Raw genomic sequence first — 259,567 nt, forward strand, 5'->3', positions numbered from 1 at the left:
GTTTCCTTGTGAGTGACTTTCTGCCTAGCTGTTGAACTTTCTGTAAACAGTTTAGTGAGAGTCATAAAACAAATCCCTCAAAGAAAAGAAAAATAAACACAGTCATGAGTTACTGAAGTGCACTCTCTTCTCTTCCTCCTGCTCTTTGTTAGGCATCACAGAGCTGTTTTTCAACTTAGTCACAAGAAAACAGACCAGGGGGATAAGAGAACACAGCACAAACAAACAAATGCATCATACAGAAAGTGTGTGTATAAAAAATATACTATATTTATATAGTGTATATATAAATATATATATATATATTTTATTTTTTAAGCTTTGAGATAGATTTGAATAGACATCTGAACTTCCTCAGTTATGGAGTGGCAGCAGAGATGGAGATTAAAGTAATCTGTCCCAGAAGAAGTGGCAAGTTGGTGGTAGGGAGGAGCTGAGCTGGTTCTGGGCTGGACAAACAACTGCATGGGCCCATGTGCTGTGTCAGCTCCTCTGTTCAGATCACCAGGACCCACCTGCAACCCACCCTGCCTTCCAGTCCTCACTTTAAAATTGTCTTTAAGTTTGGCATTGGGATGTTGAAACCACTGAGGCAGATACAGGTCCCTTCACAAAGTCCATTCCAGAGTCTATTATTATGGAGCAGAACTAAGTGTAGGGAAATACATTGCATTTCTCTAGTTGCCTTTTTACAGCTTTCTCAAATTAAGCACCAACAAGGGGCAATTTGGCTTTGTAGGGGTCACATCACCATGAACCTTCTCCACACTCTGTGCTGCTGTGTTATGCCAGTGTATGGCCAGGCAACCTGAAGCAATTATCTGAAATTACTTTTGGTGCTCTCTCTCTGCCTGCTAGAACAAAGGACAAGGACAAAGCCTGTATAAAGACCTTGGACCTTCCTTCTGTATATCCTCTCATCAGGAGCTGCAGCACTCAGGAGCCCACACAAGGACTTTGAGAACTTCCTGCCTCCTGCTGCCAAAACCAAAGAAAGCACAATATTTACTAAGTTAAATATGCAATGTGAGGATGATGCTCAGGCCCTGATTTAGACTACAGCTGTGACATGCTCAGATGAACTCATGTTATGAATTCTGACTGGGAAACAAAATAATATTTAATGAGCAACACCCATCTTACTTGCTTTATTATCTTCAAACATCAAGGTTGAATCTGCTCATGGTCAAATGCTCTGAAATGTCAACAGTTGTTTAGATGCTGACAGTGGATCACTAAGAATCTCTACTTAAACACAAGTTATTCCATGATTTATTGTTTTTAGTAGGGCTTGATGGTCTGAATACCAACATAGCAGTAAACAGCTCAGCTCTCTCAAAACTTGTCTCTATGAGACTTTTTCCCCACCTTGGATGAAGAAATCCTGCATCCAAGTAATTTATGAAGATATTGAAGAGTGCAGGGACAAGGATGGAGCCCTGTGGAACCCCACTGGTGACAGATCACCATCTGATGTCCCCCCATTCACTGTAACCCTTTGTGTCCATCCTGTGAGCCAGCTGCTCACCCATCCCCTGATGTGTTTGTCCAGATGTGGGCTGGACATTTGTGTTTCTGGCTGTCACTGTCAGTGGGGAAGTCAAAACCAAACAATCAAAATCAGTCCTCATGATGAGAGGGCTACAAATTGGGATGTCAGATTTGAGATGAAATAGCAAAAGCCTTCTGTGCACATGTACTCAGTGTCCAGAAGCCAAAGGGAGTCAAGTGCCAGCTGAGATGTTTCTTGGAGCTCAGAGCCTTTGACATTCTGTATTCTTGGATGCAGCTGACTGGATGCAGCTGACACAGGAGTGCAATTGGCAAAAAGATGACATCATCTGGATCTGGACCTTTAAAATAAAACAGCAGAAGATGAAATCAACCTTTGCTCCAGAAAAGTTGGTAAGAGTTCCCTTCAGGCAGCCTTAGTAGAACAGCTGTGCTATTAAATTTCCAAAATATTTCTGTTGGTGGAAATTCAAACATTGAGTTTAGCTTGTGTATTTACTTGGCTGGTGAGGGGGCAATTAGCTGGGCAATTAGGCTGGCTGGCAAGGAGGCAGGAATAAAAAATCATTTTTAGCTTGTCATGTACAGAAGGGAGCTCAGGGAAGGGAAGAAGAATCCACAGCTGCCCCCTGCCCTTGCCAGGGGTAAGTCAGCAGCCCTGTGCTAATAAGAAACTTGAGCTGGGGATTTCCAATGTGCAGTTTCCATAAGTGGTTGTATGTCTCTAATCTTTGTGAGAATCTGCCTGTATGGGTCTTTATTTAGGATCCTGTTTAGGATCTTTATTGAGGATCCTCTTTAGGATCTTTTCAAATCCTCATTAGGATTTTAGATGCAGTTTGAGCTTTCCCCCTCTCAAGCCATGATTTGATTTTCACAATTGCAGTTCTGCTGTGCAGCATCAGACAATATTGCTTGAATGTACATCTTGATTTTGCAAATGTTTTTACATCCCCCTTGGTGTTTACCGCAGGCTCTAATTTGACTTGCCCAGAAATGTGCACATTCTCTGATAGCCAGGGAACCTGGAAAAGGAGAAGATGCAGATCACCTTACCTGTCAGTCCTTACTAGTTACTTGTGCATCTGGTTGATGGCTTAATAGGCTTCACTGTGGATCCTAGCAAAGCTAGAGAGGCACAGTGATGGGAAATGTTCAGATAACAGAAATCCCAGCTAGAGACCCTTTGTAAAGGTCAGGTATTGCCCACCATTCATTTGTCTGGGCTGCCCAACAAATGGGCCTGTAATTCCTGCTCTGCTGCAGACCTGCTTTGTGCTGTGCCAGCCTTATCAGCCTCTGGAAGAGTCTCCACAGGGAAGCCAGAACATTTGCCTGTGCTTTTCCAGAGCAGTGGCTCTTCACTGCTGCAGCAACAAGCTCCTGCACTGTCGCACAGGGCTCTGGCAGGGAGGCTTGGGGATTCCCAGAGCTGAGCAACATTTTTTGCTTCCCGAACCACGACTTACCCAACTTCTCAGCCTTGCTTCTATTGTTAGCCCTCTTTTCTTTTGGACTCTCAAGACAGTTCAAATGAGACACTTTCACCCTGAGGATTTTACTAGTTTCCCCTTTGCCAGAAACATTCTTTCATGTGTGAAGTTAAAGAAAAAAAAAAAGGGAAAACACAAAGAGATACTGCTTCAAGAAGTGGTAATAAAAAGAAATCACCATAGTATGGCCAACAAGCTCTTTATTGAAATTCCTTTCTCTCAGGGGTTTTCCCTGAGCAACATAACCCATGAGTATTCAGGAAATATTCATCTAAACCCACAGAAAACCACAAGTGGGTAGAAACCAGGAAAATTGTTTGCATTTGGCACCACACTTCTTATTTTAATCTCATGAAAAGTCCCAGGACTGAGATTAGATTTTCTTCTCCTTGAAATTCATGAGGGTCAAAAGTAGAATTTGAATGAAAAAGTGTTAAAATTAAAAAAGCACTGTATAAAATGTTCTGTTTGCAAAATAATTACTTCCAATTTAATTTAATTTTATCCATTTCTAAAATTGTCTGCATTTTTAATGTAATTTCTCAATACATGGCTAGCATGTACTGCTGCTTCTGATATATTACAATATGACATAATACAGTAGCTAATTAAGCTACTGAAGTAATAAGAATTTTTTCTTATTTTAATGCAATTTAGTGAAATGTATAATGTTAATAATTAGCAGTAGCAGTTACTTAGAGCTAGTTAAAACTTAATGCTATATTCCCCAGAGTACTTCATCCTATTCTTTCAATCTGTAGTGCACTGTAACAGATTGACACATTGTACAGCCTAAATAATTTGAGTGCCAGGGTGAGTCAACAGCAATGTTTTGCAGAAAGCAGTGCTAATAATGCTGTAAGAAATAGCTTAATATTGCTGGTACTTTGTGCTTAGCTCATATCTTCCATCCCTGTACCAGCAGACTCTTTACTAAGGCAATTAAATATCCATTCACTACTTCTGGTTTTCAGATACACAACCAGAGGCTCAGACCTGAGGTAAGCACATCCCACCCTAAAAATCACCCTTACAAAAGCATAAGGATTACTGCTGTGCCAGAGGATGGCAAAGGTCCCTTCCTCTCTCTGTCCTTGAAAGGACAGGTAGACCTAGAGAAATGAGATGAGATGCACAGGGATGTTTGCTTCTTCCTCACCTCTCTTATTCACCCTCAGCTATGCTGCTATTCCTAGACACAGGACCTAAATCTGAGCCACAGGCATTTACATGGCTTGATATTTTTATAGCAACAAAAATGAGTTTCCCTTTAGCCAAAAGTGGCTGGAATCCCAGGTCTGGAATTGTGCTGATGGAGTAATGTCTGGAAGGAAAAAAAAAGGAAATCTCAAACATGGAAACATTAAACGCTATGGCAACAAGAGAAGAAACAAACGGGGCTTAAAGACACAGGCTCAGCATCAATTTAAGCAGTGAGAACTAGAGAGGGGGAAAGATCAGCATTTTATAATGCTGGTTTTTATCTCAAGTGAGAAGGTAGGATCCTAGACCCAACAGAAGTGTATATCTGCTAGAGGGAGACAGGCAGCATCCTGCTGCAGGCTGCTGGCTTTCCTGAGAATCCCTTCTGGCCACTCAGCTGACATTACATGTGAGTTCTTCTCACATTATCCTTTTTTCCTGAGCCCTCTTTCCAGTCATGTGCTGTAAATGCAAAGCATATCTCTGTAATTTGTTAATCCAGTGCTAGGAGTTGGCTGTGCTGCTGCTGCCAAACCATCTGCTCTTGAGTCACGGAGAGATTCCTCCCTTCCCTGAAGAGCAGAGATTTTTCTCCAGTGACATCTGACTTGCTCCATGCTAATTGACAACTCTGTTGAAAATGATATATCTGTTCAGGATGTGCTGGGGTTTGTTCCATTTATCCTGGCCCTAGTGATGACACTTCACAGGTCTCCCTTCAACCCCTAAATCCCTGGCAAACAGCTATTTTCCATACATAAACCTCCTGAGTTCTATCCAGAGTAGCCCAAAGGAGGTTTCTCTTGTTTCTTTTATTTTCTTTGTGGATCTGAATCTCTAACGACCATGCCACAGTAGTTTCCAGTAAACATCTGGAGAGGAGAGACAAGAAAAAAGTAGTCTGAAATTGCTCAGTGAAAGGCAGGGGCTTTTGAAGTCGGGACACAGGCTTTGGCTCAGCAGATCTGAATTTATTGTGTTTGCACTTCTGCCACAAAACTCCCTTGAGATCCTTGACAAGACATCCCCTTTCATTATGCCTTCAAGCTCTGAAGTGTCTACGTTAGAGAGACCATAACCCATCTGGGTAGGGATTCTCTCCCTGAGCGTGCACAGCATCTGCCATAACGAGGCTTCACCTGGTGAAGCTCCTTCCATATAATCACTGGGTGAACTTGTTGTGTAAAGTATTGCCAGGCTGTTCCCTTGCAGCACATTGCACTGCAAAGCTCAGCACCTGGATTTCCAGGCTCTGGTAACTGCTATCCCCTAATGATGTATGTACAATAAGTTGGAAATGATCTTTGTGAAAAAGACATATTTCCTTATAAAAAATGGATCAGGTTTAACTGTTATTTAATTTTAAAAAATGACATCACAAGACTGCTTCTCAGCATTCAATGGCAATAACACCTGAATCTCAGGCAAGTGAATGCATATCTGTTTCTTATTCAGCTGCTCTGAGCATCTCTTTCCCATACTGGAATTTTCTCCTCCTGTAAGGCGATATTGCATTTCCTCACTGCCCTTGCCCTTACCTTGCTGTAAGACTGTCCCAGGCTGGGAGGATTCTTAAGAAGGAGACATATGGCTTGGACATCTGCTGCTCTGAGGGCAGGACAGGCTACTCCCACACAGCAAGGCTGCTGTGAGCTGCAGTGTGTGTGGTGTGAGCTGTGCCTGCATGTGTGTGTGCAGCTCACTGCTCAGAGCACTGGCTGCCCTGCAGCAAAGCAGTGACAGCCACAGCAAACCTGCCCTCTTCAGTGATGCTGCTTCTGTGTCCAGCCTGCTCAGGGGCTGGAGAAAACATGCCAGGCTGGCAAGAGGGGATGAAGAGTAGCAGCAGCAGCAGCAGTAGAGGGAGAAGATGAAATTTCATGAGTGTTAATTCCTCCCTCAGAAGATCAGACTGAGGAAGCAACTCTTACCTTCAGCATGTTCCCCAGGGCAGGCTAAACATGTGGGACAGGAACAGGACACTGGTTATTTCTCACCCACCATCTACCATTTGATCTTAGACTAGTTCCTTCATTTCTTGTAAAAGTTCCCTTTTGGTATAATGATAGGATAAGAATGTTCTTCTTTGTGAGGTCTTTTGGAGGAAAAACATCATATCAAAATTACAAATTATTGTTTTTATCAACATCACAGCTATCTTCCTCTTGAATAAAGCCTCTCACTTGTACAAAAGACATCATTGTTGAGTATCTCTCCCTGGTGTCACCCTGAAATATACCTGATTTCATTGTACAGAAAGAAAGAGAGTTGTGTTCCTTAATTCAAGGACCCAGTAAACTTTTCAATGTGTGTCCTGGCAAGGCATCATGAGGAGAGGGTAAAAGAGCAGATGAGAATAATGACAACCTTTTTCTTTTCTTTGGCTCCTGTCTCAGTGGATTTCTCTTCTCTCAGCTTCAGCAATTTCCAAGTAAAAAAAAAAAAAGAAAAAGAAAAAAAGTTTATGTTTTTCATTATTACATCCAAATTTCCTCAGAACTGGGGCCAGGTACCTTCCAGACAAAGGGATCCTTTTTGACTAAAGTTCTCAAGTGTGTAACACTCATCCTATGCAATGTTGTGTTTCAGCTGAGCACATTTCACACAGCTTTGCTCAGAAGCAGGGCTCTGGTGTTGCAGCAGCTTTTAGAGGACAAGCCAGTGCAGTGTTTCCCCCTCACCCACGGCCTGTTTTGTGCAGACATGAACAGCTTCTATGTGTGATAAACCCTGGTCCAGTGCTGCTCCAGGAGCACTGGGGATCCCTGTGGCGCTGTTCCCTGGGGCAGCCCTGGTGCATTTTGCATTGAAGTAGAACCCAAGATTTTTGAAATTACAGGGGGATCAGAGGTATTACTGTTCAGATGAACATCTTTTGACGGCTGAAAGACTTTTGGTTTTCACTACATCAGCTGTGGGCCTCTTGTGTAAGGAAAGCAGCATACAGAGCCAGAGCAGGAGAAATCAGAAAACTCTCAGAATTATGGGATCATTTAGGTTGTAAAAGATCAAGTCCAACATAAACCTACTACTAACAACTCCACCACTAAGCCATGTCCCAAAGCACCTTGTCTACACACCTTTTAAATACCTCCATGGTGACTTAACCACAGCTTTTCCCAGCTTTTGGAGATGATACAAAGAGAGGAACCCATGTCTTTGCTTTGCATTCTTCTGTCTATAAAGAAAGCCTGAAAGTGTTTGCATTTTACAGATATTCTCAGAGAACTTTTCAGCAGATACCTTGCGCATAAAAAATTCAGATTTTATCTCTACTCTTTTTCCTGATAAACCCTCTGGACAGCTTAAGAACTAATAGGATTATGATATCTATGATAAAGGTACGGCACAAATAACTTAGAGAAAAAGTAAATTATACCTTGACTGTTTAAAATTCTGGCTTTTGTTACTACATGTTTAATGCAACCCTACTAAAGACAGCTGGAGGAAAAAACCATCAGTTTGCTGAAGATTGATCTCAGTCTGCTCTATACAGCCAGCAACACGGATATCCTTGCACTTCCACAAGGAAAAGCAGTTCTGATAAGTCTTGACCTTTCTGATGCTTGAAAGGTTAAAAACAAGAAGAGCATGGAGGTTTTTCAGGAGGGAGAAAATGTCCCACTTTTCAAGCCTTTGCTTATTTGTCTCTGAAAGGAACAAGGACAGCACAGACTCACCCTGCACTTCCTTTTGCCATTGTTTCTTTCTGCTTCTCCTTATATCCCAGCAAATGTCAGAAAGGTGCCTCACTCAAGGCAGAAGTTTCTGGCTGGAGAGTCACCAAGTCACAGGCAGCCCAGCTGTGAGTCTCACCCTGAGCCTTGAGAAGCCGACCTTGCAGCTCATTCCAGGCTTGAAATGTCTCAGAATGTTTAAAATAAAGGAACAAAAACAAAACAGCAATTGCTCAGACAGCAGGGTTTCCTGGGAGCACCGAAAGTCCCAAACAAAGGCACATCCTCCAAACAAGCATTTCTAGCATTTCTACCAATTGCTTTGCTTATCTTGTACAGAGTGACACAAAGGGAGAGAGCTTTGTAAAATGTTGCCTTTTGGTGTTTAACCAAGGGTAGGAAGTGGTCAGACATCTGCCTTACAGCCTGCAGAAATTGGCTATATTGTGAAGAATTGAATCAGGGAATACAAGAAAGAGAGGATGCCTTCTGCTCTAACAGACAGAATCCAGCAGATTTTATCCACAGTTTCTGCTAAAGAGTGGCACAGAAAACTCAAACACTTCATCCAGGTTTCTTAAGCCAAGATTTTCACCTGTTTGAATTTGGTTTTTCAGGATTCCTCACTTGGCATCCAAAGATTTGACCACCAGAAGGATGGTGACTGACAGCAGTAATGGAAGCCAGTGGGAGTCTGCTCTGATGCTCTTAGAAGAAACGATAGAATTTAAAAGCAAACAAAAAAAATTGCCTAAGCATCTAATTTTGGACCATGTTGACAAATACACTTGTGAACTTAATCTGTCAGCCCATCTGTCTCAGTCCCTCAAGTAAAAAATGAGCTATAGTCATCATCTCCTTGCTCAGAGCTGTGAGAAAGCATTCATTACTGCTATGAGGTGTGACAGTAGGATACCAACTTGAGTGTGTTAAGAAGAAAGATATTCACAGTCATCAATGCCAAATCTTCAAGTGCCACAAAGTGTTTAATTCCTTTTGTGTCTTCCTGCAGTCAAAATCCAGTCAGGAGATGTGTGGGGTTATCTCACAGAGATGCTACAATCAAGTACACTTGTTAATGTACAATTACTGTGATGTGTGAGGTCCAGTGTAATGCAAAGTTACACACTTTTATGGCTGTGAGAGGATGTGGAAGGAAGCACAGTGCATGGGCAAGTGGTCAGAGAATGGAAAATAACACCTGGTGTACTGCAGTTAAAGTCAAGCAACCCCTATTTTAATGAAGAATAATCAGGATTTTGCCTGGATAGAAAAGAAATAAATGGATATCAGGGAGAGGGATCTGACCTGCCTGCAGTCTCTGGAAGGCTTCCAGGAGAAACCAGTCTTGAGGCCTGTGGTAATCTGCCCAGCTGAACCCCCCTTTGGGTTAAATCTGAGGGGAAAGGCAAATGGACAGGATTACCCCTGCCAGGTGGGCATGGGGAAAGGCTAAAATGAACTGCTGGGAAAAGCCAGAGAGAAAGGTCCGTAGGAGGGAGTTCTCTCCCCAGTGGATCTCAAATTAGTTTTCCTTCCATAGCTTCAGCTTTGCCTTTCATAGATTCTGAGACAATATTATCAATTTTGGATGTCATGAAAAAACACTTTCATTTGTAACGGATTTTATTGTGGATTGAATAAGAGTGATTTCAGGGCAACAAAGGCACTTTTCAGCCAAGGCTGTGCCAGTTTATAAAGTGGAATGCTAGGACACTTGATTGGGCTCCCTTGCTCCCAGCAGGTTTTCCATACTGTGCCCCCAGAGGATCCATACAAAACAAGTCACAGAGAGAGCAAATAACTCTTGTAATAAATACCAAGTTTCACAGCTGGGGAAAGCTGACAAGCTTCTGGACTCATTTATGCTTGTGTGCTTGAAAGCTTGTCTGTTTTTTCCAGCTGTAAGGAAAAACTTGGCCTGATCAATAATTTTCAATCTACCTGTGAACTCTGCCATAGCATTAGCCATGAAATTTTGATCGTGTCTTTTCCTTCCATTACACAGGGATAAGAGGCTGAGCTGGAAAGAAAAAGCAAAGGATAAGGAAAAAAAGCCAACAGCTAAGCCCTTATGCCAGAAATAACTACATTTTTGGAGACATCTGAAGACTTTTTAAACCTCACATTTGATAGGCCAGTTTAAACCAGATTATGATCTTGATAAGATATTCCAGTCCATCTCCATTGAAGAAAGCATTTCAGGACCCATTCAATGGTAAACATTACCCTTTGAAGATAAGCATCTCTCTGAGAGGTTTCTTGATTGTGTATGATCCACCACAGGATGTGTTTGCCTGGTTTTGGTGCAGCTGCCCAAACCAGCCAGCCACAGGAGCAGGAGCCTCTTTCTGGCATTTCTGCCTGGAGAGTGTTTGGGATAATAGTGTAACTCTGTGACAAAGAAAGTAAACCCTTTGGATGTAAAACCTTGTGAAATACAATGATTTACTTAAATAAAAGTAAACATAAGAAAAGTAGTGAACAAAGTAGAAAAAATGTATCTTAGTTTTCTTTGACAGGTATTTGAATTGAGCAATAAATAAAATTTACTTTGTTCTTCAGTCATGGTGGGTTTTTTTCTCTCTCTCTTTTCTTCCTTGTTGAACAGCTTGCTTTGACTACCTATTCCCACACATTAGGGAAGACCTTCTGTGAAAACATTTCTTTGATACTCTCACCTGCTGAGATTTCCTGTCCTTCGGGAATTCCTCAGTTTTATACAGCCCACCACCAATATCTGGTCCTCTTGTTTTGATGTTAAGCACGTTTCACTTTTCTCTTGCAGAGAAGTTGGAGAAGCTCATGAACACTTGTTAGCCAGCCCTTCCTCCCAAAGTGTTTCCCTTAGGCAGGCTATCAGTAAGTCTGAATGGGTGGCACCCTTTTTCTTCTGGCAGGCACTTGTTGAGGTGCTTACAGCCCCCCTTTCCATGGCAGAGCAGTTCTGGACACCAGGGTTCATGCTTGGGACTGAGGCAGCTGCTCCAAAGCAGGGGTTCTCTTCCAGTAAAAGCACTCTTGGAGTGTGGTGTGGCATTCACTGTCACACTGGCTCATCACCAATTTAGTTCTGCACTTCATAAATTAAAAGTTATTTTACGCAACAGATAAATGGGTGAATTAAAGGCAATTTGCAATGCTAAAGAATGTCTCCAATAGTGAGAATCTTCTTTTTGGTGACCAGTGACAGAACTTGAGGGAATGACATAAAGCTATATCATGAGAGGTTTAAGTTGGATATTAGGGAAAGGTTCTTCACCCAGTGGGTGTTTGGGCACTGGGAGAGGTTCCCCAGGGAGGTGGCCACAGCACCCAGCCTGGCAGAGTTCAAGAAGCTTTGGACAACAGTCTTGGGCATACCGTGTGTTTTTCTGGCCTAGGGCCGGGAGCTGGACTTCAGTGATCCTTGTGGATGCCTTCCAACTCAGGACATACTATGATTCTATGATTCCATGGTTCTATGAATAGTGTGTGCCCAAGGCTGCACCAAATAACTGTCTGGCATTTAATACTGAGAACATGTGTAAATTAATGAAGAGTCAAAAGAGTGTAGCAATGGTAAATATTTTTCCTGGGAAAAACACTATCTAGATATTAATCTTCTATAAATACATCCCTTATTCTGTGGATTTACAAAGAATAAAAGAAACAGTGACACTTTCCTGTAAAGGCTGAAATTAGATGTTCATTGCCTGTGATCTCTAGGGAGATCATATTTATTTTATTGAACATTTTACCAACACTGGGAAAATACTCTCTTTTCCTGAATATTTTCCCTTTGTCCCATTGCCAGAGCCTTACAGAATGATGAATCATTCTTTACTGACAGCAGTGCTATTATTTCTCATTTGTAACATAAGCAATATTTTCAGTGCAAGAATTTCAGACTTGATGCTGATGTTGCAATGGAACCCAATGCCTGCCTATTTAAGCCTATGGGGAAGAAGGGCATGAAGATATATTTTTAAAAAAATTAAAATTTCTGTGTCAAAAGTAGGTGATGTTCACAATGATTGCTCATACCAATAGGGCTGCATGGGAGATCCACATCATAAATAATGGAACTGCACAGGTGAAAAGAGAAGTTCAGCAGGAACCATCTGAGGCTGCAGCAGATGAGGACAGTGGCAGCTGTGCTGGTGCTGGGAGGACCTCTGAGCTCAGAATAGTAAGAGGCATTGCAAGACAAAAACCCAGTGAATTTGCAGGAGAGGAATGCAGTGGGTAGAGGATGGGTGGTTGTCATAGCTCAGACTTCCCTGAAGCCTCTTCTGAGGTGCATTATAGAAGGACAGAGATAAATTTGAACCAACATGGCTCAGAAACAAAGTGTATGGGTCAAAACTGTCTGAGAGGCAGGAAGAAAGAACAGGCAAATGAGCTGGATCCTGCTCTGGGCAGGCCAAAGAGGTGGTGGCTACAGGGGCAGCTGCAACCCAGCACACCAGCAAGTATGGACAGAGAGCAGGATCAAGAGAGGGATGCAATGCTTTGATCTTATCAGTGGAATGACCCCTGTGGGATACTCACCTCATCCCAATCACTGCATTTCAAATGGATAATGTGGAACTAAAGGATGGAGAGGAAAAGGAGAAAAGCAGAGTAAAGAACACTAAACTTGTCTATTGGTGACATTTAAAAAGCCAGTGAGCCTTGTCTTAACAAAAAAATACCAAGCTGGTAAGTCAAGAAAATGTTAGAGAGGTATGGTTTAACTCTTTATCTTGGGTTTTGGAAACCAAAGGGTAATTTAATGAAAAAGAATGTAGGAAGTTCAAACCTGGCTAGATAAATTTTTCTTGTGTGCAAACTAAGTTAGATAATTGATCAATTCCACCACACATTTCTGGGAGCAAAACATTAGCATGTTTTAAAGAGGAATTAAACATATATATAGAGAGAGCAAGAGGTAAGAAGCATAATTACTAAACCAAAACCACTTCAGGAGCTGAGATGGCCTTTATTAATAGAGAACAAGATAGAACTGTGAGCTAGAAAGGTTATCTCAATGAGTTTAAGGTTTTATCTGGTGAACTAATAAGAAATTATCTGGTCATTTCTGGAGGCAGAATACTATACAAAGAGGATACGTAATCTTGTCTGGCCTGGCTGCATTTATGTGACAATATTCCAGCAGATCTATGAGCCCTAGGCCTGAAAAAAAAAGGATGGATTGAGGAGTGAGGCTTTTGGCAAAGCAGTTTGTGGTCCAATAATGAAATAGCAGGGGATACTTCAGGTTAGTCCTGAAAGTGCACTGCAGGAGCCATCCAGTAATAGAAGTCATCCATTATCTCTCAGGCACAAATATTTTGAAAGGAAAATTTCTGCACAAGCTTGGAAAAGATGGCTGGCTCATTATTCTGATGAGATTTCCATAGAGAAGTTACAGTATTTGCAAGGTTGCCAACTTTTAAGCAATCTCCTCTCAGCCAATTTCTTTCTTTCCCTCCCCACACTACCAAACATTATTAGATCATATTATGAATGTATTGCCTGCCAAATTTCATATCTAGTTAATCACACTGAGCACTCTGACCTTATAAAAGAATCTTAAACTGATTAAAATCTTTACTCTGTGCCTACACACAGGGTAAAAAAAAGTCTCACCAACTTATTTTTGAGTACTGTTTATTAAGGCATTTTGATTTATGTTTTGTTCTTCTTTTTGCAGTGGATAGGTCATACTTCAAAGAGAAAACCTGTAAAAGAATGCAGTGGGCTCACCTTAGTTATGACCACAGGGAGGAAGAGGACAATACCAAATATACTCCAGATAGCTGGGAATATGTAATCTCTTTCACATGCATCTTATTGTTCCATCTGTTGGTTTACAGTGAGGCCCACGTGGCTTATTTTACTTGACAAAATCCTAAAACATGTAAAGCAGCTTTACTCTGCCAGAACAGCAGAGCAGGGCTGCCACCAAAGGCCAGATCCTGCCACCCTTCTGGCACATGCACTTTGCAGAAGCAGACAATATTGTGCTTCATGATGAGTGGCAACCCAAACCAGCACAATCTGCCTGGCTTTGGATCACGTTTTCCTTCGATTAAAAATACATGAAAAGAAATCTAAACCAAATGTCGATGGCCAAGAGATTCTTCACACAGAAAACAGTGACTGAATATAAACAATGGGATTGTGGACAGAACCAAATATATAGGAATAACCCCCCCACAAAAGTCAATTATCTTGCAGCAGAAACTAAAGAAGTTAAAACTACTTGAAGCGGATTTTTCTGTACAGACTTTTTCTTTTCTTGAATGTTTTTTTGTGTTATAGTGCAATGGGAGTTTGTGAAGGTGTCATGCAGGAAGTTTAAACCTGTGCTGCCACGATACACGTACTCTCATGGCTTCAATATAGAGAAATAATAACAAAGATGGAGAAAGGTGGATTTTCAAGCAGGACAGAGTGCAATGGAATAGATTATTCCTTTCTTTTACTGCTCAAACTTGTAAGATCAAAGCCCTGCTGGAGAAAACAAGAATTGCTATTATTTCTTTTCTAGTCCTTTTTATTGCTCCCATTCTAGGAAGAAATGTTCAAAGTAGTAAAAATCAATACCCTCTCTGTCAACTTGCACACCACTGAATGCTGAAAGCCAAGGGAGCAATAATACTGTGGAAAAATCTTTTACTTTTGTTTCAATTGAGTTTTTTTAATCTTTAAAGTGAACCAGCAGTGTTGATTTCTAATCCTGGAGTTTTCTACATAAATACTTGCTAAAACCCTGATACACTTATTAACAATGTATGCTGAAGGATTTAGAAATTAGAATTCCTGTCACTCTTCCAGTGTCTCTGAAGCAGTGTTCTGGTGCTAGTCTGGTGGTAATCCCAGAGAGAAATCAGCTCTGATGGAATCTATTTCTTTTTATTTCTTCTACAAAGCAGGCAGCACTCATTCTGCAAAATGAGGGCCAAGGGCAGCACCTGCAGTACTGATAGTGATGCCTCTTATCTCTGCAGGTGAGGGAAGCCCAGCCACCCCAGGACTTGGGCAGAAAACTTTCCATATCACCCTTGGCATTGTCACTTCTCCCAGTTTCAGATATGGCTATCCACTGGCACTTTTAGGCTTCAAAAACTTTAATGAGTCATTAAGACCCACTGAATTCAATGAGACTACTGATGCAACCAAAGTTAGGCACATGCCTAAATTCTTTACTAGGTTAGAGCCCAAAATAACACTGTGATCAGCACTGTGTACTATCTTCATGGATATTTTAAACAAACATCTTATGAGATACACAAGATCTTCTAAAACTTGAATAAACACTTTAGTTCACACTTTTTGTATACAGGGCATTTTTACTTGAGTAACAGCTTATAAGTTGTCTAAACCTCCCCAGTTTATATAGCTATGTAAGTAGCAGAATTATGTCAAGATGTATTTTTCTGTGGTACTCAATACACAGAGGAGGATTTCGTGGTACAAACATATCCTATAGCTGCTGAGGCTGCATTCCTGAAAAGTGCCACAGTTGGTGATTTCACAGACACAAATCAATTTTTCCCCTGAGAATTATTCAAGGGCAGTGGATGGGATTTGTGCTTCAGAATTATGCACAGGTTAAATTCTGAGGGGCAGTATTTAACAACACATGATCCGACTCATATCCCAGTATCACTGCCTAAAAATAACAAAAGAAAAATTGTTAGGAAAATTTTTCAAAGTTTTTGAGTAAAACAGTAGTTGTGATCTGGCGCACCAGAGTTCAAAGATGACAAGGACGACATGGAGGATAACTATGTGGGAGCAGGACCATCAGGACTCTCAACTCAGCACATCAGTGCTTGGTAGGGGCAGAAAAAGTGGATAAAATGATATTTTTCAGCAACTTGCTTCTCAGCACTTGGTTTTGCAGTAGCTGAAGATGGCGATGACTTCTTTTTTTTAATAAAAATTGATGACATGACTGCACATTGGTCTGGGATTTTGAGCAGCATATATTTTTATAACATGAGATCAAATTTTGCAATCCCCTGGTGACCTTGTCCAACTGTTCTCAGAACAGACTGCTGGTCTGAAAGATCTCAGCCACTTCATCTATTAGTCAGGGTAATCTTGTTCTTTCTTTCTGAATCATTATATATATTGCTTTTTATCATCTTTGTCATCTTATTTCAGTCTCTCCCTTTTTGTCAAGGTCGGTCAAGTCAACCAAGAGAGAAGTACAAAAAACCTGAGAACTGATTAGTGTAAGATGGTGCAAAATGATGTGCAGCAGAACTCCCAAAAGTTGCATCAGGAAAATAAATGGTGTGTTATTGTAGATTTCATGATTATTTACTTGTATGACATGTAAAACAACTGCATAAATGGTGGATGTTTTTTTTACTCCTTGTTATTGGAATTTCACTGTTATTCCCAGATAGATGTTTTCACAGAACCTTCCTAAGGACATTCTGGCAAATCTGACCTACGGGGACAGAGAAAGTGAGCCTCAACTTCAGTTTTATGAGGATCAATGAAGGGAGAAAAGGGGATGACAAAAAAGCAGTACTTGAGGCTAAGCTCTAAGTTTATTAGACAGCACTGCTCGAGTCCTACATCACTCCATTATCTCCATTACCTTGCCACAGTACAGTCACAGCTTGTGAAGTGCACTTCCAGAACTGCTGTTCTTCTGCTTTTACAGTTTGGAAAATCAGATACTGAGCACCTATGGAAAGCTAACCTTCCACCAATTATTTCCCACATACATTTTTCTGACCTTTGTTTTATGCATACATTCATCTGACTGGCTGCAGTTGGCCTTCTTGGTGGAACATGGTTAGCCCAAAACCTTATTCTTTCTTGGCTTCCATCCTTATTCACATGTACCCAAGACTATAAAACATAAGTCCAACTTAAATAAAATCAAAACAATTCCTAATCTTCTGTGTCTCATGTTTTGGTGATTAGTTTGAATTTGCTCTACAGACTAAAAGTCTTATTCATTAACCTAGAAAGCCTTATTTGTTAACCTTCAAACCAAAAATGTGTATCACAAGAATGACTGAATCTACAAGCTGTTAATTTCCACACAAGGAAATAAATAATTGCAGCCCTTTTTTATTATCCTCTTAGACAGTAATATCAGTGTCTGACTGATTGTTAAGTAGGATTGCCTACTGGCTAGTTTTAATTTCAAGCCAAACCTTCCATCTGTTTCTTTTCTTATACGTTGCTATGGTGAAGATAATCATAGACTGCATACAAAAGTGAAACACAGAAGGATCACTGAAAAAAACATCCAGACAAAGACATGTAATAATAACTGAAAAAAAGGCATATTGCTTGGTTGGCACCATTAAGCAGTCATAGTTTTCTGGCCATATTTTTCTGCTGACCCGTCCAGAAATATATTTGGAATTGTGAACTTTGAACTGTTTCAATTTTCCTGACAAAATATTGCTAGCAAATACATTATCAAATACAAATGCTTTCTAACAAAGCATTTTAATTTTCTTTATATCTCTACATGCCATTAGGTCAAGGGCTGTATTGTGTGCTGGCACTGCAGCTCCTACCTCTTTTGGCCACTTCTATTCACACCCAGTTAGCTCTCCTGGACTGTAATGCTCCAGTCACAGGATTAACACCCCACAGAGAGATGGGAATCTTTTGCAGAGCTCAGGCCAGAAAAAGCCAAACAAAGGGCCCTTATCTGTAGGTGCCTGTGTGGGTAGGCTGCCACAATTCCAATGTAATTCATGAACACTGGATATTTGCATTGCACATGCTCAGCAGAACTTGAAGCCCAAAGGGCAAAGTATACTCTTGATAATCCTAGGAGCTTATAAAATGTTTCTCAGATATTTCAGTAAGGTCAGGAATTTAGTTTAGAAGCTTTATTTTAAAGGCAAACACTTTATAATCTCTCCTCTAAAAGGACCCTCCCTATTGGACAACAATGCTTTGAAGAGAGAAGCAAAATATTAGTGCTAATCTTTCATTAACCTCTCTTGCTGTTACTCCTGAAGTACCAGATCTGAGTTTCATCTGAACTTCATTTCCCCCTGAGATACAAATCCTTTCCACCATCTGAAGGGAACCATTTTATTTTTATGATGTTTTTCCAGTGGTTTCCCCATATATTGTTTGAGTGGCATGGGTACTATTGGGCAGTCATTAAAGTTCAAGACCCAATTCCAGCAACCGTCTTGAGAGCATGTTTGAGTCCAGATGATTCAAACTCTTTCTTTGGCAGAAGACTCCTCTAGTTAAGTGGGAATATTGCCTGTAAAAAAGAAATGGGCTCCAAATGTTCTTGTAAGAAGGAGGTCCTGTGAAGGCATCTATTCTGTAATAGGAGAAGTGTGTAACATTGAAATCACAGATTTCCTCCTAGCAGAACCTCTGGAGCTTTTGACAATGATCAAGAACATTTGGGACAGAATCATTTGAGCAGAAGTCACAAAAGCAGAAATTTTTCTGGCAATGTTCCAGTAATAGAAACAGGAGATTTCTGTAGGTTGAGGGGAAATAAAAAGTTCGCTAAAATTTTTAAGACTGAAAAGCAATAATTTTTATTTCAAGTCCAAACTGAATTTATTCAGAACTATATATCCATCCTTAATTATTCTTCACTGAGTCCTCTCAAGCAGAGCAGTCCAGAGCTACAAGTACCAAATGGAATGAAGTCTGTGCTCCACTCTGTTGGAACCTGCCACTGTTTTTCAGGATATGTGCCTCAGCTCATATCCCTGCATGTCACTTTTCCCCAATATAAAACAATGACATTCTTTCTGTTTTTGCAGGTTGAACCACACACTGTTTTTAAGATTTCATGGCAAATTATTAGAAACATGAGCTGGTGACATTAATTGCACATTAATTATTCACTCAGTGGTCAATTATTAACTATTGAAGGTCTTGTTTTACTCTAAGTTGAAATGGATTTCTAGGTACTTGGAAGTTATTATTAATACACAATAACTCTATCAGTTTTTGCAGCAGTCGCTTTTACAATTTAGTTTCAGTGGAATGTACTTTCCAAACCTTTACATCCAGCAGTAAGGCAGATACAGCATCGAAGCCAAATGCTACAGTGAGATTCCTCAGCAGCACAGACACATGGTTAAGAGCTTTCAGCTTTCTTTCATGGGGGATTACATACAACCTGAAATATTTGGCTGGTGCACTGGGCCTGGTTTGGTCCCTGCCTCTTAATAGGAATGCAAGAAGGGCATTCAGGAGCACTATGTAGGTTGCCCATAGTCATTGTAGGGACTAAAACTGCATCCCAACAGACAGCCCCTCTAGGTTGGCCATGTGCAAACTTGTGGGCTTTAGACTGAATTCTCTTCTTTGGCTGCTGAGCCATTCTCTAAGGAGGCAGTGGATCCACCAACTAAACTGATTTTGCAAGGTGCCAAGCTAAGCTAAGCACTGTAGAGTAATGCTGAGTGTGGCTATATGAGACAAAAAAAAAGGAAAAAAAGATGTCATAAATCTACCAGTTAACCCTTTAGTTCACACCTCCTTAGTATAGAAGGACCACTTTTCCACCCTAAAACAGAGGTGTCCCTGCAGAGCTGATTCCTGCAAAGACACTACTTCCTCTATTCCTTTTCTACCATGTTGAAGGTCTCATCATAGGAATTGACTCAAAGGAATAGTTGTGGCCCTTGTGGGCATATTTTCCCCAGTGGCTCTGGCCTTTATGAAACCATGTATTAAATCCTCTGTGTCTGGCATTAAAACTCTGCTTCCCTATGTTTGGCCTCATTCAGTGCTCTTTGATTTGCATTCACTTTACACACCAACCCCAGATTTTGGTTTGCATCCCCATGAGCAGTCCCCCTCAGAGATATCTAAGCCTCAGACATCTGTAAGTCAACTTGCAGTCCAAAAAGGTCTTACTAGCCTAAAGAATTTAATTGCTTACTGGAAAGAATGGCTAGGAAATAAACGAATGATTCCACAGGCTTTAAAATAGGTTAGTGTTTCTTTGTGAAGATGTCAGAGCTTCCAGTTTTCACTGTTTTCATCTACTCTTGGGGGCTTCAATTTTATCCTCCGTTGTTTTTCTCCTGGCACTGACCAGAATTGGCTTGTTAGAGGAGCCCAAAGCTGGAATTAGGAGTTTAGAGCATATATATGGATGATCAGAAAGGAGCAAGGGACCAACAAGGCAGAGTTTCAGGGCCCTGGGGCAAGAGATGTCCACCAAGGGCTCCAGGAGAACATAGTAACTGAGTCATAATAAGGCCCAGTGGGACTTGGAGAGCTTTGGTGAGCTCCTGAGATGAAAAGCATCCAGGGCAGGAGCCAGGCTAGCCCAGCAAGGATTGTGTGCCATAATGGCTAAAATCTTGACACCCATCTCAGGTCTTCTTCTGTTAGTATTCTAAATGGTAGGTTTTCATCAGTGTTAAAGATTTGGGAAAAAAATACTTTGGTACTGTTTTATATGGAAGGTGCACAAAACCTGAAAAGACTGTTCACACTGTAAAGTCAAGAGGTTGGCAGACAGACAAGCCTAAACTAGAGAGATGTCTGGTTAAAGGAATTCACCCCATGAAGGACCACCTGAAGGTGTAGGGGATTTTGCACTGCACTGAACTACTCAAGGCTTCCATTGGCAATGGCTCTCAAATTTTTGAGGCTGCTCAAGATGCCTGAGTTTTACAAACTGTTGGTATTTGTTAAAGCTTTTTGGGTTACTTGATTTCCTACTCCAAAGCAAATGCCAATTTTTCAGTTTTCCCCCCTCATAATATATGTTAATTTTGAAATCTTGCTATAGCAATCAAATTGAGAAAGTCTGATTTAGAGGTAAAAAAGGTCCTTTGGAAAGTAGTAAAAAAATTGTTCAAGAAAAAAATTAGAGAAAATTAAGTATGCTGCTATAAAATATGGGTTGAAGACCAGAAAAAAAGTCAGTAGCATGTGCTAATAGAAAAGGCAAAACAAAATATGACACAAAGATAAAATCCAAACTAAATGGTCTCCTTTGTTTGGATTAGACATTTCCTCAATATCAGCATGTTCCGACAAAACATTTCAATTTTGCCAAAATTGCGTTTCCTGGCAGAAATGGACAGTAAGAAGGTTTTGACTAGCACAAGCACACGTGTGCCAAGTGATTCCTTTTGTGTGTTGTGGTTTTCATCCACTGTGGAGTGAACTTTTACTGAGCCTCATTCATTCATCTGCCCCACCATAAAAATGCACGGCTATTTTAAGCACGTCGTAAAGTGAACCGTGTCGCTTGGCCAGGCTGCCCAGTTGTGGGAGTGTGGGACAGGAATCCCTCTCTGCACCCACCCCACACCCTGCCTTGCCACCCCCCGGGATGGATCAGCCCCACGAGCCCAAGGGGAGCAAGGACAAAGTGCCTCCTTCTGGAGATGCCTGCAACTTCAGCTCACCCAGGATGGCTCATAGAGAGACATATCTGCACTTCTCTTTCTCCCCACTTTAAAAGAGCTTTCTTTACATAGGGAAAGCGGCTATCTGTGTTCTGAGCACTGAGCCAATAAAGCCATCACAGAAAGGATCTGTTGCCAGAGTCCAGAAAGGGTTAAGGCAGCAGTTGGAGAGGTTTGGGGTGACGTGTGCTTCTGGACGCCTGAGAAGTCTCTTGAAGGTAGTTCCCCTCTGGTGAGGATGGGAGCGTGCTGAGGTCTGAAATCCGAGATCCCTCGCAGTCTGGAGCTGGTGAGGTCCCAGTAAAAGCTGTTTGCCTGCTTTCCCTTCCCGAGCAGTCACACCGCTGCACTGGCCTGGGCAGCATGGAGCCAGCACCCTGGACACTTGTAGGACTCACTCTTCTCCAGCTCCTGCTCATCTCCTGCTTGCCAAGAGGTACTGTAAGAGAGCGTGTGTGTTCCCGGCATGGTCGAGTGAGCCCCCTTCCTTCAGTGTGGTCAGAGGGGTTTTGATCTCATGCACTGTCATGGAAAGCAGAGAGATCCGCAGGGACAGCAATAATAGAAAGAAAGGGCTCTGCTTTATGTACTTTTTTTCTTGTCAGCATGGAGTGTGTGTGTGTGTGTGTGTGTGTGTAGGTTTACCCAGGAATGATTTTCAGGCAAACTTAATAGCCTTAAAGAGAAACAACTGGCTGAATCTGTTTGCCAATGGCCATTAAGAAAAAGGTATGCAATCACTTTGCTTATTACTTCTTTTATTTTCTCAACACTCAGTGCTACGGAAATGATGATAAAAAGGGGCATTTAAGTCTCTGAATTGTAAAGCGTAATTTGTTTAGTTTGGCAAGACAGAGATTTTCCTCTCCAGCCTCAACACCACGAATGAAGGCAAGGGAGAAAAAAGTGAAGGAAAAAAAGAAAACAAAACCCACACATTGTTTCCAATCTGGGATTTAGCTCTTCCAATATTATTCTCTCGAAGGGGAAGCCTTGTTAAAGCAGAACGATCTTTTTTGTGCTCAAGCCCCATCCCAGTTTCTGCTGAGCCAGCAAGTATTATCTTGATAAGGTTGAGCAAAAAGCATTTACTGTTGAGTGCAAATTTGCTGTAGTTATGGCCACGAACCTGGGCTGTTTACACCTGGAGGTGTCCAGACCTGCTTGCAGCAGCCAGCTGTCAGCATCGTGGGCTGCTTTCTTGGGAGCTGCAGCCCTAAGGACTGGGAGGTGAGGTGCCCTCAAGTCACCCACTCTTGAAGCTGCTGCATATTTCAGCACTGCTGACTCCTCTTACCAGGGGAGCTGTCAGATCTGCAGGCACTCAGATCTCAATGGCTGTGAAGAACTGGTGTCAAGGATGGTGCTTCAGAGGCCCCCTGAGCAGGGGCTGCAGCAGAGAGTCTGCCTCTGCAGTACCCTTCCCTGCCAAACCCTCAGGACACAGGGAATGGGTGATGACCAGGGTCATCTGCCCACCAGGCTGGCCAGCAGCACCTGCAGCCATCCTGGGAGGCTGGCCTCCTGCCAAAGCTCCCCCGGGTCACAAGCACAGAGAGCTTCTCTCCTCCCCTGTGCCAATGCACTGACTTGTCCCTGCAGTGGCCTGTCCCTCAGACACGTGCCCCCTTGCACACTGGCCAGCAAGGTGGCTCCATGGCATGTGCCATGTGCTGGAGTGGCACAGAACTAGCCCTGCCAGTGGCAGAGCATCCCTGGGCGCAGGCTGTGGCTCTCGGGCAGCTGGGTGGGCATAAACCCCTCCTGCTGCAGGGGCAGCATGTCTCTCTCTGACCTGCAGAGTAATCCAGCACTGATCCCTTTGGCAGCAGTGACAAGGGGAGGCAGGAGGAAGGACAGCAATGGCCAGTGGGACACAAGGGCTGTGGGGCTGTGAGCTTTGGAGGGAGGCTGCTGGTTCCCCCAACACCCACTCCTCACACACCAGGAGCAGTGTGGAAGAGCCTGTGGAACACATGGATGTCAGCTGTCCCCCTTGCCCCCTGCCCTTCCTTGCCATGCCTCCCCTGCCCTGCTGCTGGTGGCAGAGCAGCTGCTGGCACTTGCTTGGCACTCAGCGGGCAGCATGAGGGGGCCAGGAGCCCCCTCCAGCCACAGCAGGAGGGGCTCTCAGAGACAGGGGAGCAACTCAGAAGTGCAGTGGCCTTAACATGTCAGGGCAGGTTGGAAAATAGCGTTTTGTCTCCTCCCCACAGATGTATCCAATTTTTATCCATATTTATCACACCCAGTTGCACAGGGCCTGCCTCGAGAGCTGGGGGCAGGAGTCAGGGCGGTCTGGGAATTTACTTTTTGGAATAAACTTGGAGTGCAAGTGACTCATGTTTCCTTAAAAATATATGTGTGTTTTTGTGTGTTTCTGCCTATCTAAACCCTTCCCAACCTCTCTTCCCCTCCCCCTCCAGCCTCTGTCTAGAGAAGTGAAGGCCAGATGCACTCAGACACATCCAGATGCATTCAATCTTAGCAAATGGGTTACTTCAGTTCACATGTTTAGGTTCCTAGCACGGACAAAGGGGAAGAGACTTGCTTTTTATTTTGGAAAAAATGCTGGGGTTACTCGCTTTTGACCCTGAGGTCTCTTCAAGTAGCTCCCAGGAGTCCCTGCAAGCCTGCCAATGCCCAGGATTTTTCTCTCCACCAGCCCTGAAGGACCCCTGACCACCACAGGAGGACGCAGTTGTCAGCAGCAGGACCTCCCTTGGGCATGTGGATGCCCCTCTCCCTCCTGCAAGAACAGGGACATGGTGGGGGGCAAACTGGAAGGAAGGCCACAGGGCAGGGAGGCAAGCCATCAGCAGGGACAGAGGCCTGGCAGACTGAGAGCATCTTCAGTCCTTGGTCAGGGCTGGACTACACACTCCACAGGAGCTGTAAGGACTAAAATTTGAGGAGGGCTGCTGAAGTCTGTGTGGACTGTTTCTATCTGGGCAACGTTTAGCTGCAAGTTCAGTTGTCAACATGTTGCAGAACTCACACCATTACAAGAGGCAAGTCCTCAAGACAGGTCCAGCACCACTCCTCTATGTTTAGGACAAGAGCACATTCTCATGTTATGTGGTCATGAATTAATTTCAATACTGCAGCTGCTTCTTCTCCACAGATTTCCAAACATTCTCTCCTATTGCAGAAGTCTAACATCATCAATGCTGTCACTTACTCAAAAATTCTACATTCATTACCTGTTCCTGTTCCTTGTCTTGCAGCACAGAGAAGACAAATTCTCTTCCTGATCACACTAGTATAATTTTTCTTCCCAGAATAAGATCCTCTGTCTCAGAGAGAATTGAAGTCTGAAGGGTGATGTGGCAACCTCTGAAGAGTCTTAACCTGGCTATTTCTTCCTGTCACAGCTTTTCACAAATAAGCCAAAAGGCCACAGTTCCAATAATAAGATCACAAATGCCAGGTGATAAATACCGAGAAGAAACTAAAGGAGAAGGGTATTTAAAAAAGACAGTCAAATTAGTATGCATTTATTAAGTGGGCAGATTCCACTTAGTATTGTAGATTTCCTCCTGTGTTCCTCCACTGGCTTTGATTTTTTTGAAAATAGAGATCCTTTGTTTTTGCCTCTCCCCACTTGCCACTGTGAGAAAGCACACACTACAGGCAGAAAAGGTTGCTATCTGACTCTGTAGAAGCAGCAGTCTAATTATTCAGCAATGATCTGTGACCATAAAGTAAGCACAGTGAGTAAAGCTAAAACAGGGATGTATTTCAGCTCCTCTTTTAATTAGCCCAGCTGCTGAAAGAGTAATAGGGACATAATTTCTAAAGAGAAGCAAGTGGTTTTAGAGACAGCATTATCCCTTTCATCCTCTTAGCACATCAAAGAGACAAACAGACATAATTTGCACAGTAGTTTATTGGAGGCAAAAAGGTTAACAATAAAGACCTGCATTTTCCTTTATTATTAAGGGTTTGGGGTACATCATTTTCCAAGAGCCCCAGTAAAAGTCTCTTAAAGGGAACATCCCTCTTCCCTTCCAAGGTGTCTTCCTCTTGGCCTCACTGAAATCAAATGGAGAATTTTACTATTCATCACAATGGAGCCACAGTTTCAGCCAGTGCTGCACTCAGAGCATTTCCTGTTGTCAATGTCCACACACCTGAGGCTGTGGGATGAGGCCCAGCTTGCATATCTGTGCAATGGCAGTAGAGCCAAGTAAGAAAGGAGCAGAAAAATGAGATGGAACTAAAGGGTAAGCTGCTACTAGGTTTCATCTCTGTTGAAGCTGTCTTTTCTTTAATGAGAAGTTAAAGAATCCTTTCAGAATTATTACAGAGCTAAACATTCCCTACTAACAGCCTTAGGAAATTGCTCCTTCAAATTCAACTGCTTGTTCCTTTCTTCAAGACAGTAGCTGTTGAGCAGCATGTTGAAAAACAAAGATGAAATCAAACACAAAGGGGCATGTTCTCATCTGTGGAACACAAACTGGTTAAATAATCCCTTCAAAAAGTCATCCTCTATGGACTCAGAGTCGAGAGATGTATCTATCTGTTTGTATCTGGTCTTACTTACACTGCACTGTTACTGCAAATGGCACTTTTCAAAGCAATTTGAAATAATATTTCTTCGAGCTTAAATAGTGTTTGCCAATGTACTGATGGATAAACTGAGGCATGGAAGGATAATTTTCGCAGGATAACAGAATGGACTTGCAGCATAGGAAGTTCCCTCCAAGGACAGATATGGCAAACTGGTTTTTGCTCAATCAGTTGTCTGATCCCTCCACATAGCAGCTACTGTTAGCACAAATACAGGGATGGGAATGGGAAGTCAGGGAGAGGGGGGAGAAAAATGTCCCATCTCAGCAGCAGCAAGGGCTTATATCAGCTTAAAGTGACTGTACTCTAAAAAAATCTTCATTCTTTTAAAGAAGTGGAAGACTCAAGAAATAATTGGTATAATTGGACTTGTTTCAATTCACTTTACTTCTCAGCTACACAGTTTTCCCAGCTCTCGGATCTTCGGAGCAGAAATCCCTTTCCATCTAGCGAGGTATCTATGATATACAAATGCACCATGGCAAAAGACCAGTCAGCTGAAGCTGACATTTCACCATGATGAAGTGGCCTGACCCACCCCTGAGGCAACAATGTTGTTGTGCTTGTGAATCTCTTCCTGAATCACCAAAGCTTTGAGCCTGATCTCAGCCCTGGGCATGAAGGGAGGCAGCAGCATCACTGAGGTGAATTGTTGTTGGACTGACACTGCCAACAAGGAGAACACTGTCTGGAGCATTGCCTCCAACTGGTGTCCCACAAAATCCATCAATGACAGCCTCTAGGATCTGACATGCTGTAGGGATTAGGAGGTCTTGCTAGGTGCAGATGTAGGCAGCAAGCATGACTGCACTGCCATCTGAGCCTGAAAATGTTGATCTCACACCTCAGAATCCTGCTCAGGCTGGACCCAAAGCATCAGGTGAAGTGTTGGGTTGGGCTGTGCCAGCCTTCTGAGCCAAGCAGGTCTTCCCTCCAGCACATGCCCTGGACATTTGTGTGCTTTCCCAACACAGGCATTTCTTGCATGGTTTCCATGGTCTTGAGCTGTTTCCATGTGAGCTGTTTATGCCTGGATTTAATGGGCTTTCCTTCCATCATTAAAATCTCATAAATTAATCCACTGTTTATTTGCCTGTCCAGAGTCTTGTTTGTTCGTTGCAGTTAAATATTTTGCATGGGTTGTCAAGCAGCTTCTTCCGGCTTGTCCCAAAATCAAAGACACAGTCACTGCCTGCAAGCCAGACTGCCTGCTTTGGAAGATTATCAAAGTAAAGCTCACAAAACACCCCACAATTATCTCTGCCACAGCTGGCCGAGGCCTTGCTTTCAGCATTTTACTCAGTCAATAAATCTTCCCCCACTTTTCTCTGCCTCATTCTCTTCTGTTTTGCGGTAATAATGGCCAAGTGTGTGGGGGGGAGCTGCCAGTGGCTGCCCATCCCCAAACACACAAGGGGGAGCAGGGCTATGCCTCTGCCTCCCTGGAGCACAGGCTGAGCTCAGCCACACAAACAAACATTGCTTACACACATAAGTGACTCTCTGCATATCCCTCTTAAACCTCTGAGGCAAAGGTTTTATTTGCCTTTTTTTCAGTAGCCCAGAGGAAAAACAAAAGAGATCCTGCTATTATTAAAGGGATGCATAAACTCTTCAATCATCTTTATTTAAAGAATAGCTACTATGGAACCTCAAAATAATAGATTCCATGATTTCAGTGAAGAAAATCCTAGAAAGGCCACTTAAAAAAATCTCACATCCACATATTTCCTTGTCAAGGCTATATAAATTGCCCAAACTGCAAAAAATGAGAACCTGAAAGGGAATTAAATCACCAGTGAGTCAAAAGATAGTTTTTTAGACATTTTCGTTGTCTAAGCTGAGACAAAAGAAGCGAGCAAAAAGCCTTTCTAGGTGGCAGCAAGTATATTTCTACAATTTTTTAAGGGCCAAGATCAGCGGCTCCCTTCTTAACACTAAACATTACCTCAAGGTCAACTTATTCTACAAATACACACATTTGATCCACCAAGAATAAGTGTGGCCTCTGCTTTTTGGCTCTGTTGTGTACACAAGCTCAACATATGAAAATAAATGTTCATATGCACACATTCACACTCTCTACCTACATGCAAATACATCTGTAATATTTTAGGGAAGAATAGAGTAATTTAGGTTGAAAGGGACCTCTGGATGTCACATGGTCCAGCCCATCTCTCGGTGCTAACTTGAGAGTTGTGTAGCTCACAGCCTTACCTTGCCAGGATGTGAGCTCCTGCAAGGATGGAGACATTCCTTTGTCACCCCAATGTAAGTTTGCCTGTGAGTACTTGCATCATTTTACAGACAAAAAATTCTCTTGAATAGTATATCCACTTTATTAATAGGCTTTAGCAAGCTTGAGATAAATCAGATTTCTATCTTGAGTTAGGAAAATAATGAGAATTTGAAGGATTTGAATGAGAATTTGAAGGATTGAGAGCTTTACAAAAGCTCTGAGTGGTGGGTAGTTATTTATTAGTCAGATTTTAAAGAGTGCTGCTTCAGGAAGGAGTGAGACCCCCACCCCATACACCAGAGACACAGCTATTGTCTGCCTTGTATGGTGAGATGTATCAAACTGAGTGTCAGTTTCACGGAGATAATTAGATGTGTGTAATTAATTTTCTCTGGAATCTGAATCAGATACAATTCATAGATAAAAGGCTTAATTAAAAGGGAATAATAGTCATCGGTTAAGAAGCCCCAGCCTGGCCAGGATGATTGACTGCCATTCTGGAAATTAGAAGGCATGAGTTCAATGCCCCACTCTACCATTGTTTTTCCCTGGGACCTTGAGCAAAGTCACTTCACCTCCCTTGTGCTTCATTTTCCCATCTGGAAACAGAACTTTGTAAAGATCTACAGGCAAAGGGGTCTATAACTGCTGAACAATAAGATTATTTCAATGCAAGATTCCACTGCTGGAATAAAAAACATACAGAATCTTATTGGATGGAAGGAACAGTTTTTCTTTTTGTAATGATTATAGGGGCAGAGAGGGGGGATGGAAAGGTTTCATCACAAACAGCAGCCTCTTTCCTAAACTTAGAGCAGCAGTGGACTCTCCCTGGTCAGTACACCAGGCACAAGGGAAAGGCTCAGCTCTGAGGAGCACAAAGGGCTGCATTTAATTTCCCAGCCAAAGCAGGAAAAAAAAGGAAAAGAAGAAGAAACAGTTTGGTGGTCCTTTTTTATGGAGTCAGTAAAAATCATTAGAGGAGAAGATAAGCTTCCAGCAACCAGGCTTCATGAGGTCATGGAGAGTCAAGTGAGACAGAGCAGCAAGGCTTGGTGGTAGGGAGCTCCAGCAGGCACAGTAATTAGGTTATCAGTGACAATGAAACAAAAAGCCAGTCGTGTGAGAAGGCAGACAGGTACAGGCATGGATGGGAGTGTTTCACCTTAGAGATATATGGCTTGTTTCATGACAAGGCAACCCTGTTACTCAGAGTTTAATACTCAAGGAAAAAGGTTGTTACCTAACCACAATTAAAAAAGAAAAAAGGAAAAAAAAAGAAAGAAGAGGAGGATAGAAGGGGAAAAAAGAGCTAGTCTCATTAAGTTTCCTTCATGTCTCATCTTTCTAGTCTGCTCTCTCTTTTTACTATCAAACTCCATGAAAGCAGTCATCAGGGCTGTCAGCTGCTTAGAAGGCATGCTGACAGCTCTGTGCACTCCTTGGATCTCTCTTTGTAGAATTTAGACAGCACACTGGTGGAGAAAGACAGGATCTGCACTTACTGTGGCAGTCCTGAGTCACAGTCTGAGGTTGTTTCTTAAAAGGGTACTTCCAGCATAGCTTAGATATCATATGAGGTTATGCTAAATAATAAAAAGATTACCATATTAGAAATGCCAGGCAAAATGAACCTTTAAAAATAACAAAAAAAATCTTGTTTCCTTTGACAGTGAAGTCAAATGTAACAACATGTGCTTCTGGGTGAAAATAGGGAGTAAAACCAGCTAAAATCCAACTTTAAAAATGGCCTTTTCTGGTGGGCCCCCTAGTTTTCAAGAATAGCAAATTCACAAGCAGAAATACAACCAAAACATGCTATCATAGTTAAAATAATCTGTGCTATAGATGATGCTTTAAATCAGTCCTGCAATCTGAAGAAACTTTCTCATATGATATCATCTTCTGTGTTTTCTTAAAGCTATTTTTCTCACCACAGAAGTGGGCAGGCCTTGCAGAGAAAGTGAACATATTCCTTCCCTCTGTCTGTTTGCTTCCCCTGGCTGGCACTGTGAAACTCCTGTGTGTTCCTTAGACATGCAAACCATGCTGACATTTCAGGTGCATGTTGCCGCGTAGTTTGGGTGTTTCTGGGCTGAAGACCTTGGCCAGCCTCATGGCATCCATGATCTGATAAACCACTGGACAACAGATCCCGCCAGTCTTCATCAGATAATGGATTGTTTCTGTGTGTCCTCCTCTCTGTTCCCTGCAGAGTACACAGTGATCAATGAAAACTGCCCAGGAGCTGAGTGGAATATCATGTGTCGGGAGTGCTGTGAATACGACCAAATCGAGTGCATCTGTCCAGGACAGAAAGAAAGAGTGGGCTACACCATTCCCTGCTGCAGGAATGAGGATAACGAGTGTGACTCCTGCTTAATCCACCCAGGTATGTTTGTGGCCATGCTGTGCTCACACCAAATCTTTGGCCAAGGCATCATGGCAGGTGCTGGGCAGGGCAGTGGTGAACAAGCACATCTCACTGAGACATGGGATTGTCCTGCATTTCCTTCATCTGCCAGCTGACAGCAGCAAGACACTTGGCAAGGCTCCCCCGAAGCAGGTAGCATCACTTGCCAAAAAACCCAACACTTTCTACTAGCAGTGTTGTCAGGATGTCTTGGGCAGGCTTGGAAGCTGCCAAAGGGTGACACGATAGCTGGCTTCACACCAGGAGTGTTTTAGTGGTACTCTTGGTTGATTTGCTTCCCCAAAACAAAAAAGGAGAGATAACTTGGAAGTCCGACAAGCAAGGTGGAAAAAGAAAAGTGAAATGTGATAGGAGGAGAGAGCAGGAGGAGCTAGGACCAGTTTAGAAGTCATCAGAATCATTTAGGCTGGGCCCAAGTTGCATCAGCACACACATTCAGATACTGAGAGAGGCGTTTACACTTGGAGCAATGAGATTTAGAGGTTTGGGCAAGTCAGACCAGGAGTTTGGTTCCAAATCTCAGAGTCTGAGCTGCCTAGGGCGTAGAGGTTGGGTATGGTTCCCAGCGGGAGAGCTGTCAGCACCTCTGCAATTAACAACGTCATTGGCATTTTCTGTGGAAAAGACAGACACTGCTCCTCTTCCCACAGGACAATCCACCTTGGCTTTCATCTAACACTGTGGCTCTCTTTTTAGGCTGCACCATCTTTGAGAACTGCAAGTCCTGTCGCAATGGCTCCTGGGGAGGGACACTCGACGACTTCTACATCAAGGGAATCTACTGTGCAGAGTGCAGAGCTGGCTGGTATGGAGGGGACTGCATGAGTAAGTGTCCTGCACAGGCAGGGAGGGATGGCAGGGACAGGGAGTGGTGGGACAGAGCCAGGGCTCTGCTGTGCCTTTCCAGCTATTCCTGCACAGCGACTCTTGCAAAGGCCACGAGCAGGAGAAGGCAAACACAACCAGGCAGTAAGCAGATCTACAATTAGGAAAAAACTTCTCTCCTAGTGCTTGTTTGAGAGGAATTGGACTGGGCCTCATGTCATGGTGGATTAGAACCCTACTAAATGTCTGTTTGGGTTTGGTTTATTTTAAAACTTTAACTACCGTGACTCCGGAAATCTTCTGTAATCTGGATTTCTTGGACTCACGTCATTATAGCCCCTGAGCATAAGCATAAACATTTACAAGGGCAACAGCTTTATCAAAAAGAGCTTACCCTCTGTCCTCCTTCAAGCCCTGCCAGCCCCAAGGATATCCCAGGGTTTCCTTCCTCTGCCACACATCTTCAACACACTTCAAGGTGCCTCTAGAAAACACTGTCTTGTAACTTCTGATTATGTCACAACAATGAATGTTTCAGGCCCCAGCAGCAATATCTAAAGGTTTTGTTCCTGACAGTGTACAAAAGCTCCGGCTTTTTAGTTTGCTAAATTGTTAATCCCAATTCTGTCTTTCAATAATGAATTCCATCAGCTAACTGTGTAATGTTTAAGACTGGTATTTCCTTCACCAATTTCCCACCAGTGAAGGTGAAGCTCTCTTTCCATTTTTATTGACTGTCTCTTTGTTCATATTTCACTGGAAGGGATAAAAGCAGAGTCTGCTTTCCCTACTCTGTTCTGTCTATTGGGCTATATACCTTAGGCTTGTGTGCTCTTAGTCATTGATTTTAAAGCAACAATTTAACTTGCTTTCACAACACTGCCCATGACCATTCAGGAGGTGAAAGCATATAAAATAAAATCATTGCTTCAAATAGCAGAATGTGGGGAATCAACATGCTTCAGCAACAGACCTATCTCAACTTTGAGGCTTTGGAAGTTGATCAACTGAGTCCCCTGCTGTTTACGGTGTGATATCTGAGAACACTTTAAAGTCCCATTTCCTCTAGGTGCACGCTAGAGCTTCTCTGGAATTTTCTTTAAAAGAAGAGCCAAGAAATAGTCATTAGCTCATCTAATTTTTCCTCCATCTGCCTGAATATATTGGTTGCCCACAGTATATTTCTGTTTATTCTTCCCACTTGTGAAGCAAACACACCTTCACACAGAGGTCTATTTGGATATTTCTGCAGTACTGAAATTTTGGACAGCTTTGTCTTATAACGTTTTTCTTACTACTTGCTCTTTTAAGGGACCCAGTGTGACACTGAGGCTGTGTTCTCTTTCATGTGGTTCTGTGGTGGGGTGAGGTGGGGTAGGAAGGTCAGACAGTGCTGTTGTCTCTTCCATTCTTACATGGGGACACAGAGAATAGTTGTGACGCCAGCACATCCTGAGCTCCCCTTTTGTGGCTATCTCAATTTTGGCCTTGATGGTAGGCTCAGGCATGGAGAAAACCGCGTGTCTGGAAAGCAGCCCATAACCATGATGGGTGCCGGATGCCGGACTGCGCCTCTCGGCGATGTGGCTTTGGGTCTGGAGGGCGGCCAGCAGTAGCCTTGGAATGCCCGCAGGCACAGGCTGCAGGAGCCGTGGATGTGCTAGCACACCTCAGCTGGGAGAGCACAGGAGGAGCCATCTCTCTTTGGTACCTGCATACGGCATCACAGCTCAAACTTTGCAGCCAGCCCTCGGTGCCTCTCCAGCGGCAGAGGGCCAAGAAATCCCAGAATTACAAAGAAGCGCCAGCACGGTAATAGCGGGATGTAAAAAATCTGCCTCCTCCGTCCTACACTGCCAAGGCCAGCGCTGCCGGGCACGGCGTGGCCCTTGCGGGCGGGGGGCGGGCGGCAGCTCCCGCCGGGCTCTGTCTCCCTCTCGCGGGGCCGCCGGGCGTTGCCACCGTGCGCGCCTGCAGGGCCGGGCCGGGCCGGGCCGGCGGGGAGGGCGAGCGCCGCTCCAGCCGCAACCCTGCCCTGCCGTGCTGAGGCAGCGCCCCGGGCCCGGCGCGCCCGGCCCGGCGGGCACTGCAGCCCCGGCCGCCACGGGCCCCGCAGGCACCGGCAGCGGCCCGCACGGGCGGTAGGGGGCGGCCGGGGGCCCGCGGAGGCCGCGCCGTGAGGCCCCGGTCATCCCGCGGGATGGGTGCCGGGAGGGGAGCGCGGGGCATGCGGGGGATCTGCGGGCAGGATCAGTGCCTGTACGCGGCGGGGGGAGCGGTGGGGCACGGTCTGGATACCTACGGGGGAACAGTGAGGCCCAGCCCGCCGCAGCGCTCCAGGGGCTGAGAGCATTGGCCAGCGCAGGGTGAGCCCCCGGGAGGGATCTGTCGGAACTGCCAGCAAAAGTAGCGAGGATAGAGGGCCATGGCAAGGAAGAAGTACCACGGACTGGCCCATGGGTCTGTCCGGTTTGTAGTATCTGCTGGCATAGCTGGAAACATGGGTATGGCTGAAAACCCCCCAAAGGATACCAGATCATTTGGTAAAAACATAAATTACATAGGGTAGGCCAATGAAGTACTATTAGGAAATAAGCACACTGACTAGATTTAATTGGGTGCTAGGATATTTCCTAATGGGACTTCTCTTGGATTGAATCATCATGACCCAAGAGGCACATCAGGCTCTGAAACCGGAAGAAAACCAACCCTGCAGAACTCTTTCCTCTGTACCCTGAACTCCAACAGTTTTTGCCAGCCCCAAGTTGTAATGTCACTTCAAGGCACATGCTCCATCAAAGCAGGGGAGAAAGTGGTGTTTTCTAACAGCTGTTCTCAGCTCTGCTGTCCAAATGTGGACCCGGTGCCAGACAAGAGTACTTGTAGTTTTTGAAACTTTCTGAACGTTACTGTTTCACATAATACTGGTGACCAGCAACCAACAGGAAGCAACAAGTCGTGACAAGTGACAGCTGCCTTCCCATATCAGCCTGTTTCTGAATAGCAGAAACCTTTCTACTGTCTTTCTCCTCTTTTCAGTCATCCTGACTTTTGAAGGAGCCTCACATCTGAGATGCAGCACTCAAACAGATGATAATGTGTTCTTACCAAAGGTCGTCTCAGGACCTCTCCCTCCATAGACCCATGGGTCTCTGTGGGCTACAACTCAGAGGTCTCCTGAATTTTTTTTATTCTCTGCTAGTAACAAGCCTTGGAGGAAATCTTACTGTGGCCCTGAAAGCTGCCTTTTTTTCAGGAACAGGAACGGAACAAGGATGTTGATACTCTGCCAAAGTGGTTTATTTTTTTGTAAATGAGGCAGAATTTGCCAGCATTTGTGTTTATGATGTAAATTATTTTTGAGGGCTTTCCAGGTCTCCTGCAGATTTAGAATAGGAAGAGAAAAGACTCCTTTTGATCAACATATGATTGAACTGTTGGTCTGGGGAGTCAGCCTAACTTCTGCTAGAAGCGCTGGAGATTAAAGAGCACAGATTTGATGTGATCGCAAAGGTGCTTCGTGCAGAGAAGGGTGGGAGCAAACCTGAGAACGTTCTTTTGGAGAGGGTCACTGAATGGCTCCTCTTTAGTCTCTGGACCACCTGCTTTGCTGGCCAAACCTACTTCCTCGGCGCCAGTGTTCAGAGAGTTCAGGCTGTACCACAGCAAACAGAGAAGTGTGTTTAGTATGCTGTGCATACAAGTATCTCTTTGCACCAGTTCTTTGGCTTTCCTTTGTTAAAGGCATCGAAAACTCAAAAGCCCTTCAGGACGAAAGGGAAACTTTCTTTGAGGTGGTCCAAGCCCCCTGTCAAACCCTCTGAAGATTTCTAGCAGCTTTGTCCCAGGTTGTTTTTGAGGCAGGAGCCAATGGCAGCACAAGGGCCTGTTTCTTGCTGTGGGAAGGAGCATTATCATTTTCACCACAGCAGATCCTGCTGTACTCATTGAATCCTAATGTGGTTGCTGGGCACACTCATTAATCCTTGCCTTTTACAGAGGGAACTGAGCGAGCCACAGAAGAGGATGAAACACTTTTGAGGAACTCTTCTGAGCGGGATTTCTGTTTCCTTGGGTCCTGCTTAATTAAGGGTAACCGAGGGTAAATGAACAAAGGGTATTTCATTTGAGCAACACTTTCTTAAGAAGAAAGAGGGGGAATTGACCTGCAGTCTTCATGTTTCCCCATAGACCAGATGCAGCAGGATTGATTTCCAGACACTATGATCAATGGGAACCACAGATGCTCAGTACTTCACCAAATCAGGTCACTGTCACCCTTTCTCCCTTGGGAAGGAAGGGCCCGGAGGCGAGTGTTAAAACCCTCTGTTTCAGTCGGAAACATTCATCCTGCGTTACTGGTTAAAAGCTTAGGGTTACTCTAGGGAAACAGACGGAAGCAGCAGAGCTTTCTGTTAGACTGAAGAGGTAAAAAGAAGTGAGAGAATTGCTGTGGAGGTCTTTTGGGTCATTCAACTTTTTGCTTATCCTCATCTGCGGTGTGTAGGCTCTTCTGATTAGGTGACACTGTTAGACTGAATTGCAATTTTTGTCTTGCAGATACAGCCTCATACTACAGCAAAGCAACAGAAGGCTTACCAGGGGAGGTAGCCATGTGCAAGACTCCACTCAGAAAGATGTAGCCAGGAAAGTAGGAACTGAAAAATTAGCTCTGTCTGATACATAGTGACTTAACTGTGCATTTTGCTAGGACATGCATGTGCAGATCACAGTAAGCTCTGAAAAAAGTCACTAAACAACTTTGAATCTTCCACAGAGGAAAATATAATTAACCATATTTTATAGCTGGGGAAAAGGGAGAGGTTACGGAAGGTGAGAGAACTCTCTGGGCTAAAAATGTTCAGCATTCAAGATGAGGAATTAGGACAACTATCCCTGGACAGATGCCTAGGGACAGCTGCAGGATTTTCATGAAAAGATATTGCTCCCCCGGTGTGACCTTTGCTGTTTGTTCAGCTCATTGTCCTCTGATGGTTTTCTTAGATTGGGCACAAGTGACTGGAGCACTTCATTTTATCCTGATGGTGCTGAAGTACATTCCATAGTATGGTGAAAAACTGAGAGCGGCACAGGCAGAGTGGAACAACACTAGAGGAAGGATAAGAATGAACCTGAAAGAAGAGATAAGGGCTGTATATTCTATATGTGTCACACTGAGTCATCAGTGTCACGCTGATGATAGGAGGAGCTGTGATGTTTATATATCTTCATTGGCACGGTGGCATTAACATGCAAGGATGATGTAGTGAATCCTGAGGACAAACTTGTCCTCTACAAATATATCAGCTCTTTTTCCTCCTAGAGTCTCCTTATGAGGGACTAGCAACTATGACGTTGGGTGCAACAGATTTTTTCTCTCATTCTTTTGCTTGAGCTAATTCAGGTGTTCGTTGTAGTTGTGTCACTTTCCCACCAGCTTCCTCAGTTTCAATGGTTGCAAATGTCAGCATGGACTCCATCAAAACTGTTCTGAGCTGGAGCATCAGCCAGGTGTGTAGGTGGGCTAATTAACAGAGAGGCAAAAACTGCAAGAAATGGTTTCATGAAGTTGCATTGCAAACCAGGGAGAAGCCATCAACTGCAATTTTCCTAGGGGTACTCTTAGCCTAGACAATACTCCAATATAGTCATAACTCTTTACAGCCATTGTGTGGCTGTCCCAGTATTTTATACACTGCCTTGTAAGAAAGAGTGTATCTTCCTAAGCCACCCTGTCATCCCCTTCTGGTGTTATTTCTACTTATATTTTCTTCAAATGTCTCTTGAAGGTCCTTCACACAATTTTTTTTCTTCTTTTTCTCCCCAGGGTGTGGGCAGGTTCTTCGGGCCTCCAGAGGTCAGATTTTGCTGGAGGGTTACCCACTGAATGCACGATGTGAATGGACAATCCATGTTCAAGCTGGATTTAACATTGAGTTAAGGTGCGTCCTGCTGACTTTTAGCCAGCTCTGATTTCAGGTGGACATTGGGGTGTGTGGGTAACCAAGAGTCAAAGAGAGTCAGCAGCTGTGAGCCCTGGGGCAGTGAAGGTATAGCAACCACTTTGCTTTTGGTACCACAGCTCTTTCCCCTGGTCTGGCTTGTGATGGACAGGCTCTGGACAGATTAGTGCTGTGTTTTCAATTCCCATTTAGGACAGATAGATGCTGAGGAGAGTTTCTCAGGCATTGGGCACAATGTGTCTCTTTAGAGGTGTTTTCAAGACCTTGACAGCAAAGCACCCAATATTTTCTGAACTAAGCTGTACCAGGCTGAACTAAGACATTCTTTGAAGAAAAGATATAAGAATGTTTTAATATAATGTCTCATGCAAGGAGAGAGTTGCCCATGAGTTCTACCTTGCATTTAGCCTTCATTTTCCCTCTTTTTTTTTTTTTCCACTGTTTTCACCAACCATGTTTTCTATCAGCCTCAGTTATTCCTCTCACCATTCCTATGCTTGGAGGATGTGATTTGTTCTCCTCCAAGTCATAGAATCATAGAATCACAGAATTAACTAGGTTGGAAAAGACCTTTGAGAAGATCGAGTCCAGCCTGTGACCTAACACTACTTTATCAGCTAAATCATGACACTCACTGCCACATCCAGTCTTTTTTTCAACACCTTCAGGGATGGTGACTCCACCTCCCATTCCAATGCCCCATCACTCTTTCAGTGATTAATTTTTTCCTAATGTCTAGCCTAAACTTCCACTCACACAGCCTGAGTCCTATTGTCCTCTCATTGCTCTTCTGAGCTGTGTATGCTTGGACCTGTTAACCAACCCCTAATGCCTCAAGCTCACAGTTCCTGCCTAGTGCAGGAGAGCCTCTTGTTGGGGTAATTAATAATGTTTCCAAATGTACACAGCAGGGTGCTCACACATGGAGCGGGGGCGGGGGGAAGGATGGCAGGGGATGGAAACAAACTAGCTAATGTAATAAAAAGAATAGCTTCACACTTCACATCAATATTTCACCGACTTTGGAGCCCAGACAAAAGAACTATGCTAGATACATAAACAGTTAAAATACGTTTAAACAGTTTAAATATGTTTGAAGAGAAACTTAATGGGAGGAAGAACAACAAATCAGTTGAAAAGAGCTTGTGGTTTTCCCACACTAATGCACTTTTTTCAGACCTGCAGATGCAAGCCTGTTGTGTAGTTATGAGCTGTTATTGCCTAGATAGCATTGTGTAGAAGACACAGGAAGAATGCTGTGAGGAAGAGTGTTCTGTGCACATGACACAACTTTGCATCAGTGTCAGTCAGCATGGATTGTGCCTGCCTTCTTTTTAAGAGATATTGTTGGTGAGGTGTATGATTTGCACAGCCCAAGCTTAGGGAGGTGATATTTTTCTACATTTCTGAAAAGGGCTTTGTTAATTGGGAGGCTTAAAAAGTTCTTTAAGAGCTACAGGTATCACCCTGTCTTTGCTGTTGTGGGGATGGATGTGTGAGAGTGGAAATGGATCCTGTGCATGCATGTAATTATTGAATTACATGCAGAGACCTATCTCTGAGTGAAGTTTTACAGCCAGATGGCATCAGGCACAAGATGCAAGAAGGGGACCAGAGGTTATTTTAACAAAGAACACTATATTGAAGAGCAGAACTTGCTGTGGCTGCACAAAGGAGACTCTACTCTGTTTTCAAAGCAGTAGAATGGGGAGTGCTGTAGTTAACAGATGTACTAACTCTTTGGAGAAATCAGACTTCCACTCTTGACCCTGAGGGCCACCCACATGCAGACTTGGAAGACATGTCACATGAGATCCATACAGTTCACTGTATGGTTCACAGTTCACTGTTCAACTTTGCTGTTACAGAAAAAGGAAAACTTTAATACAAGAATGCCTTTCTCTTCCTTGCTATGTCCATCCTTCCTTCCTGCAATCGAATAAACATAATACTAGGTATCACCCTGATGTGAAATAATGTTACATTTCAACTGTGAAGGAGTCCAAGAGGGAAGCCTGAACTACCAAACTTCTGTTGTCAGCACCTAATTTATCTGAGCTGGCTAACGTTGGAGAATCCTAAAGCCCTTTGCCTAGCCTGATGATGAGTCTAATGTCTGAATGCCTAGAAATCTCAGCAGATGACATAGCACTCCCAGTGAAAGATCAGGAACTCTCCTGAAAGTCCACACTTAACCCTGCCACCCTGCAAGTCCTGCAGGAGTCATAGAGGAAACCTTCTTGGCAAAGATGGAACAGGAGGTCCTCACAGCAGGTAACCCTGTAGTGTGTTGTGAGTCAGTTGACATCTTCAAGATGCACCACCTCAGAGCTGTCCATTGAGGTATTTCAGCAGTTAGATATTGTGGAAAACATGTACATTTAATCTAAAACTTCACCTTTAGGCTACTCCTACACAGAAGGGCAGGTTTACCTAAGCTAAGCAACAGAGCTTGCCTCCTGGGTCTGCCATCCATGTTTCCTTCACTGTATTTTCATATAAACGTGCTGATCCCCTCTGTGGGTGGTAACTGCTTAGAGCTGTAATGCACAGCCAACACTGTGCTGAATCAGCACAACTGCCAACAAAAGAACTCCTTTTTTCATTCTCTCTGTGCACAAATCCTGTTTGCTGCCACTCTGGCTTGCAAGGGCAGGGATGGGGACAGGGTGATACAGAAGGCGAATAAAGTGGTTGTCTTTGCTTACATAGGGCAAGAAGAGTAAAACTCCCAGGAGCACAGATAAATCTTCCCTTGCTTTAAGCTGTGCCATGCAGTCCTTTGGGGGTTGGCTCAGTAGAGTTGTTTTGATAAATAGTGTCCATGTTGTGGTGGTAGTTAGTTTTCTCTGCTTTGTTTTGCCAGCCTTGGGGTTTTTTTTTTGGGTTGTGATGTACAGGCTCCCTCAGCCTGAGTCATGTCAAGGATGTCGTATCACAGTGGAAGTAGTTCACAACTTCCAATTATTGTCTTTAGTGCCTCAGCAGAGGCACAGTTTTAAATATGTCCTTTGGCTAGAAGCTTTCCTCAGATGGGTTGGCCAATGTGTCCGCTGCAGCCACTGATGAAATCAAGACAATACTTTTCATTTCATTTTATATCTGATGACCTGCAGCACAAAATTAGCATGCTGAGTTTTATAATATCCAAGAGAATTATGATATAATTACGCTTTCACTGGTGAGGAAACTGAGGTCTGTTGAATTGTGTGTACCTGAGGCTTAAACAGCAATAGACCTCACGGTCTGTAAAGGGTCCTGTCAGCTGGGCCATGGCCAAGAGGTTTTTAAAAGCTTTGGCAGGTTTCCTGACCTGCCAATTCTGAGTCTTAATCACAGGATCCCATGTCGTCAGTACAGTGTATCTGCTTCTTTGCCAAGTTAAATAAAATGCAAGTCAGAACTCCTATGCCTTTCACATTTTCCACTCTGTTGTCATCATTTTTTGAAACAGAGAAAGCAAACAATTAAAACCAGTATTCTGTGTATGAATCTTTCATTCCCTGTGCCTATGTCTTGATATTCTTTGTTCAGGGACACGCATCAAGAGACAGTTTACCTTTACATCTATACATAATACTGGGCATTCCAGAAATTTTCCTTCTGTATTTGCACACATACTTAATTTTAATCAGAAATGTACCAGTTCAGAAAACCAGAAAGTATTTTTAGGATTGGGCCAGGATAAACTGTAGCCTGATAAGTGTTACAAATATGAATGGGTTAATTTGTATTGCTCTGTAACTTCCATAAGGGTAGATCCCTGGGGTATGTTTCACCAGTGAAAGAAGGTTTGAAAATGTAGTGTATAACCTGATACGTGTGAGGATGTCTCTGACAGACCTGACAGAACTAGAATTCAACTCATGCATTTTATGCAAAGCAAAGTTGAATTATTTCTCTCTAATGCATATTTAAAGCAGATATTTTGTTTTTTCTTCTACATTCCATCAGATGATTTAAAAAAATTAGGGGCTCTACTCCATTGGTGCAGCTTCCTACAACTGCTCAGCCATTTCTCTGTAGGTAGTGTACTCCTGATGTTCAAAAATCAGCCATGTAACCTGAACAAAGGTGACTGAGTGAAGAGGCCTCTTAAGTCAGCTCATGAGTTGTCAAGGGAAGGTAGAGGAACATGGAGCCCTCCTTAACATGGGCGCCTGAGTCTCAAGATAAGGATAGTATGAAACAGGCTCCAGAATTCTCTTCCCTTCAGACTGTGAGGTCCAGGAGCAGATCCAAAATTTGTCTCACCTCTTTGGTGTGAAAATGCAGTCTTTGCAAACCGCGAGGCCCACACTGGAATAGGCAATGTGGGGGATACAGCCTCATCCTAAATACACATCTGCAGTGTTAGGAGTCTTCAGGAAGATGGAGTACATAATGATTTTCATTTTTAAAATATCCTGCTGAACAGTTAGTAGCACAGCCTCTCCCAGGTCCATTTCTCCTTTTCCTGCTGTACCAAGGCTGAGCCCAGCCCCCTGACCATTGCACATTCTCCAGAGGCACTATGGTGTTGCTCCTTCTGTTTCTCGTTCATATTCTGGTGGGGTGCTTTGGCTCTGTGCCCACCTGAATTCCAGTGGCAGCATATAGCATGGCTGTTAATGAACAAAAGCCTTGCACAGTGGCTGGATCGAAGCTAGGAAAGGACAGACATTGTGGGAAAAGGCTTTAAGTATTTCCCTTCTGCACTAATTCCTGTGCCTTATTTCTGCTCTCAAAAGACAGGCAAGTGCCACACATTGGGGATTTACTACCATTTTGCTTTCTAATGCAAAACGTGCTCTAGTATTTTGATTCTGTTTCTGTGGCTGTTTCTGCTTCTGTTACATACCCAAGCTCTCCTTGTATCCCTAATTGCTGACTTCTGAATGTAGATAGCTTTTGAACCTTGTTATTTTATACTGTACCTTTCAGTACTTAGAACTTTATTTAGGCCAAATAGAACATTTTTTAGTGAACAATGACAGTAGAAATATACCCTCTGCAGTGCCTGACCCTGGATGAAAGTTCTGACATTGTATTATGGTTAGGGACCTAATGCACATGTATAGACTGTATGACTTCAACTTGGACTTCACTGTTCTGATACTTGTATGTTCTCATGGAGCAACTGTATAGAGCTGAGCCAGCTTCTAGGGGTCATGATGCAAAAATTGAGATGAGTGAGGGGTCTTTGTGTGGTTAAGGGCATGTTGATTCACTGAGGGGGTAGGCCCTAACTACCTAAATGCCCAAATAAATAGTATTCAAGGTACCCAGGTAAGCAGTCTGATTGTTTGTTCTTGTTCCCCAAGATTTTCCATGCTGAGCCTGGAGTTTGATTATATGTGCCAGTATGACTATGTGGAGATTCGTGATGGGGACAATTTGGACAGTCGAATAATAAAGAAATTCTGTGGAAATGAGAGGCCACCTCCCATCCGAAGCACTGGGTCTTCACTCCATGTCTTCTTCCAGTCTGATGGATCCAAGAACTTTGATGGATTTCATGCTGTCTTTGAAGAAATTACAGGTAACCTAGTCTAAAAGTGGAGCATGCCACTCATTCTCATTAATTCAATTTCACTAATCTCTTTGCCTGTTTTGCTTCATTAAAAACTTTCATGCTGTGTTGCCAACAGCAACTTACATAAAGTCAGTATGGGGAAGATTCAAAAGCTGTCAGATGGCATGTGAATGTGAGGCTCTTCTAAAAAAGACTGAATTCCTTCTACTTGTGTGAAGAACAAGCACATCAGCCAGCAGAGAAAAGCTGCTGTTTTGTGTGACTTTTCTGTTTGAATTGAAGAACTAAGAGCACAGAGGAAGTAGAGGAAGGGACATGTGTATCTGCAGTGGCAGAACTGCTCAATGCTGTATGCAGGGGCAGAGTCATTGTCTCAAGCAGCAAAAACCTGATGCAAAGTCTCATAGATAGTTCAGTGAAAATGCCCTGACAGAACTCTTGTGTTGGCTCATGTACCATTAGGAATTAAAAAACCCCAACCAACCAAGACCAAAACAAACAAAAAAGTGTGTACACAGAACAAATTATTTTCTTTAAGAAAAAAATGAAGAGGCGTTTCCCATTCTGTGATGATCTCAGTCTTATGAATGACAGAAGTGGGGCTCCAGAATTACTGGTTTCATTACTACTCAGTGCTTCAGTCCCCTACCTTGCTTTCCATAGTTTCAAAATAGCACTGAAAGTGTAGCTAGCTTGTCATTTTGCCATTGGATTTGCAGCAGCCTCCACGCTCATCCTGGATCTTCCTTATTTAGCTATGTAAGGAATTTTTGGTCAAATCTATCTACAGAACTCCTGGCACAGAAGACTAATCAGACTGTGCTGTTTTGCCATAGATAAACCCTGCAGGATCTATGACTCACCATAACTTGCTTTCTGTACACCCTGGTGACCCACATTTCATGAGGTCATCCAGGGTATATATGGCTCAGGAAATTTAGTTGGTTTATATAACCCTTACATAAATACACAAACCTAGCTCTTAACAATGATCAGAGGTGTATCTAGCAATATGAAATGTTCATACTTCTGGATGTAGCTCCTATGCCATTTCTCAGCCTGCCCTGCTCTTCAAATGTCACCTTTAGTACCTGTTAGCTATTGATAGTTTGCCTGGGCTTACAGCAGCAGAGGTGATATAGAACAAATGAGTGTGGCGTGGGCTATGTTGCATAAGGGCTGCCTACACTCAGGGAACTAACATTTTCCATATGGTGCAAGCTGAATTGGTTCTGTTTTCTCTGCCCAGCAGGGAACACTCGGTATTTGAATATTGTGGAGCACTTTATTTCCGCCCCATTTTGAGTGGTAATTATTCTGAGGCTGTGAGGCTGCAAGTGTGGTAATCCACACAGAGCACATTGTAAAGGGCTTCTCAGAGTTTGTGAGGAGCTCTATTTGTGCACTTTATTATGAGGCTGTTCTGGTCTAATGTGTAGTGCAGTGAAAGGCTTTTCAAACACTCCCAGTGTCTTTTTATGTGAAGCACTAACCTGGCCAGCAGGACCATTTAAGGGAAGAATAGAGTGTGCATGGGGCAGCATAGAATTGAAAGTGGGAGCAGCACAGGATCGAAAGCTCTGGCAGCACATTGAAAACTGAAGCATTTGCCCTGAAATTTCTTTCTGTGCACAGCACTGTGGAAGAGCCAAGGTCCCCAGAACAGATTTCACGGGGCTTACTAAAGCAATTCCCTATGCTGCAGGTGGGAGCAGCAGCAACAGAGGTGCTTACAGGATGTGGACTAGGAAATGAAGGTGATCTGGTGTCCCCCAGCACCTTAGTGGTGTAGTGGAAAGGACTGAAGTCTGTCAAAAGTGAATTCCTTCTTTTTCTGCCTCCTCTTCCTGTGAGCTCTGTACTGGCTTAGAAGCCACAGTTTACTGAAGCAGGGGCACTGACTGCACAGAGATCACTGGTTCAGATTCCAGAAGGATCTTGATTGATACAAAATAAGCTGCAAAGCCTATATCTCCTTTAGGAAAGGTCACTGTGTATATAGTTATTAAAGGATGAAACCACCCAACCTCCTGTGCTGCCTAGTCTGGAAGCAGGTGCTAGGTCCCATCCCATGCCAAGTGTGAAATGGGAACCAGTAATTGGCATGAATGACTAGAAGTCACTGAACAGAATTCAGATGAGAAGCATGGGAGGCCAGATGGGGAACTATCAGAGTCTGTTAAGGATTAGACATATGCTGGATCCAGTTAGATGAAAGCCAGTTACTGACTTTCAATAAAGCTTTCCTTTCTGTACACCCAAGCTAGTGGACATAACATAGTGACTTTAAAAATTTGTAGTATTGTCCCTTGTTGTTTGACTTAAGCCAGGAAATCAAGACTCCTTAAAACAGAAAAAATATTTAATGGTTTTTTAGTATCAGGCATTTTCAAGGAGAGTACCTGACACTTACCCTTATTCACTTGACTTGCTTACTTTTGCAGAATCAGGAGACAAAGCTGGGACAAAGACAAAGATAAAAGTTCACTAGCTTTAACCAGTGACTACAAAAATACCAGTCTGTAAGGAGTCTTCTACTTCTCCTTCCCTTTCTCAGTGATATTTTACATTAGTTGTATACAGTACAATTGCCACATATATATTTTATTTTAAAGAATGAATTACTTCTTATTCAGACCTTAATCTTCAATGAGACATGGAAGATATTCATTGCCTGGCCATGTATAAATTGATCTTACATCACCACTTGAAGCCTCCAGAGAACTCTATATGTGGCATCTATACAGTTCTTACCTCATGCCATCTGGATAATAAGAAACTTCTCTGAGAGAAGCTGCTCTGAGGTCGGTCCGTATGGTGGCAGTGACAGATCCTGGCACACAGGGGCTTTTCCTGAGTTGGGAGACACCTGAGCAGCTTGTGGGAGGCTGAGGAGATCTGCACAGTGCCAGAACAAGCACCCCTCTGTAGCCAGCCCCATGCCTTTCAGAGCAGCCCAGGGTGCAGCCAGGGTGTGCAGCAGTTCATGGCACCTTGGGAGCGCAGGGAGGGCAAGGTCCTGCTGCAGCTGCAGAGCAGAGCCCGGGCAGGGGTCAGCACCCCCTGGGAGGGAGTGCAGCTGTGGTGTCCCCTCAGCAGGAGCCTGACCTCTGCATGCACCAGGAAGGAGGTGATGACCCAGGCAGGGCTGCCACATTAATTAAACATGGAGCCATGCAGGTCTGGCTGCAGGGAGGGCCAGAGCCTGTCTCTTTTGACTCAGTCATTGCTGGCAACCTCTCTTCCCACACTCCTCGAGCTGAGGGACTGCAAGGCAAGGACTAGGGCAGCAAACTCTTTCCCACTCTAAGAGACGATCAGTGTTGTTCCTGAGGAACCTCAACATACATGAGTCTCTGGGACCTGATGACATACACCCCAGAGTCCTCAGGGAATTGGCTGATGTAGTTGTCAAGTCACTTTTATGATATTTGAAAAGTCCCTGGTGACTGGAAAAGAGATAAAAATGCACCCATTTTAAAAAAGGGATAGAAGGAAGGACCACAGAAACTACTCACCTGTCAGCCTCACCTCTGTGCCTGGGAAGTTCATGGAACAGGTCCTCCCAAAAGCTGTGCTAAGGCAGATGAAGGGTAGGGAGGTGATTCAGTACAGCCAGAACAGCTTCACCAAAGGCAAGTCCTGCCCTGACCAATCTAGTGGCTTTCTGCAGTCAAGGGACTACACCAGTGCACAAGGGAAGGGCTACAGATGTCATGTCTATGAACTTTCATAAGGCCTTTGGACATGGCCACAACATCCTTCTAGCGAAACTGGAGAGAGATGGATTTGATGGGTGAACTGTTCAGTGGATGAGGAATTGATTGGATGGTCAGATCTAGAGGGTGGTGGTCAACAGCTCAATGCCCCAGTGGATATCAGTGACAAGTGGTGTCCCTCAGAGGGCCATATTGTGGTTTGGATTTTGTATGGTAACACAGTAATGTTTTAGTGATTGTGAAGTAGTGCTTATTCTAAATCAAGGACTTTTCAGTTTCTCTTGCTCTGCCAGTGAGGAATTGCACGAGAAGCTGGGAGGGAGCATGGCCAGAACAACTGATACAAAGTGGCCAGAGGGATATGCCATACCACAGAATCTCATGCTCAGCATATAAACTGGGGGGAGTTGTTTGGGAGCATGGTTTGCTGCTTGGGGAGGGCCCGGGCTTCAGTCAGTGATACAGTGAACTACTGTGTTGTGGATAGTTTTTCCTCTCCAGCATTATTTCTCTCTCTCTCTCTCTCCCCCTTTCAATGTAATTATTATTCCTATTATTATTATCATCATCATCATATTTTATTTTATTTCAATTATTAAAGTGTTCATATCTCAACCAATGAAGTTTCATTTTTCTTTCTCAATTCTTCTCCCCTCCAGCAGTGGTGGAGTGAGTAGCAGCATGGCACTCAGCTGCCAGCTGGGGTTAAACCACAACATTTCTACTGACTCGTCTCCTCTTAGAGCAGGCACCAAAAAACCTGTGTGTTTATGTTATTACACAATGGAATTTGCTGGTATTTAATACACAATTACACATTCTGATATTAAGTTATGCTGGTGTATACAAACTGTATACAGTTTGATGTGAATCACTGATAGATTGTTGTATGCAAGAGTTTCCCAGGGACAAAGCAACTCCCAAAATCTAAACCAACAAGGTCCGAGACACAAAAAAACCTGCAAAAACCATGGATCCCAGAACCTATCCCTAAACTCTGGGTTGAATGGCAGGAAAAATGTAGGTTGCTATTAGACTAATTTAGTCTAAGCTCTAAATATTAATTGAACTTGATGTAAATTATTTTTGTTCCATAAATCTTTCTCACCACTTGGCTGCAGTTAAAGGAAGATGGTAAAAGTAATGTATGCTGGGAAAAGAAGTGCTTATGCTTATTAGATCCCTCCTCTAGAAAGTAAGGGCAGAAGACTTTTTGACATGCATCAGGCCCTTTACTGTGCCTTTCTAACTTCTAACCATGTTAATATGTAATTTACCCCAAGACACAGCCACCATGAGGAAAAACAGGTAGGTTCCCCATCCTATGACAGACCATGAGCATTTTTTCTTTTCTTTTACAGCTTGTTCTTCATCTCCATGTCTTCATGATGGGACATGCATTCTGGACAAAAGCAGCACCTACAAGTGTGCCTGTCTGGCTGGCTATACAGGGAATCGCTGTGAAAACTGTGAGTACAGGCACTGGTGCATGACCAGCCTCCAGGGCTGTCACTGATGCATTAATTGTAAGGTGGTGTGTAGGTTTGGTCAGTCACAGATTCAGAGAATGCACTGACTTTCTTGTGGCATTTTTTAAGACGTGTTTCTTGCAGTTCATGAAGATTTCCTCTCAGTCATTCTGGAGCTTTATGTCAATATGCAAAAAGGTAAAACAGACTTGAAGCCGGGAAACTGCACACAAGAAATCTTTGTAATGGATTAGCCTTATCAGACAGAAGTATCTCTGCCTGCTGCTTTCCACTATGTGCATCAGCTGTTCTCTACTGAAAACACATACCCCAGCTGAGCCCTGTGCTTAATGCTCTAGACTGAGTTAGTCATAGGAAATTCATCTTTCCTCACAGTCTCCTGGAAAGTAAAATTTTGGCACCATGAATGAAAGAGACTTGGGATCAAAACAAATGAAAAAGGGTAGATTCTGTTCATATCTGCACCTATAGTCATACACCTGGTTTTGTCCTGACAAGTGAATTGTAAAATTACTGGATTCAAATCAATTGTCTGTTCCAGTGATTTACTTCTTCATGCATGAGAATATCTTCCTCTAACAGGGCTCAAAAGAGCATGAGGGAGTAAGAATTTTGCAATATATGCCATGATAAAAGCTGTATCATTTATACTAGCTGAAAGGAACATTCTGCAATACTTAAAGTCACTGAGCTGTTCCTGGAAGATTTCACAGATAGTGGTGAAATCCACTTGGGATCATATTTAGCCCAAGACAGAAAGCATGGCTTACTCTATCCTGCTGTGGCGTTCATCCGGCCCTAAGGCACACAAATGACATTGTATCAGTAGAGATATGAAAACAGGGAGGGACAGATAAGTGCATGTAATGGGAAGCAGAGGTTTCAAAGGAACTAATATACACCAAACTTCACTTCAAAATCTTTTCCCTGTGTATGCCATTGTTAGGAGTGGATTTATCTCCTGGAATTTCTTCTATTTCGTCAGGGGAGTTAAATCATAGTGGCATGATATCTCCTTTGATGAATCATTTTGAGGTAAAAGACTTTTCAATTTCTACGCATCCAGAAGTAGCTCAGACATGAGGAGAGGTTGCTTCATATTTTCCAGAAACCTGAAATAAAATTGCCTCTGAACAGATTGCACAGATTCCTGGTATGTTTTCTTTAGGGAAGAGGTTGCTAAAAAGTGGAAGTTCCTGACCTCAGGACTAAGAGTGTCTGGCTCTTCTGCTAACAGCCTCTTTCCTGTGAGTAGTTGTTTAGCAGGTCATTTAGGGACTGGAAACTCCTGAGCTCTTTGCAACTGCTCAGCAAGATTAGTTCTGCTCCTTTAGAACAGAGTGAGGGGAAAAAAAAGGAAAGATTCCTGTCTGATTCAGAACCAACCAAAATTTCAAATAATTACATTTCCAGCAAACCTCAGCCCTAGTTTTGGCAGGCTCTACAGTACAGGCAAGGCAAAGAATGGAGCTCATATTCTTTTACTGACTTTCTTTTGTAATTCCAGTGTAGAAGCTTCACCCGTGCAAACAACAGGGGAGATAGTTGAAAAACAATAGGATGGGATTTCTGTCACTGTAAGCAATGAAAGGTACAGGCACTAACAGGATGAGAGAGAGACACTTAAACACATATACAGTAAGATTTTTAACTTGATGAGAATCTTTTAGTTTTATTTGTAAAAGAACAACTTTGGTGGATAAAATTCTGTTACATTATGATGTTTGTGGCTATATGTTTGCCTTTTGTTTATGCTAGGCATAATATTGTTTTCCAGCATCTATATTACTGCCTTCTCTGTGAATAGCAAACCTCACAGTTAGAAAACAGCATGGCAAATCTTTTTTCTCTCCAGCCTCAAGTAATTTTTTTTCTTAAGATATTTCCTTCAGTTTTGCCAAAATGCATCCTAAGTATTTTCCAATGTAAGGGGAGAAAAGCCAGAAAATTAAAGTTTGATTTGGTTTTTTAAGAACAAAAGGAAGAACTGGGAAAAATGTATATGGCTGCAATTCTTTACAAGCTAATTGCAGTTTCCTGAACAGCCTTTTAGTTTAAATGTTAAAGAGAGATTGTGTTTTCCTCAAAATCTTTCTTTTTGTTAGGTCTTTCAGCAAAAGTGCTGTATTTTGAGGTAGAGACAAGGGAAATCAATTTATTTCTGCAGACAACTGTGATAAAATAGTCACTTTTGGAGTATGGAATACGAGTTTGGGCACTATAAGACTGACTTTTTTCAGTCTGGTTTTCTTGAAACCAGGTGCAATCCCATTAAAGTTAATGGATGCAAAATAGGTATAAGAGAGAAGAAAATTACAGCCCCTTAATGTTAAGTGCATGTAGAAGCTCTGAGGTGGTGGAACAGAAGGTACCCAGAGAGATATCAGGGTTTTAAAGAAATCCAGGGGACATGATTCAGATGAAGAGAGACTGTAGGATTATCTCAGGAATGAGTTAAGGCCAAATTAAACAAATTTAGCAATGAGTATTTAATGACAGAATCAGAAATGGTTTTTTTCCCTTACCATCCCAATGCAGCTCTATCTTTTTGTCTGTTACCAAGTTTAATTTTAAACATGTAGAAATCACTATTGGTATTATGGAGATCACCTTAATGTGATAAACCATAGGGAACCTATTGTTTCCTTCATTAAATTAAATTCCATCTATTTAGCATTGGTCAAGCTGCTTTCCTGGAGTCATATTTAACCTTAATTGCCCTGCCACTTACAATCTGCAATATTAATAAAATAATCCAAGGTACAGGTTACTTACAGCTAGCAGTCTCTTTTATCTTCTACTATGGCAGCCAAGAAATTAACATTTTGTTTACAATTTAAAGGGCTAATATAGTGAATTAAAGGTTTCAACAGCATGGAGTGAAATGTAGGCATTTATGTTTCTGACAGCTGCTAATATATTTCAGTCAGTCCTGTTTCAGGGCAAGAAATATTTTATATAGATATGTATTATTTCACTCCTGAGACCATTTAAAAAAATTATATGAAATTGTAAAACAAATGCTAACCTTCTATCTTCTGACTCAAAACACAATAAACACAAATCCTATATGTGACCGTGGTCACAAGGGTTTTCAGGATGAAGAAGAGACGAGAATGTTGACTCCATGATCAGAAGGCTTGATTTGTTATTTTATGATATATGTTACATTAAGACTATACTAAAAAGAAATAGAAAGGAAAAGGTTTCTTCAGAAGCTAGCTAAGCTAAGAATAGAAAAAAATGAATAACAAAGATCTGTGTCTCAGACAGAGAGCAAGAGCCAGCTCTGCCATGAGTGGTCAGTAAATCCAAACACCCACAGGAGACCAATCACGGGGTCTACCTGTTGCATTCCACAGCAGCAGATAACCATTGGTTACTTTTGCTTGCTGAAACTGCAGCTTCTCACAAGGAAAAATCCTAAGAAAGGATTTTTCATGAAAGATGTCTGCGACACCTATAGATAGCAAAAATACCTTCTTAAAATAAACATACTTTGCTATCATGATACAGTAGGTAGAGAAAACTAACTCCTGTTTTAAATACTTGGGCTTCTTTCTGACCTTAAAGTGAATTTGCGGTATACCTACATCCCCCTCCCTGTGACCCCTTAGCCATGCTGACATGATTGAGAGCAAACTCAGGCTTTTCTCTTTGACCTTTGTATATTCTAATGCTGTCAGAGGCATTAGGAACCCACAAAATCAGATAATCTTGTTCTCCTAGCATACAAATACACTGAGACAAACCAGCAACTTCATCAAAAGATGCAGGGGAAAAGTAAGAAGCTGACTAGTGCACAACCTGCCTGCTAAAAAGCATCCACTCTAGTGTCAGAATGCCCATGACTCTGTGCAGTGTGACAACTACTTGTCCAACTCAAACTAAGAAAAGTCTTTTCCAAAGTTGCCCTGTTGAGTTTGCCTGCTGAGGATGCAGCTGTAGAGACAGTATTGCTGGTACCCCATAGCAAATGCTCTTGCCCTCTGCTTGTCCTCCTCCTAGAACGAGCTGTTCTGACTCAGAGTCCTCCCAGGGCTTGCTGGCCCCAAAGCAAGAGACCTTGACCTCATCCTGCCCAGAAATTTCCTGTTACCTTTATTTCAAACAAAGCCAGGCGAACTGGAGTTCCTACGCAAATAAGAAGAGCTTTGCTGAATGGGGAATTCAGGGCTGAGATCTGATTTCCATTTTTATTCTGTTTCTTGCTCCTGTCTGCCAAGTAGGAGAGGTTTGTTCTGCATCCTAATGAAGAGTCTAATCCAACTGACAAAACTGTATAAACTAACTCCTTGCTGTAGCCTTTGATGTTGCTAGGGCTGGCCTTACTGTGTGCCAACAGGCCTCTGAATATAGCTTTCAGGCCTTTCCCCACAGCTGATATAATCCACTTCCATCCTTTTTGGCCCCATATATCTGTGACTTGGGCTGGTTCTTAGGGATGTGCTCATCCTATCAGAGCCTCCTTATATCTAAAATAGGGAGGAAGCATTAACATCCCACCAACCACACCTCACCCCCTGTTCTGCTGTGGGAGAAAGGAGCCCAGCTGTCAGTGCTTGGCATAAGCTAGACAGAGTTTGAAACCCAGCAGAGCTGAGGATGAGGCACTGGGGAGAGGTTCTGGACATTGAACATAGGTTTTCTTACCTAACCTTCGATATGTAATGCAGAGTTTTCTAATAGCATGCTTGGAGGGTTTTTTCTTTAAATATAATTTTGTCAGAAAGATTCTCAGTAATAGATTTCAAGGAGTGCCATAATCACTGTGTAAGTGTATAATTACATTATATCAGTGTGTAATCACTTCACCATTTACAGCTCACATGTGTTACACCTTACCTACACTGTATGATTACAATGGAGAACTTCAGGTATAATTAAATAAAAACCCCTGAGTCCTTTCTTGCAGTGTTGCACTGGAAATTAGTCCTATTCCAGCTAGGGAAAATGTTCCAAATAGAAATATGACTCTTAATTTTCCTGCTCCTGGGAATGCCATTGGGTCTTTTTTTTTTTGTTTGATTGGTTGGGTTTTTTGTTTGTTTGTTGGCTTTTTTGGTGGGTTTTTTTTGTTTGATTTTTTTTTTGTTTGTTTTGGGGGTTTTTTTTTGGGTTTTTGGGTTTGTTTTTTTTTGGTTGTTTGTTGGGCTTCACTTGAATTTTCCAGTGGAAAATGGCTTGTTACAGATTTTTTTAAAGGGACAGTTCTTCCTCACTTGTGTCAAGGTCACGTTTTTTGTGTGGTCATGTCAAAGATATGAGATTATTACCACTCCTCCACCACATTTCCATCGTCCCTCCTATTGGGATATGTGTATGGGATAGGAAATAAAACCCTGCTCCTGCTGTTGAAGGACATATATACCTGGAGCTGCTAAGGAGCAGAGGCTAGTGGCTTTTTTTCACTGTTACAATCCAAGGGCTGCCTTGAGAGCCACACAAAAACCTTTCACTCAGTGTGGCAGTTCTTGGGTTTCAAAAATCCATTAGGGGCTGCAGGCTGAAGCATAACACAGAACCACCCTTTAGCCTGTCATGCAGCAGCTCTGTAGTGTGACCACAGAATGGTCTCAGAGGTGGCTGTTTTCCAGAACTTTCCTGGAACTGCCTCTGAGAGGCAACATAATATAGAGAGGTTTTTAATAAGTCACTTCAGAGTTCAGTTCTGGTGGCAAAATGCCCTCTCTTGTTTTACTGAGCTGCTCAGAGGTACATTGTGATGCTGTGTAGATGTTTGCTAGGATGTTAGCAAACATACATCCTGCCCCACAACATACTGCCCCACAGTACACTCCTTTCCAGGAAAATCATGTGCTTACAAGGCAATCTGTATTGGTTAGTGCCTACTGCAGGAATTTGAAGGACTTGTGTTGAGATGGAGGTAGATTTCTGCTCCCAGTTTTCACTTCAGTATATTTTCTGGAGATTTCTCCCTCGGTTAGAAGGATGTTGGAAATGCTCACAGAGAAACCACCTGCCAAACCACCAAACACTATGTGTGGTGATTTAAGATAACCTAACATCAGTTCTGGGTTGTCTTAATTCACTAAGCAATAAACTAAAGCTGTGCAGCTTGTGTTACACAAACATGAGCTTCAAGATGCCTCATAGGAGGACAGAAACACCTAAGGGAAAAATTATGTTGATGGCTGAGGATGGATATTGCTACAAACATTTGAAACAGCCACTAAACAACAGCTGCTGTAAATCAACCTGCAAAAATCTGGTCCCCAAGACTGGCCTTTCCCTCAGTTCCATCAGTAAGAATGTTGGATTGGGTAAATCACACACTCTCTGGGAGGAAGGTGCTCATACCATTTACCAGTGTTTGATCTCATAATACTTTTATAGTGTCTTGAAACTCCAGTGAGTAAGTGTCACTGACAGCAAGGCTGAAAGAGACAGAACGTCTGCTTTACTGACAACTCCTCTTGTTGCTTTGTTACTTTCTCAGTGTCAATTAACTAGACAATTCTTTTAGTTTTTCAGAAAGTGAAACATATCTGGTAAAACTCCATGGTATTCTGCCCAGAGCACAGCCCCAGGCATAGCCAACATCTAAATAAACAAGAAATTGTCTCTCTTTAAATGCAATCTATCCGAGCATAGGCCTGCCATAGGAAAAGAAGTGTATTTCTAAACTACATTAAATATATTCATAGCAATCTCTACTTGCCCACCTCAAAACAATAATGAACTTTTTCCTCAGCCTTCTAAGACATCTTAGAGATAAAAACATCCATAGGATTCTCCCTGGTATGGCTTGCCATGTGGAAGGATGAATCAGTGTGAGGAGGACAGGTTGGACCAAGCTACATCTCAGGTATTTTTGCCACACTGGATGGGACAAAGATACTTTTGCCTGTCATTTCACCACTGAATCACTTAGGAGGCTGAGTCTTTCTGAAAAGCCTCCTCTAATGCATGGCATAAACCAGCTCTTCAGCACAGAATGACTGCCTGCAGCCCAAAAACCAGTCTGCATCACTGGCACACTTCAAGCTCACCCCCACCTTTTCCAAAGGTCACAGAGGAGGGGACTGGAATACAGTTGTTAATTTGCTGATGGAGATGTTTTCTGCCTCTGAGCTGAGTGTGAGGAGATGTAATTTTTGGGTTTTTTGGAGTTGGAAGGGCTGAGTGAAGGGCCCAAAGTAGATTATAGATTTAGGATCTCTGCCTATATCAACCATTCATCACTGTTGGCCAGCTAGCCTTCCCTCACCTACTTCACCACCCTCCTAATCCTCTTCCCTATTACTGGAGCCCTAGAAAAACAAAATACTCAACTTCTAAAAATACTCTAATAGTTTAGAAAAAAAATCCTGGTCTTCTGAACCAATGAGTGAAGACTACACCTCTTAGAATTCCACAAATCACCTCAGAAGAAAAGGACTTAAACCTCAATTTCAAACTCCCAAAGCTGGTATTTGACATTAAACTATTGTCTCGTTTCTACTCTTAAACTGCTTGAATGATCCTGTCAGATAACCCTCACACAATTCCAAAACAACAAAGTTAGTAACAGCCCCCACCAAAACTATCCTCACCCTGAAAGAATAAAACATAGCTACACCACTAAAGTCAGATTGAACAGCAACAGCAGCCACCCCAAACTATCAGCATTCGGTAAACTCCCCCCAAAACTATCTCCAAGAACTAAAACAAGTCCCACACCATCACAACCAATTCCCCAATCCTGAAAAGAATCTGCCACTAAAAAAAAAGAATAAACACAATCCACTGACATTCCACCCAAATAAACCATAGACAACACCAAAGACATAAAGGAGATCCCCAAACTCAACAACCACCCACTCCCTACAATAGATGCCAACACCAAACCTACCTCTCCAGAATACAGTGATGGGTTGTATGCAACTGCTAACCCTCCCAAAACAAAGCACAGCCCTAAGAGAAGTACAAAATGGGTCACAATTGTTCCTGCTTGGCCTCTCTCCAGTGTCTATGGCCTGAAAACACGTCGTCGTAAACTTCAATTGCAGGAACCCTCCCAAAATACAACTTTGCTTTTTCTTTCTTCCCTCTCCTGCCCTTCTGTTCAGTCCTCTCTGAAGACTGCTGATACACTGTTTGTACTTCTGGGGTGCAAGCATACAGGCTGCAGCTCTTGCAGTGCTTTGGGGTAACCCTAAAACTACTGTGAGAGTTCGCTGAAATAATCAGCTTTCTTCAATGCTTACAGTTTTGTTCTTTCCCTTCCCCCTCCCTCCAAATTCATTAAAAGGCTTTGTTCTTCCTTGAGGATTATACACTCAAACACCTCTGAAGCAACTACCTTACACGCTTCCCTTCATGAGCATCATTGCATGGTCTTCCATGCTGTTCGCTGGCGATGCAAAACACTGCCAAGGCAGATTGGCCCCAGGAGGCAGGAATGATGACAAAATTGACCAGGCAGAATCCCACTTGTTCTTTCTTACGACTTCTGCTTTCCACTTTGGTTCCTTCAAGAGCTCAGAAAGTGCATTTCACAGCCAATCAAATTGCCCTGCTACTTCCTTAGTACTTTTCTGCTTTTCAGTTCCTTTCATTTCCTTTCCCTATACTCTCATCTCAGCGTTTGGTAATTTCCATCTCTTTTTCTAAAATGGGCAATGCCAGATCTTACTTCCTGTATGAAATTCTGCTCAGATTCCTGCAAAAGGCTGAATGAAATATTCTGTCAGCTATGCCAAGGTGAATCTATATCATTATATATTGTTCTCTTGTTTCAGTTAATGGGCCTTCAGAAACACTTTTTCACAGCAACATGCATTTGTTTAGAGTGCCTTTTCCATCCAGTATTGCCTGGGCTTGTCCCTGTTTATTTGGAAAGATGACATCTCCGCAATGAAACACCTCAGGATTATTTACTCTCTCATTTGTAATTTGATATAATAATGAGCATACCTGCTTCTTGCCCTATAATCTTCCCCCTGAGCAGACAGTGCTCTTCCCTGCAGGATGATATTGTGATTTTTTTCCAAGGGACACATTAGAGAACTGATGATAAATATTAGTTCTTGCTACTGATAGAGAAAATGAATGTTGAGGATTGTTAGGATTTCATTCACTCCAGTACCCCATGCACAAACAGGTCCAGTTGTGTAATTAAATAGGCCGTCCAAGTACCGGAAAGGTTGTATCCAGAGACACAGCCTTCTAAGGGCTAAGAACAATGCTGATAAAGATCAAGTGGCTAATTGTAAGCAACAGCCTCCAAATTGCCTCCGGATGAATAAATCACAGTGAGTGATCCAAGCATATTTTCTCATGGATACGGTCTCATTCACAGAGGCAGGGAGTTAGAAAACATCAGAGGCAACTTCCAATTGGCTGGAAGGGAATGAAAAGATTTGGTTTTCAGTAGGGATTACGTCATAATTTTGTGTAATTATTCCTAGCTGGTGGAACTACTGCAAAAGCAGAGGCTCAGAGAGCAGGACTGGAAACCTACTCTCTGGTTCTTGGAGCTGGTTGATCAGCCACTCTTAGTTATGATTTCCTTTGACATTTCCAAGATTAATGTGAGGACTGACAAAATGCAACAATGAGAGGTGATTTGAACTTCCAGGACTCTTTCATGGGGAATAAATTAAGGCCAAAGACCTTTGTAATGAATAGCTTGTACCAGCACTTCTGCATGAGCTGTGGCAGGAGCTGGGCATGGAACTGGGAGGATGTGTCCTGGGACATCACAGGAGGCATGAAGAAGGTTAGAGTGTTTCCTCTCTTTTGAAACACAAGTGACTGAGGGCAGAGATAGTTTATCAAAAATCCTCCCTTGCCAAAAACCTAAATGGAGGCTACTGTAATGCATGCTCACACTTTTGGGGAATAATTGTTACTCCTTCAGGACTTGTATTTGATACTGAAGGCCAAGTTCCTGAGGGATACTGGCTCTTTTAGCTATTGCAATCACCATGACATGAGCACTTCTGTAGAGCCTAGACTTGAATAAGTGCTTTTGGTAACACAGAGGCTTGAGGTACCTCTGAGGCCCCTGCCTAGAGCCCCATCCACTCATTGCTGAGTCTGTGGTGGCAGGCATGACCAAATAGAGCAGAGCTCCTTTGATATGTGGCTGTAGCTGTTCAGGAAACACTGCTATTCCTGTGAACACTTTTTGATCATATTAGTTTCCATGCCCTTTCCTGTACATGATCTACTGTGGTGTTTCCAATCAATGATCTCTACTATGAGAGTCTTGCTTTAAAAAAAATAGTTTATTAGTCTTCAATCCAAACCTTAGCACTCTTGGCTTTCCTTGCTCACCCCCATCTAATTCCTGGTTCTAAAAGTTGCAGCTACATTCTTTTTTTCATCTAAAGTGCAGAGCCTGTCAGCTCCAAAAAGTAAAAGTTTTGAGTGGAATCAAAGAAGACAAGCGAGCATTCTAGTCATCACCATCCCCCTCAGACACAGCCCGTGTAAACACACACACCACCCCCAGAAAGCATTTTCTTCAGAGTCCTGACCAAGACCACCTGTCCTCCAAAGCTGTTCAGCTCCCAGCAGTCTGTTCCTGCTGTGGGGAAGAATGAAGATCGCATTGCAAAGTTAATGCCATCGAGCCTCTCTGGCTGCCATTCACATCAAGCTCTTGCCAGAATCTGGAGCAGAACAGCTGGGCTCCTTCGTGTGGATTCTTAGTCATCAGTGCTCTCCAGTGTAGGAGAGGTGGGATGTTCAGGGAGGTGGTGAAAGAATGTTAGTTTCTTTATGCTGGATCCTGCAGTGTTTGCTCCATTTATTCAGGAGATGTTGAGCTGAGAGTTGCTCTTGGGAACAGCATCAGAAGATGCCAGGCTCCTTCCTGAGTATAAGTACCATCACTGTGAGTTGAGCTCCTTGTAGAAACAAAGCCTGTGCTGAAACAACTGTAGGCTCAGAGAGAGTGTCAGCAGTGTCACAGGACATTCCCACCGCAGTTTACACAGTTTGCTCTATGAGGCACTACAGGATCTCATGAACCCCATATTGCTATCAGCAGATTTATGATATGCCCATGATCCCAGCATGCAGAGAACCTTGAAGGCAGACAAGAGCCAGACCAGAACACTGGTACTCCTAAAGAATCAGTCTGGAGGCAGGGTTCCTGCCTCACACTGTGTGTGACCTAATACAAGAAGGTGTCTAATGAGCAGAGAAGAATGCACAGCCATGCTGCCTCGGGATGGCAGGATAGCTTGACACCTCCCAATGCAGATTATTTTATCAAATCCACTGCCAAACTCATATGCTGGCTTGAAAGCCCTGTGCACTACTTATGAGAAGCAGTAGAAAAGCAGGTCTGAGCACTCTGAGCCATGGCCTCCAGGAATCCCTCATCTCATTCCCTCTTGGAGGATACAGCCATTTTAAAAATATTTTGACAGCCAATATCCTTATGCTTTTGGCTAAAGTTAATCTCTGTGGGCTTCTGTGTTAGGCATTAACCATCTCTGGCTGCTATGCCAAGCTGCAAAAGGAGGATGTCTTTGGGAAACCATCTGAGTCCTCCCCCATGGCAGTTCTTTTCTGCTGGCAAACCTTGTGAGAACCTGGGGTGTCCTCACCTTGTGGATGCATGCTGGGGAGAGAAGGGATAAGCATAGGAAAAAATGGTATCAGAGATTTGGACTGACATCAGAGACATGGACCCGACAGAGCTCATGGGCCAACATTAGGAAATAAGCTCTGTTTTTAGTGAAGACTACAGATGTTGTCTGAATTCAGAAGAGCTCTTTACAAATGGGGCTTTACAAAGGCAATCACAATACCCAGCACTAGCTGCTGAGCTGCTCATGCCTGGGTCCCTCCTCAACTCACATGTTTTGTGTTCAGACACTCTGAACTATCTGCTCCCATATGGCTCCCCCTCCTCTGGACAAAACCCTGCTGCTGAGAATAGTATGTCGATTACTAAATTATTATTACTAAATAATAATTACTGCTGACTTCTGCACAAAGTCAGGTCAGTTTAAGTGTAAATGTAGTAAGAATGTCAGGAGATAACAGGACTGTTCCTAGCTCTGCCAGTCACTCTCTGCTTGCCTTCAGGTTAATCACTTGATAACTCCATGCTAGAGTAAAATTCCAATAGTAAAATTCCAATATGCTAATGTTATAAATTTTTTTGGAAAAACAGATATTACTGTTATGATACTCAGGTAATCAGGCTTGCCCTCTAAACAAAACTTAAACCAAGGAAAAGAATTTGATCAAATCAGACTTACACTCAAAATGGCAAACAGGATGGGATTTGCCACTATTGACTTTAGCAGGCTTGGCTGTAGGCAGCCTTTGCAAATACCAGTGAGCTGTATGAAGTGCATGTAGGTGGAGCTGGCTGGGAGTCTTCTGTTAGAATGGTTTCATAACAGTAAATTTCAAAGAAATTTGTATTATTGTTGTATTTTTCCTTTAATTTTTGTTTTCTTAATCACAGAGAGGAAAAAAAGAAGTCACTTCCACATACTCTGCATGTTGTGCTCCCTCCAGCAACAGGATCCTGGAGCCACATTTCTCAGGCTTCTAGGTCCTCTAGCTCCAGAGCCCTTGTTAGCCACTGCTGTGAAACCATGAAAAATCCAAAGCTCAGATCCAAATCCTGATGCTCAGGATCCCTGTGCAGGCGTTTTTCTGGCTCAGGGGCTGCTGTGACTTTTAGCAGCATGCAGGGTAATGATAGCACCCACTGGGGAACAGAATGTAATTTAGGCTTCCTCCAGACAAAATGTCCTCTTTTTGAGGATAGTTATTTAAATTTCTTCACTTTCAGTCTATCAGGCTTTCTCTGACAGTCATTAGAATGGTTTAGGTGGCATGGTGGCCCCAGGTGTTCCAGCCTAAGTCCACAACTCTCTTTTTCTGCAGAAAGATGCTAGGATTCCTAACAGCAGAAGCTGCTCTTATTCCCCTGCTGGTTAGTACATGCAGTTTCTGTGACCATTTTCAGTGTTTGGCCTCCTGAGCAAACCAGCACAGCTTATGCAAAAGCAACATTACAAGCACCTAGAAGAGCTCTGTGGCCCCCAACACGAGAAGGATGTGGACATGTTAGAACAAGTCCAGAGGAGGGCCAGGAAGAGGATCAGGCTGGAGCACCTCTCCTATGAGAACAGGCTGAGAGACCTGGGGGTGTTCAGCCTGGAGAAGAGAAGGCTCTGGAAAGATCTTATAGCAGCTTTCCAGTACCTGAAGGGGCCTACAAGAGATCTGGAGAGAGACTTGCCACATGGGCAGCTAGTGACAGGACAAGGGAGAATGGCTTTAAGCAGAAGGAAGGTAGATTTAGGTTAGATATCAAGAAGAAATTCTTTACTGCGAGGGTGGTGATTGACCAGAGAAGATGTGGATGCCCCATCCCTGGAAGTGTTCAAGGCCAGGCTGGATGGGGCTTTGAGCAACCTGCTTTAATGACAGGTACCTTGCTCATGGCAGGGAGGTTGGAACTAGATGATCTTTAGGATCACTTCCCACCCAAACCATGCAATAATTCTATAAAAAATGTTCAGAGCTATCCTCCATAGGCAAAATGTGCTATATACATTAGCACAGCTCAGCCTGAAAGCCAAACTCTGACTTGGGATTATGCAAGTAACAATATTAAAATATTTTGTAAGCAAATTAAGAGCAAAATTCCATACAAGCTCTTGCACCTAATTTCAGGGAGGGACAAAAAGGGAAATATAAACCTTTTATTAGGACCAGCAATGAGAAATGAGATTTATTTCAAGCATGCAATATATTATTGAAAGGTTGTGCAGAATATAGAGATAATAAATTATATGTATGAAGGGGTATATATTATTTAACAAAGTGGGTGAGAGGAAGGCAGCAGAAAAAATAGTGTTCATTTAATGAAGAGACTCTGGGACAAAAGCAAATGATTATTCCATCAGGCAGGATTTGAAGGATATTGGAGAGAGAAAAGTGTGGCTCAAGAGATCATCTAATTTATCTCACTGGTGATAAAATGAGCTCAAAGACTATTTCTAAATGGCAGATAATTCTGATCTAAGGAATGTCTCTTACATATAATTTAAAAGGGAAAGGAATTTGTACTGTTATTATTAATAATAGAATATTTTACTTAAAAATTCAGGAACTTACTATTCCTCTAGTCGAGTTTTTATCAGATTGAAGAAAGTTATCCACAAAATGTGAAGCCATTTTAATGTTTCATATGGGCCAGAAATCGTTTTCTTTTTCCCAAGAGACCAAAGTAAGAGGCAAGAAGTATAATAAGTTTTATCAGGAATGTGTGAGTTTGTGATATAAACACTTGAGGCAGCTCTGGTTTTTATTATCTAACAGCTGTTCTGTCACAACTTAGCATTTCTGCCAGAGGAGCCTGTAACAACTCTCTCATATACCTTCCTATTTTGCTCTCAAGCCAAAATTCATCTCAGACCCTAAAGTGGCAAAGGTTACCTAACATGGCTGTATAGATTAATTGTAGAACTTTCCAGGAACAACACTGTGTAGCAAAATAAGGAAAAATTAAACAAAAATCTCTCTGCTCATGATGTGTTTGCTGGTGTTGCTCTGTTCCCTACATTTCTGTTCCACTTTTTTTATCCGGAGTTTCAGTTTTCAAATGACAAGACTCATAAAATTTCTACTTACATCCTACTATGCCTTTCCAACATTTGTCAAGGAGACTTTTATAATTTTTTTTGAGTAAGAATTATCCTGTTCCTAATTTTTTCCTGCTTGAATATACTTTGTCCTCCTTTAAACATCTTAATGTATCCTTTCTCTTTTTTACATTTTCAATCATTATAGTTTTTAACTTTTGCATGAGCAGGCTGGTCATTCTTAGCTCTTAATCACTTTCAGGATTATTTTTCCATAACATTAGTTTCACCTTTCTAGATGTAAATTCACCAGGATCTTTGCAGATCTGATGACATCCTGGCAGGAAGAATGGGATCAGCCTGACCCTCATGGAGTCTCTGAGCTGCGCAGATGTTTTTTGACAAAACTTGAATGAATGTCTTTCATATTTGGCTGTCCATTACCACCTCATAGTAGAATTCTGTAGACATCTAGTCCATTTTCTGGGTTCATGGTGGGTTTGGTCCAAGAGAAAGGTGCAGAGGTTGAACCCTTGACACATGTCCAATTTGTCCCAAAGGCAGGAAGCCAGAGTCACAGGGCAGTAGAAATGTTTGGGTATTTTTCACGTGGAGCAGAGCAGTCTAACTAGTGGCCTAGGAGTGGTTCAAGCTCATGGAGTGCTCCTGGCCAGCACACCATGTGCTTCCCAAGGAAATGCTGTCCAAACAGCTTATAGCCCTGTCTGTGCTGTAGCAGTCAGGCTAGACCAGGCACAGGTACAGCTGGGATGGGGGTGGCTGGAGGTGAGTGAGAGCTGTGAGGGGGACCCAGCCCTCTCTCTGGACCATGCACAGAAGGAGGAGTGATATTCAAAATTCTCAGTCCATCCTGCCTAAGCAAGGGAATCTGAAATCATATCAAATACCTTAGAAAGCTTAGAACCTGAAGAGAAGTGGGTCAGATCATGTGGTTGGATTTTATGACTAATGTGTATCCAGAGGGCAGAGCTAGGTATGAATGACATTTACAAAATGTTCTTTTACTTTCTTTTTGACTTCTGAGAAATGTCTGTTGGAGAGTTGGATTTAGTTGTACACCAGGAGAGAATATAGAAAGACTTCAATAAAATATCTCAAACAAAGAAGGCTGTCTGAAAATTCAATGAAATACAGTGCCCATTCTGAAAGATGTAAGAACCAGTCAAATTCACTCTTGATGGGAAGCTATCCACAAAAAAATAAGATAGACTTGGATGAAACACATGGGGGCTAGGATTCCCTTCATAATAACTCTTCAAAACTCCATTGCCTGAAGTGTTCACAAGTAAAGGGAAAAGGTGCAAAAGAGCTCCCTGAAACACATTAGGTAAAAGGGATAAAAGGCAAGTCAAACTGAAGAAAAAACCTATAGAGTTCAAACCAAAGCAGTAAAAGCAGGCACTAGAGTAACTGTATGAGACTTTCAGAGTAGATAATATCACTGAAAACAGAGAACTCAGCTGTGGGACTGAGATGCAGGGAGCATCTCAAGATTCAAAACCACATTTAATTTGTAGAGAGAAAGAATGAGCTTACAAAATGATCCATTGTAAAAAACTAATGGAGTGGCTCTGTCTCCAGTGGCAAATTCATCCCTGTGTTACAAGAGAACAGACAACCAGTACTAGAGGCATGGGTAACAAAATGGACACATCTATTAATAATGCTAAGGTGTTTGCCATCCGAGAAACCCTACAATGGCTCTGTGACACAAGTGGGTATGAGCTAATGCTTGTGACATCCCTGTGATGAAAGGGGTGCTCTCATTTGTCACACAGCAGATGAAGCAACCTACCTATGACCACATTTCTTTAGCTATGATTAGATCTCATGACCTTCTGCCTCCATGTCCTCTGCTCTAGTCCATAGTTCAGTATTAAATGAATCTGTGAATGAAATACTGAATTTACATCATAAATAAAACAGAATTGTTCCAGCTGGCTCCCAGGGGTGCAGAGAATCTAAAGAAAGTCTGGCAACAAACAAATCAAAAGGAAGAGAAACTAAATCTCTTCAGCACTTAGGGAGTGAACAAGGACAGATACTGGTAGTTAGAAAGCAAGTGTAGCTTGGTGACATTTTTTCCCAGGATGGACCGAGAACACAAAAGCACCAAAATATTTGTTCTACAGAGCTGAACTGGACCATAAGCAAAGCAGAAAACCTGTATTTATGACAAAAAGTAGAAGTCTGAGAGATGCATCGATGGTTGGTCTAGTTTTCTCATTTGACAAGCTGAATGTAACTATACATTGAAAGAAAGAAATGTAAATGTAGGGAAATGGATTGCTGCTCAGAGAAAGATTTGGAGGGAGTGACTGGGAATACAGAAATCATGAGTGGGAAGATGAGTATTCTGAGAACTTAAAACACCTAGAAATTCTATGTTCCCATTATTTATGTTTCATTTATCTATATGCTTATATGTACACATATCCACCTATATATGTATATATATGTGTCTATATTTCACATAACATCAAGGGCTAGGAATTAATTTTTAAAATTTTTTCTCATTATTCTTTTGCTAATGATGACATTAATGAAGAATACTTGTAGCCAAGAGGAAATGCTGACCTCCCCTAACTGGACATGATTTGATTAGGAGCATAATAGTCCAGGCCTCACTCTAATGCTTAATTGTTAGACAGTTTTTCTTGCCAAGATCTTTGCTCACTAGTGCATAAATGATTCTTCCAGCTCATTGTTTGATGTTTTCTTTATGTGAATTATTGGATGGTCCACAGTCCATATACATGGATTCATTTATGTGGGCTCTGTGTAAGGATTACAGAGCAAAGGACTTACAAGTTTTCCTCTGAAAGTTTTAAGGATAAAAATTTGGCTGCAGGTTAGCAAGCAACTGGCTATGAGGCAAAACAGAAAAGTCAAATTCTAAAAGCATAAAGTAGGGATGATCTCTTTATAACTGGTCTATCTATTGTCAGCAGAGTACCACAGGTGGTAGGTAAAAAACTCATATGCATATCTATGTCTTGCACTGAATCCTCTCCCATGCAGTTTTTCACAATTAATGGCCTAGGCAAAGCCAAAGAGATGGGTAACTGTGTAGATAATAAACCATGTGTTTCCTACATTACCTACAGAAATAGACATGTAATTTCTACATACAGGAAACTGCCCTTAAAAAGTGACTTGGAGAAGGTTAATAAGGCATGGACATTCTCTGCCTCTCATAACAAAGAAAGTACAGCATCAAATAAAATTATCAGGTGGCAGGCTAGAAACAAAACTAAAGAAGGAAGTGCACTTTTTGCACTTTGTAGAACTCATTGCCACAGGATATTGTGGACACTGAGTATGTGGTTGAGTGTAGAAAATACTAAGACAAATAAATGTTAAGAAAATATCAGCAGGGTATGTTATACCAAAAATGCCATTGTAGTTCAGGTAGTCCTTGAGCTTCAGACTTTTGAATGCTGACAGATTATGCCAGGAAAGTATTCTACATGCTTGTTCTGATTTTATAGTCCTTCCTTCAAATCTATTGTTTACCATGCTGGGTGGACCTTAGCATGGTTGGCTTGATGCTGTCAGAGAAATCTTGCTTTTGATGCTTAATTTAATATTTACTACTTGCAGTAATTATATAGAACATCATCTGTATTTTCCCAATATCCTGTGGAAAGGGTAAAAATCCCAGTTTAGTAAATATCAAGGTTCCTTTTAAATGTAATTATGTTAATGTTTGATTTACACAAATAATGATGCTTTATAATTTCTGAGATGTTATCTGAAAATCTATATAAAATGTAAAGAGGTATTTGAAAGAAATTCAGTATAAGGCTTTTAAGGATCTAGATTTTTTTCCTTGACCATGCGTGGTAGCTCATTCAAAACCCTTGTTAAGATGGAAAGTATTTCAAGTACTAATATTCCCAGCAAATGAGCCCTAATAATTCAAACATTTATGCACATTTATGATCATGTGACATTTCAGAGTAATCCTATTGAACCTTATGATGTAGATAGGTTTTGAAAAGTGGGATATAAGTGTGTGTAAAGCTGATGTCTAAACAAACTTTCTAAAGATCAGCATATGCTGGTCTTTTAATTTTGACTCCTGTGTCCATTGTAATTGGTTTTTCTATGTTATAAGTAAAGAATCATCCTAACACAGTCCTGTTTTTGTAATAAAGTGGATTTTTTTGAAATATCTGAACTGTCAGTGGTGATGTGTAGGACTCCAGGTGCTCCTGCTCATGGTATTGTGGAAGGAGATGACTTTAAATACGGGGCCCGGGTTTACTTCAAGTGCAACGCAGGTTACAGCTTAAAAGGCAGCCGTGTTGCCTACTGTCAGCTTGATGGGATTTGGTCAACACATCATCCTGAATGTGGTAAGGTCACTTTAAGTTTTAATTCTTATCAAATCTTTTGGCCAATGTATTCCCATGAAACTAGACTATCAATTTCTTGCTTGAAATTTGGTAGGTCTGTGACATAACATGTCCTTTTGTCTTCCTGTCTTTAAGAAGCACTAGGAATTCTTATTTTACTCTGCTGGAACCCCAGCCTGCAAGACTTTTTTATATAAAGGTCTGACTGAAACATCACTTTACTGAAAACTAATAACCTCAAAGTCTTTAGGCATGTGTCCTTCTTACACATAGAAAATGTCTAGGACCAAAGCCAAGTGAGTGACATAGTGCAACAATGAATAGTTACTTCCATTACTCTGTGTGTCTGACACTTTCTCTGCAGAAGCCTGGTGCACTCTGTGGAGGTGAATAGGAGCTTACTGTGTGAACACTAGACTCTTATTTCAATTCCCATCTTAGATAAAAGTTGATGTAAAAGAAACTTCCATTGATTCTGACTGTGCAGGATGGCATGCCTACCATTCACATTGGTTTGGCTGTGAAATTCCTTCTTGACATCCAAAGAGACTTTAAATTTCCTTTAGTTGATTTGCATTGCATAATTTCATTTTCGTGTTCCAGAATAATTTGTTTCAATTGATAAAGTGTTTTCTAAGTGTGTTATGTCAAACAATGTACATTTTGGGGGGAGTGTTGTAAAACAAATAAGTTCATTTGAAAGAGCAAGCAATAGGTATTCTTCTATCTAGAGAGGTCTCCAATTGCAGTAAATGTAACGTCAAGATCGTGCCAAGTCCCTGCTGCATGATGGCCCTGGCTAAAGCTCTATAGAAAGAGCTGTCTCTAGACTTGGCAGTCACTGAACTGCTAGGTCTCTCCTTCCCAGATATTTCCTCTGTGTTTTTAATAAATCAAAAAGGTCATAACCCTGAGCCTAAGGAAGGAGACAATTACTGTCAAAGTACTGAAATAAGAGAAGGCCTTAAGTGATTTACATGGTCAAGCTTTTGGTACATTTGGAAACAGGCACTGTGGTGATCAGATGATGCCTCCAGGCCAGCCATCAGTGCAGAAAGCAACTTGCAAATAAAGCATTATTCTGTGGGGGATTCTCTGTAGTCTTTAGCTGCTATCAAGTTATCAGTCACTTATGGTTCACAACTGAGAGAGCCTGTGGAGGTACACAGGAGGAAAATGGAACCAAATAAAAAGGAGACAGGGCTCTGCTTTTCCCTTTCTCCTGATGGAGAGGAGGTTCAGAAATCCTTGTTTACTAAATATAACTTGTGGAAAAGTATTTAAATACATTTATAGTCTTCAGCATATGCTAAAATCTTATGCTTGCAAAGAAAACACTGAAATATAGACTTGGCTTGAATGCTATACTCACTGTTAAAAGCACATGCTCTTCATTGGTGTGGCATTGTTATGGCTGGCTGTGTGTTCACACGCTTTGCTGAGCTGGGCTTTGTCTGGGGGCACAAGGTATGACTTTGTGACAGGACAGGGCCATACCTTTGCACTGTAACTGTGCTGATTTCACAGCACTTTAAATAAATGTCTGAGTGCTTTGTTATATGTTGGTGCTTTTGTGAACTGAGGCTCAGCAGGCAGCCAACTCTGAAGCACTGATATGAAGAGGTAATTTTGGGTCAATTGATATGTCCCAGTCCTCTGGGCACTCTGTGAGCAGCACCAACACCAGCTGTCTGAACTAGATGTGCACTGGTTATCATGCACTGAGGCACCAGGCAGAGAAATTAAATAGGATTGCATGTTAGTGTTGTCCTGACAAGAAAACTGAGGTGAAATCCAAAGGGAAAAAAAATGTACCTTGTCAGCTATAGAAAGAGCAGAGGAGTTAAAAATAAAGGAAAAATCATCTTCTAGCATCACATAGTGAATACTGTCCTCTAGATTTAGGCCAAAAATATAAGTTTATTGAGAAAATAACACCAGAAAAAACCAAAAACACAACAAGAATTTAAAATAAGTGGAAAATACTGGGAAGGAGGAACTAAAAGAGGTTTTATAGGCAGAATATAGCGTGAATAAGCGTTTCATATTAAATTTTTATTGTCAGTAAATACATACATGTGTTCTCTTTCAATTCATGTATTTCCCTGGATTATTGAGATATCTCTCTCAGTGCTAAGAAAACAAAATGCAACCAAACATAAAAGCAAAATTAAGTAGTCTAGTTTTATATCCAAGTGCAGGGAAGTATTGAAAATACAGAAAATGGAAAAGAATGCCAAAGGCCTGTTTCCTGCAAATAATTTCAGTGCAGCCTTTTATGCTGTTGAAGAAGCCTTGTTAATATTAATGGGACATTAACATCATAGAAAGTCAAGGTTCTTTTTCAGGATTGTCAGCTACTTCTTAAGGTTTTAACAATTTGAGAATTTTTACCCATTTGAGAATCTTATGCTTTCAGCGAGACTGAAATGTGTATTATAAACAGACATCCCTATATTATAATTTCTTCTTTAATATTTGACATTTTCAAAAACAGCAATCCCAGATGGGTCTTGAAAAGGCATCTTTAATAAAGTGTAGATTGTTTAGTAACATCTGAATGAAATGCCAAGCAATTTGATGGGTGAAAATAATGTAGTGAACCTGATAAAATGGTTACTATCTTTTTCCCCTATCATTAGTTCTAGAAGAAAAAAACTGCTCAGATCCTGGTGGTCCACTCAATGGCTACAGAAGAGTAGTAGAAGACACTGGGCTCTTGAATGGACGCTATGCAAAAATTGGCACAGTCATTGCTTTCTTTTGTAACAACTCGTATGTTCTTAGTGGCAATGAACAAAGGACCTGCCAAGACGATGGAGAATGGTCAGGGAAGCAACCAATCTGCATAAAAGGTAGTTTATAAACTTTTTTACCACAACTCATGCAGGCTGCTATGGTTTTACGGGATTGTGTTTAATATCATTTGCACTGAACAAATGATCATATTTGCTAAGAGTAAGCTGTCTGGCTGATACCTGATACGGAGTTTTGTAGTTTGCCAGCTCTGCTGGCTGCTATACTCAGACAGAGAAGTTGCCAATGATTCCAGAAGATTCCATCTTTGGACAGGGAAAGGAATGTTCCCTAAGACCCTTATTATCCTCATTCTAGGACTGAACCTGCGTAAGATCAAGATCAAAGTAGGTCAGGAGGGAATTGAAATAGAATGAAATATTTGTCTCATGAGACTGTTAATAATCAGTTGCTGTCACAGGGAATAACTGTCCTGTCACAATCCTTTTAAAACAATGGGACCAGTCATGAATGCAAAAGGCAGAACCTGTACAATATGATTAAATATATGTATTCACCAAAACACTGCATCACACCTTTAAATCCTGGAGCTATTCTACTAAGTGTATATGAAACCCTGAGTGAGTGAATGAATGAATGAATGAATGAATGAATGAATGAATGAATTTGGGCTGGGGAACTGCTAAATTCATTTTATGAACACAATTTCTTGACATACGGATTTTTTAAAAACTGAAATGATGATAATATAAGGAAATATGTCTGTCTCCCGGGCAATTTGCTTTATTCTGTTGCTTTAGATGAAAATGATCTCCCTCTGAAGCATGCAGTCATCTGTGGAAAGCATCTTTATTGATGCTTACTGTGATACTGACATAATGGTTAACACAATCACAAAGAACCAGATATTGTTAAATTACACAGAGAACAAGGCATACAGATAAAATCCATCCTGCAAGATTCCTTTTCTTCCATTCAGGGCAGCAGGAAGGAGACCCTGGCAGAGTTAATTGAACTTGAATATTTTATCCTAATCTTAAAGTAAGTAAACTGAATATGCCAAACTAGAAATCTTACATCTCCTTTCTGTTATTTTACACATATTTAGGTAATTCTGAAGTGTTCCTTTGAATCAGAGCCTCCAATTCCTTCCATAAGTGCACAAACAGACTCCTAGAAGTGCATAATATCCTGCAGCGTTTCTCTGTATGCCAATTACCTGTGTGGGGCTACACAGATAGAAATGAAGCATTTTTATATATAATTACATTACTGGAAAAGTTTGCTCTGATACAAAACCATCCTCCATAGTGGTGCAAGTGTGGCATTCAGACACACTGAATGATGGAAAAAACTTCCTCCATGCCTGAAAGTGCCAATGCAGACTAGTTCAGAAGCTTCCACTGTTGTAAATGGGATAGATCCTGTGAACTGTGAAGAAGTATTTTTCCAAGGCTTTAGGTTTTAGGATTGTTAATGCTTGTAACTTAACTGCCTCTTTTCTTAATCCAGTCCACTATAGTTAGAGAGAGGAAAGGTTGGAAATGTGCATGAACCATAGCACTTGAGCTGTGAATGTGAAAAAGTACTGTGAAACATTATATCTTTTCTAGCCTGCAGAGAGCCAAAGATCTCTGACCTGGTGAGACAGAAAGTGCTTCCAATGCAGGTTCAGTCAAGGTGAGAATGCAATATGTCAACTACAGTTTAAAGAAAAAAAATGTGATTGCTTTTCCCCTCCTCTCCTTTTCAGTCCATGTGTTTAGCCTGCCTGAGCAGTGACTCCTACAAATCCACTGATAATTGAGCAATGAGAGCTGCTGGGAGGGGAGGTCTGATTAAGCATAGGTTGCCAGTTGCAACCTGGAGGCAGCCAGGAAGAAATGCACAGATAGAGACACACAAACTACAGGATGATGCTGGAATTCTGCTTGCAAGCTTGAGAACAGTCTAAGAAAGTTCCTTGGGGCTAATGATGAAAAATATGAACATGTGCCATCTTAGTGCACAGGGAGAGCACAAGGAGAGAAGAGGGTATGGCAATGCAACCTGCTCCCAGTAAGTTTCACCATCCAAAGCAATACAGCACATTTTAAATAGGCTGGGTATGAGGGAGAGGGTGAAGTAGAGTAGGAGGGGAGGAAGGAATGAAAGATTAGATCCTTCCTGGGCTTACCCTTCTGATGATTTCTTGAAATAAATCCCATCAGAATTAGATATGTTGCAATGTTCAGGTTCATTTTTGTCCAAGTAGTAATTTCTCATTTCAGGGTTATTTTTGAAGTACATGACTAATTTAGTATTCAATTCAGTGCAAGAACTGTCCTCATCTTTGGTCTTAAGAACAGTCATATCAGGTCAGAATGAAGGTCCAGCTCAAGCTATATCCTGTCTCTAGCAACGGCCATAATGGCTAGAGAAGATCTGAGGAACAAGGCAAGCATGTACTTCCCAGTCACTGACACTCTCCAGGTCTGAGATGCATGATTGGAGAGATGGCCCTGAGAAGCTGACATGAGGCTTTAGTAGCCATTAGGGGATTTTTCTTTCTTAAATTTCTCTATTAAGTTTTGGATATAGGACTTTAATGTTTCAGATATGAACACCAGCTGTATTGAGAGAACATACATGTCCCCCCATCCATAAGATGCCATGAGATGATGGCATCTCATGTTTGTGGACTGTTTTTACTCCCTTGAAGTAGAATCTCCATTCTACCTCTATAGTGAGGTAAAGACTAGATTACGCAATATTGCAAGTCATCTGTGAGTTTGGAATGGTACCCTGGCAGACTAAATATGACCACAGCAGCTCTCATCCTTCTTCCAAAATACAAGAGACTTGCAATTGCTCTTGTTCTTTGTAACTTTACTTTCCTGTTATGTATTGCCTCAAAGATTGGATATGATGGAGGTGTCTGTGTCTCTCTGTGATAAAAAATGAAGTAATCATGAGGAAAAAAAAAAAAAAAAGTCTTTTCTGGATGTAGGCAGTACCAGAAATCTCAAGGGAAACTAATTTCCTGCTGAATCTTTCAGGCATAAAAAGGGGGTTTTTTGTAGATATGAGCTTTTAAGCATTAAAGCAAGGGACACATTCTAAATAATAACTGTAGTCAAGCTTATGGTCCATATCTATGGTGGTGCACATATTTATTTCTTAATTATGTGCCCTGTTTCAGCTAATCAGTACAATTTCTAAGTGGAAGCTTAGCAATTATGAAATTATGAAATCTCTGTGGTGAGGCAATTATCTCTGTTAATTGCCAAATCAAGCAACTTTAGCAACATCATTTAATCTGAATCAATTCCTAATACTGTCTATTAAAATATTCACTAGAGAAAAGATGTGTCTATCTCCCCTCTACTGAGAATTAATAATGACAATGCCAAATTCAGGTATAATTTCCTAATTTAAAAAATGGTGTCTCAGTCTTTTTGTGAATGGAAAAAACTTCCACATTCAGAGGCAATTGATTTCAATTCAGAAACTGTAAAATGAAAAAAGAGACACAAATAGGATATGTATAAGCATATGTGTAATTATATATATGTGCAGATATATGTAAATAAAATAGTGGAATGTAAACGGGAGTATTGCTAAACTACGCTGGAATTATGTTTTTTCCTTATTCTTTCATGAGCAAACTTTATGTGATTTTAAATGATACTTAACACAACTGGCGATAAAGTTACGGCAATGATTGCTTTTATAACATTATAATTATTGTGTTCTTTGTGCCTTGAAACAGAGAAACACCTTTGCATCAACTTTACTCTTCTGCATTCAGCAAGCAAAAGCTTCAAATCTATCCAACCAAGAAGCCAGCACTGCCATTTGGAGAACTGCCCCCAGGGTACCAGCATTTGCACACTCAGCTCCAGTATGAGTGCGTTTCTCCCTTCTACCGCCGCCTGGGCAGCAGCAGGAGGACTTGCCTGAAGACAGGAAAATGGAGTGGGAGAGCCCCTGTGTGTATTCCAAGTGAGTCTCCAAGGGAAAAAAAAAGTGCATATCTCTTGGGTGAATGAGGGAACATGACATGTATTCATGTTAGATATTTAGGGAGTCACAGCAGTGTAGGCTGCTTATACTTCCAGCTGGGAGAAAGGAGCAATAAAGCTTGAAGGATATATGTGTCTTTTTATCCACCAGTAGAACTTGATGGTAAAGTGATCAGGCTTTCAGCACTGTAATTTGCCATTAATTTATCTACTCTTTTATTGAGCAAGAGGTATAGTGAGTCTTTCTGTTGATTTGAAATAGCTTTCCACTACCACTTCATGTTTTTCTGTATTATTTACTACAAATGGGATTTTTCTTTCATTTTCTTTCATTTTTTCTTTCATATACTTTGGCACACAGCTGACAAAACCATCAAAGTTTAAGCAATAGAAGGGAGAATCTGCAATTTTAAAGAGGCTCTTCCTTTAATAAGCCCTTCTAAGGAAGAGTTCACATTGCAAACTGTAAGTCTAGATAAAATCTAATCTGGAGGTAGTGCACAAAGTTAGTTAGGGTAAGAACGTCACAAGATTTGGTAAACCCCACAACTGACATCAAGCAAACTGTGAAAAGTAGATCTTAACAACAAATTTTTATTGTTCTTGTTTGTGGTTTTACTTTGAGATCATATCAAATATTTTGAAAAGTATCGCACTCACTATGGACATGCACACACTGCATATCAGGAAGAAAAAATGCAACAATGCAATGTAACTCTTTCAACTGAAGTTAAACCTTTTATGATATAGGGGATTTTACCCCAGTTCCAAGCATGGATGAGCTATTCCTAGAATAAGGCAGAGCTTTTTCTTTTCCCCAGGATGACTGTTGATTTAGATGCATTTGCTTCAACATTCTTGTCACAAGGCAAGTCTGTTCTTATAGGCATGAATTGACCTGTGCAAAGAGTTGTGCCAAGAGAGGCCTCAAAAATACACTGTGACTGCCTATGGTGAATTTTAGTGCACTCATGGCTTTATGGCATTTTATGATAAACAAGAATCAAGGGTGTTCTTTTCATTTCTTTCTGCAGTCATCTCATTATAGTGCAACTCGATAAGATTGTTGTGAAAATTCATCTGCTCAAGTGCTAAATCCACATTCCTACTTTACCCAGGAATTTAGATAATAATGGAAAAGTTGAATATTGTTTTAAAAAGCTATATCAAATACTCCTATAATTTTGCAGGTTAGAGACGGAGGCTAATTAGACAACTGTCCTTCATATTCATCACTGCAGTTTAGTTTATTTTGGCACATTCTAAGAAGGAATTAAGAGTAATGCTCAGATTCTTTTGGGGAGAAAGTGTTACCTACTTTTTGCTTCATGTTCCCCCAGTCTGTGGAAAAGCAGAGAACATCACCCTTAAGAAGGCAGTGACCTCTATGAGGTGGCCATGGCAAGCAGCCATCTATCGCACAGCCAGTGGGGTGAAGGAGAACAGCCTTCGGAAGGGGGCCTGGATCCTGATCTGCAGTGGGGCCCTGGTGAACGAGCGCACCGTGGTGGTGGCAGCCCACTGTGTCACTGACCTGGGCAAGACCATCGTGCTCAAGACAGCAGAGCTCAAGGTGGTTCTGGGCAAATTCTACAGAGATGATGACAGGGATGAAAAGACCATCCAGAACCTGAGGGTGAGTAAGCCCGACAGGAGTGAAAAATGATGAGCACAGGTAGATGCTGATCACATCTGTCTTGTATAGGGACAAAACATTGACCCTTTGGGCAATGCATTCTCTTACGTGTTGTTCTTTGAAATGCATGTGTAGAGACTCAAGTGGAATGGCATAAGAAGGGCCTATGCTGTAGTTCATTGAATTCCTCGAAGCCATCCAACTCATACTTTCACCCCTAATTAAGAAAATAGCTCAGGTTCTGTGGGCCATAATGTCTTGAGTGATATTGCCAGTAAAAAAGTAGAAGAGATGCCAGCTACTGTCAAAATTGATTAGCATAATTTATGAGGGAAACACTTGTGCTCTAAATCCTGGTTTGATGCCATGAGCACATTTCACTTCTCAGCCCCAAGGCCGTACAGCTCTAAACTGAAAAGAAGTTTGTGTCTGACTCCAGCTCCAAAAATAGCACCTTGGGCTCACCAGAGCGATTTGATTTTTTCAAGCAGAACTAGAAAAGCTGAAATCAAAATGAGAAATACAGCAAATTTGGGTATGTGTGTCTCTTTTTGGGGAGAAATTTGGGGTGTGTGTCTGAGTTAATTAATGGAATTTATCCAAAATACCATAATTAACTTGATGCTTTCCCTCCTGACCCCTTTTTAGTTTCTTTCTCTAATCCCATCTTTTTCATTCTGTTCCTGTAAGAAAATATATTACTTTCTTTTTTTTTTTTTACAGTATTTTCTTAAGGAATCCTATCTGTTCTTATAGGATTTCATTAAGGACATGAGCAGTAAAAGTTTGGCCCCAATATTATGTAATGTATTGCATGTTTCTCATTTGAGTGGAAGAACACCATAGATGGGGGTAAAGGAGAAGTATGCAAGATAAACTAAAATGTATTTTGGTAGTATGGAAAGAGTGCTGCTGACCTGCCATTGCTGTTAACCCTACAATTCTTCCTCCTGTGTTTCCTCTCCAGATTTCTGCCATCATAGTGCATCCCAATTATGACCCTATATTACTTGATTCTGATATAGCTGTCATAAAACTCTTGGACAAAGCCAGGATCAGCAGTCGTGTTCAACCCATTTGCTTGTCATCTTCTCATGACTTGACTTCATCCACAGAGGATTTAAAGATAATGGTTACTGGCTGGAAGGTATTGGCTGACGTTAAAGATCTCGGATACAAGAATGACACAATCCGCATGGGAGTTGTTCAGATGGTGGATTCACTGTTGTGTGAGCAACAGTATGAGGATAATGGGATACAAGTCAGCATCACTGACAGCATGTTCTGTGCCAAACAAGACCACACAGCCTTTTCTAATATTTGCCCTGCTGAAACTGGTGGGATTGCTGCCATAACTTTGCCAGGAAAAGCATCTCCTGAGCTAAGGTGGCACCTGATGGGATTAGTGAGCTGGGGTTATGATAAAACTTGCAACCTAGAACTCTACAGTGGCTTCACCAAAGCTCTTCCCTTCAAAGACTGGATTGAGAAGAACATGAAATAAAAATCTGAGTCTGGAAATGGCATTTTATAATATAATATCTCTCTCAGTCTCTGCTACTTTAGGGTTCTCATCCCAGTGATGAGACACATCTGGGATAAGGTTAAGGCAGGCAGCCTGGTAATTCGTCCTAGGATCAGATATTTCATCAGGCTACTTTCACTTAACCCATGACAGAGGGTCTTAGTGCATGAGAAGTTTTGCCATATTTTGTCTGTCTCCCCTGGTGGGAGGACGATGCTCTGCTCCTGAGTCTGACATGCAGAAACAGGACAGTAAATTCTGTCTGAAATTAATCTGTAGTGTGGAGCTCCCTGGAGAAATTGGTGGTGAGCTTCTCCCAAAGATCTGTGTGACTGAGTGGATTAAGAGTCTGGAAAGAGTAGCCTGAATTCATTATGACGGATGAGCTTGTTGTGGTATGTGCTGTCTGTATTGCCATAGTACAATGTAATCTTCTTCCCTCCCAAGTACTTTACACATTTAAATAAACCATGGTTTGTTTTTTTAACCTACATACTCATGTCTGACATTATTTAGATCCATTTTTGCTTTATATGTGTCACACACTTGGAACTCTCTACTGCCCTTGTCTCTTTGCATGTCCCAACTTTCACTTGGGACTCTTCAGGAACACTAAAAGGCAGAATCAGCATAAAATTCAAGGGCTATTTATAAATATAAATAACAAGATTCTTTTTTCTTAATGCACCCATTCCTACTACTGTATATGAACCACTACAATAAAATGTACTGAGAAGTTCTCTTTCACCTTGTATTCTAAACAGATGAAAACACGAAACATCTTTTAAATACATTTTTTCCAAGTGGGTTATTTCATAGAACTATGAAAACTTCAGGAAAACTTTTGGTTCCCATTAGTTCCCATACATTTGTGGTAAAACTACTCCTCTGTAGCTCTTCAGGGTAAGAATAATGTCCAGGTCTCACACTTAGCAGGCACTTTTCTTGAACTGAGGCTGAACTGTCTGACATCAGAGGGCAAGATTCTCCTACTGGGCATTTTGTCCAGGGAGACACCTGAGAACCTTCATTGTCCTTAGTCACTGCTCTTACACTAAATCATTCTCTATTCAATCATGGCTAAAGACTAGGGATTAACCCTATAAAAGTTGGGGAGAAGAGACAGTACTGACTGTCTTCCATCAATAATGATTTCTTGGTAAGTCATATATGACACCCTGGAGTTTTAGGACCTTCAAATTATTACAGTGCCCAAAACAGCTTACAGCAGTAGTTGGATGTGAGGGCTGGGAATCTGATGAAAAGATTTAGTGCTCTTACCAAGAAGGACTCAGATCCTGAAGTTGTGTTCTGCCTATCACATGGCTATAGCACCTTGAAGTTAGCAAGTCTGATTTCAGTTCTGATTCTTTGCTGCTGTAAAATCTCATTATGAGTTTCTTAGCATTCAGTAGTTTCTACCCACTTTTGAATCTGAAAACTGCTGCTAAAAGGACAAATAGTGTTGGACATCATTCCATGTAATTTATTTTCTATTTTCTTGGCAGAAATACTTGTTGTGTATGCTTTTGCACTTTCCTTGTTTTCACTGGCAATAGGACCACATGATGTTGCTTAAATCAAAAAGTTTAAGGCTTACAATTAAAGTATATTGCTTCTCTTTATCTTGTTTGTCTGTCTTCTCCTGCCAGGAGATTATGCTTGGCTGACAAAGTGCATGGCAACAACAGCAACAAAAATCCTGCATTAAATGTGAAAAACATGATGTGTTTCATTCCTCTGCCGGGAGGAACACATGCCAATGAATGTGTGGTACTCCCCTGCTGACAGAATGGCTTAGAGTAAATTAGGTGTCAGTTTTGGAGAAGCACAAACTTGCAGAAAGTCAACATGTGTTTCTTCCTAACAGCCATTACAAAGAGTGAAATGAGAAAGCTCTTTCATGATTACATTAAATGAGAGTTTCTACACTCTAAATAATTATTGGATTATTTAATGGTAAACAGAAATTATGAAGACCCGTGAGCTGCTTGTCTTCTCAGTTAGGACACCATGACTGCATTGCTTTCCATAGTATTATTGCTCTCCACTGCTACAGCTGAGAGAGACGAAGTTCTAAATGCTTTTTTCTCTTTTTAGGTTTTGCCCAGTCCAAACAGATCTGCAAAAGTCTGGTTTAATTCCAGCCTTAGATCTCATTCTTCTTTTTCTAAAGATCAACTATATTTTAATATATACTGATCCTCTAACTCTTCCTCAGTGTTGAATCCCATCCCCATTTGGCTTCAAATCAGCTGAAAGTTTCTGGGCTTGGACAGCAACAATATAGCTGTTCACTAGCTATATATCACACTAAAGTACATTCTTGAAGAGAAACTTGTAGGAATTCATGGAATTAAAATCTCAGGAGGTTGCTATAGCTGTGCACACACAACACTATTCAAACCCTTCTTTTCACAGCCATGATGCTCTTCAAAGGAAGCAGAAGTAAGAAGATAGCCAGACACCTGGCTCAACCCCAGGGTTCATATTTTAGCACAACCCTTACAGGAGGAGGATGAGGTTGCAGCATTTGCTTCTATTTCTGGACTTCAATCATGTTTGAATCCCAGACTCAAATCTGGCTATCTCTAAATGCCCACATAATGTTTTTTTTGCTCTGGTTGTATGACATGGGTATTCACATGTACAAGTGAGCAGTCATATCAACATATCCAAGCACCTGTACCATGTCAAGTATTCCCAGGAATTACAAACCAGCTTGTCCATCCTTTTTGTCAGGCTTACCCACAGTAGTTTCCTGATTACAGACTGAGCAGAACTATGCAGGGGTTAGCATCTAATGCCAATAATGGGGAAAAATAGGGATAAATGTTTGAAAAAAAGCAATGTGTGACCTGGAATTGCTAACATCTTTGATAGCTTGCCTCTATTTTTAAGATGTAGAAGTATTTCAAACATCTCTTTCTAAACAGGTGAGGATCTGTGCCATCTGTTGGAGAAAGGGTGTGAAATAGCACAACATGGATAGCAGCTCATTTTCCCTCCAAGGAAAAAGAGCTGTGCATTCTGGAAAGGCCATAAGGATATTGCTATGGAAAGAGGAGAGCAAAACACTCTCTGCATTCTTATTCCCTCCAACGAGTGTATGTTTTTCCTTTGTATGTTTCAGGGCTGCATTAAATTACTTCCAAAAGCCAGGGCGCTTAGCTGAAAAATAGGAAATGGACATACTGAAATACAAGCTCTTTTCAGGCACTCTCAGTTACTCTCATAGAATTGCCCTTGTAAAAGATTTTTGTTGAAAGCCTACGTCCATGGTAAGATTACAAGAAAAAAAATGTGTATTTGATTAGGACTGGGGATTGCGTGATAGGCTGCATCCTGCCATTTTTTAAGGGCAAGTAACTGGAATTGGCTTGGTTGCAGGAAAAGCATCCTGGGGGAGTGGGAGTGGTGCGGAGGGTCAGGCAGGCTTTGCTCAGCTGTGCAATCCCTGCAGCGTCCCAGCTCCTTATCGTGTCAGGGGGCTTCCGCATGGCTGCTGGCTTTCCGTGCCACCTCCTCGGTGCAGAGGGAACGAGCTGTGGCAGAAATGTTTGTTCCCTGTGAAACGAGACATCAGGTTGGTCAGACTTGGATGGAGAGACAGCACTGAGGTTGGCGGGCAGAGCCCCAGCTGAGGGAAACGGGAGCGAAGGTGTGTGGCAGTGTCTGGGCGAGCGTTCTGTGCTCCAGCACCTGAGTGCGGCTACAGAATAGGACAGAAATTTCCTTCCCTACGCTGCAAAAACGCCCTGGGCAACCCCCGGGCCCGGGTCCGCGGGCCGCGGCCACGCGCGGCGCCTCCGCGGTGGAGGAGCGGGGCGGGCCGGGGCGGGGCGGCGCAGGTAGGGGCGCGGGGCGGGCCCGGCCGACGCGCGGGGAGAGGCCGCTCCCCGGGGCCGTGCGGTGCGGGGCCCAGCCGGGCCGGGCCGGGCCTGTGGGGCCGCCGGCGGCAGGTGGGGCCCGGGCGCCGCGCCGCGCCCACCTCCCGGCAGGGGGCAGCACCGCCCCGCACCGCACCCTGCGCGTCCCTGCGGCCGGGGGTCCCGCTCCCGCGGCCCCTCGGTCCCGCCAGTGAGCCCCGGCCGTCCCGGTGGGACAGCCCGGCGCGGACAGCGGCCGGCCGGGCCGGGCCTCCCGGGAGGCTGCTGCCGCCCCGGGGCGGCGGGGCAGGTGCCGCGGCTGCGGGGGCGCAGCCCCTCGGCCGGCCTGTGGGATCCCGCTGCCGGCCGAGCGCCGGCCCGCTCGCCGGGGCACGTGCGGGTGTGCGGCGGCAGGCGGACACCCCGAGCGGGGCCGCGTGTGTGTCTCTCTGTGTGTCTGTCTGTGTGTGTGTGTGTGTGCGATCGCGCCTTCCCGCGGCTCCCGGCCGCTCCCCGGAGTCCCGAGCCTGCCCCGGGAGGCGGTGGCGGCCGCGGCGAACGGGGCAGGTCGCGGTCGGCGGCGGCGCCCGGCCCTCCTCCTGCGAGGGGCTCGCCGCCGCCCCCCCCCCCCCCACCCCCCCCCGCTGCCAAGGAGCTGTTGGGGGGGATTTATAGGAGTAACAACGGCTCGTGATGTCAGCCCGTGCCTAAAATAGAGAGGGATTGACTGCAAATCCACGGCTCGAGGGCTAAACCTTCCAATCCAGCCTCAGCCAGCGCCGCGCCGATGTGAAGTCGCCCCCCAGCTCTCGCACACAGCCGCGCAGACACGCACACGCTCCCCACGGCGAGGGGAGGGCGCCGGGGATCGCAGCCCAGGTGCCAGCGCTTCCTCGCCCCGCCGGCCACTGCTGGGCGGCCGCGGCGCAGCAGCGCCGGTCCCTGGGGCACCGAGAGCCTGCTCTGGGACGGCGGGGTGGGGGAGAGCCGAGGAGCGGAGCTGCCGGATCCTCGCCCTGCGGAGCCCCCAGGATTACAAGGAATTGCGTGCTCCTTCCCAGACGTGAGCGAGGGTTATACCAAAGAACCAACCTCCTTCGCGCCCTGCTGTCCAAATTAATCCCTTGGACCCTTGAGAAGACAGGGTTTTTTTCGGAACCATGGCATCGACAGAAGGGTGAGGGGGACCATCTCTTGGGTGGGAGGAACGGGAGGATGGGGGAAATGCCCGGCATTGTTCTTTTGGTAACAGTTTCCTGTCATCTGCTTCATTGTTAATCCTTGCCCCTCGCCATTCCCTAACACAATAATTAGGGAGCGAGGGGAAACGAGAAGCAGACGATCCACATATAGAAGAGAGCGAGGGAAAAAATTTCAAATATGAGCCACTGAAAAGATCTTGGGTTTCCTTCCCATCACTTCTTTATTTAACCCCTGGAGGGCAGATCAAGCTTAAACCACCTGCCTGTGAAAGAAGAGTACAAGTGAATGGTTCACTCAGAAGGGAGGGGGAAGCTTCTTCCTAAATATAACAGTAATGTTAATGATAATAATAGTAACAATAATTATAATTCCAAAAATAATCGAAAACCTGTCCCCCCAGCCATCCCTTCAAAAGGCAAGAAACAAATCCAACTTCTTGAGGAGTTGTGCAATTTTGCAGTTCTGTGCCAAATGCGTTAAAGTTCTAGCAAGAAAAATGCTGGGAAGGGCAAAGGGTTCTACAACAGGCTTTAAAGAAAAGCAAACACAGTTCAGCTCTGGTAGTGTCTTCTGGAAGGAAACCGTTGTCCCTACCCATGCCCAGATTGCAGGAGTCGCCCACTTCATCGCTCTCTGATGAGCCAGGGTGCTTGTCCAGTTTACAGACTTGCTGGTTGTAGGAAAGAAAAGAAAAGATTTCATTGATCTCTGCTTGCCCTCTTATAACACTACCTAGCATTAGACTGCGTTTAGTGTGAGCCTTCCCTTTATCCCTGGATGTTGTCATGTTGTATCAGCATGATCTGCTCAAGATAGGACTCTCTAAGGACAGAGTGCAAAAGGAAGCTCTGTTTATATTGCCTTTGTGTCTCTCAGGCTAAAAGACTTGCTGAGCTGATTTAAATAACCCAACACATGTCTGGGAGGGTGTTCACACAAGTTTCCCATTACCTGGTCAGAAGAAGAAGCTGGCTGTGCAGCGGCCCCCAAGCAGTTGGCTTAGGAGGAATGGAAGCTTATAAAGTGTTGATTTGGGTTGCTTTGGGAAAAGGACAATCCCCCAGTCTAACAGAGGACTATATGTGAGGCTCTTTGCCTTTTCACAGGACTGTGAGAGAAATCATTAATTTATCATTTGCTATTGCCTTACCTTTGCAGGGAATTTCTGCACTGAGTTTGTACGGTTTTGTTTTGGTGGCAGTGCAGCAGTTTAATCTGCCCTATGTAGCATTTCCTCTATTTAACTAGATGCTGTCAACAAATGATCAGAGCCATGAAAAAGAAGCTCAGAGGTGGAAGGACCAGCCTAGGGTTGCAGCTCTTTCCCTTCTGTATCCTTGGACTACCCCAACTATCACTCTCCTCTGGATGGTGCAGTCATCTGCAGTTTGTATTCCCACATGACGTGGCTGTAGAGGTCTGTGCTTGTTTTGGACCAGTGGTGGAAGGTGGGATCAATAGTACAGGAGTTTAATAAGAGGTGGCTGTGTTAGGGAGTTCTGTCAACTTTGGATGAAAGGGGGTTTAAATTGTGTGTAGAAAGAGAAAGAGGTGCTTTTAAAAGAATTTGACTGAATAGGTGGGCTACAAAAGATCAGAGTGCCGAAACCAGAAAGGCTTCAGTAGATGCGTGCTTTTGTTTTTCTTATGGAACAGAGCTAAATTGTCAGGGTGAGAAAAGAAACAAAAAGTTTAGGCCTTGTTTTCAAACCTTGTAGGAAATTTACCTAGACTAAGACAAACTGAAATTGTTGTTTGGTATGATTCAGTTAGCAGTCTGTGACAGCTGAAGGAGGTGTGGAAAAAGAAGTTGAGTGGGAAGCGTTTCAATTGTCAATCCATGTTTACCAGTAAGAACCTCTTCCAAAACTGAATTCTCATCTTTCTCTTCCCTCAAGTGAAAAGCTGGGGGTAGAGATTAGCTTTCACTCTGGCGTAAAGGTCAGCAAACTGAGGCACCAAAGGGATCATCTGGGAAAGGGAATATTGACTGGACCTTTTTCAAGAAATGCTTTCCATCAGCACTGGCACCATGTGAGAATGGTGGCAGAAACACTGCTCTGCTTGCAGCAGTGGGGACTATCTCAGGCACACACAGGTACATGGAAAAGGACCTACTGGAGATGGGAACAAAGGGATACATTCCATATTTACACCTAGTCACTCTGGGGATGTTCAGCTAGATATATTAGTTGAGATCAGAAGTATATAAAGGTTTTATTTTGAGGTGTTAAAACTGCTCCAACTACAATAGTTTTTGTAGTGACTTATTACTCTTCTCACAGGGAAGCTTATGTAAAATCTTCAAAATCTTCTCAGGTGTGTGACAGGATGTTTAATAAACAACAAAAGGCCCTGATGTATGTACAGAGGAAGGTAAATTCATGCTCCATTGTTAAGAGTTAGTCATTACTTGGAGACAGGATTTGGTAGGAAAGATTTCCTTGCCTGTTCCTTTTCAGTCATTCTTTTCTTTTTCTTTCAATATCTTATTTGGTTAAACTCATCCATGTATGGAAATATGCTGTGCAAATCTTTCTGTTCCAAGAGGATAGTCAGCAATGGGAAACTTCAATTGGAAGAAAATGGGAAAGGAAACATTCAACAACATGGCAAAATCAGACCCATGTGCCTTCTGGGTTTAACTTACTGTAGTTCCAGCTAGTGGGGTTTTGGTTTATGCTGTCCGTATATTAAAGGTTTAGTCTTTCTTTCACAAAATCTCCTGATACAGATCTCATTACTAAGAAGGATTTTTGGTGTTTAGCTGGTGCTGAAAACGGAAAATATCCTGTTCAAGGAGAAAGGGCTAGCACCAAGTATGGATGCAGTTCAAGGTTTCTTGTTTTTATGTTCTGTTTAAGCATCCTCTGCTGGCCATGACTGCAGGTGGGATGCTGCTGGGAGACCTGGCCTCCTGATCTGTGCTGGCATTGCCTTCCACGAGTGCTTAGTGTGGTACAAAGATCCCAGGACATGAGTCCACACCCACAGACTGTGGTGTCTGGTGTAGGGCTCAGTACGTGGTGGGTTGATCTATGGAGAGCCGAGCATTTCAGCATTTCCTTTGTTTTTACAGGGTCTTGATCAGACCTAAAGGTTACATGAGAGTGACTCTGATCAGTTGATGCCCATGCTTGCTTTCAGACCTCTGAGCAAAGTCCTTGCTTCACATGGCTTTATTATGGCTCTTATCTCTCTCTTTAGTCTTACTAAAGGAAAAGAATAAAGTACCTTGCTACTGTTTTGCTGGTTTTTTATTTGTAAAAAAAAAAAAAAAAAAATCTTTCAGAGTGCTGATTTAGGTACTCTAAAAATCTAGAGATATGTTTGCATTTTGTATGCCTCTGAAGAGCAGGAGTTTCAGGTGTGCAGCTTGATTAGGTTCTGCTCCTTCAGGAATATAGCCACTAGGAGACACTATCACTGCATCCATAGAAGAGCTCAAACAGAGGCAGAGCAGGTGTGTGAGCTGGGAGCTCAGCCCTCTGTGTGCAGGTCAGCCTCAGGGCAGCCCCGTGCCTCTGGCTGGGCAGCCCTCTCCCAGTCAATGGGCATGGTCGGGGAGTCAGTGTGGGCCAGTGGCCATTCCCAGTGGGCACTTTGAGTGTGATCACCATGTTTTGCAGAGGTTAATAAGCCTGATGTGGGCTCTTCCACTTCCATTGGTCTCAGTTCTGGAGAGTGGTCCCAGGCAAGGTTTATGAAAAGCACAGAGATGGCACCTGTTCAGATTTGTGGTGCACAGTTAATAGGCATGTCTGTGTGTGTATGCACCCTGCTAACAAAATAAATCAGTGAAGTGGAAGAGTTTGAAACATTACTGTGTTTGAATAGACAGAAGTCTGGGTAATTGCTTAGCGTTGTGGTTTGATTAGTGAAATAGTGCTTCTCAGTTCTACATACACAATATCAATGGTGTTTGTGTAATATGAAATGGCACAAATGCAGTGCTCCTGTTCTGTTCACACTAGCAGGTAAACTGCATGGCAGGGCAGAGATCCCCACCATGGTATTTGACTCTGTCAGTATCTTACTTAGAAGGAAACAAACAAACAAAAATTCTCATCTGAGGTACATTTCTCCTCTCCAAACTTGGTTGTTTCCTCATTCATCTGTAGAAATTCCTATTTTCATCACAAGTTGCACTGTCTCTGAAACTGCAGTTCCACTTTCAGGAGTACTGTTTGTCTGTGCTACCAGATCACCCAAAAATAAAAGTTTGGTCCAGACCACAGAGCATATGATTTGATTTCTCCAAAATTAGCCACAGCTGTGGAACCCACATAGGTTTTATACTAGCTGTAGATGGATCGTTATTAGTCAAAATAAGTTAACACAGGAGGCACAAATAATAAATACTTTACTGGTATAAAGCTCTGTGAATACAAGTTAACCTGCCAAAATTTTTTTAACACATTTGAACATTAAGAATTCATTTACTACACAGGATTATTTTTTTAGTCGTGCAGCTGTGATGGTTTTGGATCTTGGAGCAGGAGTCATAAGCCATTTGCTGCATTGTCAAGACAAAGCCTGAAAGGGAGATTGCCAGCATGTATTATGCACCTAGCCTGGAGACAACATGACACACCTAGGTGAGTCAGGAAAACTAATTTGGCATTTCATTGTAGGGTTCAGGCACCTACATAGGAGAGTGGGTTTTCAGGATCTGCCACAATACATACAACAAGCACACCCACACATTTCTTGTCATCTGAGTTATTCTATAATTTACCCACAAAATTTCTCTACATGGAAACTTGAGGAATTCTTCTGGCACAAATGTTTAGATACTTCAGAGGATGAAATCTTCCAAGTGTTCTCACTGTTATTTTTACACAGGATTTGATGAGCACCAGCATAGGATGGAGATGTTTTACCCTATGCCCTTTCTTAGACATTTTGTGGGACAGATGGAGTGAATGTAGCTTGGTAATTAGTCATATCAGCTGTGGCTCTGACCTCATTTCACTGTTGTCAATTGCAAATCTTTCATCAATTTCAGTAAAAGACAATTAGGCTTTGCAGAAGGTAGCTCGTGATCCTTAAATGACACAATAGTTCTCATGGCCCCAGCCTTCAGTCTCGCCTTGAGATATCCTTTCAAAAAGAAGTTGTCACCTAGGCAGCAACTCCATTTTTATACATATTCAGATCATTTTATAGACACACAGGGGTTAATATGTTTCCTATAAAATCTACAGGTGCTTATTTATTTTGAACTTTTTGGATTAGATATATGAAGGGAGATTGGGCTATCTTAAAAATGACTGAAGTTTTCAAAAGCCTTATCTTACCATAGGTTTCTGTGAGTTAAATGTATGTATGTGTATATATGTATATGTACAGCCTTCTCTGTGGACGTACGTGTAGATGTTTGTATACAATGCACTAAGAAGTCGGCGTCCAAAGCAGTACTGTATTGCTGTACTAGCAAATTACAGCATTTCATTTTCTCTTCTTCATTTTTCTGTTTCCCCTTGATCTAAAGGCTGCCCCAATGAAGACTGCTAAAAACTGTAAATTTGTGAGCAGTGTTTAAAGGGTCACACTTTTCAGTTTAAGAAGAGTAACATTAAAACTCTGTCCTCTTTCAGAGTCAGTGTAGTTGGCATGTGGGTTCCTTAGTGGTGTAGGTGACAGTGGGAATGCTGGGACTCGGTGTGGACGTGGATCCCACACTAACAAGAGGCTCAGTGTTGGGCTGTCTCTGTAAAGAGTTGTCTCCATTCCAAAGCAGTCTGTGCATGTGAGGGGTGTGGGGTGAGGGTGCAGTGCTAACGAGTGACCCTTCATCTTCAGTACCTTCTCGTGTAATACCTTTCCATTTTCTGTGGGATTTAATTCCCTTCGCCAGCAGAATGTCTTATAATGCCTGCTATTTAGAGCAATTAATTGTATGATTTCTTGAAAACATTGGCTGGATCTGTCAAATCCATCATTTCTGTAATTGTCCATCCACTAATGAAACTCCTCTCCTCTTTTGCCAACTCAGTACAATGTTTCACACAGTTTTAGCCTCCAGCTCATTACTCTAAAATGTTATTACCAGAGGCATACAAGCAATAAAAATAAGTGCGCTTTTATATATTTAATCCTACTTCTGTATTAATTTTAAGGCTCTCAGTGTGTTTGAAGTTTTAAGACAATTAACTACAATACATTTCAGTCCTTAGGAAAGAAAACAGACTAAGTTCAAAGCTCATCATATTTTCTAACTTTTATCTTCAACATCTTTGATTGTACATAAGCAATTCCAAATTTGGGATTCTTACAAGGAAGAACTAAAAAAGGACTAGGACATAAAAGAATTAAGGAATATTCCTGCTAATTACAGACATCTTTAGGAAACTAGTGTGGAATTCAAGAAAATGCAGTATTTCAGGTTCACTGCTGTGTCAGAGAAATCAAATTTGTTTAAGTGTTTTAAAGAAAAGATGATAGAATGAGATTTTAAAAACGAAAATAATTTAATTTTTACTTTCAAAAATAAATTTTTAGTGTCATCTTCAGTTAAGAACACTAAAATGGTGGGCTCTCCAATATAAAGGAAAATATTTCACTGTGTATTAAGGAAATGTTTTGAGTAGACTAGGACAATATCTGTTTTTTTTTGTGTTTTTCAAGGTGCCAACAATCTCCTCTTAGTTGTAGAGAGCAATAAAGTCCTCCCTCATCCTCCTTTTCTGCAGGCTGCATAAAAAGGCATATCTGATTCTGTCTTCAGCTGGTTCAGTGGTGTTGCTTCCAAAATTTCCTCAGTTTTGAGCTTTTTTTTTCTGTCAATCTCACACCCTGCAAGTATATTTTGCAGTGTTGATTTTCACAACTGCAGTTTTGCAGCGTTGGTTTTTAGTACTGGTAACCATACTGAGGCATAGAGGCTGCCTGCCTCAATGTTCAGTGAGCAGGATGCTACTGGTACTCCCAAAGTCAAAGTCCTTGAGCCCCATCCGTGAGTTAAGCTTTTTCTTATTCTGATAGCTCATTATCAACTGCATCCCTAATAAGAGGATAATGGATAGCACCTCTGAAGTAGGTATTTTGGGGCAAGCTTAAATTTAATTTATCATCCCTTTGGCGGATTAAGAATAGTCAAAGATGTATCCAAGTGTAAAATCTGTGTGACTGAGAAAATGGTCAGTTTGGTACTAGAACATTTACAAAGTGTTCACACAATGCATTCAAACTGATACTTATCAAAAGTGTAAATGCATTAATTTATCCCAGGGAAAACAGGTAAATGGGTCTAAGGGTGCATCACCTGCTAGTTCACATCTCTGTGTGATTCAAGTTAGTCTCACTTAGCCCTACTGCCAAATTTGTGCTTCACATGTGGGAATGACTGCACGTCTGATGGACTGGTGGCCTCCTCAAGCCATACCATGTGGTTTCCAGATGGTGGACTTCATCTCCCTTGAGGCAGGAACCCCGGGTGTCTGCCTTTCCAACTGTTTGTTGTACTTTCTGTACTGTCATTTACCCAGCAGCCGAGTGAAGTTTGGATCTTGGGGATTTGCTCTCTTGCGGGGACAATGACAGAGATCACTGCTAAACAAGTCACATGCACTGCTAAGCTTCTGACACTGCTCATCATTCACAAAGGCTGTCTGGAAGGTGCAGGGAACAAACCTGCTCATTCCTACTCCTTTGGACAAGCGTGTCTGATGCAGCACCCTCTTAGAGGGATTGACAAACACTTCTGGTACAAACTCTTCTGGTAAATGTTTCCAATGTGGAGGAGCAACGTGACCAGGGACCAGTTTAGATCCTGAAAGTGTTGTAACTGTATTAGTCTGGTATTGTATCCAAGCTAAGGACAGCCTCTAAGTCCAGCTAATTATCTTGAGTGCAGGAGAGCACTAGTCTGGATCTGCCAGGCTAGCACACAGGCAGACACAGGTACCCTTTGTATCCCAGGTTCAGCCCATACAGAGTCTCAAGCCTGTTTCTTAAGGCAAGGAAAAAAAAGATCAGCATTATTTATGAGTACAAAAATTAGGGCCAGCATTTGTGGGTTTTACAATTGCCTGGAACCATGGCTTCCTTAATTGAAAAAGTGACAACACATACGTAATGTGTAGCTGGGGATATGAGAGTGGACTAGAGGCTCTTCAGAGGTCCCTTCCAACTTTAACTGTTCTGAGATTCTGTGCATGACAAATACACAGTATACAGCCATTTCCATGTAGTATATTCATATCCTAGTTCTTGGCTATGGCTGTGATGCCCTGTACTGCTGGCACACCATCCTGTAATATGCTGATCCACGTACTGATTTTTCATGAGATTGGATTCAGGCTGTGTACATGAGTAATAATCTAACCCAACAGAGACAGCTGGACCTGCTAAGTCCACACGGTGCTGGTTACTTAGGTGTGCTTCTAGAGTACATTCCTGGTGTAGCTTAATCCAAATGTAATTCAGCTCCTTAACATGAACCAGAGCACAGCAGGTGGGCATCTTCAGGAAGTTCACTCCAGAAGCTCACTTTGGACTAAATTGCTAATATAAGTTTACCCTCAGTTGGTCACTGATACACCTCAGGTAAGTGTTCCCTGGTGGGCAGGTGTTCCTGGCAGGCTCTTCTCATCTTCTGGCTGCTGATGTGCGTGCTGGCAGCATGGCTCCTTCTGCAGCCACAAGCTGAGGTGCTGCTGTGGCCTTTGAGTCCGTGCAGATTTGCCTGTGTAAGTCACTAATGAGCAGCACAGACTGCTGCAGGACACAGCATGCCTGGAGGTAAACCTTGGTCTCCAATCACACAGAATGTGGAGGCTTCTGTTGCAAATTCATGCCAAGTGTGCAGAGGGTTTTGGGCCACGTTTGATGGCAGAGGCAGCATCTCAAGTATATATGGTTTAGTACACTTCCTTTGAGGCAGAAAACTCTCTCATTAATTAAGCATCTGGTCCTTATCTGTGTAAGACCTACTTTTGCTGTGGTAACTGAGAAAAGATTTGTCTCAAAAAGCGCACGTGTATAGAAACACATGTCATCCACATACATGCATGCATATGGGAATTAATTAACACCTGGTTGCTATTTATATCACAGAATTTAGGTCAGGTAGTGGAAAACAGATCAGAATCGCTCACCTGACATTTTAGGAGGACTTAGAACAGGCATTTTGCAGTGTTCCATGCTGGAAACTGTTAGGAAATAGTATTTCTATTGACATAAATAATGCCAGAGGAACCTTCACAGCTATGCAGGGGGTCTCACTGTAATACCAAAGCCCTTTAGTAGGAAGCCTTCTGCTGCTTCCAGGATTAGTTGTTTCTTTTCTTCTTGCTTTTGTTCCTGTCCCATTGCAGGCATCTGTTCCCTGGTGGTCTGCTGAAGGGGGTTCCCAGTAACCCTTTCCAAGGGGAACCTGGGGAGGATCTTCTGAAAGATACAGTAATGGGCTCAACACTCAGGGCAGAAGGGCCTCACAGCAGTCACTGTTTCTTCAAGTGAGTTGCTGGAGTGCCTTGAGGAGGACATTCCTGTCACCTTTTCTGGTAACGGGTTTGTGTCACACGGTGGCACCCTTGCAAACCAAATAAAGCTTGAACTCCCACTGCAGCCTCTCTCAGGGAGGTCTAGGGGGTCTTCATTCTTACTCGATAACTAAGGCTTCAGCATCTTGTGAATGTTGATCCCCTAATTGTGTCTGGTTTGAAATCAGTGAATAGGTGGAAAGACTTACAGGGCAGCAGGAAACAATAAACCCACAGGGACAGTGTGGTTGTGTAAGCCTCATTTTTTTTTGGCAGCCTGGCAGTAGACACAAGATCATAGTGCAAAGGGGAAAATCTCAATACGTTGGTTGGTATTTATGGTGATTAATTTTGCCAGGACACTTCTTTTTTTCCTCAATAATATTTAATAATGATGGTGTTACTATCAGTTGCAGTTAAGGATTTAGTGAAACATAAACCAAGAATATATGCAGCTAAATTTGCACTGAAGGAATCGCATTCTGGCCACCTGGATTCTGAACAGCTTCCTGTCTTAGATGGAAGTATTGTGTTACCACGTGCTCTTAAATACTTACACCATTTTGCCTTACCTACCTTCCAAAGGAGGTACATTGTTTAGGTGTTTCAATTTTGCAGTTGTGTGTGTTTTGGAATCCTCTGCATCGTAGGAGATCAATCCACTTTGTCATTGTGCTGGCAGTGTCTGAAAGCCTGGGCTGGAGATCAGAGCCTAGCTGTGTTGTGTATGTACATTTACAGTGGAAAGACAGGTAGTTGTCTGCTTTGGACAATTACACTTTCTTACAGAGCTCCAGCAAGGTGCTGCAGCAAAGGTGTGGCAGTGTTTATCACCAAACCCTCTTTGTGTGGTGCATTTTTGCAGCTAAAAAAAGAGACAGCCTCAGTTGTTATGGGCCTTTGATGTAGCGGCCATGGTGATGGCAAAGAGTAAGGTGGAGTCCAAAACCAACTCAATTTGTAGGCATTATTTATTCACTAACCTACAGATAAATGTTTCTAATTGAAAATATCAGTGGTTAGTTAATCTGTATGTATTGTCCAAGTCAGGAGAAGATAATGCATTTTATGTCTTGTCTAGTAAAGATGTAGTCTTAGAAAAGCTCAAATGCCTGTGTCTTTATTTCTGTTCAATTTAAACTTGTTCCCAAAATACCCCGTGAAGTCAGCATCGGTGGCCCCTAACAATAAAACCACAAAAATCAATAATACTTAATTTGTGAAGTTTTCCCATGTGTCTGGACCACTCAGTCTGGGTTTGCCCTTTGTTTTGATAAGTATAAATGATTTTCTGCTGTATGTCATGCTATTTGACCTGCATATAAAACTTGTTCATTGCTTAGACTTCCTTGACAAATTGATGGAATGACAGTGTAGGATTGATACAATGAACTTGAGTGTTAAGTGACAGTTTAATTCCACTGGGTGGTAACAGTTCATAATATTTCTATTCAGGCTCTGCATTGAAGGTACAGAATCACTGTGATGCCTGAATCAGTGTAAGAGCTGACATATCCCTCCTCCTCATGCAAATACAGGAGGATTTAAGCAGTCAGCAGATGTCTGAGATTGCCAGGGTGCTTCTGACAGCCATAGCCTGCTGAGTGCTGGAGATGATGAGAAGAAAATGATAGAGCTCTCACATCAAAGCCTCTGGCTTTACTTCTGCAAAGGGAGCCCTAAACACTGTCACTTGGAAGCTGGTCAGTGCTGATAAAAGGACCCTGGCAGAACGGGGCATGGATTGGACAGACACATCAAACATCAAACTGAAGCTGCAGAAACAGCACTTGGTGCCTGGAGGTCAGATGTAGCTGCAAGGCTGTGAACTGAAAAGAGTGGCACAAATTAATTACCTTCTTTTACCTGTGTGTTAATGCCTCATAATTACCCTGGGTTACTCACTGACCATGCACCATCCTGTAAGTGTTTCATGATTTTGGATACCATGAGGACATAACAATAGCTGCCATATACTGTTTCTTCATTATTTCCAAGGAGGAGGGAAAAGAAAGAGAAGGAGGATTTTAACTTCTAGCCAGTTACCCTCTATTTATACTCCTTGCCATCAAGAAAAATGATGGTTTGGTCAACTTCTCTTCTCATCCATGATATATCAAGAATGGCTACATAGAGGTGTTATTGTTCCAGTCTGTTTATTAGACTAGTATGCCTAAGGTGTGCCTCTTTGTGGATAAAATGACATGTACAGGAAGAACAATTTTCCAAAATTTGTCTTTATAGATGGAGAGTTAAGTGTAAAGTTTTCTCCCTGTCACACCAGAGTCTGCAGGTGTGGATAGGAAAATTTTCCTTTCTCCATGGCCAGTCAGGCAATGCAAAACTCTCTGTTTCCCATATTTTTCATCACAGATGATGTTGGTTATGCCTTTGCTCTGCTTGACTAGAGCAAATGGAGACCAGATGAGGGGCTCAGTTTACTTCTTTGGACCTACAGTGGTTTCCCTCCTCTTACAAAAATACCATGTTGTCTTCACATTTGTTGAATTGATTGGGAAAGCTTAGATTCTCCTTTTGCTTTCTCTCAGTTTGGTTTTTTTTTCAAGGTGAAGCTTAAATTATCTGTAAACCTGCCAATCATTATTCATTTTTAGAGACAGACTGCCTTTCTCAGAACTGCTGTTTATAAGCACTGTTGTGAACTGATGGGTTAATTAAGAGTGGCTGATTTGTAAATCTAGGCTTTTAGACATCAAGGGCACATACCTGAAAGATAGATAGGACATTTACCAGTGATGGGAAATAAACTAGTGCCAAATGTACATCAAAAGCTGGAATGGAAAGATCTCTATTGGCAGGTGATCAGGTTATTGCATTTTGCTAATCTCCATCACTGTTCGTTGTGTGGACTATTACAAAAGAGTGCTCAGGAACAGGAAAGTCAAAACCTATCTGAAGCTGGTTGTTCCTTTAACAGTTTCCTGGAATAAAGTGTCATGTTTCAACATAGAGTGTCTTCCTAATGACTTACACTCATGCCATAACTTTAGATTCTGTCTAGCAGGACAGAGTAGCAGGAGACAGAAAAGTTATTATATCAGTTGATAGCAAGATCACACCCTAGAAAAATATTTTTTGCATTACAAAGAGTAAAAGAACAGAATAGTGTGTTTCCTTGAAATTGGCCATAAACAATTATTGTGAATGGTCTTTCTTGTGTAAAGAAGATGCATACTAGACACATACTAAAAGAAACACATTCAGGCATGAAGTCACTGTTACGTCCCAAGTGGTAATCTGCCACTAAGTTGTCAGGTGTCTCTAGGACATAACTGAAAAATATGGCATAGTTGTAAATTGTCCCATTTGATGTGCTGCAAAATTGACATTGAAGTGAGAAGGGCCTAACTATCATTTGGTTTGTGTGTCTGGGTATACTGACCTCAAAACACCTTTCTTATGATTTTATTGCCAAATTCTCTTCATCATGGTCCAAGTTCAGTGTAAAAGAAGTATTTGGGCTCTGTGGAAGTGATCTTCACAGTCCCATCCCTGTATAAATTAGAATATTCTAGCAGGTGTTTTAATTTTCAAAACTTTGCTTATTATGGCTAATGAGTGTACTAGACATCCTTATCTTGTATTTCCTCCTCAGCATTTCCTTTGTCCAGAGTTTGGAGAAGGTGGTAGAGGAGTGGCTGAGCTATATCTTTATCTTTCTGTCTTCTAAGATGAGTATCCTTCTGTTCAAAAATTACACTTGTAATTCCTCTTGAAATACTCAGATTATGCATGTGGAACAGAAAAGACTCCAGATTTTAGCCTTAAATCCAGTAGTGTCATAAAATCTCTCATTCACGTACAAAGTGGAAGTTTTGTACACCTTGTTTAGTGCCTGTATGGACAGAGCTTCTTCTTCTGAAGACCCTCCCTGCACTGCTCTCCTTGGTGGTTCTTGGCAGACTCACAACCAGACTGTCTCCTGTGAGTGTGTGTTCTCAGTGACTGTGAGTGCAAACACCCACACTCACATGCACATCACTGTTCACATGCAGTGTCCCATAAGTTTGCACAGACATTTTAGCATCCCTTAGACATGAAAATTTTTCAGTCTCAATTTTTGAACTGATCAAGTAGTGACCCCCGACAAAAACTACAGTAGGATTTAACAGTGCTGGCCACCTGCTCTCTTCTGTTTACACTATAAACCTCTATGTCACATTTTTTTTCAGACTATTGGCAATAGTTAGTCACCTGAACTAGAATCAGACTCAATACTTGCTAGAACTAATTCATTATACAAGTGTCAGGTTTTAATTGGAAAGAAAGTGAGGAAAAGGTGCATTCTAGGATTTTTGCAGTGCTAAACAAATACTTCTTTCAATAGATGTAAGGTAGGTATTCTGCCTCTTGGTTACTTTTTAGATCTTAACACTTTGCAACAGCAAATAAAAGTTAATTACAAAGGAATGTGAGGAAGGTTGTGCACATTTAATTCTACCTCTCTTGGCCAGCTTTGCATCTCTTATTTGGGTTTGCCAGTACAGATTGCTCTGGCTATTTGCCCTTGTTCTGGCAATAATTTCTCATCAGTTGTAATAGTGGAAAATTTCATTTTGGGCTTACTCCTCCTTCAGTGACACTATTGCCAGTGTGGCTGGCAGCAAAAAAGCAGTGTTGGTGGAACTTGCTGGTCTTTTTGCTCAAGCCCAGACTTTCATAGGATTCATGATATGTGTCGCATGTAAATACTAATGCTTTGCTGGATTTCTTGTTATCTGAAAGTCTTTCTTTAGAAGTCCTTCATTCTGTCTGGAAATGTATGGGCTTGCCTTCTGTGAAGGAAGTTGTTTGCTAATGGGCTGTGCATGAGCTACTCTGCAGTAATTTCTCACAAAGGTAGGATTATCTCAAAGCAAAGGGAAAGTAACTGACTATACCTTGAAAGTATAGGAGATCCAGAATGCTACTTTTGCCTGCACCACAATGGATTACTAGTGCAGGCAAGCCTTTAGAATTGGAAAGGCTTTGCTGCCTCCCTCAAAAAAATCACATCTTCTTTCAGTGCACTGTGTTTCAGCAGCTTTGTTTTCCTCAGCTTGGTCATAAACAGGACTGGCCAGATGAGGCCAGGAGGTGGGGTTGAAGAATTGATTTTGACTCTGCTTGTTTCTTACTACCAGCTAGCAGTACATGAGGCACTCTGCAAGTTTGAACCTGGCAGCTAATAAAACTACTGGATATTGTGCATGAAATGAATTTGACTCATACTTGTCTTAGAAATACAGTGTCAGAGCCACAGGCCTTTCTGTGTTTGTTTCAGACTTTGCCTTGTTCCCTCTGTGGCACGGTTCCCTTGTGCTGTGGATGTAAAAGAATCAGGACAGTTATAAAAAATAGTGCATGATTGCTTGTGATACAGTGGATAAAAAATCCCCTTAAGAGGTAAAGCTCAGTAACATTTATGTGATATTTCCCAGTTTTCTCTTCACACAGAGCATTTTGTTAACAGTAAATGCTGCCATACAGTAATACATAACTACAAGGACTCAAAAGACTGTATGGGAGGGTGTAATTAACACTAAAAAAAGATGACTTGAGAAAACCAAAACAAGCCAAATAGATGCTTCCTTAGTGAGGCTGTGAGGAAAGTGCTCACATATGTTAAGTGGACTTTTTTTCTGTAATGAGATACAGTAAATAGGCAAATGAAACTCCATTTAGTAATACAGTGATAATACAACTTCTAAGTTGCAGTTGTGGAGTGAATTTTTCTTCCTGTCTTATGAAAATAAAAACATGGAATTCAATTCTGCTAGCAGATGGAGAGCAAAGATTTGCTGTACTAAAAAGATAGAATTCCTAATACTCAGATCTGCTTTATAATAGAAACTATGACATAGTTTGAACTTAATATCTGTGGTTTTTTTTGTTTGCTTCCCAAAGCAGAATAGAAAGGCAGTTCATATCATCAAACTCAGGTAATCACATTTTTTAAGAAGTGGAGAAAGAGCAGTTCCTCCCTGTTTGCTTAATGCTGCTGCTTTTAGGGTAACATGCTGGTAAAATGCAGATTGGAATGTATAGGTGGATGCTTGAGGTACAGAAAGAGGTGGACTTGGTCAGAAATTAGAGAGCTGAAACTTAGCTGTTGCCTCTTCATACAGGTAGCCTCAAGATTCAGCTCTTTCAGCCCCTCGCTGTACTGAGACAGCTCTGCCTCTGCTCTGGGCTGGAGGGATGTAGGGCAGTTCCAGTCAGGAGAGTTGTGCTGCTTCATTAGCCCAGTGTCTTGTCTGTCAGATGAGCCTGTGTGCAGTGTCATGGTAACCATTCTGGTCAGCCTGAGCAGGGGCAGGCTGGTTCTGCTTGTCTTGCACTGCTGAGCCCTGGGAGTCAGGGTTGGCGTGCAGCAGCCCTTCTGCGGCCTGACCCCGCAGCACCTTATCTGGTGGAGCAGGAAGGATGTGGTTGTGCTGACCACCAGATCTGATCTCTGTCAGGTCTTCACACAAGAGCCTGAACCCAAAGGCCAACCTGCCAAACTAAAATTCTGTCTAGACAATTAGATACTGTAGTGCACTTAAAACTTTTAATGTGGATTGTCATATGCTAGTGCAACATAAGAGATTATGAATTAACTTTTCCTACCTTTTATTCTCTGCTTCCTACTATCTTATTCACAGCTCCTCAGAAATATGTGCCTGCCAAGCTTCTCTTTACACTTCATTTGCCTTCTAGATCTTAGTCATATGCAGTTTTCTCTGAGTTTTGTTTCTCTCCTAGCCTTAGATTTTAAACTGAACCATAGTTACCTGATGGCTTTACTTCATGTTAGCATGCTTGTTGTCTCCTCTAGGTCAGTGTGAATTCAGTGCTCATGAAGGATGCTAAATGAGCAACCCAGAGGATTAGATTTGGGTTGGTATTTCTCCATGGGAAGGAAGGTCTCTGCTTCAGTACAGTCTTTTAAGGAGGCCTCCAAAAGTACAAGCATCTGATTTGTGTATGCTTGAAAAATCTCATCTTGCTGCTTGCAAGGAGGGAATCCAGTCCCAACAGACACTTATCCTTTGGCTTCTCCCTGCTGTGTGTGCCACAAGTAATGTTTTTGTGGTTTGTGGGATTGTTTCCTAGGGACTGAAATCACTCCTTTTACATATATCACAAAACTGCTGTTCGTGGTTGTGTGTTTCAGTCACAGCCGAGTCAGGCTGGACTGAGGCCAAGAATGATCCCAATTCCCCTCCCTTAGGCAGCCAGTTCCACTCAGTTGCAACACCAACACCCTCAACTGTGTGAAATTAACTCTGCCTCTCCCAAAATAGAAGACATTGTGACATTGTGTGTTGCTTCATCCGTCATGGAGGAGTGGCCCTATTAGAGAAGCAAGGCTGACAACATGTGCACGACTCATGCAGTAATGAGTTATGTGTTGTTATAAATAATAATTACTTCAAGCTGGTAAAAATGGCCTAAACTACAAGACACTCCTTCTGACATCATGGTCAGCACCATGAAGCAAACCATGTACCTGTCACCATTCCTTCTGACTTGCTTTTGTGCTCCAGGGAACTGAAGGAACTGTGTAAAAATGTGACATAGACTTTTCTGGCCAAAGGACACAGACTAAAGCTGTTCTAACTCAACATTGGAGGTGGTTGTGTGAGTGCCTTTGTGTCCATGTACAACTGGTCCTTCACTAGGAGAAACAGATCCTATTATAATTTTAACATGAAACCAATGCTTTTCCAGGAAGTATAGTCAGACAGAAAATGGAAAGAAAGGGTACTTCTTGTTACTTACTCTCAGTGAGATACATTTTCTTCTTGTGTCCACTGATCATCACTCTACTGACTTCAGTACAGTCCCATGAGCTTATGTCAGCAGAGATATGACCTTCTGCTTGCCTGCAATTTATAAAGACCATTCATCTCTCAGGTAGTTTCAGGCTGTGTGTTTTATGGGGCAACCTCAGCTTCAGTGTACACTCATCTACCTGCCCTTTGTCAAGACATACACTGTTCAAATCATTTGGTGTTTTCAGCAGCAGAAAATGCTAAATTCTGTTCCTTATCACTGTGGAGTCATGTATTTTAATGAGAAAATAGTGCAAGAGTTTGATAGCATGGGAATTTAATAGTACATCATGTAAGCTATAAGTTTTTTTTCTTATATATTTTATCCTGGAGCTTTGTCTTCCACTCTCAAACTTTAAGCAGCTCCAACAGTTTTTCTAACCATTAAGAGACAGAATGGGATATGTTTAAAAGGAAATTTCTTCCTCTGAACTTCAGAATTCCAATGCAAAATTTGCTTGGTTTAATTTATTTTGTACAAGATACCTCCTGACTTTTAAAAATTACTATTAATATTTTAAATTAAAATTAGGTGATAACTATAAAAATAAAAATTTTGGAGAATATTTGGGTTCCCACTAGTTTTTGATACAGTTTTTCTATGCAGAATTGTCATGGTTGCAAAAGTATGCAGAAGGTTTTAAGGGTGTTTTTGTACATTCAGTAATCCACAAACTATTTTTTGACCAATACATATGTAAGGAAGGATTGTAGTGTTCTAATATTACAAGAAAATAGAAGCTATATTGATGAGCTTTGAAATCCTGGTTTTGCACTACTTATTAAGAGTTTTCACAGTGGGTTTTACTTGCTCAGATCTGCCCTCTCCTGAACATACTTCAAACATTTTCTTTCATAAAATTTCCTGGAAATTCTTTTTAGGGCTTAGTATGAAAATCATCATGAAGATAAGGGGACAATTCACTTGGAAATGAAATATGCCAGTGGCATGATTTGAGGACAGTTTTTTCCACCTTTAATAGCAAGATCAAGGTGCACTACTGTGTTCTGGGATTGGTGTGGACAGCAGCTGCTCACAGAGGGTGAGACAACTACCTTAAGCTTACAGAATTTGTTGACACAATGCTTATTTTTTCAAAAGGCTCTGAATAACTGCTGCTGTGTATTACTTCTTTAAAACCATTTATTGGTGTGATCCTACTTACCAATTTTTCTCATTTATGTACAGTCAGGTTTATTTGGTTATTCAGATTTGTCTTTATTCTTTACTCACTAAGGGATTTGGTTGATGACTCCAGATAAGAGACCTTTTTTTCCCACTTGTGTAGCTGAGGTAGGGTGCAATGCATCACCCTAATGCCTTGTGAACAGGAATTTGTGTCTTTGAGTCAAATTCAAAGCTTGCTGTAGGGATGTGCAGCTTAATCAAAGACTTACTCGAACTCCAACTTTTCACATTGTGGTGTCTGGTAGACTCAGACATGACTGTAGGCTGACAATTATTGTTGTGATCTTTATTAGCATAGATTTTTCCACAGCTCTTCTTGTCCTTTCTTGGCTCTCCATCTAGGCTTTGATATGCAGGAATGAGACCAAAGACAGGTTCTACGCACAGGGTTTGAAATCCATATCTGATGGTCTAGAACAGATACTATAACCTCATCAGCCAAACAGACTAGAGCTGTATCTGCTTGTCAGTCCATCACAAGCCCTTAATGAGGCCTTTGGAAAAAAAAGAACCAAAAAATCAGTGGTGTGGGATGCTTCACTTTACTGAGACACCTGGCAGGTGGCATTGATGATTTCTAGAAAAAGCAATAAACTGAAGAGTAGGTGATTTTCTTGCCAACTATTCAAGTCAGATCATGCTTCAGTGCAGCTTTATAGAGGTAAACATGTGATCCCACTTCAGGGGGAATAAGGGAACTCATCTGTTCAACAAAGCTGGGAGCAGATCAGGCCAACCAGCTGACATTAATGAGTGGCAGCACAGCAAGTTTCTTGCATAAACTTACAGTTCAAAGCAAAGACTCCCGCTCTTTGTCAGGTTTTTTTTTGTTTTTTTTTGTTTGTTTGTTTGTTTGTTTGTTTGTTTTTGTTTTGTTTTGTTTTGTTTTTGTTAAAAAGAAATTTTCTATCCTAGGCTACAAAATTAGAGAGAGAAGCAGAGTTGGCCTTTACTAGTACTTCCATGAGAAGGAGAAATGTTGGTATTAACATTGTTAGTAAATTGCCTGTGCTTATCATAGGACATTCTTCTATTTCTAGGAAAAGCAGTAAACTGAAGAGTAGGTAACTTTCTTGCCAATTGTTCAAGTCAGATCATGCCTCACTGCAACTCTGTAGAGGTAAATGTGTGATCCCATTTCAGAGGGAATGGAAGAGTTCATCTGTTCAGCAGGCCAACCAGCTGACCTCAAATAAGTGGCAGCACTGTAAGTTTCTTGGGAAAACCTGTAGTTCAAAGCACAGATTCCTGCTCTTTGTCAGGTTTTTGTTAGAAGTCAGTTTTCTGTCCTAGGCTGACAGAATGAGAGGGAAAAAAAGAGTTAGTCTTTACTATTACTGCCATAGGAAGGAGAAATTACTACTCTGATGTTTTAAGGAGGTGGCCTGTGCTTATCTGAGGTCATTCTACTGCTGAGCTCTGAGCTGAGATATAATGCTGCCAGTTGAGACAAATATTTGTACTCTGAAGAAAGGAAAGCAATTAATTTCCTTGGTCCTTGTGAAATATAACTAGGAATAGTCAGATAAAAAAAGAAAAAAAGGGAAAAATTGACTTGAATTTACTGAAAAAGAATCCAAATGTATGCATGTATTTATGTATTAATGACAAGATTCCTTAGACAATTTTGGACCTTTTTAGGGGGAAGAGTAGAAGATGAATTCCTTGAAATTTTAAAGAGCAGGCTGGGCAAGTGACTGCGACATCACAAGGCATACCACCTGAATTGCTCAGGAAGTGCCCAGATAACCTACTAGTTAGGTTATCTCTAAACCTGTCTGGTTTAGAGCTTTATTTGGGAGAAGGAAGGTCAAATTAAAAAAAAAAAAAAAATCCAGCCCTCCTTTTTCTTCTGCAGTGGGATCCTATTTTGTCCCTAGGGTTTTGAGACCTTTCACCACACTTGACATATTCAGTGTGCACAATAGAGAGTAAGCAGTTGCTTATCCAGTTTCTTCATTATCTGCACTATTGCCTCAAAGCCATCTATTCCTTCCCCATGTGGGGTGCAGTCCATGGCTGGAAATGATCTCTTCACTAAGGCCAAGGAGTGACCCTGAAATGCAATCCACTGAAAACTGGATAGCAGGGGGGGGAGTAGATGGCCTTTGGGGAATGTGTGGGGCCATAAGATTAGCAGTGGGGTTGTCATCAGCAGATAATTTAGCTATTCAGTAAACCCAGATAAAATCCTGATTCAGGAATATTTAAAGCAACTCCCTCTTGCTTGTGACTTAAAAAAAAAAAAAATTATAAATCAGGTTGAAAAAAGGAAAGAAAAGAAGAAAAAAAAAAAGAAAAAATGGAAAAGAAGAGGATAAACAGAAAAAAATAAAAATAAATATCAGTAAACCTCCATGAAAATCCACAAGGTTTGGGGATGATATATATTTTTTGCTCTGTGTTGATTACCACTCAGCCCACAGGGGCTGGTTGTAATAAACACATACTGCTTTGGACATAGTCATTGCTTCATGACTGAGTTAAAAATAGAGAATTACCAGAAACCCCAGAAGTTCTGATGGCAGCAAGAGCAATGCTGCTTTTTGCTAGTCTGCACCCATCCCTGACACTTGTATATTTTCCTCTGTCCTGCAGCCAGTTCAGCCATCCCTTGCAGACAGCTGATGGCCACCAGGCTCTCTGAAGGTTACCGTGTATTGAGCCCTACCCCACTCAGCTGATTTCCCTGCAGAAGCATTAGGAGGATTGGCCAGGGGATTTAAGAGCCAAAATTCATGCCCCAAGAAAGGCAAAATGCTATGGCTAGAGACTGGTTTATAACTTTTAGTCAAATATTTATAGAGACCTTTACTTGCACTTTCAAGGCATTTCACTGCCCAGAGTTCAATAAACATCTCGAGTTGAGTAGTACATCTAGGTGTCATTTCACCAAAATGATCCAGTGTTTTCTTGTACTTGTATCTTAGTTCCCTCTGTGAAATGGAAAGGAAATTACTTAAGCATGGGGCAGAAGAGTTCAAGCTTGGTTTTGCAATGCCTCCTCTTACAAGCAGTCCCTGTGAGATTACTTGGAAGAATAAAGGCTGCATTCTTCCTGTCTGCAGAGCACATCAGGAAGCTGAAGCCAAGGATTTTTTCCTTACTGAAGAAAATCAGACTATGTCTGTGCCCTGAGACATGGTGAAATGGGGAGGTGCCTGCCAGAGCTCACCTGTTTTCCACATGGCCATTACTCCAGCACAGATTAGGAAAATTTGTTGGGTCTTTACCTCTACCCATCTGGGAGTAATTCAAGGTCTAGGCTGACACTTCCAGGACAGATGGAGTCAACTATTTGTCCTTCTCATAACTTTTAGTGCGTGGAATAGTTTTTCTTGTACCCATGTCTGCTGTGCATACATATGTGTATTTCTGCCTCTGGGACCTCCCTCACACCCAAGAATTCCCTCCTAATTTTTATTGTGTGATGTCCAGGTGACCCTTACCTTTATGCCACCTGCAATAATCATTGCATCATGTTTCCCAGTATAAGGGAAAGGGGCACTTAGAATTAGCAGCTACAAGGCTGTGAACACAAAAGCGATCTCTCTGTGTGTCTGTCCATCTCTGTCTCACAGGCTGTGTAATTGTCAGTCAGAGACTCCAGGAGAAAGATTTCTAAGACTGTTGGTGGCTTTGGTACTATTATGGCTTTTATTATGTAATAAAACTCCACAATAATATATATCCAAAAATGCACAATTCCGTTAATTGAGCTTGTTTCTCCCTCAGCTGTTTTCTAACATCCTTTTTAGAGAGGCTAAGATAAAAGAAAATGTGAGCAAGTAAATCTGATTCATGTTTTCCTCTCTCTGCATCCTTGAGATGCAGTCAGTAATTGCAGACAGAGCTAACAAAATCATACATTGTACAGCTGCTGAAAAGACTGTGGTAAGAAAGAGAATACAACTAAATGCATGTGGCTGCCCCACCGTTTCCAGGCTGCACTAGGATCCCAGGAAGGTGCTGCATGCTGTGTGGCTCTTTCTGTGTCTTCCTTACCCTCTTCTAAAGGTAGATATAAAAGAGGATTAACTGAAAAAGCATTTGGTGTCGTCTTGCTCAGCCACCAATCTAAGCAAAGATTTATCAAGAGATCAGCCTAGTCTGTGGTGCATCAAAGATTAGTCAGCTTTAAAATAAAACTGCTTGGGAAAAAAGTTCACTAAAAATAAACTGTCGTGCTTTTGTCCATGAATAGGTACAAGGACTACAAATAGACACCAGTGCTTCAAACAATATGGAATCACAATCACAGAGCAAAGAAACAGCTGTCTCGTTTTGAGATATGATAAATAACAATTTTAATACCTCTTCACTAGATGGGGTGTGGTATTCTGGGTTTTTGAAGAAATCAGGAATCCAGTGTTATTTTAAATGACTAAATGGCATCATGCTATTAAAGAAGCACGTGTACAGACCTGTCAGTTGGAATCTTCCTGCTAATGAACACCACTGAAATTCTTGGTGCTTAAAAATGCCATGTTCTTTGAAAAGTGTCAGGGCGCTTTAGATCCCAAACAACCCAGACACCACTGTTAGGGATTTAGCACATCAAACCTGGTTCACAGAGAGCAGCATGACTCCTTTTCCCAGCATAAACTGTAAAACACATTCACTATCTGAGGCAGACTGATAATTAGTAAGAGATTAAATGCAATCAAGTAATCAAGGCCCTTTGATCACAGAAGGAAAGAGTGGTTTGGGTTGGAAGGGACTGTAAAGATCATCTCGTTCCAATCCCCGTGACATGGGCAGGGACACCATTTGCTAGATCAGGTTGCTCAAGGCTCCATCCAACCTGGTCTGAAGCACTTCCAGGGATAGGGAATCCACAACTTCTCTGGGCAACCTGTTCCACTGCCTCACCATTCTCACAGTAAGAAGTTTCTTCCTAACATCTAATGTAAATATCTCCTCTGCTAGTTTAAAACCATTCCCCCTTGTCCTTTCACTATCTGCCTGTGTATTAAGTCCCTCTCCAACTCTTTTTTGTTTGAACTAGAGGGTTAGCAAAGAGCCACCACAGTTTACTTCCCCAGCCTCCACAGTTTACTTCTGCTGAGTAGAATAGTTTTCATAGCACCTAATATTAGCCTCCTCACTAAACATTAAGGTTTTTTTCTTCAGTCTACTACAGCCACAGATAAAAAACAGTTTCTGTCCCATAGAGCAGCCTATTTCATAATGGAATGCTTTTCTGATCCCCCCTTGACATTATATCTTAATTTAAATATCTAACTTTTTATGGGAAGAGTTACCTTTGTTATATTAAAGCTTACAAGAGATGCAGTACAACCACAAAATAAAACTGATTTTTGTCCCAATCATAATAAAGCTATCAGTCACTTGGGTTTATAATATGGTATTTTCTTGATGGTTTGCTATATTCAACATAACCTCTTTCCATTTTGCCAGCAGGTTGGATTTAGGGCCTCTCTAGTGGAACATTTCAAAAAGAGCTCTTGTTTGGTGAGAGCTCTACCTTAACATCTCTTCAGAGAGCCTCCTTTAACTCACAGCTCACAACTGGAACTTATTTTGCTTCTTACTGAAAGGTGTCAAGATGCCTTGGTGACTGGTCTCCTTGAGCTCTGTTATAGTGTTTGCGTGTCTGGTACTGTGGACCAAATGAGGTTACAGTCAGTGTCCTTCACTGTGTGCTTTCAAAATCACTGACTTGCCTCTGGAGAGAGAACAAGGAAAAGTGAAGAACTTTGTCAGATGGGATGAACTGCACTGTTCAGTGGGTCAGGAAGTATTCTGCATGCTCACCTAAGGGAGTGCTGTCATTGGGATAGTAAGGCCAATGATGTCGTTCTCTTTCTAGAAAAATCTTACTTTATTGTCTTTCTACATTATAATAATATGACTGCGTTTTGAGAAGAGTCTTGAGTTGAAACATGATGATCTTCATTGTGAAGGGGGTGGCAGAGTCTAAATTCATTCAAGCTTTACAAATTTGGGTGGCATATTCTGATTTTCTAAGAAGTTTCATTTTTGCTATTGTGCTTAACCACAAATAGGATTTAATTTGTTAGACTATCTTAGTTTCCTCTTTGTTTTCCCTTGGTAAAGACACTATTTGGGAAGTGTAATTAGAACTAAATAAGAGTTTAGTACATTGTCTGAATTAGAGCACCCTGGTTTTTGACAAAAGCTGTCTAGAATCCTACAATAGAAGGACAGTGATTTATTATGTCTGTGGTAAAGCATGAGAGGAGAATGTTTAGGTGATTATCCTTGGCAGCTAAGTAATCTAAACTGAGCAAACAGCAAAATGCTGCATTGTTGATCACTTTAGTTTTATGCTGTTTTAACTCTCTTAAGCTGAGTGCTATAACAAAATTTAAATAGAGGGAATAAAGCCTGTGGTAACTCTGGCCTAAGGGTGCTTTAATTTTCATTTAATGTGCATTGTTACAATCCCAGGAGGGAATCCAGTGAACTGATGGTCCATGTTCTCACTACAGAGCTCATTTGACTCCAGGATGAATCTCTGATGCCAGCCTAAGGAGAATTAGGCTTAGCAAAATCAGACTTCTCTAACAGTGGTGTAAGAAACCTGACGGTCAGGTAATTTTTCTAAGGTCAATATTTTTAAATGTTTTAAAATGCATGAGAGAAATTTAAATGTCTTTTCTATGGCAAATGCTGATGTGTTATTGTCCTTGTAACATAGTTCCTGCAAATAATTTCTGATTTTTTTTGGGGTGGCTGAGATCAAGCAGCTTGAGACAGAAGATGCTGGGTGGGTTGTTGTGGAATAAAGTTACTAAGAAGTACATCAAGGTTCGCACTAGCTTCTCAGTATTGTGTCTCAGATTCTTCTTTGGAAGAGAGCACCTAGACAAGGCCAGGCCACATCTACACAATTGTGCAAATTAAGGGTGTACTGACGCTTGCACGCTCACTTACCTTGCATGACCTTCCCATGCTGATGATCTTTGAAATATAAGGCATGTGAGTCCTAACATTAACTTTGTAAAATTAACGTTACCTAGAACTGATACCTATATGAATTCCAGCTCAGCAGGTTGAGAAAGAAGAAGGTGAAAAATGGAAAATTATTCTTAAGAAACATCAGAAATTCTCACCAGTATATATTGATAAAGCATTTTCTGTACACACCTTTAATATCTGTTTTCCCTCCCAAGGAAAAAGGTGGGTAGCATAAACGAATTTGGATACAAATTTGCAGAGATCATACCTGTGCTTGAAATAAGTAAGGTGTATTTCAAGCTGATATCCTTTCTGGGAGACTGCTGGGAGGAAGAGGAAGGTAAAAGCAAAAAACACACTGGCTTTTAGTTTGTACAGCTAGAATTATGAAGGGATGCTATGCAAGGACCTTAATGTTGTAGTGGTCAGGAACTGGCAAAGAGTCTGGGGAGAGCTCTGGGCTAGGTAGGGACTACTGAAACTATTAATTTGTCTACTATCACCAGCCTAAGATAAAGACTGTGCTCCTGTGCTTTCTCCTGGGTTTCTGTCCTGGGGCTGTTATTTGTGTCATTTTTAGGCTCAGGAGATTGTCTGTGAGAGGAAAGTGGCAGAAGCCTTGAGGCTCTGCTCTGAGTCTCTCAGCATTTGGTGAGGCACTGGGCAGTTTGAGTCATTGCCCTGATGGGGACTGGCATTGTTCCCCAGCGTGTGTGCTGCTGGCCTCCTCTGCCAGGGAGCAGCTCCTCCTGCCCCCCTTCAATCAGACTTCTGTGTTGAAGCTAAAGTAAAACAGCAGTGGAACCTCTACTGGCCTCAAACACATTTCAGCTTCTTAATAATGCTGTTGTGAGAAGCATTCCATTCATTTGCTGTGCTGGCAGGTGAATGAAGGTACACGGAATTTTGGCAATTCACCGAAGTAACAGTTAACTCATGACAGAGTCAAGGACAAGTCTAAAGGAGTTATAACTCTTCAAAACGCTACTAATTAACTAATAAATCATTAACTGGCTTGTCTTCACTATTGCCAATAAAGCTGAGATAGCTCATTCCATTTAACTTATTCCTTAGATATGCCAAATTGTCCTAATAGTTGCCAATGGCACTTACATCCTGACTTAAATCCACAGCAGAGGAAGAACACTGATAAAACAGGCATGTGTATCTGTCTGTATTAGCAGATATCATGTCTCCTGTAAGGCAGTTGGTGATGCCTACAATGAACTGGCTTCAGTTGGGCTTTTGAAAGAGTTGCCAGGTGTCATAAAATTCCTGCCTATGTTTCTAGTCCAAGATCTGCCTTCCTATCAAGTCTGCCGCACAATCTCTTTCTGGATGGTTGACATTTTTTCACAGGGTTCATCAGTTGTGAGCTGTTGTGGGTTTTTTTTCTTTTCCTTTGGCTGGATTAAAAAAGGCTGGGCTGATGGGCAGAGCTGCCACTAACCTTAAAGGGAAGAGGATATGATCAGGAATGCAAATCCTCTGCTTTTTTCCTATAGCCAGTGTAATAGAGCCTTTAAAGCATGTTTGTGTAAAACATGGAACTTAGTTTCTTCTGGACTGGTTGTTCTTACGTGTTTTTCAAATGTACGACTATATATATATATATTTTTTTTTTTTAAAAAAAAGGTTTTTTCCAGAATCTCATGAATTTTGTATTTTTTAATGAAAAAGAAACAAACAAGTGCAGAAATCCTGTTTTCTTTTCAAACCAAGACTGGGAAATCTAGACAGAAAAAACATATCAGCAAAAAGGTATGGCTGAAAATATTTCTAAAGGCAAATGTTTTAAATAACGTGTGCACTACATTTGTAACAACTAAATAGGATTTTTTCAGTGTTTGTGGCCTCCTCTTGTTCTGTTTGCAAGAACTCTTCCTGAAACAACGCGACTGATGATTCTTTTGAGTTTATTTCAGCTCATGTTAATATTGCATGCTTTAAAATTAAATCTGCTTCTTCATTTGAAGTTAAGCTATACAGTCCCAAAAAGCCAGAAAATATTTAGCTTAAGGAAATAATTAGTTATTTGTTTGACAGTATTGTATGGAACCATTTTTTCCCTAAGACATTGAACACTATTTTCAGTATCCCCAAAAGGAATTTGTATAGCAGATGATTTCCACGCTCCAGTGACAAAAGTTTGGAGATGGAAATATTCTTTGATGGCATTGTAGACACTAATTGCTGGGGTAAAATAAAAGGTTTCAAGCTCCCCTCTGCAGCATATCAATACTGAATAGTGGGGTTTTTTTAATTGCTTGAAATCATAATATCTGAGCTAGATAAAATTGAGATGGGGAATGTAGTATAAGTCTTTGGAAGATGTGTTACAGAGGGGAAAGTATGGATTAGTATCTGTGGGATTGTAGGGAATATACTAGACAGGAATAGAATTGCTGCTCCTACCAGTTAAGTCAGTTTACCTTTTTGGACAGACATGTAATGAATGAGATTTAAATCTACAAAAGCAGGAATGGGATAGCTCCTTCTTCCTACTCAGAGGAATCTTTCCTGGCATGTAGCTCAGAGCCAGGAGCCCACATCCTCCTATCAGGCAGCCCTGAGGTTTGAGTGCTTTCTCTGAAAATTGCTAAAAGAAATAGGAATCCCCCATTAAATTGAGTATGGTTTGGCTCAGGTTCAAAAGCATGGAGTCTTAGAAGAACAGAGCAGATCTGGGTTCTGTCTCAACTTGTCTAACCTTTAGTAAACCTCTCCTGTTAGTGCCCTGCAGCTCTAGATGATTGTGCAGTTCTGGAGAATTGTATCCAGGGGAAACATGCTCTTTTCACTCCTGTAGGAGGGTGCATGCTGAGCTGCCTTCTACACCTGGTCATCTCAGCTGGCTGGCAGAATAATGGGGGCCTTCATTCTAGCTCCTTTCTGCTTCCTTTGAAGAAGCTCTTGATTGAAAAAAAGAGACCTTGTGCAACTACAGCTTTAGATTTTTCATCAAAATATAATCTGATCATTGTCATGCAGCTGGCTCAGAAGGCAAATCCACCACTGTCTGGGTAATGCAGTGACATCATGGGGCTTGGAGGGGCCCAGCCCATCCTAGCCAAGGATGGCATAATCTGAATCTCTTATACTCCTATAATATTTTATAATATATCAAATGCCCTAAATCTCATACAGTTTTCACAGCAATCATCAGTTCTAATTATTGTGGTATTCAGTTACTTTTCCTGTCTGTACCCTTTTTATTGGCTGTGGAAAAGGGCTCCTGAGGCATCTGCTAAAAAGGGATGCATCCATTGATAGTTGAATGACCTTTAAGGCAGTTTGGGTCAGGCTGAGTAATCAGACAGGCTCCTTTTCTAAAACCTTTAGCATTATCATTTCTGACAAGCACGTGAGACCATGACACCGTGTCTTATGTACAGGCCCCAGCATTAGAAGGCTGCACACAGCTCACAGCCCAAGAGCTTGAGTCTCCACCTGCTGAGCTCAGTCTCTAATGGCTGAGCATAAGGGAGATCTTTCAAGGTTCTTTTTTCTTTGAAACCAGAGGTGAAACTGCTATGGGCATGAGAGGTGTATAAAATAGATAACAGAGCAAAATCATCCTTGTAAGAACCATCTTTCTTGTTATCTCTTCATTCTTTGAATGAACCCACAGAGGTCTGCAGGAGCAAAATATGTCAGTTCTAGAGCTCACCTGGTCTGGACCTGGGCAGAGTCAGACTTGAAATAGTTTACATCAACTCAGAGGTTTCAGAGACTCTAGCAAAATATTTTCAAACAGCAGTTGTTTTCCCCTCCTGTTTGTTTTTTCTGTTGTTAGTTTTGAAGTGTGAATCAAGGTTGTGCCTATTTCTCCATGAGTAACCAAACAAGAGAAGAATCTGCAAAAACCAGCAGCTAAGCTCAGAGAGTGACCACAGTGAGGGCATGTTGTTTGCTGTCTGCTAACCTTTATCCTGAGTGCCAGTCACACATGCACTTCCTGAAGCATTATTAAAACAGAAGCTAAACCAAATCTACTCCATCATAGAAAACATTGTGTACTCTCCAACACTTTTAATTGCACAATAGTGCATGGTTTGTGCCTCTCAAAGATTTGAGGTTTGAATGTACCCAGGGAAGTTTGCTTTGGGTGAGTTTTTTACCCCCTTGTACATTAAAGTTAAGTAAGAGAAGGACTTTATGAGGTCTTGTCCTTATCTTTAGAAGTTAATATCTCCCATTAAAATTTCCCTCTTTCTCTTTTCCTTGTGTACACTCCTTTTATGTCAGAATGCAAAGTTATGAAACTGGAGTTAGGACATTCACATGCATTTGGAAAGAACAAAGGTGGTATTCATTCAAGTTGTTTGTGCTGTTTGCTTTCCTACTTCTGTATTTCTTTATTAATCTCTCATTTTGAGTCTTTATCCCACATTTCAAACATCACTTCAGTTACAGATTGCTTGGCATAGGTACAGCAGATTCAGCTGTTTAAAAAAATAATTTGACAGCACCCCCACCTTTTTATGACTGATTGCAGTAAAAAATGAATGTTAATTCAGACCATAGAGACATTAGGGTGGAAAAATCCCAAGCAAGGAGCAGGAAGAATTAAATACATAAGCACTGTAAAACTTATAGGCAATGTAGGATCAGACCAGACATCCAGTCTTCCTTCAGATCTATACAAATACTGAAGCCCTTGCTAGCCAGATGTTACTTTTCCTGCTTCAAATACCACCTCATATTCTAAAATTCCTCAGCTGAATGTGTCTCCTTATCATTAGGCATAGTTTCAGGATCATGCCTCAGTAAAAAGTTTTTTTTTAAGTCACTTTTTGCCTGCTTCTAGGTGAATGGAAAGAGAAGAGAAGGCACAAGTGAGCTGCTGCTGCTGCTCCTCGTGCCACTGTTCTCTGTCTAGCACAGCAGGTGTGTCACAGCCCATGCCAGGAGAGACAACAGGGAAGAAGACTGGCTGCAGAGCAAAATAGACTTTGCATGACTCCAGGGCAATACAGCTGCAGTGCTGCTGTAAGACCTTTCTTATCACTGCAGTGTCTTACATTCTCCTCTGCCAAAGGATTTTAGGAACAAGCTCTCCTGCCCCAATAGCACCGCATGCAGGCTGATGTGACAAGGCTGCATATTTGCTCGTTGAAAATGTCAACAAACAAGAAATGTCTGGTTATGAATTCTCTTTCCTTCACATACATGTTTTCTTTATACCACTGGCTGGAGCCATGCTGACTTCAGCAGCAACTGGCAAAAGACACATGGGGGAGTTGGTGTTCTGGCCGAATTCCACTGCAAGCTTTATGCTAAGGGTCACTTTCACAACACCACTTTCACAACTTCTACGTTGAGAAGTGTGAATGTTTCTATTGTCCAGATTTTTCTTTAGAAGTTTTTTTCCCATTCTACATTAAAGGGAAGTCAGAAGCATGTCATATTCGAAAGAGCCTGTAGGTTGGGTTGCTGGACCTGTGGAGGCAGGCAAAAGAAAGCAATGACTAGAAATATTGAACACTGTTTTATTAAACTCTGATTGTTTACATCCAGCACAATCTTCTCTATGAATTTCAAGTTGCTGGACTTACATGAGGTTTAACATCTATTTCATTTAAAAATCTGAATTGCTATTGGCATTTTTGGTTTGGTTTTAAGTTCATAGCTATTCTATGGGTTCAATCTAGTAAACACAGAATGGGTGCAGCATTTACTACAAGAACACATAATCCAGCGCAATGACCATGGAATAGAATGGGTAAATTGGGTTATTCTGTTGCCTTTCTGGCAAGCAGTGGTGAGCCAGGTGAAACCAAAGTTTTGGTATTTGTTGAATCCCATTTGCTCTTTTCCACAACAGCTGCTACTTGGAGAAAGACTTGAAGGACCCATGTTGCAATTATGTAACTCAGTAGTGTGCTTTCATCATTCATTTCCTTCAGTTACGTATGGAGTATTTATTTTGCTTCACCTTTGGGTAGGAGATATGTGGGAAAGAAACTGGTGGGGAAGTTTCACTATCAGATTTTAGTTTTGTGTTGAATAATTTTCTTGCAAATGAGTGTTAATTTTTCCTGTCCACAGTCAAATACTACTTGAATAAAGCTCTGTTACTTGGCGCTTTCTAGCTCATGCTCCTGTGAAAAAATTCCTATGTCACTTTACTCTGCAAATGCAGAGTTTCAGAAGCTCTTAGAAAAACTGCAAATGTATTTCTGCATTTAAGAATATTTTCTAACCTGTATGACTTTAATATTTCTCAACAATGAAAGGTTTGGCTAGGGAAAAAATGTTCAAATACGCAGACCTGGGACATTGTTTATTGTATTACATATAATTTGAGTTCTTCTATTTGTTTGCTTCAGATTACAAACATGATTATTAGTATACTTTGGATATATTAGCATTCATTTTTATGTCTCTTCCTGAGTTAACCTGGTTTAACAACTTCTAATGCTATCTTTTTACATAACCATTTTTGTGTTTAAGGCTGCTAAAACATTTCCACTGTTACTTTACTTTTGTTTTCTAATAGGTTTTGCTTTTGAGGGGAAAAAAATTCATAGATTTTTATGTGCAACCATATATATGGATGCTCATAATATATATCTATAATAAATATGTATTAGCAAGAATAAACAAAATCAGCAGCTGTAATTTTCTTTTTTTGCTTTAGTATAAAGATTCACATTTCAACCTTTGTAATAATTAATGTGACCCCTAGTCAGGAATCTGCAGAGTAGAAATTGTAAATCTACTGCTAGTTTAACTCCTCTCTGAGGTTATACACCAAGGAGTGGTGGTATGAGTATGTATCTTGGCAAGTAGTGATGACATGTTTGTTTTGGTATTGCATGTTTGCATTTGATGGGCCTCCTGGGATTTTTCTTGCTTATATTTTATTCAAAGAGCATATGAAGACCACATATATATTACTTTATTTGTGTTGAACAGCTGAGGGGTTTATTATTCAAAAAGAAAAGCATTAAATTGCATTAATGATGCTGTCACAAACTAAAACATAGGGTTTCCAGAATTCTATGATGTTTCATTTATTTGTCATACAAATATGGCCCAGGGATGAAGGAAGTTTAAGAAAATTGAGGTAATTTTGTGAATCTGATTTTATAGCAGATATTTAAACTGCCTGGAGGATCTGTGTGAGAAACAAATATGCAAACGGAGATCTTGGGGCATGCTTCCTTTCCCTTGTATGGAAATCAATCACTTCAAGCTAAACTCAGATCAGAACTCCCCTGGCTGGATTATCAAACTGTCATAATGTGGTATTGCTGCTGTCTTGCCAGAGCAGCTGTAATCAGGGTACCCAGATGGTTTCCCATACTTCTTAATAGCCTGGGCTAAAGCAAGCATTATGCCTGGTGATGGGAGGAGTAAATCATGTTGATGTCCCTTACAAAGATGAAAATATGTGTGGACCTTAGGAAATCACAGACGTTCATTTTAGCATGTCTAAAATGGGAATGTGTTCCAAACCTTTGCTGAATTTTTCTCAAGCCCTGAATTTTGACTAAGCTCTGAATTAGTATTAAATAGGCAATTGAGAGACAAGGTAATGTCCCACATGATAAATTCCTTTGTACCAGGGAAAAGATATTGCTGAGCTTTATGTACTCCTAATTTTGGTTACTCATAGAGCCAGGTCTTCTCTTTCCATACATACCAGTACAACCAAGAGAAAAAAAATCCCTCTTCTGAGAGAAAAAAAAGAAAAGAACCCAAGACAATTCCTAACTGGGCTGAGGACTTAAAAATTGTATAAATCTGTCAATGTGTGAGAGGTAGCAGCTCAGAAAATAAATAAGCATAAGGAGATTAAAGGGACAGGCAAGTGAGACACAGAAAAAGAGATGTGCTGACCTTGCTTAACTTGGAAAAGCTAATTAATAAAGAGGAAAAATACAGTTCAGGATTCAGCATGAAGGTGAGCTTTCTTTTAGGTGATGCTTATTAACAGTCTGGGACATTACTGTACAGAATAATGGTCTGAAGAGCTATTATTTCCAGTAGAAGTAAGTGAGTCTAGACTGTAACATGCTAGTTCAGTGACTTTGTAGAAAACCTGTGAATTATTTTGTTCTTAGACTCTTTTAAGCAGAACAGCTTTTCACTGGGAGGCATGGAGGACAAACCTTTTATGTTCCAAGGTAAGAGTAAAGGGAGTTGAAATATGGTCATGGGCACGCACATGAATAGAATAAGGGACATCCCCTTTCAATTAGATTTTATACACTTGTAATGACAATAACACTTCTTTCATATAAAGCAGGAAATGAGAAGAGAGACAAAATAAGCTGATGTTACTAGGGACATTGAAATGAGTGACAGAAGGCTCATTTATGGAGTAATGGACACCAAGTGTGTTGTTTTACTGTTAAAAACTGTAGTAATATTCTGGTGAATTTCCCCAACCCTCATCTTCTTTTTTGCTACATACAGATAAAACTTATTAAAAACAATACCGAATTTAACATGTTTAATAAGATTGTGTCTGTGCTATAAAAATACTGTGTTAACAAAGCAAACCAATTTCCATTTAATGGCTTTAAAAGTAGATTTTCTGCTAGTGCAGGTGTGCATTTCATCATACCAGGCAATCTGTAGCACACTTCTGCAAGTGCAATAACAAGCCAAGTTGTTTTTAACCCAAGTCATGTGCGAGAGGAGGGAGAGCAATCAGAATAGTGTGTTTTTTCTTCATATAAGCAACCCAGGAAACTGGGTAACAGGTTCTGGCATTCTTTAGTCTTTGATATTAGTGCTAAGCAATGCTAGTAGAGTGGATAGTCAAGTTCCATGTTTCTAGAGATGAGTAACTAAAAAAAGGAGATGCCAAGAAGATTTTTATTTGTTGAAAAAATACAGTAAAATGCAGAGGTTCTATATTTTCATTCAAAAGTCGTATTTCATACATGAATAGAAGAGGTTAAGGCCTCATTTTATAACTTTGGTCTCTTGTATATTTTCACTTACCTTCCTATACCATATTTGTTCACCCTTACTGTTCATGTTTCATGTTTATTTTTAACCATAGGTGGGGAATGTATTTTCTCATCTAACACCTATGCTTCCTGTTATAAATAATCCCTTGCAAAACACCTGTGAGTCATTATTTGTGCTAATAAATTAGCAAGCAAGGCAGTACTGAAATGCAGGGAAAAAGCAATGTGTGTAAAAATGTTTTGCATTAGTCTTTGCCATGGAAGTGATCAAATGACTGAAACAGAGAGCCAGAGGCAAACATGCAGAGGTCATTAATTGTGGTCCTCAGCAGCTGCCTGCCTTGTGAAGGCAAGGCCTGGTAGGTAACTTGGGCTTGAGACCCCAGCAATAGTGGGGTGCAAGGTGCTGCTCTGCCCAGGCCTCTGCTGCCTTCTGCAAATCTGCACCAGTTCTCAAACCACTGTGGGGAGTCAAGACAGCTGCAAGGAGTGTACCTCCAGCATAAACCATACTCTCCAGCTCCTGCCACTCTACAAGTGTGTATGTCAGATTACCTGAGTCATTTCAGATGAGGCTTTTTCCTTCCAAAATGGAGCCCTTGTGTTGTTTTCGTTACTAAAAAGAATCACGCCCTCCTGCATCAGCTGAAGATTTTTTTTTTTCCATTAAGTGTTTTAAGCTTCAGTTGTTGAAGAGTTTAAAGCAGAATAATGAAAAAGGAGGCAGAATAGGAATAAATCCAAGGTTAAAATAAATTGAAATGTTTTATAAAATTATTTCATTGCCACCTGTCAGTTATAGCCCAGAATACAAACACTATAGAGGAGTTAATGGGTGTCCCCAAATTTACATTAGCCTGGGACAAAATTTGAGCTCCATGAAGTTCTTAGGAAACTGGATTTTCTTTTAGCCCAGTTTGCCTTCTGACACTATATGTCAATTCATAAAGTGTTTGCAGAAAAACACACCATTTTTTACCAGCAAAAGGTGTGCCCATTCATCTCCAGTAGATTTCTGCCATGTAGTAAGAGGGAGAATAGATCTTTCTCTTTGTGGGTGGTGCCATGATTGCCAGGCAAAACCCTTCTGAAATCTGCTAGAAGTAAAACTTCATAACATGTTAAGAAAGCTGAAGACATTATTTGTTCCAATGAAATGTATTTTTATGGCAGCTGGTAGGGAGAGTTTGGTGCTAGGAATTGAAACAAACTGTGCTTTTACCCCTTGAAAGTTCAAGTGAACCTGTCAAGAAATATAATAAATATAGTAATTATGGTAAGAGGAGTGATGCATAGGTTCTGGCTTGAAATTTTTCAAAATGTCACTCGCATACACTTCTGGAAGGTGACTTTTACCTGAGTTCTGGGAAGCCTGCCTGGATGTGCAGCATGGCACAGCTGGAGTTTCTCCTCTGCAGGCAGGTGGTGGGGGACAGCAAGGAATGGGGAATGGCCACCTGCTGCTGTGGAGGAGAGGACTGGGGACAGATGAAGGAGATGAGACAGGGAGAGAAACTGGTCAGAGAAAATGCTGAGGGCTCCTCTTCAAGAAGTTAATACTTTGATATTTTCTCTAGAGAAAATACTTTGATTTTGATGAATCTTCTGGTTTCCATCAGCTGAAGGAGCTTGCTCATCATTTTTGGGGATGGTCACAGTGCTTGTGTAAATGTCCTAAGGGACACCTGTGTATTCTGAAACATTCTCTGACCGGTGCCTTGTGAAGGATGAAGTGACCAAAAGGGCACAGGAGATGTTTGCTCTGGCCACTCACTGAGCAATGGGGTGATATTTGGGCTGCACCAATAGCTTAAAGAAGCATTAGCAGCAGAAGAATCTGAGTTAAGGGATTCAAGAACTGCAAGACTGAACTGTTTAACTGTGTTACAGTAAATGCAACTGTGAAAACCTATAGTTTGAAGTAATTAGAAAGTAGCAGGGTTAGTGTATGAGGCTTGAGCTGGGCAGTGAGAGAGAGGGAAAGAGAATTGAAAAAAAATATGAGGTATCTTCAAGTCAGTGACTCTGTGATGCCTCAGGAAAGACACAAGAATGCATGGTGACAGATTTTTCATTCCCAGAGCTTTTTAAATATTTCAGTAGTACAAACTTTGTGCTTTGATTGGTGTTACCTGTTAGTTAATCTGGTGGAAAAGTACCAGAAATTAAACTGCAGGATACGTGGGTAGGGCAGCAGAGTTTTAAAGAGCATTTGAAGAGAATGCTTCTTCAATTAGGTTTGCTGTGGAAAACATTTAAAATTTTCCCACTTAAATCTGTATACTAAATATGTAGCCAAAGACAGCTAAAGTAGTACATACTGTATTGTTTGCAGGGATGCAAAGCTAGGTCATGTACTCTGTGGATTTTTAATAGCAATTTCTTCACAAACCTTAAAGCACCTTTTTTAACTTTGCATCATAATTTCAGTTCATGATTAAATGGACACAACTACAGCATTACTGGTCCAGTGTATTTTTAGTGTGTCCACTGTGGCTGCTTCTCCCCCTTGTTGTTTTTGAAGGTACAATCTGCTGATGAGGAAGAAGCTGTAAATGTAAATGATCAAGAGATGCACTGGCTTGCACTGAGGACCCCTGTGGTCATTGTGCTGACAGCCAGAGCTTGAGTGAGAGTGCCAGGAATCAGAAGCAGTATGGCCAGCTGGGACTCCAGCTCACTGCTGGCTACAAACAGCAGGACAATGGCAATGAATCATTGTTTCAAGTGTCCTTTGCTATTAGAGTTTTGAAGCAACTAAATACAAATGCAATAAATAAAAGAAATATAAGCTAAAGCCTCCTAACTAAATAGAATTTTCTAGGTGATCTGCATAAAGTAAAAATAACCATTAGGTCCTTTCAAAGCGGTATTAGCTTCAATGTCCATAAATACTTAGAAACTTAATATTTGGTCATCATTAAAAAGATAGGCTGGGATATGTACAGCCATTAGTTACAATTTGATATTTAGGCATCAGTTGTTTGCAGTTTAACACTCCATTTTAAATTGGGGTGTTTTTATGAGAAGTTGCCCAGTAAATTCTGGGGCTGTATCTTCCTGTGGTTCAGTGGATAGGGACCAGTTCAGCCAACCAGATAAATGTGTACTTAACTTTAAGGACATGTGCAAGAGCTGCCAAGTTAACTCTCAGCTGTGTCCCGGATCTCTTTTCATTAGATTTAAAGACCAGAAGATCATGTTTGGGTGTGATATGTTGTAAAGTGAGCCTCCAGTTGTGTGCATTTCCTCTCATGTTGGCCTGGGGATGAGCCAGTGACAGCTGAGCAGTGTCATGCTTCACACAGTTTTACTATCCTGTTTCAAGCTAATGGGGAGACATCCATTGCTTAGATCTTTAGTGATGTGAGATTTCTTTATTTCTTGGCAATAACTTCCTCCAAAAGTGAGTGAGATTTTCCACAGCTCCAACTTTATCTAAACATTCAAGTGACTTTAGTAGAAAAGTCTGTAAAAACTCAGCAGAAGCCTTAGGATTTACCTTATGGGAGTTCATTATGGGGCATAAAATTTCTATTCCTTGGACTAAAGCACCTGCCATACATCACCATTTTGCTGGACATGATGTTTACATAATATGCTTTGGAATTCACAATGGAAAACATAGACATAGTGCATGTGGTTTGGGTTAAGACCATTCTGTAATTTATGACTGGAGATGTAGATGAATATAATTTAAGCTAGAAGTCTGTAAGCTTTCTACTTGTACAGTGTGTTCTACAGAGGTTCCATCTTAGAAAAGCCATCTTAGGCTTGGTCTCTCCTTAAGCAATCTGGATTATAAATCTCACAAGGCAGAATGGGAAAAATTGCTTGTGGTATGTCCTTCTGCTTAATTTTTCTAACTTTGTATTGAAGGAATCATACAATTTATGTTGGGATAACACTTGAAATCCTCAACCTACAGACCAATGAATGCCAGGACAGTACTTTGGGAAATACTGTGCTACCTGCTTTTCTTATAGTCATGTCCTGGGTATCTAGAGCTGCTCAGTGTCAGAGATTTCAAACCCAGTTAAATGACCCCTCTACTTTTACCTGCTTCACTCTTCATATTAAAACACCATGGAATAACTGGAAAATTGAACATTTTAGAATTCAAGTTTCCATGTTTGAATTTGGCCAAGGTTATAAAATCCATCCTAGTTTTCACATGCAGCAGCAGTAGTTGTACTGTGAAGAAAACGAACTTCAGCACCTCACAGAAATGCAACCTGCTGTTGGGCCTCACTAGTTTTGGATATAAAGACTCATCTTCAACACTTACACAGTAACTGTGCTGCTCTGTGTTGAAGGTAAACAACTCTCTGAGAAGGCACCACTAAACTCAACTCAGTATTTCAGTTGAGACTACTCCAAGTGGTGCTACAGTCCAGCAGACAATAATAAATAAGCAAGAAAAATAAAGTGTTTGAGAAAATGCTTGTTAAGATAGAGACTTTTGGAATGCCAAAAAGAATCTTGTTCCTGCTATTCATGACATTCTCTCAACTCCTTTCATCTATAAAATGAGTGTAAGCAGACCTGGGGGACACAGGCAGATCCTTTGATGGAGTGGGGCATGCCCTGAGGGTGTCACATGTAGAAAGGAACCCAGTCACCCAACTTCAGGTCCGTAATCATAAATATACTCTACTTTCTGAAAGCCAATTTGTATTTATGACTTCCCACATTAATACTACGGGTTTTCTGGGTGTACTTTCCCAACAGACATCTTTGATATATTGGTAAGAGAGATTAATAGAAGCAGATCACCCAAGCAACCTATTTATGTGAATGTCCATTCCATTTCATGCAGCTACTAGAATAAATTACTAATCCATGGGAATAGGAAACTTTTTCCTCCTTTCACAAGATTGTGGTCAAAGTGTGATTACCACTGTTTTTCATTTATTTTAAAGGCACAGTATAAAAAAAAGGTTCCAAACCCTAATTACAAAGGCACATGAGACAAAGGAAAAGATGCTTTACACTGGGTGAAAGTCATTGCTGTTTTTAGGACTTTCTCTGTAAGAAGTCCTTTTGATTCCAGTAGATGGCATGCACTCTTCAAAGCTTGCTGTGTATGATCACAAATACTGCTCCAAGGAACACATGGAGCTCTCTTTTTAGGCTGTATCCCAAGGGATTCTGTTATGCTACATGTGATTTCTGTAATCTCTTTAACATACTACAGGGAGCTAGTATGTCTTCAAAACTAAGTTTCTTCACTTTTTCAGGGCCCAGCCCAGGAAATTTTCGTTGAGATGTTTTTCAAGAGCATGAGCAGTTTGGCCAAAGCAATTTTATTGGAGAAATAGTTGTGATGAAAGCAATCTGAATATCTGGCTACAACAAAAGTGTAGTTGCATTAAAAGGGAAGCAGTCATTCTAGGTAAGAAAAGCTAAAAAATAAAAGAAATAAGAGAAAAGAATGGCAAGGAGTTTATTGAATGGGATGTTTTTAAAGCTAAATATGTCATAAGGTGAGAGAAAAAGTTTAAAATGTCTTTTTCTTTTTTTTTTTTTCACCCTGTGAGGTAATATTCTACTGGGGAACAAATACAATCTGTTTAGAAAGTTATGCTATGAAACTTCTGCACTTTTGTAGAGGTTTCTGGCACTCAGAGATTGCAGTAATCAAATTTACTAGCTTTATTGTTGTAAGTCAGATTTTGGAGAACAGCTGAGAAAGACCATTATCTGTACTCAGAGGAGAATTAATATCCATTAGGGTCCGTAGGAGCAAATTGGGACTTTGAGTTTTCATGCACTAATTCAAATTCTGACATTTTCTGCATAGAAGTTCAACTGTTTTCTTGTAGGCTTCTTAGTAGTTGCTCTTTGTGCAGTTTCTGACTCTATCCACAACAGTTTCTGGAAGAGAGCTTTTCCCCACAGGAAGCACTGAGGAATGTTTTCAAACAGAATTAGTGCTGGATACACTGTTACATGCTGGCTCATTGACAAACATCTCATGGAAACAAATGCATTTTGAGTGTGTTTTTGGTCGCTTTTTATTATCTGAAGCTTTGTCAAACTTGTATCTACCTGTGCACTTTACAGGATTTAGAGGAAAATATTGAAATATAAATGGTCAGCTATCTCAGACCTTTGCCACTGGCTGTTGGAGAGTAGCTCTGATGGTTGGGGTTTTTATTTTGATTTTTCTAGTCTTCTGATTGAATGTGCATAGCAAACCTATGCATAGCACAGCACTACTCAGTCACTTCTCAGAAAACATAAAGGGCTTTTAGTATTTTGAGATGCAATTTGTTGGATGTGTAGCTTCTAAAGCATATTGGAAAAGAAACAGAAATTTTTGGTATGAGAGGGAACTTTTGTTTGCAGGTTAAAGCAGTAACACCTGTGATCACTGTTTTTAGCTGGAAAATACTTTGGAACTGTTTTGAAACCACTTGGAATTTTACAGCACAGCATGAGTTAAGACTCCTGAGCCATTAGATGGGTAGGTGGGCATTTTCATACTCCTATGAAAACAATAGGGAATTTTCAAAGTAGATAAAGAAAAATGGTCATGATGAGGTGGCCAGAGAGGGTTTTCCTAATTTTTCATATTTTTTCTTCTCATTAATACATATCATACTTTTAAAATAAATAGTTAATACACAGATTTGGTGAGAAAATAAACTAAGTAATTGAGATTGAATCCTTTTATACCTAATGATGTCTAGATGAATGGTAATAACTGTTCAGATTCAGTTAAAACTTGCTTAGTTGTAGAGTTCTGATGCACTAATTCAGCCATAGTGGCAGGGGGGAGTTACATGGCCACTAGAAACTTGTTCTGTGTGAGTGATGTGGTCAAAAATCACTGTTGTAGCCACCTGCAGTCACAAACCTGTGACAATTTACTTCAGGAAAAAAAAGTATTTCAAGAGCCATTACTAAAGAAATTAATTAATAGGAGAAACTTCATTTTTCCCCCTTGTCATGACAAATTAATTCTTACTGTCTATCTCAATCAGAGCTCCTTGATCAGTCTCTCTTTCTGTGGACTATTCTGAATTATACAAAACCCCCCACTCTTCTACTCCTTTTTGTCCCTAGCCAGCATGTCTAGGAGCTGCTACATCTCTGGTCTTCTCACATTCTCACTGGCTTAATCTTTATCCAGTGCCCTTGAAAACTATGCTAATCCCCAGTAATTTCATAGCCTTTTTCTTTGTGCTGCCTGTCACACCCCAAGTAGAAGCAAATGCAAGGTCATGATTTTACTTGTTTCAGAGTTTCTGAGGATGTAAGGAAAGAACTTTTTGCACAAAGCACACTGTTATTGTATAATTTGCCATGATGATAATAGTATGATTCATCCTTAATTCTTCATCTCAGCCTCAGTCCATAATTCTTGGGTAATGAAGCATGCACTGTCCCAGGTTGTTACACCACTATAAAGTCCTATCAGCAAATTGGCAGATATTCCAATGTGCATTATTACATAAATAAATGATCATCTTTATGTTAGGTATTATACTGGCTGGTCTAAACCACACTTTCTTGCTTTACACTCTGAATGATGTGTAGAATAAAATCCCTGGAGATGGAAATGCACCTTGTTTATTCCAAACAAGAAACAAACTGGTATCCCTTCTTGCATATGGAACTGATATCCCTCTAAAGTCTGAAATACAGAGTAAATCTGAATCTTGCCAAGGACTGTGGAAGCCTACATGGACACTTGTCTGTGTGAGGTCTGAATAACTACCTTAGCTTTGTTCTTACAAACTGTAGCTTAATCTTTTTCCATCAGGCTTTTTCATGACCCTTAAATCAGAGTCAGTTAACTCATACATTCCAATACACACACTGTTTGAGGTGTTCAGGTCAGTTTTTCACAAGATTAGGTAGGAGATGCCTGAAGGCAGTGCTCTGCAGGGTCCCAAAGGCACGGCACGGCTGCCACATGGAAGGACACCTGTAAAGCTCCCCATGGCCCCCCTCCATCAGACCCACCATGCAGTGAGTACACAGGTGGTGTTACACAGCTCCCCTTCTGCAACTTACTGCAGACATGTCTCATCATTTCTAAACCTAGCTGTTATCCTGGTTGCTTTATCCCTATCTACCTGACAATTTCAAGGAGTTTCTAGGTATGGAGGTACATACATGTCTGTATAAAATACACTTCTTTCTAACAAAATCCATGTGATTCAATGTGATCTCTTGGCCTCATGTGGTTTATGGTGCAGGGTTCCATGAAAAATGAATTTAGTTCACAATCTCTCCATAGAGACTAATATTCTTTTCCACACAACATGCTATGAAATGCTCCACGATATCTAAGCTGCAAGTCAATAAGAAAAACTGAGCATAGGAAAAGGCATTATCCATGCATTGTGGTCTGTCTAAAGAGATTATTGAAAACCATCTATGTGGCCATACACAGGATGTGTGATTATGAATAGAAAAGAATTCCTGCCTGGCAGGTTCATCATCTTTACCTCTCTTATTATTGAGACGTATTCCTGCAGCCTAGTTAATAAATAAGTCAATACATTAGTCAGTCAGACATAAAGAAACCTTGAGGGGGGAGAAAAGTCTCTCTTCCACAGTGATATACATGTTTGTGAAAAGACCTGGATAGATATGGAAAAAAGGATCATACACTTGTAAAAAATTACTGTGATATTATATTTCATTTTCCTTTGCACCTGCTATCAACTACAGACTACTCTCTCTCTCTCCAGGACAATTTAGCTTCCCAAGTCAGATTTAAAAGCTGGAGAAACTCTTAAAGGAAGTATTTAATGAGTCTCATGAAATCTCATGACTATTCTAATAGGGTTTTAAAAGCGTAAACAAATGTAGCATAAATTTAAGGATTGCAAACTCAATCCTTAGTAGATCATGAAGAGTTGTTTTCTTAAATGATCTCATGGAAAAATACTTTAAAAAAATCAGAAGAAAGAGATGAAACTGGTAACTAAATCAGAGTAAGAAGTCAGGTCACACAGACCACCGTTCTTCTCAGGTTCAGTGAGGATGCTGCTGATCAGCCACTTGAATATATAACTGGAGCATCACAGAACTATTTCGGCTGGAAAAGGCCTTTAAGATCATTGAGTCCAGCTGTTAAATCTTCATTCCAAACTCCTCCACCAAACCTTGACCCTAAGTACCACATCTACACTAACTAACTCCAGGGGTGGTGACTCAGCCACTTCCCTGGGCAGCCTGTTCCAATGCTTTTTGGTGAGGAAAGTTTTCCAAATTTTTAATCCAAACCTCCACTGCTGCAGTGGGAGGCCATTTTAATTGTTTTATCCATAGTTGCCCGGGAGAAGAGACCAATCCCCACCTGGCTACAGCCTCCTTCCAGGCAGTTCTGGGGAGTGATAAGGTCACCCCTGAGCCTCCTTTTCTGCAGGCTAAACAATCCCACTTCCTCACAATACTTGTACTCCAGACCCTTCCCCAGCTCCACTGCCCTTCCCTGGACATATTCCAGCATCTCAATATCTTTCCTGTAGAGAGAGGCCTGAAACTGAACACTGGATCCGAAGTGTGGCCTAATCAGTACTGAGTACAGAGGACAATCACTGCCCTGGTCCTTTGGCCACACTGTTGCTGATCCAGGCCAGGATGCCATTGGCCTTCCTGACCACCTGGGCACACACTTGGCCCTGCCCTTGCTCATGTTCAGCTGCTGTTCTCCAGCAATCCCTGGTCATTTTCTGCTGGGCAGTTTTCCAGCCACTTTCCCCCCAGCCTGTCATACTGTCTGAGGTTGTGATCCAAGGGGAGGACCCAGCACTCTGTCCTGCTGAACCTCATGCCATTTGGCCCATTGATCCAGCCTGTCCAGATCCCTCTGCAGAGCCTTCCTACCTGGGGCAGATCAACACTCCCACCCAGCCTGGTGTAATTTGTGAACTGACTGAGAGAACACTCATCCAGATCGTTGATAAAGATATTAAACAGGACTGGCCCCACCACCGAGCCTTGGGGAACACCACTGGTGATTGGCCCTCAGCTGGATTTAACTCCAGTCATCTCTGGGCCAGCCACACAGTCAGTTTTTAACCCAGCAAACAGTGCACCCATTCAAGCCATGAGCAGCCAGCTTCTCCAGAAGGATGCTGTGGGCACAGAATGTGCAGTAAATGCTAACTCAGAGGAAACAACATGGCTGTAAATTGTTCCAGGGAGAAAAGTTCTTTTTCCTGCTACAAAAAGGCAAGTCATACTTGAGGGTGTTGCTTATAATACCAGCCCCTAGGCCAAATCAGGCTCCATAGTAAATCTCCACTCAGAATTCATTAATGTCTTACAAATAAGAAGAAAAAAGCCTACACAATGCACTTAAAATTCAATAGAAGGGCTTAGCAGCAGCAAGCCATTTAAACCCTTGTTACTGCAGACTCTTTTGCAGACTGAAGCTTATGTTACTCTTGTTTGTAAGCTTTGTGTGTTTGGTTTTGCACTTTTTTATTTTTGTGCAGAAGCTGAGACCTGACCAGATTATTTTACTGATATATAATGCAACATTTAACAACTGAACGTTATATAGCAGGAGTGATGCCAAAGCTAATGTGTGTTTTCCATAATAAAAATATTTCTGCTGTTTCACCTGCATGGCCTGTCATATTTTGGCACTATATGCTTAGCTTTACCAGTTCCAGCGTGATTTGAAAGAAATGAAACCCCCAAACTATAGCACATGGCATGGCACAGCAGAATGATAAAATCCAAAACTGTCTCCCTAAAGAAGCTCAGCAGCTGTTGTGATATAATTAATTTAGGCAGCAGAGAACACTATTTGAACTCAAACTAGAAGTTTCTTGGTGAGCTCATGCTTGAGCCCTAATTTCAAAAGAGTTGTGGCAAACAGTTTGGACTCCTTCAACCCAGCTAGTGAAATCCCTTTTGTTCTGGTGATGTTCCATAAGTTTTCCTAGTCACTCATCTTTTATCTAGCAACCAGAGCAGGCCCTTTCCTTCATATGAGACAGGAGTAAACTGATCATGGGGTGGAGCAGATCCATACTCCCTCTCCCTGTCATGAACACAGCATGTTATCCTTAATAATTAATGTTATACTGTCTCTCCAGGGAAAGGGAGAGAGATTAGCTGCTAGTAAATATTCCTCAGAGCATATTAAGCTCTCATTTACTCCGATGATATCCCACTGATTGCTAGGAGGAGCTCTGCCAGTGAGGAATCACCAAGGTTGCTGTCCACCAAACTTCATCAGACCATTTTTGCCATGGCTTTTCAGCTCCAGCCACGATTGAACCACTTGTCTGAGTACTACAAAGTTGGCAAGACAAGATTTGCAGTCCGTTCACTTTTTATTCTGAGGTCAAAAAAGCTGATTCAACTTTCTATGCCTCCTCTTTTTTTCTTCTTTCCTTAAGAAGAGCAGTCCTTCTAGGAACAATTGGGCTTTTGTAGCTGCTGTTTACTCATTGCTTCAGAAGAGACCAGTGCTTGGTCTGACAATAAACATGTAGCTCAAGAGAAGTTCTTAAACCCTGATTTTAAGCCTGTCTGTCCAAGGTTGTTTTCTCAAGAACAGCTCTTGCTACCTCGATTGAACTAATTGCTACAAAACAAAGCAGACTTTTGTACTGAGAATACCTGCTTGATTAATTGACAGAGCTGAAATACCTTGAACAGAATAAAAATGGTCTCTGATAATTTACTTTGTCCCCAGCATCTGTTTTCACTAGCCTTGTTATGGCCTTTGCCTACATTTTTCATTTAAATGAAAGATTATTTTTTCCCCTGTAGTCTGTAATCTAGGTTCATGCCAAGATGGGGGAGTATTTGGGACATTGAGAGTTCTTTCCCTGTAACTGACTGAAAATAAAAGAGCATTGTCACTCAAGCACTGTGTAGATCATTAACCCTTAACTTTTGTGAGGAAAGGAGTTACATTTGGTAGCAAAGGAAAAGCAAACATTCCCCCCAGCCTTTTAGTTCTAGAAGCTTCAATGTGAATACAAGAAAGAAATAAGAAGTTGAAGAGACACAGAGAGCAGACTAGTCCAGAGGGAACTGAGAGAAAACCTAAGGAAAATGCTTTAGGAGGAAATAGGAACAAAATATACCAGGGACTTTAGTGCTTTAATAAATTATTTTCCTGCATTTTGGCACATTATGTGTAGCAACCGGCAAGAGAAACAGACTACAGCCTAAAAAGTGCAGATAAATAGATTATCTCATATGGCACTGTATATCTTACATGCAAAACTATCTGTAAATATTTAGATAATGTAAATTCAAATGTTTATGGACAGATTCTTTTTCTTGTACCTTGTGTGCATTGTGAAGCTGAGGGACAGTAGCTGACTTTTGGATTATTCAGGCAAGAGGTTGTTTCTTTGCTTAAAAGGGAGTAAAATTGAAGTTAATTCTGATACTAAGTTCTATTAATGCACTTATGTATCAACTTCTCAGGGTAAAGCACATTTGAAATCAGTGAAAAAACCAGACTGTTCATTTTGGGACACTTCTGTACTCTTCTAAGGTGAATAAAAGTAAAATCTCCTGGGCTCAAAGGAGTTTCTCTCTTTTCTAGAGAAAGCCTCAAAAGGGAGAAGGGTAGGTGACAGAGCTAAGCAGAACATCTTGTTAAATTATTCAAAAGCTACAACGTATGTCTAGCTCTTGGTATGTGCTGTTTCATGTGACTACTTGACTGCTTATTTTCCAATATTTGGTTCATTTTTCATAAATCCTGTCAATGTTATTAAGCATCTGTAGTTAGCAGTAAATATTATAATCTTTGAAGGTTTCTGTACTTATGAGTTCTCTGTGGAGCTGTTTTGGAGCTTAGCTGTTTGGCTGCTTGTCATAATGACATAAGAAAATAATGAGCAGAATTAATTTATGTTTTTATGTTCTGGCCTCAGTGGAGTTAGACTAAAAGATGTTTTGGTGAGATGGGTTTCAGATAAGCATTCAGGATGGGCCCTTTGTTTGAACTGCCATAGGAGCTCAGCACAATGCAACAATGATTTATTTAACTAAGGTAATAATGTGCATGTTTGAGAGATCACAGCTGCAAAAATGCATTCTTCACTGTTTTGTGATACTTACCTATGTACAGAGGTACCATTAACATTGAGCTTAAATTAAGGATGTTCAAATGTGTAGGGGGGCCTCTGGTTGTTGGTAGACTTCTGGCTTTGTACTTGAGTACGGTACTGCCCATGAGCTGGGATGTAGTCAAGCTCCACTCCGTCATGCATTCATTTTTTTCCCTCAGCATGAAAATGAAGAAAGCCTTATACATGCTTAAGTCCCTTCCCTGAATGCTTTAACGTGGCACTGTGGCCTTCAGGTATGAAGAAAGTGTGCAGTGTCAGTGGGAGAGGGCAGAGGAGTAGAACAGATCCAGGGGGTCTGGTTCATAAGGACCCATGACTCTGCCCTGACGTACATCTGTGCATCTTCCATTGACTTCAATAGGCACTTCTTGCAGTTATCTCATCATGTGACTGCAGGTTTCAGGTGCAAAAATTCTTCATTCTTCTGGAGCCAAGTATCATTTACGAGATGCTAAGAGAGGCACAAAACCAGCACAAGGAAGATATCTCAGTCCATAAGATAAAAATTAATTTCCGTGACTCTGAGATAAACAGATTTTCCTCTTCTAGTAATTGGATAGAAAATTTCTGTTGCAAAATTCCAATTTTGTCATGTGCTACACAAGAAGCTTCTCTTATCCTTCATAGAAGGTTTATATTTCACTATTTTTTCTCTTCCTCTCCTCCCACAACAAAGTCAAAAGCCTGGAACAATACTTCCTCTCTGGTCCAGTGATAAATATCTCATTGTTGAAAAGCAGTGCTAACTCCTTTATGGTACCATTTTTCATGTTCTGATATTCACCTGTCATTACTTTTTGTAACATGGGTGCACAGTTAGCATATTTTCCTACTGTGTTTTTTTCTTTAAAAAGCCCATACTTACCAGAATTTCACTCCATGCTACAATCTTGAAGTAGATGGAGAGAGTGAAACTTTGAAAAGTGGAAAAGGTTCCAGGAAACCAAACTAAGATTAGCCCAAAGTAAAATCATCAAGTACTTCTGTTTACTGATCCATTTCAGTTCCACCCAATTATTTACTAGTGAGCAAGACTCCAACGTTTTCTTTTGAATTAGTTTCAGCTGTCCATATTTCAGAGTTTCTGAGGAGTACATAATTAACCTGTAGTGAATAATAGGTCAGAACAAGTTATATATTCATCCTTGGAATGCAAGTGAAACTAGTTGTAATCCTTGGTTGCAAGGTTTGGATCCCAAGTTCCTTGGGGTTTTGGCACATTTCCACCAGTGATTTCATGGCTTTGGGGCCCATGTACATGAAAAGTGCAGACACTGTCTCATCTTTCTTGTAATTCCTCAAGTTGTGCACATTATCCCTTGGCTAATCCTTGTGTATCTCTGATACTTGCATGGATAAGTCTTTGAGAAGAAGGCAAGCTTCACACTTGAGCTGTCAGAATGTGCACTGGTATTCTTTGTTACTTCACTGTCAGAAGCACATTTTGTTGTGAACACTGTTGTGAAATATTTTTAAAATTGCAGAATAAAGGTTACAACACTTGGAGGGGTTTTCCCCCTTAAAAAAAAAGAAGAAGGAGTATTCTCTAATGCACTTTGAAGTGGGTTTTTTTTTTTTAACCATCAAGTGTATTGGAAAGAAATGCAATTTCAGTTTGAAAGGGAAAATTGTAGAAATATTTGCATCAAAATGACTGGATTCTTATTACAAGTCTAATAACTTTCTGTTGAAAAACTTTACAAAGACAAGAAATAGTACAATATAAAAAAAAAGTTTTGATTCATTGGGAATGGCTCAGTACTGAGAACACTGAAATTTCATACATCTTTTCAGACCTGTTTGAGGTCTGTAAACCTCAGTCTACTGTTATAGAGGAAGATTTTCTAAAATCTTGTCCTAATCTGGCATAAGACCAGATCTCAAAAATATTATTTTCTTGATAATAAAAATTTTGTTCTTTACCTATTTCTCATATTTACATAGCCTTACCTTTTCGGGTAAATGTTTGATTCATAGAAGCATTTTTAATATTTTTTCCAATGTATTTTAATATTTTATATATAAAAAGGGAGTCTATTGCTATTTATATAATTTCTCAGCTATTGAGAAAATTAGAGGCATGACTTTTGCAGTCCTGCACTCATGTGTGTATCACTTTCTATTGGGTTTGCATGGCCTGCCTTTGGTAACAGGGGAGGAGAAGGGGTGGCTTCTGTGAGAAGCTGCTGGAAGCTTCCACCATGTCCACCAAAGCCAATCCTGGCAGCTCCAAAGACAGATGTGCTGCTGGCCAAGACTGGGACAAGCAAGAATGGTGGTAATTCCTCTGTGATAACAAATTAAAGAAAAAAGAAAAAAACCCCAAATTATTGCACAGATAAGTGGCCAGAGAAGAGTGGGGTGAGAACATGTGAGAAGAACAGCTCTGCTGACACCAAGGTCAGTGGAGAAGGAGGGGGAGGAGGTGCTCCAGGCGCTGGAGCCAAGATTCCTGCGCAGCCAGTGTTGATGACCATGGTGAGGCCCTGCAGGCCATGGGAACCCATTGGGGTGCAGAGATCCACCTGCAGCCCAGGGAGGAGCCCCACGCCAGAGGAGGCTCGGAGTCCCATGGAGAGAGGGGCCCTGTTCCCATGCTGAGGCAGCCTGTCCTTGGAGGACTGCACCCTGTGTAGGAGGGACCCACACTGCAACACTTGGAGGGGCACAGTTGCTCCTGGGAGGGACTCATGGTACAGCAGTTTTGGGAGGACTGTGTGCCTGTGGGAGGGACTCACATTGCAGCAGCTTTGGCAGGAGTGCTGCTGGTGGGATGGAGCCACACTGGAGAAGTTGACAGGAAACTGTCTCCTGTGGGAGGGACGCCATGGTGAAGCAGGGGAAGGACTCCTCTCCCTGAGCTGCGGGAGAAGCCTCTGGTGATGAACTGACCCCCACCCCCATGCCCTGTCTCCTTGCACCCCTGGGGTAGGAGAGAAGGGTGGCAGGAAGGCGTTCTTAAGGACTTTACTTCTCATTATCCTGCTCTTTGTTAGTAACAAATTTAACTCATATCCCCAAGTTGAGCCTTTTTTTCCCATGATGATATTTGATGAACGATTTCTCCCAGTCTGTATTTCAACCCACAAACCCTTCATTAAATTTTCTGTCCCTTGTCCAGCTGCAGAGGGGAGTGAGTGAGCAGCTTTGTGGGTGCCTGGCATCCAGCCAGCGTCAACCCACTACACACTTCCTCAAATATAAACCAGAGCTAGTGAAAAAACTTTTTCCTCTAAGCACTGCCAATTCAATGAAACCAAAGGTTTTCTTAGGAAATGAATGCATAGTTCTCTAACTAATTTTCAGTGGCAATTGTTCAAGTCTCATTATAACCAAGTTAAAAGTATTGTCTTGACATCAGCATTCTGATTATATTAAAAAAATGTTAATGTTGAAAATAAATGTTTTCAAAAGATTAAGCAAAATGGTATTGAATGCTTTCTTTTCCAAATTAATCCTAATTTTTAGAACTATTATCCTCAGTTGGAATTAAATAAGGTATTAAAATCTACGTTTTCCTGCTAATAAAAACTTTGTTCTTCAGCTGTCTCTTCTACTTAAGTAAACAGCCGTGGTTTTTGGGGAAACTGAATTTTCTAGCTCCATACCAGTAGTTTAGTCCTTAAAACATTTATGATGCTATGTCCAGTGAATTAATTCTGATTGTATCTCTACCGTTTGAGAAATAACTGCGAAAAATTCTGTGATGGCTACACCTTTAGAAGGACACACCACTGCCATTTCAGAGACTTCTTTGGAGCAGTAAATATGCGATGTTTATGCAATGTGGGAGGTGGTGGAATATGCATCAGATTCCCCAGTTATATATGATGGAAGTAATCCAGACTTTCCCTTTTGGCATCTTGTGCTATAACTTCTACTTGATTTTCACTTTTTATTCTAGTGCCAACAATATGCCTAAGCAAGTAGAAGTCCGGATGCATGAGAGTCATTTAAATCCAGTGGAGCACAGATCCAGGAACATATGTGTGCAGTTCTGCCAGTCCCTCCACAGGAATCTGCTCCTGACTCTTACTGTGTTTGGTAAGCTACATCTGCTGTTCTGGACACCCTGTGTGTATCTGCATTTGTTCCTGTGGCACCACAGCCCCTGTCTGTGGCCTTCAGCTGTTCCAGATGAACAGCCAGAGAGGAGATAGGATGCCTATGGGCACTGCTTGTGTAGTTCAGATGAGCATGGTATTCCTGACACAGCACAGAGCAAATCCACACCACTGAGGTATCTGGTTTGGAAAAGGACCATGATTTATACCCCAAGGCCAGTCAGGTCAGTGTCATCCAGTAGAACTGAATGCACTACTCTTTTTTTCTCTCAGTGACTTGGGAAAAAAAAAAAAGATAAAACTCTTCAAAATTTTCTTTTATCTCTCAGTTTACACTTCACTGGTTTTAAGGTTTGTCTTTCCTCTCTGAAGCTGTAAGCCAGCGTTCCATGATCTCATCTTGAATATTGCCTCTGGCTTTAGCATCTTCCATATACGGAACAGTTTGACATTTTATTGTGGTTCACTGGCTCTTTGCCTGTTTCTTTTTCATTGAAAGCCCAACAGCCATATGCAGCAAATTTGTAGACATAGTCTTGTTATTGTTTGAAAAAACAGCTGCAACTGGTCTTGAGCTGCAAATTTCATCTCCATATTTTCAGCCTGCAAAACCACATACTGCTGAAATGTTTGCCTTGAATCGCCTTTCAAAGGTGTACCTGATGCTGTCCAAGAAAAAAGTTTTAAATACAAGTATTTTTCTTCATTGTATCAAAGAGATACTTCATAGTCATAGTTCCTGTGAATCGCAACACAAGCTTTGCTATCAGGTTTTATTACACTTGGACTTGGGATCAGGAAAAGAAGGCTTACTTGATGTAAACATAAAATACCTATTCACAAAGATCATGTTATGAAAGTAGACATGGCATTTTCCCCCCTAATCTATGCTTTAACAGCCTTAATCCTGAGCAGGAGGTTTAAGTTTTATCACTTTATCCACATAAACAATGAGGGGTTTGTTTGTGTTTTGAGAACATCAGCACAGGAGAAGGATGCAGAGCATCAAAAAAAAGGAATAAGACACGAGCCCTAAGAATCAAGTTTTCTTCAAAGATATGTGCAGTATTCCACATCAGGCAGTTCCTTCCAATACCCACCTGTTCCTTTTTTTGTTTGTCCTCCAGGTGTTATCCTGGGTGCAGTGTGTGGGGGTCTTCTTCGCCTAGCAACACCTATTGACCCTGACATCATCATGCTAATAGCCTTCCCAGGAGACATACTTATGCGGATGCTAAAAATGCTGATCCTCCCTTTAATTATCTCCAGTTTAATCACAGGTAAGATCCATTAGCCATAAATACTTTAAGATGCTTTCTGCAGGTATCACCTGGCTTGCTTTTTGTGATGGAGGAAGAATAATGGTGGGATCCTGTCAGCATTTTGCAGTCACAGTGAGGATTTCAGAGTAAATTTCTGAATAACTTGGTTGGCTTTAGTATGTATATGCTCCAGTGAATTTATTTCCAAGCACATGCACACATGCTACAATCAGAAATTTCTTAATATGCTGTTTGATCTAATTTCTGGATTGAAGCTTGCAAGTAAAATCGCCTGACACTAGTGAGCCTAGCCTTCTTGAAGGTGTGGTGTCAGCCAGACCATGACCAGTTTGCAGAAATCAAGGGCAAAAGATGGTAGAGATCTTTTCTATTTTTCAATGCTTCCTCTGCAATTAGATGGAGTTTTAAATGCTTTTCTTCAAATTGTTAGCAGTAGACACTTCACACATAAGAACTAGAGGGAGAAGCATCAGTAATCTGTCTCATGGTGAGAATATCACAGGGGTGAAAGTAGGCACCCAGAGGTAGTCATTAAATATTGAAAATTATAAAGGATTTTATTTTATAATTATTTAATTGGACATTGAGTGTCAATATATTTGCTTGTCTCTTAAACACCTGTAGGGCTGTCTGGATTAGATGCTAAAGCAAGTGGCCGCCTGGGGACAAGAGCCATGGTCTACTACATGTCCACCACTATTATTGCTGCTGTGCTGGGTGTGATTCTGGTTTTAGCCATCCATCCAGGGAATCCAAAACTCAAGAAACAGCTGGGGCAAGGGAAGAAGAATGATGAAGTATCTAGTCTGGATGCCTTCTTGGATTTGATCCGAAACTTGTTCCCTGAAAATCTGGTTCAAGCATGCTTTCAGCAGGTAAGTCCTTCTGCTCCTTAGTAATATTCTACACATCTTGTCAGGGTTGTCTGTAGAGTTAATGTCAGTGTTTAGTTTAATCAGAGAAATGATGATGTAAAGAGGAATACAGGTCTAAAGTCTTGAGCAGGTAAATGAAATAACATTATTAATAGCTGCCTTGGTTTATGTTGTAGTTATTATTTAAATTCATGGAGTTGTTTTTAATGAAGTTTATTTAAATTTTGTTATTAAGTAATCTTTAATTTTCTCCATGTTTTTCATACAGTATCTATGGTCATGAATGCTGGCTTGGTCTTTCACCCAGGTTGAATTTTAACTTGGCTGTTAATTACAGAGATAATGGTTCTGCAATGCCCTGATTGGAATATATGGATGATCATCATTCCAGCTCATTGCCAAAAATGTGCCCCAAACCCAACCTCCCATAACCTCTGTTGCTGTGTTAGTGTCCAGATAAGGTGGGGATAATTGCTCCAAAGGGCTGATGCACCTACAGGTGGCTCCATCTCACCAGCTTTGGAGCATGCTGGGAAGAAAGGATGCTTGCACAATGTGTTGCTTGCCCTGTAGGGAGTTAATTTTGTCTAAAAGCTTTTCACTAGTGCTTAATCAAACCACCTTGATTTTAAGAAGTAAAATATGCTTAAGCATATTTCTTGTATGTAAGCTGCTTTTCCCTCCAACTGAATTGTTTGAAAGTAATGCAGACAGGGCGTTTTGGGGGTTGGGTTCATTTTGGTGTTTTTGATGTAACAGGATTTGTTGCCAAACCTGTTCTTAAGTGTTCTTGTGTGAAATGGCATGATAGCTGGTGCTGTGTTTATAGCCAAAGAAAAAAGGAACAGGAAGGGGGGGAAGGGAGAAGAGGCCATGGGAGAGTGGAAGAATGAGGGTGACCTAAACTGCCAAAAGGGTTTGGATTGCTTCACTTCTTACATGGACTTCCACATAAAAACATATAATCCTTGGGGATTTAAAGAGAGAACATTCTCAATATTTCCAAATCATCACGGGAATGTCAGTCATGTGGTCAAACTGTGGGTGGCTAAACATCACATGTAATGTGAAATGTATTTTTGCAAAATTAAGTGAGGGAAAGCAAGGTGCTTATGGTTTTCTCTTCCTCTCCCTCATTTGAAGTGTGGAAGAGAGGAAAATTCAGTTTCTTGTCAGTTGAAGGTGGTCAAATATCCTGACAAAGGGACAAAAAAAGCAGAAAAAAGAAGAATTAAGCTCCCTGTGTCATATTTTTTTAAATGTTAGAATTATTTTTTCGGTGTTAGTAGTATTTTTTCATAACTAACCAAAGTTCAGGTTATTTCACTAGTTATGGATCACTAATTCACTGATTATTTTTAGATTTAGTAAAAAAAAAAAAAAGAGCTTTTTGGCTTTTCAGTGTTTGATTTTAGCAGATTCCAGACTAATTTCTACTGAAAACCTCTGCCACAAAGCCACATTTCATTTGTGAAATGTGACTAGATGGAACTTTTGCTTCTGATACACTTAAACTCCTCTGTAAGGAGTTAGGCTTTACTTTTCTCTCTCTTTAAGAGGAAAATAACCTGCTTTAATGGTGTCAGCATATATTTTCTTTCCTACATTCATGCAGTCTCTCTCCATAGACGCTCAGAGTTTCCAGGTAGCCTTAGGTGGAAGAAATATTGTGCAGTAATCATGCAAAGAGTGGTTCTGAAGGGTGCACAGCAATGGAGCTGAACAGTGCGTGAGGAAGTTTTTGTGCCTTTCCTTGCAACCAGGCAAAAGCCAATGAAGATGTTCATGTGCAGCTTTGGAACTGTTCATTTGCAAACTGGACTGTGGCTATCATGAAATTTCAATGTCTCCTGAATTTTCTCACATGGTCCATAAGAAAGTTTAAATTTATAATGAAAATTGCTATTCCAGCAGAAAAACCATGGGACCATCTGTGAATATGACTATGAAATTTAAATGGTTTTTTAGTCTCAGATGTGGTCAGCATCTAAGATTTATGTCAGACTCAGCATTTTTAGAGACTGTGACCTTGAGCAAAGGACTGCTGAGGACCTTTAACTTAAGTGACTGTAGTGGAATTTGTGAGTGTGAAGAGTCTAATATTTTAAGTTTAATTTCCATTACTCAGTTCTTGCATTCTGAATACCTCACATAAAAAATACTCTGTTGACAAAATCCCTCAGATAAAATTTAACTCTGAAAAAAAAGTAGGCATTCAATAATGTTAGGTGGTTTCAGGACAACTGAAGAGTTTCTCATGCAAAGCTATGTAGGTTTTCTGTCTATATCCCCCTCTCCAGATTTAGGCAGCAGGTTTCAGAAGGAGAGATGTAAGGTATTTTAAAACCATAAGGCTTTACACCCTATGGATCAAATCTGGATCCTCATCCATAGTACTACAATGTCCATGTCAACAAGAAAGAGGTGGAAATGTTCTTTGAAAAGCTAATGTACAGTTTCTGTTACCTTGCTAAGTGTTTCTAGGAGCAAGGTGAGTAGGGAACAGATGGCAAAACATGGCAAACCAGTCATAGCTTCCAAACCATTTTGCTTGTCCCAGGACCATAAAGAGGTGGAAAAAAGGGTCAAGGTGTGAAGTGGGAGGAAAATATCTCTTCTAAAAGCAGCAAATCACAAATCTCTCTTTTTCCACTCCCTCCTCCCTTTTTCCCTAGCTGTAACCTCAAGCTCACTTCTCCTCCTACTACTCCTTCCCAGCTTTTCCTTTACCGTGACTTTCATGTGCCAGGAGTGGGTCCAAATGCCTTCAGAAGCTGATGCCCTTTTTTTTTTTAGGTGGTCACATTTGAATCTGGCAGCATTGGTAATTTTTCTGTTATCTATCCTCCACAATCTTTTAATTGGAGATCTCAGGGCACTGTGTATATTTCATTTTGAGCTCTTGCAGTCAAGAGCTCAAAAGTTGTAAGAGAAGTGTTGGAAATGTCCTGAATTTTTGATTCAAGTTAACCATTAAACTGGGATGACTTGAGGTGGACAGACCATCCTGAATAAGAAGCCTTACTGCAGAGCTGCTGCCATGACTGATTTTAGAGGCCCCTGGCTTTTGGTGCTAAACAAATGGTATCAGCCTGTGACACACAGTCTGGGAAGCACCCTTTGTGAACTGTCTGGCCAAAGGGACTAACTATCTGTGAAATGTTTCATTGTAGTGATAAAAAACATGCATTTGCCATACTTTTCACACTAGAGTTATGAGGAAGACCCCCCAGTACTTTGAAGCACTTGAAACTGTTGAAGAATAAACTTAGTTTTGGAAGGGTTAAGAGGCTGTGGAATGCATATCTAATACTTTAAAAATATAGTTCCCTGTAATTTCAAGTGAAGACTTTTTATTATTAATTCCTTGTCTACCATATGGTATTCAGTCTATTTCCATTCTCATCCTCCCTTTTTATTGCCTTCAGATCCAAACTGTCACCAAGAGAGTGCTGGTGCCACTACCTGTTGAAGAGCCACCTAATGTCACTGATTCTGCTATTGCTATGGTGAATGAGACAGCAGCACCTGAAGCCCAGATGGTCATTAAGAAGGGACTGGAATTTAAGGATGGCATGAATGTCCTGGGTAAGAAAATTTCCTGCCTGTCAAATATGTACGTGAGATGGATGTCGCAGCTTTTTGCTGTGGCTAGGTAGTCAGTGTTGTTTGATCCGGTCTTCAGTGCATGTTTAGTCTCTCTAGATAATCATCAAATGCTATCACCTACTGTCTGTCCACTGGTCTCTGAGATTATCACAGAAATCAGCAGGTGACTTGTTCTGGATTGGCAGCTTTGTGGTTATGAATTGGAGGAGTACAGTGGCAAAGCATGTAGGAGCTACCCAAAATATCCTTTCATCCTAGAAGAAGCTGACCTAGGCTAATACTAATGCATATTGGTAAAAACAGTATGGGGGAGAGCTTCAAGAGCCAGTGCTTCACACACCCCCTGATGGATCCAAGTTGTTTCCAGTAGCTGTCTTGGGTGTGCTGAACTAATTTGGCTTGAGGCAGAGCCTGAAGTGAGAGGTGGAGTGTGAACCACACCACCCAAGAAAATTCCCAGAAAGGCTTGACACATTTCTGAGTCACAACTCCCTCCTCCTTTCATCTTGGCTGCTGACCTTTACCAGCTGCAATTGCCATCATGCCATCTTGTCTGAACAAGCCAGCAAGTGGAGGTGGTAGGAAAACTTTGCCTATCTCCCACCCCTTCCTGAAGCAACTGTTCAGTCTGGGATGGGGGCACACAAGAAACAAACAGCTTCCACACCACTTCTATTTTCTCTTCTGTGTCTAGAATCCTTGTTTTTTCATCTGAGAGAGGGGTGCTCCTCCTTCAACTCCTTCCTTTCTGTATGTGGGTGAAGTCACTCACAGATTAGCTCTCAACTTGTAGCCTCACACCTACGCTTGAAGATGCTCTGTGACAGCACATCCACAAGGCTGAGGCTGACACCTCTCTGTCTATAGGTGTCCTCAAAGTGGGACAGTATGTTGGGGTACCTAATCCCCTGCTTTCTCTCACCACTAGGCCATAATCTTTGAAGGGCAAATAGCCTCTTACAGCTACTGAACAGCTCTTGCTGACACAGTGCTGTCTGCAGACCTTCCTGAGGTGTTGGTGAATTGGTTGGCTGCTTTGCTTAGATACAGGGGAGATGATAGCATCTATAAGCTGGTCTTGTTTTTCTGTGAAGCAGCCTGCTCTACAAGAGCCCTATATCCTGCCTGCTTTCATGACTCTTGTTCCATTCAGCATCTGTGGGCAGAGGAGCCACTTTCAGAGCTGCAAGTTGGCATTTTGCACCAGGCATGAGGCAGCAGCTCGTTGCCAATGCTGTTTACCCTCACCTGCTTTTTTCTCTCCCAGAATTCTCCTTATGAATTAAAATGAAACAGTTGTTTTGAGTGAGAGATGCATTCCATTTAATGCTGGGCTTGTTTTGTGTAGGCTCTGTCATGGATAAGAAAAGATCTAGAAGGCTGAATGCAATTCCTGTAGAAAAGAAATAGAAAATATAGCTGGGGAATTTGCTGTGGTGTTTTGACCAATGACTCTCAAATGTTCTTGAGTTTTTTTGGGTTGGTTTGTTGTGGGTTTGATTTTTGAATGAAGAAATGAAAATGTTGTGGGAATTGCCATCCAGTTTGGATAATCTGTACAAGCCAGGCAAATTCCTGCAAATAGGAACCAATCTGACTCTCATGACTAACATAACAGCTCATTTGGAATTAATGAACAAAACTACCTATTAACATTTTCTAATGCAGATTCTGAATTCCAGGAAGTAACTTGGTCTTTGAAAAGCTTTTCATCATTTCTCTACGCTCTGTGGCACACAAACATATGCTTCACTTCCCTATTCAACTGACTCAACAAAGATAGCTTGGTTCTAAAGAATGACTTTGTATACAGGAAACTGGATTAAAAAAAAAGAAGAAAAAAAAATCTGGTTGCTAAACCCAGTGTGAAGATATGGGACAGCCTGTCTTTTCCCAGGGTATTGGCAGCTCATATTCCCTTATCTTGAATGGCTTTGTGTCCCAAAAGGTTTTTTCCATAGGAATTTCCCAGATTAGTTTGCACATTTGTTAAATACTGGACTCATATCATGACTGAAAATTTAGCCTCAAAGAATGGCTGAAGATTCAAACCATCCGTCAGTATCAGTTAATAATCCAATTCTGGACACTGAAAATTTCTGGATGCAAAAGGTTAGCATTGAAGAAACAGCTCCAAAGTAATCCATGACAGATGCATCCATTGTTTTTTCACACTGATAGTCCAATACTCCAGATAAATCTACATTTGGAGCCAAATGTTACCCATTTTGAATGCTACAATTTTGTATCAACTGATAGCTTTTTCAGTGAGGTTAACCTGCTTATTGGGAGTTCTGTGGTTAAGTGCAATACCCACCTTCTCCTCCCACCTCTACCTTCTTCATTTAACAGGAATACTTCTGCCCTACAAAAGTTCTAGGGCTACTTTGCCTTTCCCCACAGTCCAGGACTGACTGGTCTGTCAAGGCACTTTTGTAAAGCCTGAGAAAATTCCTCTTGGTTTCTAGAAACTCTTTTAACAATGGAGTTAGAGTGTAGCATTGTGTTACCTTTCCCATTTGCCAGAGCTCATGAGGTTTCTAATAGCTGAATGGCACTGAGAAGATTACTGTATATGTATTTTTTGATGATCAATACAGGAAAAAACCCAACAAAACTGTAATTGGGCTGTGAAATTAGTAAAACATTGAAGAATAAAAGATTTTCTGGATTTGATTATGGTAGTTGAGCATGAGTGCATATTAAAAAATCCCAAGACATTTGTAATACCCTGTAGTTCTGATATCCTGACCGATGTGCTCTAGGATGACCCTGCTTGAGCAGGGAGCTTGGAGCAGATGACCCACTGTGGTCCTTTCCAAGTTTATCTAAACTGCGATTCTGTGTTTCTGTGAAATCTGGGTTTTCAGGTAGCATCAAGACATTGACTAAGTGCAAAAACTTCCTAAGAACCTTCTTTTTTGTCTTGCCATTTTCCCCAACAGGTTTGATAGGATTCTTTATTGCTTTTGGCATCGCTATGGGGAAAATGGGAGAACAGGCCAAGATGATGGTGGATTTCTTCAACATCCTGAATGAGATTGTAATGAAGTTAGTAACCATGATCATGTGGTAAGTTTGTAGTTCTAACTCACAGAACAAAAAGAGTAATTTTTAAAAAGCCCTATAAAACCTTGATATAGTGATACAGTTTGTTAGTAAACGGTGTAATTAAATAGTTGACTTTCTAAAGCCTTGAAAGGTATATTAGAACCACAGCAGCATTATTTCCATTTGGTGAGGATTATTTAGGACCCAACTTGAAACATTTCTGTAGAGATTCTGTTCTTTGTGTGCTGAAATACAATGCATGTACCAGGAAAGGCCTTCAAATGCCACATTGACTGTGGAAGTTCATTATAGCGGAGAACACCTCAGCAAGCAAGAATGGCCCACACAAGAGTATCCCAACTTCCTGGGAGGTTAGCTTAATCCCAGGGTATTGCCTTGAAGGTATAATTACAAAAAAAAGCCTGTAGACACACTTTATTAATGGTCTTCTTTAGTAAAAATACTTTAGCATCAAATAAAATTCCCGTAGTTTTCAGTGATGTGTAATCCTTTCACTCATAATTTCTGCAGAATGTCTTACAACCTTGCTGCAATGGGATCACTGGAAGATATCTGCCCTGTTTCTGAAGTACACCTGTTTACCTGTTTGTAATAATGGGGCCTGACTTACCTTTAAGAAAGTCATAACTCCCCATAACCCTCCAGGAGCTAGAATTTACTCTTATTTAGCACCATTTGGTAGACCCAAGACGTAATACCCTGCCTACAATGTAAACATTCTCTAGCAGTCAGTGTTGCAACAGCAGGAAGTCTTTCAAGTTTCAAGAAATTCACTGTAAATATTTATTTTTATTAATGTGATTTTTATTTCTCTTCTCATGAAAAAAGGAAATTGATGTAGGGAATTCCTTTTGTTCATCTCTGTTTAGAATTTTTAGAGATTTGTTGAGGCCAGAAGCAAGGGGATTTTAGTGTGTGTTTATAAAGAAAAAAGCACTTCCTTATGCAGAGTTACATTCTGTTTGGTTTATGATTGCTCAGCACAGACATCTGCAACTCCCATGGCACCTAGAGACTCTCGGGAACATGGCATTGCTACATAAGCATAAAACAAAACAGACATCTGGCTCTGACAACATGTAACTCTCTGTAAGAACTGCATTTTGTCAAGTTCACTGAAATGTGGCGTTTTATGATAACTGGTATAACAGCTGGCCTTGCATTTGAAGTGATTGAAGGCTTCCAGGCCTTGGGCACACTGCTTGAGAAATCATGAGATATTCTAACAAAAACCAGGAAGCACTTTTATTCTGAAAATCTGTTTCCTTTGTATTGTTCTAATGATTAAGGAGGTAAAACCCATACCCTAAGTAACAAAAGTACATAATTAATGAAGAATCCATAAATTAAAAAGCATTTGTCTGAATTATTGAAAGAACAGTGGAAACATTTCCAGCCTTCAAGATATAATCAGTTCATTTCAAAAAATAGTTTAACTGAAGTAAGTAATGCAACCTCCTGAAACCAGATAATCAATGGGTTGTAAAAGTTACATTTTAAGAACAAATCTGCACCGTTCTTTATGATACAAGCCTGTGTAACATTATCATATTCTTGTCCAATGTTATTTTAGGATTGAGAGCTATTCAGGAAAGGCATGTTCCATTTGATAGGATGGAAAATGAAGTGTATGGGGGATTTGCTGGAGATGGCCATCGCTTTTAAAAAATATGTGAAAACTATCCCTTGAATTTCAATCAGTTCTTGATGTTCACCTCAGTGTTGAGCCTGAGAGCTCCCTGCTCTTCTCCAGTCTGTTTGGTTCAGCACAGTTTCTATGACTGCACTGCCAAGATGAGTTCTGCCTATGCTTGTTTTCTTTCTCCAGGTACTCCCCGTTGGGTATTGCTTGCCTCATCTGTGGAAAAATCATTGCAATCAAGGACCTAGAAGTAGTTGCTAGACAACTTGGCATGTACATGGTCACTGTGATTGTGGGTCTTGTCATCCATGGAGGGATCTTCCTGCCTCTGCTCTACTTTGTGATAACAAGGAAAAGCCCATTTTCATTCCTTGCTGGGATTTTCCAGGCATGGATCACAGCTCTAGGCACAGCTTCCAGGTACACCTGAGAAATACCAGTGTGCTTTATTTTTTGGCAGATTATTACCTGCTGTTTAGACATGATACATCTGCTGTTCTAACCTTCACTGCAAAACTATTTTTAATACAACCATCTTTCAATAAATCAAAATACCACTTGCCTTCAGGATTCTCTAGAGAGGCTGTATCTCTGCAGAGACCTGCAGACATCTGAGAGACCTACTTTTTTGTTTTTTCTTCCTTCTTTTGTTGTCTTTTCTGCCATTTGCCGAATCACTTGTGCAAATTGTGTTAATTCTGTGCTTGTTTCCTCAACTAGGAAAAGTGATAATTCTTTTTCTTTTCAGAGCATGTTAAGACCAGTCTCATTGCATTCAAGAAAGAAAAAACAAACATTTCTAGGTTTCACAAAATAAAGGAAAAATCCTCTCAGTTTTTATTTTAATCAATTTTTGCAAAATAATTGGACTTCAGTGAAAAGCTGAGGATTCATGCAGGCACTCTCAAGCTCTCATGCTACATCAAGCCACGTTCATGTCTTGGCTACAGTCCCACTTCCAGTTAAATGTAGGCCTAGTTTAAAAATTGTCTAAAAAAGGCTTAAATCACAGCAGAAAGCGGAAGTAGAAAATATAAACAATGGTATTAGAATTTCTAATTTTGCTCCCTTATGTGTATCTCTTATATTGATTTTAATTGTGCCTTCTTTGTGTTTTTTGCTTTCTCTCCCTAGTGCTGGAACATTACCTGTCACATTCCGATGTCTCGAAGAAAATCTTGGCATTGATAAGCGTGTAACAAGGTTTGTTCTTCCTGTTGGAGCAACAATTAACATGGATGGAACTGCCCTCTATGAAGCTGTGGCTGCCATCTTCATAGCACAGATGAATGGAATTGACCTGGATGGAGGCCAGATAGTTACTGTGAGGTCAGTTCAAAAGAGTCCTTTGTTTCTACAGACTGTAAAATGTGAATGCTTTGGCTTGGATGTCTTCTTGGTAGCTGAGTGGTCTCAGTTGGATTCAGTATGAAATCTGTGGATTTCTAATAATGATATGCAAATGAATGTTTCATATATGGGTCCTGGTTCTCTGGTGGTGTGTTTTCTATATTTGCAGCCATAGTGCATGCTGGTGTTTTACACTTCTAGAGTTGACAATTGTCATGGTTTAACTCCGGGTGGACACCAAACCCCACACAGCCACTTGCTCACTCCCTCACCAGCAGGATTGGGGACAGAATCACAAGGGTAAAAGAAAACTCATGGGTTGAGATAGCAATAGTTCAATTGGGAAAGCAGAAACAGTGCCCACAAGCAAAGAAAACCAAGGAGTTAATCCACTACCTCCCACAGGTGAGCAGGTGCTCAGCCACCTCCAGGAGAGCATGGCCCCACCACGTGTGACAGTCACTTGGGAAGACACAGGACATCCCTCCAAACTCCCCTTTTCTCCTTCTTCCTCCCACTTTATGCACTGATGATTCCACACACATGGGGTGTGGAACATCCCTTTGGTCAGCTGGGGTCACCTGTGCCAGCTGTGTCTCCTCCCCTGCACCCCCAGCTCCCTCACCACCATGGCAGCATGGAAAGCAGAAAATGCCTTGGCTCTGTGTGAGCCCTGCTCAGCAATAACAAAAATATCTCTGTATTATCAACCCTGTGCTCAGCACAAATCCAAAACACAGCCCCCTACCAGCCACTGTGAAGGAGATTAATTCTACTCCAGCCAAAACCAGCACACAAAACAATGTCAAGTCTAATATAAAGCATTCTCTGTCCAATGAAATGCTTTTTTTTTTTTTTTTTTAGTTTAGGGGTGTGCTACAACTCATGTACGGGCCATTAACTTTCTAGAATATATCTGTTTATATACACTACAAGAAAAAGTTATACCTAAAAAATCTTTCTATGTGTTTATATTTTCCTTTACTTTTTCTGTCACTTTGGTGAACAGGAAAAAAAATAATGATCTGAGAATAGCCCATCCATAGCCCATCCTCAGGGTGAGATTATCTATGGCATGGTCTGGATGCTCCCAGACCTTTTATCTCTAACCCAACAAATATTAAATGTAGTCTTTTCATATCAAATTGTCTTATCCAGAAGAAAGCTGAGCATCTGTAAGGACAAAAGAAAGTGCCCATTAAAAAAGGATAAGAGTGATTGAAGGCTGTTTACTGTAAGGGAATTTTAACTTGATGAGGACAGCAGGTCTAACATTTTGAATAGTTAAAATGGAAACCACAAGCGAAGGCTGCCAAGTTTGTCTTCTTCCTGTCGTTTTCACCCACACAGTTTTCTTTTATTAAATCTTTTTAACACTAAAGAAACTCCTTCAAAGGGACGTCTAATTCTATGTTTCTTGCCCAGCTATACTAGTTCCACACTTTCCATTTGTTTACTTCCTGCCCTGACTCCTGAAATAGTAAAGCCAAGTTTGTAAAAGGTTTTCAGGGCTGCTTCTAATGAAGGCAGATGCTAGACCTGCATGATCCATGTTTGTTCCTAAAACTGGAAACCGTCATTTCAGAGATGCCACATATTAAACTAAATTGAGACCAGGGAAATTCAAACCTGGAATCTGCTGTTGTCCAGGAGATTTGGTAGGCTTGAACCTGAGTTACTCATCTTCTCTTTCTCTGAGGGATTGAGCAATTGGCTCTTCCTGATCTCACCATATTAAGGCTGGTGTATCCAGCTTTGCGACTGACATTTACAAAGCAGGGAGCAACTTTGGTCGATTTGTAAAACCACTGCTTTCCCTCTTCATGCATTTTTGCTACAGCAATATGACAAGAGCTATCTCTTGAGATTACAATACAAATGAAGGAAAGCTTATTAGGTTTTTTCTGGAATATGCACTTTGTGATGCTGACAATATTCAAATGACCCAGACATAACCTCATAAAGATTTAATTAGCCTTTGACCAGCCTTAGTTACTTCATACTGGTAATTTAATTCCTCTAATTTTCTGTGTTCTTTGGGAAACGGTGATCTTAGTAGCTAAGACAGGTTCTGTTTAGTTCTGAACTCTGCTAGCTTCATTCCCCTCCAGGTCTGTTAGCGCTGCTGTGGGAAGGCAGGCAGGAGCATTTGCTCACAGAGTTTGGAAGGAATCCCTCACCAGTTTAGGCTGGAAGTGCCTGAGGATCTTGCATCATGTGCAAAGCCTGACAGCAGAGCAGAGCATCCTGCCTGCACATCTGCTGGACCTATCTGGGTGTTTAGTGAGCCAGCCTGCACTCTAACCCAGACACCTGACAACCACACTGCAGCCTAGGTCAGACCCAGCCAGACAGCATCTGGCAGCTCTAAATCAGGCTAACATCCTCATAGATGAGTTCTGGGGCTAATGGGCAAGCATTTCCTGCAGAGTCTGTTCTCCCCTACTTCTGTATTGGAAGCACTTTTGTCCTTGTCGAGACAGACATAACAATGTGAAGAACCCACCGTAATTAAGAAGGCTTCTCTATATTTATTTTACAGCATGCTGTCTTTTTATACTCTTTCACAAAGTTTATACTTATTCATTGGCCAAAGTAAATCAACATAATATTCATTGGAGCAAGGCAGCCTGCCCCTCGTTTGTTTTTCTCTCTCTCTCTCTCCCTCATTTCCATGCTGATGGCCTTGATGAAGCTCCTTTCAGGAGCAAAGGCAGCTCTTATCAGCTCCTTCTCTTTCACTAACCCTTTCTGACTCACAGACCAGCTGTGAGCCCCTCCCACACACTTTCAGATTTGTTGGGTACCAGCGGTGGGGTGAGCTCCCGGTCCCTCCTGGAAGCCCAAAGGAAATGGTACCTGCTGTGGCACAGTTCTTGCTTTCAGGAGCTAAGGTGCCACCCACAGCCCCATTTCCCAGCATTTATTCCTGGGCAGCCCAGTTGTGGAACTTTGCTCTGCCCTGACTGGCTGCCAGATGAAGGGCTGCCAGATGAAGTGGCCCCAGAGACAGAGCATCCCTCCATTTTCTGCCTCCCTAACGCCTGGCATGCGTTAGGGCTCTCAGCCCCTGTAGGAGTTTTTCACCTCATGTATAGCATAAACAAGGCAAAAACAAAAATCAAATTTGTCCCTCTCACCTGCTTTCCTTTTTATTTACCCTCCTCCTCTCCCTCTCCTCTTCCCTGTTTTTCTCCCCTTGACTTGCTCTCTGACAAATTTATTTTCCATTCTTTATAAGACTGCCCAATGATGTTGATATTTGTTATGGTCTGTGTTGTATTTTTACAAATATTTGAAGCTCAGACATTCACTCTACTGATCTTCATCAAAATATATGAGGCAAAAACAAACACAGGTTTTGATTTATGAAAGAATCACATGAATTTTGCTCTTTCATCTAGGCTGATTTGTATCTAGGCTTGGTAGACCGCTGGCTTATATTTTGGGAGTTCTGGATACCAGACTTTTATTCTTCTGTATTTAATAATAACTGCTTTCTCTCAGCCTTTAACTCATAATTCAGTCTTCAGGTAACATAAATAAACAGAAATGAATCACTCTGAAAATTCAACCTGTAGTCACCAAACTTTGGCATGTTGGGATGGTCAAAACTCAGGATTCAAAATCCTGGATGAGTTTGTCGAGTTTAGAAAACACCACAACACAGCTTTGAATGTCATAACTAGCTTACAGACAACCCTCTTCCAACTCTCTGAACAAAACCCATTGATCTGGCGTCCCCTAATAAATATTTCTAGAGAAACACAAGAGTGAAAAATATGACCTGAACTTACCTTGATTTATCTCATAGTTGTGTTTTATGGGAAGAACACATTAAAAAATGGCCTTCCTAATGGTCACATGAGTATGCAAGTAAAGTGCATGTTCTCTTCCTGCTACTCCCATTTGATGTTTGGTTTTGCAGTTTGACTGCCACCCTTGCGAGTGTTGGAGCTGCCAGCATTCCCAGCGCGGGACTCGTCACTATGCTGCTGATCCTGACTGCCGTGGGTCTCCCTACCCAGGACATCAGTTTGCTTGTTGCTGTTGACTGGCTTTTGTAAGTTGTGCTGACGCTGCTGCTCAGTGCAGAAAAGGCAGTGAAGTAATGTTTGTCCACAGTGCTTTACAGCCATTGGTCGTAAAGAACTGTAAGTCTCTCCTCTGAGATAAACCAAAGGAGGAAATGGGCTATTCAGTGAAGTAGGAGACTCTGAAAGCAGCTGCTCAGATGTTACAAACTGTTACAGAGCTCCTGAAGTCAGTTTCCATGAGCCAAGGGTCCCCTTGGCACACTTGTGAGCTCGCGGTTTTGTATTATCTTCTCCCTAATGATGCCTTCCCAAAACTCAAGAGCAGTTTTCTAATCTTTGCTTTCGTATTTCCATTTGTTATAGTTCTGGTCTAAAATGAAGGATGAACGCTGAAAATGCAAGTTCCATCAGGATGCTGCCAGCAGGTTATAGAGAGATGTGGGCATTTGTAGTATCAAATGTTTTATACTTGTAGGGGCAAAAGTTGGTTTCTTTTTGTATATAAGAAAGTAAAATACCTTTAAAAAGAGCCTGTTCCAGGGCAAGACAAAGACCAAAGACAAATAAGAATGAAAACTGAAATAAAGAAGGTAATTCCCTAGTTTCATTTTACTGACAGATCATTCAGACTAGAAAGAATGGCTTTCATTTCCAAGAACTTGTGATCAAAGTCCTCCAGTGCCATTGCAGGTCCTCCGGTGAGAAACAGCTAACCCACATATTGTTTCTGAGGCTACTGGTCTTCAACACTTGAATACAGAAGCCGTAAATACAGACAGAGGGTATGCCAGGCCACATCCTTTCTCTTGCTGTAATTTGACAGCTGGGATATCCTCCTGTCATCTGGGCAGAGCTGAGAGACTTAGTAGCCCTTAAGTTGTACTGGCCTCTAGAGAGGCCAGTATTGTTGTATTGTCCTGTACCGCTGCAGCACAGTATATTCTGGTTTATTCTGGCCAACAGCCAGCTCTCCCATAATATCCTTTGAAGTACTAAAGACATTTGTTTTTGTTGCTCCAGCTGTGGTGCCCAGAAGGGGAGACATAAATGTAACTGTATTATTTATGTGTTTTCTCCTACACTAGCAGCCTCAGCTGCCTGCTTCTGGTAACTTTCAGTTCCAGATATACAACTAAAATTATGCAAGGAGAAATAGCAGCCTTGAGAATGTACATATGCAGATAAAATAGAAGTTTAATTTTCTGTCATTATCTCTTGGCTTATTGAGAAGAATTGAAGAAACTAAATCAATCCTCTGGCATGTATTTTGGGTCTACTGGCGTGGTCTATCTGTCACTAAGAATTTTGAAGGATAACATGTAGCTCTGATTTCTGCTTCAGGGAAGAAAGAGAAAGGAATTTACAGCTTGAGGAGGCAAAGGGAAAACTTGACTTAGATTATTTATATATAACTGAATCTCGTGATATCATGATGGAGAATGGTGAAATGAGAAGATACAGCAGGCATAGGGAAAGATGTGATATTCAGTGGGTTTATTATATTTATGATGTCATAGTTGAAAACAGGAAAGTGGTACAGGAATCTGCAGCTGGAATAAGGTGAGAAAAAATATATAAAAATATACTTTAAATATCTGGTTTTCTTCGCTCTCCAAGTAAGGCAAATAGGTAGGTTTCTGCAGCTGGTAGGAGGATGTGCAAAAGAGGTCTGTGGTTTGCTTGGTTTTTTAGAGAAATGTATTTTTAAAATATTCCTGTGGATTGAGAAGCTCTGCCAACTCTGGCAAGCCTTAGAGCTGTAAGTTTATCAGCAGTTCTGATCCACTAGTGGGTGTTGCATTTCAGCATCATTGTCCCGACTGCTTAATCCAACCTTGCTTAAGAAATAAAAACTTCTGTACTGTGCAGCTGTAGCCATGATGAATGTAGGGATAGGAATTCTGAAAGAAGTACTTCAAGATGTCTTTCCAAAATAAATGGAAGGCAAGAGAACTTTCAGCTCAAATGGTTGTGTTTGGATCCTCATGGCCTACTGATCAGCAGTGCCAGTGCAGCGTGATCCAGAACTGAGAGGTAAAAGAAAAAGAGATAAAAGAAGAGGTGAAAAGCTCTATGTCATGCCACTGTACTTTTTAATCTATGTTCAGCAACTGATAGCTTCATTTTCCCTCTTCCAGTGGCTGTGTTGTGGTAGCCATAATGATCTAATGAACTATGAAAAATGATGCTGCTGATATTGCTATATTAAGAAAAGGCACACAGGCCAAATTCTGAGCAAGCTTTTGCACACAGGCCAAATTCTGAGCAAGCTTTTGCACACACAAACCACACCTAAAGAATATCTGAAATGAAATGTAAAAACACATTTTATTTACCTACAAACATTGAATAATGTTACAACAGTATTTCTAACAGAATGTAGAAGAGAAAGTTAATAAAATATTTAAGACCCAATTCCAGCCAGTTTTCTGGGACCCATGAGTAAATGCAACCAGCCATGTACAAATACTTAGAACATCCCTTCAATAACATTTCAATTTCAGATAAAATAGGTTTTAAAAAAAATATTCTACTCTATGAATTTTTCATTATTTTGCATAAAAGCAAGTATCAGAACATCAGCTGATTTTACAGTGCTACCACCATCTGAAATTGTGGTCTTACCAAAACCAGTTTTGCATGATTTGGTCATTGTGTTACACAAAGATCACTTTATGTCAAATACTTAAACTTGACACTCTCTCCTTCAAATTGGAGCTGAAAGGTTTCCATATTGATTTTTTTCTCAAGCCTCTCCAGTATCTATTGGGTTGTTCCATTTTTCTACCTCCCATGCATGCATAGCCAGTGTTAGCTCTTTCAACCAGGCAAGTTTCCCAGGGTTTCACAACTCTTACAGTCTCTATTACGGTTTAAAAGCAAGAACAACACAGCAGTGACATTTAACAGGACAGGAAATATATCCCAACAGATGGAATAAAATGAGCTTATTTTGCTTGAGCCACAAACTGGGTACTCTCCAGATGTGAGCTGACAAGCTTAGCAAATATCAGTGTTACCAGATTAGTGGTATTTTGCAGCAAAGAGAGAGGAATTAGGGAAAATAAGCTTGGGCAGCTGATCCAGTATTTAAACCTTCATTCAGTAACTCAGAAAAAGATTGCTTCAGTTCTGACTCTGGGTCTGAATATTCTGACTCTGATCTAAGCCAAGGCTTAAGCAATCATAAGCCATCTTCAGTTGCTTAAGAACTGGCTTAGATCAGAGTCAGAATATTCAGACCCAGGTGAAGTCTGGATGTAATGAACAGGGTCTAGACTGTAACTTTCCTATATTTGTTTTGTTTACATCATCCCACTTGCCTGGGATGGTTAATTGGTTGGATGGTTTTAACAAAAGAGTAAGTGCAATTGTCTGTGTTCTTCATAGGGTGTTCTTGGCCCCAAAAGAGGTCAGTGGCACTTTGCTGTTGATTTCTGACAGCTGAGACTTTGCTGTTTCTGTGGAAAGGAACTTCCTTGTTTCCTTCAGATCGCGCAGTGTAGCACTTTGTGCATCAGTGCGCAGTTTGTATTGCTTTATCTCTCAGCTAGTAGTACGTGTGCATGAGCTGGAGCATCTCCTCAAATGACCCTTCCAGAATTTGAATTCTGCCTCAATTATATTTATGTATTCTCTCCACCTTGGTTTTTTTGGCATGCTATACTATCCCTCTGTCATCTGGCATCAGTGAATCCTTTCCAAATTTAACACCACTCATGCAAAAAAATTAAGTAGGTGTTCTTTTTGTAGAGTTGTATTGCCAGGTTCAGTGTATTTAATGGTCTTAATTAAAAATCACACCAGAAAGTCTTATTTTCCTATTCTACTACTCTGACCAGGTTTAAAATAGGTATTTTCACAGGCATTGGATGAGAACTGTATAAAGCATTTAATTTGCATGAAGCAAAACTGGAAGGATGTTTTCCTCCTATAGGTTGTTGGTTTGTTTCTTGAGGGAATTACTGTAGGGATTTTCCCCTTCTGGGTGTTCTTTTGAAGCCAAAAACCAGAAAATTAACTGCTTCAGCAAAGATATTACACCCCAAAGTCTGTAAATATGTAAGCATGATAATGTTGAGAGGGAGAGGAGAAACTTGAATGGGACTGTAATTCCACAACTGAGAAAGGAAGATTTACTGATGTGTAGAGCAAAGATGTTAAAAGGTGCTCAAAATTTGATATGGTCATGAATAAGGATGAATAATGAATGTTTACCAGTTGAAACATTATATATTTAGATGTTTTCTTCTTGGTGTTCCACAGAAAAAGGAGATGTCACACAAATCTATTACTAGAAATACTAGAAAGGTTGTTTTGAAATTAATCACTGTCTTGGGAAATGAGGTCTTATATGCTAGCTTTTGTCACTTGGCAAATGTCCACACTGTTCAACCTGGCCATTTTGTGTAAATGAATCTTCATAAATATACTTCTGAGAATTAATCAGTGTAATCACTTCTCTGACCTATTTGGCAGAGCTAGACTTGGCTGCTTTCAGTCGGTTTAATTTGCAGCCCTTGGTCAGAAGGTTTTTAGGAGTTTTATGTTTAGTGCAGATATGAAGAGGCAAATGAGATTGTAAATGATTTTTTTTTCTGCATCAGGAAAGACATCAGGACCCAGCTCCCATTTTTGCGGAACTTTGGTCAGGTTTGGGGCAGAATTCTGAAGTCAGGGAAAATCCACAACTGTGACTTCACTGTTGTCAGATAGAGCCACACTAAAGACAAGACAGGAGAAAGGCAGCATGTCTGTTTAATGGCATCCTGTCCAGAAAGTGCCAACAAACGTATTTCTTTGTAATGAAGCATGTTAGCCTCTGTTGGCACCCTCCTACAACAAGGGGCACTCGTTAGTGAAATGCTGTCACAGGCTCATAATTTTGTAGGCCATGACCTATATTTGGGTTGCTCATATGCCAAGCTCTGGCGCACATAGTGTGAGTGGGCATGCTGCCACACCAACAGATGGCCATCTGTAAAGATGGTGCCAGGAGAGGAGCTTCAATAGCCTAAGCATTATGGAGATATTTCAGGCATTTTTGTTCCCCATCATTTGCTCACTGAGAAGAAAGGGAGAGGCCTTTTGTTAATTCAAACTAGAAAGGAGAACAACTCATCAGAACCAAAATCCTTTTCTCTGGCTGCATTAAGTTCAGTGCTCTGATAAATTCAGATTAAACAAAGCCAGGGGCGTGAGCCTGGCACCCTGATATTGAAACCTCCAGCTCCAGAAGAAGGCATGGGGAATCTCAGTAAAGCACATCTCTGCAGTTTGGCTGTGACCTAGCATACATTCATACATTCTTTGCCATATTCCATGGGAATAGGCAGCTGGGACATAGGAGTTTGAACAGTCCCTTTGGAAAGCAAACGTCTCCCATTTCCCTTGAAAGCTCCCATCTCTCTGTTAAAAAGATACCTTAAGCTTCCTGAAACAAATGCAGTAACTGTACCATAAAGAGGGCTGCCACGGCCTACTTTTTCTTCCTCTCTTGCCATTCAGCCTCTGCCTTTTCTTCTTTTGTAGGGACCGGATGAGAACGTCAGTCAATGTAGTGGGGGATTCTTTTGGTGCTGGCATTGTCTACCACCTTTCCAAGGCAGAACTTGACACCATTGATTCCCATCATAAAGGGCATGAAGACATTGAAATGACCAAGACTCAGTCAATCTATGACGACATGAAAAATCATAGGGAAAACAACTCAAACCAATGTGTTTTTGCAGCTCACAACTCAGTCATGGTAGATGAGTGCAAGGTACCTTTCACATTTATGGATATTGAGACATGTATATAGTACTGCATGCTTTATTTTATCTTATTTTTTAACCTGCATGTATTTTTCAAATCGTTCTGCAAATAACAATGTGACAACAAGGTCCATGAACCCCAGACATTTTGAATGTGTTTGAGCAGTTCAAAAGATGGTTTTTTGCACTCTTCTTAAAACTTGTCATTTGATGGGAAAAAATCATGTACTTTGTTTACATATCAAAAGGCAAGATGCAGCGTATTATGGAATATGCCAAGACACAGAGAATATGGCATCACCTTCTATGGACATTTACTTAATTTTCTGTGGCAACAGAGAACTTAATTGCCAACCCAAATGAAGGATGGCTGCAATTCAGATGCAGGTGTTGTCACTTGCTGACTGCCTTCATGATATGCTGTTCAGAGGTCGACACGTTGAATGCGCTTTAGCATGAGAATGCTCCTGCACTCACACAGCACGCTTCTGCTTCTCTTCTATCAGCGTTCCTTCCCCAGGCACTAAGGCACAAACACTCTCTCTCCTCTGTAACCTCGCTGTAACTAACATGCAATATTAATACTAATAATGATGTCTTGATCAGAGTGAAGTGAGCTTGAGCAACCCCACCAGTTGAATGTGAAGATAGCTCGGGAGGTTAGTGGTTAAAAGTTCACTAAGAACCCACCACTGGGATGGAGCTGTTTAAAATCCAGAGAGAGCTTTTGAAAAGGAGGGGAAAAGAAAGTAAAACAAGGTGGAACTTCTCATTTCATAGTCTTTTTTTTCTAATTTCATAGTCTTTTTTTTTTTTGCACTGATTAATGCTCCAGTCTGATGCTGTGCACTGTCTTTGAGACAGTGGATTTGCCAATCAGCCTACCTTAGCCATTTATCCAAACAGATTCTCTTGTACCTTCCAGTTGCCACAACTGAGCCAGTATCTAGCTGTGAATGACTGCACTAAGTTCATTAGCAGATCACCATTTCTATTGGAAATATAATCCTATACTGTCATTTTCAATTGTCTCTAGCCTGGCTGATAATGTTTAGAATGATTTTTTTTTTCCTAATGCTTACTTCCTGAGAATGCAGGCCAAAACTGAATTTTCAGGGGAAAAATTAATATTGAATTCAGGAAAACAACCAAACAACATTCATCCTATCTTTAATTTTTCCCTGAATTTTCCAAGGTTTCAAAAAAGTGATTTTTTTAAAAAAAATCATACTTTTTTTCTGACATGGCTCTCCCCTTTCTCTTCAGACCCACTCTTTTTCCATTTGGAAAATTTAAAAAATAAGATCTGAAGTGGAAAGAGAATACAGGCTTACACAAAATTGAGAATTGTCATTAATTTATATTTCTCAAAAAAAGCAAGGACACAAGAGATTAAAATTTGAAGAAAAAAGGAAACTCTCTGCAAAGAAAGATAAAGAGCATGTGCACACACACACTTTTTGGATAACTTCTTTTAGAATTTTTTGAAAAGTGTTTTTAAGTTAAATAGACAATGCTGGGTTTAAGATTGTTTATGGAACTGAATACTGATAGTTTTGTCTGCTCCCAGTTTCTCAGATTTGCAGGGAAATCCAAGTCAAGTTATAAAGTAGTAGCCTGTTGCTGAAATCAGTACTTGCTGCACTCTTTTTTCTCCTTCAGTTTAACATATCATTTCCCTCAACTGAGGCAACAGATTTCCTTAAAACCATGGATTAATGGTGTTGTATGTCATCCTAAGCGCACTCTTTAATTCAAGTTTGGGACCAGTGATTTATGAGCAAGAAATGTTTGTTCTTTTTAATTGTTTTAGGTTTGCTCTGCTTACAGTATCAGTCTCATGAAAAGAGCCAGGCTTTACTGGATTGAGCACAAGACTGACTTTGAGCAGGTCACTTCTCTTTTCTGTCTGCAAGCTGCCAAAAGGATGTGTTGTTGTGACCTAATTGATGAGCTATGAATATATGCTGGCACTTGCAAAGCATTTGGATCATGTTGAAGTGGTCTACAACTCCCAAGTGTTAGACTTGCAAAGGCAACAGAGAGTAGGATCTGGGGTTTTGAAATAGCCAGCTGTTAAATTTGAAAAGCCATCTCTTCATCCTGTCCAATGCACTGGTGGGTTGAAAAGCTTACTGCAACTCTGGTCAGGATATGGAAAAGCTAATCTACTAGCATGCCCTTTCTATTTACTTTCTGTAATATATTCCATGTATAACACTAGTAGTTTATAATTTTGCATGGTCAGTGTACATAATTAATAAGTAGTTTACCTTTGTATGGGGTTAGAGTGGTTGTTATTGCATGATATTTTTGTATTTTTTTTATTATCATATTTCACGTGACTCTGTGTGATTTTCATTTCTGAATAAGCTGTTCATTCCTGTACTTGCATGTTTTCCCCTTCCAATTATCTAAGAAAAAGCTTGACTTTGTTTCAAAAATCAGTGCATTTTGTCATGTTTCCATGTCCCAATGCTTCCATGCATCCTGTTTATCCAGCATGGGGAATTTCAGCTCTGTCTTTAAGTTTTCATTTGAAGCTGAGGATGTTAACTTACAAGGTAAGTTAGGAAAAAGTAAGCCATCCATTTAGAATTAAATGAAGATTCTCTCACTTTATCAAGATCTACATCAATGTTGTAAAGTTAAATTGACATTTTACCTTTTTGATTTTTTGATTTTTTAAAGTCATTAGGCTGGAGATTTTTTTCTTAAAACATGGGTTCACTTATACTGGTCTCTGGAATGGAACACATTATCCAGTGTTCACTGTGAGTTGGTAGATCTCTATAGGTCTTTTACCATACTTAGAACCTAAAAATTCCAGCATATATCTTTACAGGAAAGAGTGAGGTTTTGCTGTACATCATGTGAGACCAGGTTAGCATTACTATGAATTTTTAATTGGACTGTAGTCAAAATCATTCACTACATTGTTACAGTGGTATGATGAGCAATACTTTCACAACATGTCTTTTCTTCCATTCCTTTAAAGGCGGTGTAATTGTAGGTGAGTTTGTATAGATACACATCTATGATTATTCTGGCCTTGCATATTTTTCATGTTGCATCAGGTATGCAGCTTTGCTAAGGAATTCCACTGAAAAAAATTCCACTGAAAATTCCACACTATTTTCTACACTAAAAAAAAATAAAAATCTGGTTTTGACATTACCCAGAGAAATGTACAAGAGATATAAGGAGTAGAATCTGACATATTGATTTAAAAAAAACAAAACTGTAGTAAAGGTTAAGAAAATGTGGAATATTTTTCTACTACTGATGTTTTCTAGTCATTATAATAAATAAATGAACAGGAGTCTCACTATTTGGGAGTGTTGTGAATTCTGAATAAATACATTTTACTTATATAATAAGTAACAGTGTATGTAATTCCTGTAAATATCATAATCTTCCATATAAAACTCACTACTTTTCTTGTCAAAATGCCTTGGCCTTTAAGTTGCTTGTTGATGATAATTACTTGCAGGTAACACTGGCAACCAATGGCAAATCTGCAGACTTCAATGTTGTTGAAGAAGAGCCTTGGAAACGGGAAAACTAAGTGAAGAGATTCCTAGCTGCATCCTTAATAAGTCCTGAAGCTATCTTGTTGCAGAAGATACCATGATTAAGAAGATTTCTCTTTTTTTTTTTTTTCTTATTTAACATCTACAGTTTCTGCTTAATTTTGTAACTGAAACTTAGCAAAGATCTCATCAAGTCATTGTAGTGTCTTTGCCAAGCAATGATCCATAGCCATCTGTCTCCCTTGTGTTACTGTTTGGATGATGCACCTGGAGAATGCTCCATGCAGTGCAATGAGCTCTCACCCACTTCCCCTTTCATTCAAGACACAGAGAATGTAAATGCTGCAAAATGGGAAGATCAAAGTGCCAGTACAGTTCACTACAGGGACTCAGGGTCACAGATACAAGAGACACATAACACCACGTAAGCCTTCAAGTGTTTTGGTGACTCTTGTGGCATACCTGATCTGTTTATCACTGTATGGCTAAAATCCCTTTTGAAAACATCCCTGAAGATTTCCATTTGTTTTGATAATAACAAGCACTGTACTTTTGTGCCTAGTTGTACTTTAAACTGAACTTAGATCTGGGGGCAGGATTAATGCATAGGAGTCAATAAATTGTCCCAGACATTTTGTTAGATCAGTACAACTAAAACTTAGCATCAAGAGAAGACCTTCAATTTGTATGTGCATGTGCTGTGCTTTTATCAGATGTCCAGGGCAGGTGCAGCCTTTCTTTTATGCTGGGGCTGTGCTGCTTTGTGACCACAATGCACCATCCAATACAAGGCATTATAATTACAGGGGTGGTAGTTCCTTCACTAAAATCTATGGCTGATGTGCAAAATACAGAAAACCATGGGCTCAGTTGTGCCATTTTTAATCAAAGTAGGTGGTACCGTACAATTCACCCTGCTCCACTGCTGTCAGAGGAGTTTCCCCCTTGCATGGGAAGTAAGGTACTACTAAGATTGATTATGGATGTCATGATTGGGTACTTGATAATGAGCTGCAAACACGTTCTGAATGCATTACTCTTGCAGAATTTTTGAATATGATCATCAGCAGCATTTGCTATGAAGTGAGAGCCATCTTTCAAGTACGTCATGTTTCATAGAGTGGCCAAATCCTGAATTCGTTGCTAAACCAAATTCCATATAAAGTTACGAGAATTTGTCCAGGGTTAGGACTGAATGAAAATGAAACCAGAATTTCAGGATTTAGGCCAGTATGTTGAATTACATCTCTGTCTCTTTTGCAAAGTTATAAGTATATAACTCCCTAATGTCAGAGAAATGTTTCTTTGAGCACATGGCATCTGAATTAATGAGACAGTGTTTGATCAACATACTATATCTGGCTCAACCTGTCAGAAGAAATTGCAGTGAGAATAAACACCTTGTGAAATTTTTTTAAAGGTGCTTGTTAATACTTAGCAATTTTAAGATACTGGTGAATACCATTATACTGTAAGCAATGTTCCATAGCAAAGCTGAGCCACATGGTCTTGGAAGGTTCTTCTTACAGAACAAGCTTTGTGCAATTTTGGGGGGAGCTCTCAGAAGTTTTCAGAATGAATCATAATATGAGCATATGGTGAACTTAAAAATGGCAAGAAACAGAGTTCAAACATTTGTGGAAATAGGCCATTTAGTGTCTATGCTCAGACCAGCCATGGGTTTAAAGGAGAATAATGTGTTTAACTGTAGAGTGTTATTTGGCTCTGTAGAAGCTATTAAAGTAAAAATATAATCTGCTTTTGTTCATCTGCATTCATATAAATATCTCTGAAACTGCACATGGACCTAAGCCAGCCTAGGCTACTTGCATCATTAATGATGTGCAAGATTAAATCCACTGTCAGAGTATCCCTCATTTAAGCATTTATCATGGAATTTTTTTCTTACCACTGTATTTTTGTCATCACTTGAATGCCATGGCCAAGCAAATCCTAAGCAAAATGGCCTATATAATTTAACCAATATTGAACCACTGTGAATTCTGTAGGCCTCTAACATGTTTTAGAGGGGGAGGCCTTTCCCAAAGGCTTCCTGAAGGATCTTGAGGATTTAATTTTATTTTTTTTTTTGTGAAGGATAGAATTGTAGATTTCTCAGAGAAGTAGCAGGCAGGTTGTATTCTCTTTTCTTCAGTCATTGCTATTAGCATATCCAGAGCTAACCTCTGTCTAGCTATTGCTTCCCAAGTAGCATTCCCTGGGTTATGGGCCAGAAATGTGCCTGGGATGGTGTGTAGGTACTGTAAAATGTTCCCTACTCTGAGGGTGCTGGCTTTCATCAAGAGAAATTTGCTGTCTCTTGGGGGGCAGTTATATCCAAGAATGAACACACAGCATTTACCCCAATTTATATCCAGCATTCTTGAGCTGTTTCATGGCACAGCTCACCCATGAATAGATGAGTTTTTGTCCTCTTCACCACTGCAGTTTCTTAGGAGCAGCCACACTGATTGCTTGCATTGAAAGTAGCTTTAGAAAATTGGTCCATACACTTTTAGCTGTCATTTGAAACTGTTCAGCAGTTGGAAACAAACAGGAATGTCAGCAACATGTGGCCAGGCAGCACCACAAAATTACATATTGAGAAACACTTAGAAAATGCTTACAGTTATCCACTTGGGATGTAATGCCCTTTGAAGAGTGCTTCTTTGGATGGAGACTAGGGAAGGAAGGAATGCAGTGCTAGAGAAACCCCACCCACAAATGGGAGGATAAATTTGGATCTTTTGATAGGATTAGAATAGCAGACTGTGATTTTAAAGCAGTAATTCTGTAGATACAGTAACTCAGGGATTTTTCAAAATATAATTATGACAGTATTTCTCTATTTAAATGTGGATGTGGGAGAAGGAGAAATGTTGGGTTTCGTATATTCCTCTGCTTGTAGCTTGACTGAATATTTAATATAGTGTTACTCCAGTGCAGCACTGTATTAAATCATCAAAAAGCTTTCCGTTTATGTGGGAAAATGTAACTCACTCTTGGCTTTCATTTCTCGATTTGCTCATTCCACGAGGCCGGGTTGCTACTTAACTAAATAAACAGAAAATAACCCAGGGACCATCCACTTCAGCTAATCCAAGATTCACGTTTCAGCAGGCAGTGCTGGTTACTGGCCAGCCTCCTTTTACTTTCACTAGGAGTTTCTATGCATTAATTTGCATCTGGCAAATTTTTTGTATCTGCTCACAGTGCTGGGGTGGCAAAGTTAAAGAAAAAGCTCAATGAAAAGTCATTTGGCTTCTGTATAGTTTATATTAACATTGTTTTCTGCTGCTCTGTCAGTTCCCTCTACCTTTGTCTGTGCAACTGTGATATCCTTTGGCCTTTAGATTGCTGGCAGCACACTGGCACATGGAAAAGTCTAGACCAGGCAAAGACTCAGTTCATTGCATACAAAATTACATACATGCTTGCACATTTGCTTCATGCATTTGCTGCTGAAGCTGGGTCAGTGTTCTCATGGTGTCTGTTCACTGAAAGTAAAGCAGGCTGTGTTAGAACTTCAGAAGAGGTGGAGCACTTTGCCACTTAAATTGTTTCTTCATTGCTTCCCTTGGAAAACAATGTCTGCACCAGCCTTTTAAGAAATGTGTGTGGGTCTTAGACACCAAGATTCTTCAAACATGTCGGGCAAAAGCCACTTGGTCCCTATTAAAAAATGTGGTTTTTCCATTTGAATTGGTGAGAAACTCATTATGTCTTTGAAAACCTGTTTGCAGTAGTAAAAACTGTGCCTACAATGCTTTGACTACGTGAAAGCCCCACTGAAATCTGTGGGAGTCACAATGTTCCAGGAAAAGTCAAGTCTCTTCCTGACTCTATTAAGTTATGAGACATTTCACAATCCCATCCTAGGGAATAGTCTTTGTCTGCTATTTATAATGGAGTTGATTCTCACATGGAAAAGATTTCTGCCAAGATACTTCTTTTATACCTAATTGTTTCAGTGCTACAAGTCCAGCACTGAATTTAAACTCAGCACAAAAATAAGGATCACTCTCATTACAGATTTTTCCCTTGTTTTTTCTGAGATATAGATGATCTCCATTTCTTTCTCAAAGCACATGGAATTCTAGACTTTATGCCACTTTTAAAAGTAGGAGTAATGTAGATTTCTAATTTGTTTTCCATCACTCCCAGAGCCACTAGTTTTCTGGCAGTAGACACGCAGAAGAGTAGACTGTTAATCTGAGAAGCTGAGGCATCAGCATGTGAACAAATTTATTCTGGTGACTTGCCTCGATTTTCTTTGCTTCCTTGCCTTCATTTATGTTATTGCAGCCTTGTTGTAGCAACACAGAAGCAGTTGCACAAATCCCCAAAACTATAGGCAATAATAAACCTCCCCTCTAACATTCACTTCTCTTTCTATCTTTAAAAAGGCTCTGAGCTTTAGTACTGGGCTCAGAAGAATCCTTTTGTGGACACATAAAGGTGTAACTGTTTCTCATCTCTTTAATTTCCATTCAGCTCTTTTTATTGCTGCATTTGAATTAATTTACAGAAGGATAAATAAGGGCACTTTATAAAAATGTACTGTAATATTATTCTATTATGAGCCTGAAGACTATCTTGATTTTATTACTGTGACTTTAAGGCCACAATTAAGATATTTTTCATATTAGCCATTATGATAGGTGTGTAGTCCATTGAGACAGTTCACCTCAGCTATAATTCACCATATAAGATTATGTAGAAGCATCTGTTCCCAGCAGAAAGCATTCTTGGAAAGATGAGTTATTTTCTTCTCTCCAATAATATTGGTGACTTTGAAAGGAAAATATTTACCCAGTTTCCTTTGCCTGAAGAATGGTATAGAGAGTGTAGTTTCAAGTAGTAAAAAGAACAAACAAAGGATTTACAGTAGTGAAGTGTCAAAGAAGGCAGTTGAGCTGTAAATTACTTGTTCAGCTTTGCCATGCTGTTATTGAAACGTCATGTTCTTGCTCGTGATTTTCCTGAAACAATCTGTTTGTGCATATTCCTTCCAAAGCCATCAGTCTTTCTTCCCGTGGGCACCAAGGCTGTGTGTCCCCCCAGACAACGCACAGAACCGAGGCAGGACTCCTGGGGAAGCCCCACAGCAATGCCTGCCACAGGCTCCATGGTGGGTGCCTCCCTCGGTTTTCCTCCTGGTCATACTTTGTGTTCAGTGGAAATCTGCTGCTGTGAATGAGTCAAACCGCTGCTGATGTCCAGGTCCTGGTAATTCTTTTTCTTCTCTTTTGAGTGGCCTCCCTGGCACAAGATTCCAAGGAACTGTCTTTCACAGGTGCCCACCATCCCAGAGACATCTTCTCCTGTTCAGGGGAAACCCAGTGACTCCCCACTAATGGTTGGTACAAATCTAACAGATAAAGTGGTTATGCAGTTGCAACTAGGAGTCTTACAAAAAAGCCAGGTTACAAACATTGGAAAAGCCTAGAGCATATGACTGAGCCACTGAGTATGTGTCTACTAGTCCAGGATGGAAATAACCAACAGCCTAATGCAAAATTTGGGGAGACAAGAAGACTTGTGAGGTTTCTCACTTAACCCAACCTTTGATCTCCTTTCATTTCTAACTCCATCTTGCTGCAGAGCCAATGCTGATCAATGATAAATCATCCAGTCCTTCTAGTCTTCTGCTCACCATTCAGGAGTCCTGCAACTGTTTTTAGTGATGCTCTATGGCACACAACATTGCACAAAGGGAAGCTGTCATAGGCAGCATCACACAGCCTGGATTGTCTTGTACCTGTATATTGCTTTGTACATAAATAGTGTAGTCTGCTGGAATTTTTGTATCATTCTATTCCATTCATTTTTTCTACAGTTTTTCAAAGACTGTAAGCAAACTGTGCTTGCATATTGATTTTGCAGTCAGTATTGTAGATTATAGCATTTCCATGTTGGCGTTTTGTATGGACTTGTGAGTTCTTGTGTACTACAGGTTGTCCTTCCTAGTTAAAGACAACTGCATACACTTCCATCCAATATATCCTGCTCCTTTCTTAAATATATCTTATTTCCTATGATCCAGTGTGAGCTCTTGCTTGTAGAATGCATCAGAGAAGTTGAATATGTATTTATAGTGTTAAATATTGTGTGCTCAACACTGATTTAGTTAAGAATAATACAGGTTTTAGGGGTTTGTACTTGTTCTCTGGAAACTACAGTGTAGACTGAATTAAATTACCTAGTATCTGTGATTTACAGACACACAAATATTTTCTTATAATGTTTTGTATGGGATCATATTAGGTAGGGTAATAATCCTTTAAAGGTGATCTGTACCTTAGAACAAAATCAGTTTTCTTATGACATTTAGGATCAATTAAATATTTTTGTGCTATGTTTGGTGATGAATTATAGACAAAGCACAAAATGCAAGAAGCAAATAGGAATTTCAAGATGTCCTTAAATGCTGCAGTTCATCATGGAACAATACTATAATAATCTGAGCAATCTTCTAGATTGACTGTCTTGGGCAATCGTCCCTCACTTTTATAATTTTTCCTGATGTTACCTTTGCCAAATCCTGCAGTTCTTCCTTAGGACCTGTTAATGTATAACTGACTGGCTCAGAATGCAGTTTATAGAAAATAGATCTGGGTAGGCAAAAAAATATGTTGTCAGGCCCCATCCATCTTGCTACAATACAGTGTGTGTGAGTTCAGCCTGTGGAAAAAGTTCAGGATTTTGCCACCTAATTTTGCCTTCTTGAAAAGGACCAACAGAACCACCATGGGACCAATGTAACTAGGTAGCATCCATACAAATACCTCCTGTGTTCTTAAGTATTTTTAAGAGAATAACCACTATATTTTTCAACCCAAATGACAGTTACTTCTCATTTTGGTAATTTCTTCCCATTAGGCAAATACCTGTTGCCATTAAGGTCGTGGCTATAATAATTTCAACTCAATTAATAAAGAACTGTTTCTAGAGGAATAAAAATAAAATAATATAAATATTCATAACAACTATATAACAAACAAAAAAAAATCTTCTATGGCCTACTAGCTCTTTGACTGTAATTCAAAGCAAAGAAAACATTGAAGAGGAAGGATTGCTGTCCCAGTGTGACTGATACTGGGTATCTCTTCAGCTATTCAGAAATCCGTGGGGCCATGTTATTCTGCTGAGGTTTTGGAGCCTACGTTTCTAGTAGATATATATGTAGGAAGTGTGTTGATATACCCTTGTATTTTGATCTATATTGTATTTTAAATCAGATGTAACAGGTATTAACTTAATAGGAATTGCAGGTAGAATAGTGCTGAGTTACTAATAGCTGTAAAACCTTATTGATACCAGTTTTGACATTTTGTTGAAGCATGATGTCCAGTGCCTCTCTGCACTTAGTGTAGATAATGTAGCTATCAATACGTAATTTCAGTGAAATGGTGTATACAGTATGTGTAGCTGTGCTTTAAATTAACTTAATTGGTTTCTGTGTGTTGAGCCATAGTAGAAAATTAGACTGTGTTTTAAAATTTTGTTCGACTTTTTGTTTTTCATTTGTATCTGGGTTTGTTTCTTTTTGACTGTTCGACTGATTAGATTCCAGAGCTTAGTAACTACTTTATCTGTCTCTTATGGAGTACCCAGTTTTAATAACATTCAGAATCGTGTATGCAACCAGCTCATTGTAAATATGTTAATTTTAGTTTTCAATATCTAACCAGTATGGTGTGTGTTAGAAGCTGCATGTGTGTAGTTCCCTGGCAGTGAGTGAAAGTGATCCCAGCATAGGTTTGCTGCCTGGTGAATACACTTGTTAGGACATAAAGAATTAATGTTCACCTGGAATGATAAGTTTCTGTTTTATTTTCTTCTTGTTTCCTTCAAATGTTTGGACTCTTTATCACCGGAAGCTTAAATTGGCACAGTGGATCAGGGGAAGTCCATCTAGCTGCATTCCTGCTGGATGCCTGGCCTGCTTTTGGCTCTGTGCATCATCAGCCCTTAGTCACCTCACAGCATCACAGGATCCCTCTGAGGCACTTCCAGTCCCTCCCTGACCACAGATGCCAGGAAAGCAGTGCAGTCCCACAGCTGGGGCTGGGCAAGCCTGCAGGCAGCAAGGGGCTGCCAGTTCTGTCCAGAGTGCCTGAGGAGTCCCAGTAGGAACCTCTGCTTCATCCCCCTAGCAGGAACAGTCTCTGAGAAAGATGAATGCACTCATGGGCAATGGGGCACTGTTTCTTTCGTTGCTAAAAAGGGATATTAGCATTTATTGGAAAATAAATGCCAAATTAAGTACTTCTAAAGCTACCGTGGTTGTTGTACAGGCCTGTTATTTACAAAAGTATGTCTCATCATAAAAACAGACAGATCAACTACACAGTCAGTGGCAAAAGTCTTCTGATATCAGAGCTACGGTTCAGATCTATGAGAAAATAGAACCCTGCAGCAACAAGAAGCTGATTCATTCCTAGATACTCTGGACCTGGGGCTTATAAATAGAATCATCCCCTCTAGGCAGAAAGAAATAAAACCTAGGCCCCAAAGCATGGAAACTATCCTTGGTGAGTCCCAGTATGATGCTTCAGGATGAATTACACACTGGAGTATTCTGTGCTGCCTGCTCATCATCCTTTGCCCCTTCTTTAAGGTGACCAGGCATGAACTGGAATGTTTTGCGATGTTCTATTGTAAAAAGGATTAAAAAGAAGAGGGATAAGGTTGGTCTTTACACTCAGAAAGTTCCTGAGATTTTGAAATTACATACTGTACAGTATCTATAGCACAGTTTGTTTAGAAATTAACAAATGCAGATGGTAAAATTTCTCCCAACCCTGGGCTCTGTTCATGTATATTGTAGTTGGAATGCCCTGTAGACTGATTCTATTTTTGTAGTTCAGATCCTTTCCTCTTTACAAGGATTGTTGGTAATTTGCTTTTAATGCTTTCTTACAGAGTGAACTGATTTCTGTAACTTTCATGTATAAAACAAACTAGACATTCTTTCTATACTGGAAATAGTCATGAATATAATATTTCACTAAGTGTTGTACCTCTTATGTACATATCATCAATAAATGTTGATTCATAATTTTCACAGCTTACATCTGCGACTTTTCATTTCAGTCTGGGCTCAATATGGGAATGCTTTAGGAGTTTTAGCATTTTCTAAATGAAAATGCTTTTCATTTAGATGAAGCAGTCTGATGAGAGAGGCTGCCTGTTCTGAGAACTACATGCAGGGTAGAAGATGGACCTGACTTTGCCAAAGAGTTAGAAATCTCACCCCTCACTTTATCCTCCAAATATTCCAGGATGCTGGCTGCAAATGAGCTCATTTTCCACAAAGGCCAGGATTCACTAACTTCATTCTTGGCAAGAAGAGAAGTGAAAAGACGTTAGAAGAGTAGGAGGACACAAATCAATGGCTGCAGTTGCTTTAGAAACCTACTTCCCTCCCCCGGCTGCTAAAAAATAAATCTTTTATTCATAGCCTTTCTAAAAAAATAATAAACAAAGCCTGTAGCGGAACTTCTGGTGTTCTTTATAAAGAAATCAACAGTATTTAACACATAAATTAAGAGATCTCATGGAGTGAACCGTGGCCCAGTGGAGTGGCAGTTGCCAAGTATGGAGAGAAAGCTCCAAGGTTGCTGCATGCTCGGAATAGCAGGCGCTGCGGAAATAGCACAGCTACCGGTGTGTGATAAAGGCACAGCCGAAACCTCGGCTGCGAGCACTCACAGTCTGCACAGCCCTGGACTTTCTTCCTCTTAATCATCCACTTGAGAAATTTCCAAAGAAATCCAGGCATGGCAGGAAGTGGCTTTGGCAGTGCCTCAGCTGGCAGTCTGCCCTCTGAGTCAGTAACGAACTAAGACCTGATGTGGTGCTGGGAGAATCTTTGGGCAAAAAGTAAATCTGATTTACTGAAAAAGTAAATCTATCTGCTGCCATTTTGATACCAGAGCAAAAAGGTCCTGATCTGGCCTCATCAACAAGTGTTGTTAATAAATGCATTCTGCTAATGTAAAATTCCTCTCTCAAGTTTTTCCAGGATGCCCATCCCTCACATACTTCATGTGCACTCTGTACGTTCAAATTCCTTCCATAAAAGGAATCTGTCTGCTCTTCTGTTACACAGCAGAATGAAACTTTAAAATTAAAGGCTCGACAACAACCTGTGTACATTGCTTTTTTCAAAGCAATGTTTCTGCAAAATGACTTAAAATAACCAATCCTCACAGGAATTGGTTATTTTAAGTACTGCAATTATATGAAGCTGACCCTTCTGAAAATGCACACCCCAAAGGCTGATCCTCTAAGCCCTTGCAAGCTCCTTGTACCCCTTTTCTCCATGTCTGTAGCATTAGAGAAAAAGATGATTTCAGGAGTGTGGTTGTGTCTGGAATGTGTTCCTCTCTACAGGAAAGAATCTGCTAAAAGGGGATATAAAAGCCAGTGAGTTATGAATCATGGACCCATATTAAGAGATATTTCTGTATCTCCTCTAAGGCATGAAAGAACAACTGAGATAATACTTTGGGGTTGTTAGATTGGAAACAGTCTTCTCTTTTGTCTTAGATAGTACAGGTGAACAGGACAAGGTTATGAAACAAACAGGTGGCCCCAACGTGCAGTGCTTTAGGAGGGAAACAGCATTAAAAATTAAACTCACTTGGGCTGGGTTATTTGCAGCAAGCACCTGCATTGCAATAATGTACAAACACCCCAGCAGGGCTTGGTGCCATTTTGCTTCCAAAGCTGTGCAGGGCCCTGTGCAGGCTCCCAAAACTGAGGCAGCTTCCCAGGCCAGGCAGGTGACTGCCTGCTGTCTCACTGTGCAGCATGCAGTGGAGGCAGGCAGGAAAACAGATTGCATGCTAGATAAGGGCTTGTGGTCCTGTGGTTGGGGCAGGCACATTCTGTGGTGATAAACAAGATGTGTCTGTGTAGACAGATAAATGACAAAATTGACTGCTGCCCACCAAAACTACGGGAACAAGGTCTGGAGGAGCAAGGCCTCACACTCTTGGTAAGGCTTCTGAAGTACAGGGATGGGCATCTAGAAAAGCAACATAGGGTCTGCTTTACACAGTGTTGTGCTCTTCATTCTCATTTGTGACTGAAGTTAGAAAAATGTTCGCTTTTCATGTAGTCATTTGTAAAACAGATCAATCTCCCACTTGGCTGTTTTCTACTGGGGTGCCTGAAGAGGCTGCATGGATCACTCTGCTGTGATCCCTGGACATCACTGGAGAAACGCTGAGCAGATGTGCAAGGGAGAAAAGGCAGCTGACTCCCAGTGAAGTGATGGGAAAGAAGAAGGCTTTTTGCCTTCCTAGCATTTCCAAGCTAGGAAATGCACTCAAAAATCATTTCACTATTTCACCCAGGTTACTGATGTTATCTAAATTGATTGGATCATTTGAGTTTTGTTTCTGAACCAGGCTTCTTCCATTTTTGACCAGCCAGTAAACAATGGGCAGGGTTGATACTGCCCTCTTCATGGGTGGAGGGGGGAAGTCAACCTTCTTGAACAAAGGGTGAGTTAGTTTTTAAATCACTGGCTGAACAAACAAACATCCCTACCTTGAGTTAATTTCAGACTTCCACTTGATTAATGAAAGAAAGATTAACTAGAAAATAAACCACTAAAGAACTGCAGGGAAATACCCAAGAACTATAAAACTAGTGAATCTGAAGACCTACTGCTGGAAAACAAAACCTGCTGAACAGAGGAGATGCTTGTGAAACAGTTTTACAGGAAGACAAACTCCATGTACTTGCACACTAGGTTACAGACAAACAAGCAATGCTTGAACAAAGCCAAAACAGAGCATAATTTGTGGATCCAAAAAGTAAAAGGAGCCCAACATTTGCTCTGAGGATTGTATAACTGATGGCTGTAGTCCACAGCATGTGCAGGAGCATTCTTCTCTCCCTTGGTGTGCTGTTGTCAGCTGAGATCACTGTGTCCCGTGTGTGGGGCTCAGCTGTGATGGACTCACCTTAGATAAACTCAGCTGCAGGAAACTCTCTCCCTAAGCTAGCTCTGGTAAGGTGCTGCTAGCAATCTGCAGCAGCAGCCCTGAACAGGAAACTTGCTTTTTAAAAAAGTACTTTGATAAAATCTAAATCTAAATCTAAGTTTAAATGTAAATATAAATAATATAAATATAAACTCAGACTTTAATCACATCATGGGGCAGAACAGTTTATTACTGTTTCTTATAAGAAAAAATGGAAGTGTGGAGTCTCAATTCATGCAAGGGAAAATGTGGTCACTGAAAATTATCTAAGGGGTCTTTTTTTAGATTTATCCAAAAAAGAAAAGCCTTCTGTCCTGCCAGAAGCTAGGTGATGTACACATCATGACTACAAGTAAATATAGAATTAAAGCTAAAACTCAGCTGTACCAAAGCCATTTGGTATCAAATGGTACCAAAGAATTTATACACTTCCCCATGAGACTGGTATATGGGTGTTAAAACTGACTCCATCCTACCACAACTGCCCAAGGCAAGGCTTTCAGGTGCCAGGTACAAAACTTAGAGCCTTCAGAGAAGTGGAAAATGCCTTATTGCATCCTTCTCTGCCCTGGGTGGCTCTGAGAGTTACAAGGACTTCAGGACAAACTCAGCAGACCTAAAAGTTTCTGGATATGCAGAGTCTCCACTGCCTATGAGCCATGTGCTGATTTACCACTGCCAGCCTATGTACCCCTAATTTCAGCTGGGCCTCAGCTTCAGCACCAGCAGAAAGTGCACCTGCTCATGTAAATTCTAAGTGGGTGTTTGAGTGAGACTTTTCCTTAATTTTCAAAACAAAATGCTGGAGGTTTTTCTGGTAAATGGACTTAAATTTATGACATCTTAGATTTAAACAGTCTTCTTTTGGTGTAAATTTGCATATCTTTTTTTCCAGTGGGACCACAAATTACTTCTAAGAATTTCATTTTAGTACAAAGGAAAAGCTATACTATGTATTAGACATGGAGAATCTTCCCCCACCAAAAAAAAAAAAAAAAAAAAAAAACCCACAAAAAAACCCCAACTCCCAACTCAGCTTCTGAGAAAAAAGTCATCTTCTTTTTTGACAGTTTTTGTGGACGTGTTTTGATCCAAAACTTCGTAATTTTTAAAATTTTCTTTTAAAGAAAAACTAAAGACATTCACATCAGTGTTCAGTGCACACCTCTTTCTGGCAGAAAATGTATAAAGGTGGGTGTCATTCCCCCATTTTTTCATCCAGAACACTTTTTCCTGTAGAGTAGGAATAAATCAATTCCTTTTAATAAAACTTTTAAAATAAAAAGTCTGAGACTCCTTGAAGGTGCCACTCAGACAAAACCTTTCTATTGGTTGCTGGAACCATCCAGACAAAATTGAAAGGCTGTGTTTAAAGCATAGCTAAAGCTTTCACTGCCCCTGCTTTACCTGCACTTTGACAATAATCAACTGCCTTGAGGTCAGGAGAGCTGCTTTGATGGTGGATTCTCTTCTAGAGGTTTAACTTTTAAACACCCCTATGCAGCAGCTCACTTGGACAATGAGAAGATCTGTATCAGTCTTGCACTTGTTCATAACAGGAAGAAAAGCAAAGAGAAGAATTGTCCTGTCCCACCGTAAGAGGAGTCAGGGAGAATTCCTTTTGATAGATTTCTTGGGTGAAAATAATGCCCAAAAAGCAGGAAATACCCAAGAACCATTTATTGATAAAGGATATGGTTCTGACCAGAGTGGGATAGAAAAGAGACCAGAGAGGGAAAAAGGGAGAGAGTATCTGCTTTTATCTGCCAAGACTGCTCCCACAGCTCCATTTTCCAGGCATTTTTTTCCCCAGGCATCCTTGACACTTGGCATGTGTCAGGGCTTTCAGCACCTGTACAGTCCCTGCAGTAATTTTTCACCTCGTGTGTAATATATGTTAAGGCATAAATAAAAATCAAATCAGTCCCTCTCAGAAATGCTTTTGAAATCTTGCCTTTACTAACCTCACTGCAAAGGGGTGAGAAAGAGAAGACAAAAGTGCATTCTCTGTGCTGTACAAAGCAAACACACTGTTACTCATCTTGCCTAAATTTGCCTCTCCTCATTGCCACAGCTGCTTGCCCCCAGCATGGGGGATGCCATGCAGCAGGGCATAGCCACAGTGAGAAATAAGCTACCAGGGGAAAATTCAAAATCAGTTTGCAAATGAGGTGGTAGATGTAGAGGATGACTTGGAGGTGGGGGAGGTTCACAGGAAAAAGTTCTTTTTTCCTACTTAGAGTTGTGAAATATTTGAGTGCCAGAGTGCTGGGGGTGTTGAAGGTACTTTCCCACTTGCAGTACAGAAATTTCACTCTCCCTTTACATCCTTTCCCAGAAATTGTGCTCTCCCTCCCTCCTGAACCCCCCAGATTCATGCCCAAAACACCTTTGTACAATTTTTTCCACCCTTAAGGAACAGGAATTTTGTCACCCACTCCCACACAGCTGGAGCCACACCCCAGGGAACAGCCCTTCTCCTGCCACTTTTTGTCCTTTTCCCCTGCACAGAGAAGAAGTAGTCAGAACCTGTGGTTACCAAAAGGGCAAGTATCTTACTAATTAGAGCTCTTGCAGAGACTCAGAGGCATTAGACCCTTGAACTGTTTAATAAAGCTTAAGAAATAATTATTGTCTAATGGACTAATATAGCTTAAAATAAACCCATTAACTGCTGGCTTACAAAATACCCTGGGGTCTTTGTATGTGGAGGCAGAACACAGTTGTCAGAGGATTTATTTCCTTCATCTACAGAAAGAAGAATTAGGACCAGCCCTAACCAGAATGATATGTGCTAAAGAGACACTTGGCAGCTGTCTCCTAAAAATATTCCAGGCACAATGCTTCAAACTAATTAGTGCAGAGGTTGTTGTTATTGACAAGGGACACACAAAAAACATCCCTATCCTATGAAAAACCACAAAAGTACAATTTTGGAACTGGTATTGTGGAAAGGGGTTCACATTCACAAAGGTAGACATGACAGCTGCACATCCTTTCTCTGCTTTAATCAAATATTCCTTTTCAGAACTTCAAGAAAATACAGATGAAACAATCAGCCTGCATTGCTTCATGAAAATATTACATTCCCATAAAACATACAGAGACTCTCTTCAATATACTTGCTGCTTTAGACAGTATTCCACTGGTCTGGATCACATTTACTTGAAACTTTTCAAGACAAAGGAACAACAGAAGCTGATCGCAGGCTCCCTAGCATTTTTAGGAGAGATCCCCATTCTTCTTGGGCACCAAGCAGGGACAGACCAAGACACAGTGAGATTTGTCAGTCACAGCTGATTTGTCTGTCAGCACCTGGATCTTGCTGGGTGCTGCACTCTTCAAATGTTGGTTCAGTGAGCCAGGAAGGGCCGTCAAGATCTTTAACTGAACCAAGTTGTTGTAGCTGGTGTCTGCTTCTGGGGTAAAGCTGAGCTCATCACTAACTCCCAGAGCACCCGTGGAGCCTATGGGAGGCCAGCAGAGCACACAAGGTCACACAGCATTCACCTCAGCCCAGCTTGGAATTTGCAAGCACAAAAAATGATCACAGCACTCAACATGACTATCCAGGTGAAGACTTCTCTCCCACTAACAGGTGGACTTACATTTCATCCTCAGTGTGGAATCAGGTTTATTTTGGAAGCTGATTTTAAAGTCCGATGTGTTTTTAGCAATACTATTTCTAGTTACAATTTAGAGATGGCATTTTCTTTAATTCTGATTAATCTGTTAAATAAATATGCAAATATATCAAGTGCTCTATATAAAAATACATACACACAACAAACAACCCCTCATAATAAAAGCAAGATTAATAAAAATATGTACTGTATTATACATATGAAATGGCCATCTAGTTTCAAAACTACAATGAAACAATTACACATAAGTCACAGGACATGACCTAAAAAGAATCAGCATATATAAAATAATGGCATTGCCTCTTGAGCATCTCTCCTTTAAAAATATACAAAGAACCGACCCAGTGCTGCCTGTGCTTTTATAGCTACTGACTATAAGATAAATTACCAAGAAGTTTGCGGATTTCTTCATTTAACATCTGAACAGGGAGATGAATAATGTGCCACAGACTTTTTGGTTTTTTTAAAGAGAAGTTTAGCCTCCAAGACAGTGAAATACATTCTTCTCACTGAGACCTATACCCAGTTAGGATTTAAAGATTTTTAATTCTTACTCTGGGTCTTCCTTCTTAGTGGAATGAGTACCTAACAGCAGTTTAAACACAGCCTTCAGCAGATCACTTTGATTTCTAATGAGAAACAGAAAAACATTAAACAAAAATCAATGCACTGTTCACAGATGAAATATCTGACCTGCATAAAGTCAAAAACATCCTATGTGTACTTTAAAACATCACCTTGTCTTGGGACGTTTTGCCCAGGTGTAAATTGCCCTGAGCAGATCTGCCAGCAGATACCAGGGCACTTGAGCATTTCCATGAAGTACATGGGAAACTGCTGGAGGGCTGTGACTCAGAAATATAATCAACAGTCTGGTGCTTTATGTTCAGTAAAGATCAGTGCTAGCTAAAGTCAGTATTTAGCCAGCTGAATATTCATCCTTCCAACTGCTTCAGATGGAGAACATAACATAACATACTTTAGCAGAACAGTTTCAAAGACAGAGGCTATGGTCAGTGAGCAGAACTCCTGAACAGCCCTGCTCAGACCATCCACATCCCACAGCTGACACAGACCAACATTTTTCCCTGCATTTCCTGGGGGGAGTCCAATTAGAAGTTACAATTCTCCCTCCGTTCCAATAAGCTTTCTTAAAAATGGCACAGACCACTGGTAGTAAATAATTGTTTTCCTGACAATTCTTATCAATATAATGCACAGCATCATAGCTTAATACAAATACTTTACAGACACAAAAGGACATAACAAAAGCATGTAACAATGCAGCTCAGCTACTCTACTATATTACATGGCTGGGAAGAGTTTCCTTTCCTTTGCTTTGATCTTTTCTGTAGAAATTGAACTTCTGGTACCAAAAAGCAAGCAATGCTTCTTTTTGGTGTTTTTAAACAGATGATGGAAAAAAATGTAGATGAAATAGAATTCAGAGGAAATGAGCGAGATAATAGAAAAACAGCTTTTAAAATATCATCAATCTCGTATAATGTAATAGTTATAGGGGAAGAAAATTAATAGGCTCAGCATCTCCTTAGCAAAATGGAGAAGAATATAGAGACCTATTTTCAGGAATAAAATACTGTCAGCTTCCCTAGTGATCTCAATTGCTTGATTTGTGCATATGTGATAGAGCTGGGGTCATTTTGTTTTATTCATAATCTTAACTAACAGACTCATTACAAACATGCACAAACTTGGACCAATGAATGAGGTGGGAAGAAGAGCAATGAACACCTCAAAAACTGAAGGATAATTCTACAGGTTGCTAGGATAATAAAGAATAGAAGTTTATTATATTTCAGCTCATGTTTTCATGCCTTTATTACCCCTCCCGAGAAGACTTGCTGTATGTCCATAGATATTTAAAAATAGAGATAAATAAATTTTGTCCTTCTGGGTTTCCTTCGTTGCAGACCAAGCCACACATAATTATAAAATGTCACTTTTTGTATATACTGGCAGATTCTGAATGTACCCACAGCCATTCCTGGCTGGAAGGCATTTCTGAAGGATTCTGCTGTTGTAGACATTGTAGAAGATGCCTTTTGGGTTAAACTTGATTTTTTTTACTCTTGACATTTTTCCTCACTTATTTCTCTACCATGGCATGTTTTATACTTTAAATATCTGTAAGATGGAATGACTGGATACTTCTTTAGCTTCACACAGTGAAGACCTTCCATCTGGGGAAAAATGATGTAAACTTGTATGCCTCCTAACATCCAGGACACATTGAGAGTCCTCTGTGAAGGGACTGGGAACTGAAAGCATTATGCAACTCTTGGGGCTGTATTTCAGAAAGCACATGTCAATTTTTAAACTCAGGCGTCATTGCAAAGTGATTAAAAAGAAATAGAACTTATGCTTATGTTCAAAAGACATCAGTAGCATAGTGCATCTGTGAATTCCTGTTCAAGTTCCACATGATTTTGGTTTCCCCAGCCCTGATCTGCTTGGCAGTGTGGTACCATTACACTCCAGTCTTCATGTCAAACTCGTGATGATTTTGTGTTTCATTAACAGTCAGGAATTCATCACATGCTTGTGTTCGGTCATTTGACTGTTCTTTATGAACCAAGTGCACCATTTCTTGTGATTTGCTGATATCTCCATTTAATTCACTTGTCTTCCTGTCCTCCACTGCCCCTTTGCCATTGTTAATCACTAGCTTTTTCTTCTGCCCACATCTAGAAAGAAATAAAAATTAATTATTATAAATAGAGTATAACAAAAATAATAAAAAACTGAAGGTCAGTATTTAGGAAAAGGTGATTGGAAATTAATTGGAAATTAATTCCAATTAGTTGGAAATTAAAATTGTGTCTGCCAGTGCAGACTTACACCATACAAAATGTAAAGTTTCTCCATACCGCATTTTTTATTTTTGAAAGCATCCACCATTATATGCATAAAATTTATTAGGAGCTCACTTATCTAATTTATATTTACTGTTATTACATATAGCAATAACATTCATTACTGAAGGCTAGAAATGTTTTTCTGTCATTTGAATTTATCCACATTTATGAACTTTGTAAACAGCCCCACTATGGAGACACCTTCAAAATCCAGGCTTGGGACCACAGATTTGAAATCCACAAATTCTTAAGCAAGCAGAAAATCTGCATCAAGCTCTCACCTCATTAAACAAGACAACTTTTTTTCCTTTGTATTAGCAGGCCAAGCTTAGAAGACAACCAACAGTAAGGAAATATGGAGAACTATTCTTGCTGCTGTCTGCAGCAGAGCTCCTTGGGATGTTCAGGTAGGAAATAGGTACTGTGATTTTAAAGTTACACTCACTGCAGGACTGCCCAGTAAACTTTACACGTAGCTCTGAATTAAAACACACGCACACACACAATCTTTTAAAGAGTCACCAGTCCAAAGCTGATGCACACTGGTTATCATGGGCTGGGTATCCTTCAGCACAGTAAAACAGCACTACTTACACAGCTGTCAGATTTACTGTTTAGATGACTCCCTGGCTACACAGTGCTGGACATCCTACTTGTCCTCAAACAGCCTTGTGTAAAGTGAATATGCAGAGCCCAGCATGCCTAGGAGGGACAATGTGTCTGTGAAGTTGGACTTTTAAGTCCTTTCTACTTAAAGGAAGCATATTTATTCCTGAAGGACTGATTTGGCTGTTCAATTTTACTAAGATGCTTCTGAAATAGCATTTTTTTCATGCCTACTGACTCATAGATGAGGGTTATTTTATCTGAAGTAGCTCAGTTCACTCTGCTAATGCTACACACACCCTTGGGAATGATTTCCTGCTCTGCAGCCATAAAATGCCAAAAGACACCAGCAAGGAGCTGTGGAGCTCCACAGCCTCTTAAAAGAGCAGCTCAGAGTGCTCTGCAACCAACAGACTAGGAAAAATGTGCTCACTGCTTCCTGCACAAAAATCTCCACATATTATATGGTCATTCTGATGAAAAAGGAGTTAAAATCCAACATTCAAGTAGCAAAGAGTTACTCTGTTAGAAAGCTCAATTTTAACATTCAAGTAGCAAAAAGCTGTTGAAGGCAAGTAACCTCAGAACAGGCCCCAGAGAAAAGAGAGGTAAGAATATTATAGCCCATCCTTTAGGCTAGGATTTTCCAATTTCCCAGCTAACTTTGCACAGATAATTGCATTACTTTTCACTCCTCAGCTTCCTCATCTGTAAAATGGAGTACATAAAGCTACTGAGAGCTCAGAGAGCAATGTTAGCATATATGCTTGTGACTGCCAGCTGTGATACTGGCTCTTGTTCAGAAGAAACAGAGTAGCAGGTTTCCACAGAATCACTGCGATTGTCTAAGACAGCCCTTCACACTGCACACAGACAATGCTTTAATGGCAGAGGATTATTCCTGGCTCATCCTGTGGTTGTTACTGTCTGTGTTCATCTCACAACTTCCACTCTCTGTGACGATGATTTTCCCATTAATAACAAATAGACAGAGGGTAATCAATTTTCTGCGATCTATGTACAGTTAGTTTCCCTTTCCAAGACTAAACGGTTCATGCAGCTGCTGACTTTATGGGAGTGGTTCCAGGTGAGTGTGAAGGCTGATGTGTGACCTGTGCAGGACATTGGTGACCTGGGTCCCCACACTACAAGCCACAGAGCTTTGCAGAGGATGCTCTTTCCTGTGGTTTGCTACTCTGCTCTTTGAGAAAGCTTTGGAGACTCTCCAAAGGAAGAGAAAAGTGAGGCAGTGTGTTTTGGAAATGTAAAGGGGTGGCCTTACCTTCTGAGACTGTTGACAGCAATGCACACTGCCAGGATCAACGCAAGCACCACCAGAGAAACAACAATGATCAGCCAGTCTGCAGGGACAGATGAGGGAGGGCAAGAGAGCGTGTGAATGTATCTCATGTGGTTTTGCCATTTCACAGAACTGCAAAAACACAATCTCTTCTACTTCTCATAAGCTGTCACACTCTTTTCCTAGCTTCCATGAATGTTTGTCTGGTGTACAAAGTCCCTCCATGCAAATCAAACACATTTTCATCACTCAGCTATACACAGGCCAGCTCAGATTAAATACCCCATCACTGTTGTCACCTGCAAGCACTTTGGTGGGCATAGGTGAAGAGGAGCTGTTTCACTGATTTACTCCAATGGCAAAAGAAAAAGCTCAGCATGACACATCTACAATCTCAGGCACAGAAGCAGGATGAGTTTTAGCACATTTTTAGTAAAGCAGGTTTCACAACCTTCCCAGTAGCCTACTTTCTACTACAATTAGAGCTCTGCTACCATTACAGATGGGGGTCCTCTCCCAAGAGCTATGTCCTGTATTTTCTTTGTTTGAAACAACCTTTCCTTGTTTAACAAGACTCATACATTTAATTTGCAACAAATTACCTCTTCTAATTAGTTAATTATTAGTACTCCATGGTGAAAAACTGATAGGCATTCTTTTCGTAGCATGCTTTTCTTATAACTCCCTTCAGTTTTCCCTGCAAAGGATGAGTTCTTTAAAAGGTACTTCAAAGGTTACCTTCCCAAAATTTTCTGTGTGCTCTTCTCCATTTTTTTCCTGTGACTAATGCAATGCCTTGAACTGAACACAGAGTTCCACCTCTGGACATGCTAGGCCTAAGTACAGTGGGATAATAACCTTCTCTGTTTTAAAAATGACTTTACCACTAATAAGTCCCAGAATATATTTGCATTCTTTTGCAGTTGTTTCATGGTGTTGGCTTCTTTTTATTCTGTTTTAGTCTGCACACTCTCTTCTGGAGAGCTTGTCTCAGCTGTTATTTTCACTGAACATTCTCATGGATATGATGCTATGCATATAACTTTACTGAGTTTTCCTTGATTTAATTTCCGTTTATAAAAGTTAATTGAATCTTAATCCCATTCCCCAAATGCATGGTTTCTCTCATCTTAATATTGCTGAAAAACTATATGGGTTACAATATGCTCCATTTTTCAGACTACTTTTGAAATGCTGAATATGATTTGATCCAGAACAAAGCCTGAACAACTGCATTCGACCTTCATTTGCATCTCTTCAGTACATATGAAGACAATTCTGTCCTTGGATTTTTAAAACATTTGACTTCAAAAACCCACCTGGTACACGGGCCGACCTTGGTTGTGAATCTATTTTTGTTGTGGCGGTCTCTCCAGGGGAAGTTGTGGATTCATGATGTCCCTTGTGTGGTCCTTGGTCACCATAGACACTAGAGGTAGAGCCTAAAGAACAAAAAACCCCAGCCATTAGGCCACATATGCTTGATGGATATTTAACAGCAATGTATTAAGACTGCAACTTAAACAATGTAAAAATCATATTCTGGAAAGTGCATGCTGAAGCAGGTAATGAGTGTTTATACTGAAAATTATCACACAGACTATAAGCATGACACTCATCTGAACTATGGCTAGCTTTAGTATTTTGAGAAGCAAAACTCATGGCTCTCCCCTTTTGTCTCCCTCATTTCTATTCTGACACAGGATAAAACTGAACACCTAAAACTCTAATGCTGTCATAAAATTGAACAATAGTTCTCTGAATGCTTGTGACTTTGGCAGCTAGAGTGGGACTCTAAAAATTAAAAGTATTATTTTCCTAAAGAAAAAAAGTGTTCTCTGCAAACTTAGACATGGATCCTCTTGTACTTTTTAATAAGTTGTGTAATTTGGTTCCAAGATTGTACTAGATCTTAAATCAGTCTCTTATATTTTCTAAGCTGGTCATACTGCTTAAACTTTTAGGCAATTACATTCCAGGCCCATGCTATTACCATAAGGGTATCCCAAGTCTAAAATTATCAGTAGACTATAGATACAGTAATTTCATTATCACTACAAAAAATATATTACAGATCTCCACCTCTCTGAATTCTCCCAGACTCTAAGAAATTAAACACTAACTCTAATCAGCTGTAAAGTTCTTTTTCTTTATCACACATTACAACTAATTTCTGTCCAATATTTCTGATCTCATTTCCTAGTAACAGCTGGCAAATGCAAAATTGAGAAGCATGTTTTATTCCCTCTGTGAAGCACAGCCAGCAACCAGCTCATGAATTTTCCAGATGTTTTTATTATTTTTGTTAACAAGAAACTTATTGACTGGCATGTTGTTTGGTGCTATCTCACAACAAAGGACAGAGCACAAATTCAACAATGAAGAATCTTGATCTAGCAGCAAAGAAAGCTGACCAAGAGGGATCTACTAACTTGTCTACTCTACATCTCAGCAGATTTTTGAGCTTTTCCTCCACAAAACCCCTTAGAAAGGCATTCAGACATTTATTAAAATTTGTGTGCTTAGAAACCTGCTACATTTGCTGCTCCCCTGAGCACTGAGAAGAAGCAGCAAGGGTCAGCCACGTTCCCTGCTGTTCTGGCTCTGGGGAGGTGCTTGCAAGTGGCAGGGAGGGAACCTCAAAAGCCCTCTCCATTTCATTTTGGCAATATACCAGATTTTTTTTCTTTATGGACAGTTATTTTTTGTGTCCCTTCACTGGACTGACTTGTTATGCTGTGGACACTTGGACACTTAGTGTGGTCTGACCACAGCTTAAACATTGCTGTAGAAAAAAAAGCAATTGAAAAAAAGTGGTACAGTACATCAACCTATTCATTTGATCAGAGAACGCCTTTAACAATACATTCATGAATCTTTTCCATTCCATTTCACCTATACTGGGCAACATTGCAAATGAATGAACCCTTCAATAAGCTTTTTGATGCCAATGATAATGTCTTAGTAACTCCCATAAAATGTGTTCTTAAAATGCACCAAGAGAAGGCAAATGAAAAAAGGAAGAGTTTTGAGAAAATGGCCTTCTGAGCTTTTTGCCAGGCTACTGACAATATTCCCACTGAAAAGGATATTCCCACTAGAAAAGATTCAAACTTGTTCTTACAGGTTTTATGTGATTAAAACAGAAAGGTAGCAAACATTTTTTCATAGTGTGTCATGTCTACACATAAAATTAAGAAGGGAACTTAAATTAATTAAGTGAATAGGGTCTGTGAATTGAAAGAAATGTGTTTTAGTAGGAACACATTATTTAAAACAGATTTCGCTTTCCAATAAAATTCTGACAAATATCTATTTTGCATTTATAGTCCTATGCCTATGTCAAAATACTATAACCAGGCAATTTTGTTAGAGTTGAATTTACTGGTTTATACAAAATTCTTGAAAAATATTTAGCCCAAGTTCTACCTCACAATGTATTAATTAATACTAATGAATTATTAAAAGAATTAGCTTTCAAGTGTTTTCTGTATAATGCTGTAAAAATATAGGTACATAATCTTGTTTATATGCAATGAATGTCCACAGAGCATTGGTGAAATTCTGCTCTGGAATGGTTCCAAGAAAGTGCATGAAATCAGTGTTTGGATTAGCTGAATTGGGAAAAAACCCCTTACTGTTAGGATGGCTATTTGTGTGGAAACTACATTTGGGAATAGGGAAAAGTCCCTTAATTTCCCATGTTATTAGCACATGACCACACATTAAAAAAATACCAAAGCCTGTGTGTTGTACAATAGGCAAACACTGTTAACTGCAGTAACTTCATCAGAAGAATAGCCCTTTGAAAAACAAGGCTGTTCACAAAAGAAATGTCAGTTACAGCCCAGTAACAGCTACAACTAATCACTGGAAAGATACCAACAGCACATATAGCTAGGAAAAAAATGGTGTCACAGAGAATTACCTTTCTTTTGTACTTATTCAGGTAATTTAAAAGGTTACAAATGGGGAAAAAGTGACAGATACTTAAGGGTTACATAGCTGTCATTTGTGCCCAGCAAAAAAAGAAAGACAAAATGCTATCACAAATATATGGGCATGAGCAGAAAGTTTGCATTTCTTCATTTCAATAGTTGTGTTACCACATGCTGATAACAGAATATAAGAAAAGCTTATTTGCAAAACACTATTTTCAGCCTTTACCTAAAGCTTTTACTAGAAAGAGATACTATTTATGACATCTTATCAGCAGGTTAAAACCAATAACAAAACCCAAAAAAGGAAATCTTAATATGACAACCATTTACAATTATGCTTAGTACACATTTTTGGACAATAACCATTGTCCACAACAACAACTTACAGATGGATAAATGAAAATGGTTATAATTCACTGTTCTTACTGGTAGTAAGAGGAGTCTGCAAGGGAATAAAACGATCCTCAATGTCTGAAAAAACTCCAGGTATCCCATGGACATGGAAACCATCTGTGGTGTTTGCTGGTTCACCTTCCCTTCCAGGTACAGTGCCAGGCGCCAGCGGCTCCTTGGTTGCTTTCTCTTGGTCAGCATCATCCATGGACTCTATGACTGCCATGATGGTGGCATGATCAGGGAGCACTCACAAAAACCACCACCCACATCATTTCCTGGGCCACAGCAAGCCAGAAAGCACCTTCACCTTCCTCATGCAAAGCACAGAAGGAGGGGAGAAGACATGAAGGCCTCTCCTTCTTCTTCCACACTGTCACTGGCTTCTGAGAGACCCTGAAGCTCACATCTACGCTCAGCATGTTGGAGCAGGATGCTGGTGACATACACAGATCCCAGTGACAGAGGGAAAGGGGAGACCTTTAGAACAAGAGACTTTAGCAGCGACAACCTGACCCTGTAACTCAGGAGTTAGCGGCATTGCCTCTGTCGGTTTTGCCTGGCAATACACAGAAAAAGAGAAGTAAGAAACTGATGGCAGAATTTAAGGGATGCAGTTCTTCTATGAATGCACTGCCCTCACCACTGGGACACCACTGCCCAGTGAGGCTGCTGCTGCTGAGTTGCAGGATCAAGTCATCTGATTAGCCTGCCAGAGCACCTCCACCACACCAGTCATGGTGCCAAAGCATATCCAGCCTAATCCCACTGATGCACAAGAAAAGAAGATCAGGCTGGGGATTCAGAATCACCAAAATGCATGTCTCACAGAACATTTGGGAGATCACCCAAAAACATGCTTCAGCAAAGAAACCACCAAGTACACCAGCAAGAAGGAGCAAGGAGTCCCTTAGGCCTTGTTCACAGATCCTATGCCAGATTTTTCACTGCAAGTCCACACTAAGAATGAAGATCCCCAGGATGAGAAAGATAGTGCAAGAAGTCATCTTCAGCAGAGATAATGTCTCATTTCACACCAGACACGAGAAATGAGAATGATCCATTATTCTTGCTGGTACCCATCAGGAGAGAGTCATTACCAGCTGTGGTCACGCTGGCTGTGGTCCTGTGGAGGACTTCATCCCTGGGCGTATCTGTGGGATTTGTGATGTCCTCAGGGACCTGTCCTGGTTCATCATCTGAAGGCAGAGGTGTTTGAGTTGGCTCTTTGTGGTGGGCACCCTCAGGAGAGGAAGCAGATGTCACCACGAGGTGAGGTGCCCATGCTTCCTGGGTTATATCTTCTGGTGCCAGAATGTCAGTGGAGGCTGTGACTGTTGTGATGATGGCCAAGTTAACTTCAAAAACATTTTAAAAATGCACCTTACATATCACTCCCTCTCTATTTTTAGGAAACTCTACCTTTTTAATTTATTTGCCTATGTAGACTATGCAGTGAGAAGAAAAGCAGAACAAAACAAAGCCGCAAGCAAAGACTATCCTCTGCATATGACACACTCTTTTTGGTTTGCCTCTTCCTTCACTAATATTCACAATGCAGCCTAAAATACTGGTTTTGAAAATACCTAGTGAACACTGTTTAGAAGTGAGAAAACAGCAATATTATTTTCAGAATGAGTATAAGAATTCCTGTTCTTTCACAGGAATCAGATTAGAATGACTTAATTAATAACATCTGAAAAAACTGCAAAATCATACTTGGGTTTTTGTATTTGCAACTGACCTGTCAAACCTCATAAAGCTTGAAAACAGTGAACTGGGAAACTTTACAGAATCTCAATCATATTTAGAAAACATGAGCAGATGATAGAGAACACAAACTTTTTAATCTACAAACTATATTTTTAATCCACACAATTTGTAGTTTTCATAGCTCTCTGTCAAATCCTAAATGTTGAGGATTTAATAATCCAGATAAAAACTGATTTAGAGGTAGAAAAGTGAAAGGATAACAGCTAATTTTTCCTTAGAACATCTTTTTTTAGAAAATGCAGGAAGAAAAGATGCAAGAAGTTCCAAACAACTTCAGTGTGATAAAAAAATATCTTATTGTATTAAATAAAAAAGAAGTATTTTGAATGAGAATAATTTTAAATTGATAACATGCGGAGTTTGGGAATTTAAGTTAGAACCTTGCAGAACTACATAAACAAACTCCAATAAATTATTTCAAATTTTTATTTGAAAATTCTCTTATTTATTCTCTTAACAGTATTAAGAGAATATGTTGAAAAATTAAGACCAGGAATGACCAGACATGAAAAACAAGCATTTGCACTACCAGCCACCTCCAAAAAGCAACTGTTTTCACAGTTAAAAATACACCCAAGCAAAGCCAGGGGGCATAAGAAACAGGGCACACAGGGAAAAAAATATCCTTAAGCAGACAGGAATTCTTGTTGGGATATTCACATGCAACAAAATAAGAAAAAAATTTCCACTGTAAATTCACAACAAGAATGCACACTTTGAAGATGAGAAAGACAAGGAAAGAAGTCAGTTTCAGAAGAAATAATGTCTCATTTCACACCAGACGTGAGAAATGAGTACAATCCATTATTTTTACTGGAACCCACTGGAGGAGAGTCATTACCAGCTTTGTCCATAGTGGCTGTGGTCCTGTGGAGAACTTCATGCCCAGAGGCATCCATGGGATCCATGATGCCTTCAGTGCTTATTTCTGATTCATAATCCCCAGGCAGAAGTGGTTGAGTTGGCTCTTTGTGGTGGGCACCATCAGGAGAGGCAACAGTTGCTATGATGGTTTAATAACAGATGATTTAAGCACAGATTATTTAATAGCTGTGAATTCCACGTGTGTGCTGCTGTGGCCTTCCCATTACCATCCCATCCAAGCCTCCTGTTCCCCTCAAAGCACTGTCACCCTTTTCTCTCCACAAAAAGGGCAGAGAAGGGAGACCTTGTGTACATCATCACTGCTCTCTCACAGTTTTGGTGAGACATATCCATTTGCTGTTCTTGCCTGCTTTTTTACTTAATTAAAAAGAATCCTGAGGGCAGTGGACCCAGGGAAAGACACAGAGGCAGAAGTCAGAAGGATTCCCTGACCTGTATCCCAGGCTACCTACAGAGTCTCAGCTTCCTTGGCATTGTCACCTGCTCTCACAGTGTGTTTCACATGTCTTCTTGACTGTCAGTACTGAAATACTGACAGTCAAGAAGACATGAAGGCCTCTGCTTCTTCCTCCACACTGTCACTGGCTTCTGAGACACCCTTAAGCTTCACATTTAAGCTCTGCATGTTGGAGTGAGATGTTGGCAAAATATAAAGATTCCAGTGGCAGATGGAGAGGAGAGACCTCCAGAAGAAGAGATCACACCATGTTTTTAGAACACTATTTTGATGTTATAAATACCGTGTTATATGAGAATGGATTGCTGTGTCTTGCCAATTTTATAGATTCCAGCTTCTCATCATTGTATGAATGAACCAGAGGGATAAAGATTTCAGTAAAGTCTATGAAAAGAACACTCACCAGGTGAATATTCACAAATGGAATGGATTAACCTCTTGAGGTACAAATATGCATAAGTATGGGTTCGACTTTATGATAAAGACAGTCTGGCAGCACCAAATAGCATAACTTATGTAATGAGCTGGATGCAATTGCACAGCCATGCTCCAGCAAGGAATGAAAAGCCCTCTAAGTGGTGGTGGCAAGTAAAGAACAAATGTTTTATAAAGCTAAAATTGAAATCTTCTGTTTCACCAATATCCAGACAGGGCACAGAGAAAATTAATCACTCTACAGCTTCTGAGATTATTTTAAGAGATCAGTAATGACTCCTGTCTATAAGTTCATGCAATATCTTTCCAGGAGAGGCCATCTGAGAGACAGAAGTGACGCAACATACATAACAGACATTATTACTAGTACCTGTAGTGGAAGAGTCTCTTTCATGATTGCTCTCTCTGGAAGGAGTAACTCTATCCGTTCCAGCAGGCTCTGTGGCATAATCCTCTCCCTCATCCCAGCCTGGAGGCACCACTGGCTCTCGCGCTGAGTTGTTCTGTTTGGCCCCATGGCTCGGGACCATAGCTGTTATGATGATGGTGAAGCAATTATGAACTCAGCATATAAAGATCCATTTCTCCATTATTCTCCTCTTCAGTTCTTGTCTCTATGACAAGTCTTGCTCACATGTCTACTACATTTAATGGCAAAGAGAAGTAAAGTAGATTTGCTTCTCATCCTGGTTTATATTTAGAAAAGCTGCCAACTGTCATAAGTAGGACCAAATCCTTCCTCAAAATGAGCACATGCTTTTCAGAATCAAGTTGTGTTTATCTGAATCTTGCTGTCAAGTTTGTATTGTTGAATATTAAACCAAAATTCACTGATGCAGAATTTAAAACCTCAGACATAAATATGCAAGGATATGACCCATCAGTAAGATTTTAATCACATAATTTGAGTGTGTGGACTATATCCAATTTCTTCTCCTCAAAGTTTCACTGTTTCATTAGTTGCAGCATCTCCAGGAAAACACACAAAGAGGTGTGACAAAGGGTAATGCTAGGTCATGGTTCAGATTTGTGAATGGTGCACACAATGAATAAGACAGCATACAGCTGGAGAATATCTGATCTTGTAGTTATTTAGAAAAACACAATCCATGTCAACCAACCTGTAGATTTTATTACACAATCAAAGCAAAAGAGTACCCAAATTGTGTAAAAAAGCATAAACCTTCTTAACCCCTTCAACCCAATAAGGGGGGCAAAAAAGCAGGAAATTTGCCACAGTGTGTTACAATTTTAATTGCAATTAGGCCATTATGTATTGGTGTAGTAGTTTAGATTATCAGAGACCTGCATTTGATAATCCACAAGGGCAGATGATGACTGTGGTGCTTTCACTGTTGAGAGTGCTTAGTATAGCACATCTGTCATTAACTTGTAAGTTTGGTACACTCACAGGAACAGAAATTAAAATATATCAATTTTAAGTTACCACCTTTACAGCGTGATTCTATCTTTTATGTTTCAATTGATTCAACCAATGAAAGAGAGAAGCCTCTCTCTTATTCTACATTGCTTTGTTTTCTTCCCTTCATATTGCTATAGCTCAAAAGTGGGATGAGTAAACATTTTAGATAATTTTTTTTAGATATAACTGTCATTAACAAAAACTGGGAAAAAAAATCCCAGGGCCAAGAATGTCTTGCAACAGGAGAGTGAACACAGTTGCCAAAGGAGTGAAAAATGCAGCACACATTATTATTTTTCCTCTTAAGCCTTCTCTGTTTCCTGCAGACAAAACCCTGGCAGACAGCTTGTTGAAAGCTTGTGACTGCATGACACACAACACAAAACGTAGGAGACAGTTACAGAATTAACCTACTAGATGTCTTGACATACAAGACAAATAGAAGAGAAACATCCAGGAAAAATCTGAAGAACATACTAATTAAAAAATTAATAATTTAACATCAAAATTGCTGAGGTTTATTCACAGAACCCGTGTTATGGCCTCAGAATGCAAAAATGTGAGTAAAACATCCTAAAACTAAATCTTTATAAAATCCTGAAAATTTACTAAAATGTGACCTGCAATATTACCTGTAGAAGTTTCCTTTCCAAAATAATTTTCACCTGCAGTAGTAAATTCACGTTGTTCAATACTGCCAGTGGTATTTGCAGGATTTTGTTCTTGACTGATTCCTCCAGAATGAAGGCTGTGTAATAGCGGATGTTGGGTTGGTCCTTGCTGTTTTTCATTTTCACTTGTAACTAGTGCTGGTAAGATTGTGATTGAATCAATAATGATCAAAATACTCAACATCATCATATTATGCTTATCATCATAGTCTACATAACAAGGGTGTTTGGCTTTTGCGTTTTGGCTTTTTCTTGTTGTTGCATTTCATGTGAAATGAAAGATGAAAGAAAACAGAAGTCCTTTGGAAACCTGATCACACAAGAGCCTCACCAGGAGCACCAGAAGATTTAAATACACTAGAAAAGATCCCAATGACCAGTGGAAGATAAGAGATATGCGAGAACCAGAAGAGTTCATAGAAAGAACAGTTTAAATATTTCATATTTATCATTACAAACTTAACTGTTGAGTTTGTTTGTATTCTGTGTTTTTAAAGTAAAACACTGATGAACTTTTTCTTTTGAGTTATCTCAATTGCATAATTACAAAGCTGGCCCTAAGGAAATTGTAATTTCTTCTGAGATTGGATGAATTAAATAAGTAGGTTTATTTAAGTAGATAAGCATACTTATTTTGAACTCAATAATAATTAAAGCTCTCACCAATAAAATTAATTCATTGCTTACTCTTTAATTTGCTGTTGTTTACACAGCAGAAGATGCAGTCAGCTGAAGTACCACCACCATAAGAGATGTTCTAACAAAGATTTGGAAAAGATACATCAATAAACCTAACATAAGCATAAGAACTCAGCTGGAATATGTTTGCCTTAAGTATCAAACATTTCCATGAATGGTATATAAAAGTAAAGCTAAGGTCCTTAATCAGAGCATGCAAAGAATGAGCTGGATGTGTCATATATGTCATAAATTATCAGAGAGAGAAACTGTGCTATTTCCCAAGAAGAGAAAAACTGAAGGAATATTTATCTTCACATTCAGGCAATGAAATATTTGTAAAGACAGCGCTCATGCAAATGTAGTTCATAATTTTTAAATTAAACTGAACACATATACATTATCTTACAAAAAAGAGGTAATATTAATCAATGTATGAATACAAGTGATCTAACAATATTTCACCACTAAAAGACAAAAAGCATTTCTGTGTGATTACAGAATCTGTTCTAATGCCAATTGCATAAACTTCTGCTGTTCAAAACAATCTCAGAACCAGATGGACATAGAAAAATAGCTTGAGGATGCACTCTGTAGCTCTTGCCTACTGACCAGAACATTTTGGTATCTTGGTTGGCTACTGGCACTTACACTGGTAGCAAAATTTTCACCTCCAGTTCATCTGGAGGTAGTGTATTATCCTTTGTAGGACAATTTATGTATTGGAAACACTAGCTCCCTTTTTTGTCTTTTGTCTACAGATTTCACAATAGAAATTTTGAAGTAGAAAAAGGAATTTTTTTCTCACCAAAAGTTACAGACTTCTCTGTTTTATTGCACACTGCTGGCAGTGCAAATTTTAAAATACCAGAGATGTGAGGAGAAGTGGCAAGAAATGAACTTTGTGTACATAAGATAGACTTGAATTGACAGATGAATGTTACAGATGCCACCTGTGAGGTCTCTAGTACAAATAATGTAAAGGTATTACTCTGAACTGATGAACTGAGGCTAATGGTGTGGGAATTACAAACAGCTGCACCCTGAGTGTCATAATTCCCTGAATTATATCAGAAATCTGAGTATTATCTGAAATGCTTGATTGCTTTACCCCTGCTAGCAGAGCTAGAATCCTGCTCCTCTTCATCTGTAAAGGTGGGGTTCCAATGGCCTTGTGTGGTGATTTCCAGAAATGTTTCGTGTTGTGAGTCCACAGCTGTTGGGAGAATGGAGGATTCAATACTGACTGTGCTCTAAATCTGCTGTCCATGTGTGCCATAAAGGTGATGGAAAATGGAACTTCTTGCATAGCCTAGCTGTAGTGTCTTTACTCTTCTTATCAAATCCCTTCACAACAAACCAGTTGCTCTTTTCTTTGCATTTGAGAGATGCAAAGCTTCCCGAGAAAAATGGGAAAAACAAGCAGCAGAAGAAAAATGTACAGTAGAAGCACTGCAAAACCATTAGAGCAGTTGTAGAAATTTAAACTCATGTTTTAAGAATAATGCTGGATGTAAGGATTATGGCAGGTATCTCAATACACATAAAACATGCTTGCTAAGTACTCAAGAAGTACTCAAGAAGTACCATGTTAGGAATACCCACGACTGAGCAAAAATTTGAAGGTCTGCAAAAAAATGAGAGCACCTTGACAAGCACCAGGAAGCCAATATTAGTCAAGAAAGTTATAATACAATTAAAAATATATAAACCAGAACTTCTACAAGAGTCTGTGACCAGAGACTGAATAGACTTTCACCCATGGATCATGCAGACACCACTAAGCTGTCACAGGTATGGAATGCAGTACACCTGTGGGACAAGTTGCCAATGCAGAGTCTAGAAGATAAATAAACACCAAAACTATCCAAAGCATAGGAAGAAACATAAGAAGTCCCAAAGCAAGATGAATTCCTGATTTTGCATTTTCTACTAAAAATGGAAACCACTGCTGAAAAAACCCAAATACTGCACTATCTTCAAAAAAATAAAAGGCTTATGAACAGTGACTGCTGATTAAATAAGAGCACAGACAACAGACACACAAAGATGTACTTAAATTAAATAAAACTACAGAAATAGAACAGATTAATATCTTTGTACAAGTATGAGCATTAGAGTATAGTATTTAACAGCAACATCTATGCTAAAAGCCCTCAGGGATGGGGCCATTCCCTCATCAAAAAGCCAAGTAGCAGTTTGTGCACTTCAGTGACACATAGCATTTAGCTTTCACCTTCATATATGGTGTTTTTCTGGTTTTCAGACAAAAACTATTTCACCTATGGATGGCTTTTGAATTAAAGAAGAGTTCTCAGATGGTAACTGTGAGACTATTCATACGAGGAAAAAAAAGCTATGTATTAAAATATCTCAGTTGTAACACTGGATGCGTAGACATCTGAGGTCACAAAACAAATGAGATGATGTTAGAAGACTCAATGTGTGTAAAAGGTAGCAAACACAAGACTGTATTGTTGACAGTTCTCAATGAAAAAGGGACATGGAATTGGCCTTTTCAAATTGTGCGTGAGCATCCTCAATAGAGAGGAAGTCTGCTATTAAATAGATGTAGGTTATATATACCAAGAGATGTAATTATATTAACATTTAAATAAATTAATAGAATGAAAGATAAAATTTTTTGTCATGAATAATCATGAGTAAAAACAAAATTTGAATAAACATGAAAATGAGATACTAATTTTAAGTAGTGAAAGAAGAAATATTATTTTATCCTAGGGATCGGAGATTATAATCAAGTCACATACGAGATATTTCTGAAGGGAACAGTTGATAAGAAGATTATCCAATTTTCACAAAATATATGCATGACAAAGGAGGAGGAAAATCAGGTAGGACAGGAAAATCAAGACAGAAACAATCCAAAGCCAACGGAAATTCCTTACTCGTCCTTGGAGAAGTCTCGTCCTTGGCCACACTCCTGCCCCAGCCTGGAAACATGGTGGGATACACAATCTCCTCAGAAGAGTCTTCATCATCTGAATCACTGCCACTGGAGGTCACACCTGCTGTGATGATGTTAAATCTGCCATGAAGCCCTAACCCACAAAGCCTTCTGCTGGTGGCACTTCAGCTTTCCTGCCTCCCCTACTCGCAGCCTTGCAGTCACAGAGGAGAATTTACAGCCCCGTGCTTCCCAGGGGCCATAGCTGCTCCTGGCCTTTCACTCACAAGGGGTTCTCCCCTCTGCCATGGCCCAGCTGAAGCTGCTCCTCTCAAGCTCTTACATACATTTTGGAAACCTTTCCATGTTCACAGTACATAGCAGGTAGAGCAGAATACTGCCTTGAAATCCTTTCCTTCCTCTCCCCTACAAGTCCTTCTCATTGGAACAGTCTGCTCCTGAACTGCTTCCAAACAGGAACAAAGACAGACCCAGGAACATGCTTTACATAATGGCATGCTCCCATACTCATCCCTTTCAGACAGGCAGAATGCCTCCATGGCACACGGACAGTGTGCACAACTGCTCCATTGCTACCACATCTGCAGTCTGTGACAGGGAGCCCGTCACAGTGCAATGAACAGCAGTGAGAAATGTCACCCATTCATCCCTCCTTCCACTTAGAGTTTGTGCACCTTGCTGCTCTGCTCTCTGGTCATTCACCCCCTACTCCAAGCAGCCTCTGAGCATGGCATTCTTTACCCCTGGTTGCTGGCGTGGGCTCTTGCGTCTTCTCTCCAGGATTCGACCACCACCAGTTGTCTGGGAACGGATTCCACCAAGCCTGGGTGGTAGTTTTCTCCAGGCTGTCATGATGAGGCCCTGGAGCTGTTAGGACATGGCTCAATTTACCACGATCTTGTGGTTATTTCTTGAGAAGCAACTTCTCCTCCAGCAAAGTCCAGTCCACCAGCAGCAGCACCTTGAGCACGCTCATGCCCACAGACGCATGTGAGAGCAGGGAGAATGTATGAACCCATGGTGTCATTACATTCCTCCAATGCCTAGCCAGATGCAAGCACTTTGGGCACTCCCAGGAAAGAACATGCTCCCTTGAGAGCAGCCATCAAAAAGCACCGTGGGGCTTTTCACCACTCCACGTTCCATAAGGTTAAGGAGTTCTTCACAGGCTCTGACAGCAGGAGAGAGCAGATAGTCCTTGAAATAGAGCCCAGAATGAGGAACATCCACCAAGATGACAAAAAGTCACATACAAAAGATGAAAGAAGTATCCATGATAGGCAAAAGGGATACCCAGAGATAAGCACACCCAGAGAAGCAAACTGGTCTTCTACTGACAAGCCCATGAAGCCAATCCTGCCAAGGACCCGAGAACTGAGGCCATTCCTCTCAAAAGACGCATGCACTACCCTTGACCTGATGCTGGCAGCTAAATGCACACCAGAAACACCTTTCAGAGTAGGCGCCAGTACAGCATGGAGAGATAGGAGCAGCTTTACTTGTATCCTGTTACCAATGCACAGCCTATTCTCACAACATAGTATATCAAATAGCAGGATACCTAGATTTATGCCTGGCATTAATGGACGGAAAGAGATTTCTGCTTAGAAAAACTACAGGAGTCTACAGTTTTTTATATCCACCATGCTACGCAAGCCAACTAATTGTTGGCAGACTAAGAGAAATAATTGTGCCACTTCTAGGAGGATGGAAATTCCCTCCAAATGAAATCAGTCCTTGACTACCAAGAAGTCACAAGGAAAATCCACAAGTCAAATGAGAAGGAAGATAACACTTCAAGAATCAATAGAAGAAAGTGCTTTTAGCTATATGGAGCACAAACACTCTCAATTTGGCTTTTTTGTGACATGGCTGATGGATTTGAAAAAGAGCTGATGCGATCATCCAATTTTCAAACAATGTATGTGCAGCTAAGAAGGGGGAGCATCAGGTAGAACAGGACAAAGAACAAACCAACCAAAGCCAACGGAAGTTCCTTACTCGTACTCGGAGAAGTCTCGTCCTTGGCCACACTCCTGCCCCAGCCTGGAAACATGGTGGGATACACAATCTCCTCAGAAGAGTCTTCATCATCTGAATCACTGCCACTGGAGGTCACACCTGCTGTGATGATGTTAAATCTGCCATGAAGCCCTAACCCACAAGGCCTTCTGCTGGTGGCACTTCAGCTTTCCTGCCTCCCCTACTCACAGCCTTGCAGTCACAGAGGAGAATTTACAGCCCCGTGCTTCCCAGGGGCCATAGCTGCTCCTGGCCTTTCACTCACAAGGGGTTCTCCCCTCTGCCATGGCCCAGCTGAAGCTGCTCCTCTCGAGCTCTTACATACATTTTGGGAACCTTTCCATGTTCACAGCACATAGCAGGTAGAGCAGAATACTGCCTTGAAATCCTTTCCTTCCTCTCCCCTACAAGTCCTTCCCATTGGAACACTCTGCTCCTAAACTGCTTCCAAACGGGAACAAAGACAGACCCAGGAACATGCTTTACATAATGGCATGCTCCCATACTCATCCCTTTCAGACAGGCAGAATGCCTCCATGGCACACGGACAGTGTGCACAACTGCTCCATTGCTACCACATCTGCAGTCTGTGACAGGGAGCCCGTCACAGTGCAATGAACAGCAGTGAGAAATGTCACCCATTCATCCCTCCTTCCACTTAGAGTTTGTGCACCTTGCTGCTCTGCTCTCTGGTCATTCACCCCCTACTCCAAGCAGCCTCTGAGCATGGCATTCTTTACCCCTGGTTGCTGGCGTGGGCTCTTGCGTCTTCTCTCCAGGATTCGACCACCACCAGTTGTCTGGGAACGGATTCCACCAAGCCTGGGTGGTAGTTTTCTCCAGGCTGTCATGATGAGGCCCTGGAGCTGTTAGGACATGGCTCAATTTACCACGATCTTGTGGTTATTTCTTGAGAAGCAACTTCTCCTCCAGCAAAGTCCAGTCCACCAGCAGCAGCACCTTGAGCACGCTCATGCCCACAGACGCATGTGAGAGCAGGGAGAATGTATGAACCCATGGTGTCATTACATTCCTCCAATGCCTAGCCAGATGCAAGCACTTTGGGCACTCCCAGGAAAGAACATGCTCCCTTGAGAGCCGCCATCAAAAAGCACCGTGGGGCTTTTCACCACTCCACGTTCCATAAGGTTAAGGAGTTCTTCACAGGCTCTGACAGCAGGAGAGAGCAGATAGTCCTTGAAATAGAGCCCAGAATGAGGAACATCCACCAAGATGACAAAAAGTCACATACAAAAGATGAAAGAAGTATCCATGATAGGCAAAAGGGATACCCAGAGATAAGCACACCCAGAGAAGCAAACTGGTCTTCTACTGACAAGCCCATGAAGCCAATCCTGCCAAGGACCCGAGAACTGAGGCCATTCCTCTCAAAAGACGCATGCACTACCCTTGACCTGATGCTGGCAGCTAAATGCACACCAGAAACACCTTTCAGAGTAGGCGCCAGTACAGCATGGAGAGATAGGAGCAGCTTTACTTGTATCCTGTTACCAATGCACAGCCTATTCTCACAACATAGTATATCAAATAGCAGGATACCTAGATTTATGCCTGGCATTAATGGACGGAAAGAGATTTCTGCTTAGAAAAACTACAGGAGTCTACAGTTTTTTATATCCACCATGCTACGCAAGCCAACTAATTGTTGGCAGACTAAGAGAAATAATTGTGCCACTTCTAGGAGGCTGGAAATTCCCTCCAAATGAAATCAGTCCTTGACTACCAAGAAGTCACAAGGAAAATCCACAAGTCAAATGAGAAGGAAGATAACACTTCAAGAATCAATAGAAGAAAGTGCTTTTAGCTATATGGAGCACAAACACTCTCAATTTGGCTTTTTTGTGACATGGCTGATGGATTTGAAAAAGAGCTGATGCGATCATCCAATTTTCAAACAATGTATGTGCAGCTAAGAAGGGGGAGCATCAGGTAGAACAGGACAAAGAACAAACCAACCAAAGCCAACGGAAGTTCCTTACTCGTACTCGGAGAAGTCTCGTCCTTGGCCACACTCCTGCCCCAGCCTGGAAACATGGTGGGATACACAATCTCCTCAGAAGAGTCTTCATCATCTGAATCACTGCCACTGGAGGTCACACCTGCTGTGATGATGTTAAACCTGCCATGAAGCCCTAACCCACAAGGCCTTCTGCTGGTGGCACTTCAGCTTTCCTGCCTCCCCTACTCACAGCCTTGCAGTCACAGAGGAGAATTTACAGCCCCGTGCTTCCCAGGGGCCATAGCTGCTCCTGGCCTTTTCACTCACAAGGGGTTCTCCCCTCTGCCATGGCCCAGCTGAAGCTGTTCCTCTCAAGTTCTTACATACATTTTGGGAACCTTTCCATGTTCACAGCACATAGCAGGTAGAGCAGAATACTGCCTTGAAATCCTTTCCTTCCTCTCCCCCACAAGTCCTTCCCATTGGAACAGTCTGCTCCTGAACTGCTTCCAAACAGGAACAAAGACAGACCCAGGTACATGCTTTACATAATGGCATGCTCCCATACTCATCCCTTTCAGACAGGCAGAATGCCTCCATGGCACACGGACAGTGTGCACAACTGCTCCATTGCTACCACATCTGCAGTCTGTGACAGGGAGCCCGTCACAGTGCAATGAACAGCAGTGAGAAATGTCACCCATTCATCCCTCCTTCCACTTAGAGTTTGTGCACCTTGCTGCTCTGCTCTCTGGTCATTCACCCCCTACTCCAAGCAGCCTCTGAGCATGGCATTCTTTACCCCTGGTTGCTGGCGTGGGCTCTTGCGTCTTCTCTCCAGGATTCGACCACCACCAGTTGTCTGGGAACGGATTCCACCAAGCTTGGGTGGTAGTTTTCTCCAGGCTGTCATGATGAGGCCCTGGAGCTGTTAGGACATGGCTCAATTTACCACGATCTTGTGGTTATTTCTTGAGAAGCAACTTCTCCTCCAGCAAAGTCCAGTCCACCAGCAGCAGCACCTTGAGCACGCTCATGCCCACAGACGCATGTGAGAGCAGGGAGAATGTATGAACCCATGGTGTCATTACATTCCTCCAATGCCTAGCCAGATGCAAGCACTTTGGGCACTCCCAGGAAAGAACATGCTCCCTTGAGAGCAGCCATCAAAAAGCCCTGTGGGGCCTTTCACCACTCCACATTCCATAAGGTTAAGGAGTTCTTCACAGGCTCTGACAGCAGGAGAGAGCAGATAGTCCTTGAAATAGAGCCCAGAATGAGGAACATCCACCAAGATGACAAAAAATCAAAAGATGTAAGTATCTACAAAGCCAATGCTTCCAAGGACCTGAGCTCAGAACTGAGGATATTCAAAAGGCTCATGCATTCCCCTTGTCCTGATGCTGGCAGCTAATTTTACACCAGAACCACTTTCCAGGCAGGCATTAGTATATCACAGGGTGAGAGGCGCAGCTTTACTCCTATCAAATTAGCAATCCACAACATTTCCTCAGAACACAGCATATCAAATATTAAGTTCTACAGGTTTGTGATAGATATTTCTGAATGAAAAAATGTTTCTGCTTTGAATAATTACAGGAATCTACAGCCTTTTCTTCCACTGTGCATCCATATGGGTATTTGTATGCAAATAGATATAAATGTGTATATCATATATGGATGAAAAAAAATCAGTCAGTGTTACTGTTCCTGTAGGTAGCTCATTAATCAGTAAGAGTTCTACATCTGATTCATGGCACACCTAGAGGTGAATCATAATTTGTTAATAACAAAGAGTAAAACGTGTCTGGGCAAGGAGAGAAAGTCAATGGTAAAGTGCTGATGTTGTATTAATCTGGCCCATTAACTTGATGGAGCACACCACCTGTGATGTCCAAATCCCGAGCAAGAATGAATGTGTATCATCTGAAGAACAAGAAGCTTTGCAAATTGCTCATTTCAAATCATAGCACAGAATTCTTTAGATTAAGCTATATATCTTTTTAAAAAACTTTATGAATGAATTGTAGTACAGTGGAGAGCCACCAATTTTGTTTCTCACTGTAGCATACTACAGAATTAGATACATAGATAGATTTTCAGCCATCTATCTGAAGATATACGACAAATACTTTTCTTTACTTATTTCTTAATTTTCTACTTCCCTGTCTGTGGGATTTTTCTCTGGGAAATTAAATTGTGACCAGGATATTCCACTGAGCCTGCACTGCTATGCAAACTAAGTAACAGATATTGGGACATGGCTTTATTCCTTCTTTTTAGGACTGCTCTCCATGTCATTTTTTCCTGTGCTACTGAATATTTGATGACTTCTCAGAGAGATGCACAGCTTATACTTTATGTCTTTCTAAAAGGACTGCTAGGTTACTGATTCATTTATAATGCAGTAAAATTAAACTAAATGAGTTAAACACTCTGTGTTAAAGTGATGTTGCTGGGTAACAGCCAAAGCTATCAGAAAAGCCCAGGAGCATTACTTTCATAAGATTTTTTTTTTCCTCTAGAGAATCAGTTTATCATTCCTACCTCTGTAAACAAACCTGCCAATGCTATCACTTCTGTGATACACATTTATCATTATTGATGCATTTTATCACATTGCTCTATAGCTTCTTTGATCTTTTCAGATGTTAAATATCTCCAGTTTTCCCTCTGTAAAACAACCTTGCCCATGAGAGAGAGCTGCTAGCAAGAGGAAGGGACATACATATTTAGGACCAATACATTTGATAATCAAGTATTAAAACGAAAACAGAAAGCTTTCCTGTACAGAAACGATGCACAGGTTTTTTCAGTGGGTACAGAAACACCAGCACAAGGAAAGATTAAGTCACATGTGCACACAAAAGCAAACATATAGGAAGGAAAAATCACCACCAGAGCCAACCAAACTCCCCACTATTACAGGTGGGATTTTCTGAAACCTCCACCCCTTACAGACAACATTTTGTAACAAAAGCTTTCACTGGAAACAAGCAACAAAAATTCTCTACTTTTTTTCAAGGTTGGGGGTAAAATCAACCTAATATTTCTTTTTCTATCTACATACTTATAAGGCGTTACTAATCTTCACATCTTCTGAGAAAAGATGTTTGGGTTTAATAATTTATGTCTTTTAGCAAAGCTTTTGCTAACTGTAATGCATACAATCATTCTTCCTCTAAATACAGTGATGAGGGCACCATTTCTCCAAGTCACTTAGACCATTTGACCAACTATCAGCAACCAACAGACAATCAAGCAACATGGATTCCCCTGATGGAGAAAAAAAAGAGCCAGTGTGAAGGAACTTTCCCTTCTATCAGTTGGATCTTTACTACAACAAGCCTCTGTAGATTTCCTCTGTATAATTAAAATGTTCTCCCTTTAGGTTCACTACATTTTCTGAGACAAAGATCTTTATCACTCTAACCATAAGAACTAGTGTGAACATATGTACGTTATTTCCACTTTAAAATGTGGAAGAGGACTTCAAAAGCTTTTTATTTATTGTAGCTGCTGTGCACTACATATTTGATAAAAACATCATAAGCAGTTTTTCCAACTCAGTAAAGCTATTTAAGGACAAAGAAGAGAAGATGGCTGTTGTTCTTTTGGGTCCTCAAAGACTGTGGAGTAACCAGAGACCCCAATTCTTATGAATATTGCCAACAGCAAGGGTGAAATTAGATTTTGCAGTGCACAAAAGGCTTGGTAGTTGCAACTACCATATAAAGCACTGCCTTGGTCAGCAAGGCCATGGTTTTTGACATGGAACGTACATTCACAACTACAAATATATTAGAATAACATCACGAATCTACAAAAAAATCCTTTTCTACCTCAGAAATAAATTGACTTCAAGCAATAATAGGTTGTACTAATTTGTGATTCCTCATAAAGTGACAAACCAGCTGTGGGAAACCCAAAACAGCAGTCTTTCCGAGCTCAGGTACAAGCATTGCAGCAAACATACTGTAAATGATTTTGCTCCCCTTGTCTCAGAGAGTGAAGCTCATTTCCCACTTAACCAGTCTAGAAAGTAGTCTATTTCAATGTCTTTCCAATTTCTGAGGTGTTGTATACTTCATCACTTACCAGAACGCCCTTCTGGAAGAAGAAAGCAATTTTAATGTGATCTGTGTGTAATGTTGTTATTATGAAACATAAATCTTACTGGTACTTGCAGGATACTGCCCATCATCTTCGTCATGGAAATCACCAGCTGTCGTCCCAAAAGAGGTGTCAGGTGATACAGATGGAAATTCATCATCTGTATGGTGATGGATAAATCATTACTATTTCATAAGCCCAGTTGCAATACAGTACTCACAAGTACTTCAACTATTCCACCCTGCAAGCTCCATTCCTTCATGTACTAGTCCAAGAGAGAAGAAAGATGCAGATCCCACACAAGCTTATCTCACTGACACAGTAAGGATATCACCCAAACAGATCGTTTGAAGAGGAGAATGCATTACAGTGACAATGAACATTATGGCAATGATCTGTTTACGTGGTACAAGATCTCATTGTAGCTGTATGACATGAGCACAGGGAATCTAGAGCAGTGAGTGAAGTTATTCATATTCCCCTCTGCTGATATATTCTGAGGTTTAGTCCAAAAATCTAGACTATGCATGCAAGCAGAGATGGTAACAGTTGTAACAGCAACCAATAGAAATACATTGCACACACCTTGGGGAATGTGGGGAATGTTTCTGATCCTAGTTCCTTAGCAAGACAGTCTTAGGATTTACCTTTAATGGTGCTAGCTACATGTCAAAACAAGCATAACATGCCATGAGTACACCACCAGTGAAAAGTAATTTTATAATCCTAATGCTCTTGCTTTTTTTTTTATTAATTTCAGTATGTATTGAGGATAGTAATGCAACATACTGGCATCCTTCACTGGTAATTTATTGGTGATTTGATAAAAAGCCTGTAGTCACACAGTAAGTTTTACTGTTCTTAGAGGATGACTTATATCTGTACCCCTAACATTCAATGGGAACGAGTCTTTCAGACCTCTGATAATTTCAGTCACACAAGCAACATAAAACATTAAATAAAATAAGTAGAAAAGAACATGGCATTTGTATTTGGCGGGGCCCTACAAAATTAGTGTCAGCCTACTGTCCTTACCAAAGTCTCTTCCAGGAAATCCTTTTTCACTTCCTCCAGAAGAATGACCTGGGAGCTGTGAGACTGGAGTAGGACTTCCATAATACGAGGGGCTGGACCTGCTGATGGAGGCATCCATGGCAGTTGTCTCGTGAGTTGATCCACTACCCGCATTTTCATCATCCACCCCTGAGGTGGAGGACTCTCCACCGGTGTGACGTGTGCCGTCCGGGTTGAAGTGGGAGCCGTCCGCGTTGCTAATAACTGCGGAAACGGAATTAAACAGAATTCATGTCAAGGAGGTACACAGGCATAATAAAGAATAGTGCCTATGGATTAACAACGGTTCACCCATTTTTGCCCTCCTAGCTAACCTAGATAATATATCACTAAAATATGTCTAATGCATTTATGCTAATTTATATGGTTTTTGCATTTGTAGGGCCTGAATTGCATCACTTATTTTTATCAAACGGCTTGATTTTAACATAATGTCTTGGCATTTATAAAGTCAATCAGAATTTAGAGTTGGAAGAAATAATTTATTATGAGCCTTTTTTCAGCTTCCAGCAGCTTTTCTAACAAACAGCTCAAATCAGATGTATGAAGGTTGCAGTCTTAAGCAAATTCCTTTATCTCAAAGGGATATTAGCAGCTCTGAGGTCCCAAAAATGTCAAATACCTATACAAAAAATGTTTGGTATCCTGAAATAAACCAAACTCCATAGGCTTTAGGGGAAGACAAGCAACTAGTTGCTTTAACTTCTACTGAACATCTCTTAACTTCTTTTTCTTATGTTTGGCTTGGCTTTTTTAATATTACTGATTGTTTATGTAAAAATAAGAGAACTAGCTACTAAAAACTGAGCAAGTGCATGTCTTTCTAATCACTACAGTACCTGTTTCATCCTGGTTACTGAGTAAGGAAGTATCTATTTTTACAACTGGCTCACATGTTTTTTCCTCTGTTTCTGTGAAAGAAGGAAAATAGAAAGTATTAATTTGAAAAAAATGGATTAAAAAATCACATGTATGCCTAAATCAGTTGTACATAATGACAAAACATCAGCTTCAGATGAGGAGGACTGGAAGCAAATTTCCAAACAAATGTTATTCACTGATGTACCACCTTCCCAGGTGGGGCACTTCAAGATTGTTCCATCAGCTAACAATGAGATTCTCCATTTCCATAACCATTCCAGAAGATGTCTGCAATCAATGCCAGTTAAAACAGCCTTATGACACAGTTTCAATGCAGTCAGACCCACTGTCATTGTGGCAGTGGCAACTCTAATCTTTTTTAGTTGGCAAGACTCCGTCCCTCTGGGGAGGGCTCAGCAGAAGCAGCAGCGTGTGCCCTGCTCTGGTGAGCACTGCTGGCTCCTGTGGGCTGAAGTGCCCCACTTGGGGCTAGTGTATGAGCTATCTGCTCATACTGCTGGTAGGGAATAATGCTTGGGAGGAGTTATAAAGATCTGGAGGGGATGGACATCACCATTGTAGTCATCTGTGAGTGACAGACAATAGCAATTCACATGATACTACACCAATGCAGAGATCTTTAATTATATCACTACCAAGAACAAACAAAAAAAAAATCACTGCATTCAAATCATCGATGAACTTTTCCTACAACTTTCTGTAAGAACTCTCTGCTTCCACTACAAATGTCACAATCTACTGAAATTCAAGATCCATGAAGTTATTTTAGACTTTATTTTCAAACAGTGTTTTCAGCATCTGTCACAGACTATATACACTTTCCTAATAATTTGCTATAATATCTCCAACTATTAAAAAGTCCAAAACCTTAGATGAAAGCGGTCTGCTGCTGACACATGTTGCTGTCCAGCTGCCTCATGTCTAAATGGAGATTTGCCTGAGCAAATACTGAATGAATCTGCAAACAGGAGAGCAGCAGCCGTGTCCATGTGCCGGGGATGGCCATCGCAGGCCTTGGAGCTGCTGCAGGTGGCAGCCACTCCCAAAACACAAAAAACTGCTCCTGGCTGTAAAGCTCACGTCTGCATGAACAGAAGAGCTGAGTGCCAGGGCTGACAGCAGTTGTGTCTTTCAGATTCACTGCTGCACTGGTTCACTTCACTAAGCCATTATAATGAACTGTTCTGAAGCTGCAAAGTTTGTCCCAAGGCCAGAAAAGTGACTTGGTTCCAAACACCCTGATAACAAAATGGTCATTGCTATGATGATTAACATGACAGATTCACTTCTAGAGGTTGACAAAATGTATTTCTCAGCTGAAAACCAGGCTATGTTTATTATATAAACCCTCATCCCAGTACCTTAACTAAGAGATTACATATGTTATTTTTAGTTAATCTGTTTCTAAAATGCATCATAAAATCATCTCCTTACCTGTTGCATTGTAACAGTATGCATCATACCGAGCAGTTGTATTTGCTGAAAGTTTGTAAATGCCAGTGTTATTTGCTGCACAAAGATGATAGGGATTGATCCGTGGGATAACAATATATCCCACCACAAAACCATACCTGTGAACAACAGAGGTAAATAAACCACACCTCAAACATTAAGAAGCTACAAAGAAGCCATTCTTTTTTAAAAGTTCATGCATTTATTCATACTGTTTTGCTGCTTTTTTGTTCCTTTTTCATTTGAGTGTTCCTTTCTCACATGCAGCTACATCAGTCTCCCATCACTCAACATCATTTTGTGTTTAATTTCTAGACCTAAACACATTTACATTAAATATGCATCTTTTTGGCTAGCTAGGGTGATCAGTTCCAGAGCAAGGGAGTGAAAGTGAGGGAGGTGAGTGCACTTTTTGTTCAGTGTGAGTTTGTATTACCTGACACTAAATTCCCATTCTTTAGGGATTCACATTTTCATTGCTTTGACATAACACACCAAAACATTTCACATAGAAATGTTGAGGGCTCAATTTATGGTACTTGAGCAAGTTTAAAGAATGATTGCAATACACATCATTATCTGCAAAAACTGATGGCCTAGTAAAATACTCAAATACAAGAATCATTCATCCACAAATTCTTATTGTATCTTTCAGTTGAACAGTGTGATTATTGTGCATGGAGCTCACGTAATTCAGTGAAGACTGTGATTATATAAGGTACAATATATTGTTACTCTTTTGCAATCCTGTAACACCTGATTGATTCCAATGTATTTAACTGGAGATGTGATAGAATGGTAACAAGAACTGGAGTTTGGTTTGGGTTTTGCTTTACTTCTTGAGAGGAATGATTTATCAGGGAGGAGCAAATGTCACAGCTTTGCAATTTTTTATCTAGGAACATCATTTGAGTTTCATGTCTAATGTGCAGATACCTGCAATTCTGAAACTCTTGTAGGTGGAATTATAAATTGCTTTACTCACACTCCCAACTAAGCTTACAGTGCTGACACTTTACAAACCAATACTGACCTACTTGTGTTATGCTCTGTTGATTCATCTTATTCACGCACATTTGGATGGTTATATACAGCATATTTTCCCTCTCCTACTCACATTTAATCAGAGCTAAAGCTTACTGACAAGTATTATTTCTAGCACAGGATCAACAAATGAAAGTAATAGAGTGGGAGGGTTGGCCAGAAGGAAGGGAGGAAGAAATCCTATCTACATGGCTTGCATGTCCAAATCTGTCCTCTGGTAAATTGTGAATTAGGGAATTGTAACATTAATTAAAAATTACAGATTCCCCCTGGGCGAAAAAAATCCTTCTTCTTCTTTCAATTGCCTTCATATTTTAGCTTTAGAAAATACTTTTCATAGTTTAGAATACTCTTAATGGCTTGCATAGAAATTTCTACCCCTACGCATTATTTAGGATTTGATCTCTAAATATGGTGTAGTGCTGGGCAATTCAGAATGCTGTGTATGTTCATGTGCTAATGTCTGAAAAGATCATGCCTACTGCATTATGAGGGACTTCCCCTCAGAGGAAAGAACTCTTTTAGTCTTTACATGGTACAATTTTAAATTACATTTCCACTTCTAATGGTAGAATCCTCTAAGAATTCTCTGTTCACGTATTCCACCACCACAATACTTGTGAAATGAACATGCCAGAACAGGAAATAGTTGCAAGCAGCATTGATGTCAGGACTATTTCTCATAGTACCAGAGTGAAAGTCTTAAAATTTTGGAGACATGTCCATTGAATTTTTCTGTGCTAGTTAGAAGATAAATTCAATTTCTACATGTTTGCTGTTTAAGTTAGACTGCAATAAAGTTGAAAATTTGCTGACATTTATTTACACTCCATAATGGTGTGCCACCATGAATCTCCTGGGCTGCAGTGATCATGCAGTGGTGTTTGAAGTCCTGAGAGAAATGAGCAAGGAGAGGAGAGAAGTCAAACCCTTAATTTTAGTGAAGTAAAATTCCAGCACTTCAAGGAGGTAGTCAATAGGCCATCCTGGGAAACTGCCCTCAGGGACAAGAACAGAGATGGTCTTCAAGGATTCCTTCCACAGAGTGCAAGAGCTCTTGATACCAGTGTAAGGAATCAGGAAACCAAGCCAAGAGACCAGCACAGGTGTTTTGGGACTAAGGCACAGGAAGGAAATGCACAGGCAGTGGAAGCAGTGCACCAATACCAGCTGGGGTAAAAACACACTGGGAGCAGCCTGCCCAGAAAAACCTGGGGGTACTGCTGGATGAGAGGCTGGACACGAGGCAGCAGTGCCTGCTTGCAGCCCAGAGAGCCAAACTCATCCTGGGCTGTGTCCCAAGCAGCGTGGGCAGCAGGTCAAGGGGGCAGATTCCCCCTCTCTGCTCTGAGACCCCACCTGAAGTGCTGTGTCCAGCTCTGGGGTCCCTATCACAAGAAGGACATGGACCTATTGGAGTTCAGGGGAGGGTCATGAAGTTGATGAAGAACCTCTGCTATGAGGAAACACTGAGAAGATTGCGATTGTTCAGCCTCACATATTTTTATTCACCTAATTTTCTTGAATTAAAAGTTTTCTGTAATTTCTAGTCTCTTGGTCTAGTTATTTTTTGAGAAACTGGGGAGTCTGTGTCATCCACATTTGTTGCCCTATACATCATTAATTACAGCAGGTAATTAGGTCACTTGACAATGTGGTTTTGGGATTTTTAATAATTACTGTAGCTGTCATGTGAAACATCTCCATTCACAGATTACAGAAATGCACTAGTACTGTGGCCATTTTTTCACTGGGATGTCAAGAGTTGACCCCTCACAGTACCACCTGCTGCTTTTTACTGTTCCTTGACAAGACTGAGTTCCATTCACTGCATTCACCATCCTCAGCCTTTGACCTCAAATTAGGTCCTTACTTTCCACATACTTATCTTACCAATGGTTCAGTGACACACTAGGATATGAACATCTTCCTAATTAGCTGATTATACTGTCAGTCTTTTGTTAGCTTTATATTTTATCTGTGTGAGGTTGTGATTTCTTTAAAAAAATAAATGGCAAAAAAATATATGCATCAAGGACTTACTAATTACTGGGCTCAGAGCAAACATACACATGCACAAAGAAGTTTTTTCATTATAGAATATAACTTATTTAGCTAATCATAGCATCTACAGTAAGTCAAATGTAATTACTACACTAGTGGTGTCATGATATACTATGTTTCCAAGTTTCTTTACCTGCAAGTTTCAAATCCAAGCTCATGAGCTTTCTTCAGCTGCTCTAGTGTTGCCAAGGTACTGTTGAGAGCTCTGCAGAGTTCAACTGCTTCAGATCGCGTGAGACTGTAGCGACCATTTTTTTCAACATGAAAAACTCCTCCATATCTGCAACTTACATTGAATTCTGTTATCAAAAGAAAAGAAAAAAGATGTTAAAAATGTATACCTAATGCTTCACTGAAACCTGGAAAATAGTTTTTTCAAGTATATTGCTTTCAAAGCAAACCCACAACAAGTAACAGCTACCAATCCATTCAAAAAAGCACTGCCACTTTCAATCACCTTTTTCATACTTTCCCTCTTTGGGCTGAGGCATGAGCCAAATCTTCAGCCTTCCCAAAAACAGCAATACCCCGTGTTTTTGTAGGCTATCTAGGACAATTAACATGCCATTGACACTAATGCGCAGAAGAAAGGGTTAATAATAACAATAATATCAATACAAATAAGAACAATCATGTGCGTAGAGAGAAATGGGGAAACAACAGGACACTTCAAAGGAATGTGAATTAATTTTGCTTCTGCCCCACCTTTCCCTCAAGAGAAAAAAAGCAGTGGCAACTCCAGACCAGAATGACAACTGCAAAGCACACTTCATAGGAGTAGCTATTATTTCCAGTGAAAAGAGGAGCATGACTCATTTTTATCTTAATTTTAATGGAAGTTCCATGTGCAAGAAAGGGAAAAATAGACCAGTCTTCTCCAATATTAAAAGGGTGTGTCCTTACTGTCTATTTGAAAGAAAAAGATGATATATAAAAACTGTTTTTCTAAAAGACACGAGATGTAATTCATGCACATTTGCATTGACACATTATAAATAATGAGCAACTTTCCTAATGTGATTTTTGCTTGACAGTTTATTTTGTTCTACAGCATAAATGTGAAAGCAAATTACAATATTCAAGTCATGCACTCTAATTACTTTTGTCCATTCATAAATTGATGTTAATCTGTGTACAGGGTATCTACTCAGTGTAAACCTCAAGGAACTTTCCATAGCTCACAGGAAACACTCAAGGAGATAAAATGCAGGAGATAAGATGCAGGCTGGGTGATGCATGAGAGGACAACCCCTATTCACAGCATAGGTAGGAGTCCAATAGTATTGATGCTTGCTTGTCCAAAGAAGCTCAAAAGCCATGCATCCAATCTTGAATGCTTGCACCATAAGCAACAGAATTAATCATTATTGTTACTTGGATAGCCTTCTCACAAAATGAATGGAAAAAAACCCTCTTTTCCAACAATTCCACCTTCCCCAGCGTATTGTCTGACAAAAAAAAAATTAATTTAGACAAAATCAATTAGTATTTCAGAGCTATTTGACAGTCTTGCTAATTACAATTCTTTGTATTTTTAATATTTTGTTGTCACATGTCATTAAAAAACATATGGCCCTTCTGCCACTCCTTGACTACTGCTAGGATGGAGCTGCTCTCACATCTGCCATGCCAGTGACTTCTACTTTGGCTCCAAATATTTCATATTCAAAGCCTGATAGTGTCTTGGAAGTTGTCCAGGCAGTAGCTGTATTAAGCAGCTATTAAATGACCTAGACAAAAAAAAAAGGTTTCTCTTTAGTTTTCCCTTCTTGATTCTCTCTTCCTAAAACACACTCTGTGAGGCCCAAGACCTAATGTTAAATATGAGGATAAGATCACAAAGTTGTACTTGATTACGTTAACGTAACAAGCTCAGTGATTTTGGAGATAAATTTTCTTGGAGCATCAACATCTTTTCTGATAATTTTAGGCTAATTTCTAAAAAGCTTTCACTGTGAAAGCAGATACCACATACACTTGCTTTGGGTTCCATTTGATTGCAGTTAATCCTAGATTCACTGAATAATAAAGTGAAGTTTGCTTTTGTTTAGAGAGAGTTGATTTAGCTATCATCAAACCTCAGCCCATTCCTGGTTTTAAACACAACAATTTTTGCTCTATTACTACTCTGAAATTCACTCATAGTGAGAATTCCACTTAGAGAGTCAATTACCTAAGAGTTCTGCTGCTCAAAAAAGTAGGCTTACTCACACAGATAGGCTTAATGGAACTACACGTGGGCTGCATGCCTACACATGTGTTTATTTTCCATGGAAATGCTCAGCCTGAGTCGACCCTGCAGCCCAGGACTGGGCTGCTGGGAGGTACCAGGCTGACTGCACGTGTGCTGCCCAGCTGCACGAAAAAGCCCAGCCAAGCTCCCAGGAAGCCTTGCCTGCGCAGCATGAGAGATCACGTGGGTGTCCAGGAAACCCCAGGCAAAAATGTGGCAATCCAGTTCTCAAAACTGGCTTTGAGGCCATCCAATTCGTTGGCACTGTGTCCTAAAGTAATGCTGAGACAGCATCTTTGTCTTCACTTTGATGATATCTTCTACGCCTACTATTCCAAAAGTACCACTGCTGTAGCAGAGACACTCTGTTCATGAAGAGCTGAGTATGGAAAAAGGACCAAAGCAAAACTTGCTTTGGTACCCAAAACTCACACAGAATTTCACAGTCTAAGCAAATTGTGTAAATTCAGCATCTACTCTTTGAAGGCAGTAATTACCACATTTTAAAAATGAGCTATCTGGAAACACAGCATTTTTACTGTATAGTCTCAGATTTTAACGTTCACACAATGGGGAGGGACCCTTAACTGAATTAACAAAAAAAATTCTAATCACACCAATAAATACCATATCAAAAACAAATGATGGGATCTAAACTAAATTAATACCTTATTTTTTTTTTTCCCATGCTGAGGTTTACAGAGTAATTTTGAATTAAGGAAGAAACATGACTGTAAATTTAAATCAAAACACATATCTCACCCTTTCCCATAGGGCAAGAAGGCCAAATCCATTAATTTTATATTGATGTTACTTCGCTGGCTGTAACACACTTATGCAAAAGATGGATTTTTATTGTGTTCCAAGTGCCAAGGCAATGTAAAACTCATTCTGCGTGACCAACTATTGCTGATCCTTTTAACGTTTTTGCATCTTCAAAGGGGCTGACTCAGAGTGGACTCACAGTGAAATCACCAACAGCACGCTAACTTTCCCTCCTTCCTCCTCCTAGAGCTGTCTGGCTTTGGGGACTGACAGGACACAATCCTTCCTTTTTTCCTTCATTCACATGATTTGCTACAGCTGTTTAATAATAGCCCTTGAAGAAGGCAAACAGTATGAAAAACATTTGAATTGTCATAGTCATCAATCTCACCCAGACCATAAGATTGGGTGACACAACCCAAAGCCATGAAGTGCTTCTGTCTGTGCTGAGCTTTATGAGCATGGAAAGCATAAACTTCCACATTTCTCCCCATCCTTGCTGGGGTTTCTGGTGCCCTCTCTCAAGCAGCTGCATGCAAACCTTTCTCTGCTATCCTCATTCACACACCTAAACCAGGTTCAATCAATACTTGTCAGCCAAAATCACTAACTTTGGTTCCCCAGACAATTTGCTAGCTAGAGCCCACTGGTGGAGTGGAATCGCCTCACACAGACTAAAGAGCATTGTACTGTCAGAGAAGTGTGAGTTACACCCTGATAATTAATAGGAGAGGCTTGTTAGAAACTGTCACTGTAAGAAACCAGGTGCAATTTCCACTTCCACCCTGATTCTGCAACGTTTATGTATAATGAGTAACACTGACTCACGCTAACTCTTCCCACTGGAATTAATTTTCCATGAAGATTTTTGGTGTACTGTATGGATGCCTCATGCACTACTCCCCAGTTTTCATTGTTTTCAAGACACCACCTGGGGGTTTCATTCTCAAACTGTCTTTTATTGGAGGGAAAGAAAAAAAAAAAGCAGCAGATCTTTTAGCAGCTGCAGAGATACATCAAAGCAAGGCAAGTGGAAGATGTGCGAACACCCTGCCCCGCTGGAGCGAAAGCAGTGTAAGACTTGTACGTGCTAACAGACTTCTTGGTAAAACCGCACGCTGAGCTGCATGGCAACCAGGAAATGTTAGGGGGATGTTTTGGTGGGGATTTTCCTTTTCAGTTTGTGGTTCAAGATGACTGATAGCTCACCAGGATGTGCTAAACTGGGGCTGACAACAGGGACAGAACTAGAGGTTTGACAATGCTTATAGTTTTCATTCTCTTTGTTTTAATAGATAGAGGATTTACATTTACTGTAAGAACTATGTTCTATATTTATTAAACTGATTTCTAGCTCTAGGCAGATGTACATGTGTAATTGTTTCCTTATAATCAGAGATTATTGAATTTTGTACTGACACTTCTGAACAGGAACCACCACCAGCTTAGCACTGATACCTGCATTATGAATATTATCCCCTGCTTTAAATGCATGCTAGCAATGAAGCAGCAAAAAGTAATGTACTGGAAACAGATTAAAATATATTTAAAAGAAAATCCTAGTTATTACTATTCCTCTTCAGGCAAATCTATGAATTGGGCCACATGAGTCCTAAAATCTGGACAATTCAGATCTTGTCTCTCAGTTCAGACCTATCTCTAGTTATGCTTGATTTTCCAATTGTTTCTGAAGAAAACTACTTCATGGCTAAATAAGAATGCATATTTTATTTCTGACTCAAGGAAATGGCCTCTGAATACAAAATTTCATATGGGATGAATTCATAAAGCATTTCAGGATCCAAAACATTTTGTCAATGTATATATTACGTAAGTCTGATTACTGCCATTTTGACATCTGTGAGAACTTAAAATGTACAAAAAATATTATTCAGTGATTCCTCAATATACTACAACACACATGGTCCTACAAGACACACAATGCTTTCCTGGAAAGCATTATTTGCTGAGTATTCTACCTTTTCTTCAGTCTATTAGTAAAAAGTTCACTCAAGCAACTTGCAGCCCAGGCAACTGTAACAGGATACAGAGGCTTTTACCTTTATGTCAGAAGTTGGACTGAAGCCCAAGGCAGTGATGAAAACCACTGGATAGCTGTTTGCTAGGTTATGTAAAATGATTCATTAATCCCAGCCACAGTCACTAATAGACACGTGTCAACATCATTAAAACACACCTATACTTGAATCCCTCGGGGCTTGATGAGGAAAGGAAAACTGTGCTGGGAAAATAGGACTCAAAACTAGGATGACTACACACTGATCCAAATTCAGAAGTCAAATTTGCAAGATCCATGTGAATGAAGCCGGTAGTCCTTTACCATCCCAACACAAAAGCGCCAAGGATCAAGTCACACACATCATCATTAAGTGTGGCTGGTTTTGTGTTCCTCCAGTTATGATATTCTGGTTCTGCCAACCAATATTCTCCAAAGAAAGCAGAGAAACAGATCTAGAAATAGACCACCTGCACCATAAGCCAGGCTTCTCCAAATAGTGACAGCAAAAGTCTTTACAGATTCTTGGGAGTTATTCGATGAAATACTTTCCTTGGAGTATTGCCAAGCTGTGAAACCTACAATGATTTATAGGAAATACATTTCTAGATTTAGTGGCAATAAACCTTATTTTTAGTTTTCAAATTATCCCTTGTGGATACTTAAATAAAGCAAAATAAGGAATTTGTTTTCCAGTATGAAATTACCCTTAATTCTGAAATGAAAATAATTCATTTGCACAAAATAAAATAAAATCACTTAAGAAAGTTAGATTTAAATGTTTACATGGCTGCAATACATGTAGATGGTTTAAGGAACCCAGACAAAAGTTTTCCTCAGGGATCTTTTAAAATGTCATATTTTAATTTCAGTTTGGCACAGAAAAATGTTCTAAGCCTTGAAAATTGCAATGGGAGAGAAAAACGCCACATAATTATATCCATAATAGATATATGATATTCAGGGAGGGAAAAATTCTCTGCACACCTGGCTTTTTAAAGACAGCAATGTCCAGGAAAACAGTTTAAAAGGGATTTACCTGCATGTTTGCAAGGTGTTCCTGCTATAAATAGAGACAACGTATTCTTAGTAGCTGGGTGTGGTGACAAGAAAGTGAAGATGACTCTCCATAGATCCAAAGGTGTAAAGTCAGAACTTTCTTTGAAGTTGTGCCTAAGCTGTTCCTACTACCCAGTTATATTTGGGTACCTAGTAATTCAGTCTAAAAAAGCAAATAAGAGTGTAGCTTTCTCACTTTCCTGTGTGCTGCTAACTGCGTCAAAAGTCATGAGACAGCCATGCTAACCTTGAGGTCCAAGTGGGCTGACGTGGATCTCTGCAGTGAAAAAGAAATGTGGCTGGACGTATGCACAGGGGCCAGAGTGGGATACAGTGCTGTGGGAGGTTCTCCTTTCTCCAACAAAAATTAGCAAGTATTCCTTGCATTTCTGGAAGTGCACACCGGAAATGGGATGCGAGACAAAGCTCAAGCTGCTGGCTTTCTTCTAAATTGTTGCTCCTAATGAATCTGCCTACGGATCATTGCAGTCACTGTCTCTGTATCTGTCTGCTGATGGACAAAAATCTCCAGTCTCTTAACTGACAGCTCTCCTGGCTACTGCTTTAAAACAATGGGTGTGGGGGTAGTGCTCTTAATAAATCAAGCCTTCACAGAGTCACTCAAAATGCAAGTAAGTACTTGAAATATGCTTCAGTCCTCAGCAGTTGCTGTAGGAAGAAAAGAATCTGCTAATGCATCTTCCAATCATGCTTTATCTGCGTGGCAACTGTTGCTCTGGTAAACATCCTGAGTGAGCCGATACTGTGTCATCACTTATGATAAACCTCCTTGCTGCTGACATTAATATTAGTCTTTTTGTAATAGTCTCACCCAATAGGGAGCTGAAAGTTTTCAGACTCCAGCAGGACGTGGTACAGCTGCACAGCACCTCGGGGGAAAAATTGCAGGCAGTGATATCATAGTCTGCAATTAGTTATCTGATATGCCCCCCCTCGAAATGATGAAAACATAATCAACATTGCCGATACCAGGAGAGCTCCAGGCTGTACAGTGAGTTGTCTAACCCCAAAGGATGAGTAACAAGGGCTGTGAGGAGAATCAGTTGGGATCAGTTCCATGCAACCCAGGCAAAGAAACACACGAAACAAAGCTGGAGAATAATAGCTGGAGTCTGATTTTCACTGTTAGACCGATTTAGTTATTTGGGATAAAAGCAGTTGACACACACACACACAGACTCAGCAGACAGATCCCCAGCCTGGAGCCCAAAGGACCTTACTCCTATTCACTGCTCTGTCACTTGTCCAATCAAAGAAAGGAACCTCAGGAATCTTTTCAAAACCTCTGAAAGTCAGCCAGTTAAAACAAAGATAACATTACTCTGATAGACATACCAAAGAAAGGAAGGCTGCTCAGAATATGCCTCACAGTGTAGGACATGATCTGTAGAAGTCAAAGGGAAAGTTCTTATGCAAGCTTCTGATGATGGAACAGAATATTTTCACATCCACTACCCTCCTTGTTTTTCCCCTAATACAAGAATGACAGGGATCCCATAGTCTGTAACCAGATTGCCTAGGCCAGCAGGCAACTTCTCCTGGAATTTTTGGGGGGAAAATATTTCCATTTTCTGGATTCTTTGTGGGTCTACTTACACATTTACTAGGGTTTCAAGAATCTTGAGATTTATACTGAAAATGCTGGCTAGCAAGTAACTTTCCTAAGATGTATGCAGGTTATTCATACACTAAGCTACATGAGCAGTTAAATTTCTTTAATTATTCTTATAGTCTTAGTTATGAATCTTTTTGAACTGGTTTCATAAAAAGGCACATTTAGTAACTAGAGTTTGCAATAAGCATTAAGATGTACACAATGCTGTTGCTATCACAAATATGGTGGGAATAGTGGTATTTTTCCTATTTAAAAAAAAAGTTTATTTAAATTTAACAATTCATGACAGGCAGTGAAGATTGTCTTACTTGAGGGAAGAATGAGAAAGAAGCACTGGCAGTGTGGCCTTGATATTCTGTGATTTCAAATACTACATTAAATCCTACATATATTTAGGCAGTGGAGATACATAAAGGCAGTACACTATTGCATGCATGGAATCATCCTCAAACAGTGAAGCATCATTGTTTCCCAAAAGACAGTTACTAATTAATAAAGCACCACAATATTTTTCCTCCCACTAAGGACATTACTTGAAGCAAAACTCATCAAGTAGTTTATCAAGAGCACTAGACAAAGTATCCATCCAGGACATAAGAGTACAGTCTGGGAGAAAAACTCATTGAGAGCAGTCCTGATGAGAAGAACTTGGGATTTGTCATGGATGAAAAGCTGGACATGAGCCACCTGTGTGTGCTCCCAGCCCAAAAAGCCAACAGCATCCTGAGCTACATCCAAGGGAACGTGGCCAGCAGGGCAAAGAGTGATTGTTTCCCTCTACTCTGCCCTCGTCAGACCCCACCTGGAGTGCTGCATCCAGCTCTGGAGTCCCTAACATAAGGACATGGACCTTTCAGAGCAAGTCCTGATGAGGGTCACGAAAATGACTGGAAGGCTGGAGCACATCTCCTTCAAAGAGAGGCTGAGAGAGCTGGGATTCTTCAACCTAGAGAAGAGAAGGCACTGAGGAGGCCTTACAGCCTTGCAGTACTTAAAGGGTTTTTTTAAAAAGAGGGAGAGTTTTTTGCATAGGCAGATGGTGATACAACAAGGGGGAACCGTTTTAAACTAAAAGAGAAAAGATTCAGATTTGATGTTAGGAACAAGTTCCTTACTGTGAGGATGGGAGGCACTGGAACAGGTTGCCCAGAGAAGCTCCACCCCTGGGAGCATTCAAGACCAGGTTAGATGGAGCCCTGAGCAACCTCATTTAGAGGGTGGCATCTCTGCCCATGGCAGGGGTTGGAACGAGGTAATCTTTGAAGTCCCTTCCAACCCAAGCCATACTGTGATTCTGTGATGTCTTAGGAACAGCAGAAGTAGCTGATGCAGTGAGAAACCACTTTTCCGGGTGATTTGCTAGCAATCACCGTGCATAGATCCTCTTGTCTTCCTTGAACAGCCCAAAAACATGTCTTAGACACACCTTGCTGTAACAAACTGCTGAATGACTGACTCATAAAACCACTTTCTCTGGAAGGGTGGGAGACATCGGGCTATTTCCCAATATAGAAATCAATTCAAGATACCAAAACCAGTAAGTTAAAAAGTAAAAGATATATTTCAATTAGTCATGTTGCCATGAGTATCACTGTGGATATATTTGTATCACATCAGGGGTGGAAAAAAGGTGTCAATACATTGCCTTGCAATTGCTGTGAGTCAACAGTGATGTGATTGTGACTATGTTGATAAAATGGCATGACCTGACCACTATGAGTAATAAAGTCAGACAGAAGACTAATACTATTAAGAAATTCAGTGTAGGTCTACAAAAAAAGGGGTTGTATTGATGCCTTGAGAGGCTACCTAGAGCAGAGGCTAGACAGTGTTAAAGGAATAAAGTAGGTATTTATTAAAAGGCCTTCAAAGGATACACCTTGGGCACTACAAGAGCCCATCCATGGCTACACCCAAGACAGACAATGGATCACGAGTTTTTGCACTTTTATAGGTTTCGGTCCATTTACATGTTGGAGTTAATTGTTCAATTACTGCTTCAGGTCATGAAGTTCCATCCTCCCAGATGCTCTCCTCAATTTGCTGCTGTTTATGCTTTTGGGGCCTGAAGCTATAATGGCTCTCCTTGGAAAAGGATTATTTTGTCTGACAAAACTGTCAGGAGAACTTGCTAACACTTCATATGAAGTTCAGAGTTATACAGTAATGCAGTACAGAATCTGCAAAACATGAAAACTAAAACTTAAAGCATCAGTATGGGTGTTTCAAAAAATAGGAAAACACTTACTCTTACTCATAAGGGGTATTTTCTCACACATACTGTTTGGCTGAAGGAAGGATTGCACAACCAGACTCAGTGATGGATTGCCAAACAGTAACTGAAGAGAGTTTCCTATTTTTACGGTAACAGTTTTCAGAGAATGCTCTGGTCCTCTGTGCTCTTGTTCACTTCCTATCCAGTAGAATAATATTTGCACAAGAATGCTTTTCTTACAATTAATCATAATGCTTCTTTCATCTGAAATAGCCCTGTATGTGAAATGATACCTGCTTTCTGCAACTGAGGCAAGAGAGGCACGGATCTCATTGATGGGACAAGGGTCTGGGGCTTTGGAGAAGATGTTCTATTTACAGCTACATTTCTGTCTCTCTGTTGGCCTGCCTGTGAGGTAGGGATAAAAACACTGACTTCCCATGGGCTACAAAAATCACAGATCAGTATTTTCTGCTGGCAGCATGTTTGTCAGTTCACTTCTTTCTCATTAGTTGGGAATATTATTTCTCTGTTAAATACTACTATACCTAGATTTCAAATTTGAAGTTCTAGGGTAATTTAAATACATTCAGCCTGACTCCAGCTCTGCTGAAGGTGTTGATGAAATCCACCAGATAAGGTAACTCCCTCTTGACCAAATGTTGTAATATTTATGTAAACTCTGTGCAATGGAAGGAAAAAAAAAAGAACAAAATTTCAACAGAGACACCATCTATTTCCAAAGTGATACGGAATACATCTCAGACATGTGCTGGTGTTGAAATGTTTGAATGTTTCAGGTACTGTAGGACATACTGAGGAGAGACCACTTGTTTTTGTTACTAATGTCTACCTTGAGCTTTGAAGACATGGATGTGTATCAAGTAAACATTATCAATAAATACTTTTGTAGGTTATTAACGAATATAAACCTTGCTGGGCCCAAGACTTTCAGTGCTGTGGCTATGTTTTTAAGGGGCTTGTGATAACACAGAAGCAATTGAAGCAAATAACATTGTTTATATTTTATTTTTAAGGGTAGCCTACTCAGGCATAGAGAGCTTTTTTTAGTTTTTCCTCCTTTTCTCAGCAAAAGAAGGTAATTAAAGAGTTTATTAATTTGCAAAAATTTTGGATAGAAATTCTACTGTTCTTTAAGGGCACTGTAGAAACATCTTACCAGTCTTGCACTATTCTTTATGCAATATATTATTTATGCTGCACCAATGTACAATAGGTCTGGTCCCCACTGGCATATATATAAGTAATAGGAGTTGTTATGAAATATAAAAGAAGAAGAAAAATTATCTCCAGCTCCAGAAAGAAACACAAAATACTTGTTATATGTACTACCTAAATTAAAATAAGCTCCCATCAAAGCATTATCAGAAAGCAAATTCAGATTTAGTCATTGGTCTTAACAATCTCCGACTCACAGAATATGTCTCCTCCTGGAAAACTGGGCTTTTTCTAATCCACATAAACCCACAGAGACAAATAACACTGTCTAGTGTATATGCCTAGAGATGCCCTTGAAAATCACCTGAAAAACTGTGCTGATCTTACTCTTCCGTGATGCTCTAAGATTGCCCCAGCTTCACTGTTTAAAAAAAAAACAGATAATGCTGTGCTCTGTCCAGTGTGAGCACAAACAATATCACTACTGGATTATGTGTGAGACTAGGCAGGTCAAGAGTATGTTGAGAAAATAAAACAAAACTACTGTAATCTCTTCCCACCTAAAAAGCATCCAGGAAATTAGGCCATAAGAATAAAAGGAGAAAAAAAAGAAAAAAAATAGTGAATAGAACTGATCTTCTAGAAATATCACGAGACACAAAACTCATCAGAGACACTCTTAGAAACGCTCTGTAATATTTTATACCACAACAGGGAGCAAATGGATCCAGGGTTTTACTGAGGCAAGCCACAAATGCAGGAAAGAAACTTTTCTCTAGGCAGTCACCATGGGAATGTGTCTCACATGCTCAAAATGACTGGCAGTACTGCTTTTAATACAAGAAGTGTCAGGGGGATAAATGCTTCTCTAAAACCTTAGCTGTGCCCACTCAGTGGTGAACTGGAACCACCAAGTATCTCTTCTCAGTAGGCTATAAAATGATTTGGTTACACTGTTGAAAAGAGGAGTTTAAAAGTTTAGAGCTCAATACCCAGTCTCAAGGAGGACATTTTTATTTTCTGTGCTAGGAGAGACTGTGCTCCTCACAAGACAAAGTTACTCTGACTAGTGCAATGGAAGAGTGGTATTTTAATACCACTGCACACTCCAGCCCTACAGCCTTTCCCAGAGCATCAAGTTTAAGTAGGAATACCTCCAAAATCTCAATAGGACAGTTGATATTTATCACTAGGAAGTATTGTTTCAAACAGGAGCAAAACTTGACTAAATTTAAGACACTATTCTTCAGCTAAGTATTAAATAAATTTTCAAGTTCTTGAACCTAAAGAAGTTTTGCCCTGACAGCAGGGCAAAAGATGTAAGTCATTTCTCACTTGGCAAACAGCTTCAAACATCACTGATCATAAAAAGATAAGCATGGAATAAGAACTCTTTAAGGAAACTCTACTTTGCATTTGCTGTTGTCTAACAGGAAACAATTGCTATTGAACTCTAAAAAGCTGCCAGTCCTCAGTGCATATATAGATAGCAAACACACAAGTAAACAGGATAAAACTGTCAGAGCAATAAAGTTTTATCTGATTTTTACAGCACTGCTACTGGTGAAATTGATTAAAACAAAATATGTATTATTTCACTTCCATGTTCTAAGGGTTCCTATACGTCAAATTTATGTATAAACAACACAGAGGAACAGAGAAAAAAACCCTACATTTATAAATATGAAGACTCATAAGCAAAAGAAGCTTTTTTTCTACATTTACACACCTGTGTAAATGAGGGAAAAGGGAAAGGATGTGTAAATAATGAAGGACACCTAATCAAGCAGGAGGAGGAAAAATAAGGAAGTGAATGAAAGATGCGTTCAGGCCGCACCCTCAGTGGCTCCATTATGAATGGATCACGTTTCCTTATAATTGGCAAACACTACTTTCCCTCGAACCTGCCTGGTCAACTACTCCATCTTCCTTGTGCAGAAGCTTTATCCAGAGCAGCAGGACGGAGCTGGGAACACCTGGCTGTCCTTAGCAGTGACACATTGTGTCACTCCCTCACCTCCTCATTTCGTGGTAGGGCACTTCGTCTCAGAGATGCGAGCCGGCCGATGGCACAGAGCAGGTGAAGCACCGCCATGAGAGGCAGCCCTGCTGCTGGGCTGCGCTGCTGCATTTGCACGCTGCAGGAGGAGCACAGGCAGCCTGTTGGGCCCGCTGTGTGTGGGCATGCGGGCTCAGAGCTCGCCCTGCACGCAGCCGCAGCCTCGCTGCCCTGGCACGCACCATCCATCCCTCGCTGATGCACTCTCCCAAGGAGAGGCTGCCGGCTCAGGGCCGCTGCTCAGCTTTCACGCCCCGGCTTGGCCAGCAGCCTGCTTGCTGCCTGGGGACCGGCTCACGTCTGCTCACGGGGGTCTGCGTGCCCACGGAACATCCACTGAGCTCCAGCTCACCTCGCACTTCTGTATGGGAAATCTGCAAGAAACTATTCATTACAGCTACCCACACACACCACACCCTGCTTCTTTACAGACACCTATCCATTAACAAAAATAACAATAAAAAAGCCCCCTAGGGAAATGTACTTCTGAGAACCTGTTTTGCTAACATGCTGTCACTGTGAGACATACATAATTAACAAAAGCTATGCCATGGCGGGTTTTTTTTTTACTATTACACGTTCTGTCAGAGGCAGCATCTCATTTATGAAAGCAGGTATTTGGTAAAACATTAATTGTGAAGTTGAGGATTGCAGGCTAATGCCCTTTTCCTAGGCAGCTGACAGTATGTACCCTGGCAATCTCTTTTACAACCCTCTCACACTGCTTTTGGAACAGTACCATTAGCAGAGAGATGAAGTTTTAACACAGCTGCTGCATGTCTGGCATTTTTTCTTTTTTTTTTTTTTAAGACACAACACAGTCTCTTTAGAGTTTCCAGCTACTAAACTACACCAATCATCAACAGAAAAGAGAAAAAAAAAAGTGAAGTATTTTTCAAACTCCAAATGTAAATAGAATTCAGGTCTTCTCTGCGATTTTTACTTTGAATTAGCATGCCCTGCTTATGCTTTCATGTTTTTAATGGCTAAAACTGTAGATTATTCTCCAACTCCTTTTAGGGTTTTTTTGGTTTTTTTTTTCTTGTTTGGGGTTTCACAATATGAGAATTGAAGGTTATTGTACCAAAATAAGACAGCTGCATTATATAAAGTTGCCAGTGTTGTCATGTAGAGGAACTGGAAAGTCCCAAAGCCATTGCTTACAAAAGAAAGTTCAATTATGTTCCTAATTGAAAGCACAGACTCAAAAAATGACTGCAGGTTTCATTAGGCAGGAAACAGTCACGGAGGTTTGAACTTTAAATTGCAATTAGCTGAACTTTCTGTCTGACTGGAAAGATTCTCCAAGGAAAACCCCTCTTTTCCTCAGCTGCCACTTCACATTTCTGCCTGCAGACTCATTCATAGCACGAGCTGCTCTGCCGTCCTTGGGCGGGGGCAGCCGCGGCAAGGGAGGGAAATCACAGCCAGCTGCTACTGATATTACTGCCGAGGCACTGGGGGAGGAAATGATAAACACACAGCACTGACACAACCCTCTCTGCCACTGCTATTGGCAGCACCCATCATGGCCACTGATAATTACAGTGGCTGATAGCTTTGAAATTATTATTGCCTCTCTGGGAGGGAGAGATGGCTGGCTGTTAAGAGATGATGGACTCCTGGAAAATGACCAGCAGCTACACCAAACTGGCTTCCTGCCCACAGTCGTGGATAACACACAGAGAATGGTCCAAACCACCAGGTTTATCACACAGAAACCCTGACAGGTAAAGGCAAAGGACAAACTAGACTGTGGATGTGTTCTGCTTTCCAGCAAGTTGGAAGTTTCCATTTCACTATTTTAAGAATTCAGTTTAATGCTGACAAATTGAATCAGCCTGCTCCCAGATGCCAGCTGATTGTAAAATATGGTGTGTTTTGGACACCATTAATTGTTCCAGTGCAATGCTGCATTGTTTACAAAGCAGGCAAGATTACTGTGATGGGTCATGTTTGTTTCTCAATTATCCTCTCTATGAAGTTATATTTCACAAATAACTACGCACAGTTAGCCTTGGTCCTGGAAAACCCTATTTTATAGGCAAGTTTTGCAGAACTCTTTCCCTTGCTCTCTCACATAGTATTCTCTTTAAAATAAAAGACCAAACAGTGACATAAGACAGGGAGAATTACCATCTTCCATATTGACTGTCTTTTCAAACACTCACCCCTTAGTTCTGGAACAAAAATGTGATGCAAAAAGACCAGAAAGCAGATGGAGAAGCCTTTTTACAGTATTTGAAACACCAAAAAACTTTTAAATTCCTTGACTGATTTACCCTCTCCTTTTAAAGGAACTCTACATTGCATTATCTCTGCTTCTCTACAACGTGTTTTACTACTAGTCAACTACATTCAGAACTAGTATTATCAAATATTATCACATCTTTTCAACAAGTATTTTAGGAGTAATGAGCTTATGATTCTCTCTGGTGCTTATCTGTCTTATCAGCATGTCATGATGTCTCTGACTTCTGGCACATTCTTGATACAGTCAAACCTCATGCAGGTTTAGGTGATAGATGAAAAACTGCAATATTCACACTATCTTCAATTCAGGCCTATAAAAGTCATGGGAACTCTTCTGGAAAGATGCACCACATATTTTGGAATATTTTGTTTAACCTTGGCTAGGGCTACCAGTGGTTTTAAAAGCATTTACTTTGAAGAGTTCTTCCTCAATTGTACAATGCTATCTGTCCTCATTAAGCCTTTCTCTGACTTCCTATTTTCAAGGTAATGGCTCTTCTTTGTGGTGAACACCAGTACCTAAAGAATCTTCTAGCATTTCTCCACAGACTGCAAAACAATCCCCTGCCACGCTTTGTTGGCTCTGTGTGTGCTGGTGTTTCCAGGACAGCTCCAGAACCCTTCCACTAAACAAGGATGGAAAGTTCAAGTGAGCTCTTAATAAAGTCTAGTTACTTTGCAACTTTGGGAAACTGCCAAGATACACACTGTAAGGACTGAGTGAAAATAATCTAGCACAAAGAGCTTCTTCAAACTGCTTTATTTACAAATTTACAGGATAGATATGCAAACCAAGGGCCAGGCAGATCTCTTCCTTTGTGACTGACCAGGAGCTGCAGGAGCCCTGTCTCAGAGCCTTACCTTGGAATGGGCTCTGGCAACCTCTCCAGTGCTAACAGGCAAGCTCCTTCCTCCCACAGGCAGACTCAATCTGCCTCTTTCCATTTCATCCTTACCACTACTACTTCTCTTCCAGTTTCTTCCAAGTTTGGGGGTCAAAATTCTAGGACTTGCTTTGTGTTAATCAAGGAAAACTTTGAGAAAAATATTTCTACAAATACATGATGCTTGCAGGAGAAAATCTCCTCTGAAAACATCATTAACCAAGCTGTCACCATCTATATCCTCCAGGATCCAGACTCCTTAGAAAAGTGATGTCAACACCAAGAGTGAGAAACATATCAGTGACAGTATAGACACAACACCACAGAAATCAGGATGAGTAAGTTTTTCAGCTTTCTCTGTATCTCATTTTTTCCTTCTGAAATCACATTAAGAGTAATTCCAGGTCCTCTTTAATTCCATAAAATTCTGTACTAAAAGAATTAAAATTCCAGTTCAGGAGTTTCCCAACAGCAATAGCCATCAGTCTATGATACACAGCAAAATCACTGGTTAAAAATAGAAAACAACACCATCAACTGCTGTTTTGAAATCATTACTGACTACAAAGTCATGCTCAACTCAAATATACTGTAGCTATATTCTAGTACCTTACTAAGCCAGTAAAGAAACTTCCCTGGATGCCATATGTGAAGTTTGACACACATTTTGTAACTATGCCGAGGGCTCAATAATGGGGCTTTCTGTCTCACTGTAAAAACACATCACCCCAGAGTCAGGGCAGACCCTGCTTTCTAGGACACTCCAGGCAGCTCATAGGAGTCAAAATCAGTCAAGCAGTTATAATATTTTTACAGTGCACAGACGTGGACCAAGCCAAGGATTTAAACACATCTTAGACATACCTTACTTGCCTACAGTAGCCCTGTCCTTTCTCTTAAGGCTTTGTCTATATACCTGATCTTAGCAAGAGCATTTTGGTACAATGGGCACATGATTTTAGACAGAAAAGCTACAACACTGCTTCAGCTATCACAGAAGCACTGGGAACTCGTTCCCCCTGACACACCCATTCCCAGCCTGGCAGAGCTGCAACCATGAAAAGAAGTATCCCCTGCTGCTCAAGCAAATGAGACACATATTTACTATACACACACAGACACACACGCAGCCCTTGGGTGACAATGGCCATGAAAAATGCATTTTGTTAGACTCTGGAACTGATGAGTACAAAAACAATATAGAAGCACAACTGTTATCCCTAACCACAAAATGCCTCGAGGCAGTTGCAGTCCCAGTGAGAGTCTGCTAAAAGTATGATCATTCCCCTAAAACATGGTTGAACCTGCACCATGTAAAGTTTCTAAAGCTTTTTTTATTCACTTTGGACATACAATTTTTATTTTTTTTTCTCTGTATTAACCTTAGATTTTTAAATACAAATATTTGAAGCAGATAACCAAGCTGCAGGAAGGTAAGTGATACACAACTGAACTTTGTCACTTCTAACCCCCTTTGTTCCAAAAGCTCATCAGTCAGCCCCAGAGAGACCTTAGAAAGTCAGAAGGAAGCATGCTGGGCATAAAAGCTCTCCAAATTTCAGCAGAGATCCCTGCAGTTTTTCTCCTGTTCAGCAAGGCTGTGCCCAAATGCAGTTTGTTTCAGCTGTTGGTTCAGCTGATGTAAACTCCAGAGTGCAGCTGTAAGCTGGGGGGGCTCACCCCCTTCCTTCCACCCCCCTTTTCGCTGCAGTCCGGAGGGGAGCAGGGAGAGCAAACTGCGTTTGGAACAGCAGTCACATTGTCGAACTGAGCTTCACCAGAGCCATTCTGAATTCCCTAATGTAGTTCTGTTCCTGTTTAAACTTCATTCTTTAATGTTCTGCAATTCACTTTTTACAGATTTGGAATTGCCCTTTACAAGCAATACAGAGCTTTCCGTGATTGTACAGACCAGCACAAATGAGATTACACTTCTGAAACGTCTCTGATAACACTTGAAAAATAAAAGTTGCAAGAAAGCTGTTCGCTGTCTAGCAGAAGCACACTTGCTGTCTGAAGCATTAACTTAACAATCCTAAGCATTTTCATTCATAAAAATCTTACCTGTTTCTGCTAGACAGAGCTTCAGCAAACATAATCCAAAAACTGTCCATAAGGAGAAGTTGGCCATTGTTTTCTTGGAACTGTTTTGCAAAATCCAAAGATCCTTGCAAGCTGCAGAAAGAAGAAAAGCCCCGACGCTTGTTAAGCCTGCAGTCAATGAGTCTGAAGTTTGCTGCACTTTTTATTCTGATTCAAAGGAACTGAAGTAATGACATAACTGGGAGGGGGAAGCTCCATCAAAAGTCACACCCATATTGCAACAAAAGTTACCCAGCAGCAGAAGAAGGGGGAGTGGAAGGAGAGCTAGGACTGACTAAGCAGGCACACTTGAGTTTTAAAGAGCCACTAAACCTTCTCTTCTTACACTAGTCTAGTCAAAAGTTATACTTAGTGTTCTTGTAGGAAAAATTGTGTAATCTCTCCTAAGTTCTCTCAGAAATGCACTGTTTGTTATAAGCTTTTCATCCTGCATTTTAAAATCTCTTCATTATTGCAAACCAAGTGAACATAAAAGCACTAGTTTCTAAACCCTGGTAAAGCATCTATAACAGCCTAGATATTTCCCAAAAATATGTTGCTTATTTATTCCTATCTCACCATTTTCTCTTTGTGCGGTTCAGTTAAGAGCAAGTAAAATGCCTGCTCTGCAGTGAAGCTTTCTGCAATGTTTTTGCTCACTGCTGGAGGATAACATCATGCAGAAGGTAAGTCGAGGCTGTTCAGTTTCCCACAGCTCATTCTACCTTGATGCCCCTGCACAGGCTGCTCCAAGAAGAATAATAAATGAGCAAAAGTAGTGAATAATTCCAGTGCCAGAAGGGAGTGATACTGAGGACTAAGGCTGATACTTTATTCTGTTGATGGCATAAGGTACAGAAGGAATTTTTCCTCCTATTCCCAATTCAGAAAGCAGAGAAACAGGATGAAAAGGTACGAGATCTTTGAGGCTCACACAAGGTCTCAGTTCCAGGGACAGATGTTCATTGCAGTGTGTGGTTTTGTTTTGGCTCTTCATGAAACCCCTGGTGAAAACCCCAAGGCCTCTGTAGATAAGCAAAAGGTTTGTGTCTTGTGTGCCTTGGAGATTTCCCGTGGTGTCTCCATGCACTGGCTTCTCTTTAGAGCTGGAGAATTGGAACAGTGGTTCCTGTGCCATGGGATGAGGGGTTGGTCAGGGATCACGGAAGCCAGCACTTCTCACCTTTTACAACAGCCAGAAATGCCCTGATTTCAGTTTCCCTTGCCAAATCTGGAATGAATAGTCCTATATCAGATTACCATTTTGTCGATCTTCCCACTTGAAAGAAGTTTCTCATTAATTTAATCTCCGTTAGCACAAACAATGGAAAAGTACAGACAAGTCTCTCCAGCCACAGGCACAAGAAGGTCACACAAAGAGGTTTTCAGGACTTTGCCCTTTTTTTGCCTTTTGACTTAGAGATGGCTGGCTATCCTTTCCTCAACCAGCCAAATTTTTAGCAACAGGTTCCAACAGGCTTTTCCTACAGGTCTAGACTATCTGATGGGACAAAGTTAAAGTAAAAATCTTTCCTTTAAATATAGGGAATCTTTTTTATTATGAAGCTAGCAACTTTGAAATTATGGATAAAACACATTTTCTTAAGTAAATATGCTACCTTTTTTTTAAAGAAATTACTTTAAAAGCAGTTAAAAAACAATCTCCCATATACTTTATTGTCTAAAGCGGAAGTTGAAATAGTTCTGTGAAATCCTGTACATTTATAAATGTTTTGGCATCAAAATCCATGAATAAAGTTTAGTGGGATTTCAAAATGCTGGCGCACAGTTAATGAATGTTTTAAACTTACTAAGTATATCTTGTTCTCCAGTTGCTAAGTTACTTTTAAAACTCACGTCCTATGGATTAAACAGAATAATTAAAAATTTAATTAAAATTCAGGAAATTTTGAGTCCTATTTTTGATTAACATAAATTGCCTCTTCATTATTACCCTATATTCATAATGATACAGAATTTTAAAAAATAAAAAGTTTTCTTTGGCACAGGTAAAGGGAGAATAACGTCCATTTTAGGGATAGAGGCAGAGTCTTAGGTAACTAGGAGTGGAAATTCCTAGTCTCTTCATGGTCTGAAGTTTCTAATTCTAGCCCTTCTGACACCTGAATATGAAAAGGTTGTTTTCTAGATACTAAAATATTACTTGTTATTCATCTCAGTCTTTTCAATACTTCTGCATGTGTTCAGCAAGGGTGGGTGGTATTCTGCTTTGGAAAGACTCTCTTGGTTGCTGCCCTGAAAAATTGGGCTAAGATTAGACACATTTAGACCACGTGCATGGAGGTGCTAGTAACTAATGCAAAAGGAAAAGACAGATCTACACAAGAAAAATAATTGATAACATCACATCATTTCATGTGATAAATCACAAAACCAGTTCATGAGCTGTTTGTATGTGACGTGTGAGTTTGGCCATTCCTCGTGCCATCAGCCTGCCTGCATGGCAGCCTAGAACACACATGTGCATTCCAACAAAAAAAAATGACACAAAAAAATTTCCTGCTTTCCCAAACAAACGTGGTCAGCTTGTGTCAGTCTCAGGTAGCCAGCAGTCCAAATTTAGCCTGGCTGCAGGGCATCATGCTGCTCAGAAAATTTAGTCCAAGCAGATGTATGACTCTGGAAAAACTGTTGGGTTTGGGGGTTTGTTTTTTGGGTTTGTTTTGGTTTTGTTTGGGGGATTTCTTTGTAAGAAATATGTAACTTCTCCTTTCGTTTGGGAAAACCTTATTACATAGGAACAGAAAAATCCTGAAGCAAATCTTCAGCTGAAGAAATGCAGCAGAGCATCCCTTTTGAGCCTGTCAGTCCAGTTAAATATCTGAGATCTGGAATTTGCTTACTTCCTGGGCAACAAGAAGCTACTGGCACAAAAAATTTGTAAAATTATTAATGAATTAAGTTTTCAAAAGAGAATGAAACAATAAGACTGAAAAAGGATAGAACCCCAGCCTGCATTTAAAAGAGTATTTTTCTATGATGCCTTTGAAACAGTGAATACTGAATCTGTGATGGTAAAATATAGCACAGGAACACCAAAGTAACTAATTTGTGATTGTATCACATATGTGAACTGTAGGCAGCACTAATTAATTTTGATAAAAATCCTAATAGGGAATACATATGTTGGAGTCCTAGAAACATATGCATGGCTTACAATGATATAAAAAGTTGGGTTTTTTTAAGGAATTCACATACAGGATGAAATTCTGGCCTAGCTTAATTGAAAGACCAAAATTCCACTGAACTCAGTGGCACAGCCTCTCCCTAGAATGAATATTTAGATTTTATTTTGTGGACAGACAAGAAAATGGATGTACTTGAATGAACCTGTACTTCTGATGGAAAAAAAAAAAATGTATCAATGGGAGAAATTGAAAGAAGGGTAGAATGGAATTCTGTTTCTGTGAAAATAGCTGGCATTTGTCTTCTGAAAGACAAATTTCCAAAATTTCTAAAAAAACACAGCTCCTAATTTTAATTTTTTTCTATTATCAGCAGAAATACTATTTTTTAATTAAAAAATAATTTTCTGACCATAACTTTGTGAATATTTACAGCTTGTTATGGGGAGTTAAACAGCAACTGGTCTTAGTGAATATAGAAAGCACAAATGTCATTAGGTAGTTCTGGTCATGGCTCTGTATCTTTTGTGTAGACTACAGAGTGATCTGTGAGACTGGCTGAAAATCAGATTTGGGGGAGTAGGGAGGATTTCATACCCACTTATCTGTAATATCAATAAAATATGCTATTTTTAATAAGATTTCCTCCATGTCCCTAGACTGCAATCTAGTTTCCTGCATTTCAGACTGGGTTCAATCTCAGAGTAGATTTAATTTTCATTATCAATCCTGAAAACAGGTTTTATAATGGCAACGGTTGTAAATGCTCCAGTGTGGCAAATCTTGAACTGCACACTTTTCCTGGGCTCTGAGTGCTGATGGGAAGGCAGAAGAAGAGCCTGTGCTGGTTGAAGCCAGAAAAGCTGCTCTTCTGGCTGGAGGGCAAAGCACTCCCTTGGGAAGTTGAGCGCCCGGTTCTACTCCCATGGAGCTTTTGTTCCTGGATGTAATTTACAGCCTGTGTCCTGCAGAGAGTTAGGAAGATGAACAATGGCTCCTAGTTGTTTACTCCCGAAAAAAGCAGCAACCCAGATTGGCACCTACCGTGTGGATTCATCAGCCTGTTTTACTGGTTTGCCCCAGATCCCTAAACAACTCACTAATCCAAGGCAGGCAGAAGCCTCCAGAGCCGGCATGGCCCAAGCTGCCTGGGAGGAATTCTGTCAGACCGTGCGGCCCCACCATCGTTCCTGTTCCCAGCTCCACCGCAGCAGCGCACGTAGTCCCTGGCTGGCCCTCGTGTGCCAGCCCTGCACAGGCAGCAAATCCCATCCCAGAGCCCACAAGACAGCTGCAGCACCACTGTTCCCCCTCGGCTGTTGGTGGGGATGGAGCTGGGAAGGGCCCCCAGCAGGGCCACCAGCTGTCCCAGAGATACAGAGCACATTATCAGTGACCCACTGAGTCAGCAGCAGCTGCGGAGCTGGGCATGGGGGAGCACAGGGGAAACCGAGGGGAGAAGGGCACACTCTTGTTCCCTGTAGGTGATTTCTGTCTGTCTCTGCCCCTCCTTCCCCTGGCTGGCCTTCCCAGCATACACTGAGCAAGAAGTGCCTGGAACTGGTGCATCCAAGCAAAAGAAATGAAAGTGGGAATGCAGAACACTGAGCATGAGCTGCCCTCTTTGTGCTCAGCATTCTGCATTCCCACTTTCATTTCTTTTGTTTGCAGTTATACAAGAGGTGAATCAAGCTTATACTAAGCCACTTCCTGGATGTACTTTTTCGTCCCTGCTGTCTTTCCATTTTCTTCTACTTGATTTTGCTTCATGACTTCTACCTTGACTTCTCTCTGTCATCTCCACTAACTTCTCCTTTTTCTTAGCCCCCATTCTTTCTCATCCATTCTCTGTTTCATACAGCATATTGGAATTATTAAATCAAATATTTAAAACCCCAGAAGAGCAGGTGAGCTTTACAAAAGGCAAACATTCAGGAAACTCAGGAAACACTTCATATTTGCATAACCAAACTGTTAACTGTTATATATAGATAAATGCTCAGGGGCCCTTGTGACTAATACAAACCTGACCAAAGCCATTCAAAGTTATGGGAGGTTTTTCATTTATTTTGAGAAATTTTGAATCAAGGCAGCTGCAAACAGTGTTTAGTTCAGTCCCAGTATCTGTATTATGATAACTCTGCCTACTGCATTATGTGTTTCCCCTGTATACATATATATATATATATATATATACACACACACATATATATTAGGATAGAGGGGTTATATCAGATTTATATCCACAGATAAAATATTTTCCTATCTAATGAAAGTAAACCATGAATTTTAGCTGGAACAATTTCTGTTCACACCAGATTTGTTTGTGCCACTCTTGCCATAGCCACGCACAACATATCCACATTTAGACTGTGTCTTAAACATAGCAGTGTGGGAATGAGCAGCTAAGCCTATCTTTTTCATTTACAAAGAGTGCTAAAACCAGACCCCGTGTGTATATAAACAGAAACTTACTAAATTTCAGTAGTCTCCCTGTTAGTCAGTTTTATGATTCCTTTGAAAGGTGGAAGGGAAGGAAAAGCATCTTAATTTTAGACCATAATAACATGTTTGTTTTCAGAGGCAAGGGTTCCAGCTGTTTCCAGCATGGCTCTAGGAGGGAAGGTGCAGGTCTGCACACATCATAGCAGGAAGAGGGTGAGGAGGCTGACAGGCACAGCAGTGCTAGGTTTGGAAATGCTGAACTCACTGGCTAAAATACACACAAAGCAGTCTGGCCCTGATATACTTTTAGGGAATGTATTCCTCCACCAGTGGCACCTTCTTCCTCAAATGGGCAGTCCTTTTGCCTTGTTGGATGTGCAGACATCAGCAGCATTCCTCCTAAACCCTGTGAGCTGTGCAGGTTGAACATCGCCAGGAGTCAATGAATTGGTGAAACAGCAGCAGCCTGTGTCCTAAGGTTTGATCCTTTCCACCTGGATATCCCCAGACAAAGCCAGGAGCGCTGTCTCCCTGTGCTCAGCTGGAAGACAGGGAGCCTAAGGAGCTCTTTCATGTCCAGGTGGCACCAAGTGCCCCTCCATGGATGGAGAATGCACAAGGCAGGAAACTCTTCCCAGTTTTTCCCCTTGGAGCCTTATTTCTGACCTCTACATAAGGTGTGTTGGAATTGTCAAGTAGAAAATCCTAGGACTTCAGAGGGAAGTTCCCTTCTCTGTAGTGTAAACAGGCAAAGGAAGGTGATTTTGGGTGACTGAAGGCAGGAGATTTGTGTGAGGCTGGGACAGAGGCCCAGAAAATAAAATTCATCAAATTAGTGAGGCAGAAACTCTGGTTTTGCACATTTTCATGTGCCTGAATTTCTGCTATAGAAATAGGTAAGGGAGGAGCTGAGTGCTATTACCAGACAATGAGGTTTTTCTTGGAACTGGTAATTGTCACACTAGACTGCACGTTCATTGCCTACTCAACAACTTGGCTTAAGTAACAATGAAAGCCAACATTTTAGAAACTAAAAATAAACACTCATTTGGGATACTATTACATAGTTGGTAAAAGTTCATTTATGGATTAAATTTATCTCATTAGCAAGAAATCCATACCTAGAACAACACAGCTGTGTTTGAAAATGTACATTTCTTACAGACCAAAATTTGGTTTATTTTTTTTTCTTTTCTTTAGAAATATTGAGTGACAATAACTAACTAAATTTAAGAAAAAATATTATTTTTAATATGATTTTGAAAATGTGCTTGCATTCACTTGCAGTCCTTTTGTGTTACCTTTTGAGGGATGTTTGACAGGATCTATCAGCAGCAGATATTAGCCAGACAGAAATTCTATATAAAAAAAGAGAAAAAGAAATTCAGTGTTTTATACAATTGTACATTACAAAATTTGCATTATGCTGGTGATTTATCAAAATACAGTAATCATCAAATTACATAGTATGACATGATCATCATAGCTAAACAACTCCATATCATCTTTTGGTTCATGAAAACTCCTTTTGAAACTCCTTTTCCAATAATTTCACTGATAAAGAAAATATTTGTTCATTAATTCATCAATTCTTCAGAACAGAGCTTGTCTAAAATATTTGCAATGTGTTCACAACCACTTCATTTGCAGAAATACAACTGGCAATAAATACATTATAAGCTATTAGTTCACCTCTAAAACATCACTTATATTGTCTAAATATTTTACTGAAGAGTTGGAAGAATTAAGCAGGTCATGTCTGAACAGCTTTTTGAACAAGTCAGATCTGGAAAGCTATTAAGACTCTTTCAGATGTTAAAGCTTCAGCCAACTTGCACTGAATTTACAAGAAATTATCTCCGTCTGAGTCACCAGATATTTCAAAGATACATGATATGAGACCAAATTCAGTGATAGACAAATGGATATGAAAACTAGCAAGAGAATCTGTAGTTAATCTGCTGTCCATTGTACCCAAAGTCTCAGCAGTACAAAGTCCCTCTTCCTGCCCTTTGCAAGACACATTAAGATAAAGAAGTTTGTACACATGAAGATTTATCTGAGGTTCATAGCCCCCTCACTTTGTTTTCTATAAGCAACCCTTCCATAATTGTTGCAATAATTTAATGAAATTTTTCCCTAGGGGAATGGGTAGAGAGGCAGAGATAATAGAAGGAATAAAAAACTGTTCTGCTAGTCTGATAGATCTGGTACTATAATAAACTCCACACACCCCTAATCTAGCAAGCAGGAACTGCTAGACAAGACCACAGAAAGTGAATGATACTACACAGTTTTTTGAGAGTCTTGAGACAAAATGGAATGTGTTGAATGCACTTCTGCAAAGATTCTTTCCCATATGCAGGAGGAGAGTCACTGCTTGGTATTAGTTGGCCCTGGAAGCACAGATCTGCATCAACATGATCTCTAACAAATATATTACTCCTTAAGTGATGAATTATACAAGGCATATCTCAAGGGGCACAGATGTGAGATAGGCTATGAATGTTCAAGAGTCTAGTTCAAATACAGATATAAGGATACTGAAGCTTATCTCAACTATTTAAGGATTCCTTTTTAACTCCCTATTCAAATTTGGTTCTTCAATCCCAGTCTAGCTAGTTTTTCCTCTCTTCTTAATCACACAGTTCTGTACAAACAGATATATCTGAAATACAGTTCACATGGCCCAGTCCTTCCTGAACTTAGCAGTTCCAAAATACTTTACACTTTTTTCTAGCTTTAGAGAACTAACTGAAGCACTCATAGAAACCTGAGAAATAAGAGTGTAAAAATACAGCACACAGTGCTAGTCACAAGCAGCCAGAAGCCCTTACTGGATGCCCAAGGAGGCTGAGGCTGCCTTTACCTGCTATAAACATTCCAGGCACAGCTGCCACGGGACATTTGGTCCCCTGGGTGTCTCCTGAGCAGTCACGTTGAAGTTGCTCCATTTTGCTTAAACACAGAAATATTAGGCCAGAGAGAGAAGCTGAACCTGTGGCTGATGGCTTTGTTTGACACTCTTGTGTGAGAATCCAGATCCTCCTTCCTTCAGGGAGTAGGCAGCTTAGCATGAATTTGCACATCTGCATAGCGAAGGCAGCTCTAGCCTGCTGTCAGCTGAGCCAGCCTCAGAGCTGAAAACGTTGTAGCCTCACTTGTTTGGCATTGCTTATGAGCTAATTAGCCTTGCAGATAAGCCTAACTAGCTAGGACCAGCTACACTCTGCTAGTGATCTATGGCTTTCAGGAACTCCTGTCTTTACATACCTGGTAATTACAGCTGTGGAAGTACCAGCTGGGTACAGCTCTTCACCCTCTTCTAATGCAAACTGAAGTCATGGCCCTCATCCCTTGAGGTGAGCTTATCTAAAGAACATCTCATTGCAGGATTTAGTCCCAAGTCACCTGTAAGATAGCTTGTGACCTGTCAGATAAGAAAGACTGTATGAAAGGAGCTGTCTGTGCTTTCCCCACCTCCCTACTCTTTTTCTTTGGAAAGGATCTGCAGGATTTCAGAGGTATGGATTTCAACTGAAGCCAAAATCAGTAACAGATTTAAACCCTAAAGCCAACAGATTGTAAAGCCTATTCAGTAACAGATTTTGGTCTTGCCAAATAAATTCTTTGCCAAGCAGGAAGCAAGTCTAGGAAGCCAAGCAAGACTAGGAAAAATTTCTCCTGAGGCTTAACGGGAGTAAGCGGTAAAATTCAGACAGGAAAGAAATAAATCTGAACATTAGAAAGGTCCTGTTCTGAGACCAGCTCCATAGTGGAATAGCTTTTGAGAATATGCTCACCCCTGCAGAGAAATAGATGAAATGACTAGACCTTTTTAACTATGACTCTGATTCACTCAAGAGGATCCCACATCTCAAGTGCTGTACTTGGAACATCTGAGCAGTCACTGAAACCAGTACTAGGAATTAGTCACACCATGGTAGCATTTGCCACTCCTCAGAGACTTCGCTGCAGACAAGGGGTGCTTTCAGTCATACAGCTTTCAGACTAAAACTCAGCTAGTAGCTTTTTCTGTTTCTTGAAACACAGGTTAATTATTTTATGGGAAGGGACATTTGTATTTTAACCCATCTCTTCTCTCTTTGTGTTATTAACCATCTCACAGGCACCCTACTTTTACATTTCTCAGTTATCCATTTAACATCCCTGATTAGATATTGTCAGTATGTAGCAAATTACTGACTGAAAAATTAGGAATAGTCTGTGTATGAATTTATAAGATTCATTTTTAATCACCTCTTACTTTTTTTTTTACTCCAACAGAAACATCAACTTATTTTCACTTTACTCCACTCAGTGCCATTGTTATGGAAAGAGGGCATTATGCTCTGGGCTCTGCAATGCCATTAGAATCTCACAGGATCAAGATCTTAGAATAATTTCTACTCCCTCACAGATTCAGTAATTGCTTCTACCACAGAGAAAACATGTGGGATGATGCAGGGCTGAATGGAGAGTTCAAGGCACAGGCATTTTAAAGAAAAACATTTGTACAAAAGAGTTCTCATAGACACATGTAGTGATCTCCTAGGTCAAGTACACTCTCATTGCTGTGCTATTATTACACATTTGTCAGTGCTTTACATGCTGAGCTATTACTTTGCAAATAATATTTGGTTTTTAGAATGCAGGCAGTGCTAAAGGAATATTTGAATTAATAACTGTGCAGCTCTGACTCGTTTCAGAAATACCTGTGAGTGGAGTGGTAGAGAAGGAAAGAAATTATAAATGAGAGGCACACAGGATTTGAAACAAGGGAATGAGGACTGGGCTGAACACATTCTTTTCTTATTAGCATTATTCTGCTGAGGTCAGTGAATCCCTTCTGTGCTGCAGCTCAGAAACATGAAATATATAATGATCTCTTGCTATAAGTATGGTATTAGAGTAAGGAAAAAGTAAAAGATCTGTCAGGAGATATGCTGTCATTGAAAAGATCAAGTCTAGAGAGACAGAGATCTGAAACAAAATGTACTTATATAATGTTCTTCAGATGACTCTTGACAAGGGTCATTCATGAGCAGTTTCAGCCAGGCAACACTAGTCATACAAGCAACGCTGAAGCATCTGGGAGTCACAAGAGAAGTTATAGAAAACAGGGGGGAAAAATGGGGGAATTACAGAAGGTCACATGATGGTTGCTCCTTTTTCTTGAGGTAGACCGCAGGCTTAAACAGAAATACTGTCCTCAGCCCTTCTTTCCTGCAGGCAGAGACTCAAATTCACCAGATTTTTTGTTCCAGCCTGTGCATTGCCTATTTCTACATAGTCCCAAAATGAACCAGAATTTGATCCTATCTATGATTAGGCTTTGGCTCCTGAATGTAAAAACTTCAAGACAGATTTGTCTTCTTAGAGCTAGAAAAGTAATTTTTGGTTTGAGTAAAGATTCCTTTTCCATATCAGTGTAAAATACCTTTTTTTCCAGGAGAAACACCACCATTTTTGGCACTTTGAACCCTTTTAGCATTTTGAGATCTGGGTACTATCAGCCAGTCTTCAAGCATGGAAAGCAGTCTGAATTCATATGTTCAGCCCATCTTCAAAAAAATTATGACCAACCCAAAAGGCAACCAGTTGTATCTGTCAATGACCTCAAACACAACAATAAAAGGAGAATAAGATACCAATTCAAGTCTTAGAAGTTTGGTTCCATGCTGGAAGTATTAAAATCAAGGAGGTTGTTTTCCCCATTTACAACTGTTTTCAGTTGTAAAGTTCAGCTTTGTTTAGGACTTGAAACCTATGCCTAAGGCCGAACACTTACAAATGTAGAATTATGCTCAGTAAACCAATCTGCTTCACTAGGCCAGATGCTATGTTGACTTTTCTCCCTGTGTATGCCCTAAAACCTGACAGATTTTAGAGGGGAAAATAAATTCCAAAGCCTAAAGAGTTACTATAAATCTCAGCTTGCCTTCTCTGTTAAATCAAAGACACGAGTGATTTTACATCTCAGGTGATTGCTACGGGGTGGAAAGAGGTGCAAATTGAAGGAGATGTGCAGAGCAGTGAAAAGGGGAGCCTGGAGAGAATTCAGAAACCTGCTACAAGTCACAACACCTCAAGCTCCAGAAAAGAGACAAAACCCACGATATGGACAGGGAACTCATTTCCACCCAGCAATTAAGCCAGTGTTGTCTCAATCAGTAGTCATTTGCATGTAACCACCTCCTACCTACCCTAATTCTGGATAAACAAAACTTCAATGATTAATTTTATTTTTTAATTCAGCATCAAGCACATTTACTTAATTATTTTTAAAAGTTTTTGAATTGGAATCAGAAGCCATGTGTGGGGTTTATAAATAAACTCCAGTTTCCAAAGGAACAAATACCTATTTCTCAACTTCCACCTTAGTCCAATAATTTCTTTCTTCAGCATGTGGCTACATGAAGAGTAAAGGAAAGTCATAAATAACATGCCAGGTATTTTGCAATGAGCTCTCTCAATTACAGTCAACAAATTGCACATCAGATGAGAAGCTGCAGAACAGTGTGTTACACCAGGTTTGGGGATTTTTGTTTCTTTTTGGTTTTTTCTTTTTTTTTTTTTTTTTTTTTTTTAGTTAGGTTTCTGTTTGTTTGCTTATTTGGGTGGTTTTTAGTTACAATTTACTTTAAACTTGAAGAAATTCTCAGCATCCTCTTAAGGGAGACAAGAGTATCAGCTATGCAAGTAGATTACAGAGAGGGCCAGACTGGCATTCAAGGATTGGTTGATTTAAATATTGCTCTGTATTTCTCTGTGCTCATAGCACTGTTGCTGTGCTGTTATAATTCCTGTGCAAGTATTAATGTTGTTGCACTTTTGTGGAGACATTTCTTTTAAAAGGAGAGAAACTATAACAGAAATAGATTTGGTTGTAAATGTCCATCATATTAATGATCCTTAAAATGAAAAAGGAAAAAATACAGTTGTGATAGCAGGTTTCTTCATATCTATTTTCATTTTAAGATGCAAATAAAGGCTGAAACCTCCACAGTAGCATGCAGTCATCCAGGTATACATGTATATGTATAATATGTATATATATATGTGTACATATTTCTATGCACTATGTATGTTTGTGTGTGTGTGTAAAACAAGAAACTTTGTGAATCCCCCATCACATATTTAAAGAGCAAAACTACAAGAAAAGCAGAAAGAGCAAAAATGCATGAAAATCCTGAAGGACTTTATTAGAATCTAGCATTAACCCAAATCAAGGAAACACTCCTCTGCATCAATTGTGAATCCCCATTTAGGATCCTGCCAACTATGCCAATTTGTCATGAAAGAATGTTTAGGGTTGCTCAAAGAAACACTATCAAAGGTATTAACAAAAGAGATTTTAACAGAAATTTATAAAAATGCAGCCGAACGATGCTTGATGGCAAGGTTCCAGCTGTTGCTTACATGGATGAATCATAAAAAGGAAAATTGATTTAGCATTGATTAAAATGATTTACACAAAGACAAAAGATGCAAAAGGATAAGGGATACCCCGTCGTTGAGTCACAAGGTTCAGAGTAGAACCCCCTTGCTTTCTAAACTCCTGATGGGGCTTAGGTGTGGCTTGGTCCAACCTGTATAGCTCAAGGAATTATAATGATTAAGCCTTTATTTCGGCGACTGACTCAAAATACAGTAAAATAAGTTTTCCTTTTACAACACCACATTACTGCATTTTTCTGCTGTCAGAAACTGAGTGTTTAGTGCAGTGGGAAGCACAGAGAATGTCCCTATGTCATGTGTCTCACTAGAATCTTTAATGCCACAGTAGCCATACAAACTACACAGAAGCACATGTTTGGAGCTTATTTTTCCTTTTGTCTAAAAGGTCTAAAATCTGCATTCTTGTCTAGCGACTCCTCTTAACAACTCACTGAAGGAACTTCTGACATCTCATTATTTTAATTTTTGAATTTCCCCTTTCTACTCCCTAGACAAGTAAGAGTAATCTCATCACTTCCATCACAAAAAGTACCCAAAATTCTTACCTAGATTTAAGAAGTCAGTGGGTCATAATTTTTCGGTCTTTATTTAGGTTTTACCAAACTTGTGTTAAACTTTTTTTTTTTCCTGGCAGGAAGTTAGGTTAAGAATTGAGCCCATATAACTTCTCTTTGAAAAATTCTTTAAAATTTTTAAGAGAAGATGTGTTCAACAGTGAGCTATCCATATTCTCTGCTGTTTCCACACAGTGAGCAACCTCACTTCAGCATGTGGTAATCCTCAAGCTATCTGCAATGACTGATAGCACATTACAGGTACTGAATACAGAGACATGTTCTGTCACATTCCCCATGGAGTGCAGCTTCCTGTATTCCTGTACAGTCATCAAGGGCTCATGATCCTGGCTCATCAAGTGCCTATTTCATACTCCAGGCAGCTCCATTTATTTGCAACAGCTGCTGAAAAACCCTTGATGACTACACATACTATTCAAATAAAAGTGCTCAAGACAAAAAGAAATTCCCCAAGAGAAAGGCAATAGTTTACCTCCTAAAAAACCTCTGAAACATTATTCTTTGCTACCTTTCATAATATCACCTTTTGCAAGACGGTACTGTGATTCCTGCCTGTGCTTCCAGTCATGCAACAATGGAACAATTCTTTACTATTCTGATTTACTCACTGGATTAAGGAGAATTATGTCAAAAGAGAAAAAAAGAGAAGCTGCATTAACATGTTACTTCAGAAAAACATTCTTCCCAGTCTGTTGCCCTTTTATCTTCCTGATTAAGTAAAAATTAAAAATTAAAACAAAGAATTTTCTTGCATGCCCTCACTTTTCTTTAGATACATACACGAGAATGTGTCTTCATGATTTGGGACACTTGTAAATATTGAATAGTATAAAACAGGATCCCCCCTTTATCACCGTGGTCAAAATAATTTTTTAGAAAGACAATTTTTTCCCCACTTTTATTTTCTCCCAGCACTTCAGGGCATACCCATTTACTGTGTTTGCACAGAATGCATGGTCAGAGAGGGAGTTACTGATGGTGATGGGATTATTTCTCCCCTCATTTAGCAGACTGTAAGACATGTACTCCCAAAGCAGCAATGACTGAAGCTTTTCCACCACCCATGAGATCACAACCATAATGAAAGAATTTCCTTTTCCATTACTTACAACATTCTTTCTTTTTATTTTATTATTTCCCCAATTCCTCTGGCTTAAAACACAAAACCTGAGCAAAGAATATCTATTTCCCTGAGCACTCTAAGCAAAGTGGATATAAATCCCTCCCAGGGAACTCTCAACTTAGAACTCTGTATTTTAAGAAATTTTGCAATTCTGACCTAGAAACTGAATTGATTTTATAAGAATATGCATTTACATTTATGTTCCCCTTTATGAATATTCAGATCTTAATGGAAGAAATTATTAAACGGGAAAGCAAAGCAGTGATAATCAGTGCAGAAATGTTATTGTTGAGCTTAATAGTTTCTCCTTCAAAGGGTAGGCCTACATATTCATCTGTGCAATACAAACAAAACCATTCCTCCAAAATAGATTTTCTGATTTGAAGAGATATAGTTAAATAATTTAATTCATCAGCTCTCTCTTACTATGTTGGCCAGAGAAAGGAAATTATATTCTACTGCAACTAGAAATAACTGGATGGGTCACTATTGCAAAAATCCTTCACAGCACTTTTAAAGAGGAGTCAATAAATGATTTTGTGCTCTATGCTGATGTATGTGGCCCTATTGGCTTGAGGAGGAGTGTACATAGTGACAATAATTTCACAGCATTTGAGAAAAAAAAATTTACACAACCAGCAGCAAAGGGAATGACAATAGTAATAGAGCCCAGCAAAGTGGGTAACACAAAATATTGAAAATATTCTTCTTTGCCAGGATCAACAGATTAATTTGCGTGTTTAAGCCACATTAAGGTGACATACAGAGATGTCCAATTTAAAAATGAGCTAAAATAGATAGACTACTTTGCTGAGAAAATCTGAAGATGCACTGCAGTGCTTGCAGGAATTTTGCCAGTTTGTGCATATTTACCTCTATGGCAATGAAGGAAATTATTTCTCCAAGGTCAGAGGAGATCAGGGGTTTATAAACAGATGATATTATCTACATAAATACTAATGCAAATGATAATTTGACAATCATCATACGTTTTTTCTACCAGCTTGCATTAAGCAAAACTAAATTATTTCAGTGACCGAGAATTCAACCATTGTTTTGAAAAGTCTCAGAAACAAACCTGATTTTTCCACAGTGAGATGTCCTTGGTATTTTTCTAAATAACAAGAGTCAGTAATGATTTAAAAATCCAGTGTGTAATCCACTGAAGCCACTGATAGCCTTTCTTATATTAATTTCAGGAAAAAACAACAAACAAGCCCACAAAAATTTGCTTAAGCCAAAAATAATAGGTTTTATAGGGAAATCCAATGTTTGCACCAATCCCATCACACATGTTTTGCTCTCACAAATAAATTGGCTGCCACACAGAAAAACTCCCTTTTAATATATACACCCATTTGGGCTCCTAAATTGAAGAATCAACGCTTCGTACGGTTTTAGTCAAAAGATTCTGCAGTTACCCAAAAGGGCAGGAGCAGCAGAACCACTGCTTCAAAGCAGCTCTCACAGTCTATATGGCCATGGTTTTGCTTTCCTATGATGTTTGTTTGGCATTCTTGTTCAATATAAATAATACTTGTGCGTGATACTGATACGTTCCTTTTCCCAGAACATTATTAAAGTTATGAGTTTAACTGGTTGTAGCAATTACATCATATTTGCTTTCAGTATGGTGAACTGAAGTAATTTGAAAGCCCATATTACCTGTTAAACAGATTATGTGTAAGGCTTTCTTTAGCCACTCTAACAGCAGATCTCAGGGGAGTATTAGGATATTTCTCTTTGAAATTTAAAACAGCACAAATGAAAATAATCTACTTACATGCTTGATTCCAGGATTTCTATATTTCTTCTTCAGATTAGTTTCTGTTACCTTATTTATTTTCACATCACTCCATTTCAAGTGAATTGAAAATGATGTATTGCTCCTCGGTCCTGATGTATCAGTGCTGATTTTCTGTCCATCATTAATTATATCTGTTGGTCTGGGAGGACATATATTAGATAAAAATTTGTTCAGCTTTAATGGTCACTGAATTAAATACTGGGACAAGGGAGTAATTTTCCATGAAGCCAAGACCTGTTAAAGGGCACAGCACAGCAGTTGTGGCCTCACCAGTGCTGAGCAGAGGGGAGGATTGCCTCACTTGATCTGCTGGCAGTTCTTTGCCTGATGCAGCCCACAACATCATTACCTTCTTTGCAGGAAGGTGTCCTGGTTTCAGCTGGGATGGAGTTAATTCCTTCTCAGTAGCTGGTACAGCACTGTATTTTGGGTTCAAAATGATGATAATGTTGATAATAAACTGAAAGTTTGGACTTTGCTAAGTTGTGTTCATCTGAAGTCAAGGATTTTTTTTTGTTTGTATGTGTCTCATGCTCTGCCAGTGAGGAGGTACACTAAGGAAAGAAAGGTACACCAAGGAAGGAAACTGGGAGGGAGCATAGGCAGGAAGGGTGACTTGAACTGGGCAAAGGGATGTTCCACACCATAGAATGTCTTGTCCAGTACATAAACTGGGGGAGTGACCTGGAATGAAGGGCTGGGAGGAAGGGCAATTTGGGTTCAGGAGCAGGGTCTGGCACCAGTCAGTGGGTGATGAGCAATTGTATTGTGCATCAGGGTTGGGGTTTTTTTGTTTTTTTTTTGTTTTTTTTTTAATTATTATTTTTGTTTCAGTTATCAAACTCTTCCTATCTCAACCTGCAAGCCTTTTGATTCTCCTCTCCCTTCCACCAGGGGGTGGGGGGCAGGCTGACTGAGCAAACAGCTGGGTGGATTTAATTGCCCACTGGGCTTTAAACCACAACACAAGGGCACATTACTCTCTCGTTTACCCAGTCTGCTCATCATTTTCAGTGTTTTGTTTCTGTTGCAATTCCTGGAGAAAACGTTATGTGGTCTAAATGTCAGCTTAATTGCTACCTGGACTGCCAAACAGGGCACCAAGCACCTCCCACAATTAATAGGAAACTGTCTTTAAAAGCTACTAAGTTTTTGGTCTTGCTTTTGCAAGCAATTAGGGAAAAACATTTTAATCTTTCAGCCCTTATTATGGAAAGTTACAGACTCACTTCTAAAAAAGTGATGATTTTGCATTAGAAGTAAAGCTAATACTTAATTGAGCAAGATTTTGAGCAAAATGAAATAGCTGAATCAGTCTAGAACAATGTAGTGTTGAAACAGGAAGGGAAAAAAAATATTTAAATTTGGAAAGAGGAAACAATTCAAATGTCACTGTGTGAATTTTTTGTTTAGAAGATCCTAGTATCAAATCAATAGGAGGGGAAAAAAACGGAAAAGAGAATAATAGTTTGGATGTAGGTATGGTCTAAGGTAAAAATTATACCACAATCTCATTTGCAGTTAGCTATCAATCATAAAAAAAGAGAAATGCACATTGCTGTTGGCGGGATTTGGTTTCCTGTGTAGTAAACTGTTCTTTGCTCACAGTTCTAAAATATCACATGAAGCTGTACTGAAATATAAGGCACAGGCCAGCCATGGGAACTATAATGGACTCTGTATAATGGACCTGACCATTTTTTTAGTGCACCCTCTTTTCCATAAACTAGATTGGAAATGGCTTTATATTCCAATAGTCCTTAAAAAGGAAAATATTAACTAACAACTGAGCCAAGAAAGGAAAGAGTTCTCTAGAAATTTTTCCATGTTCTAATGATTCTCTTTTTACAGTTACTTCTTTCTGATACCTCAATTAGTCAGACTTTGTTTCACACATGTGCTGCTACTGTGAGATCTCTTCCATTTATTTTCTCCCAAGTTTCACTGAAGTGGTTCCTACAGATCTCCACTCTGTGTGCTTTTATGCTGTTCTTGCCATTGCCAAAACTATTTACCACGTGCTAATATAAGAGCTGGATGGTATCAGCTCACTCCCATGCTTAGTAGGAATCTGGGGAAGATGTAACAGATTCTTTCACTCTAAAAGTCACTGAAAAAATGTTAGTAAAGGTTGTATTAAAATTTTATCAAAGGGACTGAGAATTCAGTTTGAAAATCAACACTGCCACTTTATTAAAACATTGTGATAATCTAGATTAAAAACATTTTCAAACTAATTTTGACTGCTTTTATCTGCTAGGCCTTCAGCAAGTTCTCAATTAAATTGTCCTTAAATACTCTTTATGAGAAAGTAATGTAGATCAGCTTTTTTCCTGCCAGCTATTAAAGCAAGCTACTTCATTCATACAATTCATCTATTCAACTGCAACAGGGATTATTTAACTAAAACTTTTCTCTTTGACTGATTTCTGTGTTTCAGTTCCCCTTCATTTCCTTCTCCTTTTCTTATTTATTCTCTTCAGTTTTTTAATTCACCAAAAATTTATTGCAAGAAATGTCAAACTTAGTACATTACACATTTGGGGATATAATTCAGATGGTTTGCTTTACTCTGTGTATTTATGCTTAACATGATCTTACAGAAAACTCTTATCTTCAACAAATTGCTCTCAGATTTTGGACTTCCCATTTCCGCGGTTTGTAAGGCTGAACAGAAAGAACTGAGCAAAAAGAAGCTGGATGACGTAAAAGACTATTTGCTCCCACTATAAAGAACACCAAGCTAGGGAGGCAATGAACTTGTGAGGTTTCCTGAGGAAACTACCTTGCCATAGCAACCAAAGGCTTTTTAGAGCTAACAGAGGAAAAGGTTGATTCTTGACATCTGGGGTACAGCTCCAATCACCCTTCTCATGCTTCTACACCAAAGCTCTAGATCATTCAGCTCTAGAATTCATGTTTCTATTTGATTTAAAATCTTAGAAGAAACTTAAGATTGCCTACAACAGGCAAAACAATAGTGACACACCTGAACAGCAATGGCTTTCTCCCAGATTTCCAGGAAGAAATGCAGTAGATGTGTAATCATCAGAACTATGCCACTGCAGCCCTTCCTACCCTGGGAATTACCAAGTACCTTCACCATGGAGCACTAAGAGGAGCACAGAGATGCAGCTGAGATTTAACTAATGGCAGACAATGTTCCAAATGAAGACAAAGAATGCTCCTGCATCCTCTCAGTAGTCTTTTTGTTTTCACTCCACAAATGCATGAAAGAGCTGTTCATTGAACTGGTGCTGTGCCAAGGAAGAAAGTAATTCATGGGTTTGACCTTCAGTGGATTGGACCAAAATGCTGATGCTAAATCTCTCCTTCACCACATGACTGACCTCCCACGTGCTACCCAGGAAACCCTGAATTTTCACATTGTATTTTTCTATTTAGTTCAGGCATAGAAAAAATACTGCAAAGTTTGTTCCTAGTTGAAAATTATTGGTGAAAACTGTTGCTGTCTCTACCAGGTCTGATTAAATGGGATTAGGTTACTAAGAAGCTGACAAAGGAAAAAATAAAGCTTTATGCCACATTTCCAATTGTACAATCTATATGAACAATTTATATTATCTCTTCTGCAACCACAAGCTGTCAGAGCCTCACATTTCTATTGGCCAATATTAACCAGATTTTAATGACTATGCTTGTGCACTTCTGCAACTACAAATTGTTTATGCAAAAATAAAAGCTATAAAACCTAAAGGATTACTATCCCGAGGAGGAACACACTATAATGTTCTGGCAACAGATCAGAAGTTTTTTACCATGGTTGCATTAAAATAAAAAAAATGTTGTCCTCTGTCCAAAAACCCACCCAGAAACAACAGAGGGTTAAGGTTAAGGGTAGAATTTTTAGCATCTAATAATTGTTTACCACATCAGTTGGACTAGTGGGGAAACTTCCAAAATTCAGATATGCTTTGAATTCCAATGCATACTATTCCAAATAGTATTCAATAGTATGCCAAAAAGTTCTTTCAAAAATTACCGCAACTAGGGAAAAAAAAAAAAAAACCAAAACAACAATGAAGCAGCAAGGTTTGCATGCAAAACTCCTTCAAATAAATTATATAAAAAATGAGTACAGGTCAAGACTAGAAAGTTCTCCCTTAGCAACTATACAGGAGCACAGGAAACCAGAAACCACTATCACTTCTGGCTCATGTCCACTGCTACATCTTTTGAGTTATTCCAGGCTGATTTCAGACTGGTAAGCAGCAGGAAGTAGAACTAGCATTGTGTTTTACTCAGTCTCTTCTATGTGTTTTGGTGTTACCTCCACTGCCAGCTTCCTTCAAGGATTCTGTTGCCTGTGTATTCCACCCTGTGCTTGCACTCCATCACTTCTGGGAAGTAGGACTTTCAAAGCAGAACAATCAGGTTTGTCCCCAGTAGGAAGCTGCAGGCAATAGTACAGGCATTCCAGGTGTAGGCAATGCTCCAGCAGCAGTGGGATTGAGGAGCAAGGCATGCCTGGCTCTCCCTCACTGCTCTGCACCCAGCTGGCACTCCTTGATATGTTAAACCTCATGCCTGGCCCTTCATGCCATCTCTTTATATGCAAATACACACCATCACTGATATTTTAGGAGAGCAAGGCAGGTGGACTAAATAATCTCAAGAGATCTATTCCAGCCTCAACCAGGTTTCTAAAAAACACCAGAAGTGCAAAGTCTTTTAGGATACCAACTCAGACATGAGCCTCAGTGTGGATTATGCTTGATTGTCCTATGTCAAATAACCTAGAGAACACTCACTGTCCATGCAGAAGTCCAAATTTACACAAATATAATCTGTGATCAGATGGCACTTAACCAAGGTACATTTAAAACCATGTTTAGAAACAGGTTCATATGATATAAATGGGCCAGAAGGGATATGGGGAAATTCTATCAAAAATGTATAATAAACAGTTCTATCAACTCTTCTTCTGGACCTGAGAGAGTGACTGGATGTCAGTTTTAAACCACAGATTTTACTTGGACTACAGAATAGTAAAGCAACCACTTGGAAACAAAACCAATAATCATGTCTGAATGCAGCAGCTGAAAGTATGATCAAATCCTACTGCTATGCAGTTTCATGCAAAGAATTTAGGCACTATTTATAAACATAAACTCACTGAAATTATAACTTGTATGTTCACAAGAACATTTAATTTATTTTTGTGTCCCTCTCACTGCTTGCTCTTGATGAAATCAACCTGCCTAAGTACTAAAAGCAACTGAGTTGAGGAGGTTTCCTAGAAAACAAAAAAAAATTTCACGAAGAGAAATATAGAGTAATCAGGCTAGAAATCATTCTTACAGCATTAAACCTCCTCTGCTTACAAAAATCTGAGAGAATCAGATACATCATCTACAAGAACTTCAGTTTTTCATTCCTCAGTTTTTGCCACACCTCTATGGAATCATCATATGGTTTTACCCCTAGATCACTTACTAGAATGGCAATCAGAGACAAAGAAATGGAAACACTTTTTTGTTGTTGCCTTTTAGTTCTTCCACTCTAGTTTAATCATCACCTGTCACTTAGGAATACCATCACATCAGGACTTGTATCTACAAAAGCAAATCACCACGTAAAAAATTACTTTCTGGGCTTTATATGTTGACCGTGATGTGTTCCTTCCAGAAAAGAATTACATCATTTTAGTTGATACTATGCATGATGCCTATGGGGAATTTTCCCCTGGGCAGAATGTTGATGGCTTAGTTTTATCATTCAAAACCTCTAAAATGGTTTCCAGAAATTTTTCACCAGATAGATGAAAAATTATTGAATTTCTGACACAGCTTTTCTCTTCTGAAACATACAAATTTAGTTACTTCTTCTGAATAGAATTTATTACACTGAACCTGAGGAATCTCAGGGTTTTCAATTTCACAAAAAAACCCAGAAGTTTTATGGCAATTCATACTCTTTATGAAATAAGCATTAAGTGTTGCTTTTGCAGAAATCAAATGCCTTGTAGAAATGAAGATTTTTTTTCTAACTTAGGGTTTGAACATTTAGATGAAGACATTGCCAGTGAAATTATTCAAGCTCTTGCTAGGCTAGGCTACAAGAAGAGAAATTTCAAAGCAGTTGAGACCAAGTACATTGTTCTGTACTCCCTTCCCTTTATCTATCCTGCATTTTTCAAGCCTCTCCACAACCATCCTAGAGTGTTTCCCTTTGATTATGACTTTGCTGCATTGAAGGGATTAGATAGTTCTGTGCAATTCCACCACTGTCTCGTTTTCTGTCAGGCACAATTGTCTCCCCTATTCAGCATCCAGCACAGCAAAACTAAATTGTGGCTATAAATGCATGTCCACTTCCTGACAGTGTAATGCATTGACCAACTGAAATCTTCTGCAAGACTTTTCTAAAGTGAACTGATGAACAATAATGAACAATAATGTAATATTTACTTTACCAGATCAACAGTGCTTGTATTTTATTGTTTCCTATATGTTGCATCATTTTATGCACTATTTACACATAAAAATTCCTGGCTGACGTAGCCACTCTGAGTATGCCATTAACTCAGACACTAAGAGTGGCAAACTGCCCTTGGAGCCCCAGGCACCAGCTCTGAGCTGAGCCCAGTATAATGGGGGTGTGAGGTTTTTCCCCATGGAAAATGGCCACCATTCGCATCCAGTCGCTCGTGGCCAACAGTGGGTGCCACCTCCTAGAATCACAAACTTGCTGGATTCCTCCCACACCAAAGCTGCCAGCAAGAAGGACTCTGGCTGCCCTTGGAACCCCAAACACCACATCTCCAAGTGATCTTGTACGTACCTACACTAGCAAGAAAAATACATGAACAAGGTGAGAGAGAGCATTATGTACTAAACTCTTGCCTTCAACAGGCAAGAGTTTAGTACATAATTTCTATTTACTTCAGCCACTCAGAATAGCTCTGCTGATGTAGCAAAGCCAATAATTTCTCACCTGTGCAATTACAAATGGTGATGTCCTGTGCCACATACGGACTTCTTGCAGGAGTAAAACAATGTTTTCAATTACTAAATGGGGGGGGAGGAGGGGAGAAAGAGGTGATTAACTAAAGAGTAGTATAAAATAAATACCCAGTTAATATTTAAGAGGGGCATTTTTTGGTTGTAATTTAAATAATCTCAGCAGGATGAAATTTGCATGTTGCCCCCTTTCTCAGACTTTGACCAGTGCAATTCGTCAGACACAGCAGGCCAGCAGTTCTCTGAGGAGACAGTATTTGGTGTCATTAAAATGATGACAGGCCATTCAAATAAAGTAAAATGAAAGGGTTTGGGTTTTTTACCTGCAGGATTTTCCATAGCATCGACAGAGGTGAAAAAAAGAGTAGTTTTTTTCTCCTTGCCTACTAGAAGAAATGCTACTTAACCCACTACATTTATGAATAAGTTCATTGTTGTGTTAACAAGGATGAACCTTGGGAAATGTTTACTGAGAAGTGTGTTTACATGGAAGAACTAAGTTCCTGCATTGTAGACTAAGGGAACTGGAGAGGGGAATCAGAGACTAACTATTCACAAATGATTGAATACACATTTAGACTTCAAGTAAAGAAAGATTTTTTAAAAAATCTTTAGAAAGATTTTCCAAGCTTACTCAGATCAATTTCCTGTTCAAACAGTCACCTAGGCACAAAAGTGATTTTTCATATTATTCTGATCTTTGTCTTAGAAATCCCATGAGTATCTAGACTATTTCTAATGAAGGGCTCCTCCAGAGCCTTCTTGTTCTCATTTTCAGATTCCATATAGACAAAGCACCTCTATCTGTTTGATCATGTGTTCCTTGGGGTAAGATGTCATCCCTTGGTACTGGTTATCCTCATCATTCATGTGCAGAGAGCAGTATCCCCTTTTCCTCTTTGTCTTTCTAAGCCAAAGAATGCAAATTTCTCCTGATTGTCTCCATTCCCTTAAGCATCTGTTTGCCCAGCTTCCATCAGTTGTTCAAGTACCCTCCATCATTACTAGCAATGCTCTGAATGATATCTCCCAAGACTTTTGTCTTTTCCCAGGGCTGTGTATCTTGTCAGCAACTAATAGCAGTCCATTCTCTCACCTAAATTCATCTTCTTTCTAAGCTGCCCTAATTGCCCACTACCAGAGTTGTTTTGTGCTTAGTCTCTCCATCAAGTGCTTCTCTCTTCTGTACTGTTGAATTTGATCTCATTTCTATTGCTCCAGTACCCAATGCAATCAAGCCTGCCTGTGTGTAATTGTGATGACAACAGATTAAGACCTTTGTCATTATCTGTCCAACTCTTCACTCCCAAGGTGCTCCTTTACCAGCTTCTTCTCCACTTGAAATTTTGCACACATTCTTTTCTTCATGGATAGCCTCTAATATGGTTCTATATATGTTGCATTTAATTCAAATAAATCAGGTTGTCCCCACTGCCAAATAGTTCCCTAATCTTCTAGGGAGAGATAAGAGATTTATGTGGTTCACCTGTCTGTTTGCAAAATCACTGTTTGGATGCTTCCTTGTTTTCAATCTTTGAGTAATCTTGTCCTTGAAATTTGCTCTCAAAAGTTTTTTTCTATTCCAAGTTAAACTAATGCACCTACAGATATGCAGATAATACCCCTTCCTCTGTAAGTGCTGATAAAAACATATGTTTGTCTTTAATGTTAACCTGACTCTTGTATAATGAAACAAAGCAACTCAGCCTCACAATTTTTTGCATGCTGGCCAACTTGGAAATCTGTGAAAGTTTGGGCACTGATTTAGGTTTTGAATCATAATAGAGAAATAGTTGTACTCCTGACCACATCTTCACTGCATTGAACATTTTTCCCTATAAACTTCTCAGTTCACATGGCTGAAAAATCTTCTGAAATCTGCCCTGGCCTTAACAAGGTCTGTCTCAACCGGCTTTCTGTTGATTCTTACTGTAGCTACATAGTTCCTGTCTAAGATATGGGGTATTTTTGGCAAGCAGGCCATTTTCCATTCTTTCCCAGCTCTACTTATGGTAATATCTCTCTGGAGGTACCTATAATCTAGTAAGGTACAGAGTGCCTCAAGTTTTTCCTCGCACAACGTGGAAATTCCTGATGGCTCCACAATATTCTAATTAAGCAAGTGTCAGTACTGTCTTCGTGCAAGATTCTCAGCTTTCCTGCTCAAGTAACTTGACTAATTCATCCCCATTCATTCATACAAGAAAATTATTCCATTTTCTCTCTCTTAAAACTGAAGGCCTTATTCAAAGATCTTTTATCTTTCCTTTGATTTACAGCAGATCAAGCTGACGTAATTCAAGTCACAAGTAAATTCTGTGACTGACTCCTCTATAGTATATTTGTAGCATGTTTTATTATGCACCCAAAACAAGCTAAATAACATCATCCCTTTCTAATTCAGGTATGTGACAAGATGTGTTAACTACCAAATCTCAGAATTTCTAAGGCTCATGGTTGTAAGACCTATTTTTCAACTCTATCAGCAAAAGCAAAAATATCAATAAAGCAATTTCCAAATGTATTTCCTAACACGATTAAAAATCAAAAAAAAAATCTATACAAATTATAGTATTGGCACACAATAACTTATTTACTGTTTTAAAATGGACTTACTTTTGACTCAAACCTATTCCACTAAAGCCACGCTACATCTTTTTTGTTTATTTCTGCTCATATTGTGAGTGTGCTGCACTCTCCATCTGCCTTAACAATGTATAAAGAATGGAGTTTGCATATGGCACACATGTCAGTGCCAACAACTGGTACCAACATGATTCTTATTCCACCACGTTCCTCTCGTCCTCCACTTGTCTACTTTCATTTCCCCCTCCAGCTCCACTTCCTCCCTTGTGTTACTATGCTGTGGTGTTGGTGTATAAATATTTGGTTTCTCACTGACTACACCCAGTCTCTGAGATGACATGTAGTTTCTTCAGTACCTATACTGTTCCCTGTTTTTATCTGCATATTCCCTTTGCTGACTTTCTGTCCACTGGTCATATTCCTTTGCATTTTGTTGTATAGATATTCACTTGATTTAGGCTCTTGGTGAGTAAATACTGAGCCTTGAGATCTCACAAGTCTTTATTTCTCCCTCAGTTTAAAGTTCATCTTTCTCATTATCATTGCAAATATTTCTCCTGGTATTGGATTAAAGATTATTTTTAGTAGGTTGGTCTTTAGGCTTTTATCTCTTTTTACATGGCCTATCACAGAGCAGTTCTTGATTATTAATATAACAGGCAGAAGGGCAACATATCAGTTCTCTATGAGTGTTGAGGTTACTGGCAGAAAAATGCTGTGGTGGCAGGAAGTCTACAAGGCTCAGATATGACTGTAAAATATTCAGTTCTGATGTTCAGGCTGGTTCCTGAACTATAATTTTTAGACATGTGCCCAGTCTTATTTTTTAAGTCTATTTTAGAGCATTTTGCAGTCTCATAGTTATACTTCCTCCAAATTTTTCAGGTTATTAATTCTTACAGTACTTCCTCTACATCATAGTAAATTCTTCTCCTTCTTTGACATTAATATCCTTCAGCTTTTTGCAGACTCTTGTCACTATTCCCCCTGAGCTGTCCTTTCACTTTTTCCTTCCAAGTCCAGACAATAATAATTTTGCTGCCATGTCTTACTCTAGGATTTTTGCAGTTTATTATGCAAAAATGCATAATAATTATAATGCATTATGCAAACATGCATTATTTAAAAGTAATGCTGATTTTTTTCCTCTGTCATATTTATGATTTACAGCCTCATTACTGAACGAGGCCATAGAATTGTAATACTCTTCATGCCAACAACTGACTAAAGCACTGCTTGATTTTTTTCTCCCAGCTTTAGTCATGCTTTTTTTCTTACAGTGCAGTGCACTTTTTGGGGATGAGGAAAGATCTTTTTCTATGATTGTCTCTGTGTCATACATGACAAAATGACTCCTTGATACATTAGGGGGACCACAAACATTAATCAGAAAAGAACGTAACAGTGGCCACAGCACAATATCTTGTATGAATCTAGAAAACAAAATACCGATTTTTCTTTTGTCTTTAGTTCATTTCTTTTCAACTCCTTGACATGGAAAAAGGTACAAAAGGTGGTTTGGTACTTACACAGTACAAAGAATCTTGAACAGATTGTTACTGTGCCATTATCCAAGGTTTCTAAATCTGCACTTCAAATCTCAAAGGTTGTTCTTATCATAAAGTTCTAAATAATTATAATAATGACGGCTCAAACAAATATTAGCTATCTTAATGAAAAGTCAACACTGGTGAGAGAAAATTGGCTTTAGCAGCATTTGACAAAGGTCATTTGGCTCAGAAAAAGGGAGCCTATGGACTTGCACTAATCTCCAACTGCAGTGCTGATTTGCAGATGAAATTTTCCAAGTTTCTTAATCTCAGAAAAAAAAAGACTAAAAATAGCAATTAATTTTCCTTTTCAGAGGCATTGGAAGAGAGAATATTAGAAAGGCAGTCATTGTCCTTTTCTCACACAGCATTTTTTGTTATGAATTTCCTTGCAGTTCTATTACTGTGCACTCAAGACCTGGAAGTCGCATTCTAATATACCCACCATTAAGTGTATGGTCGCCAGCTGTGAAAATACAAATATAGCATTTTGAATTTATTTTCTTCCAAACAGAAGAATTCATTTTCCTCAGTCCATCTTTTCCCTCATGGACATGAAAACAGACGTCACATGAGCCTCTCTGTGAATGGGATAGAAGGGATTAGAAATTCTTCAAAAGCTCTACAGGGAATTTCCACATGGTGGAGAGTTGGGGTTTTTCTGTTGTTTTTTTTTTCTTTTTAACAAAGAGGTACTCTTTTGACTTACAAGTAATGACATAGAAGTTCAATAATCTAATCTTAACTATGGCTTGATGTGAGCAATAAAATGAGTGGTAGAAAGGAGGTAGAGAATTGTGGAAAAGAGAAAGAAAAAAATAAAAAAGAAGAAATGTAGAAGAATTAAGAGAAGGGGGGAAAAGAAATCAAGGGGAGAAAGTATAAAATCTTTCCAGCAACTTTTAATACTGGAGTACATTTAGGTACAAATAACTGCGCAACAGATACCAGAGCTATGCATTATGAGCACTGTTGTATATTGTATATTTGACTTATTTTGGTATTAAATTGGTATTTGACTTATTTGATATTAAAAATACTTGAGGCAATCCAAAGGAAACACTAGCTGCTCACAGAAATCCTAAAAAGCTTGGAGAAGTTCCAAGACTTTTTTTATCTTTGCTCACCACTTTCAAACAAAATCTACCAAAGGAGAATGAAATCTGGTTCATTTCCTCTGCCTGTATATTTCAGAACTATGCAAGAATATTTCCTTTTTCTTCCTCCATTTAAGAATGAAGCGTCTAGTTGTTGGGTTTTTTTTTTCTTTTGTGAAGTACTTTTAGGTCATGTTATTACAAAGAATAAAAGCACTAAGAAAATGACAAAGCACAGCTAAAAGAGAATTAAAAATTCTATATACCAAGTTTAACTAATAACTCCAGTATCCTCCTACATCTCTCTTTTTGAAGGATGCCTGGCAGGATTCAATCTCATTTCAATACTGTAGATCAAGAAAAACAGTTTATTACAGTAAGGAAAGGGGAAGAAAAGAGGGAGAGACAAGACTGACTATGTGGGAAGTGCCTTCTAGTGAGGAAAGAAAATCCTGAAATAAATACATTTTAAGGCTCAGAGACTGGAAACAAAACACATAATCCTGTAATTTTAGATTATTGCTTGGGTTCCTGGTCAATCTCATGTAGATAGAGACATAGTTCCATGTTTTGGTGGCTTAGTAGCTACCATATGTATAGCTCTACCTATTAAAGTTATGTAACTATATGTATTTTAAAAATCGTATTTTTAGGTCTGCTAAGTTTTGAAATGAATTTTTTTTTTCTCTGTGTGTTTGCAGTGTAAAGTAACTATAGGTTTTGGAAAATTTCAGCCAAAATAGCTGTTTTTTTCAGAGCATAACATTAGAAAAAACTAGTGTTTTATTCAAATATCCATACTTCTGACATGTTTGGTTTTTTCCCCAATTCTTCTAACACTCACAGTTTTACACAGTGGTTGTTGCATCAGGAGTATGCCTTATTCCAATCCTCTGAGTGCTGCTCAAATTCTAATTGCAGCTGACTCCCTTATACACCCCATGGCTCTTTGCAGCCATGATTACCAAATACTCCACCTCCACAGGGCATGCCCAAGCACAGGGCTAAACACAGCTATCCCTGAAACTGCTGAAATCCACACAGCCACACAAACTCCAGGGAAATAAAGAGGCTGCCAGAGTTAAGGAGAGGACAAGAGTTGACCTACATGCAAGGGGACTGCAAAAGGAAGCATGTGGAAAGACCTGGCAGGGAGAGAAAACCTGGGCTGACTCAGTGAGGGGGAAGGGTAGAAAACAAGAGGGAAATCACAGTGTAGAGCAGAAGGAGTAGAAAAGCTCATCTCTGTGTAGAAATAAATAAGTATTGCAGCTGTGTCCACACTCATGCCCTTCCTCTCCTGCCAGAAGTGGTGTCCCACTGGATGTAGAGTAAATGCCTTCCAGAAATATGGTTCCTCTAGAGTACAGCCTCACTGTCAGGTACCACTCCCTCACTTTCCCTCTAGTGATGGTCTGGTTACAAGCATTACCACAGATAAACAGTCCTGTTAATGCAAGGACTGTGATAACTCTGCTGGAGAAGGAAAGGTTCCTGGGGGACCCCGTAGATGAATTCCAGTACTTAAAGGGGGTTTATAAAAATAGGGAGTGACACTTTACACAGGCAGATAGTTAAGAAAATGGTTTGACACTAAAAGAGAAGAGATTTTGATTAGAAATTTTTAACTCAGAAGGTGTTGATGCATTGGAATAGGTTGTCCAGAAAAGTTCTGGATGCCCCATCCCTGGAAGTGTTCAGGGCAAAGTTGGATGGGGTCTGAGCAACCTGGTCTAGGGAAAGGGGTCCCTGCACATGGCTGGGTGTCAGAATTTGATGATCTGTAAGTTCCCCTCCAACTCAAGCCTTTCTATGATTCTATGAAAATGAGGAAATACCAGCATTCATTGGTGTATATTCATGAATCACTCTTGATGCATCTGTTCCCTATTTGCATAAAAAACCACCTTCAAAATTTCACAATTAATACTTCATTCAGCATGCATGCTACAAAACACTCTGGGAAGGCAGGAAAGCTCTGAAGTAAAAGTGATTACTCTGTTGGTAGCACCCATAATCCTCACAGAGACTGGGAGGTATGCAGCAGTTAGACTAAAGGCCTGCAGGAGAAAAAGGTGTGCTCAGCATTGAGAATTAAAGGTTAAACTGAATTCCTCTCTCTGCCTCATATTTTCTGCCTGAAACTGGAGAAGTGGCTTGATCTAATATTTTATTTTTTAAAACAGGTGAAGTCTGCATGTTAATTTCTGGGTATCTGAACTGCAGCTGCAGCTCCAGTAAAGAAATAATCTCATTGGCTCACAGCTGCAAGTGAAGTTTGAGAGAGCTATACTTTGAAAGTATGCAATTCAGTTTACTCCTATACATCCTTAAACAAGATTTCCTGCATGTTTCAGATTTGTCAGAACTACACTGTCTCAAATCAAGGTAATTGTTTCTTTTAATCATAAAACCTCCTGGAGGTGATAAGATTTGCGTGTCTCAGGGGCCTTTGTGAAGAAAAACTGCTTTTAAAGCATTCAGGCACTATAGAAAAGCACAAGTCATCTCAAAGCACATCTTGGTCATCAGACACAGCCCTAAACACCAATCATAGAAAAATGAGGCATAAGCAAAATACTGAAAAGATGCTTGTTAAGTGAGCAGCACTGTGTATGTCATGCAGCAAGCATCCCTGAGGTCCTGGGAGGGTTAGGAGAGAAGGAAGCATGTGATATGCATTGAAAAAGAGAATTGTAATCAGATGTAGAAAGAAGCTACAAAAATGGAAGCACAGATAAACCTGTTTCTCCTATTTCCTGCTGCTTCCCAATGTTTGCCATTGGGACTGACTTAATGTTCTCTTCAAACTTCATGTCTATAATTATCAGTTTATTTTTTTTCTAGTTAATTTCAAATGGTTTCTTGGGATACTTAGTGGGGCACCTTGGGCCATCTATTGCCAGCCTGAAGACACTGAAAGTGGGGAAACCAGAAATAAGCAACAGCTAAGAGAGCTATGAGTTTTAAGCTATTGACATGTGAATATTCACACATGATTAGTAAGGAGAGAGATTAATAAAGAACACCTCCCAAATCCCCCATTTTCCCTGGAGTTTCTGAATTATTTACCAAGCTGACATTTAAGCAAAAGAACCTATTCCAGTTAAACTGGCTGTGTCCTCTAAGAGCCTCTACTGACAAGATAGAATTGAATGGACACAACTTTCACACATTGGAGCATCTCTCACCAAGAAAATCCTTATTTCCTTCATCTAGAATAAAGTATAGCCTGTTGCTAAGGGACTAAAACTGCTCTGCCTGCACACACCCATCTCCAAGCAAGCCTAGAAAATTCTTCTCCATTTATTTCTCCAAACACCAATTTCACAGTGAGGCACCACTGCAGGGCAGAGCAGCAGAGGCCCATTCAAATGAAAATGCCACTTTAATACCTCAGCTACAGTATTTTTAGACAGTATCTGGGCTCTTCAAAATATAAATCCAGTAAACATATTCCTCCTGTACCTCTCAGAGGGAGGAAATCCTTAACAAAAAATAAACCCATGCCTCACTGTGGAAGATTTTCTTCTCCTGCTCCACAGTGGGCATTTTCCAGTTCCAAGGTCCCCTATCAACTGGGGAATGTCCTGATACAATTAGCAGAAAGTTTAATCTTAGGGAGTCACAAGGAGACAGAGACAGCAGATCACATGTGCCAAGAGGGAAACAGAGAGAGAAACTGAGGGAGGCCCTGTGGACTATTAATAAAAATTTTATCTGATTGCACACCAGCTGCTTGTTACTACAGCAGATTGTAACAGAATTATCTTGAGTTGACAATGGGAAATTACAGCAAACTGGGAAAATCCTGGGTTCTGAAGGTGTTTTAAATGTTTTTCCCCCTAATTAGCATCCACTAAAGGCAGATAATTCAAGTTACATATGGGTGACAACTGCCCAAAACATGAACTAGTAAAGATTCTTATGATTCACATACACATGGACTTTAAAAAAACATCCTGCAGGGCTAAAGTTTTAAAGGAATGAAGGAATTAAGTTAAAGGACCATCTAAAATAATACCTTAAGTGAGCAAAATGTGGCAGTCTAATAGGGAAGAGAAGAAGACCTGGCAACATGTATTCTTTCAAGTACCAAGAATCAAGCAATCCAGCTATTTATCTGTTCTACTTACAGGGCTCAACCCTACTGATCTAATGCCATTTCTAAAGTACTGTTAAGTGAGCAGGATTTTTTTTCTTAATTAAAAATCCCTTTGCATTCCAAGCTGCCAATCCAGCATTATTCATCAGAAATGTAATTAACGTAGTAGCCTCTAATAGTGAAGTTCATTTTGCTGTTAGGTTTACTTTCCATTCTAGTAATATTTCTTTTTTCTTTTTTTTTAATTTCCTGATCACTCTGTTCCAAGCACCACCAGGTTTATCTCTTTAGGAGACCTCAACTTTATTTTAGTGTCCTTCATATTTTATACTAATGGGTCACAGGATTTTGCTGTTACCTTTTGACTGGCATGAAGTAAACTAACTTAGGATGCTGTTTGGCATTCATAACAGATAATTCACATCTCAACATTAAAACTACCAAGTAAAATACAAACCATATCAATTTCATTTTCTCCATCCATCAGTTTCACACAGCAATATCTAGTCAACATTTATTTTATGGGTACTTATAATGGACAACAATTGCTATTTATTTGGCAGTCCATCACAATCAATTTACTCTAACTGCAAGCTACATTTGAGGATAAATTTGTCACTGCAATACAACAGCTGATTGAAAGCACATTGTTTTGACAGTTGTTTACTTCAGATGAATATGTGTTAAAATTTAAGGAGGAAGAACATGGTGACTTGAATCTGATCAGAATTCTGGGTCCTGCTCTTGAATGCAAAGAAATGTTCATTGTATAGCCACAGCAACTTAATCATCAGCATTGTGTGTGCAGCTGATTTCATCCTGGCTGAAACAAAATGCACAGCCAGATGGGCAGAATATATGGAGAACCCTTCTCAGAGCCATGGGCGGGATGCAGAGAATGAAATAAGGTCCAATAATGAAATAAGATGTTAGTCATCTGCACCCCAAAATTTCACTGTCCATTATTCAACAGCTCCTTATTCATGGGTGGTGATTGCTACACTTCCATGGCAAAAACCTCCTCTTCCCAGTCACACCCTAAGCTGT

At 40.5% G+C, this 259,567-nt stretch overlaps 3 protein-coding genes across 8 annotated transcripts; 2 read left to right on the plus strand and 1 right to left on the minus strand.

Annotated features, from left to right (window-relative positions):
• Positions 1-21,570: 21,570 nt before the first annotated feature.
• On the plus strand, positions 21,571-77,383 carry PAMR1 (peptidase domain containing associated with muscle regeneration 1). Of its 3 annotated transcripts, none has more exons than XM_071427617.1 (12): positions 21,571-21,691; positions 30,285-30,461; positions 31,200-31,328; positions 37,156-37,270; positions 42,595-42,812; positions 47,887-47,994; positions 66,770-66,970; positions 69,613-69,825; positions 71,341-71,407; positions 73,479-73,711; positions 75,072-75,367; positions 76,335-77,383. In XM_071427617.1, exons 1-12 carry the CDS (start codon positions 21,619-21,621, stop codon positions 76,869-76,871), a joined length of 2,367 nt encoding a protein of 788 aa, XP_071283718.1. In that variant the 5' UTR covers positions 21,571-21,618; the 3' UTR covers positions 76,872-77,383. The 3 variants fall into 3 exon arrangements, with proteins under 3 accessions (XP_071283718.1, XP_071283717.1, XP_071283719.1); XM_071427616.1 differs by having other exon boundaries at positions 66,800-66,970; XM_071427618.1 differs by lacking the exon at positions 66,770-66,970.
• Positions 77,384-80,456: 3,073 nt separating this feature from the next.
• On the plus strand, positions 80,457-167,710 carry SLC1A2 (solute carrier family 1 member 2). Of its 4 annotated transcripts, none has more exons than XM_071427621.1 (11): positions 80,457-80,478; positions 133,317-133,456; positions 134,604-134,756; positions 135,384-135,634; positions 139,063-139,222; positions 142,189-142,315; positions 144,144-144,377; positions 145,092-145,286; positions 149,236-149,370; positions 154,877-155,108; positions 158,594-167,710. In XM_071427621.1, exons 2-11 carry the CDS (start codon positions 133,327-133,329, stop codon positions 158,666-158,668), a joined length of 1,692 nt encoding a protein of 563 aa, XP_071283722.1. In that variant the 5' UTR covers positions 80,457-80,478; positions 133,317-133,326; the 3' UTR covers positions 158,669-167,710. The 4 variants fall into 4 exon arrangements, 3 of the variants coding, with proteins under 3 accessions (XP_071283722.1, XP_071283721.1, XP_071283720.1); XM_071427620.1 differs by lacking the exon at positions 80,457-80,478 and adding an exon at positions 81,451-81,938; XR_011679283.1 differs by lacking the exon at positions 80,457-80,478 and adding an exon at positions 86,415-86,562 and having other exon boundaries at positions 154,877-157,664.
• A 5,915-nt stretch (positions 167,711-173,625) lies between these two features.
• CD44 (CD44 molecule (IN blood group)) lies at positions 173,626-232,604 on the minus strand. Its single transcript, XM_071427622.1, is given in 25 exon segments — positions 173,626-174,084; positions 174,205-176,987; positions 179,047-179,125; positions 180,384-180,506; positions 183,432-183,617; positions 184,472-184,732; positions 186,013-186,105; positions 186,108-186,148; positions 186,150-186,174; positions 187,319-187,480; positions 189,004-189,195; positions 190,832-190,936; positions 192,630-192,752; positions 193,391-193,516; positions 194,651-194,773; positions 195,412-195,537; positions 196,672-196,794; positions 197,434-197,559; positions 200,809-200,904; positions 201,780-202,022; positions 202,658-202,729; positions 204,135-204,271; positions 207,394-207,559; positions 225,625-225,735; positions 232,535-232,604. Coding segments are annotated over 23 exon segments (3,012 nt in total). The 5' UTR covers positions 225,692-225,735; positions 232,535-232,604; the 3' UTR covers positions 173,626-174,084; positions 174,205-176,770.
• Between the last annotated feature and the right edge of the window lie 26,963 nt (positions 232,605-259,567).

This window comes from Agelaius tricolor, unplaced genomic scaffold, assembly GCF_023055355.1.
Source record: "Agelaius tricolor isolate 1412-34295 unplaced genomic scaffold, bAgeTri1.0.p SCAF_5, whole genome shotgun sequence".
Classification (NCBI taxonomy): Eukaryota; Metazoa; Chordata; class Aves; order Passeriformes; family Icteridae; genus Agelaius; species Agelaius tricolor.

Excerpts from the sequence above, each read along its gene's own strand:
- PAMR1 (XM_071427617.1), top strand. The coding sequence starts at position 21,619 with ATGGAGCCAGCACCCTGGACACTTGTAGGACTCACTCTTCTCCAGCTC. Across the intron at positions 42,813-47,886 it reads TGTCTTTGAAGAAATTACAG|CTTGTTCTTCATCTCCATGT; the intron begins GTAACCTAGTCT and ends TTTCTTTTACAG. Across the intron at positions 47,995-66,769 it reads AGGGAATCGCTGTGAAAACT|TGGATTTTTTTGAAATATCT; the intron begins GTGAGTACAGGC and ends TTTGTAATAAAG.
- SLC1A2 (XM_071427619.1), top strand. The coding sequence starts at position 86,528 with ATGCACCTAGCCTGGAGACAACATGACACACCTAG. Across the intron at positions 135,635-139,062 it reads TTCAAGCATGCTTTCAGCAG|ATCCAAACTGTCACCAAGAG; the intron begins GTAAGTCCTTCT and ends TATTGCCTTCAG. Across the intron at positions 139,223-142,188 it reads GGATGGCATGAATGTCCTGG|GTTTGATAGGATTCTTTATT; the intron begins GTAAGAAAATTT and ends TTTCCCCAACAG.